The 288,358-nt window shown below is 49.4% G+C and overlaps 3 protein-coding genes across 5 annotated transcripts; 1 reads left to right on the forward strand and 2 right to left on the reverse strand.

Annotated features, from left to right (window-relative positions):
- Nucleotides 659-5,109, reverse strand: SOWAHC (sosondowah ankyrin repeat domain family member C). The gene has a single exon (XM_018055293.1). The coding sequence runs from the start codon at nt 5,011-5,013 to the stop codon at nt 3,853-3,855; it is 1,161 nt and encodes a 386-aa protein (XP_017910782.1). The 5' UTR covers nt 5,014-5,109; the 3' UTR covers nt 659-3,852.
- Nucleotides 6,016-57,567, forward strand: SEPT10 (septin 10). 2 transcript variants are annotated; one of them, XM_018055295.1, is made up of 11 exons: nt 6,016-6,125; nt 23,597-23,665; nt 27,596-27,713; nt 28,127-28,322; nt 30,230-30,416; nt 33,590-33,751; nt 35,164-35,260; nt 36,645-36,813; nt 45,134-45,266; nt 53,993-54,180; nt 56,037-57,567. In XM_018055295.1, exons 1-11 carry the CDS (start codon nt 6,099-6,101, stop codon nt 56,050-56,052), a joined length of 1,362 nt encoding a protein of 453 aa, XP_017910784.1. In that variant the 5' UTR covers nt 6,016-6,098; the 3' UTR covers nt 56,053-57,567. The 2 variants fall into 2 exon arrangements, with proteins under 2 accessions (XP_017910784.1, XP_017910783.1); XM_018055294.1 differs by having other exon boundaries at nt 57,336-57,567.
- Nucleotides 74,229-233,661, reverse strand: SH3RF3 (SH3 domain containing ring finger 3). Of its 2 annotated transcripts, XM_018055296.1 has the most exons (10): nt 232,140-233,661; nt 153,638-153,892; nt 141,820-141,915; nt 129,782-130,135; nt 123,985-124,058; nt 110,448-110,618; nt 108,710-108,963; nt 99,812-100,122; nt 80,165-80,493; nt 74,229-75,515 (listed from the first exon to the last, which is right to left on the reverse strand). In XM_018055296.1, exons 1-10 carry the CDS (start codon nt 232,659-232,661, stop codon nt 75,347-75,349), a joined length of 2,535 nt encoding a protein of 844 aa, XP_017910785.1. In that variant the 5' UTR covers nt 232,662-233,661; the 3' UTR covers nt 74,229-75,346. The 2 variants fall into 2 exon arrangements, with proteins under 2 accessions (XP_017910785.1, XP_017910786.1); XM_018055297.1 differs by lacking the exons at nt 74,229-75,515; nt 80,165-80,493 and adding an exon at nt 98,903-99,139.

Raw genomic sequence — 288,358 nt, forward strand, 5'->3', positions numbered from 1 at the left:
TTACACTGCCACCAGCAGTGTAGGAGGGCTTCCTTTTCTTCACACACTTTCCAGTATTTGCTTGTGGATTTTTTAATGATGGCCATTCTGACTGGTGTGAGGTGACACCTCATTGTGGTTTTGATTTACATTTCTCTAATAATTAGTGACAGTGAGCATCTTTTCATATGCTTTTTGGCCATCTGTATGTCTTCCATCCATTTTTTATTGTTTTATATATATGTGTGTGTGTGTGTGTATATATATATACACACACATATATATTGAGCTGCATGAGCCATACGTTATGTTTTAGAAACTAATCCCTGTTGGTCCCTTTGTTTGCATTTTTTAAGGTAAAGGTATGACCCTCTCCTCTAGCTGAATCCTCCACCACTCATGCCCAACGAGAGCACTTTGGCCAAAACTTAGCAATTCAAAGTGCAGAAAAGATAAATGCTGTGGAAGAGCGCTGAGTCTTAAGGTCCTCTTGCCATTGCTTTGTGCTGAACAGCACCAACTTTCATCCCCTCACCTGTAATTAGGGATATATGGGCTGTGACTTAAGGGACAGAAAAAGAACAGATGGAAACTTAAACAAGCACTGTATGAAATGTAAAACACCATAAAATTATAAAAGATAAAAGACTACTGCGATTTAGACAATTCAGAGGGAAAATCTAGTGTGAATCTTTTATTCTGACAAAACAAACTTCATAGATTTTACTTTCTGAACTCCCAAAGTTTCATTTATTTGAAAAATAAGAGACAAGTCCTTCTGGATGCCAAGATTTCAGACATGAATAAAATAGCACCATATGTTCAGGTTGGATAAGCCAGCTGCACTTTATACACCACAACAGTAAAGGGGGCTGTGACAGACTCATTAGTCTCCACTGCAACTGGAAGAAGCACATGGACATACCTGGATTTCCTAACCAGTTTCATCTCAACAACCTCTGAGTTACTGACATACATATTTCCATTAATGGTAGGCATAACTCCACAAATACCAAACTATATAAATCACTTGCTTTTCATAATCTCAATTTGGAAATTAAAAAAAAAAAAAGAGGAACAGAGTTAAGCAGCTGAAAATGCTGTACTTACTGCACACAAGTACCTCATGACAAGGAATGCTAGAAATTGTTCCCCCAGGAATGATTTTTCAAACAAGTTAAAATCTTTAAAGTGAAAAGCAAGTTAGGCATTGATTCAGTTTCTAAAGATCTAGCAAATTATAGATTTTCTGCAATTAGGTACTAACAACAACCCACTCCAGAACTCTTGCCTGGAAAATTCCACGGACAGAGGAGCCTGGCGGGCAACAGTCCATGGGGTTGTAACAGTCAGACATGCCTGAGTGACTAAACCAACCATACACATTTAGGTATTAACACTGTTCAGGAGAACGTAGAGCTGGTTCTGCAGTGTTTTTATGGCTCACTTCAGCTTCACACGTCTGTAAACCTAAGACTTGGTGACAAATTACAACTTATCTTGTACTAGATAGGACCCTATTTTTAATTTATACAAAAGTAGATTGTTTTTCACCTAAATGTATGGATAACAATGCTTCTCAAATGTCCATAGCCCACTTCCGTAATCCTAAAACAAAACTAAAGGCACATGAATGGACAATACTTTGTTTTATGTGAATACTTTTCATTAGCCTTTAAACAAATTCAACTACTATCTAGAGAGGTGTGACCAATTTGTTACAAATTTCTACAATTTGGGAAATTAAAGATCTAAGAACTCTCTAAACACTGCAGTTGTGTGCAATTCGTGTATTGGTTCATTCATTCTGCAAGCTATGAACTCCCTCCGTCATCTCCGTAGGCTGCAAAATGCATGTTTCAGGAACTGTCTTTTTCTTCTTACAAAGAAAAGACCAAGGGAGAAGGAGTTTTTGGAATTAGATATCTCTCAAATTGCTTTGAATCCTGTTACAAGTGAATTTAATATGTTTCTAAATTAAATTGAACAGTAATTGTAAAGACATTCACCCTAGCATATTTGAATGAAATGTAATTAAGTACACTTAAGTCTTTAATTGCAACGACTGATATTTTTCACTTATATATAAAAGGATTCAATAGCCAGCAGCATTTAAATATAGCAAATGTCCCATCTATTATCTTTCCCTTTTTTATAAAGTGCTATTTTTAACTGGGTAGATTTACTAGCCAGCTTCCCAATACCTTCACTCTATGTCTCTAATAGACTCAAAGAAACATGAAAACTAAAAAGATTTAGTATTTTAAACATTTGCAAAACACTGCTACAAAGTATTGAGATTATGAATGTATTTCATTAGAAAACAAAGTGTACCTTATGTGAGAATCATTAAGTTGATTTAATAATTACTTCATAGAAGCATCAGCTAATATTTACATCAATTTTTGCTCATCACCTAAACCAGAAAACAGCTTCTGTAGGCAATTCAACTCTAAGCACAAAGAGGGTCATATCAAGTAGAGCCAATGGTTGTATAAGCCCTGGAACAAAAACTCCAAAAAATTCAGACTTTTACAAGAGCAAAACAAGTTTGTGAGAATAAGAACCAGAGGCAATTATTTTCCTAGAAGTACCATAAGTTGTTACAATTGTTTTCTTAAAAACTTGTGTAGTTACTAAAGTGAAAGTTGCTCAGTCCAGTCTGACTGACTCTTTGAGACCCCATGGATTATACAGTCCACAGAATTCTCCAGGCCAGAATACTGGAGTGGGGTAGCCTTTCCCTTCTCCAGGGGATCTTTCCAACCCAGGGATCAAACCCAGGTCTCTGGCATTGCAGGTGGATTCTTCAACAGTTGAGCCATAACGGAAGCCCAAGAATACTGGAGGGGGTAACCTATCCCTTCTCCAGAGAATCTTCCCCAACCAGGAACCAAACTGGGGCTTCCTCATTGCAGGTGGATGTTTTACCAACTGAGCTATCAGGAAAGCCCTTTAGTTATTAATAATGTACCTTAATACTGAGTGCAGGGGTATTAGAGATAGTTAAGAGGAAACCACCCAACAGATTAACTCAAAAGTGAACGTTGCCCATATCTTCAGTTCAGTAGTTAAAGCTGAAACAGCTTTTGAAGAGTTGAACACAACTTACAAGTAGGGTACCAACAGAGTTCCCAATTGTATTCACATTATTCCTTAATTAGTATTTGTGCATGTAAACTCTGACCTGGCCATCAGTAGTATCTTAAAGCAAATGAAATTAGTAAAAACAGACGGCGGTGTGTAGTTTTGTTTACACTTACAAATACTACCAGTTTATTACTACTTGCATGTCTTGCTGCTCTTGGAAGAGTGTAAAGTGAAAGTGAGAGTCGCTCATACGTGTCCGACTCTTCGGGACCCCATGGACTATACCGTCCACGGAATTCTCCAGGCCAGAATACTGGAGTGGGTAGCCTTTCCCTTCTCCAGGGGGATTTGTCCAATCCAGGGATCGAACCCTGGTCTTCTGCATTGCAGGTGGATTCTTTACCAGCTGAGCCACAAAGGGAAGCTCTTGGAAGAGTAACCACTTTTAAAAAGATACTGTAAAGTGCAATATTCCTTACTTTGCATGGCATCCGGCAATGTTTAAATCAAAGGAACCTGCGATCATTAACTCTGCACCGGATTTAGATACATTACTAGGTCTTCAAAACAGCGACTCCAGGGCAGAGAGGCTACAGGGGACAGGGGGCCGAGGTCAAGGTTGGAGGAATCACTTGGAAAGCCACGGCAGCCACATTGCTGGGGAGACCCCTCGGATTAAGAACGTAGCCTTCAGCGTCTTTTCTGGTCTCACTTGCTTGTCTACACCTAGTATCCTATTCCTGACGACAAACAAATCTCAGAACTTTCTAAAAGAAATGATTTTTACCCAAATACATTGGACTTGGGTCTCAACTTGAAAGAGGACGAGTGGCCTTTAAGAGATCGGTCCTCTTCCTCGTCCTCCCCCTCCTCCAGAGGCTGCTCTGGGTCTCTGAAAGACGGTGTGGTGTGGATGATCTGGGTTCGGAAGCGGATTTTGTTGAGTCTGGGTTTCATCCGGCCACTAGAGCTGCCTGAGGCTTTGCGATTCGGCTCCTTCGCTTTGCCCGCAGTCAACCCCTCGGCCAGGTGGTGGTGATGGTCCCCGCTGTCCTCCAGAGCGTGGGAGAGCCTGCCAGAGATGAGGTGCGAGGGCAGCACCCTCGAGAGCCTCCAGCGCCCTCCCCCGCTGCTCGCCGCACTCTCGCCTTCGTCCTCGTCCAGGGCGCCCACCAGCGTCCGGATCTCCTCGGCAGTGCTCGGGCTCAGATACTGCGAGGCCTTCCTGCCGCTGTAATCGCGAACGTCCACATCCGCGTCGTAGGCCCCGACCAGCAGCTTCACCACCTCCACGTGCCCGTGCATGGCCGCCAGATGCAGCGCGGTGTAGCCGCCGCTCGTGCGCGCGTTGATGTTCACCGGCAGCCGGTGCTGGCCCGCGAAGCGTACCAGCAGGGCCAGCAGCTCCTGCCGGCCGTGCTTGGCTGCCCAATGCAGGCAGGTAAAACCGGTGATGAAGTCGCGCTTGGCCAGCAGCCCAGGCTCACAGGCCAGCAGCCCCTCCAGGCTGTCCCAGCGGCCGTCGGCGGCTGACAGCATCCACGCGTGTTCCAGCGGGTCCAGCGTCAGCGAGCCCGCGCCCTCCTCCTCGGCCGCCGCGCCGTCCGCGCCCCCGGGGCCGCGCCGCAGCTGAGGGGAGCCGCCTGCAGCTGGGTCCCGGGGCGCGGTGCGGCCCGGCCGCGGCGTGGGGGGCGCATCGCCCAGCGCTTCGGGCCGCGCACCTTCCCCCACCGGACCACCGCGGGGTCGCCTTCCGAGCGACGCGCTCGGGGTGCCTTCCACAGGGTCGAAGAGGTCCGCGCGGTCTCCCGCAGCGTCCTCTGGCTCCTTGGGGCGGCCGCGGACACTGGCGCGCTGTTCGGGCGACCCGCCCAGGGCGCCCCCAACCGGCTGTTCCAGCTCGGCCTGCCGATCCTGAGCCCTGCACTCGGCGGGTCCCTCCATCTCGATAGCGTACCTGGTTGACTCCGGACCTACGCGGCGGGAGCTCCTCAAGTTCCTAGCGCGCCGCAGCCGCGGGACTAACAGCCACCGCCCCCCTGCCTCACCCGCGGACACGCCCCCGTCGGGGGGACCCACCCACTTCCGGCCTCCCCGGAGGCGGCCTCCCCGCTCCCGCGGTCCCCGCCCTACTCCGCCCCACCTCTTTTGGGTCCTCGAACCGGCTGCATTCAGTGCCTTCCCTTGGACACGTCTGGCCCCACCCACTTCCGGCCCCTGCACTGGCCACAATGGCCACTCCCTCCAGAGGACACGCCCTGACACGCCCACTTCCGGCCCCGTACTAGCTGCAATCAGTGCTTCAGCCCCGCCCAAAGGTCTGAGGAGCCATGGCCGCTCTTCCCCGCCTCTTTTTCTAACTTAGCAATTGTGCTCCATCCTCTCCCAGGCACTGACTGGTCATCCTCTAAAATAGGGGTCCCCAACCTCTAGGATCTAGTGCCTGATGATCTTAAGTGGAACTGATATAATAATAATAGAAAGTGTACAATAAATATGTGTGTATATTTGTGTGCATAAATTATTCCGAAACCATTTTCCCCCTCCCCCATCTGTGAAAATATCTTCCATGAAAGGGTCCCTGGTGCCAAAAAGGTTCGAGACCGCTGCTCTAAAACATCTGGGCACTCTTGTGACAGACCCAATTCGAGGACGTGTCTGGGAGCCCTGACTCGCAGCCCGCCCAGGGGCCCCCAGCTCAGTGGAGGCTGCTGGACCCCTCCACTCTCCCTCCTGGACTCCTGCTCCCCGTGCCATCCCGCTCAGCCCCCCACATCACTGAGGCCACAGGACCCCTCCCTTCAGCTCTCCTCCCCTCCCGACCAGACCCGCCCCGCCCCCCGCGCCATCCCGCTCAGCCCCTCACGTCACTGAGGCCGGGGGACCCCTCCCCTCCGCTCCTCCCTCCTGTGCCCCCGCCCCGCCCCGCTCCATCCCGCCCCGCTCCATCCCGCCCTCCGCTGCTGGACGCGCGGCTCGGCCGCCCGCCGCCGCCTTGCTGGCCCCTCGCCCGCCCAGTCGCCCGGACCATGGCCTCCGAGGTGGCGCGGCACCTGGTGAGTCCGCCAGCCCTACGCCCTCGGCCAGGGACCCCCGCCCTCCCGGCTGGGCCCGCGATTCCCGCCCGCTCCCTCGGGCGGCGCCTCCCGGCTTCCAGTCTCCCCAGAGTGGAGTGGGAAGCGGGCGGTTTGTGTAACGGTCCCAAACGCGCGGGAGCGGGACTGGTGGCGGGCGCCCCACTGGACTCGGCCTCCCAGGCCTCCACAAGCCTCCCACCTTACCCAGCGTGGACATCTTTTGGATTGGAGCCTTTTTTCCCCGCCTTGGAGCCCTTGTCCGTTAAAAGAACGGATGCGACTGATGTTTTCCGTTTTCTGTCCCTCCTCTACTGGTCTCATTTCAGAGTAAGCCATGGGAGGGCCACAGAGGTGTTCTCGGCCACACCAAGCTGTTCCTTGCCCTTTTCACTCATTCTCTTGTGTCCCTGGAGTTTTCCCGACGCTACGCCGTGTGGAAGGACCACTTGTCTTTTGAACAATTTAACTTCTGATACTATTCATACCAGCGATTGTAATCCACGTAAACAAAAGCTCTTCTGGGACCTGAGACCAAAAAGTGAGACTTGCTGGCCTGAGCAGTCTCTAGAAGTTAAGCTGGTAGGAACCTGGGAGGGTAGGTGATGGGTCCAGAATCACGCAGCCAGTTTGACAGAGCCTGGAGGAGGGTCTTTCTTCTGATTCAGCCAGGTCTCTTTCTTCTCTGTTTTGTTTTTAGAGAAATCTCGGCTTTCCTCTCTGACCTGCCTTGTTACATTTGTTGTGTTTGTGTGCACGTCTTTGTTTCCGAGTGAAGTTTAATCTTCAGAATTAAACATAGGATTTCTTGTCCGTTGCTGTGCTTATTTTGCAGTAATGTTACCTTTAATTAAACTTTTTGAGTTAACTGTAAATTCGTGTGCAATTGTGAGAAAAAACAGAATTCCCCAGTAACTTTGCACAATTTTCATTAATAGTTGTTGTTCAGTCGCTAAGTCGTGTCCAATTCTTTGTGACCCCACGGACTGCAGTGCACCAGGCTTCCCTGTCCTTCAACATCTTCTGGAGTTTGCTCAAATTCACGTCCATTGAATTTGATGCTATCTTACCATCTCATCCTCTGCTGCCCCCTTCTTTTGCCTTCAATCTTTCCCAGCATCGGGGTCTTTTCCAATGAGTCCGCACTCTTCTTTAATAGTAAAATGTTACAAAATCATAGGAAAGGCCACTACCAGCACATGGACACTGATTCTGTGGAGACAGAACTTGCCCCCACCACAGGACCCTTCCCTTGTCCTTTTGTAGCCACACCCACTTCATTTCCACTCCACCTCCTCTTTAACCCCTAACTACTATAATCTGTTATTTCTGTAATTTTTCAAGTCTGTTATATAATGGAATCACCTAGAATATAACCTTTTGGGATTGGATGTTTTTCCTTCAGTAGCATTCTCTGGAGATTCATTCAGGTTGTTCCAAGTATTAGTTTGCTCCTTTTTAATTGCTGAGTAATATTACATGGTATGGATGTAACACACTTTGAAGGACACCTACATTGTTTCCATTGTTGAGCTATTATAAAGCTGCTATAAAACATTTCTGTATGTTAACACATAACATAAGGAAAATGTCTTCTGGAATTCACATGGCAGTTACTAGTTTCATTAAGAAACTGCTAAACTGTTTCCCAGTTTCTGCATTTTCCATTTCCACCACCAGTGTATGTGAGATTAGTTTCTCCACATCCTCACCAGCACTTGGGGTTCCTGGTTTTTTTTTAAGACATTCTGATAGGTATGTAATTATATATTGTGGTTTTAACTTGCACTTTTCTAATGGCTAGTGATGCTAAACATCTTTTCATGTGCTTGTTTGCCATCTGTATATTTTCTTCATTGAATTTCATTTTTTATGCCCATTTTCTAACTGTATTTTCTTTTTTTACTGCTGATTTTAGAAGTTTTTAAAATATGTATTCTAGATACCATGCAAAGCAAACATATTTAGTTTTGATAAAACCCATTTTACCACCTTTTTCTCTTATGGATTGTACTTTTTTGTCAAGTCTAAGAATCCTTTGCCTAACTCAGAATACCAAAGGTTTTCTCTTATTTTTTTCCTAAGAGTCTTGTAGTTAGTTTCAATTTTAAACCCATGACCCGTTTTGTTAGTTTTTGTATAAGGTGTAAGACTTAGGTCAAGGGTCATTTTTGACTAATGGATGCTCCAACATACGTTGAAAAGGCTATCATATTCTATTGAATTGCTTTTGCACTTTTTGTCGATAACTAGTTGAGCATGTTGTGCGGATCTTTTTCTGGGGTCTCTGTTAATATGCAGTCTTGAGTCCTATAACTATATAAGTAAATCTTGAAATAGAGTAGACTGATTACTCTCACTTTATTCTCAAATTTCAAAAATTTTTGGCTATTCTAGTTTCTATATCTTTCTTATAAATTTTAGAATAGTCGTGTCTATGTACAAAGAATTTTTCTGGGGTTTTGATAGATATTACATTAAGTCTAAAATTAAATTAAAGAAAATTGTTATTTCTACCTATGTTGAGTCTTCCAAATAATGGACATGGTGTTTCTGTCCATTTCTTTATATTTTCTCAGATTTCTTTCATCAGAATTATATAGTTTTCAGTACACAAGTCCTGCATTTGTTTTGTTCGATTTACATTTCATTTTTTATCAGTTACAAATGATACCATATTTTCATTGTCCTCATATTGTTTTAACACAGAAATACAATTGAGATGTGTATATTTATCTTGAGTCCTTTGACCTTGCCGAATTAATTTATTCTAGGAGTAAATTCCTTGGAGTAAATTATTGTGTGCATAAAAATTATGTCATCTCAACACAGAGACAGTTTTCTTTCTTTCTTTCCAATCTGTATACCTTTTCTTTTCTGCCATATTTGAATAAGTGTGGTGACAGCAGACATTCTTGCCTTACTGTGATGTTGGCGGGAAAGAATTCAGTCCATCATCAGAGCAGCAGGCTGCTGCTGTTCTTTTGTAGATACTATTTATTAAGTTCAAGAGGGATATTTGTCTGCAGGTTTTTTTGTACTCTCTTCAGTTTTATGTCAGAGTAATACTAGTTTCAGAAAAGAAACTGGGAAGTGTCCCCATCTCTTCTGTTTTCTGGAAGAGATTATGTAAAATTGGTATTCTTCTTTAAATGTTTGGTAGGATTCTTCTGCAAAACCATCAAGGCCTGGAGATGTCTTTTTGGGGAGTTTTAAACTTACAAATTTAAATTCCTTAATAGTTACCTGTGTGTTCATGTTATTTCACACTGGGTGAGTTGTGATGGTATGTGGTTTTGCGATCCATTTCCTTCCAAATTGTTAAATTTATGTGTATAGACATGTTCATAATATTCTCTTGATCTCCTTTTGCTTTCTTTAGGGTCTACAGTGATAATCCCTATTTCATTCCTGATACTGGTAAAATTTTCATCTTCTGCCTATCTTTGTTAGTCTTGCTAGATAAGACTGACCTTTTCAAAGAACTATTTCTGTTTCATCGGGTTTTTTCTGTTATTTTTCTATTTTCAAAAAACTGATCTTTTTCTTTCCTTTGCTTGCTTTTGGTTTAGTTTGCTCTTCTTTTTCTAAGTTCTTGAGACCTTAGATCATTGACTTGAGACTTTTCCTCCTTTCTAATATATACATAAGGTATTAATGAATTTCCCTTTCAGCTGGGCTTTGGCTGTGTCCCACAGATTTTGGTATGTTTTATTTTCATTTTCATTCCACCTTTATTTTTTAAGATTTCTGTTTTAAAACTCACTTGAAACTCTTCAGGTTTTCAGACCATTTTTTTTTCATAGATGAGGACGTTAAGACTCAAAGATATATTGTACAACACAGGGAGTATAGCCAATATTTTGTAATAACTATAAATGGAAAGTAGCCTTTTAAAACTGCATTAAGATTCAGGGAGGTTTAGTGGCTACTCAAGGAGTCACAGCTAGTGATGATGAGATACACTTTGGCCAGACTGTGTCTGGCATGATCTCCAGCATGTCCTCTATTAGTCAGTTCAGTCGCACAGTCCTGTTCGACTCTTTGTGACCCCATGGACTGCAGCATGGCAGGCTTTCTTGTCCATCACCAACTCCCAGACCTTGCTCAAACTCATGTCCATCAAGTCGGCGATGCCATCTAACCATCTCATCCTCTGTTGTCCCCTTTTCCTCCCAACTTCAGTCTTTCCCAGCATCAGGGTCTTTTCCAATGAGTCAGTTCTCATCAGGTAACCAAAGTACTGGAGTCTCAGCTTCAGCATCAGTCCTTCTAATGAATATTCAGGATTGATTTCCTTTAGGATGGACTGGTTGGTTCTCCTTGCAGTCCAAGGGACTCTCAAGAGTCCCTCTCAAGAGTCTTTTCCAACACCATAGTTCAAAAGCATCAATGCTTCGGTGCTCAGCTTTCTTTATAGTTCAACACTTACATCCATACAGGACTACTGGAAAAACCATAGCTTTGACTGGATGCACCTTTGTCGGCAAAGTAATGTCTCTGCTTTTTAATATGCTGTCTAGGTCGGTCATAGCTTTTCTTCCAAGGAGCAAGTGTCTTTAAATTTCATGGCTGCAGTCACCATCTGCAGTGATTTTGGAGCCCCCCAAAATAAAATCTCTCACTGTTTCCACTGTTTCCCCATCAATTTCCCATGAAGTGATGGGACCAGATGCCATGATCTTAGTTTTTTGAATGTTGAGTTTTAAGCCAACTTTTTCACTCTCCTCTTTCACTTTCATCAAGAGGCTCTTTAGTTCTTTGCTTTCTGCAATAAGGGTGGTGCCATCTGCATATCTGAGGTTATTGACATTTCTCCCGGAAATCTTGATTCCAGCTTGTGCTTCATCCAGCCCAGCATTTCTCATGATGTACTCTGCATATGAGTTAGATAAGCAGAGTGACAATCTACAGCCTTGACATACTCCTTTCCTGATCTGGAAACAGTCCATTGTTCCATGTGCCATTCTAACTGTTGCTTCTTGACCTGCATACAGATTTCTCAGGAGGCAGGTCAGGTGGTCTGGTATTCCCATCTCTTGAATTTTCCAGGTTGTTGTGATCTACACAGTTAAAGGCTTTGGCATCATAGTCAATAAAGCAGAAGTAGATGTTTCTCTGGAATTCTCTTACTTTTTCGATGATCTAATGGATGTTGGGAACTTGACATCTGGTTCCTCTGCCTTTTCTAAATCCAGCTTGAACATCTGGAAGTTCATGGTTCATGTACTATTGAAGCCTGGCTTGGAGAATTTTGAGCATTACTTTGCTAGCATGTAAGATGAGTGCAACTGTGTGGTAGTTTGAACATTCTTTGGCATTGCCTTTCTTAGGGACTGGAATGAAAACTGACCTTTTCTAGTCCTGTGGCCACTGCTGAGTTTTCCAAATTTGCTGGCATATTGAGTGCAGCACTTTCACAACATCATCTTTTGGGATTTGAAATAGCTCAACTGGAATTCCATCACCTCACTAGCATTGTTTGCAGTGATGCTTCCTAAAGCCCACTTGACTTCCCAGACTTCTCATTGCAGGATGTCTGGCTCTAGGTGGGTGATCACACCATTGTGGTTATCTGGGTCATGAAGATCTTTTTTGTATCATTCTTCTGTGTATTCTTGCCACCTCTTAATATCTTCTGCTTCTGTTACGTCCATACCATTTCTGTCCTTTATTGTGCCCATCTTTGCATGAAATGTTTCCTTGCTATCTCCGATTTTCTTGAAGAGATCTCTAATGTCTCCCATTCTGTTGTTTTTCCTCTATTTCTTTGCACTGATCACTGAAGAAGGCTTTCTTAACTCTCCTTGCTATTCTTTGGAACTCTGCATTCAGATGCTTATATCTTTCCTTTTCTCCTTTGCCTTTAGTGTCTCTTCTTTTCTCAGCTATTTATAAGGCCTTCTCAGACAACCATTTTGCCTTTTTGCATATCTTTTTCTTGGGGATGGATGGTCTTGATCCCTGTCTCCTGTACAATGTCATGAAGCTCCATCCATAGTTCTCCAGGCATTCTATCAGATCTAATCCCTTGAATCTATTTGTCACTTCCACTGTATAATCCTAAGGGTCTTGATTTAGGTCATACCTGAATGGTCTAGTGGTTTTCCCTACTTTCTTCAATTGAAGTCTGAATTTTGCAGTAAGTATTAGTAATTGCTTACATTTTATGATTCAGGAGATCTTGACTGTATAGTTATGTATTGCTGACTGTGATAGTGGATCTTGTAATGACACTACCTTTTCCTATTTCCAGAGAAACACACTCATAATTTTCTGTATCTTCAGACTGCCCTTTTAAATAGTATCCAGATCTTTCTATTTCTTGCCTGTTTCATTTCCTGTTTAAGATGCAGTACTTGTGAATTCTTGTTTTTTTCAGTTATCATTCAGTGATGACATTTTTTATATCTCAGAAGTTTCCTGCATTTGTTTTACTTTCTCTCTTGAAGCTGTGACTTTTAATTCTCTTTTATGTCCTGGAGTTAATCACTACCTCAGTACCTTGTGTTTCTGATCTGGAGTGACATCCCTTCACTGGTCCATGTCCTACAGTCATAAGATAATGAGACCTGACGCAGGATACAGCATGCTTGGGGCTGGTGCATGGGGATGACCCACAGAGATGTTATGGGGAGGGAGGTGGGAGGGGGGTGCATGTTTGGGAACACATGTAAGAATTAAAGATTTTAAAATTAAAAAAATAAAAAACTAAAAAAAAAAAAAAAAAATAATGAGACCGAGTTTCCGTCCCATCTCCTCTGAAGCTTTTAACCCATGGCCTCTGTCATTCCACTTGTTTGCCACTAGTCATGTGCTTCCTTGCAATACCTAACATGTTCTGTATTGTTACTTTTTCCATTAAATTTTAGTGAACCTTGCATTGCCCCTTACCCTGTCAGTTAAATGATCTTTCCCTGGTGGCTCAGAGGAAAGCGTCTGTTTGCAATGCAGGAGACCTGGGTTCGATTCCTGGGTTGGGAAGATCCCCTGGAGAAGGAAATGGCAACCCACTCCAGTGTTCTTGCCTGGAGAATCCCAGGGACAGAGGAGCCTGGTGGGCTACAGTCCACCGGGTCACAAAGAGTCTGACAGATTGAGTGACTTGACTTTACTTACTTAGGAAACACAGCTTGTAATATTCTTTGTATCCTCCATAACGATGATCATTTTTGAGTCATTTTATTCTTGTTGATTGTTACACATATTAGTTATAAATTCTTATGGGCAGAGCTGTTAGTCTGCATTTATGTTCTAATGAGGCTCCTCCTTCTTCCAAGCCTTTGAGCTTTTCCCAGGCTGACTTTGCTCCTGACATTGTTCCAAACTATAACTGTTTTATTTACCTATTTATTTTGGTGTGTGGGAAAGGAGGAAGAAGGTGTTTAAAATTTTCATATTTTACTGCAGAATAGATTTCTTTTTCTCAAGAATACTTACTGGCCTTTTATTTTTAACCATACTAAATTTAATTTTCTCTGATGGAGATTTTAAGTATTCTTAATATAAAATACCTGATTCTCAAAGCTTTTCACTGAGAACTTTAATTTTTACACTTTGTTTTGATCATATCTGGGAGGAAGTCTGATTTAGATGATGCTTTAAAATTTTATTTAACACCCTTTATGTTTTGAAGATCACAGAAATAAGAAGCTCATAGGCTCAAACATAACCACAAGATTGAAAGCTATGATTTTAAATACCTTTAAGACCAATTATGATTTAGCATTCTTATAATATTTTATTACTTTTAGTAAATACGCATAGTTTGCTTGAGCATTTTTCCTGTTTTTGAAATTTTTTATTTGGCAATTCCATTTATTTGAAATTAACTACTTTTTCTAAACAAGGCTGGAGATTTCTTCACTGAGGATTTAGCTGAAGCAGTTTAGATACAATAGAACCCAACGTTCGTTACATTATGTGATTCCTTCTAGAACTTGTCATTGTAAAAGTGAACATGTGCCTACATGTTAAAGTTGTCCAAAATTGCTTTAAGTGGCTTCTTTTTCCTTGTTTATTGTTTCGGTTAGTTTAAATAGTGTAACCTAGGCTCCAGTACTCTTGCCTGGCAAATCCCATGGACGGAGGAGCCTGGTAGGCTGTAGTCCATGGGGTCACTAGGAGTCGGACATGACTGAGCGACTTCACTTTCACTTTTCACTTTCATTCATTGGAGAGGGAAATGGCAACCCACTCCGGTGTTCTTGCCTGGAGAATCCCAGGGACAGGGCAGCCTGGTGGGCTGCTGTCTCTGAGGTCGCACAGATGTGGACACGACACGACAGAAGCAACTTGGCAGCATCAGCAGCAGGCTCCGCCTTGGCTGTCTGCAGACCTTTCCTGTCAGAGACAAATGAAGATGTGTGGCTATAGGGTTTTACCGGCTTAGAGAAGCTCTGAGAAGTCCTGGGTTCTGTGGATCAGTGCCAGGTATTTTCCCAGGTACAGAATACTTTCAGACCATGTGTTTGGAGTATCTATTTTGAGAAACATTGTGACCAGATTCTCTCAATAGCCATGAGTGAGGCTATATTAGGAATTCTAGAATTTTCAGATTTCTTTCAGTCTGCTTTTTCTGACACTAGAAAAATTTAAATTATGGAATAAATTGTTGGGGAAATTTTTTAAGATGAACCAGATAGTGAGACTTAAAAAGGAAGGCAGACTCAAACAGAGCATGTGAGGGATTTTTGAAATGCAGCCTTTGGGAGAAATGAAGCAAAGGAAGATGAACCTAGGTGTTTCACCCCAGTTTTGTATCACAAGGGAAGATGCCTGGACAGAGTGGCAACTGTGCCACATGGACATGGAGGGTTGAGGCCCTGGAACCTCTGTTAGGGAAGAGGGAAAAAGATACACCCTCTTGGCTGTGTTCCATTTTAGGGCCATCCTGAATCTTCTTCTGTTTGAACAATTCTCAATACTCTGAGGCCTGAGACAGCTGACAGATGGAAACGTAAGCATATGGTAGTTTAGTAGAGGTTGCATGGTAATCATTTAGTTCACAAACCAGAAGTAGAAATCATATAAGAGGAATAGGTTTTTTTCTGGGATGTCAGACCTGAGTAATACAACTTAAGGGGGAATTAAAATTATGCCATATGTTCAAAAAATAAAATATGCCTCATGAGGAATAAGGGGTTAAGATTGGGGAAAAGTAGAAGAGGCAACTGCTGTTTGAGATGTGGGTGAGGTGGAGAGCCAGAAAGATGGGCTGGCCCTGCAGGTTTCCTGCCAGGTGGGATGGGTTCCCCAGCCCCTCAAGCTAGTTTTAGGCAGCTCTGTTGTCTCACAACTACAGGGCTCACCAGAGATGAGGCGGGAGAGCTGTGGAACAACTTCTCTGGTCTCCTCTCATGCTGCTCTGAAAAGCCAGACCAAGGTCATCTTGCCTCTCTTTGGAGGCAGTGAGGAGGCCTTTTGTTCTCATTAGCCAGTGTGATGTGTGCAGAAAGAGTTCATAAGGAATGGAATGCTAGGTCAAAACATGTTGATAGATACCATGAATGTTCTGTGAGTGGTCTGTTCTCCAGTTTTTTCATGGGCAAAAATAAGTAGAACACAGTGATATTTTCACTTAGTCGAGTGTATACTTTTTAACTGGAATATTACTTTGAGTTATTAATAAACCAGGACTGCCTAGTTGTTATTCAGTCAGTCAGTTATGTCTGACTCTCTGTGACCCCATCCATGGACTGCAGCATGCCAGGCTTCTCTGTCCTTCACCATCTCCCGGAGCTTGCTCAAACTCATGTTCATTGAGTCAGTGATGCCATCCAACCATCTCATCCTCTGTTGTCCCCTTCTCCTCCTGCCTTCAATCTTTCCCAGCATCAGGGTCTTTTCAGATAAGTCAGTTCTCATCAGGTGGCCAGAGTATTGGAGTTTCAGCTTCAGCATCAGTCCTTCCAATGAATATTCAGGACTGATTTCCTTTAGGATTGACTGGTTTGATCTCCTTGCAGTCCAAGGGACTCTCAAGAGTCTTCTCCAGCACCAAAATTTGAAAGCCTCAATTCTTTGGCCTTCAGCCTTCTTTATGGTCCAACTCTAACATCCATTCAAGATTACTGGAAAAACCATAGCCTTGACAATATGGACCTTGGTTGATAAAGTCTCTGCATTTTAATAAATCCATCAGCAGAAAATTGGATTAAAGATTCACTGAGCATGGCCCTGCCCACCAGAGAAAGACCCAGTTTTCCCCTACAGCCAGTCCCTCCCATCAGGAAGCTTGCACAAGCCTCTTATCCTCATCTATCAGAGGACAGACAGAATGAAAACCACAACCACAGAAAGCTAACCAAAATGATTACATGGACCACAAAATTTGGTTAAGAGTGAAGACAGGTGGGCAGTTGATTTAGGACTGACTTGGGTGAAGAAACTGGAGTGCAGGACAGTGTGGAGAGGGCTGCGGAGGAAGATGGAAAAAGCCACATGCAGACGAGGCCTGTTTCGGGGTTTATCTGAGCAGTAGTTCTCTACCATTTTTCATTACTTGACCTTTCGGGACAAAAATGAAATTTAAATCAAATTTAGTTGATAACATTTACCTAGTCTTATGAATTGATCCAGTTAATCAAGTTCTCCCTCATGAGAGGAATTCAGTACTAGAATTCCTCTAGGAGAAATGAGAGGGAGTTGGTACCAGGGAAGAAAGGAGAGGGAGTCGGTACTAAAGAAGAAACTAGAAAAGAAGTTGTTTTCAGATAAGGTTGACTGAGCTTTGGAAGGCCACAAACCACTGAATTTTTTGGTCCCCCCCAGAACCAATTTCTACTACCTTTATGGTGGGGATACCCCCATTGAGAATGCATGATCTGGAGTAGTCTTTTTAGGAACAGGGCAATAAATGTGCTTTGTCTGCTGCTGGCTTTGAAAAAAATTAGTCTAAGATTATAAATAGTATGTTATGGGTTAAATAAGGTGTTTGTCAACCTACCAGGTCTTTAAATGTAATGTTGTTTCTGTGAATCCAAGCAGCTTATTAAAATGAACTTATATATGAGATCGTGATTTGTACTAGCTTTAAATATAAAGAGTGAAGCCTTTTTGGCAAAGCACAGCATTGAGGTGAGTATTAAAGGAAGAGATAGCCATGGATGAGCATAGGTAATATTTTAAGCATGAAAAAGATTCATCATCTCATACTCAGCCTGTATGCTCAATCTTAGAATATCACAAGATGCCTTTCAATTGTATTTGCCAATCATGGAAAAAATAGCTGTAAAATTTAAAATATATTTTTTGAAAACTAAAGGAAACTAACCATTATTTTCAACTTCTTTAGATATAGCTTTATGTTCTTAGTGATCTAGGAATACCTAAAGACTTTGCAAACTTTATGTACTGGAGATATATTTTTGTTGGGACACCACTGGGATAACGGAAGTCTCCTGGTGCTGACTGCATCCACTGGGGTGGGTTTTGGCCTTGCATTACCACATTTCTCCTACCGACCCCTTGAGCTGAGGACTGTTATCTCCATTCTGGGGGGTAAGGGTAAACGGTCTCAGAATTTGTGGAACAGGCTGTGTCTTGCTTTGCTTCTGCGGTGCTGGTACATCTTTGCCTGGACCTTGGTGCATGGCTTCGGCAGCTACTCAGTGCTCCAAACCTCTGTTTCTTGCTGCCATGCACAGTTAACTCCAGCAGCCTTCTTAAACCATCCATTTATACTGTTGTCATGTTAACCGTTCCCTCCTGTGACACAGGTCATTGAGACAATTTCTAGGGGCTCTCTGTTTTAGGAAAAGATAGGCTGCTTGTCATATCGTAACAGATTCTGTTGTGTGGAAAAGAATTATAACTTACAGTTTCCACATGACTCTGAGAGCCAAAAGAAACCAATAATGAACTGTAATTTGAACAGTTGGAGAAAATATTTTAATCTCATTTTGTATTTGCATATTTTGCTGTATATTTTCTTTATTGGTTCTCACAAATAATCATACATGTATCATCTTAAATCATTGTCTTCAGATAATCTAAATTTTTGTTAGCTGCTGCTTTCCCATGTATTAATTACTGTTGGAAAATTTTGTTATATCTTCAAGAATTAACTTTATATTGAGCTATAATTTATGCACAGTAACATTTACTTTTTTAGTATAAAGTTTCACGAGTTCTGATGAATGTATACCATTGTATAACCACAAACACAATGAAAACTACAGAATTTCTGCCTCATCCTCCACCCCACATCCCCTGGTGCTTGCTTCTCTGTTGTCTGCCTCCTCATCCTCTTCTGCCCCTGCGGCTTAGCCTGCACCATAGATGTGGATTCCTGTGGCCTCTGAGCTGGTTTCTTCAGTGCAGAGCAGACCCATCCACCACGTTGCTCACGTTCCTTTACTGCCGAGTGGTGTCCCATTGTGCACATGGGCCACAGTGTAATCTGTTCATCCATTTGCCGCTTGAAGACCATTTGGACTGTTTCCAGTTTTTAATAAAGTTACTGTACATGTACATTCACATACAGCTTTTTATTCGAGTATTAGTTTTCATTTTCCTTGGGCTGATGATCTAGGAGTGGGATTGCTGAGTATGTTGTGTGTTTTAACTTCAGAAACTGCCAAACTGTTTTCCAAAATGTTTGTGCTAGAATTTGCATTCCCGCTAACAACTGCTCTGCATCCTTGCCAGATAATTTTTTAGGTCATTCTGGTAGGCATGCAGTGACACCTTGTGTTTTCATTTGCATTTGTTTAATGAGTAATGATGTTGATTCTCTTGCCGTGTGCTTATCTGCCATCCCTATATCCTTGGTGAAGCGTCTGTTTCAATGTTTCCCTATTTTTAAAAAACTGAGTTATTCTGTTTCTGCTGCTACTAAGGTCGCTTCAGTCATGTCCGACTCTGTGCGACCCCATGGACGGCAGCCCACCAGGCTCCCCCATCCTTGGGATTCTCCAGGCAAGAACACTGGAGTGGGTTGCCAGTTCCTTCTCCGATGCATGAAAGTGAGAAGTGAAAGTGAAGTTGCTCAGTCGTGTCTGACTCTTTGCGACCCCATGGACTGCAGCCTACCAGGCTCCTCCGTCCATGGGATTTTCCAGGCAAGAGTACTGGGGTGGGTTGCCATTGCCTTCTCTGGATTCTGTTTCTAGTTGTCCAAGTTTTTGAAAACATATAGATATTTCTTATGTAAGTCCTTTATGAGATAAATGACTTACAAATCTTTTAGCCAGATACGTGTCTTGTTTTTTCATTCTCTTAACTGTACTTTGACGAGCAGAAATTTTTTTAGTTTATTAGGTTCAGTTTATCATTTTTTATCTTGTACATCACGCTTCTTGTATCTAAAAAATCTTTGCCTAAGCCTAAGACCACAAAGACTTTATACTTTTTCTTCTAGAGTTTTTAGGCCTATGGTCTGTTTTGAGGTAATTAGATGTGGCGCGCTTTTTTTTTTTTTTGGCCTGCAGGAGTCCAGTTCTCTTGGCACAAGCCTGTCCTCTTTCTGCTGAGCTGGTCTGCACCGTGCTGAAACTCTGCCCCCACTGCCGCCCTGACTGCTCTAGGTCATGTCCCTCTCTGGCATTTACCACACTCTTTTTCGGACTAGACCGAAACTAACTGATTGGAAGTCCTTCTGACATCAAGGAGGAGCCTCTGTGGGGGACAGAGGGCTGTGTGTGGAAGGGATGTCAGGCGCTGGAGGAGAAAGGGGAGGAAGCAGAATCCACAGAGGCTCACAAGCCATGCAGACTTGGCGAGTCTGGGCCAGCCCAGTACCTGCCAGGGCAGCCTTCACAGGGCAGAAGGGCCCAGGTCCTGCCCCCCTGCCCCTCTACTCTGTTCAGTCCTGGGCTAGGACTGCCTGGGAAGGAGTGGTCTGGGCTCCGGTCCTGCAGGTGCTTACTGGAGGGACAATCTGAGGGGCATACCTTCTGGCTGCCACAGAAGGATGTTCACTGTACTGTTACTACAGTAACGCAGTTATTAGAAAGGGTATTTTTTTTCTATAACACACAAACTATTCCTTTTCTACTTAAGGGAGGAAAGTAATTTCAAAATAAAATTTCATTTATATTTTAACCCTTATATACACATTACTGTAAAGGGTATGTTTTTTTTGAGCTTAAAATCTCATAAATTACTATCAAGAATTTTTCTGTCTTGATGATATTTTGAGGCTGCATATCAGACTCTGTAGTTACCTTCTTTTATGTGTATTGGAGATGATGGTAAAATTGAAGTGATATTTTGATGGAACCTGGCCTACCCCAAGCTGTCCTAGACCAAGTCTGTCCTCTGGGGAACAGGAGGCCAACACACTGCTTCTCCTGTGTCAAGTCTTACCGATTCAGTTGGATTCTTTTTTCCCTGGTTGTAATTACTATCTACTTCAAGAATCATGTTCCACATAATCTGAATAAGGTAATTTGACTGTTTGTTTTTAGGAAAATTTTAGATCAGCATATTAACATTTATTTAAGCTGAAGATTTAATAAAATGATTTTAAATAATGTATCTGTGGAACCTTTCAAAGTACTGTCTTAAGCCAAAGAACCCTGACCTATTGAAACCCATAAAATAGATCCAGTTTAACTATTTTGACCTCTCTGCTCTTTTTTTTTAACTAAACTCTAAGAAATACCAGAGGACAGTTAGAAAATTTTGGTTCTGTTCCTTGGATTGGCTTTACAAAGATAAATAGTGGGAACATGAAGGTAAAATGAAGCAATTGTAACCCAAGTCATAATTCTGTTCACCCAAAGCTCATTGTTATGCCTAGAGAGAGGCTATCAGGCAGTCACAGGACTGTTTGCTGGAGGGTCAGAAGAGCTTGGGTCCTGTTGTGAAAGAATCACCAAATGCCTTCCTGTAGCTGACCGATAGGAAGAAGGTCCCTACCACCTATGTTCAGAGGACCCCAGAACAGATTGTGTGCCACATCTGTTGTGTTGCTCACACTCCCCAAGCTGATACTTTGAAGAAGGGGAAGAACCTGATCTTCCCCCAAATGTTCTGGCATTTGTGTGTGTGTGTGATTCGTTATATACTAAAACTTCTAAAAAATGTGTTAGACTTTGCTAAGAGTTAAAAGTACTGTATACATTCTTCCTTTCTAGGATGTGGATGTATAGATTTAAATACATGTGTTTGTGTATCTATGATGCATGTATTTAACACAAAAGCTACCAACTGTCATCAGGTGTAGATAGGGACTGTTGGTCTCCCTTTTGCCTTGAAATGAGAGTGGACTGTCAATCATTTGCCTATGTTTCTGTGAGATTAGTTCTTAAGATCAAGGGCCGTGTCTTCCTCCTGATACCCTGTTGCCAGCACAGGGCTTGTACATGGTAAGAAGGTAGTCAGCGGTGGAGCAGAGTGGAATTCCACTTCCAGGTTTTTAATTTAGGATTTACCACTAGAGGTGCACTGGGTCAATTCTTGTCCCCTTGTTATTTTACCTTCAATAATGTCTTTGTTAATTTATTAAAAACTGTTTTCATTCTAAAATCTGTTTTGGAAATCTGACTAGCCAGGTAGTACCAGTGGAAATATCAAGAACAACTATTTATAATAGTTTTATGTGACTCATTTGTACTTCCTCATCAAACCATTTATCCACAGAGATTTTAAGTAGGCTTTCTGGCAGGTGTTCAGAAACACAGGAAATGAATGAACAAAAGTGAATACTTGATATGAACTCATATAAATGACAGAAATGTAACCTTGGTCTTATTAGTCAAAGTTTAAAGTTTAATAATAAAGAAGTACAAAACCTTATTTTTTCTAAGCAAATTTTATATATCAATGATACTGCTTCCTAAGCAGCATTTCACAAAAATTTCAGTATGCTATCCATTATACTAAAAACCCAAGACTACTTACTGTAGTTTTTTAAAGACTAATCTTCATTAGAGTCCTATAGTTGATAAAATTAAGTTAGACATGCAGCACCCACTCCCATCTGATGCTGGCAGACACAGAGGCTCTGCTGTGCTCGGTCTCCCTCCATGGTGCCTGGTGTCCCGACAGCAGGTTCCACCCCAGGTGGACACTCCAGGCCTTATCCTGCAGCTCCCTGCTCCACTTCTGGCCTCTTCATAACTTGACATCAAGAAATGATGAGCCCTTTGTTTCCAGCCAACTCTTCTACTGATAGTTCGCTTTATCCAGATAGGATACTCCACGTCAGTTTCAGGGCTCAGAGATGTTTTCTATCTTAAGTGCCGCCTTGCCTGACTGAGGCTGTCGTCTCCTGGGCCAGTGCAGTGTCGTCTTCCCTCTTCTGTGTGTGGCTGTGACCACGGCTGTCTTCCCAGTGCTCTGGCTCCTCTGTGCTGGCTCAGACTGGGGGGTGTGCTCTTCAGCTCACGTGACACATGGTGGCAGGGGTGGGGAAAGTCAGGGCAGTGTGTGTACAGTTAAAGCCACACTAGTTCAGTTCTGGTGGGCTTTGTATCAAGGTGCTTTTCTCTTACACATACACTAGTTCCTGTGTTCACCCGGAGACCTGGCTGTCTCTTAATACACAGTGCATTCCCACTGGCCAGAGCCACTCCCAGCATAGTGCTCTCAGCTGGCTGCTCAAGGTGTCTGGTGAGATCCCAGGGCCCACCTTCAAGAGCTCACGTTACCCAGAAGTACCACGGGAATGGGTCATTAGTGTTCTGTAGAATGCAGTCCTGGCCGCCCCACGTGTTGGGGTTCAAAGTGCCACACATAGCCCTCCCTTGCCACAGCATCAGGTTCCCCTTAGGCCCACGTGTAGGCAAGCTGCTGCTCACTGCAGTGCAGCTGTTGTAGTTAAAGATGGTGCATCTGCATGTTGTGCAGTTTATAGAAGCGCACTGTCCTGTGAGGGAGGGAGGAAGGGAGGGAGGGAGCTCATGCTCTGCTGACGCGGTCCCCACCACAGATTAGGTGGGATGGACAACCACTGCAGATCACCAGTCATGAGCCACAGACGCTGTACGTTCACACTCCAGGCTGCCTCTACCCCCAGGGGAGAGAACTGCCAGCTTGCAAGGGTCGGGGGAGGAGGGAACTTGGTCTGCTCTCTGTTCTCCTCCGGCACTGTTTGCGCTTTTTCTTACTATATCCATGTTACTGTTACTTTTTAAAAAGGACATGTTTTCTCCATGTCCTGTGCTGCATGCCAGGATGGAGTGCTCTTGAGGCAGCGTTACTCTGAGAACCCCACAGCTGCTTGGGCCCCATTGGCCTGGGGACGGCTATAGCAGGGGTTCTGTGATGGTAACTTTTACCTTTTTGTGAGTGAAGGTATAAGTGCAATAATGTGTATCATGTGTTGACTATCACATGGTACTGACCTCTGCAGATATACTTCCAGCAAGAAAACCTTGTGTAGATCACAAATCAAAGCCTGGTGATAATGAAAATACTAGAATTCCTTTTTAATGTAACTATTAATATATTACTTAGATATAGGTGTTTTGTTTTTTAAGTAACATCTGTGTTTTCTTTTTCAGCTCTTTCAGTCTCACATTACAGCAAAAACAGCTCATACATCCTCACAAGTATCTGACCATGAACAGAAAGTGAGTATGTCTCTTAAGTAGACCAGACCCACCTTGTACTGCGGATGCCTCTGTGGTTTCAGGATGCGGTTAGACAGACTTGGTGGTACTCACCTTGAATATGAATTAACTGTTAACATTGATCCAAGTTCAAAATCAGTAATGAACTGAATCACTGTTGAGTGGCCACAGTGTCTCTACCCTGCCTGATGTCAAGCAGATTCAGGTTCCAGCTCTGCCACAGCGGTCGGGGGAGCTGGCCCTACTCTGGCAGGCGTCCTCACAGACTTTGGCGATGACAAGGCGAGGTGCCATGGGATGGCCCTGTAGGAGCCTTCCTGAGCACAGCAGCAGACTTTCATGGTTCCAAGGGGGTTCTGAATGTACTTGTGCAGGAGGATGGGTTTTGGTAGTTTTTTATTAAAAAGTTATTTGAAAAGAGAGGAGTAAATTTAATCTGGTGAACAAGGTGAGTTTTTTTTTTTTTAAAAAGAAAACTGCAAACGTGAGCATAGGTGATCATGATTGGTTTCCTGTAGTTCTGTGCTCTGTAGTCTCCTCTCTTCCTCCACACATGCTGAAGTCCCCATTGTTTTGATAAATGGTGATTTGTTCATTCTTGCTCTCTTACTGGTAACAGTAGCCTATCCATCTTTATTTTACCACCTCACAGACTTTCTGAATTACTCTTAACCTGCTTTCTGACACGCTGCTTTGCTGAATCTACTGTAATTGCTCGGTGACTGGTGCACTGAGTGCTCACGGTTGAGTCCTCATGTTCCCCAGCCCATCCTCTTCGTTAAATTGTAGGTAAATAGTAGACAGTCATAACACCACGCTACTTGGTGACTGCAGCCTTAGACCAGCTAGTGTGCATCCTTCAGCTTGTTCTTCTGCACAGTGATTCTGGTGATGCTCAGTTCTCTGGCTTCCCATGTAAATTTTACAATGAGCTTGTCAGTTACTGTATTGACAGCACAGAGTTGGGTCTTGCTCTTTCATCCAGTCTGACAATTTCCTTTTATTTGAAAAGCTTAGACCTTCACTGTCCAGTATGGTGGCCACTAGCCACACCTGGATATTTAAATTAGTTAAATTAAATAAAATTTGAAAGTTCTTTCCTCAGTTGCAAGTGTCACAACCAGGTGTGCCATGTCTGCATGTAGCCAGTGGTTCCTTTGGCAGCTTGGCATTGTCACGGAAGGGTCTACTGGACAGCTGGCTGGGACCACTTCCCTGTAACTACGGACGCGGCTGGTTTCAGTCTGCTGCCTGGCCATTTATCTCCTATTTGTCCCATTTATTCTTTCTTTTTTTTTTCATTTTCCTGCTTCCTTTTTAATTAATGGAGTATTTTTATGGTTGCATTTTATCTCCATTCTTGGCTTACTAGCTAAACTTCTTTTTTTTAAACAGTAATTGATGTGGGCTTTAACTTACCCCTCACTGCCTTTGAGCAGTGTGATGGCAACTCATGGACAGCACGGAAGTCTTACAGCAGGGTGACCCCTCCCCTCCCATCTTCTGCGCTGTCACGGTCATGTATCCCGCTTCTCCATGTATCATAAATCCTGTATCACACTGTCGTTAGTGCTTTAAACAGTCAATCTATATTTTCAAGACATTACAACATGCAAAATATTCTCTTCTATTTACCCATTCTTTACCTTTCTGACAATCTTCATCCTTTCTGTAGATCTGAGTTTCCATCTGTTGTCATTTTCCTTTCTCTTGAGAATCTTTAATATTTCTTATCAGGTAAGACCCGCTTGCAGTAAAATTCTTAGATTTTGTGTAAAGATGTTTTCATTTTGCCCTCACCTGTGAGGGATATTTTCACTGGATACAGAATTCTGGGCTGTCAGGGACTTTCCTGGTGGACCAGTGGTTAAGAGTTTGCCTGCCAGTGCAGGGGACAGGGCTTTGATCCTTTGGTCTGAGAACTAAGCCTGCATGCCACACTACTGCAATGAGAAACCACGGCAGTGAGACGCCCTCGCACCATGACTAGAGAGTAGCCCTGCTCGCCGCAACTCGAGAAAACCCAGCAACAAAGGCCTAGTGTGGCCATAAAGAAATGAACAAATTTTGGAAAAATAAAGAACCCTGAGCTGTCACTTTTTTACTTTTGGCATTTTACTGATGTCATTCTGTTGTCTTTTGGTTTACATCATTTCTTATGCCAATACTGTGATCATTTTATGTTTTACTTGTCTGTAATATGTCTTGCCACCCTTGGCTGCTTGTAGATCTTTCTCCATTCTTACTTTTAAATGGTGTGTTCTGATGTGCCTGGCTGTGGATTCCTTTGCTTTTGTTTGTTTGCAGTTTGCTGAAATTCTTGGATCTCTGAGTTCATGCTGAAACAATTAGAATATTATCAGTCACTATTACTTACAAATTTCCATCCTCCATTCCCTGCTCCCATCTCTTTTCCATCCAGCATTCCCACTGTAGGTGTGTTAGACCATTTGGTGTTGTGCCAGTTTTTAAAGGGTCTGTTATAGTTTTATCTTTCCTATGAGCGATTTTTAGCTTGGACAAAGATATTTAGCATGGATATGATATTGAACAAGTCTTTCTCCCATTGTTTAATCTGCTGTTAATACTTCCTCCCATTGTTTGATCTACTGTTAATACTATTTTATTTCTGATGTTGCATTTTTCCATTCCAGGAATTTCATTTGTCACCTTTTGTTGTCAAGAGCTTTCTTGTTTCTGATTCCGTCACGTCACCTGTCATATGTATCTCTTCTGTAGAGAAAGAGAACATTTTTCTTTTTAACATATTTGTCAGAGTTAAAGTTCTTACCAGCTAGTTCAACATGTGGCTTATATGTGGATCTTGTTCTGTTGACCGTTTTCTTCTTCCTTGACTGTGAACTGTGTTTTTTTTTCTTCTTTCTGTGTAGTACTTTGGTTGTACAGTTAGGTGTTGTGGATGACACACTGTAGAGGTGCTGGACTCTGTCTTCTTCTGAGGAATGTTGGCCTCTGGTCCAGCAGGCACTAGCTGAGTCACTGGCTGGTCACACTCCTCTCTGATACAGCAGGTCTACTTCAGTTGTGCCTTAAGCACAAGGGAGGATTTCTGAGTGCTGGGACATGATCCTAACTCCTAAAATGAGGCCCATGTAGGTTTTCATGTGTTTACTGAGTCCTTTAACTTATAGACTTAAAGTCTAAACTCTCCAGGCTGGCCATTCCAATTCCCATTTCCCTGTTCACGTGTAGGTCAGCACTCAGCCAAAGACTTGAGGGGTGTGTGTGTGCCAACTGTGGACTCCCTCCTTTCTGGAATTTCCCCTTTCAGCTGACCTGCCTGCCCTTGTCTCCACTGGCTTCTGAACCCAGTAAGACTAGTTCCCTCCTGAGCTCTGTCTGCTTGTACAGCAGTGGCTGGGTCTGCCTTCAGGGGAGAAGCTACAAGGGTGTGTCCCTCACTCCACAGTCTCTCTGCCTTTGGTTGCAGTGACCTGAGGGAACTGACTGTAACCTACCAGCAAGGAGGTTGAGTGTGATATAAGTTACTCTGCCGCGACTGTGAGCTGGAACTCCATCTGTAACTTTGTGCTGTACCTCTTTCACTTGGCATTGTAATGTGACAGTTTATATCTAAATTCATCAAAAACATCTTTCATGACTTTTACACACCACACTCCATTTTGTGAATGATTATGCCACAGTTTGAGTATTTTCCTGTGTGGGGAGATCAAATATTTTAATGTTATAAATGGTGTCAGGCTGTCATCGTAGGAAGATAATAAGAAATACATGTTTTGAGGGTCTAGACACAGGTTTCTCACAAACCAGTTGTATCCTGGGGGAGGTATACTGATCAAAAAAGTCTTTAGCTTTTTTGATGAATTATGTCTGTGCTTTCCAGTGTGCCTATACTCTTTCTCAGTAACAGTTTTAAAAACTGTTGCCATTGTTTTTGTTTTCTTGCAGCAGAAAGACAGTCCTCGCTCTTTAACCATGTCTGGCCATGTTGGTTTTGAGAGTCTGCCTGATCAGCTGGTCAACAGGTCGATCCAGCAAGGCTTCTGCTTTAATATTCTCTGTGTGGGTGAGTGCCCCGCCTGTCCAGACTTTTTCATCCTGTTCCTGTGCTCACCTCCTTCTTGTGATAGGCAGTATGGTGCCCATCTGAGCAACCTGAGAGCACGAGTACAGATTTTTCTCAGTTATTTAAGTTCTATCAGTTTTTTCTTAGCCGTGCTGCTTTAAGCTTTCTCTTTGCTCTTTAAACAGTACAGTGCCTTCTTCAGAGTTCTGAGTAACTCGGCATACCGGACTCATTTTTATGCTCAGCTTAGAATGAACCACCTTAGCGTGTACTTCTTTCAGGGACAATCCAGCCTTTGCAATATTTGAAATATTTGGGATTCATGAAACCAAATCACTACAAGAGTTTACCATTCTGTTCTTCATCCATCCTGTGCACCTGTGAATATGAATATGTATCTGCATTTCTTTCAGGGGAGACTGGAATTGGAAAATCAACTCTGATTGACACATTGTTTAATACTAATTTTGAAGGCCATGAATCCTCACATTTTTACCCACATGTTAGACTTAAAGCACAGACGTATGAACTCCAGGAAAGTAATGTTCGACTGAAACTAACCATTGTGAATACAGTGGGATTTGGTGACCAAATAAACAAAGAAGAGAGGTACATGTTTTCCTCTAGTAATAAAATAGTTTTTTTCTTATTACAGGACATCTGCCTTCTTGCTCTGTGTGCTGATTTGACTTTAATCTGTAGAAACCCATGCCATTCTTCCCAGACTTAAATTCTTTAAATAATAAAGCAACATTTTGTTTTTGCTAACAAATTGACATTTTTCTGTCCAGTTGTCTATTTTCTTTAGAATAATTTGAATCACATTTTTAAAGTGTGCATGGCAGCAAAAACAGTTTTAATTTTTTCCTGGTATGACAGTTCGGTGTATATTAAGTGATTTTTACTAATTTTCAGGCAAGACCCGTTTTGTTGAGGAAAAAAAAAGGCATACATGGGAAATACATAATCACCAAATCCATGGTACATGAATTTTTTTGTGAAGTTCTAACTAAATTAGCCACATTAAGCATTGCAGGAAAGGTGTGATGATTCAATTTTAATTTATATTTTGTATTAAATTAAAAAAATATTAGGTTACTATTTTTTGTCATTATTTCTCCTATGGTATTACAAAGATGATTTTAACTTAAATATGAAATTTAAGCCATAAAAGGAGGAAACAGACTGGGACAATGACTGTTCATTCTTTTTCCTTTTTGAAATTCATATGTTTTCATTGTTAGAGGTAGTTTTCTAGGTCCTAAAAGTTTGCTTTAGAGAGTAAATATGTTGCAAAACTGACTCTCATTATGTTTTAACCTGTTTAGCACATTTGTGTGTTCTGCTATAGATTTCAAGAAACAATTTTTGTGGGCTTTCTGGAAGTAGATTAGTGGAGGAGGCAAAGGCCCATGAAACATGGCTTTTTTTTTAGTTTTCTATATAGGAATTATGTAAGGCTTTACTTAAATTTATCCTTAGATATTTGGTATTTTTGATGAGCTCATAAATGATATATTTTACAAATATTTCATTTCCCATTTAATGTGTGGAAATATAATTGATTTTGTACACAGAAACTTCTGTGTATTCTCTGGTTAATTCTAGTTAATGCATCTCTAATAAATTTGTCTAGGTTTTCTATGTATGCAATAGTACAGTCTGCAAATAATGGCATTGTTCTTCCTTTCTAATTTGTTTATAAATAAGTTTTATTGATGTAAAATTTATATACAATAAATAAGATGCATTGGTTTAAGTATACAACTTAATTTTGACAAATGTGTAGTTTTCTATCTACCACCAAGATGGTTATAGGAAATGTCTGTAGTCTTGGGTCCTCTCCTCACATGCCCACACGTCAGTTCTTCCCAGAGGGCGAGGGGCTGCTCTGCAGCCCCAGGGCAGTGCTTTCTCTTGGGGTCAGGCATTTCAGGCAGGAGGATGGATCCAGGCAAGGACTAAGCCTGTCGGCTGTGATGGGCCTTCCTCTGCTTGTAAGTAAATGAGAATAAAGTTGTGCCTCTGTCACCAGTTATGATACTTCCATGTGGGTGTGCCCTTTCCTTACTATGTTAATGCTTTCCACACCACACGAATTTAATTTCAGAAACAAGAAGTCATAGAATTTGACTTAAATAACTTTTAAGTTGCTGATACTCGTGTAGGGTTATATGCCATGTCCAGCATGGTTGCAATTAGATGCTTATCCTCCTTCAGCAGCCTGGCAGGTTTGGGGAGCCATGCCAGAGGGCTCCAGGTGTGAATGAGTGTGAGAGGCACATTCAGTGTCATTTCTGTAAAATCATTTAAGGCACAGGTTGCCGATAGTTTCAAAGTACTGCCTATGTACCTGCACATTTGCACATTTGTTTTATTACTGAAGTTATCTATTTAGCATAGAAGTCAACTGTTTGTTCACTGGTGAAAAAACAGACTTAAAACTTTAAATTTATGCAAATGCTTTATCAAGATACCATGAATATATCATATTAAATATTTACATATTTTTTCAGCTACCAACCAATAGTTGACTACATAGATGCTCAGTTTGAAGCTTACCTCCAAGAAGAGCTGAAGATCAAGCGCTCTCTCTTTAACTACCACGACTCCCGTGTCCATGTGTGCCTCTACTTCATCTCCCCGACAGGCCACTCCCTGAAGACACTGGATCTCTTGACCATGAAGAGCCTGGACAGCAAGGTGGGTCTGGAGAAGAACCAATGGTTGCGTTTCAGGATTTAGAGTGGACTATTAAATATATAAATCTATTTATGATATGTGCATATGTCATAACTATCTCATTCTATAAAACATTTAGCAAGTTTCAATTTTAGGATATTTTCCAGAGAAATTCAGTTTGGAAGATGAGATACAAAGAAAAAATTGTTAACATAAAATTTCAGTCCTTTTTTAGTGATTAAATTGCATGTCAGAATATGTGTATTCATTTTCATTTAACTACAGAATTTATTTGACATTAATTTTACTTTATGACACTATTAAATGAGAAGAAGCTCACTGATGAAGATTAAGGTCTAAAGTCTCATACAGTAAATTAACTTTAATTTGAACTGTATCCAGAAAACCTATTTTTAATTTCTGAGCCAATGAGCTATATATAAATTCAGGGAGCTGTAAGTAGTAGTATCCAGAAACTAACTCACTTCAGGTTTTTTTGCTTAAAGGATAAAGACTACACTCTCACACTAAAAATGTCTCCAAGGTTCCCCTGTGACCTCTGACCTGGCTAAGCAGCCTGTGAGCTGGCACTGGGAGAGCATGGGGTCTACCAGGGCTGCCTTCTGTACAGGAGTCAGTGTGGGAGGCAGGCGGTGGGCATTTCAGTGCAGAGACCAGCACTGTGGTCCCCTGGCTGAGACAAACCTGGAGGAGCTTGGGTGAGAGTCTGTTCACCTGATGGGATATTGTAACTATTCAGCCAGTTATCTTCACAATTGAGTCTGATGTGTGGAAATCCACCCTTACTAAAGGGACATGAATGCAGGAGTGGGCAGCTCCATCTCAGGCAGACAGAGCTCCAGGCTGAGGTCTGTGTGGAGTTGTCGGGGTGACTTTCAGGGCTGCTCTACTTGATCTCCCCATGTTCTTGGCAAGTTTCCACCACTCTGAGCTTCAGTTTCTTCACTTTTAAAATAAAAACTACGAGAGCATCTACCTCTGAAAGAGAGATGAGGGTGATTAAATCGATAGTGCGTCTTGTTCTTAAAAGATGACTCCACTGCTCTACATGGGGAATTTCCTGTGCAGGTGGTGGTATGTCCCCATCTGCGGGACATCTGCTTTCAGCCTGTGTTGTGTCCTTCAGCTCACTGATGGTGATGAGCTTGGCTGGGAATGCAAGTGCTCCACACCTGCATTTACTCATAGTGGGCCCTCACACGCTCTCCCACCTCCAGGGACACTGGGCCGGCCCCCGTGGTTCTTAGAAGCCCAGGCGGCACCTCAGCAACAAGCACTGGGGGACTCTGAGGATCAAGGGTTGTTCCTACAGGATCTGAGGGTACACAGTGCAGCAGGTGCAGAGGGAAGTGGAAGGGAGGGAAAAGGGAGAGGGGATCAGCCTCTATCAGGATCTGAGGGCGGGGCATCTAGGGCTTCTCCAGTTCCCTCTTTGTGGGCGACTTTAAAGCACCCCCGTGGGACCTGGGGCCTGAAGGGAGAGGTGGGTCACCTAGACTTTTTGAAAGGAGTCCTCCAGGAGGGTGGCCTGTTCCTTACCTGATGGCAGCCAGTAGCTGTGTCCTCAGGTGCTGGCTGTTTATTCTAATGGATGTCTGAAACAGATGCCTCAGCAGTCAAATGTCAGTCAGATTTTCGCACTACAATGGGAAAGTTTAATGTCAGCTACATACACTGGGGTGCTTCTGCTATTGATCCTGGAATCAATTAGAAGTATAACTTGGCATAGTTTACTGAATATCTAAGTATATATGATACTGAAATCAAGAACTTGGCATCAAAGTTTTATATACTTTGACTAACTTATCTTGAAAGGTGTTTACCCAAAACTGCTGGAAAGTTTATTTCATGGTTAGTTGGAAAAATATCCCCTTTGGAACATATTTAAGACTAATAAATCCAAATGTACACAGTAAATCAATGTGAAGCTGGAGAAGAAAAGGATGTTTAAGAATAGAAAAATAATTATTTGTTTTTATTTCTACTCTGAAAATTATACCGACAGTTCACTCTTTTGACACACGTGACTACTCAGCCTAAAGTTTTTCACTAAAAACAAGCTAATAAATAACTAAAAACCTACAAACCCTTTAATCTGTGGTGATATCACTCCTTTGTGGATACATTAATCTTACAGAACTGGGACTTCCCTGATGGTCCAGTGACTAAGACTCTGTGCTCCCAATGCAGGGGGCCCAGGTTCATTCCCTGGTCAGGGAACTAGATCCTGCATGCTGCAATGAAGACTGAAGATCCCACATGCCACAACTCGGACCCAGCACAGCCAAATAAATAAATATAAATAAATATTTTTTAAAAATTTCACAGAACTAGCCTTGCAGGTTAGTCTTCATGTCCCTGCATCTCTTCCACTCTGGCCAGTGACCGGACTTCTAAATAATGCTGAGAAACTAACTCAAGTCGTGAATGTTTTTAGTTGGTATCCATAAAACTTCCCTCTGTCAACATGTGGGTAAGATTCTGACAGTAGGGTCAGATCAGATGCATTCACTGGGAAAAGGGGCTTGCTTCAGTGAGAGGCAGAGGAGGCCTATGGCCTGACCCATAGGTCTGCTGAAATCAGTCACCAGATTACTTAGTGCTGAGATTATTAACAGATAAAAATTCTTAGTGAATTATGCAGGTGATTTCAGCTCATCTCTTACATTCTATTTATTTTGTGTATGATAGAATTGTAAGAGACAGAGGGGAAAATGTGAGATTTCCGAACATGACTTCAGATGCAGGATGAATTTTGTAAGAGCTCTGCTTCGGAAAAGCAGTTATTACCAGGCCAGCATTTGCAGGAATGGCTGTGTAGGGCTGTCTGGTAAGAATGAAGTGGTGATTTCTACATCAGGAGCCTTCAAGCTTTTCCCTTGGAGGGCCAGGTAGTACATACTTCAGGCTTCACAGGTCATGGGCCTCTGGTGCAACTGCTCACTTCTGCTGTTAGAAGAACGAAAGTGATCACAGGAAATACATGGTGTGTAATGAGTGGGCTTGGCCGTGTTCCAGGAACTCTTTACCTATGTAAACAGGCGATGAGTGGACCACAGTTTGCCTGTCCTAAGGAAATCTGTCAGAGCTTAAGTGGTTTTGAATTCAGAAACTTTGTTATTAAAAAAATAAATCCTCGATCATTAGATTTTGTTTTTCTTTATTCTTAATAGGTGAACATTATACCAGTGATTGCCAAAGCAGATGCAATTTCTAAAACTGAATTACAGAAGTTTAAGATCAAGCTCATGAGTGAACTGGTCAGCAATGGTGTTCAGATATACCATTTCCCAACAGACGATGAAACTATTGCTAAGATCAATGCTTCAATGAATGTAAGCTCTTAACCGAATAATTGTTTTATATACAAAAAAAGTAACATTGCTACTACATTTGTGAGCATTTTTCTTCCCTATTTTGACCTAAATGAAGTGATACATTTGTGAGACTGGGATTCTCCTTCTGTGGAACCATTTTTTATTTCCTTAGCAAGAGTCCTTTCTGTCCTCAGGACAGGAGAAGACGGCATAGCCTCCCTCTTGAGAGACTTTACAGGGAGCTTTCTAATCTGGTATTTAAGCTCCTCCCTTAGTGTCACAAGTACATGTGAAATATTCACATAACTTTTAATATAGAATATATTTAGTATATATTTTAATTACACATAACAGTATGATTAAAGATAACTAAGTCCTTTGTGTTACTTAAGGCTACCAAATTTCTTAAATACTTGGTTGGATTTTGATGGATCAAAGGTTTTGGGGTTCTTGTGGAAGTTCCTAACCTCCCTGAGACTGTTAACTTACCTATAAAATGGGGCTCCCCATTTTCCTGAGACTGTTAACTATAAAACAGGGCTCACTGTTGCAAGGAGACAGCTTTGTTCACTGCTTGGCAGTGACATTCAGTACCTGTTCATTCCATTTCTCCTCTATTCCTTTTCTGATTTTTTCACTTTGTCCATATTAAGATACTTAAACTAAATATATAAAAAGCTAACTTGTATAAAGGAAGTGATATTAATTCCTGTGTTAAACTCTTTATATCTGATTTTTTGTGTGTGTGCCCACCTGGAATACGTTTTCAGCGGGTAACAATTAAGAGATCACACACTGTCAATCATTAAATATTAAACATAATACTGTTTACATTAGATTTTTCCCTAAATTAATTCTCAGTGTCTGACAGGAAAGTCTCCTCACTGCCGTTAAATACAGCCACTGTGTCTTTTTTCACAATCCTCCTCTTGCTATGCTGTTTCTTCCTATTCTGCTTGCTCTGTCTCCAGCTTGGTTGTGTCTTCCTGCCACAGCGGGCTCTCCCTCCTCTAAATTTCTGTAACATTTGTAGTTAGCATAGTTTGGGACTTAAATACTACTTGATATTGGTGTTATGCATGTATGTATACCCTAGATATAGTTATATACTTTAGTTATATGGTATGTATGTGATTTCTTCAACATTGTCTTTTATACCCAAGATCATGAGGTAAATGATATCTGTGCTAGAATTCTTTTCTTTGTATTCTTATAGCAAAGTTGGAATGCATGTGGGGCATTCTCAGTAACTACTTTTCTCTGTAGGGCCTGAAGATGACTGTAGAACAGCTGGCATGTATTCACAGAGCAGGTTTTAAAAGCTAAGGCATAGCAGACCATTTGACTTTAACACACTTGTCATTAAGTAAATGTCCTTTTCTCTGTTGTCATTGGTATGAGATGTGATTGATATGCTGGCTCCTTTCAAGGGACACCTGCCATTTGCTGTGGTGGGAAGTATGGATGAAGTGAAAGTTGGAAATAAGATGGTCAAAGCTCGCCAGTATCCCTGGGGCATCGTACAAGGTAAAGGAGATCTACGGGGACATGTCTGCTTGTCTGACAGTCTAAAAGCTGCATTTAGTGCATCCTCTGTGGTGATGCTTATTTTGGGTTCTGACTAGCTGTCAGAAGGGCTGGCTGTGTTCTGTTTTAGCCACGTCTGCAGAGCCAAATCGGAGAAGGCAATGGCACCCCACTCCAGTACTCTTGCCTGGAAAATCTCATGGATGGAGGAGCCTGGTAGGCTGCAGTCCATGGGGTTGCTGAGAGTTGGACACGACTGAGTGACTTCACTTTCACTTTTCACTTTCATGCATTGGAGAAGGAAATGGCAACCCACTCCAGTTCTTGCCTGGAGAATCCCAGGGACGGGGGAGCCTGGTGGGCTGCCGTCTATGGGGTCGCACAGAGTCGGACACGACTGAAGCGACTTAGCAGCAGCAGAGCCAAATAGAGCCTCCCCACTTCTGTGTTAGACCAGTTATTTACCTGTCAAGGTGTGCTAAGACACTCAGAAGGTGGGAACCACTAGTTGGGTACTTTGAACAGAATTTGAGTGTAAATAGTATTGTTTAAACATAGTACATAAATTAATTACTAGATAATTCTGGAACACAATAAACCTTATAAATTTATATATTTTTACTTATCAAAGTATTGCCAACTATTTCCCAGCCAGCCAGCCAAATGAAGATTTTTAGCATGTATCTAACACTGCAGTGAGTGTGAAATCAACTCTCTGGTTCATTCACTCATGGTGCTAACTAACGGGGAATAGACTACCCCTGCTGATAATGGTTTCTCAGTGCTGTTTTTTTTAATTGACAAATTTTTTAATTAGTGGAAAATATTTACAAAACTTAACATTTTTAATGTTTAGAAAATATAAAGATAATTGTATTTACAACTATTGGTCACAATTAGGTACCTGACTCAGGACCACAAATGTGGCATCGTGTTGGACAAGGATTTGATAATCACAGCATGCACAGATGGTGTTGTTGAATGTGCAGAATTTACCACCTTGAAGTTTTACTGAAAAAATGTTATATACTCTTCTCAGGTGGTATGTGAAATGTCCTGAGGATGGTTTATAAACTGGTAACAAAATATTAGTGAAATTAGTGAAGCATACAGTACCAGATAATGTATTTCTTTCCTGTTTCCCTTGGCTACCAAATTTAAGCCAGCACTGTGGTCTGCTAATGAGCACTGCCTATAATTTGGTGTGTGTGATACAAGAAGTGCTTCCTTGGCTACTTGGGCAAAACAGCCGTAGCTCTTTGTCAGATTGATCATTTCGCTGTTGCTTATTTCAATATGTTTTCATTTACTTATCCATTCAGCAAATACCAACTGTGTGTCAGGATTGAAAGTCACTATTGGTATTTTCTATCTCTCTGGCTAGTGGAGAATGAAAACCACTGCGACTTTGTCAAGCTCCGGGAGATGCTCATTTGTACAAACATGGAGGATCTTCGAGACCAGACCCACACAAGGCATTATGAGCTGTACCGGCGCCACAAGCTGGAGGAGATGGGCTTCATGGACGTGGGCCCAGAGAACCAGCCACTCAGGTGAGCAGCCAGCCAAGGAAGGAGGGGGTGGCGGGGAAGATGGTACCTCTGTCTGTCCAGGATGACGGGAGAATCTCCCACACATGAAAGACCACTTAATAATGATTTATTATCACGCTTTCTATGCTGCTTGAATCACTGGAAGGCTTCTTGCTCTTGGAGGTCTCCAAGTCCTCATCTGACTCAGGGAGTTAAGTAGAAGGAAGAACACAGGGTGGAATCTCAGGATTTCAGTACCTGCTGAAATGGAAACCAAAGGGAAAAACTCATTATTTGATTTTAATTTTGTATTTATATGAAAAAAAATGAAAGTATATTATTATTAAAAAAAGTTGCAATATGAATCATTAAATAAAACTATGAAGCTGTTTTCTTTCATCCTGATGGAAGATCTGAAATGACTAAATTTAGGAAAATTTCTTATAAAGGAAGCATGAACATTTTTGTGGGGAGTCAAGAGATTAGACTAAAGATATTACCATAAGTTACAGGAACTGTTAACTGGCTCAGTGGTTACAGCATGAAGTGTTGTTGGAACTTCTTTTGTTATTTTATATGCTGCTACACTCCTGAGGTCTTTTTTTTAAATTAAACTGTGCAAACATGCTAAATCAGGTTTATTTTTATGTCACATTCCTGAACAATTCTGCTCAGGACCAGCACTGTTTTAAATCTGCTATGGGACTAAGGGCTCCTCGGCATCTCAGTACTGACTTTGCAGCCCCTCCCTGGTGTCCTGTCTGCACCAGAGCAGACACCATGGGAGGGGGGAGCCCTGGAGCCAGCTGCCACTGCACGTGACCTTTGGGAAGGTTTAGTATCAGGTGAGGCTAAACTTAACACTTTTCCATTCTACAGATTAATGACTGTTTCAGCTCTGACAGCATAATAAACTAAGAATTCTATATATCTCATCCTCCTCACCAATTTTGGGCATGCTATAATAGACTGGTTCTAGTAAAGTGATTTTCTCTGCTGAAGAGAAATTGTCCAGCACTGGCATCCCTAGTGTTTCCCAGAGGCAGCTTCATTTCTCATTCTTCCAAGTCTGAGGTTACACAGAGGTCTCTGTGTGCACAAAGGAGAAGAGAGATAGATCAGTCATCAGTCACCTGTGGATGATGTAGAAATACAGGCTCGGAATTTCTGGATATGGAGCCTAAGAATCACATTTAAGTTAAAATCTGCATCCAGCCCTTTGTCAGGTATGTCCTGCTGGTCAGTGGGTAGATGTGCACCATGGGATAGAGAGACCCTGCCTGTGGAGGGCCCCAGGGTGGGGCGCGAGGAGGACACTCCTGCCCTGTTATGATGAGCAGAAGCTGGGCATGAGGAGACCCAGGCGGGAGGCTTCTATGGGCATCCAGGCATAAACACAGGGGCTTGGTAGTGGTGGGGGGGTGGAGTGGTCAGATGCATGTTTACCCTTCCAGGGGAACTGGAAGGTGGACTTAATGGGACTCAGGAAGGGAGAGGTGGGCCGTATAGAGGGGGACCGGGTTGTGCTGTGGCTGTACAGCAGTGTGATATACTCCAGTCACTTCCTCTGCCATTCTCAGAAGAGCAGGCCATGTCAGTCATGATTACAGTGCTGGCCAGGGCTTGCAGGTTCAAAGGGAGAAAACCAGTAGTTTCATTCTACTGCTGGAGTGAAAGAATGAACAGACCATTTCCAGTCTTTCTTCCAGGAAAGTGAGATGTCTAATGGGCCCAACTTAGGACCTGTGCCCATGTCTTGGCAGGGTGGGCATAAGCCTGACTGGCTGTCCCACCAAGACGCCTCTTGTGGGGAGAAGCAGCAATACAACAGGAGACAGGTGGTGGGCAGGCAAGGTGAACAGCCATTCTTTTAGCATTTCTTCAGTTTGGGGAGCATCTGTCCATTGGACACGTGGAGAATGGGAAAGGAGGCTCTTCAGTGGATGGTAGGTAAGAAGGCAGGAGCAGTGGCTACAGGCTGCTAGAAGAGGATGGATGGTAGAAGCAGGAAGGACAAGGACTCCACTCGGGGAGGGGGGGGCCTGCCTGCTGCCCAGGAGCCAGTGGGCCTCTACCCTGCCCTGGCCTGCAGTCCTGACAAGACGAGATTCCCTGGGCCAGGTATGCACAGTATCTCTCCTCTTCATGCTTTCTCATTTGTGGATACACTGTTTGATAAAATTTCTGTCATTCTTTCTAGTCTGGGGTCTTAGGAAGGATTCAGGAGTGTGGTTTCAAGAACTTATATTCCATCTTTTGGGGAATCTTCCCATTTACTTCGTGTGTGTGCAACAGCAGTCCCTATAATTTGGCTGGTATGTAAAATCTGTCCCTCGATATTGTATCAACTAGAAAAATGAGCCTGTCTAGATGACCTCTTCTTTTTAAGGCCCCGCTTCCTCCCTGAAGCATCTTCATTTCCTTTCACTGACTGGTTGTGCAGAGTTGTGATTCATGTCCCAGTCTACCCACACCAATCTCGTGCTTGTCATGAGGTTCAGGTAATGGCATTGTGTGTACCCTGGAGGTCTTAATTAACTGATCTTTAATTATTTAAACTACATGAAACATGCTTTTATAAACCTCAAATCCCTAAGCTACTTTAGATGAACGTAACAGTCTTGTTGATTATCACTGCTCTAGAGTTTGGAAGATTGATTTGTGTGCTATTTTAGAGTTCCTTAAGTGTCTGGCAAAATTTCTGTGTCATACACTTTGTTTCTTTGGAACTCTCAAGAAGTAGTTCCCTTTCTGTGTTTGGCCTACAGCAGAAGCGGGGGCGCTCAGCAGTCCTGGGAGAGCTGGACCCTGAGCTCACGGATGAGGTCCCAAGAGAGGGATACAGTGGTTTTCCTGACAGACGCAAGCACCTAGGGTGCTTTTTCTTCTTTGGTTTTCAGCTTTGCCTTAAATCAGTAATGTTTGCAACTAGCATATATGCCACATTAAATACAGCAACAAGAGAGCTATTTTTCATTCCCAATCCATGGCAGTCAACAGTGGTTGCGTAAGTTTCACGACACTAACTGTATAGACCATCCTTGCAGATCCTCTCAGGGTTTCGTTACCACCTTTTGAAAGACAGTGTGGTTCTTTCCTTACAGTTGGCTCTGTAAGCTTCCATGTCACGGTGGGCACGTGTAACAGATGGAGAGCACGTCAGAGCAGTGTTTCCCTTTACCTTCTGCTGAGGCATCATTATAGGCAGGATTTATCGGGGTTAGGAATGTGGGCTTTGGAGTAAGTCTGACCAGGTTCCAGCTCCAGCTCTGTCCTTGCTAACTCTGTCCCTCTGGGCAAATGACCTTACTCTGAGCGTCAGCACACTAACCCTGCAGGACAGTGTTGGTGTCTGTTCTTCAAGGTGCCACAGGGATTAGTGAGAGTCCAGACCAGTCCCTGCTGGAAGCAGCTATTCTCTTAAGTGTCTGGTCTTTTCTCTTTGTCAAGTGGCTTGACTTTCCTCCTGAACAACTCAAGGGCTTGTATAAATAAATTTCTGAGAACATTTTAAAAGTTAGATTTGACATGATTTAGATACATTATTTAAACCAAGTTATGTCTTTAAAAGCTATCAGTCCAGTGTAGGACCACTGAAATGTGAGTGAAGGTGGCATGACTGATTTAGAGGCTTCTTTAAAATAAGACCTAAACAAACAGAAAAAAAACAAAACAAAAAAAAACCTCATAAGAAATAAGATGCCTCCTTGAGATCAGAGGCATTGATGTGATCATCGAGAACACTGTGTATATTTATAAACTTTGCTCCTAAAAACAATGTATAGGATTGTTCCTCCTTGGAACACATGCTGTACCACACACTCATGCTCAGCTGTGACAGCTAATATGTAACATTTCTTACTCTGATTTTCCTTCAGTTCAGTTCCGTTGCTCAGTTGTGTCCACCTCTTTGTAACCCCATGGACTGCAGCACGCCAGGCTTCCCTGTCCATCACCAACTCCCAGACCTTGCTCAAACTCATGTCCATTGAGTCAGTGATGCCGTCCAGCCATCTCATCCTCTGTCATCCCCTTCTCTTCCTGCCTTCAGTCTTTCCCAGCATCAGAGTCTTTTCTTTCTTTTTTTTTCTTTTTTCTTTTTTTTTTTAAAATTTTTATTTTTACTTTATTTTACAATATTGTATTGATTTTGCCATACATTGACATGAATCCACCACGGGTGTACATGCGTTCCCAAACATGAACCCCCCCTCCCACCTCCCTCCCCATAACATCTCTCTGGGTCATCACCGTGCACCAGCCCCAAGCATGCTGTATCCTGCGTCGGGCATAGACTGGCGATTCGATTCTTACATGATAGTATACATGTTACAATGCCATTCTCCCAAATCATCCCACCCTCTCCCCCTCCCTCTGAGTCCAAAAGTCCGTTATACATAGCTGTGTCTTTTTTGCTGTCTTGCATACAGGGTCATCATTGCCATCTTTCTAAATTCCATATATATGTGTTAGTATACTGTATCGGTATTTTTCTTTCTGGCTTACTTCACTCTGTATAATCGGCTCCAGTTTCATCCATCTCATCAGAACTGATTCAAATGTATTCTTTTTAATGGCTGAGTAATACTCCATTGTGTATATGTACCACAGATTTCTTATCCATTCATCTGCTGATGGACATCTAGGTTGTTTCCATGTCCTGGCTATTATAAATAGTGCTTCAGTGAACATTGGGGTACATGTGTCTCTTTCAATTCTGGTTTCCTCGGTGAGTATGCCCAGAAGTGGGATTGCTGGGTCATAAGGTAGTTCTATTTGCAATTTTTTAAGGAATCTCCACACTGTTCTCCATAGTGGCTGTACTAGTTTGCATTCCCACCAACAGTGTAGGAGGGTTCTCTTTTCTCCACACCCTCTCTAGCATTTATTGCTTGCAGATTTTTGGATCGCAGACATTCTGACTGGTGTGAAGTGGTACCTCATTGTGGTTTTGATTTACGTTTCTCTAATAATGAGTGATGTTGAGCATCTTTTCATGTGTTTGTTAGCCATCCGTATGTCTTCTTTGGAGAAATGTCTATTTAGTTCTTTGGCCCATTTTTTGATTGAGTCGTTTAATTTTCTGGAATTGAGCTGCATAAGTTGCTTGTATATTTTTGAGATTAGTTGTTTGTCAGTTGCTTCATTTGCTATTATTTTCTCCCATTGTGAAGGCTGTCTTTTCACCTTGCTTATATTTTCCTTTGTTGTGCAGAAGCTTTTAATTTTAATTAGATCCCATTTGTTTATTTTTGCTTTTATTTCCAGAATTCTGGGAGGTGGATCATAGAGGATCCTGCTGGGATTTATGTCGGAGAGTGTTTTGCCTATGTTCTCCTCTAGGAGTTTTATAGTTTCTGGTCTTACCTTTAGATCTTTAATCCATTTTGAGTTTATTTTTGTGTGCGGTGTTAGAAAGTGATCTAGTTTCATTCTTTTACAAGTGGTTGACCAGTTTTCCCAGCACCACTTGTTAAAAGAGATTGTCTTTACTCCATTGTATATTCTTGCCTCCTTTGTCAAAGATAAGGTGTCCATATGTGTGTGGATTTATCTCTGGGCTTTCTATTTTGTTCCACTGATCTATATTTCTGTCTTTGTGCCAGTACCATACTGTTTTGATGACTGTGGCTTTGTAGTAGAGCCTGAAGTCAGGCAAGTTGATTCCTCCAGTTCCATTCTTCTTTCTCAAGATTGCTTTGGCTATTCGAGGTTTTTTGTATTTCCATACAAATCTTGAAATTATTTGTTCTAGTTCTGTGAAAAATATGGCTGGTAGCTTGATAGGGATTGCATTGAGTTTGTAAATTGCTTTGGGTAGTATACTCATTTTCACTATATTGATTCTTCCGATCCATGAACATGGTATATTTCTCCATCTATTAGTGTCCTCTTTGATTTCTTTCATCAGTGTTTTATAGTTTTCTATATATAGGTCTTTAGTTTCATTAGGTAGATATATTCCTAAGTATTTTATTCTTTTCGTTGCAATGCAGAATCTTTTCAAATGAGTCAGTTCTCATCAGGTGGCCAGAGTATTGGAGTTTCCATTTCAGCATCAGTCCTTCCAGTGAACACCCAGGACTGATCTCCTTTAGGATGGACTGGTTGGTTCTCCTTGCAGTCCAAGGGACTCTCAAGAGTCTTCTCCAACACCACAGTTCAAAAGCATCAATTCTTTGGCGCTCAGCTTTCTTTATAGTCCAACTCTCACATCCATACATGACTACTAGAAAAACCATAGCTTTGACTAGATGGACCTTTGTCGGCAAAGTAATGTCTCTGCTTTTTAATATGCTGTCTATGTTGGCCATAGCTTTTCTTCCAAGGAGCAAGCATCTTTTAATTTCATGGGTGCAGTCACCACCTACAGTGGTTCTGGAGCCCCCCAAAATAATAAATTTCTGGAGCCCCCCAAAATAATAAATTTCCATTGTTTCCCCATCTGTTTGCCATGAAGTGATGGGACTGTATACCATGATCTTAGTTTTCTGAATTTTGAGTTTTAAGCCAACTTTTTCACTCTCTTCTTTCACTTTCATCAAGAGGCTCTTTAGTTCTTCTTCGCTTTCTGCCATAAAGGTGATGTCATCTGCACATCTGAGGTTATTGATATTTCTCCCAGAAATCTTGATTTCAGCTTGTGCTTCATCTAGCCCCACAGTTTGCATGATGTACTCTGCATATAACTTAAATAAGCAGGGTGACAATACAGCCTTGACATACTCTTTTCCCAATCTGGAAACAGTTTATTGTTCCATGTCCAATTTTAACTGTTGCTTCTTGACCTGCATACAGATTTCTCAGGAGGCAGATAAGGTGGTCTGGTATCCCCATCTCTTGAAGAATTTTCCACAGTTGATTGTGATTCACACAGTCAAAGGCTTCGGCATTATCAATAAAGCAGAAGTATGTTTTTCTGGAACTCTCTTGCTTTTTTGATGATCCAACAAATGTTGGCAAATTGATCTCTGATTCCTCTGCCTTTTCTAAATCCAGCCTGAACATCTGGAAGTTCACAGTTCACATACTGTTGAAGCCTGGCTTAGAAAATTTTGAGGATTACTTTGCTAGCGTGAGATGAGTGCAGTTGTGCAGTAGTTTGAACATTCTTTGGCTTTGCCTTTCTTTGGAATTGGAATGAAAACTGAACGATTTTCCTTAAATGTATACAGCTCTAGCCATAAAAGATTTATTTCTCTGGTTAGACAAGATTAGTAAAATTCCTAAATTTTATCACATTTTAAATCTATTTAGCTATAAAATAGTTTCATAAGCAGTAAAAATTTCTAATCATGACACACCTGGAAAGCCAGTTTACTGTATTCCCTGTTAAACGTTGGGACGTTCTCTCAGTGAGCTGTGATGGAAGGGCTCAGCGCTTCTGCGTGTGAGGAGGTCTGTGGTTCCTCTGAAATTTCACAGGTAAGAGAGGCACTTACCATGGAGTTCCAGGAAGTCCCTGCTTTGTGGGCTACACTGGCCCTACTTCCCTGCAGTCTCTGATGAAGAAACCACAGTGTCAGAGAACTCTGCTGGACAGCTGGATTACAAAGATGCTGATCTGGTGGAAGAGAGATGCAGTTGGGGTGGGAATGCCCAGGAAGCAGTATAAACAAAGAGCCATGGAAGTGTGTGGAGGGAACAGGGGATTCCACCGAGGGAGACTAGAGGTGGATTCCTGGAGGGATAGGACTTGTGGGGCAGAGTGAGGGCAGGGTAGCAGGCAGTGGCTGGAGCAAAAGATGTGTGCCTGAAACCTGAGGAGGAGAGGTCTGTTTGCAGGATTCTGCAATTTCTAAAGTGCTCTCGTTTTGCAGATAATATAACTAATGCAGAAGGAAAAGATAAGAGAGATCTCTGTTTTTGGTGGAAAAATCTGAGGAGTGGCAGGAAGAACAAAATGAAAGAAAGATGAACTCAAATCCTAGAGCTCAAAGATTATTATTATTACAACAGTGAAGGCAGAAAAGCTCAAAGATCAAGTTGGGCTGAACAATGTGTCTGTAGAGATCAAAACAAGCCTGGACTGAGATGATGTTGGGGTCCCAGGCTGAACTCCCAGATCCTGGTGATCAGACATGGTGACGAATAGAGGGGAGGAGTCCAGAGAGATGGATGGAGGAACCGATGTGGGGTGAAACGAGCACTTCTGGGAGTGCTGGCACAGCAGGGACCCACAGACAGACCCGCGCTCCCTGAAGAAGGTGGGCTCTCCCTGCCTGCAGCCCCCTGGAGGCACACACGCGGTGACAGTCATGAGGCCTAACCTGGAAGTTTGAATGTTTGCAGGTTTCTACATCATCTTGCTAACATGAGAGTAACACAAATAACTTTTCAGTCTTCAGGAGACTTACGAAGCTAAGAGACACGAGTTCTATGGTGAGCGCCAGAGGAAGGAAGAAGAGATGAAGCAGCTATTTGTGCAGCGTGTGAAGGAGAAAGAAGCCATCCTGAAAGAAGCTGAGAGAGAGGCAAGTGTGCTGTTTGCTGTAATTTCTATTTGGGGTGTCCTATTAACCTGGGGATCTATCTCAAGAATTAACAGGTGGTTTTGAAGACGAGCTGTTCTTTAAGAGTAGCTATTCTAACACGTAGTCTTTGGATGCAGAATTTTACCAAAAAAAAAAAAAATCACAGGCTGAAAACAAAAAGTTTTGCCTTTGTGAACAAAGTGTCTTTGATTAGAAGTGTTTTATCGAGTGCTGGTAGAGGACTACATTACCAAGAAGGGTTTCAACTATCTTAACTAGGAGGCAGAGATGCTTTAGCTATGGTTTGATAAGCCCTTTTGAGTTTTGAGAGTCACTCACACTGTTGTTTGCTGGGAGTGGGTGGCTCAGAGCTGTTGAGTGTGAAGTTAGGCTTTCTGGGGTAGGTGGGTGGTCCAGTGGCCTTTGGGTGGCCTTGGCACAGAATTATCTGCAGTGAATTTTGTTTGATTCTCTTTAGTTTTGTCTGCTTGTGGTTCTTCAAGGATAAATTTTACTTTTACTTGAGTTAAGGTATCTTCTGTAGACTTAACTGTGATGGCTGTATCTAAGTAAATGTATTCTAAGTTAAGATGAGGATCAAAAAGGCAGAGCCGCAAAAAAAATTTCTGAGAGAAGACAGAAATGTTAATACAAATGAACTTGCTAATATGAGAGTTCCTGAAGAGTTATTTGTTGTTCTTGTTCAGTCACTCAGTCATGCCAACTCTTTGAGAGCCATGGACTACAGCACAGCAAGCTTCCCTGTCCTTCACCATCTTCCAGAGCTTGCTCAAACTTCTGTTCATTGAATCAGTGATGCCATCCAACAATCTCATACTCTGTTGTGCCCTTTTCCTCCTGTCTTTAATCTTTCCCAGCATCAGGGTCTTTTCCAGTGAGTCACTCTTTACATCAGGTGGCCAAAATATTGGAGCTTCAGCATCAGTCCTTCCAATGAATATTCAGGATTGATTTCCTTTAGTATTGACTGGTTTTATCTCCTTGCAGTCCAAGGGACTCTCAGAGTCTTCTCCAACACAACAGTTCAAAAGCATCAATCCTTCGGCCCTCAGCCTTCTTTATGGTCCAACTCTCATATCGATACATGACTACTGGAAAAACCATAGCTTTGACCATACAGACTTTTGTCGGCAAAGCAATGTCTCTGCTTTTTATGCTATCTAGGTTGGTGATAGCTTTTCTTCCAAGAAACAAGCATCTTTTAATTTCACAGCTGCAATCATCATCTGCAGTGATTTTGGAGCCAAAAGAAAATGAGTTCTGTCACTGTTTCCATTGTTTCCCCATCTATATGCCACGAAGTGATGGGACTATATGCCATGATCTTAGTTTTCTGAAGTTTTAAGAAAACTTTAAAAAGTTTTAAGCCAACTTTTTCACTCTCCTCTTTCATCAAGAGGCTCTTCTTCACTTCCTGCCATAACGGTGGTGTCATCTGCACATCTGAGGTTACTGATATTTCTTCCAGCAATCTTGATTCCAGTCTTGCTTCAGCCAGCCTGGCATTTCACATGATGTACTCTGCATAGAAGTTAAATAAGCAGGGTGACAATATACAGCCCTGACGTACTCCTTTCCCAATCTGAAACCAGTCTATTGTTCCATGTCCTGTTCTAACTGTTGCTTCTTGACCTGCATACAGGTTTCTCAGGAGTCAGGTAAGGTGGTCTGGTATTCTCATCTCTTTAAGAATTTTCCAGTTTGTTGTGATCCACACAGTCAAAGGCTTTAGTGTAGTCAATGAAGGAGATGTTTTTTTCTGAAATTCTCTTGCTTTTTCTATAATCCACCAGATGTTGGCAATTTGATTTCTAGTTCCTCTGCCTTTTCTAAACCCAGCTTGAACATCTGAAAGTTCAAGGTTCACATACTGTTGAAGCCTGACTTGGAGAATTTTGAGCATTACCTTTGCTAGTGTGTGAGATGACTGCAATTGTGCGGTAGTTTGAACATTCTTTGGCATTGCTTTTCTTTGGGATTGGAATGAAAACTGACCTTTTCCAGTCCTATGGTCACTGCTGAGTTTTCCAAATTTGCTGAGATATTGAATGGAGCACTTAATAGCATTATCTTTTAGGATTTGAAATAGCTCAGCTGGAATTCCATCACTTCCACTAGCTTTGTTCGTAGTGATGCTTCCTAAGGCCCACTTGACTTCACATTCCAGGATGTCTGGCTCTAGGCAAGTGATCACTCCATCTCTCGTTATCTGGGTCATTAAGATCTTTTTTGTCTAGTTCTTTTGTGTATTCTTGCCACCTCTTAGTATCTTCTGCTTCTATTAGGTTCATACTGTTTCTGTCCTTTATTGTGTCCATCTTTGCATGAAATGTTCCTTTGGTATCTCTAATTTTCTTGAAGAGATCTCTAGTTTTTCCCATTCTATTGTTTTCTTCTGTTTGCACTGTTCACTTAGGAAGGCTTTCTTATCTCTCCTTGCTGTTCTTTGGAACTGTGCATTCAGATGGGCAAAATGATTGTCTAAGGAGGTCTTACAAATAGCTGAGAAAAGAAGAAAAGCAAAAGGCAAAGGAGAAAAGGAAAGATATACCCATCTGAATGCAGAGTTATTTGTAATCAAATTATCCATGAGAACATGCATGCATGCTAAGTCATTTCAGTCATGTCCAACTCTTTGCGACTCCATGGACTATTCCCCACCAGGCTCCTCTATCCATAGGATTCTCCAGGCAATACTGGAGTCAGCTGCCATGCCCTTCTCCAGGGGATCTTCCCAACCATCTCTTGCCTTTCTTGCACTGGAAGGCAGGTTATTGCTAATGCCGCCTCGGAAGCTTAATTTAACTATACAAACCTATTTTTAAAAATACTCTGATAGTACTTGCTATTTAAATAAACCCAATAGTAAGTAGTTTTGTAAATTTACTAATGTACAAATATATCTTGTCTATAATTTGATCTTTATTTTCAAAAAGTTCAGACAATGGGAAAGTGAATGTATAGGGTACCCATGTCCATCCCCATACCTAGATTTAGAATGGACATATCACCATCTTTAGAGTGTGTGTTTTCCTGGCTGCCTGAAGGCTGGTGTAAACATAAAGGGCACTTCATGCATTCCTGAAGCTCAGGTGCCTTCTCCTCCATAACCATGGTGCCAGTATTACACCTAAGAACAGTAATAGCAATGCCACAATCTAACCTGGTCATCAGTTCATAATCAAATTTCTCCAGTCATCCCAAGATTATCTTTTGTTATTCCTTTCTATTTGGTGATTTTTTGGTTTTGAACCAGAATTCAATCTCAGGTCTAATATTGCATTTAGGTGTTCTGTTTTGTGTCGTCTCTTATTCGAGAACGGTCCCTAGCTTGAGGTTATTTTGAAATACAAACACTGAGGAAGACTGTGATGAGTAGGAAACTGTGCTGGCTTTTCTTCTGATTAGCATACATTTTTCTTGTAAGAGTTTCTCTCTCATATATCATGGTTCTCAGTTTCTCCAATGAGAAGATGTAGAAGTGGCTTACAGTTGAATTTTAATTTTTAAAAGCCCCCATAAGAATATTTGGGCTTCCCTGGTGGCTCAGATAGTAAAGAATCTGCCTACAATACAGGAGACTTGGGTTCAATCCGTGGGTTGGGAAAATCCCCTGGAGGAGGGCACGGCAACCCACTCTAGTATTCTTGCCTGGAGAATCCCCATGGACAGAGTACCCTGGCAGGCTGCAGTCCTTGGGGTCACAGAGTCAGACACAGCTGAGGGACTTTCACTTCACTAACTTCTTCAAAACATCTGTTAGTTATTCATAATTATCCATGAGTTACACATAATAAAGGGCTTCCCTGGTGGGTCAGATGGTAAAGAATCTGCCTGCCAATGCAGGAGACACTGATTCGATCCCTGGGTGGGGAAGATCCCCTGGAGGAGGGCATGGCAACCCACTCCAGTATTCTTACATGGAATCCCCATGGACAGAGGAGCCTGGTGGGCTACAGTTCATGGGGTCGCAAAGATTTGGACATGACTGAGCAACTAAGCACAATTTTGCTCAAATGTGTATTACTTAAAAGCAAATTGAAAATTCAGGGTGACCAAATGGCTGAAAGAAAAAGAAGTATTATTTGTCACTAGGTGCTTTGTACATTTTTTTTTAATGATTCAAACACTGTATTGTATTAATGATGAAGTTATGAGTTTAAAGTTGTCACAAGAGTGACAACTTATAATTATGTAAGCTTACAAATAGTAGATTAGGGGCCTGTTTTATTCATATTACAATAATATTAAGAAGTTCCCTCATGACCAGTTTCATCCTGCAAAGCTGATAGGTTATCATCCATACTTTATAGAGTCAGGTCTGGTGAAGAAGGGCGTCTGGGGTCATCAGCAGTCATGTGAGTGATGATTCACTCAAGAACCATCAGGTGAGCTTCCCTTGTGGCTCAGGGACAAAGAATCAATCTGCCAATGCAGGAAACATGGGTTCCAATCCTGATCCAGGAAGCTTCCACATGCCGAGGAACAACTAAGTCCTTGTGCCACAACTATTGAGCCTCTGCTCTAGAGCCCATGCTGTGCAACAAGAGAAGTCACTGCAGTGAGAAGTCCTCACAGCGCAACTAGAAAGCAGACCCCACTCGCAACTAGAGAAAAGCTCATGCTGCAACGAAGACCCAGCACAGCCAAAAATAAGTAAAATTTTTTAAAAAGAACCATCAATTGAAGTTCAGATGAAGAAGGACCATATAATTTATCCTCAGTGTTCAAGCAGTTTTGCAGAGAGGAGGCTTTTTAGTGATGACATTGAACAACAGACGTAAACCAGGCTATCTACTGGGTAAACTGGGACATTCAAAGCTAGCTCATCAGTAAGACACTGGCAGGTAACCCACAGGATTATCTAAGTCTGAATTAGCTGACCCTGTTATTAAAATACCCTTGCCAATATGGTTATAAACAAATACCTCCTAATTCACCTTATATATACATGAGGATGATTCTCATGTGGAGTACAGATTTAGCTGAAGATGCGGTGAACATTGGATAGGTAGAGACACACAGGACGGATGTCATGTCAAGACACTGTTTAAATGTTACCTTTTCTACATCTCTGTCCACATCATTCTAGATGTATAGCCCTTCTTACATCACAAGAAAAAGTACAGTATATATTTATCCTCCAAGTGAAGTATATAACCATCATTCAAATGCTGCTGCTGCTGCTAAGTCGCTTCAGTTGTGTCCAACTCTGTGCGACCCCATAGATGGCAGCCCACCAGGCTGCCCCATCCCTGGGATTCTCCAGTCAAGAACACTAGAGTGGGTTGCCATTTCTTTCTCCAATGCATGAAAGTGAAAAGTGAAAGTGAAGTCACTCAGTCGTGTCCGACTCTTCACAACCCCATGGACTGCAGCCTACCAGGCTCCTCTGTTCATGGGGTTTTCCAGGCAAGAGTACTGGAGTGGAGTGCCATTGCCTTCTCCCATTCAAATGCTAGTACTTCCCAATTTTATACGTTAAGTAGGCTTCTCTGGTGGCTCAGACAGCAAAGAATTCACCTGCAATACAGGAGACCTGGGTTTGATTCCTGGGTTGGGAAGATCCCCTGGAGAACGGAATGGCAACCCACTCCAGCCATGGACAGAGGAGCCTGGCTGGCTATAGTCCATGGGGTTGCAAAGAGTTGGACACAACTGAGTGACTAACACACACACACACACACACAGAGAATAATCTTTCCTGGTTGGGCAGTTGGCTCAGCCATCATGCCCCTACCACACAGAGCTTCACTGGAAATTGTCTTCTAACTGTAAACACCCAGTTATCTATTGGGGCTTCCCTGGTGGCTCAAACAGTAAAGAATCCACCTGCAATGTTCAAGACTCAGGTTCGATCCCTGGGTCAGGAAGATCCCCTGGAACAAGGAAATGACAACCCACTTCAGTATTCTTGCCTAGAGAATCCCATGGACAGAAAAGCCTGGCGGGCTACAGTCCACAGATTGCAAAGAATTGAACATGACTTAGCACCTAACACACATGTCTATTTCTTAATTGTTCACTTAATATTTATGCCTCTCCTGTTTCCACAATTACTGTAGATACTTTGAAGTAAACAAGTACAGCTGCACTAAAACCCAGACCTGGAGAGTCCAGAGTGAGTATATGCAGTATATATACTAGGTGTGGCTGAGCCATGGTACTGGGTGCTTCTCAGAGACACTTCTGGGACCCCAGCAAAGTACAGAACTCAGGAAAAAGACACTGGCTAGTCTGGCAAAAAAGGAATGTTGTTTCTGGTGTTCACTTTTAAAAATAGATACTTTAAAAAGGTCACTGCACAGCAGAATGTATGATGTCCTCAGAAGCTCCTTTATACAAGAGACAGCAGTGTACCATGTAGCCACAGACGCTTCAGAACATCAGCGAGTAGTTTCAACAGCACAGAAGGTCTCCTGCTTTTAACTTTTCAAGTATTTGAAAATGTGTCTGAATTAAAGGCCTTGTAGTGAAAAGTGGAACTACAAGTGAGTGTTTCATGTATGTGGAGTAGACTATTGCTGCCAAAAGCTGTGAATTCCATGTAATGTAAATAATAGATTTTCTAGGCCATTTTTGTCTTTACAGTTTTCCTGTAATTTCTAGTCAACCTCATGAATGACATGTGAAGTACTCTACAGCTTTTCAGAATATTTAAGGATATAAAGTATGTACCCTCCATTTACGGAATCAGAGATTGGAGTCTACTCACATAATATATAATAAACCTGCCCTGTAGCCTCCCTTTCCAAGCATTACCCTCCCTTCTGCTCCTCTTCCCAATTCATGGGGGTGCACACATGCTCAGAGAGCTGCCACTCTACCAACTCTTTATAACTTTTTAAATTAATTTATTTTAATTGAAGGATAATTACTTTACAATATTGTGGTGGTTTTTGCCATACATTGATATGAATCAGCCATGGGTGCACATGTGTCCCCCAATCCTGAACCCCCTCCTTCCCTACCCTATCCCTCTGGCTTGTCCCAGAGCCCCAGCTTTGAATGCCCTGCTTCATGCACTGAATTTGCACTGGTCATCTATTTACATATTTTACATGTTTCAATGCTATTCTCTCAAATCATCCCACTGTTGCTTTCTCCCACACAGTCCAAAAGTCTGTTCTTTACATCTTTGACTCTTTTGCTGCCTTGCATATAGGATCATCGTTACCATCTTTCTAAATTCCATATATGTTAATATACAGTATCTGTGTTCTCTTTCTAACTTACTTCACTCTGTATAATAGGCTCCAGTTTCATCCACCTCATTAGAACTGACTCAAATGCATTCTTTTTTATAGCTGAGTAATATTCCATTGTGTTTATGTACCACAACTTCATTATCCATTCATCTGCCGATGGACACCTAGGTTGCTTCCATGTCCTAGCTGTATGTAATATATATATATAAAGGCACATGCAGATGCTAAGGCACTGATCTCTCTGGAAGTGACAGTCTCAGGAATACAAGAGTCTTTGGGCCTCACCTCACCTGTTCAACACTATTCTGTCTCTGCCTAAACTCTTCTGTGAGGTTTGCTGGCTCAGTAGACAGCTGCTCTGTATCCAGAGCATTGAATTTTATTAGGAAGCAGCGTAGCTCTCTGCTGTCTCTGCCCTCAGCCTCTAGTTTCTAGCAAAGTATTTCCTCAATGATCATATGCCATCTTTTCTATAAACCAAGTCCTACTTTTTGTATACACATTAGGTTGCTGCCCAGAGCTGAAAACAGAAAATGAAACCAGACCCAGAATCCCCCCCACCTAAAAAAGTGACTTTTTGATGCAGATTCTAGATGCTGTTATTGTGTTCTTGGCACACGGCTGATTCATAAGGAACCTGCTAAAGTCCCTAGATTTTTTTTTTTTTCAGATAAACAATTAAACCAGGGAAATCTGAAATCTCTCAACTTTGGCAAAACTCATTTTAATGACTGCAACGAGTATATTTAGCATAAATGAATTTTAAAGTGTTATTTCTCTTAGAGACAAAGTTTTTTTTCCTCAATTATGGTGTAGATCCTACTACGGTGAGGGCAGCTAACCCTTAAACCACTGGGGAGTGAGCTGCATAAGCCCATTTATAGGTGGGTGTTTTCACTTACTAAGTCCACAAGACTGCGCTGTCCACACTCAGCTGAATCACAGATACAGAGCTGACTGTGACACATATCTTCAACAGTGTTTGATTTAGTTCACATTTCAAGAAGGTGAATGACTGTGGAAAAACACAACAGATTTTTAAGGCTCTTGATTTAAATTGACACTGCTTTCCACACAGGTTCACCAGTGTAACCAACAGCTATTTCACTAGTACCTGGTAAATTTATTTGGAAAAGATGGACTTTTTCCCCTGTTTCTGATAACTCGATTCTATAATTTATGTCCCTCACTTTTATTAAGAACAGTTTTAGAAACTTTATTTGAAGAGGCTTTTTGGTGAAAATGTGTAGAGCAACTAAAGAGAAACTCTAAGAAGAGGTCAAATGTTTAAAAAACTGAGGTTTGTTTGTGAGGCTGTTTTTGTTTTGCTCATGTGTTTTTGCATGTGAGCTCATTTCAGTTACTGTTAAAGCAGTTCCACATGTGACCATCTGCCTGGTTGCTGTACAGGCAGCCTGAGCAGGGCTGCAGCGCCAAGAGGTGTGGGTGTGTGCTGCCACACAGCATCCTCAGCAGGAATCTCACTTGGCTTCACAGCTCCAGGCCAAGTTTGAGCACCTTAAAAGAGTCCACCAAGAGGAGAAGCTGAGGCTGGAAGAGAAGAGAAGACTTCTGGAAGAAGAAATCATGGCTTTCTCCAAGAAGAAAGCTACCTCTGAGATATACCAGAACCAGACCTTTATGACCCCAGGCAGTAACCTGAGGAAGGACAAGGACCGCAAGAAGTAAGCCCTTCCCCTGGTCTGACCCCTCCAGCCTCAGTGCCCCCTCTTCACGGCTCTTTGCCCTGTCTCCTTATTCCCCTCTGTCTCCTGCACTGAAACAAAAAGCTCCTTGAGAGCAGGGCCCTGGTCCTTCCCGGTATGCGGATTCCCCAGCAGCTAGAAGGGCACCTGCCACGTGTCTAGTGCTCTGTGCACATCTGAGTGAATGTTTGCATGAATGTGTGAGTGAACACAACACAAATTTGCCACAACGTGTGAGGCTCTGTGACCTGAGGGCACTGTCCACTCCAGGACATGTCCAGTAACTACTGACCTCTTGTCAGTTCTGTCGACTTTCATGCCTGATAGAAGCTATATACTTTGCTGGGGAAATTAGAGACATAAGATAATACTTGATAAAAAATTAATTCTTAGGTTTACTTCTTTTAAACAAATTCCGCTAATGATTTTGTGAGAATTTTTATTTTAATAAGGGAACCAAGCTATCGATTGGAACTCCTGTGCTTTGATGTCAGAGCTTGTGAAACGATTGGTGGACGTAAAGATGCAGAGGAAGGTAGAGAGGGACCCCGTGCGCCAGGGCGGCCTTGATAACAGGTGGAGGATGGCGCCAAGGCTTGTAGGTCTGGGGTATGTGTTAAAATCAGTGTAACCAAAGTCTTAGAAAATAAGGCGGTTTTCCCTCCTTTGTATTTTTTTAATGTATTTCTTCCCCATGAATGTCCTCCTCACTTTGCCTGTTTGCACGCTCTGCTGAGCATCCAGCCTACCTTGTGGCAGCTCAGATTTTCCTGGGCCTCACAAGGCAGTCCTTGGGTTTCTTTTATCACCATATTGTATTTCAAACCGGTATTTTATCAGAATTGTTTATAAGTCACCTTCAAAAAGTTAGGAAAATATAACATTGCCTGTGATAGCTTTCCACTTTTGAACTATGGAGAGTTAAATCCACAGGGTTTGGAGTGGATTTAATTGGCCTGTGGACGTTAGGTTTGTGGGAAGAAGGAATTCTCATGTATAATCTTTTAACATAAGCTCTTCCAGGCAGTGGATCTGTTTTGCTGGCTGATGTATCCACCCTCAGTTCCTAGAACAGTGCCTGATACCAAAAAGGCATGCCATTATTTGTAGAAAAAATGAATACACTGAATTTAAAAAAATAAACCACCCCATTATCTGTGGGGGGCTGGTTCCAGGAAGACACCAAAATCCACTGCTGCTCAAGTCCCTCATATCAAATGCATAGTTTTTGCACAGAACCTATGCAAATTCTCCTGTACATGTTAAATCATTTCCAGGTTTTTTCTAACACCTAATTCAATGCGAACAGAATATAAGTGCTAGGGAGATACTTGCTAGCAAGTGGCACATTCAAGTTTGGTTTTTTGGAACTTTCTGGAATTTTTTTCCCAAATACTTTCGATCCTCAGTCAGGTGTGGAAGCTTCAGATCCAGAGGGCCAACTGTTTACATATAATTTATGACTTCTTTTCAGTGTGTCTTGAATTATAAAGCTAAGGGGCCTTTCACCTTCTCATCATCTCGACTTAGTCCAGTTTTACTAGACTTGGACTCCCCCACTTCATTCCATACTTGAAAAACCTTTATAGTCACCTTGTGAAAATAAGGTATGGGCTGCTGTTCGCAAAATCAGGGCCAAGCCCACAGTTTAAGAGCTCAGAAAAAATTTACCCTCAAGAAATGTTGGTGTTTGTTTTTTCTTTTCCAGAGTCCCACAGCTAGATATCCTATCATATACTAGATGTGTATCTGTAAAGACTTTGTAAAAGAAGTGATTTTTATTTCCTATATAGTTTTCTGTTGTACCAAACAAAAGGTTTTTTTTCTCTTTCCAGCTCCAATTTTATGTAAAACAAAGGTTCCAGATCACAGAAGGTCATCACAAGCAAAAGCTATTAAAATGTTAGAAGTATGCTTTGATTTTCTTGCTGTTTTTATTTGATGTATCATTTATGCTGTACAACTTATTCTTTATCTGGCAAATGGCCACAGTTACTGCCATTTATGGGAAAATACTTTTAAGTATGAGGTCAATATATAAGCCAGACTGGATGGTATTACTTATTCACTGTTAGTAGTTTAAGATAAGTTTGTGACGAATTGAGATAATTTCCCCTGATGCCCACTGTCTGTCACTATACTGTGACAAGAGTGTCTGTTGGTGGCTTTGAAAATACAGGACTCATATATATTAGGCTCTGATTGCATATATATTCCAAGATGAATCTTTTGTGTACATACCAAAGGTATGTAAAGGTAATCTTTGGGGAATATGTTTTAAAATGTATTATGTACCTGAAACTCCAGCAGCTCAAAACTTTTAAAGTTTTGATACAATTATCCAGTTGGAAACATGATCCTAAGCTTCTGTATCAGATTACATAATATGTGCATCAGCATTGTGGTCTATATGTTGTGATATGTTTAAGAGCAGAAACACTCAGGTAAATAAGCCCTTTTCTAGTGATAAGTAACTTTAGAACTGGGTGTCCTCACACTGTGTGCATCAGTCTCTATTACATAATTGTTTAAAACTGTCTTCCAGGGTAAATAAAGTTAAATCATCTTACTAAAAATATTTAAGAAAATAGCTATGAACATCTAATATTAAAGATAAAAATGTAGGTAATTCATATTGTAAAGGATATTTGAATTCAGTGCCTTAGCATTTGAAGAACAATTTAATGGCTTCTAACTTTTTCTTAACGTTCATTAAGTTTTCACTTTTTGTACCTGAATATTCTAAATGAAACTGATATTTACTCTTGACAAATAAAATGTATCTACATATTTACTAAACTGTATTTAAATCACTTTAACTTTTCTTTTTGCATATTGATCTTAAACACTTTATAAGAACTATGTTTGAGTTACTTTAAAACAGAGGTGGATGATCAGTACTTCTCAGACAACAGAGTATTTTACATGGCAGATGTCAGATTCTGAGCAGTGTATTTTTCACGAATTTCTGTTTAAGTTGCAAAAGAAACCTTTCCTTTTGTAGCACAGCTTATCCGGACCAACACTTTAAATTCCATTTTTAATCTAAAGTTCACAAATGTCTCTTAGCCCTTTAGAACTTTAGTAACATAAGTTATAAGTATCACAGAAAAAGCTCTGCACTTTCTTCTCAGGATCAGTAATGCCCAGCCTCTGGAAGGTGGGAGCAGGAGAGCCGGTGAGTCCTCGCAGGCAGGTAGCCTGGCCTCCCGAGCCCGGCCAGTGCTGCAGCGCTGAGCCTTAGCCCAGGAGCGACGCGGCAAGCTCAGTGACCTGACGCGAGTGGGTGTTGTTTGTAGCCTATGATATCAAACTGTGTATAAACAGCTATCCTGAACCATAATAAAGTTACTTTTAAGTGCCACAGTGGTTGTTGGCATGTTACAAAAAGTTATTCAAGTTCCTAGTTGAAAAGATCATGGACATCTACCTCAGACCCTGAGCTGAACAGAAGGGCTGGCGCCTGTGCTGCTGGTGACTCTGCTGTGAAGGAGGCTCACCACGTGTGCATGCCCACAGTGCGAGTCCTGTATCTGCTTCATGTATCTGTGACTCCGTGTAAGATTCTACTTTAGAAGAGCTGCATGGCAGAGAAAAAATACTGTTTAAACAACTACAGTACAGGCAGACCTCAGAGACAGTGCAGGCTCAGATCCAGACCACCCATCCAATATAGTCAGTATTGAAATAAAGTAAGTCACATGAACTGTTTTTGGAGTGCATACAAAAGCTATGTTTTCACTGTGCAGTGTTTTTGTGAAGTGTGCAATAGCTTATATCTAAGAAAACCATTACACATACCTTAGTTAATACTCAGTTGCTAAAAAATGCTAACCATCCTGAGCCCTCAGCAAGCTGTGGTAGTAACATTAAGATCTCTGATCACAGATCACCATAACAAATGTAATAATGAAAAAGTTTGAAACACTATGAGAATTACCAAAATGTGACAGACACACAAAGTGAGCAAATGCTGTGGGAAAAATGGCACCGACACACCTGCTTGACTAAGGGCTGCCACATGCCTTCAGTGTGTAAAGAACACACACCTGCACAATACAGTGAGGTCTGCCTGGATGAAGCTCAGCTTCTCAAAAAGCATATTAGTTCTCCAAGGTTACAGAGTGAGGTATTATCCACTGATGCTTGAAGCAATAAATTTCAGGGAATAAAATAAAGCTAGACCTGTTTTAGTATTTTTATTATAAAGCATTTGAAACATAATTGTCTTTGACTGCCAACCACTAACCTTCATACCAAGGACTGAATTTTTAAGTTCTTTCACACACATTCCGATTCCAGGTTCCAAGCATTATGTGGAAGATTACTACCCCCATCTGGAAGATGAACTGTTTTAAGTCCTGTTTTCCTATTTGGATAGGAAATGGGGGCACAAACCGATGAGGCCCCTGTGGAGCAGCCTCTCTCAGAAAGACTCCTGCCCAGGAAGCACAAGAAAGCACCGAGGTGACTGGCATTGAAGGACTGAAGCAGCTTCAGATATAGGAGGGGAAGAAGGTGACCTGGGTACAGGGAAGCCTGGGCACCTGGGGAAGCAGCTTGGTGTGAACAGAGGATCAGGGAAACCTGGGGGGCAGGATGTGAGTGAGGGTGGGGGTTTAAAAAGGAGGCAGGGAAAAAACAAGGAGTTCATAAACCTAACCCATTGAGCAGGAGGAGTCACGGAGAGGTCTGACTCATGCAGTCAGATACTCATTCCAGAGTAGAGGGAAGGGTGTGATTAGGGATGAGCCAGACCATGGGCAGGAAAACTCAGACTGAAGCCCATGCCAGTAGTTCCTACCACAGCATGCACAGGAGAATAACCAGGTAGTGTTTAAATAACACTGAGGCAGAAAGGAATATATAGTAAAAAAAAAAAAAAAAGTGGCATGGATCAACCTAAATGAATAATGGCTGTGTAAAACCCTGAAAATGTCCTCTGGAGCTAGAAATACAGAGGGAACTAAAGTTCAAGACTTCAGTGGCATGCCAGTTGGGAGTGGAATGAATGGAGTAGGAGGGCCTTGTGTTAACTGGGAGCAGGCAGAGATCCCCGTACACCGTAACCATAACTGAGAGGCAGGAAGAGCATGTAAGTGTGGGGACAAAGTGCCTTTCCAGCCAGCAAAAGGAAAACTAGCCTGATAAATGATAACCCAGAAGGAAACGAAATAAAACAGATATGACAGTCAAAAAGCATTTAGTAATATGGTAGATTTAGGCCCAAACCAGTAATCACAATAAATTTTTTTTTAGGCAAAAGTTTTTTAAAATCTGCTATGTCACTTTACAAGAAAGCATTAAATTTTTCTGTCCTGACAGGTAAAGGTACATCATGTGCATTCAACCAAAAGCTGCTGTGCAGCTGTGCTGTGCCGTTCTTAATTACTCAGTTGTGTCTGACTGTGACCCTATGGACTGTAGCCCGCTGGGCTCCTCTGGCCACGGGGATCCTCCAGGCAAGAATACTGGAGTGGGTTGCCAGGCCCTCCTTGCTGTTCAGCTATGTTCTCTATAGAAGGCATCACTTCTGTAGGATGAAGACAGCCTTGCTGGGGGGCAACCTGGCCTCGGGCAGGAAGAAACCAACAGCTGGTGCAGGCGCCTCAGGTCTGCAGTGTGTGGGGATGATGTGGCTACAGAAGTCTGTAAAACTCATGCAACTAAACACCTTAACAACCTTAATAATGAAGCCTAATATAAACATTTTGAGAAAGGACAAAATAATCTAATCTCGTATATAAGCAAAGATACAAAAATCCTAAACAGGTTACTAACAAACTAAATCCAGAAAAATGTATTTAAAAAGACAGTTCCTCATATCCAGGAATGCAATGATGTTTTAACAGGAGGAAATTAACCAGTGTAACTCAAAGCATGAACATTAAAAATCATATGTCATCCCTCTAGAATCAGAAAATATTGTTAAAATGTAGCATCTTCAATATTTTTAAAAAAGATAAGATTCTTAGAACACTGAATAGAAGGAAACGTCCTCAATTTGATAAAGGGGGCCCACAAACAGCAACCCAGAGCAGGCATCACACTTTAAGGCTGGAGGCAAGGAAGAGTGGCAAGACCATTCCTTCTGTTAAACACATCACTGGAGCCAGCAGTCACCTCTGGAGGCAAAAAATTAAGATGACTTCAGTTCTCACAGGTGACACGGCTCTGTCTGCAGCGAGTCCACCAGAAGCAGTGGTCAGAGCACTGGGGTCAGGAGTCCACAGGGTCGCGGACACAGATGCCCACCTGATGCCTGACTGCGGCTGGCCACTGGGCAGGCTTGGTGCCTGACACTGTGTTCTCACTAAGCAGAGTCTCAGCTCTTGAAGCTGGGTCCTCAGCTCTGTTCCACCTACTTTGTATGGCCTCGACAACTGCCCTTCATTAACTGGCTTGTGCTCAGGTTCTGCTTCCCCAGGCCTGTCCAACTGTGGTTCGAAGTCAAGGTCCTCCACAAGGCCAACCAACTTGCTCTCAGGTGCCTGTACATGGCCTGTGCCTCTGTGAGGGAATCCCAAGCAGTCTTTGCTTCAATTCCTGCCTCTGTGGAAACTGTCACTTGTATGGGCAGAGTCATCACAGTCTGGGGTCGCCCACCACAGAGCCGTGTGGTCCCAGACCTTCAGTTCTCCTGCCTGGGCTCCCAGGGAAAAGCCGACCAAACAAGTAAACCACCCCAGGGCACAGCCCACTGCACGGCCCCTCATGGCTTACTACAGTTGCTCCTTCTGAGGCCTCCCACTCCCAGTAGCTCTCGAGACTCTTGGGCTTCTCTTTGAACTTTGGGAAGCAGGCAGGCTGGGCTGCTACCCCACCAGACAGATCAGCAAAGAGGGTGAAGTGAGGTCCAGGGAAGAGAGACCTGCGCTCATGGAGGTGGAACAGGAGTCAGAGTCTGGTCTGACCTGTCTCCCCCTGTGATGGTGGCCATGCCGGGCAAAGGAAACCTGGCACTTCTGAGTCTTTCCAAGCGAACAGTGAAGCTTTCTGTCCACAATACCTGTCTCTGAACGTCTTATGCATCAACACAGGCTGCTGCACAGAAAGAATGCCTCCAGGAAGCAGTGAACTGAGGGTCACGTTCCTGGGCATCAGGAAATAGCTTATCAAGCCCCTTATGTCAGAGAACAGGAGCGGAAGGCAAACAGCCTCTGAATCAAAGCCAGGGCCTGCCCCAGATTTCATTTTTACTCCCCTTTCCCTATTTCCCTGTGGATTTGTTGACTACAGTGTTTAAGATGTTACTCCACACAGGAAAAATACTAGCTTTAAAAAGAGACGTGTACACCTGTGCCAGATTCATGTTGATGTATGGCAAACCAATACAATATTGTAAAGTAATTACCCTCCAATTAAAATAAATAAATTTAAATTTAAAAAAAATAAAAGAAAAAGATGCTTGCAAAGAAGAAATACAGATGGCTAATAAACATGAAAAGATGCTCAACATCACTCATTATTACAGAAATGCAAATCAAAACTACCACGAGGTATCATCTCATGCTGGTCAGAATGGCCACCATCAAAAAGTCTATAAACAATAAATGTGGGAGAGGGTGTGGAGAAAAGGGCACCTTCTTACACTGTTGGTGAGAATGCAAACTGGTACAGCCACTATGAATAACAATGTGGAGATTCCTTAAAAAACTGGAAATGGAACTGCCATATGAGCCAGCAATCGAACTGCTGGGCATACACATCAAGGAAACCAGAATTGAAAGAGACACGTGTACCCCAATGTTCATCACAGCACTATTTACAACATCTAGGACATGAAACAGAGAAGGCAATGGCACCCCACTCCAGTACTCTTGCCTGGAAAATCCCATGGACGGAGGAGCCTGGTGGGCTGCAGTCCATGAGGTCACAAAGAGTTGGACACGACTGAGCAACTTCACTTTCACTTTTCACTTTCATGCACTGGGGAAAGAAATGGCAACCCACTCTGGTGTTCTTGCCTGGAGAATCCCAGGGACGGGGGAGCCTGGTGGGCTGCCGTCTATGGGGTCGGACACGACTGAAGTGACTTAGCAGCAGGACATGAAAGCAACCTAGACGTCCATCAGCAGACAAATGGATAAGGAAGCTGTGGCATATATACGCAATGAAATTACTCAGCTATAATAAAAGAATGCATTTGAGTCAGTTCTAATGAGGTGAATGAAACTGGAGCCTATTACATACAGTGAAAGTAAGTCAGAAATAGAAACATTAATACAATATATTAACACATATATATGGAATTTAGAAAGATGGTAATGACGACACTATATGCAAGGCAGCAAAACAGAAACAGATGTAAAGAACAGACTTTTAGACTATGTCAGAGAAGGCAAGGGTAGGATGATTTGAGAGAATGGCACTGAAACATGTATACTACTGTATGTAAAATAGGTGGCCAGTGCAAGTTCAATGCATGAAGCAGGGCACCCAAAGCTGGTGCTCTGGGACAACCCAGAGGGATGGAATGGGGCGGGAGGGGGGTTCAGGATGGGGGGACACATGTCAATGTATGGCAAAACCCACCACAATATTGTAAAATAAAAAGCCTCCAATTAAAATAAATTAACTAATTAAAAAAAAAAGATGCTTGAAGAAGGAAACATCTTCAACACTCCAAGGAGTCTGAATGATGGTGTTACCGAGTTCGTGCTCATCCTGCTCTCAATACAACGGGTCAATAAATCAAGAGACGAGTTGTTGGGACAAGGAGTAGTGACTTTATCTGGAAAACCAGCACACTGAGAAGACTTGTGCCCCAAAGAACCATCTTGCCTGAGTTAGAATGCAGGCCCCTTTTATACCAAAGGGGAGGGAGTAAAGTCAGACACTTCTAGATTCCCATCAGCCTCCAGAGGGAACATGTGAATTTCATCCTCCTACAGTCACTCACAGGTAGGCCTGGTCAGGAGGGTTCCTGGAAGGTATTTTAGCTTACTGCTCATTACCTGGGAGGTGGGGTTCCCAGAGATGGGCCATTATGTAGAATTTAGGCTTATAGTGAACATCCCTTTAGTGACTAACATAGAATACAGGTTAATTCTATTAAGAGGTTTTTCCCTATTACTAGAGAAACTAGGTTAAGAATAAACAAAGATCTCATCGAGAACAATGCCAACCAATAGACAATACCTTTTCAAATGCTAAATGAAAAAAGAACCTAGAATCCCATGCCAGTAGAAATATCTTTCAAAAATATAGGCAAAAGAGAGACTTTAAGACAAGCAACAGCTGAAAAATTTCACCACTAACACACCTGGATGACATGAAATGTTAAAGGGGGTGATTTAGGCAGAGGGAAAATGACACCTAAAGGAAATTCAGATTTACACAAAGTAACTAGAAATGGTAAATATGTAACTTAAAATCTTTTTTTCTAGTTTAAAAAGTGCTTTGATATCATACTACTATGTATAAAATAGATAACCAACATGGACCTACCACAAAGCACAAGGAACTATACTCAATATTTTGTAATATAAAGAAAAAGAATCTAAAAAAAACAGATATAATTTTATCTCTGAATCACTTTGCTGTACACCTAAAACACACACAATACTGTAAACCAACTATATACTTCAATATAAAAATCTTTTAAACTGCTTTAAGATAATCAATTGTTTAAAGCAAAACCAAAACAGACTATGGGCTTTTGTGACACACACAGAAGAAAAACACATGAAAACAGCAGCCTGGAGACTGAGGGCAGAATTGGCATATTTGAATAATAAAAATGCACAAAACAAGTGAAAAGGCATAATATGTATCTTTAACACCAGAATGACTTAATTATCAATGATAACTAAATATACATATTGTAAACCCAAAGCAATCACAAAATTTTAAAACAGAAGTATGCCTGGAGTCAAAAAGGAAATAAAATTCCTTTTTATTTTAGGAAAACAGAAAAATAACAAATCCAAAGCAGTCAGGAAAAGAGGGAGAAAAAAGAAATAACGAACAGATGAAAAATAGCAAGACTGTAGATTTAAAGCTGATTACATTGTTGTGACCAGTCAGAACACTCCAATGTTAACAGGCAGAGACTGTCAGGTTGGATTTTAGAAGTAAAATACAGTTATACACTGTCTACTAAAACACTACTTTAAATATGAAGACAGAGTAAAAGGATGGAAAAATATATCTCCCAAAAACACGAATGAGACAAAAACTAAAATGGCAGCATAACCAAAGGGGTTAGTCGCTCAGTAGTGTCCAGCTCTTTGTAACCCCTGGACTGTAGCTCTCCAGGCTCCTCTGTCCAAGGAATTCTCCAGGCAAGAATACTGCTGTAGGTTACCGTTTTCTCCTCCAGGGAGCTTCCCATCCTGGAGATTGAACCCAGGTCTCCTGCATTGCAGCCAGATTCTTTATCCTCTGAGCTACCAGGGGGGAGCATAACCAAGACAAAGTCAATTCAGAACAAGGACCTGCATAGGGATAAAGGGGTCATTCTGAATGATAATGGGGCCGATTTACCAGGAGAATCTATCAACCATGTGTGTTTGCACCTAATAACTAAGTAAAAGTACATGATGAAAAAACTGATAGAACTTGAGACCTGCAGATACCACAGACGTTAAAAGAATAAACCCACCCTGTGACAGGAAATGCCAACAAGGTTCTCTCAGTAATTGATACAACAAAAATCTACAAAGCTCAAGAAGACTTAAACAACACTATCAATCAGTTTGATCTAATGGACATTTAGAGGTCACTCCAAACCCCAGGAGAGGACACACATTCTCTTCAAGAGCACACAGCACATTCACACAGAACATTTTTTACCATAAGATCAGCCTCAGTGAATAAACCTAAGAGGGCTGAAATTGTGTAAAGTATGTTCTCTGACCACAATGGAATTAAACTAGCTATCAGTAATGGAAAGAATACCCGGGAAAATACTAAATATTCAGAAATTAAATAATACACTTCCAAAAAACCTACAGCTCAAAAAGAGGCAAATTTACAAAATATTTTTAACTTAATAAACACAAAACACACACAAGAAAATCGTGCAATGCAGCTGAAGCATGTGACTGTGTTTGATGCAGGGTCTGTAAAAAGGTCAGTCAGTCAGTCACTGAGATGTGTCCAACTCTGCAACTCCATGGACTGCAGCACACCAGGCTTCCCTGTCCAGCACCAACTTCCGGAGCTTGCTCAGACTCATGTCCATCAAGTCAGTGATGCTATTCAACCATCTCATCCTCTGTCATCCCTTTCTCCTCCTGCCTTCCATCTTTCCCAGCCTCAGGGTCTTTATCAATGAGTCAGTTCTTCGCATCAGGTGGCCAAAGTATTGGAGTTTCAGCTTCAGCCATCAGTCCTTCCAATGAATATTCAGGACTGATTTCCTTTAGGATGGACTGGTTTGAGCTCCTTGCAGTCCAAGGGATTCTCAAGACTCAAGAGTCTTCTCCAACACCACAATTCAAAAGCATCAATTCTTCAGCACTCAGCTTTCTTTATGGTCCAACTCTCACATCCATACATGACTACTGGAAAACCTATAGCTCTGACTAGACGGACCTTTGTTGGTAATGTCTCTATAAAGTGGTAAGTCAGGTAAATGAGGTCATATGGGTAGCCTCTAATCCAACAGGAAGAGATCGAGACACAGGCGCCCTGAGGGAGCCACGTGAGGACCCAAGGAGGGGATGGTGGTCTACACCAAGGAGAGAGGCCTCAAGAGGAACCAACCCTGTTGACACCTTGATATCAGACCTTCAGCCTCCAGAGTTGCAGGAAATTAAACTTCTGGTGTTTAGGACCCATTTGTGGTCCTCTGTGATGGCAGCCCTCACTCACTAAAGGACCCCTTCTCCCAAGAATCATTCTGTGATGCCCATGTTCCAATATCCTGTGTTTTGTCTGGTTTTCTAGCTATGTTAGGTGGCAGGGTAAATCCAATTCTGTTTTTCCATTATGTCCATAAGCAAAAGTCAGAACTGGCTTTTGGTCACTCAGAAACATCTGCTCAATCTATGATCCATTCATAGAATGTCAGATTAGAAAGCAATCTGGTGAAGACTGGTGTCCTCCCAAAAATAAGTCCACAGGTTTACAAGGAAAAGGTTGACTATTATAATAAGAGCCTCCCTGTGACAATGGCTTAAATAGACAGTGTTCCTTCTCTCTCCTGTGGGCAGGTTGTCCACCGAGGCTTTGACTGGTCAGAGCCCCCACCTCCTCCTCCTCTTCCTCCATCCTGTAGAGTTTGCTCCTGTCTTCATGGCCAGAGACTGAAGTCAACACATCCACACCCCAGCTCTCAGAAAGATGGGAAGGAGGAGGGCATCCCCATTCAGGATCAGGCGTGGCTGCAGGGCAGTCTGGAAAATGCATTTAGGGGCCATCCTGCCCTCAGAGGAAGGAGGTAAAGCCACTGTCTATCAGGTGAGGCTTTTCTATCAAGAGAGAGAGGATAAGAAGCCCTTTCACTGAGACGCAGGAGTGAATTAACCTCCATGGAACCCGGTTTTCCTGCAGATCACGGCAGCTGTAGCTGGGCTTCCATTATAGCTCAGCTGGTCAAGAATCCGCCCACAATGTGGGAGACCTGGGTTTGATCCCTGGATTGGGAAGATCCCCTGGAGAAGGGAAACGCTACCCAATCCAGTATTCCAGCCTAGAGAATTCCAGGGACTGCATAGTCTATGGAGTCACAGAGTTGGACACAACTGAACAACTTTCATTTTCATGACAGCTGTGTGGCTTAGGAGGCAGGAGCCCCAAGACCTTGAAGTGGCCACTTAGGGACATCCCGTGACAGTGGTCCTTAGACTAAGTAAAAGGAGAAATGAGCAGATCGGATACACTGGGCCCAAAACGAAATGTTGAGGCTTTCTGGGAGCATAGCCTCAGCTGAGTATGATGGGCAGGACTGAGTGTGGTCACTGAAGGGTTTGACCAAACTTTGTGATTTCAATTCTGGATACATTTCTGGGTCTAAACATTCTGAAAAGACCCTCAAGGAATTTAAGAATAGCAGGCCCTAGCCTACCGATGGCTTGTTAGCTGTTATAGAAACAAAGTATAGAAGCTCCTGTTTGTCTGGGAGACCCAGAGGGCAGTGGATTGTGGGGGCCTCCACTACTGTTTCAAGAAAAGCCCTTCTTTCATCTGGTTTGTATACTAGGTTTCCAGATAAGATTTCATTTGAACAAAGAGTTCTGGGGATTTGAGGATATAAAGTTTAAAACAATTTTTACAATTTTACTTGGTTGATGCAACCTGACCTTTTCTATTAATAAACGATTAATTCCAACACCTGGAAATCACCTGGTCTGAAACTGAGGGAAGCCTGCCTGCCTTTCCAGTCCTGCCTAGCCAACCTGGGAGTCCTCTCCCACTCCTGATTCCTGAAGGCAGCTGTGCGAAGTCCTCTCCCACTTCTGATTCCTGAAGGCAGCTGTGTGGCCACAAACCCTTCCCCAGACCCCACCACTGTACCTGCTTTCAGCTAGACTTTTGGGGGTGGGAGGCCCTCTCCCTGAACTCACCTTGGCAGTTTGGGACTTACTTATGTCATGTCCTGCTTATGGAGAACCCAGTCATGCTGGTTGGTCAAACACAATAAACCACACATTTCTGGAAATACGGTTCTACAATCACTTGAATTGTGCATGAATCTCTTCCTTTGAGGAATGCGTGTCAGTGATTCTGCCATCTTGTTATATCTACATGTGTGGCCAAGCTTTAAGCAATTGATAGATGTGGTATTTAATGCCTTGACGCCTTCATCTGAATTATAGAATACTCAACTGGGCAGAGCCCTGTGGTATGTCACTAGACCTCCCTGCGGATTGACAGTGGGCCCCACAGAAGATTGTGAAGCATTTGATCAGAACTGTAGGTCCTGGGCTTCTCTGGGGGCTCAGTGGTAAAGAATCCGCCTGCCAATGCAGGAGACGCAGGCTCCATCCCTGCTCCGTGAAAATCCCACAAGCTGAGAACAACTAAGCCCGCGTGTGCAGAGACCATGCTCAGGAACAAGAGAAACCACCACACCGCAACTAGAGAGCAGTCAGTCCCCGCTCCCGGCGACTAGAGAAAATCCATGTAAGCAACGAAGTCCTATCATAACCAAAAATACATAAATTACTTAAGAAATAAATAAATAAAGAGTAGGTCCTTTGATGAGTTCGCTGAAAAAACATAACTGTGATGGGGCAGGCGAGAAGCTGCGAGGTCATTCCCAGTATGATTTACGTTTATTGGAAGGAATGATGCTAAAACTGAAACTCCAGTGCTTTGGCCACCTCACGCGAAGAGTTGCCTCTTTGGAAAAGACTCTGATGCTGGGAGGGATTGGGGGCAGGAGGAGAAGGGGACGACAGCGGATGAGATGGCTGGATGGCATCACTGACTCGATAGACGTGAATCTGAGTGAACTCCGGGGGTTGGTGATGGACAGGGAGGCCTGGCTTGCTGCGATTCATGGGGTCGCAAGAGTCGGACACGACTGAGCGACTGAACTGAACTGAGGGCTCTGACGCACATTTAAGATGCGTATTAAAGGGCTGAGTTCAGAGGGACGTACTGGACGTGCCACAGTGTGGGTAACTTGGTGGTGTTGCAGGGCCTGCCCCTTCTTCCTGTGATCAGTCAGCGTTCAGGCCACAGAGCTGCCCTAGGACGCCCCGAGGGCGGCCGCCAAACACGATCCACCATGGAGGGTTGAAGGCCTCAGCGTCTGAAACAAAGCGTCAGGACAGCGTCTACGACCGTACACAGAGCGCACCCACACCCAGGCCGAGCCCGCAGGGCGGCCCAGCTCTGCTGTCCAGGGTCCACACGCCCGGCCAGGAGAGAAGGTCCGGCCGAGTTGGGGTGAGGAATAGGGGGAGGTGTGGTGGAGGGACCGTGGGCAGCCGGAGGCGCAGGTTCCCCCTCCCTCCTCCAGGGCCTGCCCCGCGCCGCCCCGTTTCCTCCCCTCCCCCTCCTTCGCCTGCTCAGAGGCTGCCTCCCGCGCCGCGCCTCAGCCCAGGCGTCTCCGCCGGGTGAGCGCGGACTCAGGATCCCTCTCAGTAGCCCCGAGAGGCAGCAGCGGCTCAGCTTCTGACTTTCATTCAAAACGGGTCATTGGCAGCAAAAAAGACACAGATGTGTATAACGGACTTTTGGACTCAGAGGGAGAGGGAGAGGGTGGGATGACTTGGGAGAATGGCATTGTAACATGTATACTATCATGTAAGAATCGAATTGCCAGTCTGTGTCTGACGCAGGATACAGCATGCTTGGGGCGGGTGCACGGTGATCACCCAGAGAGATGTTATGGGGAGCGAGGTGGGAGGGGGGTTCATGTTTGGGAACGCATGTACACCCGTGGTGGATTCATGTCAATGTATGGCAAAACCAATACAGTATTGTAAAGTAAAATTTTAAAAAATGCAAAAAACAAAAAACAAAACAAAACAAAACGGGTCACTGGACTTTTACACTGAAAGTTAAGTTTTAAAAAAGCCAGTTACTTAAGTGGTTACAGAAAACAGCACGCCCTGAGAGACCTCCAGACACGGCCCGCCCACCGCCCGGTCGCGCTCCCCGCGTCCTTAACCTTCTCGTGTGAAACACGGCACGAACGAAGCACAGCCGTGTGCCGGTCACTGTCACACACACACACACACACACACTCACTCACTCCCCACGCCTCCCGTTTCTTACAAGAACGCGCGCCGTCCACTCCTCGTCTGCCTCTTCAACCAGCTAACGAGAACCGCTGTAAACTTACCTCCCGGGCGGGCACAGCTGCCTCGAGTGCGAAACCCGCGTGTAAGCCCGAGCGTCGACATGCGGTGCGTGGGCCCCGTGCGTGAACGTACTGTGGACGTGTGTCCAGTGCTCCTGGGACACGGGCGCGCCGAGTCCCCTTCCGAGCCACACCTGCGTCCCTGCGACCAAGCAGCGTCCGCCTGGGATCCCCGTATCGCGTGGACCCCATTTTTCTGATTCCGAGGACGGCTGCACGTCTTCTCTTAAAGGGGCCGTTGGTGTTTCTTTTTGGGAACCGTCACGGCAAGAGCTGCTTAATTTTCTTATTTAGAGAAAAGGGCAGTTAGGTGCCAAAAAGCCGAGAACCTGAGGTGCCTGGCACGGGAGAGAGTCATTCTGCGAACTACAGAGCGGGCAGGGCTGTCTCCCAGCTGCGCTGCGGCTTCACCCAGGGCGTGGGGTCCCTAGGAAGGATCCTCGTCCCCACCCCCAGGTTGAGCCCCGGGGCAAGAGGCAGAGCCCGTCGTTCCGCCCCTCCCCACCCCCCAAGTCCCCGCTCGTCGCCTTCCTAGGGATCTGCGCTCTTTCCTTGATCCGTGTTCAGTCCCCACCACTGCCGGGTGCACCCCTCTCCTCGCGGGGCTGGCGTCCAGCCCAGTCCCAGCTGAACCGCCCCCTTGGTGGTCCCTCCGCGGCGCGGCCCCGGTGCTCACCTCCTTGGGGGCCTCCCGTTACCTGGAACCTCTTCCTCAGCAGTTCCTTCAGCTCTTACCGGGACCCTTACGGACACTTCCTTATAGGAGACCCCTCTCCTTTTGCCCGACTGGCCCACTCCAGCCCTCCTGAAACTGAGGCCGGGGCCTGGCGGCTTCCCCGGGTCACTCAGGACCCTACCTGGCCCAGAAGAGACTGTGGCTTGTCCAGCTTCAGAGCCAGCCCTGGGCACCGAGTCCTTCCCACGCAGCGCCTCTCCAGCCTACCTGAAGTCCTGACAAGGACTGTGTGATCACTCTGGGCCCACCAGGTGGCCAAGAGTGGCTCCCAACTCCTGTCCGCTGGCTAGCAACCTCAGCCCATCTCTGTCATTTATAACCTGAGAGGGATTGGGACACTGGGGGCCGTGGCTCTCCATCCACAGCACGCTTGACTCACAGCCCCTCGCTGCTGCCCTCCCAGTCCCCTTCCTGCTTTAGAGGGGGACGGTCCCTTCTGTTTCACTCAGGGGTTGGGGTCCCTGGGAAGGAACCTCGTCCCCACTCCCAGGTTGAGTCCCAGGCAAGCACCGGGGCAGGAGGCAGAGCCCATTACCTCTGCGTTTTCTTTCTGCTTTCCTTTTCTTCTGTTACCTCTCCCTTCCCCACAGGGGTGAAACCAGCAAAGGGAAACCTGCCAGGACTTAGATGTGGCTCCTGGAGTTGGGGGGTGGGGGGCAGTGGTCGGTGCTTGATGTGTTCGTCTCTGCTGTCAGGACCCCACTAGGTGGCCTGCAGATCCTGAAGGCACTGCCCTTCCTTTGCCCTCATGCCCAACACACTGTCCATGGAGGTCCCGGCTCATTGCCCAGCCTTGTGAGTTGGTCTTGGAGGTCCACTGAGCCATGAGATCTGGGCGCTTCATTTATCTTCTGAGCTCTATTGCCCTTTCTTTGGGATTGGAATGAAAACTGACCTTTTCCAGTCTTGCTGACTTTTCCAAATTTGCTGGTATATTAAGTGTAGCACTTTAACAGCATCATCTTTTAGGATTTGAAATAGCTCAACTAGAATTTCATCACCTCCACTAGCTTTGTTCGTAGTGATGCTTTCTAAGGCGCACTTGACTTCGCATTCCAGGATGTCTGGCTCTGGGTGAGTGATCACACCATCATGGGTCATGAAGATCTTTTTTGTATAGTTCTTCTGTGTATTCTTGCCACCTCTTAATATCTTCTGCTTCTGTTAGGTCCATGCCATTTCTGTCCTTTATTGTGCCCATCTTTGCATGAAATATTCCCTTGGCATCTCTAGTTTTGTTGAAGAGAGCCCTAGTCTTTCCCATTCTATTGTTTTCCTCTATTTCTTTGCATTGATCGCTGAGGAAGGCTTTCTTATCTCTCCTTGCTATTCTTTGGAACTCTGCATTCAGATGGGTATATCTTTCTTTTTCTCCTTTGCCTTTAGCTTCTCGTTTTCTCAGTTATTTGTAAGTCCTCCACAGACAACCATTTTGCCTTTGTGCATTTCTTTTTCTTGGGGATGGTCTTGATTGCTGCCTCCTATACAATGTCACAAGCCAGGTTTCAACAGTACAGGAACCGTGAACTTACAGATGTTCAAGCTGGATTTAGAAAAGGCAGAATAACCAGAGATCAAATTGCCAACATCCGCTGGACCATCGAAAAAATAAGAGACTTCCAGAAAAACATCTACTTCTGCTTTATTGACTACGCCAAAACCTTTGATGGTGTAGATCACAACAAACTGTGGAAATTTTTCAAGAGATGGGAATACCAGATCACTTTACCTGCCTCCTGAGAAATCTGTATGCAGGTCAAGAAGCAAAAGTTAGGACTGCACATGAAACAACAAACTGGTTCTGAATTGGGAAAGGAGTACGTCAAGGCTGTACATTGTCACTCTGCTTATTTAACTTATATGCAGAGTACATCATGCAAAATGCGGGGCTCCATGAAGCACAAACTGGAATCAAGGTTTCCAGGAGAAATATCAATGAACTGAACCTCAGGTACACAGATGATACCACATTTATGGCAGAAAGTAAAGAACCTCTTGATGAAAGTGAAAGAGGAGAGTGAAAAAGTTTGCTTAAAACTCAACATTCAGAAAACTAAGATCATGGCATCTGGTTCCATCACTTCATGGCAAATAGATGGGGAAACAATGGAAACAGAGGCTGACTTTATTTTTGCAGGCTCCAAAATCACTGCAGATGGTGACTGCACCCATGAAATTAAAAGATGCTTGCTCCTTGGAAGAAAAGCTATGACCAAACTAGACAGCATATTAAAAAGCAGAGACATTACTTTGTCAACAAAGGTCCGTCTAGTCAAAGCTATGGTTTTTCCAGTAGTCATGTATGGATGTGAGAGTTAGTCTATAAAGAAAGCTAAGGGCCGAAGCATTGATAACTTTTGAACTGTGGTTTTGGAGAATACTCTTGAGTCTTAAGAGTCCCTTGGACTGCAAGGAGATCCAACCAGTCCATCCTAAAGGAAATCAGTCCTGAATATTCATTGGAAGGACTGATGCTGAAGCTGAAACTCCAATACTTTGGCCACCTTTTTGGAAGAACTGACACATTGGAAAAGACCCTGATGCTGGGAAAGATTGAACACAGGAGGAGAAGGGGATGACAGAGGATGAGATGGTTGGATGGCATCACCAACTTGATGGACATGAGTTTGAGCAAGCTCCAGGAGTTGGAAGGACAGGGAAGCCTGGTGTGCTGCAGTCTGTGGGGTCGCAAAGAGTTGGACACAACTGAGCGACTGAACTGAACTGAACTCCATAGCCCATCTGGCCAAGTGTCTTTGGTCTGGTTTCCTGGAGAGGTGAGTGGAGGCTTCATCATGGCAGTGCAGCCCTCCCCTCCCCTCCCTTCCCCACCCCCAAGTTCACTCCATTCCTGTAGAAGAGAGAAATAGCTCTTGGGGCTAAGCTCCCCTCCAGCTCAAGTGATGTGAAAGTCTGAGGTTCTGGGCAGTAGTCCAGGCCAGGAGAGCAGCTCCGGGGCTGTGGGCAGTCCTCCACCTGCTGCTGGTGACAAGCTCCCCTTTGGAAATTGGCAGCCTCCTGACACCCCTCCTGCTAGTGGCTGTCAGGCACCCCACACCCAGTGTTCCACGACAGGTTTCCTTGGCCCAGACGCCTGAGGCAGAGCCATGAGTGTGCTCGTCTAGAGGCTGATTCCAGGCGCCCCGAGCCCACAGGACCTGCATGACTCCTGGCATGATGGCTTCCCACAAGCAAGGGCGGGGGGCATCACCTATAGACAGCCATTCTGCCCTTCCAGGCAGGCAAGACCCTGCAGGGCACCTAGAGACGCCCACGCCCACCCAGGCTCAGCTCTGCTGGCCCAGCAGTGGACTCCTCCCTGTGCTGGGTGTGGCTGTCTGGTACCCCCATACCCTCAGTGCCCTACCACCCTACCACACAGACAGGTTTCCCACTCCAAGGCTCTTGGCGGTGGCAGGGCTGTGCACCCACAGGCAGTGGAGGGGATGTGGGGGTCTTCTACCAGCTTAGCTCCCACCCAGCCCGGCCCCACCTGACTGCTCCCCCAACCAGAAACCAGACTTCTCCACGTTCAGTTTTATTTAAAGACTCAGAATCACAGGCATCATGGTTTGTCATCAGTTCGTTCCTCCAAAATCACACACATCTGTGTCTAACAGAAACAACGGGTGCGTGTGTGTGACTGTGCAAAGTGCCAAGCATTTCCCAGCCAGAGCCCGCATTCAACGCATGGCTGCCACCCCTGACTCTGCTCCTGTGGGCCTTTGGTGGCCCTGGTTAGCCCCGTGTCTCTGGTCTCGAGACCAAGGTTTGCACTGAGAACAGAGTAGTTATCTATTTAAAGGAAACTTGGTGAAACCTCCACAAGGTGGCAAATCTGAACTGCGGTGACCACTGCACGTTTTGACAGTGGAAGCCTTGGGTGTGGTCTCCTCTCTACAGTGACAGGAGGCCCTCGTGGCCTGGGGTCCCCCCTCTTGTTCCTTCACTGCCATCCCTGTCAGAACATCTCCAGATGAAGCGGGGCCACTGGAAGGGCTAAAGAGACAGGCTTTTCCTAACTCCCACCAACACTGAGGCCCCTCTAGCCCCAGGAGGACCGAGGCTGTGAACACCAGGCTTCTCAGGCTCACAGGGTGCTTGCAGAAGTTCTGCCCATTTGCTGTCTCCCCAGAGATCTTTTCAACCAAGTCCTACTAGTTTTACAAAAAGGCAGCACCAGATGTATGAAAAATAGGCAGTGTACGACCTGTTAGAGATTTATAAAGTCTAACAGCTTTGCAGTAAAAAGGTGTAAGAAAGAAGCACGGGAGCAGGACCGTGGTAGCAAGGCAAGAAGCACTGTGTACACCTCGCCCGCGGGAGCCGAGCGCTTCCTCAGGGACCTGGCCAACAATGACCTGGGCCAGGGCACCATGCTAAGGGTCCTGGTGGTGGTGCCTGAGGTATAGATGGGGTGAGGAGCAATCCAGACCCAAGTGAAGCCCGGAGCTGCCTTGAGAACGCTCTCCAAATGCGCTGGGCCTGTGCTCCCTGTCAACCCCATGAGTAGAGGGCAAGAAGGGTCCTGGGAGCAAACCACCCCACAGTGTGTGGGTCCTGCCGCCTGCCTGGAAGGACTGGGGCCTCTGGTGGCTGCTCCCCTGGGGTCCCTGCACCTCTGTCCCTGGGGGGCAGGCACGGCCTCAGAAGCTCTCCACGAAGCTGCCGGGGAAGAGGCCCGTGCGGCCGTTCCTCTGCAGGGTCCCCTTGTACCAGCCATCCTCACGCTTCTTGTGCACGAAGACCACATCCCCCTCCTTCAGCTCGATCTCTGCCTCGCTCTGGGGTGGGTATGAGACCACCACGCGGTACCTGGGGAAACAGACACCAGGGTGAGTGAGCAGCCCACCCGTCTCCAGGGTTCCAGGGCCTCCCACCCATTTTTGGACCAACGTGCCATAAAATCCACCTGGGTCTCCACTGTGGGAGCTTCTGCCTGCTGAATGCCTGGGCTCTGATCAGGAACAGACACAAAGGCCTCAGCAGGTGGCCCCCTCCCCCCGAGGGCTCCCCAGATCTGAGATAGCCCTGCCTGGACAAGGGCACAGGGTGGGTCTGCACTCCACACCTGATCAGAAAGCCTCAAGGAGGCAGCTCTGAGGACCAGCCTTCTAAAGCACCCCCAGGATGAGGGCGGATGGTTGTGACCCGGCCTCCCTGCCATCCAGGCCAGCAGAGCTGCTGGTCTGCACCCCTCCAGCTGGGGGCCACACAGGCATCCCACTGGTTTCCCACTGGCCCTGTGCCCACTGCCCTTCCGGGGGTAATGACCAGGCAGGGGGCTGAGGACTCCATGCACGCCCCACTCTGGGTGATCTGGTGGCCAGAAGAGCACCTGTTCTCACCGGCTGCAAACCACAGACACCACGGGCTGGGAATGTAGGGTCAGCAAAGTTTCCGCAATGGACCCGCCAAGCGCTGGGCCTCGCCATGCTCCTCATCTCTCCCCACCCCACCCCCACCCCCCAGCCCACCATCCACACCACCCTCCTGGGCTAGCACCACATGGCTCAGACGAGAAGCGCTCTGGGAAGAGGACCTGTGCTTCCATCTGTCCCCACTCCCTCCAGACCTACCTCAGCCCCACGGCTCCACCTCCCAGCTCAGCTCCGCCCACTGGTCTGGCCCACAGGTGACCCGGGCAGGGACCTCCTGCTCCTGGGCTCAGTCTGGCTCACACCCCTGCTGTGGGCAGTGGCAGAGAAGGAGTGGTTGAGGCTGGGCTGGGGAGAGCCATTCTCAGCCAGGCCACCCTCTGTTCTCCTGCGAGTCCCACAAACCCCCAGGTGTCCTCCCTGGGCCAGAGGTGCAGACTGTGACACGCTTTCTCTCCAGTCACCCCCTGCCCCCATGTTCTCGGAGCTCTGGGCCCTCCCTCCCCTCCCTCTGAGGAGGGCTGCCCACCAAGAGAAAGAGGGGCAGCAGCTCGCGGCACAGTCCTGGTGTCGTGCGTCAGACACACACAGCAAGTCTGCAGAAGGGGCTCAGCAACCACTCAACTGCTGCAGGCGCCATTGCCTGGTGTGCGGGGTGGGGGCCATCCTCGGTGTCACATGAGGGGCCCTGGTGAGGACTAGGGGTCCCAGGTAGGGACTGAGGTCATCACAGCAGTGCCTACCAGACCTTGGAAATGATAAAAATATACGCTGGACACCACGCCTAAAGGTCTACATGGGCCCGGGGTCCCTGCGGCGTGTGACAGATTCCCACGGACAGCACGTAAAAATGTACACATCTGGCAGTTCTAAGAGCCTGACGATTGCCACAACCTCACGGGGACACAGTTGAGGGTCTCGGGGAGACCCATCCCCCGTGGGGTCCCTCCGCTTTTCCTGCCCCTAGAAGCTGCCAGCATTCCCGAGGAGCATTCGTCCTTCCTCCGACTCAAAGCCAGCACGGCAAGCTGAACTCCTTGTCTGCCTGTGAGGACTCCTGTGGTCACACAGGCACGCCTGGGTCTGGACGACCTCTCCACTTTAGGGTCAGCTGCTTGGTCCATCTGCCATCCTATCCTTGGTGTGGGGATTAAGGCAGAGATGTCTTTGGGAGCCATTATTCCACTATCATGACCCACAAGAAATCAAAGCAAGAAATTTCTAAATCCCAACAGAGCTCGACAGCTGACAGGCCAGCGGGAGGTGAGGACATACCAGCTATGTATGTGAACATGAAGGACTGTCAATCAAAGGGAGGAGACCACCACCCCCACCATGATCTCACTCACTGTCATGTACGTGATGTCACACGACACTGTCACACACGTCATCTTTTGTGTTGTTATGGTTGTCCTTGCCCTTGGTGTTCACTGGGAGGAGAAGAGGGCAACAGAGGATGAGACAGTCGGATGACATCACTGACTCAATGGACACGAGTTTGAGCAAACACTGGAGACAGAGAAGGACAGAGGAGCCTGGCGTGCTGCAGTCCATGGGGTTGCAAAGAGTCAGACATGACCTAGCAACTGAACAACAAATTTGTTGGTCCTTTCCTGGGTACTAATTCTGCTGCTTTGCAAATATAATAACCCCCAGGCACCATCATCCTCATGTTGTGTGTGGGGACTGGGACTCAAACAGCAAAGGCACTCATTTGGGTGACATGGCTGTTAAACGGCGGACGGTGGTGCACAGGGGGAGGACGGAGAGGTAGCGCAAGCCGGAGCTCAGCCGACCCCAGCAGGACAGCCGGACAAGAGCTTTCCTGATCCCTAAGCAATGTCCAGAAACGCAACTCCCTGTGCACTGCCCAGAGGCTGGGGTGCTGCAGACCACCCAAGGCTAGCTTCCTGGAAGGGCAGTACCCTGGCTCCCAAGGCCCCCTCCTGAGAGCCTGGGGGGTGCTCCCCATGGTTCCTCCACACACTCCTGGGCAGTCTCCCTCAACAGCACCCTCAACCTAAAGGTCCTTCCTCTGAGATCACTGTCAGGAGAAATGGCTTGCACACAGGCGGCACCAGACAGGCCAGTGGCAGCACCCCTCATCCACACATTGGGAGTGTGGCCTGAGGCCGGGTGAGCTGCCCCAGCCTGAAGGTTACATTGCTGTCATCACGTCCTTGGCTCCAGCCTGTTGGGGGCCAGGACCTGGTGTCCTGAGGGCTGCGCAGGGCTGCACAGGGCTATGCAGGGCAAGGGCCATGTTAGGCAGTGCTGGTCACTAACGAGCTGTACAGGATGCTGGGCAGGAGGGCATCCAGGTCCCCAGGGATGACACCCAGATTAGCCGGGACTGTCAGCGAATGGGAGGAATTCCCTGAATTTTCTAGTTACTCAGAGACTCCCGAGATTTTTCACAGCAGGGTCTTTTAAGCCCCGCATGGAGTCTGGAGGTTGAGAGAGCTGAGAAGAAAAGAACTCGGAAGAGATGTGAGGGCAGCTTCAGGACCTCCAGGGCCTGTCACCCTGACTGGAGATGCTCCAGGAGCCCAGCTGTGGGCCTTGGAGAAGGCCAAACCCCTGCAGAGACCATAGCAGCTGGGCTGGTGTCGGGTAAGAAGGAAGACTCTGATGTGGGAGAGCGGCCCCAAGGTGGAGGGAAGTGGAGGAAGAAAGGCAGGTGTGTGGTGTGTGAGGTTGCGGGTGGCATGTATGTGTGTGTGTGGTGTCTGTGTTGTGTCTGGTGTACATGGTGTGTGTGTGGTGTCTGTATTGTGTCTGATTTCCATGGTGTGTGTGTGGTGTCTGTATTGTGTCTGATGTACATGGTGTGTCTGTGGTGTCTGTGTTGTGTCTGATGTACATGGTGTGTGTGTGGTGTCTGTGTTGTGTCTGGTGTACATGGTGTGTGTGTGGTGGTGTCTGTGTTTGTGGTCTGATTGTACATGGGTGGTGTGTGTGGCTGGTGTCCTGGTGTTGGTGGTCTGGTGTATCCATGGTGGTGTGTGTGGTGTCTGGTGTTGGTGTCTGTGTGTACCATGGTGGTGTGTGTGGTGGTGTCTGTGTTGGTTGTCTGATTGTTATATGGTGTGTGTGGTGTGGTTTTTCTTGTTTTTCTGTTTTGTGTCTGGTGTACATGGTGTGTGTGGTGTCTGTGTTGTGTCTGATGTATATGGTGTGTGTGTGGTGTCTGTATTGTGTCTGGTGTATATGGTGTGTGTGGGTAGATTTCCATAGTGTATGTGTGGTTTCTGTATTGTGTCTGGGGTACATGGTGTGTGTGTGGTGTCTGTATTGTGTCTGATTTCCATGGTGTGTGTGTGGTGTCTGTATTTGTCTGATGTACATGGTGTCTATGGCGTACATGGTGTGTGAGGTGTGTCTCAGGCCACACGGAAGAGCTGGCATTGGTCAGTGTGGCCGATGGATTCTGGGAAGGACTGGTCAGTGGGAAGGATCCTGACCAGGACTATGTTCTCAGGAGATGCCCCTCCTTTTACCATTCACGCAGCTCTCGGAAGAGGAGGTGCTCAGAAAGGAAAGTACTTCCTCCCTGCAGGCTCCCGGCCTGTCTGAAGCTCTCTAAGGACTGATGAGTCAAATGGGCCTGCTCACCAAGAGGACGCTGACCTGTGGCCCTTCCACCTGAAGCCTTGGTGAACTCAGTTTCTTAATCGAGAAACTCTGTGCTGAACTCTGTGAAATCACTGGCTTTGGTGAAAAGCAGACGAATACTGGCCATGTCATATGGTTTAACCCTGAGCCAATCTCGGGTGAGGGCGCCAGGCTTCCAGGAGAGTTGCCTGGGGTGGGATCACTCCAGGTTCCCGCAGGGCTAGGGGCGCAGCTCATCTCTTTGGGCTCTGAACACCTCAGTTCCACCAGATTCTCCTTGTAAATCCAAACTCGGGTTGCACATGGACTCAGAATGTGAGACCTGCTCCTGTTTTATCCGAGTCTCTGGGACAGTGAGGGACACCAGGCAGGTTCACTCCCCAGGAATCCCATCGTCCCTTTCCCCAGAGTGGCTCCAGACCTCAGAGACCACTGCACCCAGGCCCGGAAGCACAGAGCTCCCCCCGTTACCTCTCTCTGGGAAGTGGCTTGGGCTCAGGGCGGACAGCGATTGTGGAGAACGCAGCCGGTCGGGTGGGTGACGGGAAGCTCAGATCCAAGGAGCCCGCCTTCCTGTGCAGTGGCTCCATCCCCAAGGCGCCCTGCATCTCGCCTTCGATGGGACAGGACCCAGCCCTGCTGTGGATGGACAGCAAGGACACTTCGGGCCCCACCGCGCCCTGGAGCGAGGCATCCACTGCCTGGGGGTCATGGGTGGGAGAGGTGGATGGTGGGGAGCGCGACTTCCTCCTGGTGGACGCACCGGCCAGCAGCTTCAGCAGCCCACTCTTCCTGTCTTTCTAGAGACACACAAAACGAAGTTGGGTAAGTGCTTCTAGCGAGCGGTGCGGCCCTGTAAGGAGACTCTGGTCTGGTCAAGTAAAGCTGCCTAGAGGAGGGCAGTGAAGATGGAAAGCTTTCCCATCTCCCTTTCTTTCCTGAGATGTGGAAGACACGCCAGCACAGACCTAGACCTGGAAGTGCCAACCCGACAACCCCCTCCTCAGGGCCACCCCCTCCAGACTCCTGCTCTCAGGAACCCTGACCTCAGGACCCCCCATCTCAGGACCACATCCCAGCCTGGAAACATCACCAGCGGAGGGCACGATGGGTCACCTACAGTGGGAGGGGGTGGTTATTCCACATTAGTACCGAGTATCCCGCACACCTTCAGTTGGAGGCCCTGACAGCACTGTTTGTGGTGGTACCACACGGGGAGCCGAGTTCCACGTGTGTCACATGTGTGTGCATGTATGAGTGAGGGTGTGTGGAGGAGGAAGATGTGTACATGCAGAGGTGCTTCCATGGAAATATGCTGGCCTTGGTGTCCAGTTTGGCAGCTCTCCTGGAACTGACTGTTCTGACATTGGATGAGGACTAGCTAGCTGGCAAGGGGTGTGGTGTGAAACAGGTGGCATTCTGAGTCTGACACAGAGCCCCGGGTCGGCGATGGCCACCACAGCATCTGATTGGGTCATGGGGCTGGTTGGACCCCACAGTGGCCCGATGGGGACTCTTTTTTCCACCCCAGCTGTTGGGGAGTCAGCAGTGCTGAAATCGCCATAAAGCACACTTAGCAGGGATGTGTGCCTCAAGGTAAGTCAATAACACTTTAGTAGGAACAAATCCGAAGTTTTTCTCTCCTCCCAGCACTGGTACTGATAGAAAGGATTGGAGCTGATGTCCTGAATGCACACCACGGCTGGCATGGGCAAGCCCCAGCCTGGAGGGGAGCAGGCATGGGGGCAACGTGGCACAGGGCAGCCTTGATTAGCATCCACCAAGAGATGAGCGTGGGACACATTCAGGAGAGCTTTGGTCAGTTAGCCACCAGGGGGAGCCATGCAGCTGGCTCGGAGGCGTTGCCACCCTCCAAGTAGCCAGGTTCCTGAGGCCACCAGCAGAGGAAGGGACTGCCAGGATGACAGCCTCCTAACTGAGACCAGCAGGGGGAGAGCACCGGCTCAAGTGCACAGAGGGTCCTTGGCGCTCACTTGGGGGCTCTGGAAAGGGAGCCAGGCTGGCAACAGATCCCCAAACTCTGTGGGGTCTCTGGCAAAAACCCACCAGCTATCAAGTGGTCAAGTGGGATCTGGAGATGAAAACTCTAAAAGTAATCTAACAGTATATGTGTGTGCCTGTGTGAATATGTGAGCCTCTGCATGAATGTCTGTGCCTATGTGTGAACGTGTGTGCTTATGTGTGACTGTATCAGTATGCATATGTATGTATGTGTATGCAGCTATATGGACATACGTGTGTGTATGTGCGCATGTGTATGCATGTGTGTCTGTGTGTGCACACAGGTGAATAAAATTAAGATCCACATGATGGGTCCCCAGGCCTGCCAGTGGCCCCGTGGTGCCATTCATGACAGAAGGAGGGGCATCACTGGCTCAGCCTGTATCCCAAGGAGCTGAGGGCTGACTGCCCTTCCTGCTGCTCTGCTGGGCCAGCCAGGTTCTCAGAGCACAGGGACTGAATTCTGGACACTCACCAACAAACCCTGCTGGGGATGCTGAACCACGTGGGCACCAGGGCAGGGACAGGGGTTCCAGGCATGAGCTGGGTTATTGGTGGCATCATAGCCAGAGAGTCCTGCTGGGTGAGTTAGCCAGGACGTGCATGCCCAGTGGGGAGGGGCCTGCATGAGACCTGCCAGCGGCCAGGGGGAGGGGCTCTCAAGCCCCGGTGAGGTCTGGCTGTGCCCATTGCTAGGTCTCACCCAGCTCAGAGCTCTGGCTGCTGCTTCATATAAAATCAAGGCAAAGGAGACACAGTTAGGACAGGCCCAGGGCAAGTAGGCAAGGCCTCTTGGAAGGTTTCTTGGCAAAGCCACAGCCTTCCCAGGAGAGTAGGTGGCCAGGCCTACCACCAGGGCTGCCAGCCCTGTGTTGGGCTCCCACCACCTGCACCTGCCAACTGGGTGACAAGGACCACCGTAGGAATAGGGGCTCAATGGGCACAGCAGCCATGCCAGGCACAGCAGACAAAGGAACAGGGGAAGCCAGGCTGTCAAGGTCCATACCTAGGTCAGCACATCCGAGAAGAGCCCAGGGGGACATTATAAAGACAAACACTTATGCACTCACATACACACACACACACACACACAACCTGAGATAAAGTCGTAGCCTACTAGCAAAGAATCACCTGGAAACCAGTATTATAAAAGAGATATACATTCATTACAGGAGAACCGTAAAACATATTAAAAACAATAAAATGATAGCTTCTGTCCCTAGAGGGTTTGTTCCTTAGAACGTTAATGCAAAAGGAAATGGCCAAAGGAAAAAGAAATTTAAAGCTTAAATGAAGAACTGCTGCCAATTAAGTCAGTTAAAATTATGGAAAATTATCTCTGAAATTAAAAGAAGTCAAAGAGAACAGAATTTGATTTATAAAATGTGACATCAATTTTTTTAGGGAGTCAATTCATTTAATTAAACGAGGTAAACCTGAGTGCCACGTCTTCCTCATTAACCCACGGGGTTAGATGGCCCCACCTCTCTCACACAGATGTATCCTGTGTCCTGGCTTCTGTTCACAGCACTTTTAAAGCTGCTGGTGGGCACACGCTGGATGCCGGGCAGGTGTGGTGGGCAGCACTGACATGGACATGGTTTGGTCTGCAAGGCTTAGCCCCGATCCCCTAGGAAGACCTCAACCTACAGGACCAAACGCACTTGTGGGTAGGGCAGGCTCTTCCCACCACCTCCAAGCACAGGGCACAGACAGAGCCACACACGTGCACTCTGCCAGATGCCCAAAAGGACATTTCCACGAGCTGAGACAGGAGTTCAGGGTCATGGACCATGTTCCGACTGCGTCCACCCTCAGTGGCCTGGGGGCATCGCTGCCATCGGGGAAGCGCAGATCTAGTCCCCCAGACGGCCAATGTTGGCTCAGGAGAGCAGGTGCAGGAGGGGCTCAGCGGTACTTCATCTTATTACATATTTTGGTATTTTCTGACTTATGTCAAATGTTGTTTCTTCTTAATTTGAGAGGAAACATGATGAAAGCAAAACTTGTAAAAGTTGCTCTGCTCACAGGGTACTAGACATGATGTACCAGAAAGAACTTTTGTTGTTCCACGGATGGGAAGGGAGGAGGTTTTGGAGGAGTGGGGTTGGGGTGGCCTGAAAGCTGGGCTGGTTGCCAGCCAGCTGGGCAGGTCCAGGTGAGAAGCCAGGAGGTAGGGAGGCGAGTGCATGGGGCCTGTGAGAAGAGCAACACGGTGGGCGGCTCCTTGGGGGCCTGGTTGAGAGGCTGGAGTCGCTTGGTGGACACGGGGTGGTGCTGGAGGCAGGGGCAGCGGGATCAGAGGGGAGCTGGCAGTCTGCATGCAGGATCCCAGCCACTCTCTGACCCCAACACTGCCTGTTCCGTAACTGCTGGAGCAGGGTGAGCGAGGGTGGGGGAGTTTGCTCTCCCTTCACTCTCCAGGCATTACTGCCTTGCGCCTCAGGGCCTTACTCAGTGTTTGCTGACCCACCGGGCCTCCAGCCAGTGTCCCGAGAACAATCACACGGTCAGGGCTGACCGGCCCAAACCTGCCTCAGGTCCTGGAGCTCCTGGGACCGAGCCCCACCTTCTCCTGCCAGCCTCAGGCTTCCCTGACACATGGCCCCCAGCACTGCGGGTAACCACACACTGCAACAGCGTCCTGCGTACCCCGCTGTCCCAGAGATACCCCATGTTCAGTGAGGGCCATGGTGTGATATGGACTGGCTAGCAGCCTCCATAGCAGGAAACCTGGGTGCTATGTTGAGCTCTAGCTCAGCAGGTCTGGGCGGGGGGGCTGGGTTACCTCCCTGTGGCCCCTGGTCCATCAGACGAGCAAGTGCTGACATCCGCCACTCCTCACCGTCACAGCCTCCCAGGGCCAGGACTGGGTGGCCCGAACCCCTGGGGTGTCAGCACCCTGTGAGGGCCCTGAACTCGGGATTGGACCCTAGTGGTCCCACCTCTGCTGTGTAGCCCAGGACGCTGTCATTGCACCAAGTGGTGTCACAAAGGCCAGCACAGGGAAGGAGGCACTGCGGCCAGGGTTCTGTGAAGGCAGGAGACCTGTGCACATGCGCCTGCCCCAAGGGCCCCAGGGTGCAAAGCCAGGCTGGGGCCCAACATGAGAGGGTGGGGGCAAGGGCCACGCCACCTGGCACTCCTCCCAGCAGGTGCCCCTGGGCCTCGTTTCCTCACCTGTGGAGTGGGGGTGACGACAGTCCCTGCTCGGGAGAGCTGCCTGGGGACCGGATGAAATAAGACAGGCCAGACATTTGCCTGCTGTCCCTAGCACCCTCTCGTCACCATGGTTACCAGAGCTGGCTGGAGACTTCTTTCTGAGGCCACCAGTCTACCCAGTGACACACGGGTGTCTCTCCACGGCTGCATCTCACTGTCTGGGCACGGAAGTGCCACGCTCAGCCAGAGGAACAGTGCCAGGACCTCGTCTCTTCGACAGCAGTCCTCACAGGATGCGAGTGTTGACGCTGTGCTTCCCACAGGCTGTGGTGACATGTGTGGCGGAGGGGGCCTCTTCCCTGTGCTGAGCTGCAGGGGCCGTGAGCAGAGCCAGAATGGGAAGGAGAAGGCCTGAATGTCTTTCCCCAACAGGAGTGTAACCTGCTGGGCCAGGAAGGGCCTCACGGCTCTGAACAGAGGTGCTTCCTGGGTTCTCTGAAGCCCCTGGACTTGCCAGGCTGGGTGCAGGTAGCTTCTCAAAGCAAGTCACGCCCTTCACCAGGGAGAAGAGGCTATGGTTTAATTCAGCTGAGAAACGACGAGGTGAAGGGCGGTGGCTATGAAGCTCTGACCGGCTGCCCCACGTCCTGTGAGGTGAGGCTCCCAGACTGACAGCGCAGGACTGCTCGGGTGTCAGGCTCCCAGGGTCTGCCCGTCCCTCCCCTCCAGCAGCCCGAGGCAGATGCTGGCGATGGCCTTCTGCACCCAGGGCTACACTGCATCCCAATCACCCCCACCCTTGGTTCTGCAACCTGGGGGCTGACATGACCAGCTTGGAGCAGCTCTGGGAAGCTGGGGCATGATGACTCCGTAGTATGTGTCTCCCCAGGGGACGAGGAGATGGAGACAGAATGACCCAGAAGCCCTTGGAGAGCTATGGAGAGGGACTCGGGGAGGGGTGCTGCCCTCCCTGGTGCCAAAATGGGCCAGCTGGGTGGGCCCTGGGAAGGTCACAGGGTTCTTTAGTCATGAGTGAGGGCAGGGCCTCATGGGTCAGAACTAAGGTACTTCCTGGGCTCTGGGAAGTCCTGCAATTTCCAGGCTGGGTCCCCACTCTGAATGGCCAGGGCCCCACACCCACTACCCCAAGGAGCAGCTGGGAGTCTGGCACCCACGGGTCGACTAGTACATATTCTAGGCCAAGCCCCCCTGGATCTGTGTCTCTGAACACCCGCAGGCTCTGAAAACTGCCATCCTGCCAGCCTCACTTTATTCATCCCGAGTGGGAGCCACACCCCAAATCTAGGGTGATGAGTCCAAACAGAGGCAAGGAAGGTTCCTCTAGAAATCAGGGGAGCCCCACCCAGGACCGCATCTCTGCGGACTGACCCGAGCAAGCAGGCTGCTCCAGGGGGTGGGGACGAAGTGCCCCCAGGAGAAGGGCGGCTGTGCTGGTGGGATTGGGCCGCACAGACAGTGGTTAGGAGTGAGGGGACTGTGTGTGCTGCCCCAAGTCCCATCTCACTGGCATGTGAAGTGAAAGTGAAAGTTGTTCAGTCATGTTCAACTCTTTGTGACCCCGTGGATTATATAGTGTGGAATTCTTCAGGCCAGAATACTGGAGTGGGTAGCCGTTCCCTTCCCCAGGGGATCTTCCCAACCCAGGGACTGAACTCAGATCTCCCACAATGCAGGCAGATTCTTTTACCATCTGAGCTACCAGGGAAGCCCTTTTATGATTTATATATATATAAAATACCATAATCTGTTTATGATTCTTTTTAAGAATCAGAAGACTCAGGAGGAGCCTCCACTAATGCCGAGAAGCAGGTGGGTAGAGGGCAGCTCCCAGAAGGGGCTTCCCTGGGCAATGGCAGTGAGGCCAGGTGTGTGTACAGGGCAGAGCCTGTGGTCGGTCGACGCCGCTCTGTGTCCAGGGTCCTGTCTGGCCCCGCATTTAGCAAGCACCTGCTTTCCCATCTCCATGTGAAACTCCTCCCTCTTCTATGAATCCCAACCCCACCCCCCTCCACCACCACCACCCTCCTCCTGTGGCCTGAGCAGAGATGGTGTTCAAGGTGAGGCCTCCCCCATTCTGGTGATTCACTTTTCCTGGGTCTCTCCCACGTGCACATGTTATTAAACTTCGATATCCTCCTATTGATACACCTCATTTAGTTCTTACATCTGCCAGAAGGACCCAGAAGGGGAGAGAAATGTCTTCCCCCAACAGGAGACACCCCAGGAGAGAGCGGTCGCGGGTGAGCCCCAGTGGGAAGTGGGGTCCCAAGGCCTCCCAGAGTGGCTCCCTCAGGTTCTCTCTGGGCAGCGGGGCTGTTGGGGTGGGGGTGGTGGGCTGGGCAGCCCACCCATGGCCCTTGGTGAGCATTCCTTTCTGGGAGAGCTTGTTTCTCTCTCTCTGCTCTGTCCACTTGCTCGCCTTCAGGTCTTCAGCCTCTGTATGTTTTTTCTACCCCCTCCCCTACATGGACCACTACTTGAATTTGTGCTGTAACCCAGCCCCATGGGCAGTGGTGCCTGCACCGGGGAAGTTCCCACAGGAGCCCAGCCCTGGAGCGGGGCCAGACCAGACCTCCGGGCGGTACCCTTGTCCCCAGGCAAGAAGCCACTGGGCAGAACACAGTGAGATGAGGGAGGGTTAAAACGCTGAGCTTTCACTGCATCACAGCTTTCCCTGGACTCAGCGTTCTGACCTTCTCCTTTCTCTTCTCACCCTGATGCAGGAAGGCCTGTTAACTTGGCAGGATTTATAGCTCAACACTAATGTCTTTAAGATTGCTTCTGAGGAGGTCAGGCCAGAGGGCAGATGGCAGAGGCATGAAGTCAGAACAGCCCTCTGGCTCTAGGCTGTGTCTGGGCTGCTCTCGGCTTCTTCCACCAGAACAACCTTGCCTTGAATGTACGTTTCCAATGGGCCTCTGCTTGTTTTCTATAGAACAAATGTGGGGCCACCACAAAATATTAGATTAAGTGAAATGCATTCAGATGAAATCTCTGCAAAACCTGGTATCCTCCAGACAGGGTTCTGGAATGGAACAAGGAAGATCAAACACATCCTTATCTACTCAGGTGTGCCAAGTGCAGGTACTTCTGAAAAATTTTTTAAACAAACAGATGGGTAGAAACTACCTCATCCAACCAGAGAAACGGCGGCAGGACGGTCACCACAGGGGAGGGGCCGGCCACACCGGAAGGGCTCTGCCAGCGGGATGCAGGATCTCGGCGGCTCAGGTAGGGATCTAAGCTGTTATTTCCACTAGTACTGACACCCAGCCCTGCCAGCTCTCAGGGACACTGGAGTTGTCTTCCTGGGCTCATGTCCTTCTTAGCACAGCTGTTTCCAGGCAATGTCAGGTGACACCACCTGGGCACCAGCTCGGAGTGGCCGGCCTCAGCCCTGCAAATCCCAGACCCTGGCCTGGCTGCTCCTCCCTGAGAAGGGCCTGACTGGGCTCTTCTGCTCCTAAACTCTAAAGAGCTGCTACCACATGCACATGGCTGCTTGTCATCATCACACTAGAATGATTAGGAAAGGACAGAAATTTGGAAGAACTCAAGGTGTCAGGACCCCAGGGAACTCAGGTCACCAGGAGCCCCTCATGGCTCCTCTCTGAGCTGCTGATCTGACAGGGAGGAAGTGGCCACCTCGCAGATGGAGGGAGGGCCTCAGAGTCCACCTCGCAAGCAATCCTGGCAGGAGGATGTGGGAAAGGTTTAACTAGAGCTGCTCACGCCAAAGGGCAAGGAGGGCTGCCTATGGGTTGTGGGTGAGTTTATCTTCCACGACTTGACTCCTGGGGCCGTTTCTACTAGGGGTGCCGAAAGCGGAGGCTCTGGACCCTCTCCCAGCGTGTGCCCTGGGGCAGGGACTCAGGCCAGCACAGAGAGGGGCCACAAAGCCCACATCTCTCCCTGGGATGGACTTTGTTGTTCCCCAGTCTTGCCTCAGTGGCAGTGTTTTCTTGCCATCGGCACAGAGAAGGGAGGTGCCGGTGTCCTTCACAAACTACGAGTGTCTCTCTGGCTAGAAGGCAGGCTTCTCTGCACAGGAGGCTGAGGAGCCGCCTGCAGCTCCCCTGCGTGTCTCCCTGCTGCCCTTCGATGGGCCCTGCCTCCGGGTTCCAGGGCGACCTACGGAGCACCCACTTGTTCAGCTCTGAGCCGGGGCAGGAGCCAGGGCTCACCACCAAGCAAGCGCCCACCAAGATTTTGCTGTCAGTGGGTCAAAGAGCACACGGGTGGCTGAGGGCAGCCCAGGTGTGCGGTGAGGAAAAGGGTGAGTTCTAGAAAGCAAGGATTGATGACGTGCTGCCGGGATTTCTGGTCACAGGGGAGTCGGTCTCTGGGGTGGAGGCCCTGTAGGGGTGTGAGTGTGTGAAGCACACTGCCGAGGGTTCTGGGTCCTGCAGACCACCCCTGTCAGACTCCTCCTTCACTGATGAGCAGGGGAGCTCATTTTCATTCTGTGATGAGGTCCTTGGACTCTCTGGTGGGGGTGCTGTCAGCCTGCCGAGATGGGTCCTTCCACCCCAGGGGGGCTCTGCTCCACTGACCAGAAGCAGTTCTGGGCTTGCCCACTGCCCGGACGGGCTGGTGTGACAGCCACCAACAGAAGCGGTGTCACCCAGGCTGTGTCCTTTTCCCACCATGGCTCTAATGACGCTCTGCTGCAGTGTGGCCTGGCACCTCCTCCCTTTACTGCTCTGCTGTCCCTGGTGCCATGCACCAGACACGCCCGCCCCCTTGACAGCCGCCTGACCTCTGCGCTGTGTCACACTCGGAGTCGTCACAAATGAAGCTGCTCTGCACAATCATTCTGGAGCCCATGGGGCAGGAGATTCCCTCTCTCCTAGGAAGACCTCCAGGAGTGAGTGGCTGGGTTCATGTCTCTAGGGACTGCTGGGCTGTCTTCCACACCGTGTGTACCGTCTTCTACTAATATTCCCACCAGCAGCGACCGGGAGCTCTCTGCTCAGCCTAACCCTTTAAATACTAGCTCTGCCTCCCATCTTCACGGAATTTGGGCACCCCATCCCCCTCCCACACACGCATGCAATAAGGAATACGGTTTCTACATAAAAACAGGCACAGGTCTTGTAGACAAGCCCTAGCCTTGTTTTGCACACAAGTGGCTTTCTCATGTCACGTGACAGCCTTCTCTGAATGGGCAGAAAACACAGACCTAACTTGTGTCCCATGTATGCCCCCAGGGTGACCTCAGCAAAGAGGGGCTCATGACCCATCCTGTGGCCACCAGTCAGCTCTCTCCCCAGCCAGTCCTACCAAAGTGACCACGGTGGTAGGGACAGAGGCGATGTGTGGGCTCAATATCACAGGTGTCCTCCCACCAGCACCTCCTGGCTGCAGCCACTGCCGACTGCCCAGTCTGCCAGAGACCAGCAATGAGCCCCCAACACGCCCCCCCCACCCCCCCGCTCTGGGCAGTCAGTGCCCCCCTGGTGGCAGGCTGATTACACAGGACCACTTCCACCATGGACGGGGCAGCTTTTAGTTCCCACTGAAATAGTCACTTATTCTGGACTCACGGCTCCTCCCCCACATGCAATGCTTCTGCCAAAACTCCTGTTTGTGGACTCAGGGAATACCTTACCCAGCATCACGATACTTTACATAGCAATGCTTCTGGAAAAAATCAAACTTGATGATGGGCCCGTGCTCGTGGAATTCACTGGTCTCACCCTGCCCCTCACTGCCCACAAGCAGGCAGCCTGACAGAGTGGTACAGTGACCTCTTGAAGATCCAGTGAGTCTGGATCCAGGAGACCCGTTGGGGCATCTCAGTGTCACCATGCCCTGTGCTCAGGGTCATTGGGAAATGACAACAGCTCATCCCAAGCAGGACAGCTGACGGCCCAGACCCTTCAGCATGAAGCCCTGGGTCCCCAGATCAGAAGTACAGCAGCCGAGCTGCTCGCTGGAGGCAAAGAGGCAATGGAGCGGGTGGTAGGAGAGGCAGTTACAGACATGACAACTGTGGTCAGCACAGAGATTGCCTTGTTCTGTTAGGAATGCAGCCATGTGTGTGTACCTATAAGATACCTTTGTTTCTTCACTCTCCCATTCCTCATCATGGAACATCAGCAGTGCTGACTTTATACCTTGGCCTTGCAGTTACAAGACACCACGGAGAAGCACAAACATCATAGAGGACTCGGCATGCCCCTGTGGGGGTCAGCTCGTCCCAGTGGCTCGCAGCACAGTGATCTCACATCAGCAGAAGCAAGCGCCCTCACTGTCTTTACTCAGAGATGAGGCTGGGTCAGAGTTGGGCTTGGGGTCTGGCTAACAGGGTACACTGTGATGGCTGCTTTGTGCGGCAGGTTGGCCAGGCTGTGGGGCCAGTGGTCAGCCCCTCGTTTGGACACTGTGGGGAAGGTGTGTCCAGATGTGGTCAACTCCACAAGCTGGGGCTTCAGGAAACAGGCTCCTTGCAGCATGGGCCTTGATGGCCGGGTGGCTGGCGCCAGCAGTCAAGTGCCTAGGGAACAAGCAAGGTTTCCTGGGAAAGACCTTCTGCCTCCAGATAGCACCTTGATTCCCGACCTCTGTCAGCCTGTCGGTGCCAAGGTCTTTGGCTTCCAGCCTCCGTGATCATCACAGGACCCAGGCCCTCAGATGAGCATTAACTCAGGCCCTGAGGTGTGTAAATGTACCTCTCTCTATTTGCTCTGCTTCTCTGTGGAACTCTGATTGAACAAACCAATAATGAAGAAAGACTTTTGTAATCAGCAGAAGACATTAGTCCCATCTTTATTCAGTTGCTCAGTCATGTCTGACTCTTTGTGACCCCATGGACTGCAGCACACCAGGCTTTCTTCACCATCTTCTGGAGCTTGCTCAAACTCACGTCCATTGAGTCAGTGATGCTATCCAACTATCTCATCCTTTGTCACCCCTTTCTCCTCCTGGCTTCTATCTTTCCCAGAATTAGGATCTTATCCAATTAGTCAGCTCTTCGCCTCATGTGGTCAAAATATTGGAGCTTGAGCTTCAGCATCAGTCCTTCCGGTGAATATTCAGGGTTGATTTCCTTTAGGATTGACTGGTTTAATCTCCTTGCCGTCCAAGGGACTCTCAAGAGTCTTTTTCAGCACTATAGTTCGAAAACATCAATTCTTCGGTGCTCACCCTTCTTTATGGTCCAACTCACACCCTCATACACGACTACTGGAAAAACCATAGCTTTAACTAGACAGACGTTTGTCAGCAAATAAATGTCTCTGCTTTTTAATACGCTGTCTAGGTTTGTCATAGCTTTTCTTCCAAGGAGCAAGCGTCTTTTAATTTCATGGCTGCAGTCACCATCTACAGTGATTTTGGAGCCCAAGAAAGTAAGTCTGACAGTGCTTCTATTGTTTCCCCATCTATTTGCCATGAAGTGATGGGACTGGATGGCATAATCTTAGTTTTCTGAATGTTGAGTTTTAAGCCAGCTTTTTCACTTTCTCCCATCTTAGCATTAAACAGAAATTTCCCAGACTTGTCTAAGGTGATAAAAAGCAAAGACATTAGAAGACAGTGGATGCAGCCAGAAATGCAGCCACAACTGCTAGTCTTACAAAGAGACCATGAAGTGATAACATTTTCTTTAAATTGACCCATCAGTTCTACTTGAGATATGGTTGCAAAGAGAGTGAATCCTCTAAAAAGATGAATGTGCTTCATTCCCAGGCCATGGGCGAACATGTCTTGTAATTTATTAAGATGTGGCCCAGAAGGAAATACGGAGCTCATACCAGTCAAGCCTGCCCCCAGAGTGACCTCGCCCTGGAGGGAAGCGCAGGTCTGCAGCTCCTGTCCTGCCCCAAAGTGGGGATGCTGCCCCTGCCTCCACACAGCTGCCCACACAACGGCATGTGTGACAAGATGGGAAGGCACTGCAGTTCCTGAGGGCCACCTGCTGGCTGGGCTGTGCCCGGGTTTTTCTCTTGAACTGGTTACATCAGCTGAGATTCCCTGGGCATGAAGGACTGGAAAAAAAGTCTCCCACCTCTGATGAGGACACAGCGGTCTCAGAAGACAGCACTAGTGCTGGGCTGGAATTCTGTACCAGATCATTCTAGATGAGGTTGGATCTCTTGGGCCCATGGCCCACGGCCGCTCGGATGTACTTGGACATCCACCTTTTGTACCGCCAGCTCTCCTGGCTGCTCTGGGTGTTCAGGTGTCAAATCTCCCCCATCCTGATTAGTTACAGTAACATTTGCCCTCCTGGGAGACTTACAGGAGGTGGCTATTACAGGTGAGTCACAAATCGTTTCCATTTGTAGAGTTTATTGCTATTTTAAAAATGAATTTGGGGGACTTCTCTTGTGGTCCAGTGGTTGAGAATCTGCCTGCCAATGCAAGGGACACAGGTTCGATTCCTGGTCTTAGAGGATCCCACATGCCCTGGGGCAATTAAACCCATTTGCCACAACTACTGAAGCCCGAACACCTAGAAGCCCCTGCTCTGCAGTGAGAGGTCACCACAACGAGAAGCCTGAGCACCACAACAAAGAGTAGCCCCACTCACTGCAACTAGAGAAAGCCTGAAGCAACAAAGGCCCAGCACAGCCAAAAAAAAAAAAAAAAAAACTTCAACACTCTAAAAAAATGAATTTTGGTTTAATGTTTTGCAGCAAAAACCCAACTTCTGACTGGAATAGTTTTCTTGGGTGTCATCCATCCTTCAGGCTAAATGTCAGGTGTGAAACTAAGACCTTAAAAACCCTTTACACCCGTGTTTCTTGGTGGACACAGGAAATGGAGCCTCCAGTGTGGAGATGAACAAGTACCATTTCACAAACAGAATGCCAACTGGCCCAGGTTCATTTCAAGTAGGCAGCATCTCTTGGCTTGGCAACAGTAAGTGTCCTTTTTCTGAAACTGCAAAATCAAATCCCCTTTTAATCTTTCCTCAGGAGCTTCCGGAATAGAAGCTGTGCATCTATATCCAACCCGCAGTTCTTATGGGGTCTGGCCTTCAGTGAGCTGTCAGATACCTGATGCTTCTGCTGCTGCTGCTAAGTCACTTCAGTCGTGTCCGACCCTGTGCAACCCCATAGACAGCAGCCCACCAGGCTCCCCCGTCCCTGGGATTCTCCAGGCAAGAACACTGGAGTGGGTTGCCAGTTCCTTCTCCAATGCATAAAAGTGAAAAGGGAAAGTGAAGGCGCTCAGTCGTGTCTGACTCTTTGTGACCTTATGGACTGCAGCCTACCAGGCTCCTCCATCCATGGGATTTTCCAGGCAAGAGTGGCTCCCAATACTTTCGTCCAAATACCTATGCTAGGCATGTATGTAAGGAGATCAAGCCAGTCAGTTCTAAAGGAAATCAACCCTGAATATTCATTGGAAGGATCGATGCTGAAGCTGAAGCTCCAGTACTTAGGCCACCTGATGTGAAGAGCCGACTCATGGGAAAAGACCCTGATGCTGGGAAAGATTGAAGGCAAGAGAAGGGGACGACAGAGGATGAGATGGTTGGATAGCATCACTGGCTCAATGGACATGAATCTGAGCAAACTTTGGGAGATAGCAAAGGACAGGGAGGCCTGGTGTGCTGCAGTCCATGGGGTCACAAAGAGCCAGACACGACTGAGTGACGGAACAACAAAGCATGAATGAGCACTTCCTCCTTCCAATGGCATGGTGGCAGGTGCCACGCTGCTACCTCACCGATGCAGGAATCAAGCAGCGGAAGCCCCTGGAGCCCCTACGGGGGCAGCGATGTGAGCCTCCACCCCTTTCACACACATCCATTCATTTGGGCCCTCCTTCTCCAAATTCAAGCTCCACTCACTGTGTAGTAGTTTTGGCTCCTGCCCTCCCCCGCCCCCCACCCCATACCCTGATGCCCTGGGCACCCAGCAGGAGAAGCTGACCAACAGGCCCGAGGAAAGGGCATGGGCACTGGCTGAGCACCAAGGCCTGGCCTCACTCCTGGGGGTTACCAGATGCCTGGCCTTGGCCCCCAGGTGTGCATCACGCCCTGAAAGCTCACCAGCACCACACTGAGCTAAGGCCCAGAAGTTGGTAGATTGAGGCTCAGACCAGGACAAGGGCCAGGGGCCTCAGAGGGAGGCCTGGAGGTTGGCCAGGCCCTTCTGGGAGAGTGCAGAGGAGAAGGTCCCAGGCTGGCTCTGAGCTCTCCGCAGACCAGAGGGCCCTGTCCTGTCCTACTTCAGAGTCTGCGACCTACCCGTGTCACCGGGGGAGGGACGCTCTGATGGCACATTCTCTCCAAAAGTAAGTTGCCTGTAAAGCCTCACTGTTCTGACAGTGGGGACATGTGCTTTCAGGATGGGCTCACTGTCTGCCCGAGGAGCACTCATCTGCCTCACACCAGCCCGCCTTCTCCCACCAGCAGTCCAGTTGTAGGGAGCCAAGGTGAAGGGCTGAGGTCATGAGGCCTCCAGAGGCCTGGGGCAGTCAGCAAAGGGCCCTCCACCCACCAGGGCACCAACTCCAGCGCCGCAGCAGGCAGGTCTGCCCAGCACACATGTCCCCGGGAGGACACAGGTCTCCATGGCCCATGGGGGGCCAGACGACCGCGGGACTCCTCAGCGACTCATTTGTGGGGTGAACAGGGTTCCTGAAGCCCTTGAGAATGTGCCTCCTGGGCTGTATGCTCAGTGAGTTTCCTGCGTAATTGAGCCCCACTGGGGATGCAGCGCTGATTGCGGGCAGGGTGCCCTGTGTGGGGGCCTGTCCTCCCCGCAGAGGTCAGTGTGATGTTGGGGCCTGCAGGGGATGCCGGTCCTGATGAGGTCAGACCTAGTCCACTCCCCCACTGGGTAGGATGTTTGCAGGATGCCTCCCCCTGTCCTGCTGGTGGGGCTGGCAGGGCCAGGGGCACTGGCACAGAAAGCCAGGGCCTGTCCTGAAACTGGAAACACTTTGGCAACAACTGATATGCTGGTTACAGAGCCAGCAAAGCCCTCCTCCTAGTCCACATCTTAGAAAGAGCACAGGCAGCGGCTTGCTTGGCGCATGGATGCCCAATGGGGGAAATAAATTCACAAACCAGTGGTTCTTCACTTTAGGAAAAGGTACCTGGTTGTTTAAGAGCTTCAGCTTTGGGGCTTCCCTGGTGGCTCAGTGGTAAAGAATCTGCCTGCCAATGCAGGATACTCATGTTCCATCTCTGATCTGGGAAGACTCCACACGTCAAGAGCAACTAAGCCTGTGTGCACAACTATGGAGCCTGTGCTCTAGAGCCAGGGAACTGTAGCTACTGAGCACACGTGCCACAAGTGCTGAAGCCTGAATACCCTAGAGCCTGTGCTCTGCCGCAAGAGAAGCCGTGCACTGAGAAGCCTGCACACCACATCCAGAAAGTAGCCCCCATTCACTGCAACTAGAGAAAAGCCCATGCAGCAACCAAGACCCAGCACAGCCCAAAATGAAAAACCTTTTTAAAAAAAGTCCAGGGACAATTCAAAAAAAAAAAAAAAGCCTCATCTTCAAGATTTCTTCAGATTGCACATTCCTGAGTTTTCATTAAACATGTCACTGTATCCCTCCCATCATGTGTGGTGTACTTGGTCGCTCAGTTTTGTTCAACTCTTTGAGACCTCATGGACTGTAGCCCACCAGGCTCCTCTGTCCATGGGGATTCTCCAGGCAAGAATACTAGAGTGGGTTGCCATGCCCTCCTCCAGGGGATCTTCCCAACCCAGGGATCGAACCCAGGTCTCCCGCTTTGCAGGCGGATTCTTTACCATCTGAGCCACCAGGGAAGCCGAAGAATATTGGAGTGAGTAGCCTATCCCTTCTCCAGCAGATCTTCCTGACCCAGGAATCGAACCTGGGTCTCCTACATTGCAGAAGGATTCTCTACCAGCTAAGTTACCAGGGAAGCCCCCTCACATCATATATACACACAATTTTAATCTGGGGCTGTGGTTAATAAAGGACAGTTCGCCTGCAAACTGGTCACCATGAGGTCCCTACAGTAAGCAGGCCTGCCTGCTCTGCCCTGGTCATTGGCCCAACCACAGAACCATGTGAAGTCGTTCAGTCGTGTCCGACTCTTTGCGACCCCATGGACTACAACCTACCAGGCTCCTCTGTCCATGGGATTATATAGGCAAGAATATCGGAATGGGTTGCCATTTCCTTCTCCAGAGGATCTTCCGACCCAGGGATGGAACCCTAGTCTCCCACATTGCAGGCAGACGCTTTACCGTCTGAGCCACCGGGGAAGCCATCGGCCTCCATCGGCCCAAACCCACCCCCAAAGGCTTAGCCCACAGAGGCCACACCTTCTGCATGAGTTTGGTCAAATGGTTCACTCTCATGGGACCCCTTCTGGCTGCACTTGAGTCATGTACAACCAGAAGGCAGATGCCCCAGGCTCAGAGTCCCCTCTTCTGGGCCGACCTCAGGGCCTCCTGCCAGCAGTTACCCTGGACTTCTTGCCCTCCAAGTCCTGCACAAGCCAAAAACATCAGCAGTCACGGTCTCATGGAGAGGGGAGGCTACCACAAGTCAGTGCACTGGGGCTGGACAGCCTGGAGACCAGAGTCCTCAGCCTGGCCCCAGAGCCAATGCTCTGTGATCCCAGGCAAGTGCCTCAGCATCTCTGAACCTAGAAGGGTCATCAAGAATGAACAGTTTAATGCGAAGATCTTGAGAAGTTCTTTCCAGTTCCCAGACTCTATTACTCTGTGAAAAGGAAATACCAGGGGAAATACTAAGGAAATACCCTTCATCAACCAGGGGAAAGTTAACTTTCTTCCAGCCCATAAAGTAAAGAATTTTCTACCAGTCATGTGGGGGGAACGTTACCGGCAGTTTTCCCAACTCTCTTCAATCAACAAACATCACCAGATGCCCGCTATGCATGAGGCACCTCCAGGGTCAGTCAGGGCTCTGAGATTTCTGAAGTAAGTTTTAAATCAGGACTTAGCATAAAATAGCAACCAACCCCCACACATGCTGACCCTCCTATGTGCTGGGTCTGCTGACCCTCCTATGTGCTGGGTCTGCCGACCCGCTGCATGTCCTTTTCCATCTAAACACACACTGGTCCAAATCCACTAAGCTGGTCTCATGACTCCTGAAGGTCATTTCAAACATGGGTCACAAGAAGGACCCTCAGCATGCTGGGGCCATAGACAGTGCTGGCTGGAGCCAGCAGTCAGCCTTGGAGTGGATGCAGGGGAGGGAGGCACGTGAGCGTCCCTGGTCAGGTCTGACCCCCATCCTCCTCCCACCTGGGGCCTCCCAGCGGCTCTTGGGCTGCCTCTACTGGCTACCTTCTTTGGCCTTTGCTCAGCTGAGGCTGCCAGAGGCCTCCTCTTACTGACAGGCGCCCTGCTCCCCATTCTCACCACCCTCTGGGGTCCAGGCAGACAGCCTCACCATCTGGATCAGGTGTTGCCCCCAAGGGACCAGAGAGGATGCTGTCTACTTGAGGGGCATGCTCCAATCAAAGCTGGTTTCATACTGAAAGGTCTGAAAACATCCACAGGGACCTCCCTGGTGGTCCAGCGGCTAAGACTCCACACTCCCAATCCAGAGGGCCCGGACCCCTGGTCAGGGATGGATCCCTCCCACATGCCACAGTGGAGATCGAAGATCCTGAGTGCCGCAACTGAGATCCATCAGAGCCATAAATATGTGAATGAAATGAGAGTGAAAATCGCTCGGTCGTGCCAACTCTTTGCAACCCCATGGACTGTATAGTCCATGGGATTCTCCAGGCCAGAATACTTTCCCTTCTCCAGGGGATCTTCCCAACCCAGGGATCGAACCCAGGTCTCCCACATTGCAGGCGGATTCTTTACCAGCTGAGCCACCAGGGAAGCCCCTAAAGGGAAAGCTCATTCAGTTGTATCCCACTCTTTGTGACCCCAAGGACTGCAGCCTGCCAGGCTCCTCTATCCAAGAAATTCTCCAGGCCAGAATACTGGAGTGGGTAGCCGTTCCCTTCTCCAGGGGATCTTTCCAAGCCAGGGACTGAACTCAGGTCTCCTCCCACTGCAGGAGAATTCTTTACTATCTGAACCACAAGGGCAACGCAAATATGTGAATGAGTATTTTTTAAAAGCGTACACTAGAGAGAGAGAGAAAAAAAAAATACCCCAGGCTGTAGCAAAGCCAAGAGCATGAGAAAAAGCCACCTGGACAGTGAGGCCAATAAAAGGAGTGACCCCGGCTGGGGATCAGGCCCGCCGTCCAGCACAGCCTGGGCAGCACAGTGGCCTGATCACTGGACACGTCTCACTTGCCCTGAAAGACCAAAAGTGAAGAAAGGTAAAACAGCTTATCAACGATTTTTTTATACAGATCCCATGCTGAAATGACAACATTCTTGGATATTGGGTCTAGTAGATTACACCATTAAAATGAATTTCACTTTTTATCTCATTTTTAACTTTCCACAATGTGGCTACAGGAAGACGGCAAGTTACATGTGTGGTCTGAATTATGATTCCATCTGCGGCACTGACGTAGAAATCTGGACTCCCGTCTTGGCTCAGCTGACCGCTAGCTGATGGTGACTGAGGCCAGCTCCCCAGACTCAGTTTCTTCCTGAAATAAGCCCACTTCCCTCACTGCTGGGGAAGAGTTGAGGGCCAGCCACACCTACGAGGAGGCCGGCGCTCTCCCCTGGCCTGTGTCCCCACTGCCCTTGTGTGCGCTGCCGGAGCACCGAGGGGAGGATGGCAACTGCTCACATGCGCATGAGGTCTGTGGACGTGTTATTAGACGTCCTGACACCTGGCAGTGTCTAATCCCAGCAAAGCGAGTAGTTCACCACAACTTTTCTCCAGAAGGAACTGAAGCGTCTTGAGGAGGGGGTGGGTGTTTTTTTGATGTGCGTGACCACACTGGGCTTGGATCGCCCTCCCTAAAAGGCGTCTGATGCCAAAGAAGTAGGACCACCCACTTGGCACTTACCTTTTCGTTTTTCCTCTCGTCTGGTCTGCCTCCCGCGCCGGTGGGGCTGGACGCGGTCAGGCCACCGGCGGGGCCCCCTCCAGCCTCCCCGTTGAGGTTGGCGGCGCTGACATTGGGAGGGGTGACGGCCGAGGCTGCCGAGGCGAGCGGGATGGCCGGCCGGGGGCACTGCGTCACTGGCTGGGGGCTGTGCTGCGGGGACCCCAAGGCGGGAGGCCTGAGGCTGGCGGGCAGGCGAGACGGGGAGTTCTGAGTGCGCAGGGGCGACACCGTGGCGGTCGGCCGGCCCTGGACCTGGGCCGGGTGGGCAGCTGGGAGAGAGGGGTTGAGAGGGTGGGGGAAGGTCAGTCTGCAGGCAATCCTGGGGCTGCGGCCTCGCCATCCCGCCCACACCTCTGCCGAGGCCCTTGCCTTGGCCCTTCCCAGGTTCCTACAGTATGAACTGCAGCTGTCTGCCAGTACACTCCAGTTTTACAAACATCCTGTTCAACCCTTCTAGACCCGAAGCCCCTAGTGAAATGAAATGTTTCCTGCTTTACTCTCTACAAGCCTTTTCCAAATGCACATTTCTGAGCCCAGGTGAAACAAAGCCAGCTATTTGGAAGCCATCAGCTGCTTCCTCTCCTGTAAGCGCTGAGGAGCTGGGGGGATGTGAGAGGCGGCCACCCCGTTACATTCACCTTCTTTGACGGTGAACAAGGAATTAGTCTGTGAACAATAAGAAGCAGGATTGGCCCCAGATAGCTATGTGCATATGAAAGAAACGATTTCAGCAATCCTGGACGTTTGTATCTTCCCATACATAGAAGATCACTAAATCTCTTCACGTGAGAGAGATAGTTTTCTCTTAATTAACAGTAATCTTTTAATATTTACATTACCTGCCTCTCCCTGCAAACTTGTATGTAGCCTGGCTCCTTCTCCTCAAAGCACGCTCGGGGTCACCTGAGGTGCTGTCTCCTGGGCTCGAGTCCTAACATTCCTACTGAATAAAACCTAACTCTCAGCTTTTAGGTTGTGTGTATTTTTTTTTTAGTGGACACTGTGGAGGAGCCTGGAAGAAGCCTGGGGAGGCCCTGGGTTACCAGGCACCACTGAATGTGAGGGGATCTCTGGACAGTGTGGCTGGGCGGTCTCCACCTGGAACTGGAAGTTACGGCCCAGCCCCTGGCTCCCATACCCAGCGGTCAAGCTGGCCAAGCATTAGCCATGACCACCGATGAAGGCTCACCGTCCACCTCCCTACCCCAGCGTAAGTTTTGCGTGGTGGGATCTTCACGTTTCATTCACTAACATGTTCCAAACAGCTGGAATGGTGCCTGGCACATAGTAAGCACTGAATAAAATTGTTTCAGAATATTTGTGTCTGAGAAAAGAGAACTCAGCTAAAACACCTGTACAGATTTCACAGAACTAAACCACTGGAGAAGAAAAGAACGCTTCCCAGGAGAGGTGGGGCTCACTTCACAGCTGGTACGAGGGTTAGAATCCATGGGCCCTCAGTCGCCCGCCTGGCAGGACCCAAATGTGTGCCTGTTACCAGCTAAGCCTGCTGGTCTGTGACACCAGAGTAGATGTGGGCTGCTGGAGGAAAGACTGTGGACGTGCCATTGCTCTCAGTCTGCCCCCCACTTCTCTAACCTGTCATCTCAGTAACTCTGGGCCCCTGAATCCTGCCAGCTCTCACAGGTCCACTCCGCCTCCCAGGACTGGGTTCAGTGGGCGCTTTACAAAAAGCAAGTGAGTGAAAAATGATCTGCTTATTGTCACCTCTGTCCTTCCCTCACTATCAGGCCATCACGTCCTGTCGCATGGAGGAGCAGATGCTGGAAAGTCCACAACTTCAGGGCCATCTCTGTCTGGACACAACCCCTCAGCCTCCAGGCCTGGGGCATGCACTCAGTTTCTCCTGTCCGTCACTTCGCCCCGTCCTGTAGCTAACCCCGCCCTCAGGCCAGAGCTAGACTCACCTCCAAGTCCAGGTGGGGCTCCATTCCCTCCCCTACTCCAGGAGGGGTCTCAGTACAGAGCACGCCCAAGAAGGGCTCAATACTGACCACCCCTAGAAGGGGGCTCAGTACTGAGCACCCCCCAGCAAGGGGTTCAGTACTGACCACCCCCAGCATGGCCTCTGCCCTTAGATGCCCTCAAGGGGCTGCCTGTTGGTCTTCTGCAGGAGGTGAGAGTCAGCCAGCACCATCAGCTTCATCCCGGAGCCCAGGAGGCCAGCACGTCAACTCTCTTGTGTCCCATTTGTTTACATCCACACAATTGCTTCTTGAAGTATCAAAATTAAATACCCTCTCTGTGCCTAGAACAAGGGGCAGGAGTCCCACATGATTCCCTCTTCCAGGAGTCTCAACTCACTTCCATACCAGAAACACCACTCTTCACCCCATTCTTCCATCATGTAATCTGGACAAGAGCAACTGTGACACCTGTCTCATCAACTTAATGGACACTTTAATGTTTTCAGAAAAAGTACTTATTGATCCAGTCATTTGTCTTCACACCAACACCACACTGATGACTGCGGCTTTATCAGTCCAGTTCAGTTCAGTCTCTCAGTCATGTCTGACTCTTTGCGACCCCACGGACTGCAAAACACAAGGTTTCCCTGTTAATCACCAACTCCCAGAGCTTACTCAAACTCATGTCCATTGAGTCAGTGTTGCCATCCAACCGTCTCATTCTCTGTCATCTGTTTCTCCTCCTGCCTTTAATCTTTCCCAGCATCAGGGTCTTCTCCCATGAGTCGGCTCTTCATATCAGATGGCCAAAGTATTGGAGTTTCAGCTTCAGCATCAGTCCTTCCAATGAATATTTAGGACTAATTTCCTTTAGGATGGACTGGTTGGATCTCCTTGCAGTCCAAGAGACTCTCAAGAGTCTTTTCCAACACCACAGTTAAAAACACCAGTTCTTCAGCCCTCACTTTTCTTTATAGTCCAACTCTCACATCCATGACTACTGGAAAAACCATAGCTTTGACTAGATGGACCTCTGTTGGCAAAGCAATGTCTTTACTTTTTAATATGCTGTCTATGTTGGTCATAGCTTTTCTTCCAAGGAGCAAGCGTCTTTTAATTTCATGGCTACAGTCACCATCTGCACTGATTTTGGAGCCCTCAAAAATAAAGTCTGTTGCTGTTTCCATTGTTCTCCCATCTATTTGCCATGAAGTGATGGGACTGTATGCCATGATCTTTTCTGAATGTTGAGTTTTAAGCAAACTTTTTCACTCTCCTCTTTCACTTTCATCAAGAGGCTCTTTAGTTCTTCTTTGCTTTCTGCCGTAAGGGTGGTCTCATCTGCATATCTGAGGTTATTGATATTTCTCCTGGCAATCTTGATTCCAGCTTATGCTTCATCCAGTCCAGCATTTCTCATGATGTACTCTGCATATAAGTTAAACAAGCAGGGTGACAGTTTACAACCTTGATGTACTCCTTCTTCTATTTGGAACCAGTCTGTTGTTCCATGTCCAGTTCTAACTTGCTTATTGACCTGCATACAGATTTCTCAGGAGGCAAGTCAGGTGGTCTGGTATTCCCATCTCTTGAAGAATTTTCCACAATTTGTTGTGATCCACACAGTCAAAGGCTTTGATGTAGTTGATGAAGCAGAGGTAGATGTTTTCCTGGAACTCTCTCGCTTTTCCAATGATCCAACAGATGTTGGCAAGTTGATCTCTGGTTCCTCTGGCTTTTCTAAATCCAGCTTGAACATCTGGAAATTCATAGTTCACGTACTGTTGAAGCCTGGCGTGGAGAAATGCGGCTTTACAATGTGTCTTAAAATCAGTGTTAGCTTTCAACTTTGTTTTTCTTTTCCAGGTTTTTTTGGCCAAGGTCCTCTGCATGCCTATATGAATCTAGGTAGCAGATTGTCAGGTTCTACCAAAAAAATGGGTTAGATCTTGATTGGTACTCCACTGACTCCACAGGTCAGTTTTTGGAGAATAAACACCTTAACAACATTAAGTTTTCTTACTCCTAAATAAAGTATATCTCTGTAAATATTTAAGACTTCCTTAATTTCTCTCTTTAATTTGCAATATTTTGGAGTGTTCAAGTCTTATTTATCTTTCATCCGATTTAATCCTAAGTAATTTATGTTTTTAATGCTATCAAAATTGGCATCATTTTTTAAGTGCCAATTTCCAAAAATCATTCCTGGTATAGAGAGAAACAAAATCGACTTTTGAATGTTGACCTTGTATTCTGTAACCTTTGTGTAGATGCCTGTTCCCACCTGGTATGTTTTTCCTTCTTTCTAAAGACAACTGTTTGACATTTTTCATGGTGTGTGGTGACATCTTTTTAACTTCACTGTGTCTGAATAATTCTTTATTTTGCTTTCATTTATGAGAGACATTTGTTGGGTGTAGAATCCTAACTTGACAGATGCATTTCTTTCAGGACTTGTTAGGTTTTCCACTGCCTTCTCACTTGTAGTGTTCCTGACAAGAACTCTACTGTCACCCTTGTTTTTTCCCATGCTAGGTATCTTTTCTTTATTGCGACTCTCAAGGTTGTCTTCATCACAGATTTTGAACAATTTGATCATACTTTGCCTTGTTGTAGTTTTCTTCATGTTCCTTGTGCTTGGGAGTCACTGAGTGCCACTGATCCATGAGTTTACAGTTTTTATCAAATTTAGAACAATTTTGGTCATTGTTTATTCAACTCATTCTTCTGTCCCACCCTTGTCTCCTTTACTTTGGGGATTTCAATTAAAAATATATTTGGCCACTTGAAATTGTCCTACTGCTCACTGATGCTCTGTTCATTTTAAAAAATCCTCTTCTATCTCTTTGTTTCATAGTTCCTACTGCTAGATCTTCAAGTTCACTACTATTTTCTAAGCAATGTCTAATCGGCCATTAATGCCATCCAGTGTGTATTCTTGATCTCACACTGCGTAGTTATTTTTAGAAGCTTGATTTCAGTCTTTAAAATATCTTCCATGTTTCTACTTACCTTTTAGAGCATATGAAATGCAATTATAACATCTTTTTTAGCATCTTTGTTCTGGGTCAGCTTTGATGACTGGCTGGTTGATCTCATCTCTGTGGGGCATGTTTTCTTGCTCTTCTGCATGCCTGGTGCTTCATTACTGCCATCAGACACAGGTGGGCGAGGTGCAGCTGCCCCAGCCAGGTGAGCTCCTCTGCACGGTGCCTGGTGTCCTGGGAGCCGGCTGGTGGGAACAGGCACTTCCCAGCAGAGTGCTTGTGCTCTTGGCTCACGTAGTCCCTCACATGCCTGCTCATCAGTTCTCAGTGTCCTGAGCCAGGGACATTGCACTCTCTGGGGCTCGGTCATCCGGACCCTCATCTCCATGCCCCCACCCAGGGAGCCTTCTGGACTGGCCCCGTGCTGTCCCTGTGCTGACACCTGGCCTTCTCCCCAGGAGGTGAGCTGGGACCTTCCTCTGTGTTCTCATCTCTCATGGATCACCATCCTTCGTCTTCTAGTACCCAGTGTCTCACAACCACTGTTTTTATATTCCTTGTTTTTTTCAGTTGTTTCTGGTGGGAGGGTAAATCCTGACCTCATTGCTTTATCTTGGCCATGAGCAGAAATCTAGCTTTATCCTTTACATATAAAAATCTGGTTATATCTATTATTTTAAATCCTCTTAGGAGCCCTGCTGCCCACAGGATAAAAATTGAGGTTCCTTGACCCAGTGGAAGAGAAACAGCCTGATCTGCTTCCCTCAGCTTTGTCACAGGGCTCACAGCCGCCAACACGCCTGCCCTCTGGGGCTCAGAGCCTCCCTTGTGCTCCACATTGCACGCTCTGCTCTGAGCTTTAGACCTAACGTCCACCTTGCCTCTGCAGAGAAACTGTCACCAACACTGCTCCTCCTTCCCACCTCTGTCTCAGTCACACTAAAACGGTCAGAATCACTCCAAGCACAAACTGTGGTCCTGCTCATCTCCATGCCTTCATGGCCAGAATTCCCCATCTGTTTGGCCCACTCAGGTACTTCCTGTCTGTCCTTTAGGAACCAAGACAGCATCACATCCTCCTGGAGATGGTCCACAGGCCCCTCCACAGTCGCCCCCTCCTTCCTCCTTGGTCTGAGGGAGGCACCCCTCCTGCTCCCTATACCTTCACACCCCCCAAGCCTCCACCCAGTGCTTTTCAAACTCCACTGTAACCTGGGTCTCCTCATCTTCCTCTCTAAGGTGGGGGATAGAAATGGGTCCAGACCCCAGCAGAGCCCTCCTGCACCCAGCTCTCTCCTAGTGCATTTTGCTGATAAATGAATGGCTATGTGGGGCCCTTGCCCTTTGGGCACCATGGCCAAGGCAACCAGGCATTTGTCCATGACTGTGGTTTGATCTGAGGACACTAACAAGGATCTCCCAGGTGCCAGAGCTGGGGTTTGCTGAGATGGGGCAGTCACTGCAGTGAGTGATCCTCTGCCTGTGCACACTGTCAGCAGTGTGTTCTTGCTCTCCAGACACAGAAGGAAGTGGAAAATGCTGTGGGGACTCCAGATACCTAATTACTGCAATGATGGGGGCATCCTGTATCCTGGCTGCGGCACATGAGTTGGGGACGAGCCCTGGGCTGGAACGCACTCAGCATGCCATTAAACCATCCTGTGCCTCACTCTCCCACACGTGAATTAAACAGATGGAAGAGCATGCCTGTTACCCATGCTGGTTACCATGGTGATTGAGGACACAGAGAGTGTTGTTCTGCTCTGGCTTGCCGATTTCTTTGATTCTGCTGTTATTCCATTCCATAAATGAGATGGGCAGATCATATTCCTCCTTGAACTGGTGGGTTCCTGATATGGTGGAGTGTGGACAGGCCCTCGTAGGGCACTTGGTGCAAAGCTGGGTGGCTGGGATGGATGTACACTCCATGAGAGGCAGGCCTGCCATGGCTCTCAGCATCATGGAGCACAGAGCAGGCTGGGGAATGGATGAGGGGGTCACAAGCAGGAGGCCCTGCCTGGGAGCTCCAGGCCCAGGAGACCAGCACCTCAGTGCACGTCTCCCCAGCTGTGCAGCAGCGGACGGGCACTCCCTGGGCACGTGATCTCTAGGCCTCAGGGGCTGCATCCACAGCTGGAGGCTACAATGAGCACCATCAGCTGCCCTGAGCCATGGCCGGCTGGAGGATAATGGCTGGGCCGAGAGGTCGGCCACAAGTGATATCGCTGCAGATTCTTCCAGGGCAGAGACAACTAGCTCTTCTCCAGGGCCCTACTGGCCAGGTGAAAAACAGACCTCACTTTTCACTAATTTAAGGGAAAAAAGAAACATATATGAAGGACTCTTGTTGTTCAGTTGCTAAGTCGTGTCCAACTCTTCATGACCCCAGGGACTGCGGCACACCAGGCTTCCCTGTCCTTCATCATCTCCCACATTTACAAAGTGAGTCTTAGCAAACCTACACCAAGGCAGGGCCAAGCCCATCCACAGGGCTTCCTTGGTACAGAGCCCACTGTGACTGAATGAGAACACCCAGCACGAGGCTGGACACCAGGGTGGGGCTGCTGTCGGGGACTTTCCTGGTGGCTCAGTGGATAAGAATCCACCTTCCAATGCAGGGGACACAGGTTTGATCTCTGCTCCAGGAAGATTCTACATGTAACTAAGCCCGTGTACCACACCGACTAAGCTTGTGCTCTAGAGCCCGTGAGCTGCAACTGCTGAGCCTATGTGCCACAACTACTGAAGCTGGGGCACTCTAGAGCTCCACAACAAGAGAAGCCACCACAGTGAGAAGCCCGAGCACCACAATAAAGAATTGCCTCCACTCTCTGCCACTAGAGAAAGCCTGTGCACAGTAATGAACACCCAGCACAGTCAAAAATAAATAAATTGTTGTTGCTGCTTAGTTGCTAAGTCATGTCCGACTCTTTTGCAACCCCAAGGACTGTAGCCTGCCAGGCTTCTCTGTCCGCGGGATTTCCCAGACAAGAATACTGGAGTGGGTTGCCATTTCCTTCTCCAGGGAGTCTTCCTGACTGAGGGAATAAACCATCTCTCGTGCACTGGCAGGTGGATTCTTTACCACTGAGCCCCCAGGGAAGCCCAAAATAAAATAAATAAATAATTTGGGGGGAAAAAAAAGACATTCTGAGAAAGAGATTATTTTTGAGAATGGGGTGGGAGTGGAAAGGAATTCTGAATCATTTAAATGAAACTCAGAGGCACATCCTCCCATCCTGGGTCCCTTTCACCACGCAGTGACAATGTTACTGGCTTATGTGTCGGAAAGTTACTGGCCTGGCTCCCAGGAGGACCACGTGAATCAAGCTTAGCAGTTCTTCTCAGCTGACTGCCAAGCTTCCAAGCAAGATGCGTTTACCCTGTTCACACCTTCAGGAATCTCGCCACACTTCCTCTCGTCTCATGCTACACAGGGAGCCACCTAGACTGTCCTGACTTCCGGTCGGCCTTCTACTGATGAAGCTGCATGAGGAGCAATGGCCATGACTCTTCAGCCTCAGAGCATCTCAGGAAGCACCTCTGTGGATTGGTCTCATTACCAGCTCTGTCCTGGGCAGTGGGCGGGGGGAGGGGGGGGCTGCCTCATCAGGAGACCCCTTGGTGCCTGGCATGTAGATGCAGGTGACCCACAGTGGCTCACAGAGCCACCCAAAGGTGCCAAGGTAACCTCACTGGTCCAGCCAGTCCTCTTGCTGCATGAAGTGTATAAACACCTGTGAATTTTCTAATCCATTCCAGCTACAGGACAGGCTATGAAGATATGTCAACATGTTCCCCAGGACTAGCATAAGTTCATGATTACAGGGCACCCCTCCACGGACCGCTCAAGACCTGGGCCAAAGGACGCTCATGTGTCCCTGAGATCACCTTCCTCAAAATTTCCACCAGAGTGAGGTCCCCAGGAGGCTGCTACATACCAGTGGGGCCGGCGCTCCGGGCCTGGCTGGCTGCTGGCTGGACGGTGTGCCTCAGACAACTGCCCAGTGGGGGAGAGGCAGCCTGGTGCTGGGCCGGGACCTGGGCTGTGGTGAGGGGAAGGGCTGGCCTCAGGGCCGTGGCCGGGCTGCTCAGACTCCCACCGCCTGGGTGCATGGTTATGGCCATCCCTTTGGCCAGGGGAGACCCTCCAACTGCATTATTCCGGGGTGGCCCAGCCCCTCCTACAGGAATCCTGAGGAAATGAACAGAATGAAGTCAGGGGAGGGCACAGACTGATAAAGAACCACTCAACCCCTTGGCTCTGAGAGCTGGAGGCCACGCCATCCAGGACAAGTCCTATAGCAGCCCCAAGATGACCTGGGCATGTGGTGCCCAGAGGCCCGGCTAAACAGCAGAGCCCCTGACAACCACACGGTCTCTCCACGTGCATATGTGACAACCAGTGAAAGTGCCACAGGAAACAGGGAAGTGATGCTAATCAAATATTTTGTTCCAGAGTCACTGCCTTGATTTAGTCTAACAAACAGCTGTGTGTCCCCAAACAGAGGCAGAAGGAACGGGCTTGGCACATCTGGCAGGCAACAGGAGGCAGGGGCCCAGCTCCTTCTGGATGACGGACTCCTGGGAGTCCAGGAAAGGGCACAGACAAGCCTCATGTTTGCAGTTTTACCCTAGACTTTCTAGAGAAAGTGATGTGGAGAGTCCAGGACACACCGTGGAGTACAGGACTCTGAGACAGGCCCCGGTGGCTCCTCCCCTGCACGGGCCAGCCTGAACCACGCACCAGCACCAACCATGTGGGGCTGAGGTGGGGAGCTCCTGGGATCCACTGTCAGGATCACATGCCTTCCATTTGTCCAAGAGCCAGGAAAACTCCCCATCTGTCTCCACTGGATCTCAGCTGTGAGGCTCAGGGAGCCACCCATGGTGGAAGCAGGCAGAGCCTCTGCTGAGCAGCTGTGGGGAGAAGGGCCTTCCTGCACAGGGCCACAGGGCCACGGGGCTCACAAGGTGGGCCTTTCCAGGAGGGCATGGGGGATGTGGCTCCCGGGCCTGCTGCTGTGAAGGTACAAGTCATGCCGTGTCAGTGCAGTTCTGGGTGTTTACTTTGCTTGGAGTCTTATTGCCAAGAGAGCAGAAGCTGGTGGGGTGGGGAGAAGAGGGGGTGGGGTGGGGGGGCGGTCTGCAGCAGGTCTCTGCAGGTTCTGTGCTGTGAACACAGGGCTGAGGCATCCCAGGCTCCCCAGAGCAAGGCCAAGCCTAAATCAAACCTGCAGGGGATGCCCCTCTCCATGAAAACATCTGACAACCCTGGGTCACCTCGAGCTAACTATTAAACTTGCTTTTGCCAGTTTATAAAAATAATGTAACAGTAAATTCGTAAAACACAGGAAATGACAAGGAAAGAAAAAACTTAATTACTCATAATGCTCCACTCAATAATAATGGTTAACTTTTGGGAACATGGAATCTTTCCTTCACATGTGTGAATGGCGTGTGCTTTTTGCACACACACCCACTGTACCATATGTGTGCACACGTACATGCATGCACCTGTGCCCATGAGATCTGGCCCTGTGACGCGCCCCTGCATGGTGCTCCAGCTCCTCCCGGCCACCTTCTCCCCAGGGTAGCGGGCAGCAGGAAGGCAGGCAGGGCACGGTCCCTGGTCTCCACACGACTGCAGCCACAGGAGGCGGGTAGCGAGGGCCTCACCTGGAGACGGGTGTCACGTAGTTGCCAGGGAACACGCCCGAGAGTCCGGTGCGCAGGGCCGTGCCCTTGAACCAGCCATCCCGGCACTTCTCCAGGACGCGGTACGTGTCGCCCTTGCGCAGCTCCAGCTCGTCACTCTTCTGGGGCTTGTAGGCGTAGAGCGCCAGGTACCTGTGGGCAAGATGCAGGTGGTGAGTGGTGCCGCGGACAGAAGGGTGCCCTCACACACTTGGTGGGCAGTCAGGGGCCAGGAGGAGCCCCTGGGGAAAGACCCCTGGAGCCATGGGCTCCACACCCTTCGCCAACCTGCAGGCTGAACTCAGAGAGGCCCTGCCAGGACCAGATTGGGGGCCGGCTCTGGGCCCATTTTGTTCTCTTTTCTCTGATTAATACCTGATGCTCTGGGCAACAGAAGGCTTTAGGGAGAACTACGCAGCTTTGGGTGGGTTTCCTTGTTTAGTTCCACCTGCCCACTCACCCAACCATGCAAACTGGAGATTTGGAGGCCCTTTTAAAGAAAAACCAGCCCAATTAGGGACTCCTTAGATAGGTGACTAACTGAAATTCTACTTTTAAGATCAGTGACTAACTGAAATTCTACTTTCAATATTTTCTAACAGTTTGGTGGTGTGAGCCCTAGCTGAAGGCTTAGACACTGTGCTCCTCACTTGCCAGGACTCTTTGAAATGTCCTGAGACCCTGGTGCCACCCTCAGAACCTCTGATAAGTGCTTTGCTACTTTGGGGGTTTGTGGAAGGGGTGATTTGACCTAACAGAGAGAATGGTTTCAGGCAAATACCCTGTTTGCAAGATTTGGGCAGTAAAAGTGGTGGGGGCTTCACTCCAACAAAGAAACGAGATGCATTAAAACAGTTTTATTTGGCTGTAACCATGTGGCATGTAGGACCTTAGTTCCCTGACCAGGGATCGAACATGTGCTCCCTGCAACAGCAGCATGGAGTCTTAAATGCTAGACCACCAGGGAAGTCCCAAGATGCATTTCTAAAGAAGTATCATCTCCTGGGCCTCCCTTCAGAACGGGCCTGGTGGGCACACTGCCCCTGCTGGGCCCCAGGAGCCTCCTTCTTTGCCTCCTAGCCTCCAGGATTGGGTGACTTCAGGGGCTACCTGCACCGTCCACCTGCCCAGTGGAGCATGAAGCTATGGACAGAGGGCCATCCGAGGGAGAAGTACTGTCCCTGCTGGAGAGAGTAGGACCTCGGGCAGCGAGCGAGAGGCTCAGAGGTCCCAGTAGCCAGGGCAGCCCCCCCGCCACATGGCATAGTCCCCCCACACACCCAGCAAGCCTCCCCCACACCCAGCACAGCACCCACTGGCACCTACTTCCACAGTGGCGTCAACCCAGATTCTAAAAGTAAGACATGTGTTAGCAACTGCAGCAAAGACCCAACGAGCTGTGTGTATGTGTGTGTGTCTGTCTGTGATCCAGGGAGGGGCCTTCAGATGACAGAGTGATCTCTGGGGATGAGCTGATGATCCCACTCAAAATCCTGGAATCCCTGAGCCATTCAGGGAACAAGGTTTGTTTTCATTTCTCAGGATCTTCCTGAGATCACAGTGAGAATGAGTTATTTTCAGACTGTGGGCCTTAAGGCACCCTGATTAAGCCTTTACAACGAAACAGTCTTCTTTCAAAATCCCACTTGTACTTTAGAGAAACACACCGTGGTTCCTAATGAGGTAATAAAGTCAGAAAACAGGCAACAGAAGTGAACTTGGCTGAAACCACCACCCGACTCCCCAAACATGGACCAACTATGGGCCCCCATTGGGTGGGGGCACCTCCCCACCTCACTCTCGCCTCTGGAACCATGGGCTCTGCTGAGCCAAGTCGTGAGCGGGTTTGCAGGCATATTTGGATTTATCCTGTGTCCTGCCTCCTCTAGAGTCATAGCAGTGGGAGGTGATGTTTCCTTCCGGTTTCAGCTGTTCATTCATTTACTAGACATCCAGTGATCTTGGCGCCCTCAGGCGCTAACCATGCAGGGAGAAAGGGTTGCTTCCAAGGACCCCTTCACTCCAAGGGACGGGGCATCCTCCTCCATCATCAGTCAGAACTCTGTTTAGGAGGCACTGCCGTCACCTGTGGGACAGCGTGCAGAGCCCACCCCCCTCAGGTGTCTGGAGTCCAGGCAGGGTGGGAAACGAGTCTGTTACGGTCTCGCTGGAGCCCCACAGGAGCTCTGAGGCTGGGCTACTTACTCATTTCACAGCTGAGCAAACTGAGGTTCAAAAAGATGGAGTGTCTCTGTTTATGGAGTGAGTTGGAGGCAAGCAGTTGTTCTTGGCCCCAGGGCCTAGTAGGCCCCGTGGGAAGCTGGAGTGAGGCCCAAAGCAGGGGGCCCTGAGGCCTGCCATCTTCATCTTTATTGTGAATTCATTCTCCGAGGAGCAATCTGTTCTCTGGTCTCAACAGTTCAAGTTCAGTCTTTCTGTGTGCACTGCTGGGGGTGGAGTGTCAACCAATCTGACTTCACCTGGCACATCCCTGCCCCCAGCCTGTTCCCTTCGATGCCTCAGGGGAACCCAGATTGCCTTGCCAGCGTTTTTCCTGCACATGGGGCTGCTTGTCTGCCTGCAGCTCGTGCGCAGGCCAGGGATGCTCCGGAGGGGCTGGTGGCTCCCAGCCTGATGTCTGCAGTTCTGTGATCCCTGTAGTGCACTGGTCACTCAGGCCTGGTCCGAGTGTGGCCACAGGGAAGGGTGCATCGTCTGTACCTCTTCTGTCCGCCCCCCCCCCCCAGCTTGGCTGTGCCCGCCAGCCTGGAGGGTGCCCTCGGCTGGGCCTTGGAGCTGTAGGCCGATGCCCACAGAGCCCAGGGCGGGGAGAACCAGATAGCGCCCGCAGGATTCCCGGCACTCCACCTGCCGCTCCCCTCCGCCTCCCCTCCACTCCTCCTCCGCTCCCTCTCTACTCCTTCCAAAGGACTTCAGCTCTGCACATGCCTCCATAGAGGACACAGCGCCGGCTTCTCCAGAACTGGCCTGGGATTCATTTGTCTTGTTGGATTCACTCACAAGGCTGGTACTGAAGGTACTTGGTTCAGGCAAGAGTGGGAGGTTTGGTTCACAACGCTCTCCCCACAGCTGGGTGGCCAGCAGGGGGCTCTCCTGCCCATTGGAAGAGGTGTCCCCTCCTCCAGGCTGATGCAGCCCTGGGGGAGTGAGTCTGGGGGCACGTCAGCCCCTTTCCTGGCGCCCTTGGCTGGACAGCATGCAGTCTGGACACGCGGCAGCTGTGGCCACCCAGCCTCTACTTGCAGCTGTGTTCCCATGAGCAGCCTGCTGGGAACAGCCGCCGCTCACCGCATAACTGCTCTTTTCTATGGAAGATCTTCACTTGCTGCTAATTGTCTATAGACTCTAATCAAGCAGTGATTAAAGAATTTTAGCGCCTTCATTAACTTCACACCCTTCTGCTTCCATATGACAGCTTGCTCATTTCTTCTGAAATAAGTGAGATTCTTTCCCATCCTCCTGCAAAGAGACTGCTCCTGCTCCTCTAGGTGCCAGTGCCTCACGGACTCAGGCCAGCAAAACATGTGCCTGCTTGCTGACCTTAGATCAGCAGGATCAGCTGAGGAAAGGGTTTCAGATAGTGGCACAGGACACTCCTGAACTTGTCTTTTCCCAGGAACACAGCAAACCCACAACCACATTATGGGACCACCTCCTCAGAGAGGGACCTGAACACTGGAGGGACAGAGCCTCCACCACTAAGGCCAGGAGGACAATAGAAAGCACAGGAAACAGAGAGACGGACTCTCCAGGAAACCCCTCCCCAGCCACCACAGTCCAGTCAGAAGGGACCCAACCCCTTGATCCTGCTCAGAAGAGACCAGCCCCACAAATACCTGGCTTCGAAAACCAACAGAAAATACCAGGAAAACTATAGAAGCACCTGGAATGGAAAACGTGCTCTCGATGGGCCTGTATGCAAACTCATTCAACCCAGAAACCAGCATAAAAACACCAAACTGAATAGTGCACAGGCCACTGAGTAGTGAGTAGTGTGGCAGCATCTGCCAAGGGTCAGGAGCCGGGGGTGGGGGTGATGATGATCCCTGGGCACTGACTCACTAGCCAGAGCCATTTCAGAAATTGCAGGCTACCTTGCTTATGTCACCCAGTGGGTACAATTTTGGAATGTTCCATCTAACTTGTCATATCTTTTTGCCTTTTCATACTGGCAAAAATATCAATAGCCTCAGATATGCAGATGGCACCACCCTTATGGCAGGAAGTGAACAGGAACTAAAAAGTCTCTTGAAGGTGAAAGAGGAGAGTGGAAAAAGCTGGCTTAAAATTCAACATTCAAAAAACGAAGATCATGGCATCCAGTCCTGTCACTTTATGGCAAATAGATGGGGAAACAATAGAAACAGTGACAGACTATTTTCTTGGACTCCAAACTCATTGTGGATGGTGACTTCAGCCATGAAATTAAAAGACCCTTGCTTCTTGGAAGAAAAGCTATGACAAACCTAGACGGTATATTAAAAAGCAGAGATATTACTTTGCCAACAAACGTCCATCTAGTCAAAGCTATGGTTTTTCCAGTAGCCATGTATGGATGTGAGAGTTGGACTATAGAGAAAGCTGGGTGCTGAAGAATTGATGCTTTTGAACTGTGGTGTTGAAGAAGACTCTTGAGAATCTTGGACTGTAAGACTTGAATCTCCTTGGACTGCAAGGAGATTAAACCAGTCAATCCTAAAGGAAATCAACCCTGAATATTCATTGCAAGGACTGATGCTGAAGCTCCAATACTTTGACTACCTAAGGCAAAGGGCTGACTCATTAGAAAAGACCCTCATGTTGGGAAAGACTGAAGGCAGGAGGAGAAGGGGATGACAGAGGATAAGATAGTTGGATAGAATCACCGACTCAATGGACATGAGTTTGAGCAAACTCTGGGAGACAGTGAAGGACAGGGAAACATGGTGTGTTGCAGTTCTGTTAGGCTGCGAAGAGTTGGATGCAACTGAGTGACTGAACAACAAAATCTAACCCGTCAGCGTCAGTGGGCATACCCTGATGAAGCCCACCCACCTCTGCACCTAGGTGAAGTCTCACCCTGGCTGAGTGAGAACTCTGCCCACCACCAGTGTGCCTAAGCAGTAACTACAGCCCCCTACAACAGGGGGGAACACACTGCCCACAGAGGGGACCCTTGAGTGCCTGGCTCTGGTGGCCAGGCAGGCTGGTGCCTCTAGGCCCCGCAGGATGTCTCCTAAACAAGGCCACTCCTTTAAGACATGGGGACACAGCTGATTTACTAATACACAGACACAAACATAGAGAATCAGGCAAAATGAGGAGACAGAAGTGTATGTTGCAACTGAAAGAAAAGATAAAGCCTCAGAGAAAGAACTAAACAAAATAGAGATAAGCAATCTATCCATTAAAGAGTTAACAGTAATGGTCATCACGATGCTCACACCAAACCCACAAGAATGGACCCAGTGGACCTGATGGACACATACAGAACAGTCCATCCAAAAGCAGCAGGATGCATATTCTTCTCAAGCACACACAGAAGGTTCTCCAGGATAAATCACATCAGTTTACAAACAGTCCTCTGTGAATTTACAAAGACGGAAATCATATCGAGCATCTTCTTGATCACAGTTGTGGGAAACCAGAAATCAATCAAAAGAAAAATCGGAGAAAATAAAAGAAATCAAAATTAAAGAACATGAATGGGCCACTGAAAAGAAATATCAAAGAAGAAATTTTAGAAATACCTAGAAACATATGGAAATGGAACCACAATGATCCAAAATCTATGGATCACTGCAAAAGCAGTTCTAAGAGGGAAGTTTATAGTGATAGGAGCCTACTTCAGGAAATGAAAAATCTCAAATAATCAAACCGTACACCTAAACAGAAATGATCAACAGATCAACAGAAAACAACAGAAATGATCAGTGAAATTTAAGAGTCGGTTCTTTGAAAAGGTAAATTTTCCAACTTCTAGCTAGGCTTATCAAGAAAAAAAGAGAACTGGTCCAAACAATAACATCAGAAAGGAAAAAAGAAGTTATAACTGACACCACAGAAATATAAAGGATCATAAAGACCACTGAGAACAATCATATGCCAACAACCTGGAAGAAATGAAAAGATTTCTAGAAACATATGTTCCAAGACTGAAGAAAGAGAAAATCTGAACTGACTGATTACAAGTTAGCAGACAAAGTTAGTGATCAAAATTCTCCCAAGGAAAAAAAAAATCTCAAAGAAATAATCTTAGTTTCACCGATCATTTCTGTTGTTTTCATACTCTCTATTTCATTTATTTCTGCTCTGATATTTATTATTTCCTTCCTTCTATTAACACTCAGTTTTGTTTTTCCTTCTTTTTTCTAGTTCTTCAGGTGTAAGACTCAATTATTTGAAATTTTTCGTGTTTCCTGAGGTAGGGCTTCACTGACGAATTCCACAAAATATTCAAAGATTTAATATCAAATTGCAGGTTGTTTGTGACAAACATAGGTGCAAAGATCTTTAAAAACGTTAGCAAATCAAATTCAAAAATATACTAAAAGGTTCATACGTTGTGACCAAGTGGACTTATTCCAGGGATGCAAGAATGGCTTAACATCTGCAAATCAGTGTGATAGATACTCTATATTAACAAACTGAAGAATAAAAACCATATATCATCTCAGTAAATACTGGAAAAAATGTTTGACGAAATTCAATATCTACTTATGATAAAAGCTCTCAACAAAGTGGATACTGAACTAACATAGTAAGAGCTATATATGATAAGCCCACAGCTAACATCAAGAGAACACACTGGTCATAGCAAACACCCTCTTCCAATAACACAAGAGACGACTCTACACACAGACATCACCACGTGGTCAATACTGCAATCAGACTGATTATATTCTTTAGGGCTGAAGATGGAGAAACTCTATACAGTCAGCAAAATCAAGACCTAGAGTTGGCTCAGATTATTAGCTCCTCACTGCAAAAGTCAGGCTTAAATTGAAGGTCATTCAGGCAGGACCTAAATCAAATCCCTTATGACTATACAGTGGGGCTGACGAACTATGGTCTAATCAAGGGATTAGATCTGGTAGACAGTGTGCCTGAAGAACTATGGATGGAGGTTCATGCTTGTCCTGTACAATAACATTGTACATTGTACAGGAGGCAGTGATCTAAACCATTCCAAAGAAAAAGAAATGCAAGAAGGTGAAGTGATCATCTACAGAGGCTTTACAAATAGCTGAGGAAAGAAGAGAAGTAAAAGGCAAAGAAAGGATAAAGGGAAAGATATACCTGACTAATATCTGATAGACAGAGTGCCTGATGAACTACGGATGGAGGTTCGTGACATTGTACAGGAGACAGGGAGCAAGACCATCCCCGAGAAAAAGAAATGCAAAAAAAAAAAAAGGGGGGGGGCTGTCTGGAGAGGCCTTACAAATAGCTGTGGAAAAAAGAGAAGCAAATAGCAAAGGAGAAAAGGAAAAATATACCCATTCGAATGCAGAGTTCCAAAGAATAGCAAGGAGAGATTAAGAAAGCCTTCCTCAGTGATCAGTACAAAGAAATAGAGGGAAACAATAGAATGGGAAAGACCAGAGATCTCTTCAAGAAAATTAGAGATACCAAGGCAACATTTCATGCAAAGATGGGCTCAATAAAATACAGAAATGGTATGGACCTAACAGAAGCAGAAGATATCAAGAAGAGGTGGCAAGAATACACAGGAGAACAGTACAAAAAAGATCTTCACGACCCAGATAATCACGATGGCGTGATTACTCACCTAGAGCCAGACATCCTGGAATGTGAAGTCAAGTGGGCCTTAGGAAGCATCACTACGAACAAAGTTAGTGGAGGTGATGGAATTCCAGTTGAACTATTTCAAATCTTAAAAGATGATGTCTGAAAGTGTTGCACTCAGTATGCCAGGAAATTTGGAAAACTCAGCAGTGGCCACAGGACTGGAAAAGGTCAGTTTTCATTCCAATCCCAAAGAAAGGCAATGCCAAAGAATGCTCAAAATACCGCACAATTGCACTCATCTCAAATGCTAGTAAAGTAATGCTCAAAATTCTCCAAGCCAGGCTTCAACAGTATGTGAACCGTGAACTTCAAGATGTTCAAGCTGGTTTTAGAAAAGGCAGAGAAACCAGAGATCCAATTGCCAACATCTGCTGGATCATCTAATAAGCAAGAGAGTTCCAGAAAAACATCTATTTATGCTTTATCGACTATGCCAAAGCTTTTAACTGTATGGATCACAATCAACTGTGGAAAATTCTGAAAGAGATGGGAATACCAGACCACCTGACCTGCCTCTTGAGAAATCTGTTGCAGGTCAGGAAGCAACAGTTAGAACTGGACATGGAAAAACAGACTGGTTCCAAATAGGAAAAAGAGTATGTCAAGGCTGTGTATTGTCACCCTGCTTATTTAACTTACATGCAGAGTACATCATGAGAAACTCTCGGCTGGATATAGCACAAGCTAGAATCAAGATGGCTGGGAGAAATATCAATAACCTCAGATATGCAGATGACACCACCGTTATGGCAGAAAGTGAAGAAGAACTAAAGAGCCTCTTGATGAAAGTGAAAAAGGAGAGTGAAAAAGTTGGCTTAAAACTCAACATTCAGAAAGCAAAAATCATGGCTTCTGGTCCCATTACTTCATGGGAAATAGATGGGGAAACAGTGAAAACAGTGGCAGACTTTATTTTTGGGGGCTCCCACATCACTGCAGATGGTGACTGCAGCCATGAAATAAAAAGACACTTACTCCTTGGAAGAAAAATTATAACCAATCTAGAGAGCGTATTAAAAAGCAGAGATATTACTTTGCCAACAAAGGTCTGTCTAGTCAAGGCTAAGGTTTTTATAGTAATCATGTATGGATGTGAGAGTTGGACTATAAAGAAAGCTGAGTGCCAAAGAATTGATGATTTTGAACTGTGGTGTTGGAGAAGACTCTTGAGAGCCACTTGGACTGCAAGGAGATCAAACCAGTCCATCCTAAAGGAAATCAGTCCTGAATGTTCATTGGAAAGACTGATGTTGAAGCTGAAACTCCAATACTTTGGCCACCTGATGCGAAGAGCTGACTCATTAGAAAAGACCCTAATGCTGGGAAAGATTGAAGGCGAGAGAGCAAAGGGATGACAGAGGATGAGATGGTTGGATGGCATCACTGACTCAATGGACATGAGTTTGAGTAAACTCCAGGAGTTGGTAATGGACAGGGAGGCCTGGTATGTTGCAGTCCATGGGGTCGCAAAGAGTCGGACACAACTGAGCGACTGAACTGACTGACTGACTGACCCAACTGAATACAGAGTTCCAGAGAATAGCAGGGAGAGATAAGAAGGTCTTCTTATATGAACAGTGCAAAGAAATAGAAGAAAAACAATCAAATGGGAAAGATTAGAGATCTGTTCAAGAAAACTGAAAGTATAAAGGGAACATTTCATGCAAGTATGGGCACAACAAAGGACAGAAATGGCAAGGACCTAACGGAAGCAGAAGAGATTAAAAAGAGGTGGCAAGAATACACAGAAGAACTGTACAAAAAAGATCTTAATGACCCATGTTGGTGTGGTCACTCACTTAAAGCCAGACATCCTGGAGTGTTAAGTTAAGTGGGCCTTAGAAAGCATACTATAAACAAAGCTAGTGGAGGTGATGGAATTTCAGCTGAGCTATTTCAAATCCTAAAAGATGATGCTTTCAAAGTGTTGCACTCAATACATCAGCAAATTTGGAAAACTCAGCAGTAGCCACAGGACTGGAAAAGGTAAGTTTCATTCCAATCCCAAAGAAGGGCAATGCCAAAGAATGTTCAAGCTACGGTACAAGTGTGCTCATTTCACATGCTAGTAAGTTTATGCTCAAAATCCTTCAAGCTAGGCATTAGCAGTATGTGAACCAAGAACTTCCAGATGTACAAGCTGGTTTTATTTTTTTATTTTTTCAAGCTGGTTTTAGAAAAGGCAGAGGAACCAGAGATCAAATCGCCAACTTTCCTTGGATCATAGAGAAAGCAAGGGAATTCCAGAAAAGCACCTGCTTCATTGACTACACTAAAGCCTTTGACTGTGTGGATCATAAAAAACTGTGGGAAATTCCTACAGAAATGGGAGTACCTGGGAGTTCCTGCCTCCTGAGAAATAATCTGTATGCAGGTCAAGAAGCAACAGCTAGAACCAGACATGGAAAAACTGACTGGTTCAAAATTGGGAAAGGAGTAGCTCAAGGCTGTATATTGTCACCCTGCTTATTTAACTTATATGCAGAGTACATCATGTGAAATGCAGGGCTGGATGAAGCACAAGCTGGAATCAAAACTGCCAGGAAAAATATCAACCACCTCAGATAGGCAGATGATACCACTCTAACGGTAGAAAGCAAAGAGGAACTAAAGAGCCTCTTGATGAAAGTGAAAAAGCTGACTTAAAACTCAACATTAAAAAAATCTAAGATCATGGCATCAGGTCACATCACTTCATGGCAAATAGAAGGGGAAAGAGTGGAAGCAGTGACAGATTTTATTTTCTTGGGCTCCAAAATCACTGCAGGTTATGACTGTAGCCACGAAACTGAAAGATGCTTGCTCCTTGGAAGGAAAGCTATGACAAACCTAGACAGCATATTAAAAAGCAGAAACATCACTTTGCTGACAAAGGTCCATATAGTCAAAATATAGTCACGTACAGATGTGAGAGTTGGACCATAAAGAAGGTGAGTGCCGAAGAACTGATGCTTTTGAATTCTAGTACTGGAGAAGACTCTTGACAGTCCCTTGAACTGCAAGGAAATCAAACCAGTCAATTCTAAAGGAAATCAACCCTGTATATTAATTGGAAGGACCAATGCTGAAGCTCCAATATTTTGGCCACCTGATGAGAAGAGTCAACTCAATAGAAAAGACCCTGATGCTGTGAAAGACTGAAGGCAAAAGGAGAAGGGGCCAGCAGAGGATGAGATGGTTAGATACCATCACCAATTCAAAGGACATGAGTTTGAGCAAACTTCAGGAGATAGTGGAGATCAGGGAAGCCTGGTGTGTGGCAGTCCATGGAGTTGCAAAGAGTCAAAAATGACTTAGGACTGAAAAACACCAGAAACAAAACATAATACTCAACAGTGAGAAGCTAAAAGCATTTCCTCTAATATCAGGAACGACACAAGGATGCCCACTCTTGCCACTTTTTTTCAACATAATACTGGAAGTCCTAATCATAGCAATCCAACAAGAAAAAGAGAAATCCATGCGGGAAAAGAAGAAGTAAAATTGTCACTGCAGATGACATGATACTATACATAGAAAATCCAGAAGATGCCACAAGAAACTACTAGAAATCTTCAATGAATTTTATAAAGTTGCAGCATATGATATTAATATATAGAAATCTAGCAACAAACTATCTACAAGAAAAATGAAGAATACAATCCCATTCACAACTGCATCAAAAAGAATACAATATTTAGGAATAAATTTAACCAAGGAGGTGAAAACAATGAAAACTATAAGACACTGATGAAAGAAACTGAAGAAGACACAATAAATGGAAAGATATTTTGTGCTCAAGGATTAGAACAGTAAATATTAAATGTTCATACCACCCAAGACAGGCTATAGGTTCAATGCAATCCCTATGACAATTTCAATAGCATTTTTCATAGAACTAAAATAAATAATTCTAAAATTTGTATGAAATCACAAAAGACATCAAAGATCCAAAGAAACCCTGAGAAAAGAACAAAGCTATATTTCAAAAGATAGAGCTATAGAATACACACATTAAGGTGCAGTAGCCAGTTAAACTCATGCTGGCCACCATCCAGGTGACGACCACCATGATCAGCAGACACATTACTGCCAAAAGGCTCATTATCCTTTGAAAGATGGATCGGACTCCCTTCTGTCAGCTAAACGAAGATCTCCACCCAAACAGCCATGCTCTGGGGTGAGGCAGAGGGAGTGGGCAGGGGGCTGGGGACCACACTGACCCCGTAAGCCCCAGGGTGGTGGTGGGGGGTCTGGGAGAGAAATAAGTCCCTACATGCTCTGCCCCAAACTTAAGCTCCCTGTGATACGGAGAGTCCTTAGGTGGCTGAGGCCTCCAGAATGTTCTGATGGCTCTCTGGGGTGATACTCCTGGAACTCGTAACCTTCTGGGGTCCGAGGCAGAGCCGCCTTCCTGCGTAGCTGACTGGGGCACAAGAGCAGGGGGTGGGCTGCCACCAGGACCCTCAGCATCCAGCATGGGAGGGCTGTCTATCTCTGAACAAGGGAATAGCTCCTGAGAGCCTGCATGCCAGGCACCTTGTTGGGGATGCCAAGACGAAACCTCTGGGCTTGTCCTTGAAGAGCTCTCCTGTCCCGTCTCGCGCTCAGGAAACGACAGGAGCCCCACTGTCTCCCACAGAACAGGCTGCTTCTTCAGAAAAGGGTCTGGCACCCAGTTTTCAAGAATGAGATGACTGCCCCGCCTGCCCTTGTGCCCCGTTCCCAGGCTGAAGCGGAGACCTGGCTGGAAGGGAGCACCTCTTGTCCAGTGCTGTCCTGAATTTCTTCCTGAAGACTCTAGACAGCACCTACTAACCTGCGTCCCCTTAGGAAGCCGTGTAAAAGGGGAGGGTCCCCAGGCCCTTGGTTGGGTCGGTTGTGGCAAGAACCCAGTTCCCATAGGCGAGCAGGTAAGCGAGGCGCCCGGGGATTCCCATCTGCCGCCAGAAGGGGGCGCGCGTCGGGACTGAGGTCGGAAGAGAAGCCGAGCCTGCATAGCGGACGGACGCAGTCGCCTGCTGGGAATCCTACCTAAGACAGGCAGGCTGCACTGTGAAAGCCTCGCGTGCTCGAGACCCTCAGTGTTCCGCAGCGACACAGGCTGGCACTCTGGCCGTTCTGGACCCTGGGAGCTTTCCACCCTGCCACGTTGTTTGCCACATTCACATTCTCCACCTTAAATGTTTGTTCAAGTAGCTGAACAGGAGTTACTTGACAGCAGCCGGCAAGGTGCTCTTCAGAACGCTCCTGAACGGCGATGTTAAATGGCATATCTTTCAGAAGCTGTCATTTAACAAGAGCAGGTTATCTTAATAGACAAACATTTCACTTCCCAGCAGCGTTCAACTGGCTCGATTTGGTGATGACGAGCAGCTCGTTTTGGGGAGTGGGGCGGCCGGAGGCTGCGTCTGGGCCGTTGGTGGCACCCGCTTCTCCGGTCATCCTCTGCCCTATGGGGCCCACACACACCTCCTCAGGGGCCTCTGGGGCCCTTTCCTGAGTGATCAGTCGGTGTCAAGTGTCTGGACCACCCTCCTGCTCTCACTGAATGTTGGAGAAGCAGAGACGCTGATAAACCTGCCAACCTGCTTTCTAGGCTGCCGCATCAGCAGTCCTGAGAGCACAGAACCTAGTGGGTGATACACTAGAAAACCCCACACGGACACGCTAGTAGGGTGGGGGTAGGTACTGAGAGCTGGGGCCCAACACATAAATGGCAGCTCACACATTGAGAGGCAGCTGGACTCTGGGAGCCGTGCTCTGCTGTTCGGTCACTGGGGTGGATCCGGCCGAGGAGTCCTGGAAACAGACAAGAACACAGTGAGTGGACTGCAGGCTCCAGGGGGAGCCTGGCAGCCAGTGAACCCTGTCCCTCCCACAGCAGCTCAGGAAACCGCTCCTGCCCACGTCTGGTTGGACAGCGGATGCAGTATTCAATGTGCAAGGAGATGGGGGGTGGGGGAGAGGGCTGCCTTTATTCTCAGGACTTGCATTAGTTACTCCTGTGTTTGTCCAAGAAAAGCCAGACAAACCTTTTCATGCTTCAAGATGTAAGCTTATTTAAAACCACATCCCTGAGTGCTAAGGAAAACCAGTCTTTCCACAGTGAACACAGCAGCTAGAGCGGACAGGATGTGAAACACGGCATCTCGCCTGACCAGGTGTGCAAAGCCTCAAGGGTCCACTCTGCAAGATGACGGAGGGACGGCCCCTCGCAGGTGACCCCTGCTGAGTGCCAGGCACACAGTGAGCTGCTGAGGGGCTGGCTGAGGCAGAAGGAGCCAGTCCACCTGGTTTGCTACAGCAGCTCCAGGAAACTCAACAGGGGAGGACCCCGGGGGTCGGTCTTGCTTCTCACTGACTCTGGCCCTCTGGACTCCTCTCAGAAGGTTACAATGGCCCAGAGGGTCCAGAGCTGTCTCTTAGCTCCATTTCCTGGTCTCCTGCCAAGGAAGGCAAAACACTCATGAGTTCTGGGGATCAGGGCTGGACATATTTGGGGCTATCATTCCCCCTCCACCAACAGGACAAGTGGATTCAGGTGAGGAATGGCGTGCAAGACAAGGAGCATTGAGTTTCCTTCCTTAGTGACTGGCAGGACAGAGATGCTGAGTGAAGGGAGTGGGGAGTGTGAGACCTGGGGGAGGTCACGGGACTGGGCACTGGACACAGAGAGTCTGATGTGCTTGGATCCTGAGGATAACGCAGCAGGAAGCTGACCAGGGTCAGAGAAGTGGGGGCACGGCCTGGACATGTGCGTTCAGGATCAGCACAGGGTCCCTGAGCCCTGAGCTCTCAGCCTGCGACCCTAGGCATGTTTCACCCTTGGGCCCTGACTTCTGCCCTGACCACAGCTCAGCGACAGGGACAGGGTGCACCCCACTCAGAACAGCTGGGCACCAGACAAAACTGTGAAGCCTGGTCCCCAAGAATCAAGCAGTGAAGACAGGGCCTGGAGGGGTGAGGAAATGGCCATTGAGGGGCCTCACCTTCCAGGTGAGATGGAATATTAGACACAGTAATTCACAGCTGCGAGCAAGGAAATGCTGGCCTCATTCTTTCTGCAGCCATTGGAGGTCAGAGGTGAAGATTCAGCCTCGATAAAGGGCAGAGGAAGGACAAAGGCTGAGCTGAGACTCTGCCGACCAGCATGCCCCACACGACAGGGAGAAGGATCTGCACAGGTGGGTGTGGACAGCTGCGTGGAGCACATCGAACGGGACTGGATGAGGGAGTTGGACACCCAGGTTTAGCTTGTTTCTATAAAAGACACAGTGCTTCCATTGGGAAATTTACATATAGATGATAAAGCCAGTACTTATGGAGTTGGGATTTGAGTTTTTAAAAAATTGTTCAGGTTTTCCATCATTTTATTACCAACAGTGAGTGGTTCCAATACATTTTCAAAGTGAGATACACAGAATGACAGAGTTCAATTATCTGAGGTCTGTTTCAAGATCAAGCTTTGGTTGATGTGACCACATGTTTCCTGGATTCCATACATGCCACCTTTGTGGGGGGCCAGGAGGGGCCAGGAGAGGACTGTGGGGTGACCCTGCTGATCAGCCACGCTGCTGACCAAATCTGGGCACTGTGGCCACAGTGCCATTGGAGGGCCTCAGCTGGATGGCAAGACTCACAAGATGACTGGCTTGGATGGAGCTAGACTTACAACCCAACTCTTATCAGAGGGCTCCTGTGCAAATAAAGCCTCCTGAAACAGCTACCAGCCAACAGGCACCACATGTGAAGCCGCATGACCTGGCGTGGCTGCTGAATCCCACTGTGCCTGGAGGTAGCCTTCCCCGGTGTCTCTCTGCACCTCACTGCTCTCCAGCCACTCCAGCCATGATTCACCCGGAGGAGACAAGCTCAGATGAGGCTGCCTCTGCCTCCCAGCCAGAGGAGAGATAGGCTGGTGTGGCTGAGCTCTGAGCCGCAGAGCTGAACCTACGGACCCGGCCCGTCACTCTGGAAGACAGATGCCGGGGGCAGGAGGACAGGGTACTCACCCAGCATTGGAGCCATGAGGATGCCCTACAGGAGCCACGGGGGAGCAGTGCCGGGCCCTCCCTGGACACCTGGCCCTTAGCTGAGATGGACACGACAGAGGCCACAGAGCAAATAAGTGGGGTTTCAGGGCAGACCCTCCATTAGAGCAGGGATGCAGGCATAAGAGGCCACACCTGTGATAACCTCTTTTCCCAAGGGATGAAGAACATCTGAGGTCGTTCAGTGCAGCCCCATGCCCTCCGTTGTGACCAAGTGGAACAGGCTTCCTGCCGGGTCTGGGGCCTGTCTCCTAGCTGAGGGCTGGAGGCTGATTCCGCTTTGATTTTTATAGTTGGACTATAAAGAAAGCTGAGCGCCAAAGAGTTGATCTTTTGAACTGTGGTGTGGAGAAGACTGTTGAGAGTCCCTTGGACTGCAAGGAGATCCAACCAGTCCATCCTAAAGGAGATCAGTCCTGGGTGTTCATTGGAAGGACTAATGTTGAAGCTGAAACTCCAATACCTCACCTGATGCGAAGAGCTGACTCATTTGAAACGACCCTGATTGATGCTGGGAAGGATTGAGGGCAGGAGGAGAGGGGACGACAGAGGATGAGATGGTTGGATGCCATCACCGACTCGATGGACATGGGTTTTGGTGGACTCCGGGAGTTGGTGATGGACAGGGAGGCCTGGCGTGCTGCGGTTCATGGGGTTGCAAAGAGTCAGACACGACTGAGCGACTGAAGTGAACTGAACTTTTAAATGATTCTGGGCCTGAAGGAATTAGCGAGGGCTTGGTAGGAGTGAGGGAACTGGGCAGGGATGAAGGAAGGAAGTAAACGGCTCCAGAGCTTTCAGATAAAAATTATTGGGAACGCAGCCCTGGGACAGGCTCTTCCTGTCTCCTGGTGACGCCTAGCCCGCCCTCGCCTCGGCCCCGCCCTCGCCCGCTCCCTCGCCCGCCCCGGCCCCGCCCCCTCTCCCGCCCGCCCGGCCCCGCCCCGCCCCCCCCCTCTCCCGCCCGCCCGGCCCCGCCCCCTCTCCCGCCCGTCCCGGCCCCGCCTTCTCCCCCGCCCTCCCCGGCCCCGCCCCGGCTCTGCCCCCTCCTTCCCGGCCCCGCCCTGCGCCTGCCTGACCCATCATGGTAAGGTGTCGGCTGAGATGAGGGGGAATCTAGTCAGTAGACTCCTAATGACCGCGTGCTGGGACTCAGCCCCGGAGGCTAGCACAGCCCGACCAGAGGAATCGCCAGCAGGGTGAGGACGTGGGTGGCACAGTCCTCGGGGCCACTAACCACGGGGGGGCCTATCCCAGTGACCCATCTGGCCTCGTTCAGCAGTGGCCCACGGAGCATTTGACAGGAGTCTAGGACGAGCCCAAGAAGGAGTGATTCTAAACCGTCAGGTTGTTACCAGGCGCCGGAGGCCGTACCGCGGCGTTTCCCAGGGACCCTGAGCAGTAGCCGGGAACCAGGCCTTTAATTTCCCACTGGGATTAATAAAAGGGAAAACGGTCTGTGGGTTGGTGGACTGCACCCCTGCTAAAAGGGGCTCCAAGTCACTTTTCTTGACGCAGACCAAGACCCTAAGAAGAAACATCTCACTTTCATTTTAGTATGTGTCCAGAAAACACTGTCATCACCCTGAGGAGCTGGGAAATGGGCACGTTCACTCATCACTTGCTACCACGCTGGAACACAGGATGTAAAAGATTCTCAGGAACATGCTTCCCAAATAAAACTTCAGAATAAAACGTTTACAGCCAAACTCTTTGCTTAGTTCCAAGAAGAACAGCCAACAGCCTGCAGGGCCAGGGTGCCCGGAGGCAGGGTCTGGGTGGTGAGCCCAGCCGGGCAGAGCCTGGCCTGGGCTGGCCAAGCTCGCACCAGCAGCTAGAGGTCAGAGGCCGAGGATCTGAAGGAAACAGTTTGTTCTGGGAGAAGGAGCCATCGTGCTGTGCCAATGGAACATCCACAGTTCTCTCCATCAGCCCCGGGAAAGCTGGCTGGCCACGCAAGACAGAGGCCGATGGGAGGCCAAGCTCACCTCAAGTGGCTCCACTCACACTTCACCTGAAGGGGCCCTGACAGGTCCACAGATTCTCAACGCAGCCCTGAGCCTCTGGCTCCAGGTCCACTCGGGTCCACAGACCCACCCGAGGTCACGTCTGGCCGCTGCCGCCCCTGCCTGATCAACAAGATTCTCCTGGCTCCCAGGGTGGAAGGAAGCTGTAATAGAGACCACGAGGTTGCAAGCTCTAAAAGGCCAAAAAGCTGGCCGACCCACTTGAGTGCCGTCTGCGAGGACACACCTCCAGACCCTGCCTTCGTCCTGCTGGGCCACAGCTGGGCCAAGAGCTGGATAGGCCTCCCGGGTCACTCTGAAGGGGAGGGACCCCTTAAGTGGGAAGCTTGGGAACCATTCAGTCAGGCGCTGAAAATCGCAAAACGCTAACGAGCTGGGATGAGGGAGGCGGTTACAGGACTACTTCTGACCTGTTGGATGTCGTAAGGTTTGACTTTGAGTCAACGGGTGGGGCCTTTTTCCACCAAGAAGCGTCCACCACCCATGACCACTGCCCACGAGCACTGCCTACACTGGCACCTGCCATTCACAGCCCTGTGAGTGAGTGTGTGTCATGTCCAACTCTTTGCAACCAATGGACTGTAGCCCACCAGGCTCCTCTGCCCATGGGATCTCCCAGGCAAGCATACTTGAGTAGGTTGCCATTTCCTTCTCCAGAAGATCTTCTGACCCAGGGATGGAACCCCTGCCTCCTGTGTCTCCTGCATTGGCAGGTGATTCTTCACTGCTGAGCCACCAGGGAAGGCCGCAGCCCTGCCGGCCTGCTCTTAACTCACAACGATCGCACACCTTCTTCCTCCCAACAGCTGAGTGACAAGGGTCCAGAGATGGGCGCAGCTGCTTCCCTTGACCTCTCACCCCTCCTGATGGCCTCACTGAGGGCCTGAGCCCGGTCACAATGTTTGCTTCCAGTGTAACTGTAGGAACACAGGTCCCAGGACCCAGTCATCTCTGCTGCTGACCCCAACCCCTCAACTCTTAATGGACTGGCCTTTCGTGCAGCGAGCAGAACCAGTCTGGCTCTGCTAGTTGGCTGTGAGCGAAGCAAATCCCCTTGACTTCCCTGGTAGATGGAGCTGGTGCCTCGTCCCACACAGAAGGGCTCCACAGACCCATGGTCACAGGGAGCACATCAGCCAGGCTCACAACCAGATGCTGAAGACACAGGAGCGCTAATCCAGGCTTTCTCCCGCGTCAGAGGGCTCGGGGGGCTGGGACCGCACCTTCAGAGGCTGTCTCGGGCCCCTGAGAAGTCCCTCATGTCCACCAGGGCTGTGTAAGTGCTGTGGTTGAGATGGAGACTCACCTCCACTGGGACCTGGGGGCCCTGAGGCTGGGGCCCCAAAAGGCACAGGTGCCTGGCCTTCTCATGCCCGTCCAGGGACTGGGGGAGGGAAGTGAGTGGCGCTGCGGAGGGCCCCCAGGTCGCAGGCTGTGGCATTACCTGGGCAGGAGCACTGCGGGACAGGTGCACCAGGTCCCCGATCCTGGCCGCGGCCCGGGGATCGCTGGAGCTGATGAGCACAGGGGCGCTGATCTCCATGGAGCGCCTGTGGCCGCTGGCCTGGGTGGACTTGTGCGTCACACTGAGCGCCGTGAAGGAGTGCCGCTTCTTGGCGTTCTTCTTGCTGTCCACACGCCGCTGGAAGGCGCTGACTGCCCCTGTGCTGCCTGAAGTGGGACCCGGGGCCACGCTGGCCACTGCGCCGGCCTCAGAGGGCAGGGAGGCAAGGCAGCCGGACGCCGAGGCCAGGCCCAGCTTGTCCATCTCCATCAGCTGCTTGGCGGCATCATTGAGCTAAGGAGAGAGGAACAGGAGTGTCAGTGAGCAGCAGCCACAACCCACGTCCAGCCTTCTGCTCACGCCTCAAAGCTGCCAGTGTGTTTGGGGTACTGGAACCTTCCAACAGCACGTGCAATAGGAACAGTGTTGAGGAAACACAGTAAAGGCCAGGGTGGCATCTGGGCTCTTGATTGAAAACCTGTGTTTTCAGGGGTCTGCTCCCTCTGCCCCACTGTGGCCGAACTGTGCTGCCTGGGAAACACCCAGGGGGTGGGGAGAAGTGCCCCCATGTGCTCCCCACCTCGTGGGCCAGCAGGACGCACCACCCCTGTCCATCCCCTGTGCATGCGGCCTCTGCTACAGCAGAGCCCTGTCCCCACAGTCCGGGGACGTGGGCAGAACAAAGGCCTCCCTGGAACAGGATGCACCTGTATACCAGGTGGGGAGCAGGGCCCAACGGGAACACAGCAGAGCCCAGGCCTGAGCTCAGGGCCACAGTGGGGCACCGTACCAGGGGCTGGTGCAGAGAAGGGTTTCAAGCCTTTGCTGCTGGATTTGCACAGCGAAAGGAAGGGATGGTGCGTCCACAGGCCAAGCTGACAGATCGCAGGCGCTGGAGTACAGCCGCACCGAATGGCTCAGGCACAGGGCTGTCTGCATTTCCACTGCAAACACCCGTCCTTCACGGGGTTGGGGTGCGGTTGTACAATTCACTCCAGGCCCCAAAACCTGGGATCTAAATCCAGGATCATTTCCTCTGAAATGCTGCCTTCACTGAGGCTCAGCTGTTTTGCTCTATTTTAAGGTTTTACTCATTTGCTCCCTCTACAGTGCTGAATCCCTTCCCCCTTCTTTGCGGGGACCCTCTGACCCTGGAGGCCGGCCTCTGTACCCCCTGTTCTGCACCTAACTGCGGGGCCACCCAAAGAGCAGAAGCAGGAAGCATAGGCACCAGAACCTGGTCTAAACTACCCGCCCTGTGCCTCCACGTGGCAGGTTTCTGTATGGAAATAATGGCACTGCCGCCACTGCTGGGCTCAACTGCCCCTTAGCCCAGAGCAGCAGCCCTGGAGCCCCTCACTCAGTCCCAGGGACCCTGTGGAGTCAGTGTCAGAAACCACAGTTTCAGGACCAGGAAATCCAGGAAAGGACAAGGCAGGTATGTACACGCCCAGAGCACGTGTGCACACAGCTGGACCAGGTACGCCCTGGCCCCACAGACACAGGCCACTCAGCCACACGATCAGCAGCCCACCACATGTCTGCCCCGAGCTGACATGTCCACCACCCTGCCCCCACAAGGAGAGCTGGGCTTCAGGGTGGCCTGAGTGCCTCCACGGGTGCTGAAAGGAGGATGAGCCAATGTCCACTGAAGAAGACAGTCTCCACAAGCCGCAGGGAGAGTGACAAACGCTGCTTACCAGTGGTGAAGCCTCTGCACCCCTCCCACCCCTGCCGCGGGCGAGGGGACCCCAGAGGAGCACCCTCCAGAGGCAGAAAAACGGTTTGGCCTCATGCTGTTCACCGAATCTCTGTTCTATGACAATGGCAGAGGGGTCTGGCCTGAAGGTCATGTGGTGGGGGCGGGGGCGGGGGTGCGGTGAGGAAGGGGTGAGGCTGACAGATCCCTCAGGCCTGTGGGCCTGTGGGCTGCAGAGAGGAGCCTGGATTCATTCTGAGAGTAATGCCCCCCGCCCCAGGGACACAGGCAGGAGTGAGGCCTAAGTCACCTTTGTAGAGATGGTCCGGTCCGTATGTGACAGTGGACCATGGGGGGGTGACAGCGGGTGGAGGGTCGGCTGGGAGATGGTGACAGATGGCAGGGCTGCTCCGGGAGGGCTGACATCCAGCACAGCTGAAAACTTTTCCTCTGAAAGTTTCTCTTTACCTTAGCTTTATGCTATCAACTCTAGGTAAAGGCAAAGTTAGAAATGAATGACATGGTTGGGCATAGGGGTCAGTGGACAGAGGGACAAGGGCTGTTCCTGGAGCAGGCAAGGGGGCTGGAGTCACCTACTTCTGATGTGTGGAGCAAACTCTGGAGTCCCTAGAGTGAGCAGGCTGGCCTCCCATGGCCCCTGCCCTCTCCCCACGCCTCCCCACTGGGCCTACTGGGTCACCCTGGCCCCACAGTCCCTCAGCCACAGGCACTGGGGGCTGGCCCCTCACCCTTCCTCCTGTCCCCAAGGTGGCTTCTCTGCGGGTCCCTCTGAGCAGGAGAGTTACAGCTCCTCCCCTAGCTTCCTCCCATTTCCAGCTCCGTGTCCTCCACGGAGGACACACTCCCTCTAGACTTCACCTTCTCTCCATCTGTGTCTCTTCCCATGAAAACCTGGGTTTCAAGATGACTCTCCCAGGGCCTGGCTCACAGCAGTCGCTCAGTAAACGAGAGGCAGCTTGGATGGCCACGTGCTGAAAACCACTCTTTCGGTCCAGGGCTCAGATGTGCCAGCAGACTGAGAGGCATGGAGTCCTCAACAGCTTCACACTCAGCTCCTAACTGCTCTCACTTTGAGACTTTGGAATAAACAAAAGCCACAGAGGAGAGCTCTGAGCCTCTCTGAGTGGGCGCAGCTCAAATTAGCTGTGTTTTCTCTCTGCAGTAACTGATGGAGTTGCAGCGGTTGCAGACAGTGGACAGAGTACACGCACAGGTCAGGTCATCAGGGACACACAGCCTCTCCTCCACACAGAAATGCTGCCAAAGGGAGCAGGAGGAACATGATGATGGGAGGGGTTTCTCCAAGTGGCCCAGAGAGTTAATCTCAGAAGTAATTCCTGGTCAAGTCTTAGAATGAATGTGGAGGCAGCAGATACGGCAGGGCCATCTCCCCACAAATGCTCTCAGCTCTGGAGGCAAGAAGCCTGGCAGCCTGCGGCCCTTTCCAGCTGCACAGTCAGCCAAGCCGTTCCTTCTACATTGAACACAGCCTGAACCTCAGCCAAGCCCGGCTCTGTTGTCACCTTATAAACACCTAGAATCAAATCTCTCCATGCCAAATCTGCTTCCACCTTATTGGCTATGCCAAAGCCTTTGACTGTGTGGATCACAATACACTGTGGAAAATTCTGAAAGAGATGGGAATACCAGACCACCTGACCTGCCTCTTGAGAAATCTGTATGCAGGTCAGGAAGCAGCAGTTAGAACTGGACATGGAACAACAGACTGATTCTAAATAGGAAAAGGAGTATGTCAAGGCTGTATATTGTCACCCTGCTTATTTAACTTATATGCAGAGTACATCATGAGAAACGCTGGGCTGGAGGAAGCACAAACTGGAATCAAGATTGCAGGGAGAAATATCAATAACCTCAGATATGCAGATGACACCACCCTTATGAAAGGAAGTGAAGAAGAACTAAAGAACCTCTTGATGAAAGTGAAAGAGGAGAGTGAAAAAGTTGGCTTAAAGTTCAACATTCAGAAAACTAAGATTATGGCATCTGGTCCCATCACTTCATGGCAAATAGATGAAACAGTGGAAACAGTGGGTGACTTTATTTTTCTGGGTTCCAAAATCACTGCAGATGGTGATTGTAGCCATGAAATTAAAAGACGCTTACTCCTTGGAAGGAAAGTTATGACCAACCTAGGTAGCATATTTAAAAGCAGAGACATTACTTTGCCAACAAAGGTCCGTCTAATCAAGGCTATGGTTTTTCCAGTGGTCATGTATGGATGTGAGCGTTGGACTATAAAGAAAGGTGAGCACTGAAGAATTGATGCTTTTGAACTGTGGTGTTGGAGAAGACTCTTGAGAGTCCCTTGGACTGCAAGCAGATCCAACCAGTCCATTCTAAAGGAGATCAGTCCTGTGTGTTCATTGGAAGAACTGATGATGAAGCTGAAACTCCAATACTTTGGCCACCTGATGTGAAGAGCTGACTCATTTGAAAAGACCCTGATGCTGGGAAAGATTGAAGGCAGGAGGAGAAGGGGACGACAGAGGATGAGATGGTTGGATGCCATCACCGACTCGATGGACATGGGTTTTGGTGAACTCTGGGAGTTGGTGATGGACAGGGAGGCCTGGCGTGCTGCGGTTCATGGGGTCTCAAAGAGTCGGACACAACTGAGCGACTGAACTAAACTGAAGGAAGCCCACCCAAAGGGCAGGTAACCCCATATCCATGGCCAAGGTCCGCCCTTGGGGCCACATGGAATCTGCAAAAGAGCCTTTTCCCCAACTTATTTCTCAGACACGGGTCCACCCAGACCTACTGTGAGGCTTGGGGCTGAGCCTGGGCTTTCTGGGCAACTTTAATGCTCACTGAAGTTTCTGAGTCACTGACTGGATGGGATGAGTCGGGATGGTAGGGGGGAAGTCAAGCAAAGGCACCTGTGGAAACCATGGCCAAGGGGAGGGCAGATAGGAGGGTGCCTAGGGCGGCCTGAGGTGGGGGGTTGCTGAGGAGCCTGTGTCCCTGAGCAGAATGCAGAAGAGTAGACGGCAGCTGAGGACACAGAGATTCCAAGCCAGGGGGCATCCAGTGGGGGGGGCTCAGTTGGCTGAAAAATGTTCCCATCCTCATGTGCCTGGTTTGCAGGGACACTGCTGCCCACGCAGGGAACACATGATGGGAAGGGAGGAGAGACGCTGGCACCTGAGCAGAAACAGTCAACGCAGCACAGCTGGCAGCCGTCCCCATGCTAGGCGGGCTAAAGCCCCAGGAGAGGCGTGGGCCCCACCGGCAGCCAGGCCGGGCTCCTCCCTGCATTTCAGCCCCAGGTTGCCACACTGTCATCCCGCTGGTCTATGGAAGATGGACATTCACTCATGGCAGCGCCTCTGCTTTCTTCTGGGCCCTCTTGCAGCTGGACGGCTCCAGGGAGGCTGGCAGTTCAAGGCCCAGAGGGACTGGTCTCACAGGACTTGCTAGGTCCCTGTGTGCTAATAAGCAGGTGCGCTGAAAGGGTCCCAGCTAAGACCTTGGTGATGGCTGGTGGCTTAGTCCTTATAGAATAGTTTGACTTCTATGGAACACTGGCCCACAGCCAAACAACACTACGCAAATGAACTAACTGCCTCCTGTGTGCTGAGTACTACACCAGGACGAGAAGGGAAAGGAATTGTCATTGGTCTGGCCTCAAACTGGCTACCTGTGCAGCTGTAGAGACAGGATGACAGGGAATCCGAGTCATTATCTGTTAACATGTTATTTCGTATGCATCACATTGTAAGATGTAACTTCACAAACAGTTCAGAAAGTGCTACAGGGGAGAGCGGTCAGGAAGAGCTGGTAGCTATACACCTACCGGCCTCTGTGGAGGACCCAGGGCCCCATTCCATTGCCCGGATTGTGTCTTGGGGTGCAGACCCGAGGGACGCTGAAGTCCTCCTGTCTCTGGTGGAGCCCCGTCGGCTCCACCCCTGTCGCTCCCTCACCCAGCTGCCCTGTGGTGACTGGGCATCACCTGTAAGGGAAGCCCATTAGGTCTGCATGGAGGCACAGTCTGAACCTGGACACAGAAATGTGGGCAGAACTCATGTCCAGGTCCAGAGGGGGATCCCCTGCCCCAGCTGCCCACTGATGGTGCTCACGATGATGCTCATGAGAAACGGGACATGAAGAAGAAAAGGGAAAAACAAAACGGAGCTTCACCATCACGTCTCCCCAGCGTTCTACGGCAGGGACCCATGAGCAGCTCCGCTCTTGTTTCTTCCCTGGGACTTTATCGGGTCACCTCTGGTATGGCAGAATCAGGGTGTCGTGAGAGTTAGGAGCTGAGTGAGGAAGCAGGGGTTACCCTGGCTTGGGAGATGTGGAGGAGCCCCACCCCCCAGCCCACCTGGAGCGCTGGTCACAGAACAGTGTTTGGATGTGGTTGTAACCTGTCTCCATGGAGAACAATGACCCCAGAGGCTTGCACCTGGTCCTCACTTCTCTGATGGAAGCTGTTTACTCTAGGCCCTGAGCTGAGGGGCCTCAGCATGGGAGAGCCACAGCTGACCTACAGACTTCCTGTTCTGCCAAAAATACCTCTCGGGTATCCCAATTTTATCATCCTTGTTTGTCCCCAACTGCAAGTATATCAATCATTGCAATATAATTGACATATGACATTGTGCTAAAGTATACAACATAATACATAATGTATTAATACATATGTATACACAACATAATACAGAATAAAGTATACAACTGCTTCCCTGGTGGCTCAGAGGTTAAAGCATCTGCCTGCAATGCGGGAGACCTGGGTTGGATCCCTGAGTTGGAAAGATCCCCTGGAGAAGGAAATGGCAACCCACTCCAGTATTCTTGCCTGGAGAATCCCATGGACGGAGAAGCCTGGTGGGCTACAGTCCACGGGGTCGCAAAGAGTCAGACACAACTGAGCGACTTCACTTTCACCTTTCTTTCATACAACATAATGGTTTGTCACCCGTATTTCAAAAATTCTAAACCATCACAGGTTAACAAGAAGGAGCAACAAGGACCATATTTACCCTCTCATCTGAAATGCTAAACACAGATGAAAGAAACACGGCTTTCAGACATGGAACACTGGACAGTTCAGGAGTGAAGAACCTCATAAACCACAGGACATGCAGTAGAAAACATAGCTGTAGAAGGGCGTCTAATCAGCCCCACACTGAGGCGCCCGAGTTCTGCCTAACAAGCTATGAGCAAGGCACGAAAAGCATCACACAGCCTCCCTGTGCGTAGCTCAGTACATCCCAGGACAGGGCCTGCACACACTGGTAGGCATGCAAGAACACCCCACATCCGAGAAGCCAAACTCACAGCACCGCATCCCCTCAGAGGTGCTATGCATGCAAAGCGGCAAGGAATGCAGCCCGTAAACCAACTGGGTCAGCATTCCCAGGGCAAGAGTCATCAGCAGACCTAGAACCAGAACCAGAACCAGCCAGAGCTCAGTGTCTGTGGGGAAGCACCTGGGGACACCCCGACCACACTCCCCACATCCGAGCAGCGAGGCCAGTGTGCGCATCAGGAGACACCCCCAGGACACGAGGAAGACACCATCCATCTTCTAAAGACCAGTTCCCTGGATACCCAGCCCACCCGTCCGTGGCACAGACGCCCTGTCCATTTGTCCGTCCATCTGTTGGGCACATGTTTCCCATGTGCTAGCCCACCAAGGCCGCTTCCCGCGTCCTTCCACACAGGTGGGGCCTGAAGCCCCAGAGTGAAGCAAAACCCTCTGTAGGAAAGAATGGGGCAGGAGGGTGGTTGTTACAAGATGCCCCAGGGAGGCTCTGGGGCCAGTTCCACCCAGCCACCTGCTGGCCATGAGGGAGGCCATGGGCCGGGAGAGTCTCAGGAATAGCTGCCGCCACGTGAACCCACCTCGAGCTTCACAGTCAGTCATCCAGACGTGGCTGCAGGCTGCTGGTTTTGAACTGATACCATTCATCAGGCCACTAGCCTGGGGGCCTGGGGGTCTGCGTGGCTGCCCAACAAGGGTCCCATCCCTTGGAGACTCTCTTTGGAGAACCCACCTGGCTGCACACCTTCCCTGACCCTCTAACAGCCTGACGGTCACACAGCCATCCCCATGTCGGCACCAGGGCCACTTCATAGAAGCTGGCAGTGCCGGTCGCTTGTAGGTAGGAAAGAAAGAAGTAGCTAGAAGAGGCCCTTTATCCGAGAGAGCCCCTCTGCTCGGAGTCGCTGCCCTGACTCCCTGGGTGGTTGAGAGAGTGGGAATGGCTGGCCAGGTCCCTCAGATGCTGTGAGGGCCTCCCACCCCTTCCAGAGGCCTCGTTCCCTAGACATGCTGCTCACAGATGCCAGCGGCCACTAACCATTGCCTCTGGGTGGTGCCGACCACCACATGGGGCTGTGCCTGGTACCTCCTTGGGTCCTCCTGGTGCCTTCTGGATATGGCACTGTCCACACTGGCAGAGGGAGAAGCTGGGTACCAATGTATCACACAGCTGGGTGAAGCCCAGGTAGCCTGTGGGTCCGGAGTTGGTCCAGGACAGCAGCCTTCCAGTACCCCCCAACATCCCCCAATGGGAGCAAGAAGTCAGAACTCCGCCCCCTCACCTCTCTACTCCTCAATGGGAGCAGGAAGTCAGAAACCTCCACCCCCAACCCCCCAATGAGAGCAGGAAGTCAGAACCCCACCTCCCAGTGCCATGCATCCCCAATATGCAGGGTTTCTTTTCCAGGAGCTGTGCCCCCCAACCAGGGACACCCCTGCAGGTCTATCCACCTGGATCCCAAATACACCTAGGGTCTGTGGAGGCACTGAGGTTTGGATGGGGCTCAGGGCTCCTGTGTCTTTCTGTTTCTCCCGAGCCTGGGCGTGGACCTTCTACTAGAAGCCAAGGACCCTCCCCAGACTCCTCCCTGGAAACACTCTGCCTGCCCTGGGGCCTGAGACAAAGGTGAAGAAACAGCCAGCAGTTACTGGGTCAGCAAACCCCATGTGTGCGGGGCAGCCCGCACCTTTGAAACAGAATAGACAGCTTCAACGCTGTTTGTCTCCAGGGATGTTGGCAGCTCTGAGACCACAGATGCTGATGGACGCTCAGAATAACATGCTCTCTTCATAAGGCAAAGTGACAAGGAGACGATAGTGCTCCAGGAGCAAGAAAGGCCAAGTTCAACATTGCAATTAGTGGAGGCTCAAGCGACTTCCACAGCAATCATCGCGCCGAAGACCAAGCCTCTCACACGGGAAGCAGTTGCCATTAGCAACCATACCATTTTGGGCATTACATCTATTTGGCTAAATCAAGACTTCAGTTTTTGCCTCCATCTTCTCCCGGATCCGTAAATAGCACCAATCAGCCTCAGGGATCAGCCGAGGCCTGCAGCACCACCAGCAGACAGAGGCTTGGATCTGGTCCCAAGGTCAGAACTCTCTGGACACCCCCTGCCCGGGATGAGGCTGCCCCCACTTTCTGGGGCTCACTCAGCTTCCCCACCTCTTCATCCAAGATATAGGCATCTGCAGGTACCCCACGGCCGTGGGAGATCAGGGAGGATCCTGATCCCAGCGTGTGGGGCAGCAGAAGGGGGAGCAGGAGCCAGAGGACAGGCCCACCAGATGCACACATGGCTCCAGGTTTAGGACACAGGCTCTCGACAGACGCCACTACGGACGTGTCCATCCAGCTGCGTGGACGGATGGACACGGGCAGCTCTGATGGATATGGAGGGTCAGTGGGAGGGAGACAGGACTCCTGCAGCACCACTCTGGACACCCCGACCTCCACCCTCCAGCCCCTCATGCCTGCGTGGAGCCTCTCACACCCACGTGCAGCCCTGGGCTGCAGCCTGCAACCCACAGCCCTCTCCTCTGGGCTATGTCCTCTCCTCCTTGAAAGCCGCCCTCACCAGTCACTGCACCTGCTCTGTGGCTGTGGTGCCCGCAGCTGCACACCTGTCCTCTGGCATGTCCACCACTGCTCGGCTGACCAGGAGCTGCCCAGCCTCCAAGTCTTCCCTTGGTTCCCTGCCCCTCACAGGTCTCAACACCTCAGATGAAGTCCCCATATCACCTCCTACTGCGTCCTGAACACTCTTTCTTGACAAACAACCTTCTGCGAAGAGGCTGAGATGAAGACAGCTGGGCACAGACCTTCAGTGCCCCCTCCTCATCTCTTGTTCCTTCTGAGACCCTCCTCTCCAGCCACCTCCTCCCTGAGGGCAGTCAGGTCAGCCCCTCTACCCCTGGAGTATGGGCGACCCTATCTGTGATGGAGCTCCTGCTGCAACCGCAGGTGGGGCTGACCTCCACCCCATCTGACCTCCACCCCATCCAGTCCTCAGGGCCCTGGGGACTCAAAGACCTCCCACCTCAGCCTGGTCCACCAGAACGGCCCTAATATGTTTTGGCTCTAAGACTCCAGGGTCACTCCTAGGCTCCTCGCGCCTCCTCAGAGTCTCCCACTCCCCGCTCACCTCTGCTTCCAGACTTCTCCCCCTCCACAGAGTGGTCTTCCTGGGATCAGCTCTTCTCACTACAGGGCAGGCATCCCCGGGGAAGCTCCCAAGAAGTGCTGGCCCCTTGGGCAGAGGCGCAGCGGCCTCATCCCTCCAGTGACTGCCCACAAGGACAGTGAGGAGCCAAGTCAATCGGCCTCCCGGGGCCCAGAGCACAAAACGAGGAAACACTGGGCTCCAGTTGGGGGCGTCACGATAGGCTCCTAGGAATGTCCCATGGCTGTCTCTGAGTGGCCCCTCGAGGGTCTGCCTGGGAAGAGGTTCCACTGACCAAAGACATCAGGGGCGTCTGGCTCTGCACATCTGGATGGCACTGTGTGGTTTCTGGGTCTGAAGCACTAGGATGGAGACCACCCCAGGCAATGGAGCAAATGCACAGGTGAGGACAGGGGTCATACCAGGAGCCAGAGGGCAGAGTGTGTGCCCGCGAGTGCCCCTCACGAGGTACCAGAGAGGAGCATGTACATGCATGTGGCTTTACTGCTGGAGAGGGTCTCAGAATTTCCTGGGCAGCTGATCCAGAGTGAGTGTGAGAACTGCAGGGGGCAGGACATTTAGGAAATAGGGGGAAAGGGCCAGAGATGTGGCTGGAAAAGCAGAGGAGGCCAAGGTGCAGAGAGCCCTGACTGCCTGCCCCAGAGAGCAGCCTTCATCCTGCAGGACCCGGAGCCCACTGGCCCACAGGGCTCAACAAAGGCAAAGCTAGCCACACCCCAGAACTCATGTGCAGTGCACCCTGAACTGGGGACTGTGGGCTCTGAGTGGGGGTGCTGGGAGCCCAGTCGAGACACGTCCACCTGCGATCACAGTCAGCTCTGAGCCTCTGCTGGCTCATCGGTCGCTTGGGGGCAGGGGATGCAGTCCTGGTGTTCATGCTCAGGATGTGTGAGAGGCAGGACGAGGACTCCTCAGAAGGGTCCAGGGTGCAGGCACCATGAGCACTGGCTGAAATGATTTCCCAGGATGACTCAGGGGTGCACGGGTGCAGTGTGGAGTCAGGCTGGGGATGCACACATGGACATGCCTGACAAACAGCAGACACACACACAGCCCACAGCAACCAGGACTTGAAAGGTCAAAGGTTGTGGACACTCCCCACTTGGCCACTGTCCGTGACACACTCACTGGATACCTACGGCACATCAGCCATCAGCCCCAGAGAACAGGCAGGAAGCCCCAAGTGTGCTCCACTCCAGGAACTGGCCGCTGACCAGCTGCCCCAAACCCAGAGTCCGGGAGCCTCAACATCTATTCGGTTGCTGGCAGAGTCAGGGGCAGGGTGTAGCAGGGGAAGGGGGCAGGTGCCTCTGGGGGAAATCCAGAGAGTCACGAAGAAAGAAATAGGGCTCAGGCTCAGTTGTAAAGAGAGAAGCAGAAGTCCGCAGGGGAGCCCTGCCTCCTGCCACATGGTGAGATGAGGGAGTGACCCACAGGTCAACTCCCCCTGAATTTAGAAGACTATGGGGCAGCTTCCTTCTCTTCAGAAGAGGGGTTCCAAAACCAGGGCACCCTGGGGTCTGATGAAGCAAACCACAAAGGGTAAGAAAAGGGCTGGGAGTCTGGCCTCACCTCTACCTGCAGGGGGCGGGGCTGGGGCGTGGCCTCACCTCCACCTGCAGGGGGTGGGGTTAGTGCACTGTTTCACCTCCAGGTACAGCAGCGGGAGGACTGGGGCAGGGCCTCACTTCCAGGTACAGCATGGGGCAGAGCTGGGGAGGGACCTCACCTCCAGGTACATGGGGGGGGGGGAGGCGGGGCAGTGTGGGGGTCTCACCTCCACGTATAGCAGTGGGAATATCCCGATCTTGTCTCTCAGCTTCCCCTCCGCCCAGTTGTCATCCACTCTTCTGATTACGGTCAAGACTTCATCCTGGAAGTGGCCCACGGAGACAAGCCCAGGGACATGCACAAAAACAGACACAGAAACAGAACCAAGAGATCAGTCAGTGTCACTGATGCTAAAGAAAGACTCTAAGCGGTGACTCGTTAGGAGATCTGACATGAAAACCGTTCATCCCCCCATCTTCACCCGTGATCGCTTTTCCTCTCTGGTATTGATTTTAGAGGCCAAGACCCTCGGATGGAAGTGTATGGCAATTTACAATCTAGTGAGCACTTTAAAATTCATGTTCCTAATAATTACTTATGGATAAGATTGTTTTCAATAAATATAAATTCAACTAATCCTTTCTGTGTTTCTGCCTCTATCAAAACACAAAATATGACCCAATCCAACTCATTTACTTAGAGTCGTGGAAGTCTGAACAAGCCTGTTGAATTCTTGTCATGCCAGACAGTATCAAGGATACAGGCAGAAGGTGGACAGAGGCAGAGACAGGGGGGTCCCGAAGCAGGGAGACAGGTGCCCAGACAGGGTGGCCCCACCTAATGCCCACACAGGTGCCCAAAGCTGATAGGATAGTCGAGGGTGGCAGAGGACAAAGAGCAAGGGGACGACCTGCCTGGTGCACCCACAGGCGCAGGGACAGCCGACAAGGTGGGGGGCGGGATGAGGAGTGAGGGGATGACCGGCAGCAGCGAGTGTCGGGGCCCAGGCTGGTGAGGCCAGAGGAACAGAGGAACCATTCAGGGGCGACCAGGAGAGCCCTGTGCCCACAGTGAACTCCACTCAGATTCAGCCAAAGGGTGGCGCCGAGATCCTGCCGATGGTGCAAAGGAAAAGACAATCGCAGGCTTCTAAGTCAGTGCTTTTGCGAAAGCAAAATAAATCAAACAACAAAAAAAGACATTTAATTTTGTGAAATTAAAAAGAAAAAAATGCCAGATTAATTTTGGTTAAAAAAAAAAAAAACAATATCCACGCTGTTATTTGAGACTGGTCAAGAAATTAGACCCAAAGAAATAAAAGAAAAAAATAGGAAGTACAAATATTAGAAAAAAGACCATACAATTTTCTACCTAGAAAAACAGAGTATCAATTAAAAATTAGAATAAGTAAGAACTTGAGAAAGGCTGCTTATTTTAAAATAAATACATAAAAATCATTGGTTTCCCTATCTACCACCAATAATCAGTTAGAAAATGTGATTAAAATTGGCTGATCATTAAAAAAATAAAGTTGATTCTCTAATTCACTGTATATGCCAAAATTAATTCCATAAGTATTAATGATTTAACTGTTAGAGAAAAGAAAAAAAAAAACACCTTGAAGGTCCAAGAAGAAAATATGAATAGATGTTTAATCTTGAACTGGGGATGGTCTTAATAAGTAAATAACAAAGACTTGGCTAGAGAAAATTGAAATTCTCTACATTAAAAACAGCAAGAACAAGACAAAAAGGCAAATACTCTAGAAAAATACTTGCAGAGAATTGGAAAGAAAGACTGAATATTCTTGCTACATGAGGACTTAGAGACACAGCAGGAAAAAGAGATAAATACCTTAAAAGGAAAACGGGGCAAGGGCAAATCACATAATTCACAAAAAGGAAGAAAAGCAAACTGCTGTTAAATACATTTTAAAATGTAATACCTAACATTCAAAAAGTACAGCTTTAGAGAGGAAAATTCCTTCTCTCCCCTTTGTTCTTTGGGTATCTATCAGATGAGCAGGGATGAACACAAGCCAGCCAGTGTGGTCAGTGTGAAGTCTACAGGCACTTGACAACTGCTATCAGGGATATAAACTTATGGCAGCAGTTTGTCAAGTCCTATCAAATGTGAGACCCTACATACACACTGACCTGAAAGAACATTTCTAAAGCCTCTTTCTTAAGAAGATCAAAGACACACAAGAAGATTCAGCTCTGAGCATGTTCATTACAGTGTTTGCTCAACTAGAGAAAAACTAGAGACAAATGTACAAAGAGGGTTAGTTCGATAAATCATGGTATGCCCACCAATATAACGCCAGTCACCCAGTGCTGCCTAAGGAGGATGGGAAGGTGGAGAAGCTCACAGTCCGGACGTGCAGCAATTCAGAAGATGGGACCCTAAAAACAGAACCTCTCCTCCCCCACTAAAAAGCCAATTCACAGCAGCACCTTTCATGCGTTACATTGTGTCTGAATGTCAAAAAGGAAAAAAAATCACTAAATGTCCTAAAAGGCAAAAACAGTTTGAAGACAAAGAGCAAGCATCAGAACCAGACTTAGATATGGAAGGAATGTTGGAATTATCAAACAGGGAATTTAAAACAACCATGACTAATATGCTAAGGGCTCTAATGCATTAGGTAGGCACCATTCAAGAGCAGGTAGGCGCCGCAAACTGGCAGGCGGCACGTCCAAGAAAGAACTAAAGAGAAAGGCTGGAGATCAAACCACTGCGACAGAAATAATGACTTTTAGAGGCTCATTAGTAGATTTAACATAGCTGAGGAAACAGTCTCTGAGCTTACGGATGTCTCGATAGAAACCTCTCAAACTGAAAAGCAAAGAGAACAAAGACAAAAAAATAAACAAAGATCGATAACAGAACGGAATGTCCAAAAATTGTGGGATAGCTACAAGAGGTGTCATATACACATAATGGGAATATAGAAAGGAGAAGAAAGAAAAAAGTAAACAAAAGAAATATTTGACACAACAGTAACTGAGGGTTCTATACCCTGCAAAATAACTCCTTCATCATAGTGAGGGAGAAATAAAGACTTTCTGAGACAAACAAAAATTGAGGGAATTTGTTGCCAGGAGACCTGCCTTGCAAAAAATGTTAAAAGAAGTTCCTTAGAAGAAAAGCTGCATAGGTCAAAACCTTTGAATCTACATAAAGTAAGAACATTGGAGAAGGAATAAGTGAAGGTAAAAGAAAAAATAGCTCACAATAATAACAGCAACAATGAATCTGATTAAGTATACCTATGTACCTACCACATATATGTATATCTATGGATACATAAGTATATATTACATAGTATGTTAGTATATTGGAGAAGGGCATGGCAACCCACTCCAGTATTCTTGCCTGGAGAATCCTGTGGACAGAAGAGACTGGTGGGCTGAGTGACTAATACACACACAGATTAAGTATATATATTATATATATTGATATATATGTTAAATGAATATCAGCAATGACACAAAGGACAAGAGGAAGGAATTAGGAATACTTTATTATTATATGGTACCCACACTGTATAGTGTTATTTGAAAGTGGACTTGGATTAGTTGTAAATGTGTGTTGCAATCTCTAGGGCAACCATTAAAAAAATTGTTTTAAAGGTACAACTGATATGCTAAGACAGGAAAGAAAATGCAATCATATAAATTGCTCAATTAAGACTATAAAAGGCAAAAGAGAGTAGAAAACAAAATAGGAACAAAAGTCAAAGACAGCAAATAGAAAACAAACAAAGGTGGTAAATATTAATCCAACAATATCAACAATCACTTTTAATAGCAATAGTCTAAATGTACAAATTGAAAGAGAATGCCGTGGTGGATTAAAAATTAACAAGACCCAACCATATGTTGTCTACAAGAAACCCGCTTTAAATATAAAGATACACATAAATGAAAAATAATGAGATAAGGGAAGATATACCACACTAAAACTATTCAAAAGAAAGCTGCAATAGCTATAAATGAGAAACAACACAAATCACTAATATTAGTAATGAAAGAGGGGACATGACCACAGACACCTTGGGCATTAAAAAGATAATAAAGAAATATTATGAACAAATCTATGCCCACAGATTTAATAAACAAAACGGGCCAATTTCTTTAAAGACACAATCTGCTGAAATTCACACAAGAAAAATACTAATAGACAATCTGAATAAGTCCATATCTGTTAAAGAAATTGAATCAATAATTAATAAACTTCCCAAACAGAAAGCACCAGACCCAGATGGGTTCACTCGTGGATTCTACCAACATTTAAGGAAGAAATTATGCCAAATTCTCTAACAATTTCCTTCAGAAGACAGAAGCAGAGGGACTACTTCCTAACTCATTCTATGATGTCAGCATTATAACATACACCTCACTAAAGAAGATACACGGCTGGCACATGAAATGATACTCCACATCATGTGTCATCGGGGATATGCAAATTAAAACAACAGTGACATGCCACTGCACACGATTATTAATAGAATGGCCCAAATCCAGAACAATGGCAACATCAAAAGGATTGTCAAAGGATCAGTGGTTACCAGGAGTTGTGGGGGAGAGAGAGTAGTGGCTTGTGCAAGCTTCCTGATGGGAGGGATTGGCTGCGGGGAGAGCGCGTCTTGCTCTGGAGGGCAAGGCCACACTAAGTAAATCTCTAACCCAGTTTTCTGCTGATGGGTGGGACTGTGAGCCCCCTCTACTAGCTGTTTGGCCTGAGGCGGCCTAGTCCTGGAGTCTGCGGTCTCTATGCTAAGGCTACTGGCTGGGCTGCGCACGAGCAAGTGACCAGCTTCCTGATATCACTGAGGCTAGTTCCCCACCACTCTGCTCTGCTCCAACCCAACCCATACCAGGGACACAGCCTCCACGAGGAGCACTGAGAGCCGAGTGGCACCACAGAGCCGCCAGCACCAAGTTCTATGGGTCCTGCCAACAGTCACACCTTCTCCCACCACCGACACAGAACCCAGAAAACGATGCCTGGGTCCTCATCAGGCCTCAGATTTGCTGTCATATTTCACAGCCTAGGGCCGGGGTAGGCATCTGCTCTGCAGCCTCTTGAGAATGTGAAGAAATGCACCCTGGAACCCTAGCTGCGCTGGACAGGGCAGGCCCGAGTCCAGGGCACAGTGCACTGCTCACAGGGCCGCTGAGGCCTCCGCGAAGTCAGCTGAGCGGCTACGCAGGGACCTCTGGGCAGCACCACTGACGCTGCAGATTCTCCAGCCTGGGCCAGGGAGTTGGCATCTCAGGATCTGCTGGCCGTACCTATTCTGTCTCATGCTCAACTCTGCTCTTTTAGGATGGGAGCTGCCAGAGACGCAGGAGGAGAGTGGGTGAAGGGGTCTGGGTGAGGGCCAGCAAGACTAGATGGAAACCGCTGCCAGTGGGCAGGTTGGCCGGAGCCTGGTGCCCCAGTGCTGCCCAGGGTGGAGCAACAAGTGTCCTCTTCCTGATGCCAGGACACCAGTGAAGGGCTGGAGAGTAGGACAAGGTCTGGGCCAACCTGGCCGCGTCAAGGATTTTCTGGACGAAAGTTGCTCTGTGACATCTTTCCACCTTCAGACACACAACTCTGCTTCCCTTCCAGGCTCCTCGGCAAGCACTCCTCTCGTGGGTCAGTGGATCCCCTAGGCTACCTCCCTGTTTCAAGCTCAACCAACATCGAGGGCCAGGGCCTAGAGGCAGAGCTCAGGGTGGTCCTGAGCGGCCTTGAACACACACTGGTCATATGACGAGTGGCCCTCCTTCCTGCTCAGGCTCAGCAGGCAGCACACTGGCAAAGGAGTCAGGCCCCACCTCAAGGGGCTTTAACTGCATTTCTAATTAATTCATCCAATTCTCCCGTGTTTGTAGGGCTTCCCTGTGGCTCAGTGGTAAAGAATCCTCCTGCAATGCAGGAGACACAGGTTCAGTTCCTGGGTCTGGAAGATCCTCTGGAGGAGGAAATGGCAATCCACTCCAGCATTCTTGCCTGGAGAATCCTATGGACAGAGGAGCCTGGCGGGCTACAGTCCATACGGTGGCAAAGAGTCGGATACGACTGAGCAATGAAGCATGTATGCATACACTTCTGTCTGTACATGACTCCTGCCAGGGAAAAGCCAAGATGCAGATAGATGAATCTGTTAGGAAGCCCAGGCCTGAGGCTTTTCCCCCCGACCTGCCAGGAGACTGGAGTCTCTGCCTGCACTGAAGTCTCTGCCTGCACTGAAGTCCTGGACACCACAGGGTGGCTGGCTGAGTACACTGTCCCTAACACCCTGTCAAAGGGACATCTCACACACTGAGGGCCTGGCCCACACTCAGAGAGTTCCCACAGCAGCTCCAAGAAGACCAGCCCTGGGGGTTGGACCATTTCCTAAATGTGTTGTGGGGTGGATCATACATGGGGAACCTGCCCTTCCAGGGGCCTCCCAGCTCCTCGGCCCCCTCTCCCTGCAGCCACGTGGTCTCCAAGAGGCAACGAGAGGCCGAGACCAGGGAAGGCCCTTCAGAAACATCTTGAGAGCGTCATGACTGCCCTCAGGACAGAGGATACACGGGGGCCCAGGCTGCTCACAATGGACACAGTGACCTTGACCTGGGGGCTGAGGGCTTCCACACCCCCGCAACCCTGCCCAGATGCAGACACCAGGACGAGATGGGCACAGGGGACCCATCTGGGGACTCAGCTCCGGTGCGTGTGTCTGTGGAGGAGGCCCAGCCTCATGGAGTGTCCTGGGCAAAGGCAGAAAGGGCAGGAAGCCGCAGGCGTGGAGGTAAGCCCCCGATTGGTGCCTGTTTTGAGGCTGGCTCCCACAATGCTTTTGTTCATTGAATCCTATTAACTCCATTTTATAGTCAGAGGTGAAGTAAATGATTCAAGCGAAAGTAAAAGTGTTAGTTGCTCAGTCGTGTCCAACTCTTTGTGACTCCATGGTCTGTCCCTGAAATTCTCCAGGAAAGAATACTGGAGTAGATTGCCATTCCCTCCTCGAGGGGATCTTCTGGACCCAGGGATTGAACCTGGGTAGCCTGTACTGCAAGCCCATCTAGGCTACCAGGGAAGCCCTAAATGACCCAAAGTAAGAGATAAAAGTGAAGGTGTCACAATTTGAATCCCATCTCACTCAGGAGCTGAAACTCTGAATACATTTGGTTTCTATCCCCAATCAGAACTTGCTTTGGGATTAATGCTGGGCCAATTCACAAAGCAGAAAATCCCCTCATTGAGGAAGGACCAGTAAACAGGAAGGAAGGAAGACCGTAGGGAAGGTTTGGCGGAGCTGCCAGCAGGAGGGGCATCTGCCGGAGTCAGGACAACAGTGGGGCTTTAAATGGGCTTGGCCGGCTCAGAGCAACCAGCCCAGCCCCACCCTGTCACATGGAGGGCACTGTCACACGGGTGCCAGTCCGGAGGAATGGGCTGGCAGAGCGGGATGATGCTCTGCCGTCACCTTGAGTCTTATCCACACATGCCCAGCTCGTTGGAGTAACTGTGCTTTTTATAGCTGCTCTACCTATAAGAAGTAATTATGCATTCTCTTCTTCAATGAAACAAAGACTTTGGCTTTAGAATGACTTTAATTAATGTAATTTTAACAAGACTGTTCAACAGCTGACATCGAAGGTAAGAATCTTGCTTTGATGCACATGCCTCATGCCTTTTAAAACCTCATCCATCCCACCACAGTGATGTTTTTTAGAGGGAAGTTAGCACCATCTGTGGATTTTACACACTCCTTCTTTCCTTGCTGAGTCCAGAAAGGAACATATCCAAACAGCAAAACACTCCCTGGAGACAAAACCAAGCTGGTCAGAGCCACGTGGTCACTCAAGGTGGTGAGAGGGAGGCTGTTAGAACCAGTATTCCAGGCCAGTGGAGGGAAGTTCAGGCTGTCACGCAGGGTGGCAGGGATGGGGGCAGAGAGAGTGGCGGCTGGAGGGGAGACAGGAGAACGGGCAGGTGCTCAGGCAAGCAGGCTGTGCCCTAACTTAAGGGGTGTGGAGTGGGTGCTGGTGACACACCTATGTGAACACGGTGGGGAACACAGCGGGGCCACAGCAAGGTCTTCACCAGGAAGCATGCCCTGCCATCTCCAACTCTCGTCAGTCCATGGACTGAAGAGAAAGAAAGTCCTGGAAGAGCAGCCCGAGGGATGCATGGCCCACCAGCTCCCACACCTCTGCTCCCTAATCCGGGCTCAAAGTCCCGGGAAGACCGGGGACCACCTGTCTCAATGGCACAGTCCAGGTGCCAGGGCCCTCGTGATGCAAAGTGGCAGCAGCAACACCACAAGGCGAGGCTCAGGGACCTGAGTTCGCACCTTCTCCACGAGACGCTTTAATGCCTCTTTTGAAATACCACACACGTTACCCACTGCCTCGACCAGATACTCCGCACACCTCCTGGGCGACCCACACTGCCTGTCACTCTCAGGAACTGTCCCCTGGATTCCTGCCCTGTCTCCCCAGCCGACGTCAGGCTTGTTGGTACAGCCCAGCTCCCAGCGGGGCTTGGCTCGGCACGTTTTGTTGGTTAGCAGCCAGGTGCCCCTCTGTCCTTTGTCCAGTAGGCTCTGGACTTCCCCCCGGAGGTGAGGGTACCAGGCAGAGGCTGGCACACGGAGCGTGTGATGGAGGAGGAGGACAGGGAGGCCTCTCCCTTCTCTCATGGGGAGGAGACGCTGGCGGCTCCCACACTGGAGCTGTCCACTCAGGGAGCCTCCTCCACGAAGGTTGTGAGGAGGGCCCACTCCGACCCTGTCAGCCGTGATGGGTCTATGTCCTAACAAGGGCTCAATCCAACCCCCGAGGGGCAGCTCTCTTGATCCTTACAGCACAGAGCACCAGGGCCCAGGGGTCTCAGGGCAGGCTGGACAGGGGAGCTGGGCATGAGGGGAGTAGGCACCAGGGGGTCTGCTGCCTGACCTCACTTGGCAGCCCATGCTCCAACCTCAGAGGGGGATGCCTAATGCTGTGTTCAGGGAAGCTGCAGGGCCGGGTGACAATCATAATGAACACTCTGATGGAAGGGAAGTGGAGAGAGTTAAACGTGAATGAAAAGAGATCATTCACCTTTGGGCTGAACAATGGAATGACCTGCACAGAACAGGCCAATTTTGCTCAAAGTGGAGCACAGGGTACTCATATCCTTGCACAGTGCTCAGCACCACAGCTAAGCTCAGGTCTGAGCAGAGCAGAGGCTCACAGTGAGCTGGAACCTAGCTCTGTGTTTACAACTGCATGCAGGGAGAGACTGGGGGAAGAGACACAGGACAGGACACAGGAGAGGGGCAGGTCTGTGCAGCCTCTTAGAGCTGTGGCTTTGCTAGACACCCACTGACCGGAAACCCCCTCCACAGGCGGAACCTGTCCACTCTGGCCGGGCATGATAGTAACCACTTGCGTTAGTTACCTTACAATAGGTGATACCAACAGGCAGCTTGGAACCAAGAAGTTACCACCAGCTGGAAGAATTTGGGAGAAGATATCAGCTCATAATAAGCTCTGCAACCTCCCAGGAACCCTGGTGCTGGAATCCACCTTGGCTGAGACAGGCACACGCCACCAGCAAGGACCCTGAGTCAGACCAAACATAGGCCAAGCAAGATAACTGGCCAGAAACAAGCCGGTAACTAACCCCATTACCTTAAAACCAGAGACTGCGAGCCACATGGAGAGTGGCTCTCCTGCGGTCCTGCTGTTCTCTGCCTGAGTGCCCTTCCCAGTTAAGTCTTGTGCTTTTTCAGCACATGTATCACCTTGGACAATTCATTTCTGAGCGTTAGACAAGAGCCCACTCTCAGGCCCTGGAAGAGGCCTCCTTCCTGCAACAGCTTCAACATCAGGAAGACAGGCTTCCAGGGACCCTGGCAGGCAGTTGTGAAGATCAACAACAAATTGATGATGTTTCCAAGGTCCAGGTGCTCTGGCCCTCCCAGCTCTGGACTGGGATGAAGTGAAGAAGCCAGGAAGCAGGGATGTTCACAAGCCCTGACTCTGCTACCTCTGCACATTGACACTGCACCCTCAAGTCTGGGAGGCTGGAAGCCAGGCCCCTCCATGTCTCACTTGGTCCCCAGGACAGTTCAGTTCAGTTCAGTCACTTAGTCATGTCCAACTCTTTGCGACCCTATGGACTGCAGCACACCAGGCTTCCCTGTCCATCACTAACTCCCAAAGCTTGCTCAAGCTCATGTCCACTGAGTCAGTGATGCCATCCAACCATCTCATCCTCTGTTGTCCCCTTCTCCTCCTGCCTTCAATCTTTCCCAGCATTAGGGTCTTTTTTAATGAGTCAGTTCTTCCCATCAGGTGGCCAAAGTATTGGAGCTTCAGCTTCAACATCAGTCCTTCCAAAGAACACCCAGAACTGATCTTCTTTAGGATGGAGTGGTTGGATCTCCTTGCAGTCCAAGGGACTCTCAAGAGTCTTCTCCAACACCACAGTTTAAAAGCATCAATTCTTTGGTGCTCAGCTTTCTTGATAGTCTGGCTCTCACATCCACACATGACTACTGGAAACACCATAGCTTTGACTAGATGGACGTTTGTTGACAAATTAATGTCTCTGCTTTTTACTTCGCTGTCTAGGATGGTCATAACTTTCCTTCCAAGGAGTGTCTTTTAATTTCATGGCTGCAGTCACCATCTGCAGTGATTTTGGACCCCCCAAAATAAAGTCTCTCACTGTTTCCATTGTCTCTGCATCTATTTGCCATGAAGTGATGGGACTGGATGCCATGATCTTAGATTTCTGAGTGTTGAGTTTTAAGCCAACTTATCCACTCTCCTCTTTCACTTTCATCAAGAGGCTCTTCAGTTCCTCTTTGCTTTCTGCCATAAGGGTGGTATCATCTGCATATCTGAGGTTATTGATATTTCTCCTGGCAGTCTTGATTCCAGCTTGTGCTTCATCCAGCTGGCCATTTCACATGATGCACTCTGCATAGAAGTTAAATAAGCAGGGTGACAATATACAGCCTTGACGTACTCCTTTCCCAATTTGGAACCAGTCTGTTGTTCCATGTCCGCTTCTAATTGTTGCTTCTTGACCTGCATATGGATTTCTCAGGAGGCAGGTCAGGTGGTCTGGTATTCCCATCTCTTTCAGAATTTTCCACAGTTTGTGGTGATCCCCACAGTCAAAGGCTTTGGCATAGTCAATAAAGCAGAAATAAATGTTTTTCTGGAACTCTTGTTTTTTGATGATCCAACAGATGTTGGCAATTTGATCTCTGGTTTCTCTGCCTTTTCTAAATCCAGCTTGAACATCTGGAAGTTCATGGTTCATGTACTGTTGAAGCTTGGCTTGGAGAATTTTGAGCATTACTTTAATAGCATGTGAGATGAGTACAATTGTGCAGTAGTTTGAACATTCTTTGGCATTGCCTTTCTTTGGGATTGGAATGAAAACTGACCTTTTCCAGTCCTGTGGCCACTGCTGAGTTTTCCAAATTTGCTGGCATATTGAGTGCAGCACTTTCACAGCATTATCTTTTAGGATTTGAAATAGCTCAACTGGAATTCCATCACCTCCACTAACTTTGTTCGTAGTGATGCTTCCTAAAGCCCACTTGACTTCACATTCCAGGTTGTCCCCAGGACAAGCACGCAGGAAATATGGCTGGTTTGCCACTGACTGGGTCCCGAGGTCTCAGTGGAGCCTCACATGGCCCAAACACATGCATCCACCCCCAGACCCTCCAAGAAGGGCCAGGCCATGCTGGTTTCTGGGCCCAGCTCCCACTCCAGGATCTGATAGGGGTCTCTGCCAAGGTCTCCCCAGCAAGCTCCCTCCAAGGGCCCATAAGCCCTGCACACTCATGACCTGGGTAACAGGGGTCCTCCCCCCACTACCAGAGAGCACCTATCAGTTGGGCTGGGTGCCCCCTCTTCCACCTGGCAGACCCTCAGTAAGAAGAAACCACTGCTGTCCCCGTCGTGGCAGGGCCAGGATTCACATGCTCACCCAGGCTCCTGGCTGGGGCTGTGGTCGGGGGATGGCTGCATTCGAACCCACCTTACCTTGCTGAAGCTCAGACAGTCTTTGTCCTGGTCTCTGTCCTTCATCTCGAAATCATAGAGCGCTTTGCCCTGGGGCGGGGCCGGGGGCAGCGGCCGCACGCTCTGGACGAAGCCAGCAGGCAGGAGGCCATGGTACCAGAGCTCGTCACTCCGGCGCTGCAGGACGACAGCGTCCCCTTCGCCACACCTGAGTTCCCCAGGCTCTGTCCCCTCGAGGTTGAGCAGGGCTTTGCCGGCAGGTGGTGGGGGAGGGCCCTGGAAACAGAACATGCGTTACTCAGCAGCTGCCTGGCCAGTGCCTGACCTGCAGGGCCCCCAAGTCTCAGAGCCCAGGAGCGGGGATACCTCTGAGGAATACAGGGTACTCACAGCCTACCAGGTACGCACAGCACTTGGCACAACAGCCTAACTAGACAAATCCCAGAAATATGGGCCATGCCCTGCTGGATGGGGTCTGCAGAGGGTCCCCAGATATGCCCCAGGCCTCCCTGAGGGCTGCCACGCACTGAGCTGGAAGGATGCTGAGGAGGAGCTGGGAGACCTTCATGCAGATTCTGAGAGGGATAGGGCCCCTACCCGAGCTCTGGCTCCAGAATGCTTTGCCCGCTACCATGTTGCTGACTGATCATCCCCTGGGTGCCACCCACCCTGCTGCATTCCCGGCCACCACCATTGCACAGGACGGTGACTCAGAACGTGTGTCTGGGGGGTTTCAAGCTGAAAGGACAGACTTGCTGGACTGTTTCACACCCTCCTACATCACCACTGCAGGGCCTGGGGGCACAGGCTCCAGGCCAACCGGGGGGAAAGGCACCCCTAGGGCTGAGAGTGCTAATGAGGGGTCCTGGCCGCCCCGCCACTCTCCATCTTGCCTGCCATGGCCCCTGGCTTCTGGAGGTCATGGTGGCCTCATCCAAAAGAGCCTGAGGCAGGTCCTTTTTAGGTCATGGGACTCCCCTGTCCTCCTGTCAACGGTCATCCAGCCCACTGCCCTTCTGATCTGCCATCTGGCCTTGAGCCACTCTTGGGCCCCCTGCTCTTTGGTAACATGGGTCCACTGAGCCCCACACCTTACCCCTGGGGCAACTGCCAACTAACCCCCTGTCTGGTTTGTGAAGGCCAGGGCACCTGAATTTCTCTCCTGCTTCTCTGCAGTGGCCAGTTCCCATGGGTCCCAGCCTCTGAGCGAGGGAAAGACAGAGGCCAGATGCCTCTGGAGCAGAGGCAGGAGCAGGCCTACCAGATGGCTCGGGCTCCTGCCACAGCCTCAGGCAGTCACGCCCATCTGGAGGTCCGAGTGCTGGGCCGGGAGCAAGCACACAACCTTACCAGCTCCAGCCACACCTGCTGAGGTGGCCACTCTGCTGTTTGGTCCTGTCAGTGGACCGGGAGGTGGCAAGAGGAGGCAGACGAGGGGAGCAGGATTGGGAGACAGGGAGACACCCACCTCACTAATCCCCTCCCACCCCTCAGACTGCCAAGACCAGCATCTCCTGTAGAACTGAGAGGAGGGGCCACCTTGAGCTTTGTGGTGGGGAGGGGGAGGTGCACTCCTGGGGGTGAAGAAAAAAAGTCAGATGGTGCTAGGGGGCAGCTGCTGTGGGAACCTGAGCCTCTCCCCTGGCAATGCTTGGAGCTGGTGGGTCTCGCACCTCCAGCCTCTCACCCTCTCATGCTTGATGAGATGAACAAATGAGTCCATAATGAGGTCCTGGCAGGTGGACGCAGGGCCAGGAAAAGACTCTGCAGATGTCACAGCGGTAGCCAGAGGACCCCAGAGACCAGCCCCGGGCCCAACCTGAGGAAGCCCGCAGGGTCTCTGTGGCCTGTCCCTCTAAGCACCCCTCGGAGGAACGGCTGAGTTGAACACTGCTGCCAAGTTCCACTCCACAGGCTCAAGACACCCGGGAAACAAGATGAAAGGGGAGTGAGAGGGACACACAACTGGGGTGCCTACACTGATTAACACAGCCACCCTGTGGGGCATCCGTGATAATGAAGACAGATGACGTCGGGCTCACGGCTCAGGACTCGGACGTGGAGGAGCTGTGGGATGTCACACAGGCACGGCAGCCCCAGCTCTGTCTTCACTGGGATCGACATATAGGTGAGCTTTGCAGACACACTGCTTGCACTCAGCTGCCCATAAGGCCCCTGAGAGACCTTCCCACACCCAGGTCTCACTGTCTAACCCCCGGAAAGACAGAGTGAAGAGTGTGGACAAAGAACTCATTCAGTCTTCAGACTCCAAGGACTCGCAGGTTCTCCCTCCTCGCTGCTCCCCAGGGGGCACGTGTTACCAGTGTGGGGGCCCCCAGGACAGGCACCACCTGCTTCTACATTCGAGGCTACATCCCTGACCCTGGCCTGGTTCAGATCACATGCTCAAAACACCTACCAAATGGCTGGCCCTGTGGGCCACCAAGACAATCTTCGGACTACAGTTGGCTTAAGGGCCTTGGGCTGGAAGGACTTCTCCCAGGATGGGAGGTCAAGAGTTGACACAGCTCTAAACCTTGTTACCACTGGCCGGGCCCAGATGACTGGAAATTCCCGTGGTCACTCAAAGAGGAGCCAGGCCAAGCAAGGGCTAGGAGCTGGAGACACAGGGCCTGCCTCCTGGGAGAGACACACCCTGGTGAGTTCCCTGGACAGCGGGTGGGCCCCAGGGGGAGAGCACCCAGCCTCAAACCAGTCAAGTGTCTCAAGGTCTCAGAAGGCAGCAGTGATGGCCAATTGTCCCCCAAGTCCACCTGCTCCTCCTGTCAGGAAGAATATTTCAAGTTTCAACTGGCACCAAGCTTACCACTTAAGAACTTCACCTCCCAGCCCTGCTCTAGGGGAGCCCTGGCCACACGCCAAGATTCCAGTCAATGAAGGCAAGTGAGAGGGACTTGAGCCAGTTCTGGGCTGAGCTGTGTTTTGCAATGACATTTACGAGGAAATTCCATTTCTAGTCCCTCGCCTCCCAACACTTAACCAGCACCTCCCTCCCTGGGGGTGTAGAGGGGGTTGCAGCTTTTTCCACAAAGATGACACTCCAAGCAAAGGAGGAAAGGACAAGGTCCTCACATCGGGGTGCAGGGCCTGGATGTCACGTGAAAAAAAGGAAACTTTATCCTGATTGAGCTGCCGTGTTTTGAGATCTCGGCAGCGGGTTAGCCTGTATCCTGCCTGGGTCTGAGGTGGGACTTATAATTTCTTTGCTCATAAGCAGTTTCAAGTCAAAGCGCTTAACATCGCCATGGAGGTCATCACACACACACTTTCCTTCCAACATGGACATTCAGATTTAGAATTACCTGAAAAGGCACATGTTACTAATGTATTTAACCAGAAAATCCCTGTCTCCTAGTCTACAAATTTCATCTGTAACGAAGTTGTCACTTTATCACACTAGAGCTGGGAGGTTCTCGGGTTTCACTTTTATTGTAGGTTAAAATTTAAGCTCCTTCTTCTCTTTTTCTTATTAAAAGCTTCCTTTGGATCCTGGCTGTTTCTTTCTCTCTTTTATTTTGATGGTTGTTTCCTTCTTCATGTTTGGACACTTGTTTCTCCAAGAACTTACGGGATACCATGATACACCAGGTCCTGAAGCAGGCTCTGTGCCTCTGGGGAGTGAAACATCCCTTATCCTGAAGGTCATGAAAGCTTGCAACTAAAGACAAGTGCACAACATGTCCCCAGGCAGATGGAGTGAGGACAACCCCAGGTTTGCAGCGCAAACACTGGGCTCCAGGCATGGACTTTTCTTCCCGCGCACCTCTGTAGGGGCAGGGGTGCTCTGTAATGTGCAGTTCCCAAGGAAAGCCCAAGCTCTTCTGACAAGTATGAAAAGGTGAGGTAGAAGGTCAAGGTGGGTGCGGCCAAGGTCAGAGATGAGACTCTACTCACCCCGGGGGAGCAGGGCACCTGTTACACTGGAGAGCAGCCCCACCAGGCATGTGGGGAGCAGGCTCTGCACTCAGGCCTGGCTCACACACCGGGTCATCAAATCCACCCTCCCACATTCCCCAGGAACCTGAAGAGGATAGAACTCGTGGTACATAAGGAGCTTCTTATCTCTTAATGGAGAACCCTCTATGAAAAAATTCTCACGGACCGCTGACTGAGGCAAACAAGTGTTTCAGGAGCCTGGATGCTGTCCTAGAAAAGGCAAATGCTTTTAAGCACAGAAAACGGCCAATAAGGAGCCCAGCTCTCCAGCAGGAACACAGGTCAGAGAGTACAGTGAGGACACCGGCCGGTCTGACACCTGCACACATTGGCTCTAAATTGCATCCGACAGAAGTGATACCAGAGAAGTAGAACCCTGTGTGACACCCCCTCTCCCTCCTGCATCTCTGTGGGCACTGGCTCAGGGCCCCTTTGATTCTAGGGGACACTCTATCCTGACTCACAGTCACTGTCACCCCTTCACAGTGAGGACCGGCTCCTTCCTCCTGAGCACCGGGCTGCACCCCTTTCCACCCACCAGACACTCACATCAACCCTATGAGGCTGGCCTTATGTCATTGCCACTTTGCAGACAGGGAGCTAAAGCCCAGTGAAGTTCAGTAACGCGTCTGGGTCCCAGAGGTGGCAGAGGGGTAAACTGTCCTCTGGAGCCCAGCATATACCCACCACTCACGCTGCTCCTGATAACATGACCACTTATCTAGCTGTAGACCCAGAGCCATGCCTGCCAGGCAACTTGATTACTGCTCACAGGAACCGTGAGAAGTAGGAAACAGTCATTACTGCCACTTGACAAGTGAGAAAAACTAAGAGGCAAATCAGCTCCTAGATGTCGTGAGGCTGGTAAGAGGGGGCCAGCCCTCTTCTCTTAACCACCACCCAAACTGGAGAGGTGAGGGGCCCTGACAATTCTCTGTTTAGTGCAGAAGGAAAAGGGAAGGTGGATTGTTGACCATTAGGCTGGGAGGGTCCAGACTTGTGTTGCATTTATCCAGTTTGGAGAATTGTTCATTTGTCCACTCTCGGGGAAAACAAGCAACCAGCAGACTGACTCTGAGAAGCTCCTAGTCATATTCTGGACAGTGGTTACCACATGAGCATATGACCAAGCCCCTAGAGGGTCTGTTTGGTGGTGTGTGCCCCAGCGCTCCCCTAGGAGATGAGGGGCTAGCTGCCTGAAACTCCCCAACAACCCCAGGTCTGTTGTGGCCTCAATCCAGGGATGCTCAGCCAGTCATATGTCCCCACGTTCCACCCAGGATCCTGCGGGAAGGTGACTCACCAGAGCCTGCTTTAGAGGGAGGGGCTTTGTGCTGGAATCTCCAGCTACATATGAAATCTCCAGCCTCGTATGAAAGGGTGTCTGGGTATCTGGGCAACAGGAAGGAAAGCAGAGGCTTTCATTGGCTCTGTCCCTTCTCAGGAATGAGAGGCAGATGGCTTCTTTCAGGCCCTTATTTTAGCCTTCACTAACACCACCTTATTTTAAATGCTTTAGAAAACATCATTGTTTCAATGCTACCAAAAAAGAGCTGGATCATAAACAAGGCTGAACGCCAAAGAATTGATGGTGCTGGAGAAGACTCCCAAGAGTCCCTTGGACTGCAAGATCAAACCAGTCAATCCTAAAGGAGATCAGTCCTGAATATTCTTTAGAAGGACTGATGTTGAAGCTGAAGCTCCAATACTTTGGCCACCTGATGGGAAGAACTGACTCATTAGAAAAGACCCTAATGCTGGGAAAGATTGAAGGCAGGAGGAGAAGGGCACAACAGAGGATGAGATGGTTGGATGGCATCACCGACTCAATGGACATGAGTTTGAGCAAACTCCAGGAGATGGTGAGGGACAGGGAGGCCTAATGTGCTGCAGTCCATGAGGTTGCAAACAGTTGAACACAACTTAGTGACTAAACAACAACAGCAAGGGAAAAATAAGGTATTTATAAATATCCAGGTTAAAAAATAATCAGTTGCCTTAGGAATCCAGCTCCGAAGACCAGAAGGGAGACCACTGTTAGAGCAGGTCCCAGGCCCTGGAGGGGTCAGGAGTGACGAGGCATCAGCACGTTTAAGAGCCTGGCTGTGCAGGACATGATGTGTCCTCGCAGCTTGTCCACATCACACGACAGGCGACATACACAATGGTGAGCTCTGTGGACACAAAGACCTTAGGCGGTAATCTGATCAAGACATTTCATCTTTTGATGTTATTTGGCACCATCACTACAAGACGGAAATGGGGGGCTTCCAGGGGGACTTGGCTTTGCTCCAAACGTGCTCCACATGCTGGAGAACCAGCCAGCTGTGTGCTGTTGTGCCCACGGGAAGTCCCTTCTCGCCTTCACGCTCTCATGTGATTTCAGAGTGGACGTAGGCAGACCCTAAGGTGTCTGCCCAGGGCCAGGGCCATACCTGGCGGTGGGGGGGGTGGGTGGCTGCTCCACCCAGCCAGGCTCGGCTGCACTCCCCTCCCACGGCACAGGCTGCCACACAGCCCAGCCCCACGCCGATAGCAGAGGCGGGTGCACAAAGGCCGCCCTTGCCTTCTGTCAGAGGCCACACCGAGGCCTGGCTTGACTGTTCATTCCTTCATCAGAACAGCTCAGAGGAACCCAGTGGTTGCAGATCATTTATCACTCACGGCAAGAAATGTCTCAATGCATTTGTGAGAACATGATTAACATACTGCGTAAATTTAAGAGCGTGGTATGCCTCTCCACCCACACAGGCAACGAGCGGCTGCCTGCGGACCCAAGTCTGTGAGACCTGCCCAGCAGAGATGCTGATGCCCCCACCTCCTGCCCGACAGATAAAGCTGGTCCTGCCCACCAGTCCTGCCCACCATGGGCAGCCCAGCCTGCTCAGAGCAGCAGGGAAGTTAAGAAGGTGTCCTGGCATGACTGAAGGCACAAAGCCTTCTGAGCAGAGGGGAGCCTGGGGCCCTGCACGTGGGGGTGGGAAGGCTCTGTCTCATTCCCACACAACCCTGAGAGCAGGCACGGTCAGAGGTAGCATGAAGCAACTTGGAGGGGCGGCCCTTGCTCAGAGCTGAGCTGTTGGCAAGAGGGAAGCAGCCCTGGCCAGACGCTAGGCCTTCACAGCATCTGCCACAAGGCCTGCCTCGGTGGCCAAGGGCATGAGCTCCTGTAAGACAGGGCCCGAGGACACAGCAGGCTCAGCCCACAGAGGCACAGAGGCCAGGGCAGGCAGGACTTGGGCAGGCTGAGGGGGCTACGGGCCATAGGCCTCTGGGTACAGAGCCTCCGCTGCTGCCCTTACAGTCAGCCTCAGCCACTACAGGGCCACACCAAAGCGCCCGGAGGACCGCAGACTGCACTGTCTTCTCACTGCGGCTGGAGGGAAGGTCACCATCTTGGACCCACCACCGGCTCGCAGGCCCCCGAGGCTCAGTGTGGACGGGCTCAGCCCCAGTCCTGCGTAGGCCCAGATCACCACAAGGCCATAGGGAGAGCCGGGGAGCTGCAGCCCCTTCCGGAGTCTTAACAAAAGACTCTTCAGAACTGTTAGTAGTATTTGGTCCTCTGCTGCATGTACACTGGCCACCTAACATGGGCCAGACACATTCTAGGAACGGCTATTATGACAGATTTTATTTTCTTGGGCTCCAAAATCACTGCAGACAGTGACTGAAGTAATAAAATTAAATGATGCTTGTTCCTTGGAAGAAAAGCTATGACAAACCTAGACAGCATATTAAAAAGCAGAGGCATCACTTTGCTGACAAAGGTCCACTAGTCAAAGCTATGGTTTTTCCAGTGGTCATGTATGGATGTGAGAGTTGGACTATAAAGAAAGCTGAGCGCTGAAGAATTGATGCTTTTGAACTGTGGTGTTGGAGAAGACTCTTGAGAGTCCCTTGGACTGCAAGGAGATCCAACCAGTCCATCCTAAAGGAAATCAATCCTGAATGTTCGTTGGAAGGACTGATGTTGAAGCTGAAACTCCAATACTTTGGCCACCTGATGAGAAGAACTGAGTCATTTGAAAAGACCCTGATGCTGAGAAAGATTGAAGGCAGGAGGAGAAGGGGACGACAGAGGATGAGATGGTTGATGGTATCATCAACTCAATGGATAAGAATTTGGGCAAACTCTAGGAGATACTGAAGGACAGGGAAGCCTGGTTTGCTGCAGTCCATGGGGTCACAAAGAGTCGCACACAACTTAGCAACTGAACAACAACAATACATCAGAAACAAAGTGGACAGAAAATGCTCCTGCCCTGAGGGGCCACACATCTTGGCATATCTCAGAAGTAGGGAGAGATGTACAAAATGAGCCATCCATACACGCAGCATGCTGAAGACAGAGAGCCCTGGACAAAGAGCAAGGCAAGAGAGTCCAAGAGTCAGTGGGTGGAGGCTTCACAGTTTAAATCAAGTTGGCAGGAGAGGCCATGGGGGGACCTGAAGCCTGCAGCTTAGGGGGACACACTCCAGGCAGGGATGACAGGCAGGGGTCTGAGAAGGTCCTGCCTTTGAGAATTCCTCTTTTAATACTCAAATTGGTTTCTTTATGAAGCAAGTGGGCTGCAGAGAGGAAAGAGGAGAAGGCAGAACTGGGGGTGGTTGGTGTTTCAATGTCTTGATTCCAATGCTCAGGGCAGCAGAGCTTCAGGCCCACAGCCTGGCCTTTCAGTTTTTCTTCTCTCACCTTCCTGTGCTCAAGAGAAAAGCTGAGGCATCCTCTTTAGATTTTGGTTCAAAGTCAACCACAGACACTGAAGATTCCAAATCCCAGGCCTTTCTCCTGGGCTTGGACCATGAGCTTACCCTTGGCAGCCCCTGTGCTCGGCACATGTTTCAGGGCTCCCATCACAAACATGCCCAGGGTGCTAGTGACCAGTGGTGAGCAGCTCAGGGACCCTTCCAGAGGGTTCCCAGCCCGTCATATGGAGCCCGTGCATGGTGGGTTGGTCTCTCTCTCTCTCTCTCACACACACACACAGATACACACACAGACACACACACACACATACCCCTCCTCGTGGGGCTGGCGATGGCGGCCTCTGTTTTGCATCTCAGTGCAGACAAGAAGTACTACCTTGTTCCACCTGTCACCCACCTGCTTCCTGGAAGATGAAGCGTTCATTTATACAATACGAGGAGCTTACATACTTGAAAAATCTACAGTATAAAAGTCTTGATGCTTCTGAGATATGCCAAGATGAGAAAAAGAAAAAAGTAAGGATGGGGCAACATGGAGCAAGAGATGGAGCAAGGAGGAGCTTGCCTTTTCTCTTTAGTTTTGCAATAACATTTGAAATCAAACCAAAATTGAGGAAAGGCAGCGTTCTTCCCGCCCCTGGCAGTGCAGGTCGATCATACACATTCACTGTGACCGAAGCCGGGCACAGGACGCGTTCCTGCGCTTTCCCTCAGGGAACCTCCCGCAGCCGGAGAGGAGACAGACAGTTGGTACAGGCACATGCAGCTCATCACACACATGCCTTGAAAACCTTTGAACTCTTGCTTCATCTGTACGAAAAGAAACACTTCTTCAGGGCCAGGAACCTTATGGCGTCCCCTTCTCAGTGCCTTGTTCCATGACTGGTGGGCCAGGAACCCATCAGACCCAAAGCTGCAGGTTCCCCAGAGAGACTCCTGGACACTGTTTGCTTTCACAGGACTTTCTTTTTCTGTTTGCTGAGCTCCACACACCACACAAGCACCTGAAGATGGGTTATGGGATCCAGCCACCAATATAACCACAACCATCAGTTGTTTTTCTATACACACTCAACAAGCAGAGTATATAAGTTTAAAAATACTTTCTATCTTTGTTGCTACTACAGTGTGTTAGTTGTTCAGTCATGTCTGACTCTTTGCAACCCCATGGCCTGTAGCCCACCAGGCTCCTCTGTCCATGGGAGTATCCAAGCAAGAATAGTGGAGTGGGTTGCCATTCCCTTCTCTAGGATTATAAATGGTACCAGGAATATATTTAACAAAAAATATGCATTCCCTTTATGGAGAATATTATGAAAGTTTATTGAAAGACCTTAGCGATCATCGAAATTAATGGAAAGAAATACTATGTTTTTGAGTAGGAGGATTTAGAAAAGCTATAATTTTCTCTTAAATTGATGCATGGTTCAAATGCATTTCCAATGGAAATCCCAGCAGGATTCTGACAAATTGATTCAAAATTCATGTGGATCAGCAAAGTTCCTTTTCCTACTAGACATCAAGACTTTAAAGACGGTATAGCAATTGTTAAAACATAATGGAATTAGGGATAGACAGGTGGAGGGGACTGAGTCAGCCCAGAAACAGCACCCCACAGGGAGACGTGATCCTGAGCATGGGTGCTCAGATAGCAGGGGAAGGCCAGGCGTCTAATACAGGGTGTTGGCAAAATTGGAGCATCCACATGGGAAAAGATAGCCCTTTGCATCATACCGTATGAAATTATTTCCAGCCAGATTACAGTCTTCAACATGAAAAGCAAAACTATGAAACTTTTAGAAGCTAATCTAAAGATCTAAGGTAGGAAAAGATTTTTCAGATCAGACACAAGACACATTGACCGTAAAATGTGTTCAGTTCAACAACACTAAGGAAATGTCTCTTCATCACAGGACACTAAAAAGAAAAAGATAATCCACAAGCTGGGAGAAGATACTGAGTAGTAGTCCCCAGAACATATAAATGAGTCAGTGGTTAGAGTGTCAGGGGCCATCCCTGACCTGCTTTCACCTGCAGGATTGGGCAAGACACTCCACCTGGCCCTCGGTTGCCTCACCTAGGAGGCAGGCATCACTCTATTAGCAACTACTTCACTGGGAAGGATTAGAACCATCAGAGTGTCCAAACCACTGAGAACAGTGGCAGTAACCAGAGATGAACACTGTCTGCTTGTTTTCAAGGAAAAAGCAGGAAATTCCAACAGGCATTGAATAAAAGACAGACATGAATGGTCCATGAGTGCACTGGTCACTGGTCATCAGAGACCTAAAAATTAAGGCACACATGATGCCATTCCAACCCACTAGGCTGGCAAATATTGAAAAGTCTGACGATACCAAGTGTGTGTAAGGGTATAAAAACTAGTGTCTGTCTGCATGGCAGGTGAGAGCCCTGTGTGTAGGCCCAAGAGCACAGCCCAGGGACCACATGCACGCAAGAACATGCTTCCTCATGGGCAGGGAATGCCCCTGGGCTTCTAGCGGGAAAAGTCTGACTCGTCCATCATGAACACTCTCTAGTGGGAATGCTGGATGTCTCACATGAGGACACGGCGAGTCCTTGATGAGCAGAAGGTCATGGAGAAACCACAGCGGTTCTGAGCACAGAACGTGTCCGGTCAACCACCCAGACCCTGTGGACATGTGCATCCACGTCCGCATCCTTGCGTGGCTTCACCCAAAGGGAACGAAGGAGGGATGGCAGGGCCTCAGGTCCCGTGGGTCTGGCTGTGCGGAAACATCCCCGCCTGTCCCGCTCTCACTCTGTCAACTGCACACATGAACCCCCTCTTGTGTACAATGCATCTCCCAACAAAAGTGCTGCTAGAAACAAAGCTTACAGACTTTCATCATAACCTAAGCACCACACACACTTTTAACCCTTTGAGCTTTTCAGCAGGAGTGGTTTGGAATGAAGACCTAAGACGCTCCTGTTGGGATCAGGAGAGGCGTCCGTGATAATTGCAGGCCCCACACATGGCTGCAGGCCTGGGGTCACTGGAGGAATGGGGGGCTGCCTGGACACTGGGTCAGGGAGGGGGCGGTAATGGCTGTTTTTAAGTTAGCTGTTTTCATTATAGTGCTGCCATGGAAGATTGAGCCACAAGTGGCCACAGGCTGAAGCCCAGGCTGCTGGGGGGGTATTCCTGGGCAGCAGACTGGGAGGTCACAGAATAAAAAACCTTCCAGCTGAGAAGAAAGGAGAACTGAGAAGAGAACGGGCTGCCTGGAGGTGGTGAGCTCCTCGCTGTCTGGGGTCCAGGCAGACGGGAAACAGCCACTCTGGGGACTGCAGTTAAAGAGGCTGAGCCACTGGGGGTGGGGGGTGGGTACCAAGGAACCAAGCAGGGCAGGGGTCCCTGATGTCCACCTCAGTCCAGAGATGCTATGACTTCTTGTCTTGCTCTGTGTCAGCACTGCTCTGTACAGAAGGTCAGACTAAGCGCTGCTTCTGGGCCACATAAGGACATGTGGCCTGCTGGGTGGCCCCCACACTGACCCCTAGGGCCTGCTGAAAGGCATCACACACTTTGTCAACCTTCAGTAAAAACAAAACCACACACAAGTTTTAAAAAGTTTCTTAACACAAGCCAAGGCCTGTCCCAAGATGGACTTTCCTTGCACAGTTGAGTATCGTATGTTCCTGTATGAACCATCATGTCACTTAGAACTGGGGACACAGAGGACCTGGGGAGGTGACATCTGTCCTGCTGCTTCCAGGAGAAGATACATCAGCACATGTGCTCGAAAATGTGTGGAGTTCAAGCTCACTGGGCTGTGGGAAAGAAGATGTGATGGAACTAGAAATGGATTCTGGTGTCTGCACATCTGTCCTGTCTTCAGCATCTCCTTTACCACCAGGAGGTGTCCACAGCTTCCATCAGGGAGCTCAGAATAAAGGTCAGCTTTGCCTTCTCAAAGCATGATCGTTAAAGAACATAATTTATAAATATTAGTTCACAGACCATCAGCATTGTTTTCCTTCCAAGGTAAGTGGTGGCCACAACCTTCATCATTATTTTAAAATCTAAAAGATAAACTGAAACCACTTCCACCCACAAGGAGGGCTATAACCATAAAGAGACCTCAGTGGCTGTTGGCACGAAGGATGAGAAACAGAACACTTGTAGTTTGTAGGCGAGAATGAAAAACGCTTTGGTAACTCTGAGCAACCATCAGGCAGCTCCTCAAAAGATTCAACAGTTACCATGCTATCCAGCAATTCTGCTCCTAGATCAACGAGGACACTCGTCCACACACAATCCGGACAAGAGCGTTCATGGCAGGACTCACCACAGCTATCACGAGGTGATGGCAGCACAAGTGTTCACGGGCCGGCAGGCATCAGCGAGAACCAGCGAGCCTGTCTGTGTGACGTGTTACTACTTCGGCCGTACAAAGAATGGGGTGCTGACACGTGTGACAGGCATGACAAAACTCTGAAAATGGGATGCTAAGGGAAAGAAGTCAAACACAAAAGGCCGTATACTAATCCCATATATAGAGTGGTGAGAATAGGCTAATCCATAGAGACGGGAGGCAGCTGAGTGGCCCCAGGGCTGGGGGACAGGAGGGGACCAGAGGAGAGGGAGGGACTGCTACAGGGTGTGGGGTTCCTTTCTGGGGTGACGAAAACGCTCTGGGATCAGTGCGCTGGCCGCACAACTTTGTGACTATACTAAAAACCACTTAAAAAGATAAAAATGGAAACTCAGAAACTGAAAGGTGAGCCCTCTGAGCCCTTTGGGGACCTACACTGACAACAAGCTTGGACATCTGCAAGCCAGGCTGGCCAGCAATCTAGAACAGCGTCCGGACAGTCCTGCTACTGCAGGAGGGCGCGTGCAGGCAGCCTTGCCATCCAGGTTGGGTCACGCCGGACACTGCTGTGTTGGGGGCTTATTTCATGCCCCTCCCAGTTCCACTTATATTCCTCCTGGGGGTGGGGGCGCCGCAGACGACTAGCAGATAACCACTGTGGTTGTTCCTTTAAATCTCACGGAACACTCCTTGGGATGGTGTGTGCTCCATCAGCCCACGTGGGTGTGTGCCCATGTATCCCCATTCATGGAGCACGCACAGAGCCTGGAGTTGGAGTCTCCCAGCCTCTTCTTCAGGGCATTCTCTCTGGTATGACTGGCCTGACGGGGACCTGCGCCTGTGTCAGCCTGGACTAAACACCTGACGACCTCCAGACCAGGACCTGATGAACCAGAGAGTCCGGATGCCCCTCAGAAGTACAGGCCCCCTTCGTCCATGCCTCATCCACAGAGGCCAAGCCCCCTCTGGGGTGCTCAGCTGGGAGCCCAGTACATGGGCAGAATAGAAGCAGCAGAGCAACTGGGAGCCCCCATCTCTGCTGACGTTTCGACGAGACTGCCTGGGGTCAGACAGACACAGACAGTAGAAGAGCCCCCTGTGCAGCCCTGACAGCCAGGCAGCACACCCCACACTGGGCTTTCCTATGAGTCTGTCTACTCATTAAATCCTCATTGAGCCAGGGAAGCGCCACCTCTTGGCCTCATCTGAACATTACCAGGCCTGAGCATGGAACTTTCAACTGATGGCAATAAAGCTGTCAACCCAGATCTCAATGTGGTGAGCACATAGACCGCGCAAGATTGACTGCCCAGGTGGAGAGGGTCCTCATTTGCATTCTTCTCTGCTGAAAACCAAGGATTGAGCTGACAGTCCATCGCTTAATGAACTGGCGATCACGTCCCTGGGCACTCTTTGTGCTCGGTTGCTGCACCTTTTAAGTGTGATTTCTGCACTGGACTGTCCTTTCACATCTGACCGGAGGCCACTGCAGATTCACTCATTCGGCAGATCCAGCCTTGCTGTAGCTCTCAAGAGCCAGCACACACATTGCTCTGTAGGCCCCACCATGAAATTACTCACAGCCTTATTTAGAAATGCAAGCTTCCTCAAGACTCAGTGTTCCTGGCTGACTTCAGCTCAACCCTTCGCTCCGTGCCCTGGGCTCCTGCCAGCCTTCCTGCCAGGCTGTCCTGGGAGGCAGTTCTCAGGCGTGGCTTGGCCTCCTCTTGGCCTGGCTGCCCTCATGCACAGTGGCTTTACTTGCTTGGGGGTTCCAGGCTGTTAGAAGCCGTGCCAGGTATCCTGTCTGTCTGCCCCTCACCTTATTCAGTCCCTTCCTTCTTTCCCGCCCATCCTCTTGCCTTGCTGTGCCTTCCAGTTGTCAAGGTCCCTTTTTAAGAGCCATCCGCTCCTTGAAACGCGGTTTTTGCCTTGGCTTTGAATGATGACTTTCCGAGCTCAGACTTGGAGGAAGTGACCCCAGCTTCCACTCCATAGTGGCCTCAAGTCCCAGCTATGTTGGGCTGTGGAAGTGGTGGGTGCTCACTGGAATCTGGGCAGGATTTTGGTTTTCTCATGGACAGCCTCTGACGTCAGATGTAGACAAGCCCTTCCTTTCACATCTCCCGTGTTCATCCTGGCAGTTAGAGGGAGACCCTCATCCCCTCTGCTCCGGAAATCTGCCTTTCCTAAAGCTGCCCGCAGGGACCAATCTGACACTGCTGTCGTTCATTCACGTTTACCAGGTCTCTGCAACCACAAGACAGCTGCATTCAGACAGGACTCCTAATCCGGCAAAATTTCATCCTCTGTGGGTGTGTCTCATCTCTTGTAATCCATCAAGCCACTGAAGAGTGTTTGTCAAATTTCTATTTTAATAAAAACGCTACTGACACACTTTCCTTCCTTTGTTAAATGGAAACAAAGCACAATCTAATTTTTAAAATACTACAAGCAGATAATCAGGAATCAACAACTCTGTGCCCTGACTCCACTCATTTCCACTTCAAATGCTTCCAGTCCGCGGCGGCTTTGGTAGTGAAAGATGTTCAGAGGAAGAGGCAATCTGCATGCCACACTTGCTCCACCAATTTTCTAAATTAAGTGGCAAGAGAGTTAAGGAGCGGCGTTTTGATGAGAACAGCCTAATTAAAAGAGACTCGGGGGGTGTGAGGCTTGCTCCTTTACTGCCTGCATCATCTCAGGGCTGGCACAGAGCAGCAGTCCTTGATAGACGTGCTCCCTGCCTTCCTTCATGGCCACGTTTCTGTGACTTTTGACTAATGCTTGTCGGCAGTGACACGGCTCTCCTCGCTGAAGCTGGTTGGTACCCACAGCCGTGTTCTGAGCACCTGTGAACAACCTCTGATGATGCCTTACATACGTCTGTCTGGTCCTGGTTAAAACCCTGCAAGATGCAACATTATCCTTGGTTCACAGGTTTGTGGCTCAGAAAGCTTATGGAAGTTGTACAGGGTCCCACAGATGATGGAGCAGTGTAGGGGTCCAAGTCCACGCCCATTGGGCACACAAGCCTGGGGACTGTGATTTTTCTCCAGAAGTGGTCTGTCTGCACGTAGGAGGTGGCTCACCACCGGAAGCACCTGCCTCCACATGGACACTTCATGGGGATTTCACACAGATAACGGTTCTGAGTCCTGTGTGATGAAGAGTGAAATTTTGACATGGGTCCTGATGACCTCAAAGCTGCGGGCTGGGAGGTTCAGCTCAGGCTGGCAGGAGTCTCGGTGGCCCCAAAGGACAAGCATGGATCCCACAGGAGAGGGGCCTCCTCTTGACCGTGGAAACTGACCTTGGATTAGGAAACCCAGGGGGATCCAAGATAGCTGATTCCTTCCTGTTCTTTGCAGGGAAGAGCCCCCGGCTCCTCGTGCTCACCTGGCCCTGAGCTGCCTCGGGGGGCTGAGGAAAGAGCCAGAGCCTGAGCCCTGCTCTCCAGCGGAGGGGCCATAGGTGGTCACACAGGGATGGGAAGCACCTCGCCTCTTGACCCTCCCATGTCTTCCAGAGACAGCCATGAGGGCAGGCCCAGCAGGACCAATGCCATTAGGCCGTCAGTCACCGTTACCCTAGATGCACCCAGGGCCCCCAGCTACATCCTTCCCATCCTCACCAGATGCCACACAAGGCTGCCCTCAGTGTCTTCATGAAGCCAGGACCGAGACAAAGGGTTAAGAGGGCTTTGTGGAGTGAGGAACTTCTAGACTTGGAAAGACAAGCAGGGGATCTTAGGGGCAGTGAAACTTCTCTGTGTGACATGCTAACAGCAGGCATAGGTCCTTGTCATCATCATTTGGTTGCTAAGTCATGTCCAACTCTTTGCGACCCCATGAACTGTAGTCCACCAGGCTCCTCTGTCCATGAGATTTCCCAGGCAAGAATACTGGAGTGGATTGCCATTTCCTCCTGCAATAGGCCCTTATTCAGTTCAGTTCAGTTCAGTTCAGTCACTCAGTCGTGTCCGACTCTTTGCGACCCCATGAATCCCAGCACGCCAGGCCTCCCTGTTCATCACCACCTCCCGGAGTTCACTCAGACTCGCATCCATCGGGTCAGTGATGCCATCCAGCCATCTCATCCTCTGTCATCCCCTTCTCCTCCTGCCCCCAATCCCTCCCAGCACCAGAGTCTTTGCCAATGAGTCAACTCTTCGCATGAGGCGGCCAAAGTACTGGAGTTTCAGCTTTAGCATCAGTCCTTCCAAGGAAATCCCAGGGTTGATCTCCTTCAGAATGGACTGGTTGGATCTCCTTGCAGTCCAAGGGACTCTCAAGAGTCTTCTCCAACACCACAGTTCAAATGCATCAATTCTTCGGCGCTCAGCCTTCCTCACAGTCCAACTCTCACATCCATACCTGACCACTGGAAAAACCATAGCCTTGACTAGACGGACCTTAGTCGCCAAAGTGATGTCTCTGCTTTTGAATATACTATCTAGGTTGGTCATACTTTTCTTCCAAGGAGTAAGCGTCTTTTAATTTCATGGCTACAATCACCATCTGCAGTGATTTGGGAGCCCAAAAACATAAAGTCTGACACTGTTTCTACTGTTTCCCCATCTATTTGCCATGAAGTGATGGGACCAGATGCCATGATCTTCGATTTCTGAATGTTGAGCTTTAAGCCAACTTTTTCACTCTCCTCTTTCACTTTCATCAAGAGGCTTTTTAGTTCCTCTTCACTTTCTGCCATAAGGGTAGTGTCATCTGCCTATCTGAGGTTATTGATATTTCTCCCGGCAATCTTGATTCCAGCTTGTGCTTCTTCCAGTCCAGCGTTTCTCATGATGTACTCTGCATAGAAGTTAAACAAGCAGGGTGACAATATACAGCCTTGATGTACTCCTTTTCCTATTTGGAACCAGTCTGTTGTTCCATGTCCAGTTCTAACTGTTGCTTCCTGACCTGCATACAGATTTCTCAAGAGGCAGGTTAGGTGGTCTGGTATTCCTATCTCTTTCAGAATTTTCCACAGTTTCTTGTGATCCACACAGTCAAAGGCTTTGGCATAGTCAATAAAGCAGAAATAGATGTTTTTCTGGAACTCTCTTGCTTTTTCCATGATCCAGCGGGATGTTGGCAATTTGATCTCTGGTTCCTCTGCCTTTTCTAAAACCAGCTTGAACATCAGGGAGTTCACGGTTCACGTACTGGTGAAGCCTGGCTTGGAGAATTTTGAGCATTACTTTACTATTGTGTGAGATGAGTGCAATTGTGCGGTAGTTTGAGCATTCTTTGGCATTGCCTTTCATTGGGATTGGAATGAAAACTGACCTTTTCCAGTCCTATGGCCACTGCTGAGTTTTCCAAATTTGCTGGCATATTGAGTGCAGCACTTTCACAGGATTTGAAACAGCTCAACTGGAACTCCATCACCTCCACTAGCTTTGTTCGTAGTGATGCTTTCTAAGGCCCACTTGACTTCACTTTCCAAGATGTCTGGCTCTAGATTAGTGATCACATCATCATGATTATCTGGGTTGTGAAGATCTTTTTTGTACAGTTTTTCCGTGTATTCTTGCCACCTCTTCTTAATATCTTCCGCTTCTGTTAGGTCCACACCATTTCTGTCCTTTATCAAGCCCATCTTCGCATGATATGTTCCCTTGGTATCTCTAATTTTCTTGAAGAGATCTCTAGTCTTTCCCATTCTGTTGTTTTCCTCTATTTCTTTGCAATGATCGCTGAGGAAGGCTTTCTTATCTATTCTTGCTATTCTTTGGAACTCTGCATTCAGATGCTTATATCTTTTTTTTTCTCCTTTGCTTTTCACCTCTCTTCTTTTCACAGCTATTTGTAAGGCCTCCCCAGACAGCCATTTTGCTTTTTTGCATTTCTTTTCCATGGGGATGGTCTTGATCCCTGTCTCCTGTACAATGTCATGAACCTCGTTCCATAGTTCATCAGGCACTCTATCAGATCTAGGCCCTTAAATCTATTTCTCACTTCTACTGTATAATCATAAGGGATTTGATTTAGGTCATACCTGAATGGTCTAGCAGTTTTCCCTACTTTCTTCAATTTAAGTCTGAATTTGGCAATAAGGAGTTCATGATCTGAGCCACAGTCAGCTCCTGGTCTTGTTTTTGTTGACTGTATAGAGCTTCTCCATCTTTGGCTGCATAGAATATAATCAATCTGATTTTGGTGTTGACCATCTGGTGATGTCCATGTGTAGAGTCTTCTCTTGTGTTGTTGGAAGAGGGTGTTTGCTATGACCCGCATTTTCTTGGCAAAACTCTATTAGTCTTTGCCCTGCTTCATTGCGCATTCCAAAGCCAAATTTGCGTGTTACTCTAGGTGTTTCTTGACTTTCTATTTTTGCATTCCAGTCTCCTATAATGAAAAGGACATCTTTTTTGGGTGCTAGTTCTAAAAGGTCTTGTAGGTCTTCATAGCACCGTTCAACTTCAGCTTCTTCAGCGTTACTGGTTGGGGCATAGACTTGGATAACTGTGATATTGAATGGTTTGCCTTGGAGACGAACAGAGATCATTCTCTCGTTTTTGAGATTGCATCCAAGTACTGCATTTCGGACTCTTTTGTTGACCATGATGGCTACTCCATTTCTTCTGAGAGAGTCCTGCCCACAGTAGTAGATATAATGGTCATCTGAGTTAAATTCACCCATTCCAGTCCATTTTAGTTTGCTGATTCCTAGAATGTCAACATTCACTCTTGCCATCTCTTGTTTGACCACTTCCAATTTGCCTTGATTCATGGACCTGACATTCCAGGTTCCTATGCAATATTGCTCTTTACAGCATCAGATCTTGCTTCTATCACCAGTCACATCCACAGCTGGGTATTGCTTTTGCTTTGGCTCCATCCCTTCATTTTTTCTGGAGTTATTTCTCCACTGATCTCCAGTAGCATATTGGGCACCTAATGACCTGGGGAGTTCCTCTTTCAGTATCCTATCATTTTGCCTTTTCATACTGTTCATGGGGTTCTCAAGGCAAGAATACTGAAGTGGTTTGCCACTCCCTTCTCCAGTGGACCACTCTCTGTCAGACCTCTCCACCATGACCCGCCCATCTTGGGTTGCCCTGCAGGCATGGCTTGGTTTCATTGAGTTAGACAAGGCTGTGGTCCTAGTGTGATTAGATTGACTAGTTTTCTGTGAGTATGGTTTCAGTGTGTCTACCCTCTGATGCCCTCTTGCAACACCTACCATCTTACTTGGGTTTCACTTACCTTAGGCGTGGGGTATATGATTAATGAAGGAGCAGGTTTGTCTAATGCATCTAAAGAAACTGACAAATGTATACACAACCATAAGGATGATGCAGAGTGACAGACGCGTGCAAATTAGGATACAGACACTCTTCCCCGGGGCTGGGGTGATGAGAGTGAAGAAGTTAACTGTTCTGTTTCGGTAGTGGCAGTCTGCATGCCAGCAGTGAGGAAAGGCTGAGATTCAGGCCACTGGGTGGTCCACTGACTCTGGGCACCATGTCCCTGCCCTCCTGGCTACACCCAAGCATTGTTATTGAAATCCTGAGCCTCTAGAAGATAACTGAGGATTTATCAATTTAATCATTTCAGGAAAAGCATATTCTTCTAAACAGTATTCTAAGCCCTGCTTTCTTAAACAGGCTGCATGACACACGCGGCCCCTCCTCAGGGTCCCCTGGCTGCTCGCCCAGGTTGCCTCCACCCACCTTCAGGTACCGGCTCAGGCCTGCCACCTTCTGCGTTGGGGCCCCACCCCATGGGCCCAGGTGCTCAGAGGGTCTTCTCTGCTGCCTCTTCCCTCTCCCCTGTTTCAGGGAGGAAGGTCCTGGGGCTCCGTCCTCTCTGTACCCCCAAAAACCCTCCCCAAACCTCCTCTCACTGCTCCTCCTGAGGCCTCTTTGCTTCCCAAGCCCAGCACCTGCTCCTGCCCACTAGCACCTGGAAGGCCAACCCCTCTCCTCGGCTTCTGCTGCCATGGTGGGGAGGGTTACCCACCCTCGGTGTCTGAGGTTGACCACCAGAAATGGGCTTAAAGCAAACACCACTACCCATGGAGAATGTCCCTTCTGTGAGCCAGGAGACTAGATCCCCCTGAACACTGAGCTCCAGAGTATTCCCTTCTCACCCTCTTGTACTCACAAAGCTTGAGAGGCAGGTCCATGTCAGCCAAGTTGTGTGGCCTTGGACTAAGTAAGCAGCCCCTCTGGGCTTCAGTCTCTTCAGTGCATCACACACACAGAGGGCACAGAGCAGCTGGCACACAGCAAGCACCCAAATGTGAGGACCAGGGATGCCCCAGCTGTGGCTGCACTCCTGGTGACACCATGACCTCCCACAGTGACCACAAACACAGAACCCCATCCTCAAGATGTCAGGGTGAGGTCTGGCCCTGCCCAAGGAGGATGGGTCCTGATATCGGGCCACAGTCGAGGATGCTGGTGCAGACGAGGGTCCCACCCATTTCCAGGTCCCGCCTGGCTTCTCAGTGGAGGTGATGAACACAGGACACACGACCCCTCCCCGGTGGGCTTGAGCCAGGGCCCCCTCTTCCATCCCTTCTCAACCCTCCAGACAGGCCACCTGTCAGTCTCTCCTGCTTCCACCTTAGTGCATTTGGAAACAAAACCCAAGAGCTGTTGGAGGTTCTTCAACAAGATAAAAACAGAATTACCACAGGACGCAGCAATTCATGCCCCAGAATACACCCCAAAGAGCTGAAAACAGGTGTTGAAGCAAATGCCCACACAGCAAGTTCCATGCAGCACTGCTCACCGCAGCCCAGAGGTGGAGGCAGCTCGAACGTCCACAGGTGATGGACACACAAAATGCGTGTAAGCACACAGAGTATCAGCCTTGAAAAAGAAGGAAATTCGGGGACTTCTCTGGTGGTCCAGGGGCTAAGATGCCACGCTCCCAAAGCAGAGGGCCCGGGTTTGATCCCTGGTCAGAGAACTGGACCCCACGCGCTGCAGCTAAGAGTTCACATGCCACGACTAAGAGCTGGCTTGCTGCAGCAGGCAAGATCCCACCCGCTGCTCTGGAGATCGAAGCCTTGCATGTAGTATTCAAGACCTGGCACGGGCAAATAAATAATTATTTTAAAAGAAGAAGAAGGGAATCTTGCCACAGGCTACAACACAGATGAAAGTTATAAACATCATGCTGAGAGAGAGAAGCCAGACGCTAAAGGACACATCCTGAATCATTCCCTAACCCCAGAGAAGGGACTTCAGAGTCAGACAGCAAGTGTTGGGGGCGGGGGTGGGGCAAGGAGAGTGACAGCTTCGGGAGTGCAGGTTCCCCCTGGGGTGACGGAAGGCCCTGGAGCCAGGCAAGGGTGACAAACGTACACCTGAAAACGGTTCTGACGGGGCATTCATGTGATAAAAGTCAGTGAAAGATAAAGGGCCAAGAACTGAACTTGCTAGAATTCTAGCCACAGGGAAGGGAGGATTGAGACCTGAGCTGCGGTGCACTCTGTCCCTCAGGCCTCATACATTTTGTTTGCTAAAATCTGTGATTCTGTGTAAGATTCTGAGTTTTCAAATAAGCAAGGTGCCAATTCTGAGTAACTGACATGTCTTTCAACCAAGGAGCACACTGCAGTCTTGCCCTGGCTGAGGTCAAGCTGCGGGACTGGCCACATGGTGCCCAGGTCAGCTCCACAGCAGTGCCAAGCTCTTCCAGCCTGGAGGCACCACCATGAACAAGCATGGTTGAGGTTTACAGCAACATCAGCTCTGGGGTCTGTGCGACTCTATCCACCGCCAGGGGCTCGGTGTTGGCCCACACCACGGCTACATCCTCTGTCCGCTGCTGACAACAGAGCAGAGTGTGAGCAAAGAAAGCCTTGTGAGGGGGTTCTTCTGTATTTCCTGTCCCTCTGACTCTTAGAATATAATAACTGGGCAGAAAATGAGGAAGTGGCGTCGGGGCGCAGGTACAGAATGGGACAGGTGCACAGAAAGACGAAGGGTCTGTCTCAGTGTGACCTGCTCATCATGCGAAGTCAGGCCTGCTCCCAAAGCCAGAAAAGACAAACACAAGCTCCCTTCGGCTCCACCAGTCAGAGGGAGCTTCCAGAGATTCCCCTCTGACAGGGTCCCAAGTCACCCCTCAACCATCCATGACCCCAGGAAGAGCTAAACCAAAGGGAAAACACCCCTGTTTCAAGTGCTGTCGCACAGAAGAGGGGGCTCTGGGCAGAGAACTGGCATTGGCCTTGACCCCTAACCCCAGCCCCTGACACCTGACCCCACTGGGTACCCCTGAAGATGCTACAGTAACAGGTCTCAGATGGCACATGTGATGCTGAATTTGGGGATGAGGGCAGTTTGCCAAAGGAAAGTTCAGTCTGTGAAAAGGTTCTCTTGTACATTCGCTTTCCCAACAGGCATATCTGAGCAATGGGAGCTAAACACCAGTGTCACTGGTGAGCAGGACGCCAGGCATGAATACTTTTCTGTCTCAAGTCACGGTAAGAGAGAAATAAAGACCTCATGCTGGTTATACAGAGTCGAGAAAGACACAGCCTCCCGTTTACAAGTCACAAGCACACCACAGAGACCTGTGTGCCCAGATCACAGTGTCTGGAGCCAAGCGCAGACCCCGGGGTCCGAAGCACAGGCGGGACCATGCGGCTCTACTGCAGCCACCAGAGCTCTTGTCCACCCTCCTCCACTGGCGTCTTCTGCCTGGGGACCAGACCCCTCTTCACTCATCCCCTTACTTCCTGTGGATCTCGGTGCAAAGCATCCACTCCCCATCCATCTGTTCCAGCTCAGTCCAGGCCCATCCCTTCTCCTTCAGGACCCCCTTGGCCTCCACTTGGGGGCCAGGCCACCCTCTAAGCCCTCACGCCTGCAGAGCCAGGAAAACACGTGACCACTTAGCTGTCTGCAGCCTTTAGACACGTTCAGGTCTCGAGCAGACCGGCCGGCAGCTCACAAGGATGAAGGCAGTAGCTGTCAGTCACTGAGAATCGGGGAGCCGGGCGCCCCATGCACAGGGCTAGCAGGCCGCCAGCATCCCTGAGGGGATGAGGCCAGAGCCAGAGCTCTTGTTCTGATTTCCCAGGAAGGTGGGGGGCAGTGGGCACCAGGCTGAGCCGGGGGCCGGTCCTGCTAGCGTCCACTCCCTGCAGGTGGAAGGAAGGATGGGCCGGATGGAGGAGAAGGAGCTCCTGAGGCACACGGACCTGCCACCCTGAGCTGTCCACGTGGAGACCAGACTCTGGCACCAGGGCCTCATTCAAGTCCTTCCCTAAGGAGGCCTCAGGGCGGCCAGCCCCCGGCTGGAGACACTTGCCCTCATGCCCATCGCCAAGCTCGTCCCTGTCCTCCACCCCGGGTGAGCTTCCCTGCCTCCCTGCCTGCTCAGCGGCTGCACTGTGGGCCATGGTGCTCCGACTCCAAACTGTTGGTGGGGGGGCGGTGGCCCTGCTGGCTCTGAGTCCTTCCCTCCTGGAGCTGCTCTGCACGGCCTGCTCGTCACCCAGCAGTTCTGAATCTTCTTTGCAGGCTTTTAATTGAATGTTCAGCCTGGCTGTACACGCTGGGCTTTGTAAGCATTTTAATCAATAAATAAATGAGCCCGTACCACGACCACATTCTCCATCCGGTGCTGACAACAGAGCAAAGAGCCTTGCATGGGGTTCTTTTGTACTTCATGTCCCTCTGATTGTGAGAGTATTCCAGGCAGAACTGGTTTAAGATTTACCAAGTGCAGGTGCCCTAAAGTCAGGGTTTCCATGTCCCCGAACACACGGAAGCTCCCAGCCCAGCACCAGGTGTCCCCCACCCTGGTCCTCCCCAAGGAACAGGGCCTTAGGGGACGGTGCCTCTCCATCCTGGAGCATGCCCGAGGGCCAGCTCAGGAGGCCAGGTGCTGGTGGGGGCAGGCTTGGGGTTCCTCCCCAGGGGCCGGTCAGCTCTGGTCACCAGGCGGCAGAGTCTCACCTCTTCACCCCCTTCCCCTCTGTTGTGGGCTTTCTTTCAACTGTTTTACAAAGGAGTCTCCAAGAAGGCAGGCAGAAGGCAGTCTTTCCTATGATTTACAGCACTTGAAATAATAATACTATTATGAAATCGGGACTGACTCCTCCTGGGGACTTGGCATGTTGGAGCCACACCCTGACCCCTCAGACTCCACCCCCGATGCCCCCACTGTGGATGTGTGTCCGGGCAGCTTAACGCCCCAGCTGTCTCTCTTGCCTGGACCAGAGCTCCTTGAGGGCAGAAACTGACTCGTCCCTCTCAGCTGCTCACTCAGGGCCAGCGCTCGGCATGCAGTGGACACCAGGAAGCAGGTGACGTGGACATGGCGAGCGGTCAGACCCTGAGTGGCTCCAGGCCTCATGTGTCCTCACTTCAGCCGAACTGTTGTAACATTTGAGGCAACAGCTCCTCCCCTCGCCCACCACTAAATCCTCCTCATCGCCTGTGAGGCCCCTCTTCTGGGCACCCCACCTGTGGGCTCCATGTTGGGGTTCGGCTGAGGCCTAGCTCAGCCAGCACCTCCTCCAGGTGGGCCTCCCCGTGGGACCAGGGAGGTACTCAGACGTTTGCTGATCGGACAAAGGAACGCAAAGGAGACAAACTCCTCCTACAGAGCACCCATCTACCTGCGGGGATGTACTGCTGAGGCTCCAAGGAGCTGCACCTACATCCTTGACTCGACAGGAGAAAGGATTCTGGCTGGAGTGACCTGTCTCCTGGGTGGGGAGGGGCACACAACAACTGCAGACCACAAACGCCAACCCCCCCCACCAACAAACAGCAAGACAAGAAGGCTGTGACACCCCCAGCCACTGGGCTAGGCTGGACTGCGGGCATGGGATGCCCAGTTCCACCGACACAGAGCAGCAAAGCTGTGTTGTGTCAAGGAACAGGACTCTGGACTGAAAAGAAACCCCTACATCCTACCCAGACCTGGGCAGGGAGGGCTCTGTCCCCAGGGATGCTGTAGAGGGATTTCAGGATGGCAGTGGCAGCGCAGGGGTGCTGAGACAGGACGCTTCCTCTTTGGTGAAACCCAGCCCCACTCTGACAGGGCACAGCCCAGAAAGACAGAGCCTGGGAAACTGGGCTGATGGGAGGAAAGGGCTCCCGGGTTGGCACGGGCTCCCTGCCTTCCATCCCCTACTGGTCGGGGGCCAGGTGAGCAGATGGGTTGCGGGTGAGGAGATCAAGCCCTCAGGTTTCTGTCCTTGGCCTGAGCTGGTGATGCTATGAGTGCTTAGACCAGCAGAAGCAGGGCCAGGACCCACGTGCTCAGCTGTGGTGGCCTCCGACTCCACGTGGGGGGACATGGTCCAGACCTACAGGTTGTGATGCATGCTGGCAGGAAAGAGCAGACTCCAGTCAGCTGTGAGGATCTGCAAGTCTCTGCTGCAGTGCTGGGTGTTTCTAAAAGGAGGGTTTTCCTCACCAATCCCACCAGGTCAACCCAGAGGCCACACAAACCATGGGCATGGCAGGTTTGGCGCCATTTCTGGGAGTTCTGCCCCCAGCCTTCTCCCCACCTGCCCTCCTCAGTCACTGTGAAGTGAACCCAAACCCTGACCACTCTGAGGTCCCAGCCCAGCCAGGCAGGTGGGCGCCCTGTCGTGCCCTCACCAAAACAGGTCCTGCCAGACAGCACATGCAGCTAGAAAAGTGACAGAAGGGAAGAGAAAAAAGAACAAAATAGAAGTGAGAAAAAATACAACTAGAAGCAATGAGATAAAATATTATTTAACATAGAGAAGAATGGGACCAAGCCCAGGTGTCTAACAGGAGACTTGTTCCACAATGTAGGGAAATATCGGCAATGATCCGTTTCACAGTCACTAAATATTCTGCCTTTAAAACATTCTAAAAGAGTGAAAATATTCTAAACAAAGGATGAAGCGGAGAGCCCAGCACACAAACGTGACTGATCATGTTTGGAAACAAACGCGTGTGCGGAACAACAAAGGCTCGACGAGGTTCACTCTGCATTAGGGGAAGGACAGGTTCTATTTCCTTCTTTAAACAGTACTTTTATACATTTACACATCCTACATTTTCTGTAGTGAGCATAAATAATGCTTCTAATTAGATGCAAACATTTAAAAATACATATTACTTTCAGACTGAAAAGACATCAAATACGGCTCAGCTTTGGGTGGTTTCTCTGCAGGACTGAGACAGGAGAGTCACTGGAAATGGTGTCACTGCTGAGCGGGGTGCTGGCTCTGGAGCCGCGGACGCCCTGAATAGGCAGCTACTGGGAGTGGGGGGCTCACCTCCCCACCATGCAGGGCCTCCTAGGCTTAGCAGTGCGTCCTCCATGAGCATCACGGGATGAGAGGCCCCCAGGCCTCCCGGACTTGAGCCCCCACCCCCAACTCCCACAGCAGAGAAGCCCTCCTGTCCCGAGTGAACACGCCCCACCTGCCTTCAGGCACATGGGCCTCATCCAACCAAAGCCGGTGGAGGCAGCTGCACATGAACACTGAAACTCCAAGCAGCCTCCCTGCCCCTTGAGCATAATGCAAACCCAGAGATTTCTCGGCTTCTTTTCTCTCCTGACAGGCTTCTGTTGCTGCTTTCCTGGCAATTCTCCACATCATCTTGACAGCGTCTTCAAAGGCTCATGTTCAATGGAGGACCCCCCCATCCCAGATTCAGGAGAACAAGAGGCTCAAACCAAGTCTCATCCGACCATCAGGAACAGTCCTGGCCACCTCCCAGGTCAGGGAGCCATGGGCTCCATGGGCACTAGATGAGCCAGGAGACAATGTCAGGTCATCACCTACTGTGCACCCAGCACTATGCACCCAGCACTCTGCACCCAACACTATATCCAGCACTCTGCCCCTAGCACTGTGTACCTAGTACTCTGCACCCAGCACTCTGCCAGCCACCCCAGGGAAATGGGAAATGGCAACAAGATAAGTAGCCACATGCATGGCCCCCTGTCTCAGCAAGTTCACCATCTGGCCAAAGAAGCAGAAAACATACACAGAAAGAATGAAGGTAATATTTAAGCCCTGAACCAGGTGAGCTATTAGAAGCTCAAGACTGAACACTGGGTTTCCAGGACCTGAAGCCAGGGAGGGTGTGTGAGCAGAGCAGTGGGCGTGGCTGGGCTCCTAGGGTCAGGGAGGCTATCAGGGACAAGGAGCTAGGGGCTAGGCAGCTACAAGGAGGAATCTGGGCTGAACTGATACGGTAAGTGACGAGTTATGGGGATGTTCATAAAGGAGACACTGAAAAAAGAGAGGCTGTGTTGGAGGGTAAGGTGGCGAGAACTGGGCCTTGGGGCTCCCAGCAGGGACCTGGGGTGTACATATGTGCACGTGTGTGCAGGGGTGTGCTCACGTGGACACATGCTCATGTGTGTGCCTGGGAGAACTCTGAGTATTGCAGGCCTGGATATCCAGCCTGCATACACAGTCTGGATACAAACTTCTTTTCCCATCAGTTAACTAACAAATGTTGATCAAGTGGCTGGTACGATGCATCGGTTTTACTCTGCATCCTTATGTGTCTTTGCTGCTGAGGGAAAAACGAGAGGAGCTCCGACAATTTACAGATGAAGAAGGACCCAGCGGCCATGGCATCTGTGTCCATGGATCTCAGAGTCAGATTCTGTACTTTAACAAGCCCCCAGCACACAGTAAGCATCTCAAGGTGGGAAGCCAGACCCAGGTTGAAAAGCCTAGGATCCAGCCCTTGGCTGGTCTGAGGGCAGCTCAGTGGTCACCCGGCTCGACCCACCATGTGCTGGACGAGCAAACCGAGAGTTACTGGACTGAGACCTGGATGTATTATTCCGTAGAGTGTGGTTTTTTGTATACAGATTCGCCATCTAGATAATGTGTCTCAGCTGAATCTTGGCTGTGGTGGAAATGGGTGCAGCGATCAGTAACCATGATGACTATGGGGCAGCCCTGGGATGAGCTCTCTGAGAGTGCTAACTGGTTTCCCAGTGTTCCCCCTTTTAAGATTTCACTGTCACCCAGTTTGGGGCTAAAAACCTGAAGCCATCATTTCCTGCCTGCAGGTTCCCCTCGACCCCGCCCCCAGCACATGCTCTCAGTCTTAAGAACCTGCCGCTTCTCATCATGCGTGTTGTCACATGAGGCCACGGGATGGAAATCTGCATAGCTTCCAGTATGTTTCAAAACCAAACACAGAGACACCTGCATACTGGGCACATCCCACGGCTGCCCCATGGTCATCGTGGTTACTGATCGCTGCACCCATTTCCACCACAGCCAAGGTTCAGCTGAGACACATTATCTAGATGGCGAATCTGTATACAAACAACCACACTCTACGGAATGATACACCCAGGTCTCAGTCCAGTAACTCCCTGAAATGGTGGTTTTTAAGGTTCTTTTGTGTAGAAGCAAAAGATCTGAGATCTGCTCCAGTTGAGAGTAAATAATAAGCCTGGGCGGTGACAGTGCGTCATCACCAGGCGGCATGGAACCACATGCCAAGTCGTGGGCAGCAGGGAAGGGCCTTGTTCCCGGGGATAGAGAGAGGATGAGAGAAGGGTAGGTAGGATTTCTTTTCATTTGACAGCTTGGACAACTCCCATTTCGTCTCGATAATGCCAGCTCCTCAGTTACAATTTAACACCTATTCCAAGAACAGTTGACGACCGAATGTTAGTGACAACACAACGCCAGTTTCATGCGTGGCCAGATGATTCCTTTATGTCCTCAACGAGCCCACAACAAGCTTGTCAATCTGGCCACATGGGTGTGGGTTCTGCAGACGGCCCCGCCATCTGCTGTCCCGCATGCGCCCAGAAAGCGTCTTGGGAGCTGCCGAGCACGGAATAGCTCTCCAATCACCGGCCGCCTTGCTGTGTCCTCCATCACCCTTGAGGCTCAGGGACGGTGAGGAGGAAGTCGGCACCAAGAGCTTAAGGATGTCTCCTCTGGGAATGGCACCTTCCTTGCAAAACTCGAAGCAAGCAGTCAGCAATGCAGGCCCACCCTCCACAGACAAGAGGCTTCTGGTGCCAATGACATGGGGCTTCTTTGTAGGGAACCCTTATGTCTGGCTTCATCTTGTTTTCAGGAGCTGGTGTATTCATGTTAAAACCCTCCTTCCTGAACTGGGCTGAGGGACCATCCCCCATGTGTTCGTGGCCCCAACACGCTAAGAACTCAGATGGCTTCTGGCCTCCAGGCCCCACTGGACACCGACTGGAGTTTGCAAAAGCAACTGCAGTTAAGACGGCTGCCCCAGCTATTAGTTTCCTTTTCCCACAAGGCTGAGATTCAGGTTCCTTGCCTTCCCCAGGTTGCACGTGGGGATGTCTGGTTCCCTGAGTCCCTCTCGGAGCCTCATCTTTTGGGCAGAGAGCTCAGGGCCACAGACTGATGGGCTAGCGTCAAAAGGAGCAACGTCACAAGGGGCCACCAGCCAATGGGTGTGGGGATGCCCTCGATGGGGCTCCAGGGTGTGCGGGTAGGTCAGGAACCGCGTCAGCATGGGGCGGCCCCGTGACCAGCAGCGAGGGTGGGCGCGGCATCCTGGCTGGGCAAGCGCCCAGCAGAGTCCCCGTGGAGGAGGCAATGCAGGCAGACACTGGACAAGTCCGACGTTGTGGTCCCAACAGCTCAGCCTTCTGGGCTCATACAGGTTGGGGGAAGCTCTGCAGGTTGGGGGGAAGTGCCTGGGAAGGGGGTTCTCAGAGACTCCTGGGCAGCTCAAGACACCTCAAAAGAACCTCAAAACTGACCCAAAGAGATGCACCCCACCTCAAAAGTGACCCACAGAGATGCACCCACTTATCCACAGCCATGGTCAAGACAATCTGGAGACCTCAGTGCCACTCTTCTACCAGGGGTCAGGAATTGAGAAATGAATGCAGTGGCTAGGTAAGTCTGGGGTCCACCATATCCACACACAGAGGAGACTGAGTGCTTGTCACAGGACCCAGCAGGAACCAGTGCTGGGTGACATCATCACATCCCAGGTGATGTCATCACATCCTAGGTGGTATCATCAGTCTCAGGTGATGTCACACAACCCTGGTGATGTCATTGCAGTCCCTGATGACATCATTAGTCTCCAGTGATGTCATCACAGTCCCAGATGATACCACCACATCCAAGTGATGTCATCACATCCTAGGAGACATCATCACAGTCTCAGACGTCCTCATCATGACCAAGGCTTGAGCCCAGGTGTCCTAATTTCAGAACTTGCTCACACACTTTTTGCAAATGAGCTGCTTTGTGAATCAGCACATTTTGTTACAGGGGCACATGGTTTTGCTCCTACAAAGGATTTCCTGATTCTGGGAATAATGCCAGGCCTGGGTCAGAGCCCCAGATTCCACGTCCAAGCGTCCTAGGCCTCCGGAAGTTTACAAAAAGAACTGAGAATCCCCTGAGGCAACTTTAACTGGAAAATCTGAAGGTTGAGGAATCACAGCAAAGATGAAGATTTATGATGAACTTCCTGAATTGCTTAGTACACCATGCTGGCCAACTTCAAAGGAAAATCTTAGTGAACCTGGGTTCGGTTCAAGGGATGAGAAACAATCATGAAAATCCATGAAGATATTTTATAGACAGTCTTAAACTTGTCTCTCTATAAGGGGCAGCTAGTCTAAGAAAAACAGAAATTAACTAGGCTTCATCGCCAGTGGACCCTTGAAAAGGAGGAACTGATGTCCAAGTCTGTTCTCTAGACTCAGGATCTGAGTGTCCAAACTAAAATTGCCACAAAGAAATAAAAGCTCCATCTGAGCACCAAAAGAGGGTCCAGCTACAGTGGCAGCCGACACTGGTGTGAGCTGGGGACAAAGAGGTGACCGAAAGCAGGGGCCTCACTCTGACAACAGCAGCTCTGCTCGCCTCTTTGTCTGAAAACCTTCAAGCACAGATGCTCGGACCTCAGGACGGCAGGGTCTTTTACAGGAAGGAGCCTGGAGCTCGCAGCCAGGCCTGGCGATGGAGCTCTGGGCGGGTGGAGCCAGTCCCCCCCCCTCTTGCTGAGAGCAGGCAGGACAGGTCATGGGTCATGTCTGCAGATCATGTACAGGGTCACTATCAGCCGGCATTCAGCGAGAACGACATTCCCCTCCTTGGAGGCTCAGGGCCTGTTGGGAGGAGGCCTCCAGTCCACCACTTCTCCTCGACTCTGACTTGGTATCCACCCAACATCAGCTGGGCTTCAGCAGTGGGCTGCAGTGTGGAAAGCATGTGACTTCTGCTCGAAGCCCTAGTAAGGCTGTCCAGGGCCACAGCTGGCTTCGAGGCCTGAGAACGGAGGCTCCATGCATCTCTGACTGGTTTCTAGAGGTTGAGACCCAGGGGCTGCCAACAAGGACATTCCTGGGTGCCCTCTGGGTCCCTGTCCAAAGGGGATTCTGGCAATGACATTCCTGGGTTCCCTGACTCTGCTGGCTTATCCCTGAAACAAGCATCAGGTCAAACCACTCTCCTCTTGAAAAACACTTCCACACAGTGCAGGGCTCTATAAATTCAGTGTCCAGTCTCATACTTGACATTTGTCTAGGGGTATTTCCAGCATATCAGGAAGATAGAATTGCACTCACGGGTGAAAACCAGTACTGATAGATTTGCCTAAAGACTTAACACAGTGTTTATTTTCTTAATACTGCCTGAGGTCTGAAGGGCTACCCTGCCAAGGTGGTCCTAAAACGCCAAGTGCACATTTTCTGGAGAAAGCTTTCATGTGACTTTCTCATTGTGGTCATGTGTGGTCATGCTTCTCAAATGTCTCACACTGCCCTTACACTCCTCATCTCCAGCTCAGATTAGAATCCATTGTTTTCCAGTCTGTAAACAGTACATCCTTCAAAACAGTACAAGGAAAACAAAAACACAGCAAAGGAGGATTTGCTTAATTTTCATTTCAAGCAAACTATAGTTTCCATCAGAATTACAGGGAACCCAGGACGAACAGAACAGAAAATAATGTCCCTACAATTACCCGCCACAGGTCTGACCATCACTGCTGGGAGCGGGAGGTGGGCAGACGTACCAAGGAGCATCTTGTGGCAGATACGCTGCGGTCCAGACTGTCCGACCATCCTGAGGTTCCCACCCATACCCTCGTGCCCTAGCTCAGCCATCCACCACTCATTTATTCACGTTTGTCCACTCATCCATCCAGCTTTCCTCACTGAACTGTGACTGGCCGGGGCTCAGAGGGATGATGAGAAGAGAAGACACAGATCCGGCCCTCAGGTGGTCTGCAGTCCAGGGAGGGGACACAGCCATGCACTGTCTACCACACGAGGAATAATAAAGGATTCCCTGGCGGCCCACTGGTTAGGACTTGGAGCTCTCCCTGCTGAGGACCCAGGTTCAATTCCTGGTCAGGGAACTAAGATCTCACAAGCCTGAAGCAAAACAAATAAAACACACAGAATAATAAAATTGTTGCATGAAAAGTCATAAGCAAAGTGCTGTGGGAATCCAGAAGGGCAATTAATTCATTGTTGGAACCTGAGATGACATTTAAGTTAGCTCCTTGGTAATAAGAATTGGGCTGAAAAGTGAAGAGCAGGAGGGAACTGCATGCTCCCAGTCTTGACAGTCCCTTGGACAGCAAGGCGATCCAATTAGTCAACCCTAAGGGAAATCAATCTTGAATATTCATTGGAAAGACTAGTGCTGAAGCTGAAGCTCTAATACTTTGACCACCTGACACGAAGAGCCGACTCACTGGAAAAAACCCTGATGCTGGGAAAGTTTGAAGGCAAAAGGAGGAGGGGGCAACAGATGGTTGGATGGCATCATTGACTCAATGGATATGAGTTTGAGTAAACTCCAGGAGATAGTGAAGGACAGGGAAGCCTGGCATTCTACAGTACACGGAGTCACAGAAAGTCAGACATGGCTGAGCAACTGAACAACAACTCCACTTCCACTTCCCTCCCTCTTCCCCTTCTCCGGAGTGGGGAACAGGGAGAGGCTGGTAAAAGATCAACAAGGTCTGAAGCTCTGATGCAGAACCTGGTGACCAGAGGTGACAGCTCTGTGCTGTATAACTGAAATTTGCTAAGAGGATAGAACTTCAATGCTCTCAGCAGACAAAAAAAAAAAAAAAGTTAAAAGTGTGATAAGATGGATGTATTAATTAACCAGATGGGGGAATACTTAAAATATTTTCAATTAAAAAAAAAAAGACACTCCGCAAATATTCTTTCCTGTCTTCTCCCCCAATACATATATGTAAGGCATTGAAAACAGGGGAGTGTCCCACCACACAAAGAATTTTGTATCTTTTTTTCACTTAAATTGTTCTAGTATCCTTCCACTCTTTATAGTGGCCTCAATGTTGGGACGATCTTCGTATTTATTTATATTTGGCTTCACGGGGTCTGCGTTCCGTGCACGGGCTTCTCACTGCAGTGGCTTCTCTTGTGGAGCACGAGCTCTAGAGCACACGCTCAGTAGTTGTGGCCCACGGGCTTAGATGCTCCTCTGTATGTGGGATCTTCCTGGGTCGGGAATCGATCCCGTGTCCCCTGCATTGACAGGTGGATGCCTCACCACTGAGCCACCAGGGGAGCCCTGGGATGAACTTCTTCATGAGTGAATCACTGTCCTTTTCTCCCTTTCCTGGTAGAGTCTCAGACTGAAATTGCCAGACCAAAGCTGCTGTGTATTTTCTGCAGATGTAGACAAGCTGCTTTTCGACTTGTGGAAACAAAAACTTGCCTCATTCTCTTCGTCCTCATTGACCATTATCTGATTTTGGTTAATTTATTAGACAATGAGGCCTCTCATTCTTAGAGTTTATTACTGAGGTCACTGATTTTAAACATGAAAGTGAAAATCACTCAGTCGCGTCCAACTCTTTGCAACCCCATGGACTGTACAGTCCATGGAATTCTCCAAGTCAGAATACTGGAGTAGGTAGCCTTTCCCTTCTCCAGGGGATCTTCCCAACACAGGGATCGAACTCAGGTCTCCTGCATTGCAGGTGGATTCTTTACCAGCTGTACTACTAAGGAAGCCTGATTTTAAACATATATTTTAGTAATTCTTCTGCTGCTCAATACAGTCCTCTGGGTCAAAGGAAAGTGAAGTGTGGGTGTGGGGGACCCAGTTGTGGCTAGAAGCGGGGCTGGGGAAGAACTCCCTGGAGGAAAGGAGCCAGAGAAGGATGGCTTCTCATGGATGCAGAGCCTCCAGAGTCCAGGGGGGATTTGCCTCAGGGAGGAGAAAAAACCCAGGGGTTATAGTGAGGAGGGCCCAGGGGAATGTGAACAGCTCAGGGGTGGTGGTGGGGAAGGCAGTTCCACCTGACAGTACTGCCCTCTCATGAAACACTATGTGCAGGCTACCTGCCTGGGAGGCTGTCTACCTGGGAGACCGTCTACCTGGGGAGGCCGTCTACCTGGGGAGGCCGTCTACCTGGGAGGCCGTCTAACTGGGAGGCTGTCTAACTGGGAGGCCGTCTACCTGGGAGGCCGTCTACCTGTCTGGGGAGGCCATTTCCCTGGGGAGGCCATCTACCTGGGGAGGCCGTCTACCTGGGGAGGCCGTCTACCTGGGGAGGCTGTCTACCTGGGGAGGCCGTCTACCTGGGAGGCTGTCTACCTGGGGAGGCTGTCTACCTGGGAGGCCGTCTACCTGGGAGGCCGTCTACCTGGGGAGGCCGTCTACCTGGGGAGGCCATCTACCTGGGGAGGCCGTCTACCTGGGAGGCCGTCTACCTGGGGAGGCTGTCTACGTGGGGAGGCTTTCTACCTGGGGAGGCTGTCTACATGGTGAGGCTGTCTACCTGAGGAAGCTGTCTACATGGTGAGGCTGTCTACCTGAGGAAGCTGTCTACTTGGGAAGGACGTCTGTCTGGGGGAGATAGATGTCTACCTGGGAGGCCGTCTGTTTGGGAGGCTGTCTGTCTGGGGAGGCCCCCTCTCTGGGGAGGCTGTCTGTCTGGAAAGTTGACCTGAGAGGCAGAAGCGGCAGTGGGATGGAGAGCTTCTCAGCCATCACCACTTGAAGTTCCAGGGGAATCCACACAGTCTGGATACTCAGCTGCAGCGTCATTAGTCACAGGCTTAAAGACTCAGTTTTATCTCATCATGATCAGGAGAATACATAACAAAATCATGACACACAGAAATGGTAAATCTGCTTTAAGGCTTAATAATCTACCTGTCAGCTGTCTTCTGTTCTCCATGCAGAGGTTTATGAGATTTTAAAAAATACAGTGATAACAATGTACATGTCATTTGGTATCCTGCTTATTTTTAAGAACCAACACTCGCCTTTCAAATTAGTCTTAATAAAAATCAATCTAAATTGGATGTATAACATTGGACTCACTGTGTATAAGAGACTTTAGTGATCCCATGTTATTAATTAATACCATGAAGCCGGTCTCCCCTGTTGGCTACTTTTCACAATACTAAAGGAAGCCTTTGTGGAGATGGTGTTTGGCTTCCGTGTGTTTTGAGTCTTGTATTCTGGTGGTGGATTCCCACGGTGACCACGGAGCCCACAACACGGTTCTTCAAGGCTCTCAGCCCACCGCGTGGGCCCCTGGGGATGACCATCACCACCACTTCCTCCAGACTGCACTCTCTCACATTCCTCGTCAACTCAATAGCCGAGGAACAGCATTTTACTGCTTTTGCAAACGTATGCCTCTCTAATTACTCAGATCACACATTTCTTCACGTTTTCAGACCACCAAGATCAAATGTTTTCCAACACTTTTGTCATTTTCTCTGTTATGAATTATTTACTTTAGTCTTTGCTGTTTTACATAATCAGTAGATTTAAACAACTGCTTTCAACAAATTCTCCACAGATTAAGAACATTTTTGAAATACACTGTAAATATCTCTCCTGGTGTATATCTTGCCTTAATGAGATTTCGAACTTGTCTGGATTTCCTTGGTGGTCCAGTGGTTAAGACTCTTTAGAGTTTCACAGGTGGCTCAGTGGTAAAGAAACTGCCTGCCAATACAGGAGACATAAGAGGCATGGGTTTGATCCCTGGGTGGGAAGATCCCCTGGAGGAGGGCATGGCAACCCACTCCAGTATTCTTGCCTGTAGAATCCCATGGACAGAGGAGCCTGGTGGGCTACAGTCCATGGAGTCGCAAAGAGTCAGATGTGACTGAGGGGCTAAACAACAGCAACAGCAACTTGTCTGTAACGCTGTGCGTGGTTGGCCTTGAAAGCACTGCCTCCCTCTCTGAGTGGGGACTTGCTCCAGGAGTCGACTCTAGGGTCTTTCTGTGGCCTGGCCCCTGGATCTCAGCCCCGAGCTGGCTGACCCCTACTTCTCCCCATCCACCCGAGTCTAGCCGCAGTGGCTGAAGCGCCCGCCTCACCCAGCATGGGGGCCCTCTCACCTGTTCCCGAGTCTCCAGGTGACCAGGCGGCCGGGTGCCTCACACCTGTCACCCTGCAGGGACTGATGTGAAAGTACAGACTCACCTGGCTCAGTGGCCAAGGAGGGTCAGAGAGGATGGGGGTCTCAGACTGGAGCCTTGGAGGTCCAGAGCGTGGTTGAGGGGAGGGAAGGGGAAGGAGGTGGAAGCACAGTCATGTTCCTGGTTCCCCGCCACTCCCGCCCCAGAACTCCTGGGTTTCCCCTACAGGCTGCCGTGCCTTGAAGAAATCTCCTCCTTCACAAAGTGCTTGGAGACCCAGGGGGCAGGGCTACAAGGGCGCCGCTCTGAACCTCTTCAATCTGGATTCTGGCTTTAAAGTGATGCCTCCAAGGAGGAGGAGGTGGGGCAAAGGGATCAGGGTGGCTTCCAGACCCACATCCCATGGCGGCGAGCCATGCACGAGTGGGAACAATGTAGCTGGGACATAGAACAGGGGCAGAGCCCCTCCAGACTCAGGGGGTGACCAGCGGCTGCCCCCCAGGTACACATCCTGGACCAGACCCCAGGAAGGCAGGTGCAGTCCGGGGGCTTGTTCTGGCCAACGAAGGTGGGTGAAATATGTCACCTGCAGGCCCGCACAGACATGGCAGATAACCGGACGGAGCACCAACAAGCATCTGTACTTTCCACCCCAGTGTTTCTCAAACTCAGTTCCAAAGGATACTGGCTCTATGAGACATTTGTCATCAAATAAATTCAGAAAAACTATCTACTCACCTCCTGCCTGGAGGGCAACACGTTTTAGTGCTTAATGTCTCACAATAAAGGAAGAGTTTAACATTTTAAAAGTTTTCCTATGTTAACTGTCCACAGAATGTGCACTTCATGGTATTCTTGCCAACAGCCTGAGAACCACAACCCTGGTCACTACAGATGAGTCAGAGGTTGTCAACACAGCACATACATCCCAGTAGATGCATGGTAAGGTTTAACTTGGAAAAGTGAAAGTGAAAATCACTCAGTTGTGTTCAACTATTTGTGATCCCAAGGACTATACAGTCTATGGAATTCTCCAGGCCAGAATACTGGAGTTGGTAGCCTTTCCCTTCTCCAGGGATCTTCCCAACCCAGGGATTGGACCCAGGTCTCCCACATTGAAGGCAGATTCTTTACCAGCTGAGCCACAGGGAAGCCCAAGAATACTGGAGTGGGTAGCCTATCCCTTCTCCAGGGGATCTTCCCAACCCAGGAATTATACCAGGGTCTCCCACATTGCAGGCAGATTCTTTACCAACTGCGCTATCAAGAAAGCTCTAACTTGGAAACTGACTGATAATGACATCCCTGCTCAGGCTAATGTTAAAATCAGGATGTGTCCTCCACAGCATGTCAACTCAGAGCAGAGGGAAGGGGCTGGTCCCCTGGGACGTGGCAAAGCAGATCATCACTGAGTGCAGAACTGGAGAGCCTGGAGGCACCTATGGACCAACACTGACTCTCACTCTTGTATGTGTTTCTGTAAAAAGAATTTGAGCTGCATGTTGGAAATAAGTGAGACCTGGTGGGCATGAGAAGAAAAAGGTCCATGAGCCATGGTGGGGGGGTGGGCGTGAGGATGACTTCTTCCCAGAGCTCTTGTTCTGTCAGTACAGCATCAGGTCTGCCCAGCTGCTGCCCACCAACCCACTTGTGGAGGAAGAAAGAAGGAGGTGACCAAGGAGTAAGGGCTCTAGCCACTGCACCAAGCCCTTCACACACTCTCTGGAGGCTTTCCCACAGTAACCAGAGTTCACCCTCCTCCCCTGCACAGCCTCACACAGTCAGCCTCCCTCCTACTCAAGTGACCCTGCCTTCTTGCCTGAGATGCACCTGACTGGCCCCAAAGGGAAGCCAATGGGCCAGTGAACTCCCAGGAGATTCAGGAATGAAAATGAGATATTCTGTCTTCTCTAAAAGTAGATACAGGTAATGGATGAGCAAACTGTGTAGTATGTATACAAAATGAAACATGACTTGGCTCTAAAAAGTAGGGGTTCTGACACCTGTTGCAGCAAGGGTGGACCTGGAGGCCAGCAGAGATAAGTCCTGCATCATTCACTTACAAGGGGGCCTCTGCTGATGGTCCTGTCTTATTCTGCACCCAATGCTCTGCGTCCGGGGCCTGGCTGACCCCGCAGGAGGCCTCACACAGCACTGCCCAGTCTGGAATGAGTACATGACAGCCTGGGAGAGGGCCTTTCAAATGCAGTCCCACAATCCCAGGTCTACACTGCAACATCCCCTGCTCCACACATGGGGCCTCACACTAAGCCCTCACTGTGCCCTCATGACCAGGATCAGATGACCTGGGCAGCCACTCCATCCCTGGAACCGCAGCCAGGCTCTTGCTCATAGTCCCCACTATACCTGCCCCCATCCACACCAGTGCTTCCCTGTGTGGGAACCCTCTGCTGCAGGCACAGACATCCTAAAATTAAAAGGGCAGGGTGGACACAGAACTAGCATCCTTGGATAACAGAGGCTCATCTCCCAGGACAGAACTGGTCCCCAAGCATCCTCAGATAACAGACACTCATCTCCCAAGACAGAACTGGCCCCTGAACATCCTTGGATAACAGAGGCCCGTATCCCAGGACAGAACTAGTCCCCGAGCATCCTCGGATAACAGATGCCTGTCTCCCAGGAAAGAACTAGTCTCCGGGCATTCTCAGATAACAGAGGCCTGTCTCCCAAGACAGAACTGGTCCCCGAGCATCCTCAGATAACAGAGGCCAGTCTCCCAAGACAGAACTTTGGTATATGGTCAGGTAAGGGTCTCACTCCACTCTTCTGCGTGTGGAACTCTAGCTTTCCTAGCACTGTCTGTTGAGGACTGCCATTTCCTCACTGGATGGTCTTGCTGAAGACCAATTAACCACATCTGTGCAAGTTTACTGCCATGCTAGTCCATTGGTCTGTGGTTTCTACCCAGGCCAGCACACTGATTCCACTTCTGTAGCCTTGTGATATATTTTGAAATCTGTGAGTGAGTCTTTCAATTTTGTTCTTCTTTTTCGAGATTGATTTTTGCTATTCAGGACCTCTTGAGAGTTCACACTAACTTTTGGACAGCTTGTTCTACTTCTGTAAAGAAATTCCATTGGGATTTTGATAGCAATGGTGTTGAATCTGTGGACCACTTTTGGAAGCATTGTCATCTTAGCAGTATTAAGTTTTCCAGTCCATGTACAAGCAATGACTTTCTATCTATTTGTCTCAGAAATGTTTTATAGTTTTCAGTGTGCAAGTCTTTTACTGCCTTGGATAAATCTATTCCTATTTTACTCTTTTTGATGCTGTGGTGAGTAGAATTGTTTTTTAAATTTCCTTATTGGGTTGTTTTTAGGTTGAGAAGAGCATGACAACACCCTCCAGTATTCTTGCCTATAGAACGCCATGGATGGAGGAGTCTGGCAGGCTACAGTCTATGGGGTTGCAAAGAGTTGGACACAAATGAGTGACTAAGCACAGCACATTGGGTTGCTCATTGCAAATGTACAGAAATACAACTGAATTCTGAGTGTTGATTTTATATTCTTCGACTTTCTTGAATTCATTTATTACTTCTAAGTACTTCTTTGCTTTACTATCATAAGCTCATGTCATCTGCAAACATAAAAATATTACTTCTTCCTTTTAAATTTGGATGCGAAATTTCTCTGGCTAGACTTCCATTACTTTGTTAAATAGAAATGGCTATATTATCTACTTGTGATATCAAGATATTTGTTATTAAATGATGGTGAAATTTTTAAACTTTGTACTTGGAACAATGAAGTGGAAACTATGTAGTTAAAATGTTTTGGAAACTATACTGAACCAAAACCAAATACTGATCAAAATGTCTGGCAGTGACCGTGTGAGATACTCTAGAGACAGCCAAGACCCCGGATGCTCCAGGGGATGGTGCCTCCTCCTCTACCACAGGTGGGGCTTGGGATGAGGGGCTGGGGCTCCATGCAGCCAATCAGGTGGATGCCAGTTGATGGCAAGTTGGAAATTATTCAAGTCCAGGTCAGTTACATGAGGACTTGAGCCCCAAAGAGCACCCCGCCCAAGAAGGAAGGGCCAGTCCCCATGAAGGGTGTAAAATCAGAAAAGAAAGGAAGAGACAGCATCCAGGAGCTTACACGCTGGACAGAAGGCAGCGGGCACCTGGCTCTGGTGGAGGAAATGAGGCGACGTTCATGGGGCCTGAAGAGGCCAGCACAGGGCCCCGCCCACCCAGAAGGATGACTGCACCACTGACAGCTGTCCCCACCCTGTCCTGTGTGTCACATGCTGAGAAACCAGGGATGGGCAGCAGGGCAGTGAGAAAGGCCAGGAGGGCAAGACAGTGGTGAAGGGCCCAGTGGAGGCCAGGCAGTGAGGGGTCAGCACTGGACACCCTGCTTTTGGCCACTAGCTCCTTGACCCCTGCCTTGTCATGTCCAGGGTGGGGTTGCCTCCCAGCCCATCAGCCGCTCGTGGGAGTGTCCTGAGGGTGAATTGGGCACATGGGACAGCTCTGAGAACTCTGATGGGACAACAATGTCATGGGTGGACAGTGGGGACCAGATCTGGACTCACATCCACAGTGAATCAAGACCTTCCCATGGCCTGTCACCTCCTTGGTGCTCACTACTCAATGAGATAGGTGCTCTGTCACCTGCTCACTGCGGGTCAGGAGAGGAGCCCTGGCCTGGAGTCTGAGCCTGGCCCTGGTCCAGCTCTGGGGTTTGCCCTGCACCCAGTTTAATGGGGAAGGTCCCTGCCACCCTGGGCTCAGCTCCTCTGTCTGTGAAGGAGGGATGGGTCCAGCCCAGTGATGCCATCCAGGAGAAGGGACAGCACGCCCAGAAGGGGCCTGGCCACTGTGAGAAGTGCAGGTTCTGATGAGACTGGTGGCATCAGAAATCTGGGGATAGGAGGGGTCCCACCTCCAGAGAGAGGCATCTCAGGTTGAGAGGTCTGGGCCTGTTTGCTGAAGGTCCCGACTCTCTTCTAAAAACAAAGTCATGGCTGCATTTGCTTCCCAGCCCATCATCCACCAGCTCTGCTGGGTCCAACCCCGCCCTGGCCCAGAGGTGTAGACAGCCTTTGAGGGCCCAGGTTTACAAGCAGTGAGGCTTGGCCCTGGGATGAGCCAGTAAAAGGGCCCTGCCTGCCTCCCTGCAGGCCAGACCAGCATTCACTGCACAGAGTAGGGTGATCATCTGTGTTGACTGCCACGGTTACTCGGGGTTAAAACACAGCCCCACCCCCAAAGCCTGGAATATGGGATTCCTCCAGTTACTGGTACATTTCAGTCCCCCTTAGGCTTTCTGTTCCTGTTCTGAGCTCTGATTCTGTTCACCAAACACTCATGATAGGAGGCAAAGTAAACTGCCCTGAGGTGGACATTCTAAAGATGCCTGTGGTCTGGGGAAGGCCAAGGTGATGTCCTCTCTCAGTGAAAGGAGAATGAGCCCTCTCTCAATCAACCTTCATCTGGACAAACCAGCAGAGCAACTAAGGTCAAGACCAGGGAGACCTGGAGGACAGGCAGTGACCGCAGACTAGCAGGTAACAGTCTCATGGGAGCCCAGCAGCCACCTGGCTCTCAGTGTGGTACCTGTAGCCCCAGGTCTGTGTCTATAGCAAAGGCCTCCCAGTTCTCCAAGGACACGCTGTACACTAAAAATAAGAATAAAACATGATCAAAGCTTCAAGGAAAGCCAGAATTATACCGAGTGACTGTTCCCCGAATAGTCTACAATAATGTCTGCAAAAGCAACCCAGCAGCAGATGATGGATAAATGGAATGTGGTCCATCCATGCCATGCAATGTTGCTCATCTTGAAGAGGAAGGAAACTGACACCTGCCACAGCATAGGTGAACCTGGAGGACGCGATGCTCAGGGATATAAGCCAGACCCAGGAGGACAAGTGCTGTGTGATTCCAGTCCTGTGACGTCCCCAGAGGTGTCAAGTCCATAGAGACATGAAGTAGATGGGGGCAGGAAGTAGATGGGGGACAGGAAGTAGATGGGGGCAGGAAGTAGATGGGGGCAGGAAGTAGATGGGAGAGACAGGAAATAGATAGGTGGCAGGGGCTGGGGGAGCCAGGGTTTAATGGGGACCAAACAACAGCACCCCACTCCAGTACTCTTGCCTGGAAAATCCCATGGATGGAGGGGCCTGGTAGGCTGCAGTCCATGGGGTCGCTAAGAGTCAGACACGACTGAGCGACTTCACTTTCACTTTTCACTTTCATGCACTGGAGAAGGAAATGGCAACCCACTCCAGTGTTCTCGTCTGGAGAATCCCAGGGATGGGGGAGCCTGGTGGGTTGCTGTCTATGGGGTCGCACAGAGTTGGACACGACTGAAGTGACTTAGCAGCAGCAGTAGCAAGCTTCACTTTGGGAAGATGAGAAAGTTCTGCACACAAGGGTGTGATGGTTGCATAGTGACATGACTGTGCTCAATGCCACTGAAGCAGGCACATAACAACTTTTAAAATGGTAAAGCCTAGTTGTATTTCCCCACAATTTCCATTTACATCGAGTTCTATCAGACGATCAGTACGTGAGTGACTTTGCCCACCCAGCAAGTCTGGGGACAAGTCTCAGGCAGTCCCCACATCAGAGCCTGGCTTCCCTCCCCCAGGCTTCAGGGTTCACCTCTGCTCTTTGTTATCTCGATGGTCCAGCTGGACTGGACATGAGGCCAGGCTTAGGGCATCTTCTCTCTTGGGGTCCTGGCTTTCTCCTCTGCTATGTGGGCCTGTCCACCTTCACACAGAGCATGGCTCCAACCCCAGTTCACGGAGCTGATGGTCAGTAGACAGTGTGCCCGGCTGGGTCCCTAGAGCCCCCTTCCTCTACACTCGGGGCTAACTCAGCTCTGTGAGAAGCTGCTCGGGGATGGAGGAGGCGGTGAGGCAGCAGCACTTGCTCTGCTGGGGCCAACACAACCCAGGAAGACAGACTCCTCCTCACGCCTCTGCGCGGCGGCCAGCTCTGCGACCTAAGTGCTGGCTCTGCAGCCCTGGCCCACCAGCCAATGCTGGGCTGGGACCAGAGCCACCAAGCCCCCTCTGGAGGCTGACATGCTCAGCCTGAGGTTAATTGGTTGGCGTCACTCCCCCGTGGCCATGCCGGAGCATGCAGCCAGCAACAGGGATGTTAAGCCCTGGGGAACAGGCACGGGAACTGGCTCGGGCGCCCTGTGACCTCCAGGCCCTGGCCAGGAAGGAGCCGAGAACACACGTGCAGCTCTGAGAGGACCCCACACGACATGTGCCCTGGGAACCTAACATCCCCCCTCAGAGGAAGGTGCCCATGGGCAGCTTCTAACTCCCCCTCGCATCCTGGAAGCAGCCGAGCAGTGTCACCCAGGAGAGGCAGCACGGGGCCTACAGGACCAGCATCAGAGGTAAGACCCAACCTCTTGGCCACAGGGAAGGTTCACCTGCGAGGTCCTCAGCAGAGGCAGGTGGGTGGCTCCTCAGAGGATGATACACACAGGAAATCAGGCTTATCCTCTGGTTCCGTTTCCAGGAAGCCTGGGACCATGACCAGCCAGCTACGGGCCACGGGACCAGCCCATTCACTGAACATGGAATCCTCTAAATTGCCCCCAGGATCAGTTGCTCCCTGGACCCTGGAGCCAGCCCGCTGCCCAGAGGGCTCAGGGTTCCAGGCAGAGGCACAGAAGGGGCCATGACAGCCCTCTGATCTCCTAAGGCCCGTCCCCTGGCCCTCTGCAGGCTGTCAGGCCCTCCACTTTTCCAGATGTGGCTTCACCACTTACTGCCATATTTCCTCTCGATGTAACATCATCTGTGAATCTCATTAAATCCCTGTTAACGGGTGCTTCTAGCATCAATAACCAAGATGTTAAACAAAACCAAGGTTTGGAACTGGTGACTGTGTTGATGCGCAGTCCCCGGGACAGTGACTTCATGTCTCTGGGACCTTAAACCTGGAGCAGGGGTCCAGCAGAAACAGCCTGAGTGTCCAGCACAGGTGTTCAGTGACCGTTCACTGAGCTGTGGGGCTGACCCGGTCCACACTGAAGTGCCCTCGTGTCTTAAACCGCATTGGAATCCCAGCTCGGGGCTGGGTTTGGAGGGTTCTCCATTCACACGGGCAGAAGACGGGATTCCAAACCTGAGCGAGACGTGAGGACAGACGGAAACGGCATGTGTCAGTTTGTCAAATCAGTCTCGCAAATGTGTGATATAGTTTCACATTTAGCCACTGACAAATCTCAGTGAGTCTTACAAGACCTGCCTTATTTCTAGTTTCTATGGGTGACACACCACCTCCTACAGCAGCTGTCCCTCCATCCTGCCCACCCCCAGGAACAATCACACCCTCATCGTTCACATGACAACATCCTAACAACACACAAACAGCATCGTGCTCCTCCCAGAAACACCGTTTCACCGTGAAATTCCAAGACACACATTTCCAAGGAAGATAAGTCTGCCGCACGACATCGTTACATACATAATCATCTGTGTCACCAATATTTTCAAAATTGAAGCGGAGCCTTTTTGCTGTCACTCTTTCTTTTGCTGTCTCCATAGCAACAGGCCTCCCCACCCCCCGGGAGACAAGAGAACACAGGAGACATCTTTAAATTGGCATAAATTCGAGACAAATTCTTTATTTAATCAGATACATGGCTTACGCTAATGATTACCATCCACCAGCATGGTGCAGAACTAATAACCCGTAAAACTAAGCCCCTATAAACAGTCCTCTCCGCTGGACAAAGGTGTAATTATACGCTTTGGACCTCAGCCCCCACCCTTCCCTCTGAATGATCCAGAAGGGTCCTGCCCAGCTTCAAGGGCTCACGCACAACTCCCACGGCCAGAGGCAGAGCTCGGCCAATCACCGGTGACCTTCCTAACCCAAGGCAAGCTCGGGGCCAGAGCAGGGTCGAGTGGTGACCTGAGCCCCTGGGTCAGGTCTGTGCTAACAACATCCCACAGAGCCTGGAGAATAACATCTGATGCTAAGCAGGATCCAGGGGGTGGGGGCCAGCCCTCCATCCTCACACCTTCAGTCACAAAGTGCTCCACAACCTCAGTGACCTCAGAGTCCGGGAGACGCCCAGAGGGTACCACTGCCACCAGGTCTCTAAACGCTTTCCAGAAAGTGAGTAGAGTCATCTCAGCGCTGCTGGGAGCTGAGAGAAACATGGCCTTTTATTTCTCAGTAAACACACAGCCCACAGCCTGCAGCTGGCTTCCACGGTAAACACGAGGACAGGGGGGAAGGTCAGCCGAGGCCCAGGAGCACTGCTCACACAGGTGTCACCTCCGTAGGTGAGGTGGTGCTGGGAGGACAAGGGGAGACCCCTGCCCAGCCTGGCAGACAGGAGACGTGGCCCTGTGGAGCCTGGGTAGAGCTGGCCTGACTTGTCATCCATGCTCCCCACCCCCCACATGTGAAGGAAGTTCCTCAAACCTATTCTCGCTGTGAGCTTAGACAGTCACATATGCTGCTGTAATTTAAAAGTCACGCTTCCAAAATCATTTAGCTAGGAAGTAAGAAAGCCTTCAGTGTGGCCCCCATGCCCGGTTCAGAGAATGACACCCACAAAATGACCCGCAAACACAGAATGAGGTTTCTACAGAACAAAGGGCTTGGGGTCATCAGAAGTTTGCAGCCTTGGAGAGCAGGGCTGGGGAGACATTCCCCTCCCCTCCCCCCCACAGCCTCTCTGGGACAGTGAGGTGGGCACCTGACATTGCAAGGGAAGGGGAGGCAAGGTGTTCACCTGCTCATCTGAGATGCAGCCATGGTGTTGGGGAGCCCTGGTCTGGATCAGAGCAACCAGAGACACATTACAAGGAAAAGTAACCAATGAACTGTGTTTTAACAAAACCCACAGGATGAATTTTAAGGGACAAGTGGCGAAACCCAAACATGGACCACATGTTCCATGCTGACCTGACAGTGACAATGTTAGGAAGTTCTTGCCGGTTCTCAGAGTGAAGGCAGCGGAAGGAAAAAGGGGTGGCAGAGGATGAGATGGTTGGATGGCATCACCGACTCAACGGACAGGAGTTTGAGCAAGCTCCAGGAGATGGTGAAGGACAGGGAAGCCTAACATGTTGCAGTTCATGGGGTCTCAAAGAGTCGGACACGACCGAGTGACTGAGCAAGAGTGGAGATGCTGGCTCAGCTGGCATGCCTACAAAATCAAGGTTTTGTTTCACTGTTCATACAAGATCTTGGACACACAGACCGGAAGGAAAAGCAATCGTGCAAAACTAACTGAATTTGAACAAAAGTGACAAAGACCCCAGCTGCCCCAGACTTTCCTTTTGTCTTCTCTCCTGTACACTTGGGTTGGCGCAAGGAGGAGATCCTGGCCACGTGTGATCGGTCTCCTAACGTTTTCTCCAAGGTAGAATATTCCGATTCTCTGACATTCTCTCGAACATAGAATATTCTGATTCTCATGTTCAGAACGTCTCCCAGGCATCGATGTGTGCATGTTTGAGGGTCTCGTGGGCATTGCTGGAGGATCTGCAGGGTCTGTCCCACCGCGCAGTCCATCAAAGAACCAGACTCAAGGAGGGAGGGGGACAAGAGAGACCCTCGTGAGACAGAAACTGGGGTTCCAGGCAGGAACTGAGACAGATCCAGGCGGGAACCGAGACAGATCACCTGCCCCACACTCATGGGCACAAAGGGCAAGTTTGGGGTCCGGGCTCGTCTGCACCCTGTGGGAGAGGAACATGCTGGCCACACGACGGGAGCCCCACTTCTGAACAGAAGCGCCAAGGAACCAGACTCCGTCCTCAGTGACGAGGTCATGGGGTCATGGCTGACACTTCCCAAGGGTCTGTCACTCTGGGCTCCAGGGCCACCACCCGGTCTGCATGTCCCCGCAGGAAGCCAGCTCCTGATGGCAGTGCATCTGCCATGTAGAAAACCCCCTGCTTTCTTCACCTTCCCTTCCCAGGCTCCCCTACGGACGACGGCGGGGATGCAGGCTGGCCCCGCTGTGTTGACCAGAGAAGCCCAGACCCCCACTTTGCTGGAGGGAGCCCCCCTTTGCCAGGAAAGCCCCTGTACCAGGGTCACCCAGGAAGCTGTCAGCGTCTCAGGGTAGAGGGGTGCCTGGTGACCGTGACAGCAAGCCTGGGATCCGGGCTGCAGACCCAGGCCAGGGCAGGGGCTCCGGGGGCCCCTGACCAGTCAGGACACAGGGTCAGAGCAGACCCAGGAAAACCCAGGATGGGTGAGAAGGATGAGGACAGTCCATGGGATGGGGGCTTGTTGCCACAGTTCACAGGATGGAGGAGGCTGTGGGGTCTGTGAGGGTCTATCCTCCTGCAAAACCCTAACCCCCTGACCCCAGGGGACCCTCAGCAGCACCTCTACAGACGCACATCTGGAGTTTGGGTTTCATTCTGTCCTTCTGGAAACTGGAAACGGCAGTACCCCCCAGGGCTGCCCTAAGAAAACATGGAGGCCACATGTAATACCCCCCTGGCCCCTGGACAGGGAAGCACCACAGTCTCCGCAGAGACAGATGTTGGCCCCTGCCTCCCTCTGGGACTCTGTGCCCTGGCCGAGCACTTGGCCCCGCCCCCGGCTCTCCACACAGAGGCTGGCCGCAAGTCCTGGGCTGGGACCACCAGGCTGCCTCCAGACGCTGACAAAGTCTGGGGGCACACACGGCCAGACTCTGTGAGGCAGCCCCTCCCCACCCCCAGCTTACAGCCTTGTCAGCTGGATCTTCAAGTAACCCCTGTTTTGTACTATTGAGGATTCATTCTCTGGGGTCATATATTTCTCTGCCGCACACATGACACTGTAGCTGTGATCTCACAGGGCGAGACTGCGGGTGCGTCTTGCTTTGTTTTTTATTTGCAATCCAGGCCATCAGTGTCACTCACAGTCCCCGAAGGTCCTGAAAGTAACCATCCTGACGTCTGGACGGAGCCTGTAAGGGGCCTTCTCAGGGCCACACTCCTGCAGGGAGCTGACCCCACATGCCCTGATGGTCCACTGACAGGGCAGCTCACACTAGACGCGTCCCTGCTCAGGCTGCCAGACTGGGCCAGTCCATTGTCCGTGAGACTCTGTGGAAACAAGTCAGGGTCTTTGAGCAAAGGCAGGAAGGAGGCCTTTCCTCAGGGTGAGCCAGGACAGGGCAGGGGGACGCACCCACAGACTGAGGTCAGCCTCCACTCCCTCAGAGGCGGCCTGTGATGGGCCCAGGGAATAACCACCCCAGAGGCCACCTGACATGCCCCGAGGGTGGACAGGATTTCAGAGAACCAGCTCATGACCTGGAGCAACCCAACCCCTCTTGGCCTCTGAGTAGTTTTGAACAAGATGACCAAAGAAGTCTACTGTCCACTGCTAACATACGGGGATTCCTGCTTTTAAAAAACACATGCCTGGGGGTCAGCAAACACACGTCCCTGGAATCTTCCATAAGAGCTGGCCACACTGCCGCCCTGCTCACTGCAGGGCGGGCGCAGGCAACAGGACACCCAGAGGAGGGAACGGAGAAACGTCTAATTACCTGCCTTGGCCCCAGAGTCGAGTGGTGACAAAAAGCAGAAGAGTAACTTTAGAAGTCCAACAGCCCACAGGAGTCCAAAGGCTATTTTAAACACCTTATCAGAATTCTGGGTTAACTGAGTACCTACGAAACCAGGAATAGAAAGTGCTCAGAAAAATAAAACACCACAGAGCCATCTGGCATGGTCAGAGGCTGCCTGCGGGGAAAGACTCATCTTCCAGAAAAGGACCCAAAAATAGCTCCAACGAGGGAGAAACCGCCATGTGCGCCAGGAGAGGTGCAAACGGGAACTGAATTAAACAGCCTCCAGGGAACGTGGGCTCCCACGTACAACAGCTCCTGCCATGCCCCGCTGGGAGGGGGCAGGCGGGGACCTGGCTGGACCTCGGAATAAGCAGCAGACACTTGTCTGCAGGCCAGGTTGCCTGGATGCAGTGGGCAAGCCCTCTGTCTCCGCTGCTCCCCAACCACTCACCTGGGGCTTGGAGGACACCAAGTACCCGCCCAGTCGTCAGCCAGCGGCAGGGAGGTGAGCCTGGATGAGCCAGGATGGGCCACTGGGCATGGGGGGCAGGAGGGGGTAGCACACAGGGGCAGGAGGGGATGGCATGTGGGGGTAGGTGGATGGCACATGTGGCCCTAGCCTGAGCCTAGGAAGCCCTCCTGTGGGTGAGAGAGCGAGAGTTCTTGGTAGGTCAGAGCCGACCTGACACTGGAGCTCCTGGGAGGGCTGGTGTGGGTGGGGGGCTCAATGCAGCCCAGCCACAGCCCCCACCCACAAACCCAGAGCCCAGGGACATTTACCAGAACGTCCCGACACGGAGGCCCTGCATGCCGAGTGCACACGGGCAGAGGAGGCTGCATGTAGGGCCTCCTCTCCTCCAGGGGCACCCGGACTCTGCACAGCCATCCCTGCTTACTGGCCAGAGACCTCAGGAGAGTCCCGAGACTGGCCGGACACTTAGTCTGACCTAATACTATCCCTTTAATCACCAGGAAGTTCTCATGGGAGGAAAAGGATGGTTTGGATTCCAGAAGGGACAGTGCAGACTGGTCTTTCTGTGTGATCATCACAAGCAAATGCAGAGGTGGCAACATCCCCAGGGTCCATCAGCGGGGATGGTAAACACAAAGGGGTATTATCTACTCAGCCTCAAAAAGGACTGGAATGCTGGTTCCTGCCACCATGGGTGAGCCTGGAAAACCTTATCTGAGTAAAGAAGTCTGTCTCTGAAGGTCACTAACTGTATGGTCCCTGCACAGGAAAACCCAGAAACGGGAAACCTAGACACAGGAAGCAGAACAGTGGGGGCTCCAGAGGTGGGGGGAAGGAAGTGGAAGACTGTTTCAGGGTGACGGAAACTTCTCAATGGTGACTATGTGCTGTTCTCACATGCCTTCGTGAACTAGAAGCCCCTGTGTGAATTGTAGGGAATGCTTATTCTATCTCAAGAAAACTGCTAAAAAAAGGTAAATGTAGGAGGGATGACCAGGGACGTACTTTGCGTCCCCTCAGCTTCTCTTCCGGGAGCTCGAATTGTCTACTCTGATTCCACTTCTTTTACAGTGATGTCTCTGGCGTGTCCTCTGGGATCCCAAACCCAACTGTTAGAACTATTGAGACATCTCTCTCCACAATTTCTCTGCTTGCTCACCTCTGAACCAGGCTAAGTGATTTCTCTCCAGATTGACCTCTAGGTTGTTAGCAGACCTGCATTGCTGCTGCCCGGGAGGCTGGGTACCAGGTCATAAGAGCTCACCTTGCTCCCTCTGTCTGAATTGCCCTTAATTTAAATAACAAGGCTGCCGCAGTAGAGGTGGCATCTCTCAGAGGAAGGTCGTAAATTAGCAATTCATAGAAGCAGGACACATGCGCACATGACCTGGAGTGAGTCCAGCGTGTCCTTTCACCTCTGTCAAGGTTGAAGCTCGTGGGTCCCTGCTCGGACCTCCGTGGTGGCTGCCCTGGAGTCCCAGTAATGCAAACCCATCTCCAGATCTTAAAGTCAGGCCTTGAAACTGTTGCTCAGGATAGAAATCCCACCCTGCAGCTGGAATGCAAGCCGGAGCCATCTCCCGGACCTGTCCACTGTCCCCTTCCACTTCCGGATAAAACCCGACTTGAACGCTGACAGCTGCAGAAGTGACCACATGTGCACACAAGTGCCTTCATCCAAACCAGTACAAAGTGTGGCAGGCTAATGAAAATTAAATCCTAATAATCAAAGTCTTTTCCCATAGTAATAAATGCCATAAACACTCTGCATTTTGAAAATGATGGCTGCTCAAGAAAGGGGATTTTTCAAAAACTCTTTCTCCTGCTTTCCATATCCAAGCACCTCAAACAAATTTGGTTTTGGTAAGCCATGGTTTCCCCAAACATCCCCACGAGGCTGAGTGACGTGACAGGTCCCCTTTTGGGAACAGACAGAACCAAGAAGAAGCTAAGTGGCTGGTGCCCCATGTAGGTCACTGCCATCTGCAGACTGCTCCCACGGAGCTGGCACGTGACCGTAAACCAGCTCATTCTGACCACTGTCACTGTTTCCCCATTTGGGGAACAAAGCAAGGCAGACCAGGTCAGCAGTTTCAAGCCGCTTCCTCCAAAATGGTGGCCAGGTCAGAAGAGCTGGGCCTACTCATGGACCAGAAAAACACCACATTGAAGTGTTCCCGTTAAGCAGAGCAATCTTCTGCCAAAAACAAAGAAATGAAGGTGCCCACAAGTCTGGCCTGAATAACCCAAATGATTTGTGGTAGCCCCAGCCTGGCTACTGTGTTCACCCCTCGCCTGGTGACCCTGCAGCGGAGGCCCCAGCATGGGCTTCCTCTGACATCCACACAGCTGGCCATGAGGGGGCTCATTACACCTGCCACACCACCTCCACCATCTGGACTGCATTGTCCTCAATTACCATTTCTTCATGTACAAACATGGGCAAGGCCTGCATGTCCAGCCATATGACACGAGGACAGTGCCCTCCACCAGAGGAGACCCAGAGAGCACTGGGAGACAGGGGTCTCCCCAAGCCAGGCTGCTGAGGGTGACCAGAAACAGCTCACTGGTGCAGCTGGGCCCCTCCCAAACTCAGAGATTCCCTGGTGATCCCACTTTCCTCGAAACAGGACTCAGCAGTCAGGAAAACCCAGCCCAGAGCAGAGTCCCCAGGGCCTTTGAGTCCTCATGGACTTTCAACGGGTTAGCAAATGCCCTCTCTGTCTCTAACCACCTCCCCTTCTGTGTCAGCCAGGAACCTCCCGCTCAAGTGTCTAAGCCCATACCTCCCTGCCTCCTCTTCAAGGGCATTGTCCCTGCCTCCCCCACCCCACCAGCCTTACATGGCCCCTCTTGACTCTCAGCCTTCCCTGTTTCTCTCCAATTGCATTTGCACATTGTCCTCAGCCACCAGCCTGCTACCACAACATAGGTAGACTATTGGTGTCTGCAAAGCTTGAAATATTTCTCAAAAGATTTGCTGACTCCTGTATTAAAGCAATTATTTAAATTAATTGGAGTTATCTCCTCTGCAAAAATATTTGCTTCTAGCTGGCAAAACAGTGCCTTGCATTTTCTCATTGTGTATAGCATGGTGCTTTGCATACCACACGTGTCTCATAAAATATCTCCTGAATTAATTATTCCCCTAAAAATGATTAATTTGAGCCCCAGCCTTGTGTGTGTTGCACCTACTGGTGTTCCCATCCCAGGGCTGTCAGGCCATTTGACTGGAAAAGGAAGGGACACCAGGCACAGTGAATGATTTTAAACAGTTTGCAGGTGACTTGAAATGCACATGGCTGTGGAAATGCAACAATAAGAAAAGTGCGCCCCAAGGGCCACATAATTAGGTACAATGAGAGGCGGGGAACTTGTCGTCTCATTAACCATCTGCTCACTCAGTGTCCTGAAATTCCACAGGAGAAGAATCAACATTTTGGAAGTTTACAACCTGTCAGCAACAACCTATAAAAATAAGATGCCAATTTGATTGCAATCAAGGGAGAGAGCTTCATTGTAGCTTTTGTTAAAGCTCATGTAGGCAAAATCACCCAATTACAGGAGGGTTTAAAGCAATGACAGTGTCAGAAAGTCCAGAGAGCTCCCCCTCCTTGTGGACAGACCCACAACCCTGGCTGTTCCTGGCCCCTTAAGACCACCTGCAAGGCATGACCCCTGCCTTCCACCAACCACCAACCACGAGTGCGCCTGATACCGCAGTCTGTTCCACCAGCAGCCAGCAGACCTGGACGTGTGCTGTGGGGTGGGGGGCACCCTGGGGCTTGTAAGAGGCGGTCAGAACTGCTGGATGCTCTGGACAAGTAGCCAGGAGAGATGCAAACATAAAAGCTATTTTCTGGGTTTTTAACGTCAACTTTGGTTAATAATAAGACATCAAATTGATCTATTTCCAGGATCTATATTTGTGATTCACTAGAAAATCATTTGGTGGGAGAGCATGAAAAATGTAGAACACTGATATAAATAATAGGCTTTTTTATTTCACTGAATAAAACTGTGGAGAAAGTGTGGTTGTGATGGTCATTTCTCCCCAGGAGGGCGACACAGAAAGTCAGAGGGAGGGGGTGTCCAGCAGGTAACCCCCACCCGTCAGGCCACAGGGCACGCGACCCTGGTGGTTGATGTAGGGGTGCAGCCAGAGTCCCCCCCTAACTGGGCCCCACACCAGGTACCCTCATGACACCCGAGGCCTCGCTGTCACTGTGGGGCACAGACTGCTTTTCACCTAGAAGAAACTCAACCTTCAGTGAAGTCACAGGCTCCTGGGAGCCTCAGGCTTGGGCTGGAGCTCGGGGTGACCCCAACATTCCCCCCAAGGCCCTGAGAAGCTGGATGTACTGCTGGGGGCCTGCCTCCTCCCCTCAGAAGAAGCCTCTAGTCTTCAGACTGAAACGAGTACTTCAAATGTATTTTTGGATTCTTTTATTAAATACAAAAAGTGCTAGAATAAATGCCAGCTGCTATAAATGCCCCAGAAAAGCAAACACTTTCTCCCTCTCAGTGGCACTTGGAGGAGCAGCCTGGAATGCCAGCACCGTTTTCATTGTGTTCACGGACGTCAATAAATAACCAGATTGTAATGTTTTGCTTTTGCAACGGGGCCTCTCAGAAAGTCTCAGAAGCCAGCCGACAGCAGCCTCATGAGTGCTAGAGAAAATCTGAAGCAGAAGGAAGCATCCTGTGAGGAAGTGCCCCCCAGCAGCCAGAACCAGAGTGAACTTCCCCCTTCAGGGAGCCAAGGGCAGCTGGGTCCCTGGACACCACGTGTCACCTGCCCGTCTAGCCTTGATGTCCTCAGGAACCCAAGGGCGGCCATCCTGTCCACACTGGGACCCTGTAATGCCAGGGACGCCGCCCTATCTCCTGCTGAGACACTGAAGATCAGAAGCTCAACCACAGATGAACGCCTGTAACAGCTAGACTCATGTGTCACCCCTGGACAAGCCTTGTGTCTGAAACGCAGGAAGCTCCCACCTCCTGTCCCCAGCGCATCTTCTCCCCCTAAAGCCATGAGCTAGAGCTGAGGTGAACCGGGGTGTCCTGTCTATGGTGGGGACCCCCCACTAACACCCAGAGACCCGCTGGCCTGGGGCATCGGCAGGTCTCAGCACTGCTCTGTCTCTCCAGGAAGACAGATGTCCTCTCTCTGTTAGATTAACTGCCTCTTCAGACAAGGATTTAAAACAAGTTCCCAAAGAACAAACGCGGCTGCCTTCACTCTATGCTGAAGCTCTAACAATCCAATTTTTTATTGTTTAAATAAATGCACACACATTGAACTTGTCTTACAGGGGATTTTATCCACATCGATTCAGAAAGCACCATTTACCTGACGACACATCCCTGCCATGTGATTCTGGTCGATACACAGAACAGCAATAGCCCTTCAGACCCACAGCAGTCTTGGGAGAACATTCCAGATGCAACGCAGGGTCCACTAGGGGACAGGATCTAGCCGGTGACCTGTGATCACCCTGCAAGTGACTCAGAGCCACACTAAGAGGACAGCACATGGGCCCTGAAGCCAGGACCTGGGTGTGATGCCGTCAGGGCACCTGGGAAATAAAGGGAAACGTGGATACTTTTCATGGCTGATGAGGCCCCGTGTCCCAGGACCTTTGCTGGACGTCCCACTGGAGCTCAGCTGCCCCGATGGGCAAACATGTCCTTAAAGGTGGCATGGCCCCTGTCCCTCAAACTCTGGCCGGTGGCCCCGCCCACCTCGGACGGAGAACTGGAGAGAGGGCTTCCTCAGGGGCAGGAGAGGGAACGCCCGAGCAGGGGTCTGGGGGGACACGCTCTCATAGGAAGGCTGAGTGATCCCGAGTGGAGCCTGGGAAGCAGCAGGGACAGCAAGACGGCAGGACACCAGCACCCCACCCCCACCCCCGCCCCTGACCTGGCCATACCCCCCGTGTCCACCCTAATCAGGGGTCACTCTGATGAACAGGGTCTGGACCTGCTCATCAGGAGATGGGAGAGAGAACCTGCTGAGGATGATTTGACCACACGTTCCCCAGGACTCCGAAGCAAGTGACCACCTGGAGGGGGACGTGGACCTGCCCAGATACCATGCTCAGCCAGTAGTGCCCTGGGTGGGACACACGGCATCCACCAGAGATCAGGCAGCCAGCATGCACGGGTTAATACAACCAAGCATTAACCCCGTCCACGACTGCTGTGTATCTGGTTACAGATGAGAAATGGGGGACTGATGTGCTAAGGAGCCCATCCCCAGCCAGTGGGGGGGGCAGGGTCACTCAAGAGCTCAACCCACAGGATGAGGCCTCAGAGACGAGACACTGATGGCCTGCGTCCCATGAGTTGTGTGACCTTGAACCAGTAACCTGCCCTTTCTGGGCCTTACCTCCATGTCTAAAACATGGAAAAACTATTCCTAACCGGGCAGAGCTTCTGTAAGGACCAAATCCTCCAGGAAGGGACATGTTGGAGGCGGGGAGGCGGGGGGAGGGGGTGTTGCCTTTTCAGAACCAGAGCTTTCCTGGCCATTATGATGGTCTGTTTTGGGATCTGGGCTCAGGACACCAGCTGCTCAGGCAGGAAAGGCAGCCTGAGTGGGAGGAGCAGAGACTGAGTTGGGGGAGGAGGGTGTAGACAGACCTGGGCTGAGGTCAGCAGGAGAATGTCTGGAGAGAGAAGCTGGTAGGTGGGGACACACCCGTAGGGCAGCCGTCCCCTGGGTCGGCCTCTCGCGGGGCTTCTGCCTCGTGCACCCCATGTTCATCTGGGTCCCCAGGCGGGGGAACCTCCAACAAATGCCCACCGCCTGACGGGTCTGAGTGGGTTTGTTTGTTGCAATCACAAGAGCCTTTAAAGAACCTGGACAAGCCAGCCTCTGTTTAACAGCCCTGGGGTTTTTTGGCCCCTTGATTTTCTTTCCACAAGGAACACTTCAAGGGTGGGAGGTGGGGTGGCTCAGCCAGAAGGGCTCTGGGCTGGAGGCTAAGAGCCCTGGGATGCCAGCTTGGGGACCAGGACTCAGGGAGGTCAGGGACCCAGGATGCTTACCTGCTGCCCTGGGAGATCCGGGTCTCTGGACCACTCTTCTCATATCATCCTCTTGCTCCCCGGTATCATGTCCAGAACCAGAGAGGGCACTAGACCCTCACTCTCCCCAGAGCTGTGGTGGGATGTCACCTCCCTGCTCAGAGACACCCCACAGCCCGGCTCTCCCACCACCACCCCAGCCAACTCCAGGCTCGTCCAGTCTCAAAGGACACCAGCCCACTCTCCTTACAGATGCTCATTCTGGTTAAAACCACATGCACACACCTGGGATTTTCACCATCTAAAAGAAAAAGCACATTTCTTTCCTCCAAAACCTCCATACACACATAAAAAGTCAATTTTCATATCTTATGCTGAGAAGATAACCCTAAACCCAAAGTTCTCAGGACTTTCCATGAAGTAATCATTTAGCTCATTTATTAATTTATATTCATTTCACTGTAACACAATTATTTTGTTCATTTAACATTTTGTGCTGCCAGGGACACCTATGAAATCTAATAAGCAGCTTCCAGAACTACACAACATGCCAATTAAATATGTTAATTAGATTTAAGTGAGCGACACAAGATTTTTAACCAAGTGAATTCCAGGAGGGAGAGCGGGCCAAGCCACTGTCTGCCTCATTCAACTACCATAGATTGATTCTGAAACAGCACATTTGAAGTCAAAGACTTAGGGCCCAAAAGTCAACGTGATACGGTTGTCCCTGTGTTACCAAGTCTAAGCTTGCTCCGCTCACCGCACAACAGGCCAATGAATCCGAGAGATGAGGCGTTGAGGCAAGGAAAACAACTTTACTGGAAAGCCAACTGACTGAGAAGATGGCAGGCTAGAGCCTCTTCTAAATAACCATCTTATGGGGTCTGGATGGCCGGTTCTTTTGTAAATCAGAGATGGAGGCGGGGAAGGTAAGGAAGCAAAGTAAAAAGCCAATCAATCTTGCAAATATCTCCTGGAATGGCAAGCCTCCAGCAGGGGATGTGTTAATTTCTTCCTTCCTGCGATCTACAGCTAGACAGAGTTCTGAACAAAAGGGCTTTAGTTTAATGCCAGCTCAGGGACCAGGACTCTGAGAGGTCAGGGACCCAGGATGCTTATCTTCACCTGTCAGAGGGGCAGAGTCCTTTAAAGCAAGCCATTAGGTATGATTATAACAACAAGAAAAATGAAAAGCGAGTCAAAGAAACAGTTTTCAACATCGAGTCAGAATTGGCTTCTTCTCTGTACCACCTGGGTACCCTTGGGACTGGTTCCAGCACCCTGAGGATATCTAACTCCAGCAGCTCAAGTCCTCTGTACAAAATGGTGCACGCAGCCTACTCTCATCCTCGGCAGACTAGAGGTCATCTCCAGGTGACTGAGGATACCTCAGACAGCATAAACGCTATGCAAATAGTTGCTGGGGCGGCAAATTCAAGTTTTGCTGTTTGAAACTTTCTGTAACTTTTTCAAATATGTTCAGCTGTGGTTAGTGTAACAGGACAGATGGGGTTTAGACTTAGGAAGGGAAAGTGTTTTGGTTTTAGAACATGTGCTTGTTTGTTTTGCTTCTATCTTAACATTGAAACCTGCTTGAACAACTAGGAGAAAAGACTTGGGTTGTTAGGTCTGCTGGCTTCCCGAGCAAGCTAGATGCTTTGGGAGATAGAAAGACCAATCAAATGAGGCTCCTGCTCCCTAGAAACTTTCAATTTAGGACAGAAATCCTATCTCGAAGGAGAAGGACGGATTAAACAAACAAGCTTACTAGATGGTGACCTACATGCCATCAGGCAGTCAGCCAAAATAAATCAGAAGAACTGCCTTGTCTAATAGGCTTTGATACTCCTTACATCAAAATCTACCGGAGGATCAAGTGGAACAACTTCTGTGATTTTCCTCCGAGCATTCCTAGCCTGAGTCACTTTAAGAGTTTTCAGGTTCCTTTAAAGATCAGGATCTCAGCGTGGTTGGGACACTCAGGCCGCCTGGAACCGGGTCCACCTTACACACTTCAGGACCCCTGTTTGCTCCAGATCACGGCTCTAGCCTGGTAGGGTCATGCCCCCACCCCTACAGCCATGAGAATCTGACAGCCACAGTCCCCAGGAAACTAGAATCTCCACGACGAAGCACTTACGGTCCCCAGGGTCACAGGGCTCCAAAGTCCATCCTCAGATCCTCTTGGGAGCCACAGTCTCGAGGTAAGAAACCCCTGCCCCAAACCACTTCATGTCCAATTGTTCCTGCCTGGTTGGTGACACCCATGGGTCCCACCACAAGCACCTTTATAGAAGTGAAAGAAAGCCACTTGTCCCTTTTTGTGCACCAGCCCCAGGTGGCAACTTAACCTGCCTGTCAAACAGCCCTGCCAAGGGGCCACCACTCCTGTTCTAACAGCTGAGAAGAAAGGGGGTTGGGTGTGTCTCACTGGCCAACAGGGCCCCACGCAGGTGACACAATGCATTGCTTTAGATTTGGGAACAGTGAAAAGTAACTGCCTTTGGGTCACAGGGCTAGTGAGTGACAAAGCTGGGAGAAGCCTGACTGCCTGGCCCCAGGACAGGGCTCCCTCCTCAGCTCCTTGGTCTGCTGCTCGGTCATCTTCTCATCCACTCTCCACGGCCTCAGGGGGCCGTCACAGCTCACCTAGAATCCAGAGCCTCCTCCATGTGTGGTCTCATGGCCTCGCCGGCCTCACCTGAGGACTATGTCCCCACCTCTACACACAGCTGTCCCTCTCCCCTAAACAGCGTCATCTCTGTTGAAAGCATTCAGCGATGCCCCGGCTCTTGTGAACTCAATTTCAGGGCTGAGCCTGGCTTCTGCCCACATAACTGCCCTCTTTCCTGCCTCCATGGCCCTTACACATTTACCCAGAAATCATGACAACTGTTGGTCTCCAGGACAGGCAGTGTCCTTCCAATTGGACAATCTCATCGCTATTCATCCATCATCTTTCAAAGCCCTCCATCCAGCCCTCTCTGAAATGACCTCTCACCTGACTGACTTCCTTCTCTGCACTTTTACATGTTTTGAATGTCTACAATTACCATTTAACTCAAGCTTTACAAAATAACAGGCTTCCCTGGTAGCTCAGATGGCAAAGAATCTGCCTGCAATACAGGAGATCTGGGTTTGATCTCTGGGTCCAGAAGATGCCCTGAGAAAAGAATGGCTAACCACTCCAGTATTCTTGCCTGGAGAATCCCACGGACAGAAGAGCCTGGTGAGCTAAAGTCCATGGGGTCACAGAGTCGGACACGACTGAGCTACTAACACTTCACAAAATAATTATGGTACAGACTGTTTTTCCCCCATAGGCTGTGTGTTGGTTATTATCCTTTGAATTCTCAGCACCCAGCACTGTGCCAAGAAAAGAGCAGGCATCCAGGAATGCAGGTTGGCTCAGTGAATTCTCCCAGTATGTTAACCAGGAGGAGACAAGCCCCAGAGGGACACCAAGAAAGTCTCATGGATATAAACAGAGGGTCAGGTGGACAAGGGCTTGCTTGGCTCTTTGATGTGCTTCAATATGAGTGATCCTGATAAGTGAAGTATCACCATAAAATGTTCAAAGGACTCTCAGGAAAAATAAATCAGCACTTATCCCATAAATAATTAAAATGCAAAACTAAAATGCATGTTAAAAACTAATCTGTTGGAATGACAGCTTAAAGTTGGTGAAAAATGAATTATTTTCTATTAAGGTCACAGTGTTAAAAACTACTCATTTAATTTTAAGTTCACCCACCTAGAAAAATCCCCTAGGGGAAGTAACTTTTCCTTTTACTGATTCTTTATCCTTAAAAATAAAGGTTCTGCTCAGAGCTTACTTTTTTTTTGTTTTGAAGACATATTTTATTTATTTTGGCTGAGCTGGGTCTTTGTTACGGCTTTTCTCCAGCAGTGGTGAGCAGGGGCTACTCTTCGTTGTGGTTCACAGGCTTCTCCCTGAGGTGGCTTCTCTTGTTGCAGAGCATAGGCTCTAGGCAAGCAAGCTCAGTAGTTGTGGGATCTTCCCAAACCAGGGATTGAACACGTGTCCCCCCCATCACCAGGTGGATTTTTAACCACTGGACCATGAGGGAAGCATACAGCTCACTTTTACGCCAAAGCAAAGACCTAAGATTTCAGATTTGCTGCTCTCTGAGTTGTTGTTAAGGGGGCTAAGAGCTCACTGTGTTTGCTCAAACAGGACTCGGTCGTCTGTGACTGAAGACCCGCCCCCCGAGGACCTACCGGTTGTACAAATGGCCAGCTCCTCATCAACCATCCTGTGCAGAGGGTTCCAAGAGGAAGAAATGCTCTCCAAGACCTGCCTTGGGGTCATTTCAATGGAAGTGCCTTTGACTGGGAAATGGACAAGTCAGCTCAAAGCCACTCAGAAAATGATCGAGTTTAACCACAAAGGAGGTAGCTATGGTTCAGTTCTCTGCACATTCGTGTACTTAATGGAACACGAAGTGAGATTTTTCACAAACAAATCCACATGAAACACAGACAGGTCTTCCATCTGTGAAAGAGATGCAGCCCTTCTCCCAGGGTGGAGTGAGTTAGGACCCCACAGGCCCCGAAGGACCATCTGGGACACAGAGCAGGGGCTTGGGGGGCACCGAGGGGTGGGGCCTCCAGACAGCATCACGGGACCAAACTCCTGGAGCAAGCGTCTCCTGGACAACAGACAATGAGGAGGGAACGGCACAGCTGCTCTATGTCCAGATGAACTTACTGTCCCACCTCAGGCAGGAGGGTCCTGACGCAGCTGTGTGCCCAGGCCCCCAGCGTCCTTCTGAGAAGGACAGAAAGGAGCAGGGCTCAGGGCACGGGAGAGGTCATTGCCTCGGCCCACAAGAGGAACTGACAGCAGAGCTCACCATTCTCCTTGAAGACGACAAAAACCCAGAATTCTAAGCAGACTGCAGACAAGACACAGATATGGCGAGGAGATGCAAGGACAGTCAACCAGACAGACGCTGGCAACCAACAAAAACCTGGTGAGCTGCTTAAGTTCTGCAAAGTATTCAGGAAAAGAAAAGTCAGAAAGCAAGCAGGGTATCCATGAACTACCCCTCCCCCAGCCCCACCTTCCCTCGCTAGGACCCACTCTGCTGCAGCCGCACCCAGGTCCAGCCACGCGCCCCTCCCCAGGCTCCTAAACTCGGCAAGTCATCCTGTTCACCTGGTAGTCACTGAACCCTGAGCCCACTGCTTCCCCTGAACTGAGGAAAAGATCGTATGTCTCCGCCAGCTTGGAAATCTGCCCAGGGACTGACCCTGAGACCCTGGGGCTCCCCATCTCCGCCCTAGATAACTGCTGAATGAATGTCCCGCTGCAGGATGAACCAACCCTCAGAAAATACGGCCCAGCGGCCACAGGAAAGGCAGGCAGAGCGGGACAGCAGGTGTGAGACACCTGGGGTCCCAGGGCTCCTCAGGGACCCTACTTCCCCATGGCCACGGGACCACACACCACACCTCCTCCACCCTCAGGAAGCTTTTAAAGGCATGAGAACTGTACTTTTAATAACATCTTTTGGCCAAAATGCCATCAGAACTGTAAGGGCTTCAGGCAGTAGAAAATGAAGGCTAAACTCTGTGTCATTAGGGAAACAGGAGCTGATGTTTCTTTCACCTCAATTCATGTATTAGCATCCCTAAGTTAAGGACCCCAGGAAAATTAAAAGTCCAGGAAACAGTGATGCCCCCGCCTTGTTCGAGCACAAAGTGATTTATGCCAGGATCTGCTCTGCCCAGAGAAGCAGAGTAGCAAGTGGACCTCTGAATAAATTGGCACCCAGGCGATGACAGGCCTCCAAAGCTCCCTCCACTGCAGGGACCCCACTGCCACCAGCACCATCACCTCCCTCACCATCATCAGCTCTATCACCTTCATGACCATTATCACCTCCATCACTTCCATCACCACTGTTACCTCCATCACCCCCATCAGCCCCATCACCTCCATCACCCCCATCACCTCCATCACTGCCATCACACCACTATCACTTACGCCTTCACATCACAGGGCAGGGGAGCCGTCCTGAAATCCTGGAATTCATGGGGAGGTGCTCTGAACTTAGCAGAAGCTGCTCCCCTCCTCCTGGTCACACACATACATCCCAGCCATGCTTAACTCTCAGATGGACATAGAGTCATCCCACGGTGGACTCTCACCCCAGTGAAGTCAAGCTCAGGTCATTAGATCTGGCAGGGCTGCTCCATGGAAAAAGCTAGCCCCTCCCAGGACTGGTTGGCCCAGAGGCATTGAGAAGCTGCTCTCAGTGACTGAAGAAGAGCCACCCAGACCCTGTGGCCCTTCTGGGAGGCGAGGAAGCTGGAGGAGGGGAGCCCATCAGGGCACAAATACCATTCACCCGTGTCCTGACACCACACAGTCTCCCCTAGGAAGGCAGAGACTCCCTCCCAAGAGGAAGGCTGACTATGCTGATGGCCTCTCACCAGGTGGCCCTGGGGGTCAAGACAGGCCCTTGCTCCTGGACTGGCAGGTTCACGGCCGGAGAGATGGACGCCCCTCCTCGCCTGGGGATCTACATGTTCAAAAGGATCCACCCTCAACTCTCACATGCAAAGCCCACCAGGTGGCCTGGACTTACCCACACAACTTCAACAGACTTAGTCTCATCACCCCCAGTGGCTGCAGTGGCAGCCTCCCTGCCCACTTTCGCATCATGTGCATGGCACTGCCTCTGGACCCACACACCCGTGGGAGCAGCAGCTGCTGGGAAGAGAAGCTGCCTTGAATGACAGGGCAAGAGTGGGGCTCAGAGCCTGAACGGCTCGGACTCCCACGGCCACAGCTGCCCAAGCCCAGCTTGGGAGTTAGCCCAGACCTGGGACTGGGGGCCCAGAGCATGAAGTAGGTCAGAGTGACTTACGTGAAGATCCTCGGTCACCATCACAGCCCCTGGGCTTTCATCCTGGTGGATGAGAACATGCCGGGCACATCACAGGAAACCCACATTCACCAAAGAGACGCCAGAGCCCTCCAGGTCAGAGCTGCAAACCCTTTCCACAGGGAGCAAGCTGATGGGATGTATAATCCCTGTGCTATTTCAGGGAGAAATCAGCCTTTGTTATCTTTACTCGGAAATCTTCAAACAAGAGAGTATTTAAACTGAAAAGAACACACTGTGGATACTATCAAATCAGGAGCAACTGGTTGGTAACTTCCCATCATCATGGAAAGTCACACAACCCCTTACATCACTTTTCTAAAAACGTAAAAATTACAGCTTTGTGTTCACACTCAGGGACGCTGCCCAGAATCACCCGAAGGTCCCCAAACAAACACCTCGGGTCGCTTGCTTCCCTGTGAGATCCTCACATTGGATGGAGCATGGCAGTGTCTGCACCTGGCTTGGGAGCCACCAACAAGTTGGAAACACATACTCACCCTTGGCCATGGTGAGATTTGTCGGACTTCCCACCCCAGCTCCAGAGTGTCACCAAGCCCAGCAACACCCTCAGTGGGTTCCATCTGCAAAAGGTGACTGCAAATTAGCTGTAGGAGCAGGAAGGACAGCTCGAAGCCAACAATCGCTAAAGTGACAGCAAAGAGGGGAGGCCCTGCTTTTGCCAATGTGGGGCATTTCATACAGAAGCACAGGAGCCCCCAGGGCAGCTCAGGGACCCCCAGTGCATCCCTGACTCAGGGGACAGCTCAGTAACTGCCATGAGTGACCCCTAGTCACCAAGAAAAGCTAAACCAACCCAACATCTTTGGTGCAGTGAACGCAGTGAACAGAAACACTGAGAGTTAAGATAGTCTCGCAGTCTGGGGTGAGGGCGTGTCTATGTTGCATCAGTTACACACCTGGGCCTGTGCACTCTTACACATGCACCATTACATGTGCACTCTTACATGTGTGCTGTTACATGTACAGTCTTATACGTGCACCGTTACATGTGTGCTCTTACATATGAGCCATTACACATGCACTCTTACACATGCACCCTTCCATGTGTGTCTTTACACGTGCACCATTACATGTGCACTCTTACATGTGTGCATTACATATGCATCAATACATAGACACCTTTACATGTGCGCCCACACACACATGCCGTTACATGTGCACCCTTACACGTGTGTTACATGTGCACTCTTACATGTGTGTTACATTTGTACTCTTACATGTACACCATTACATATGCACTTATATGTGTGCTCTTACACGGGTGCCATTACATGTGTAATCTTATACCATGTGTGTTACATGCACACTCTTACATGTGTGCCCTTACATGTGCACTGTTACATGGAAGTCACATTGAAGCTTAATGTTATAACTCAGAATTAAATCACAGACCCAACATTCTGCTTGAAATAAATCCTAAGTAGCAAAATATGTGTCATCAAAGCAGAGACACAACTTCAAATGCTACAGTCGTTCACCTTAGTCAACAGGGTGTGGGGCTGCTGACCAACTAGGAAGGACACCACGGGACACCCAGTCCCTGCCCAAGCCCACTCCAGCCGGAACCCAGGAACTGAATTTCCAATGAAATGCTAACTCATCATTAAATCATGGAAAAGGAGTATGTCAAGGCTGTATACTGTCACCCTGCTTATTTAACTTCTATGCAGAGTACATCATGAAAAACACTGGGCTGGAAGAAGCACAAGCTGGAATCAAGATTGCCGGAAGAAATATCAATAACTTCAGATATGCAGATGACACCACCCTTATGGCAGAAAGTGAAGAAGAACTAAAGAGCCTCTTGATGAAAGTGAAAGAGGGAGTGAAAAAGTTGGCTTAAAGCTCAACGTTCAGAAAACTAATATACAGCATCTGGTCACGTCACTTCATGGCAAATAGATGGGGAGATAGTGAAAACAGTGACTGACTTTATTTTTTGGAGCTCAAAAATCACTGCAGATGGTGACGGCAGCCATGAAATTAAAAGACGCTTACTCCTTGGAAGGAAAGTTATGACCAACCTAGACAGCATATTAAAAAGCAGAGACATTACTTTGTCAACAAAGGTCCATCTAGTCAAGGCTATGGTTTTTCCAGTAGTCATGTATGGATGTGAGAGTTGGACTATAAAGAAAGCTGAGTGCCGAAGAATTGATGCCTTTGAACTGTGGTGTTGCAGAAGACTCTTGAGAGTCCCTTGGACTGTAAGGAGATCCAACCAGTCCATCCTAAAGGAGATCAGTCCTGGGTGCTCATTGGAAGGACTGATGTTGAAGCTGAAACTCCAATATTTTAGCCACCTGATGTGAAGAGCTGACTCATTTGAAAAGACCCTGATGCTGGGAAAGATTGAACACAGGAAGAGAAGGGGACGACAGAGGATGAGATGGTTGGATGGCATCACTGACTCAATGGACACGAATTTGGGTAAACTCTGGGAGCTGGTGATGGACAGGGAGGCCTGGTGTGCTGTAATTCATGGGGTCGCAAAGAGTCGGACATGACTGAGCAACTGAACTGAACTGAACTAAGTCCTCACAGCCTGAAATATAAATCTGATAATACACAGTGCAAACCAGAAAAGGCAAAAGCCTGAGTTTCAGGTCATGAACTTTCAAACAATCCATTAACCCGGCTTTGCCCTGGATGCCGCCCCAAGGGCAAGTCAGACTCAAACAACCCTGCCCTGCCCGGTGTCACTGAAAGGAGCTAGAGTACCCCCCGCCACCATCACCCTGAAGAAACTGCAGGTGACTGAGAAGGGAAACACCCCTCCCCCACGGTGCACCTGTCACCTCAGGAAACCGACAGCCAGGCAGGTGACAGTTTCATAACCATTTATGTGTGGGACGCTGGCCCTCCTTCTACACGAGCTGGACTTCACTCTGTCCAGGGAGTAGAACACCATGCCTGTCAGGACCCAAAGAAGAGCCCGCTGACGATGAAGCTGGTGAGGAAGGGACCCAAGTTATCAACCAGGCAGGAGACCACCACACTTGGGATTCAGAGGGTTCCTCGAGGTGCCTTCCTGCTGCCCTCGCTGTCACCACACCAAATCCCCAGAGCCTGTGTCACTGGAATATCCTGTCACCTTGACACTTCAGAGGGGCTCCTGGTGTGGCCCACAGACCCTCCAAATCACACGGGCACAGGTCGCTGGAAATGTAAAAACAGGAGACACATGCCCTCTATCATGGTGTCTGGAGCTCTGCCAGCAGCCCGGTGTCCCCAGGGGCTCTGAAGCCACGTGTGGGCTTTGAACCACTGCTGAGGTGTGCTGGCTGGTGACAGACACAGTGGGCTTGGCGCCAGGCGCGGACCAGGGAGGCAAAGCACCCTGAGAATGTATTGTGCTGAGCAGCACTCAGGTACACATGTGGGTGGTGTGGTTAAATAAGATACGTTATTAAGCCAATTTCATCTGTTGCTTTTTGACTTCTGTAATGTGACTATAGAAGTTTGTAGGTTTCACAGGTGGTCTCTACCCTAGACCTGCAGACAGCACTGCCTGGAGGATACAATCTAGAATTTGTGCCATCCGAAGGCTTTATCTGAACATGTGTAAATCCGGTAGCTTTTTGTGCATGTGTTTGAGCCGTGGAGGCACAGATGTCCAGGAGAAGATGCTGTATCTAGTCCGTTTCCATGGCCACCAGTGTGGAGCCCTGAGCAAGCACATCTGGCCCAATTTTAACACTCAGGCTGGGGGGCGGGCAGCCTCAGATGGACAGCAGAGGCTGCCATGTGAGAACACTGGACAGAAGGACTCTTCTGGGGACCCAGGTTCACTAACCACATTTCCATAATGTTGGTTTCACCGTTGAATGCAGAGCACTTCCAATGCAGGAAGACCCCACAGCCCCACCTCCCCAGCACAGGGCAGGTCCTCGTGTTACCCTGGCCTCTGAGGTGAGTGGCTGCCCCTGGCTCCAGCCCTGAGCGACAGCAGGCCACTCTCACCTGCCCCTCAGGTGGGAAAGGAAGACTTTTTTCCCTCAGCCCTTCCTCCACATCTGCCCCTTCTGTTCCACCAGGAAATTCTCCCACCCACCTGCCTCTTTCACGACGTGGTAAAGACTGCAGGAAGTATCCTGGCATCTCCCCAGTTGCATCCTGGTGAGGTGGAAATGATGGGAAACAATCTGAACCCAGCTCATACCTCGCCTTCCCGCCCTGTGGAGAGGGGCTCATAGCCCCAGCCCTCCACCTAGCATGGCCCCAGAAGAGCCCAAGTTCCTACACTCCTCTGGGTCTGCAAAGAGTGGAGGCAACCACAGCAACCAGATCGCTGAGTCGTCACAAGGACTGGTGGACTGAGTTGAATTTGTTGCTTTTGTATGAAACTTTTTCCCAAAGAATTATTTATTAAGTGAATTAATGAGCCGAGCAGTGTCAGGCTCCTAAGTAAAATGGCTGAGGATGACCCTCTGTCTCCAGCTCCCCTGGAGCCTCCTGTCCACCTGGTCACTGACCCTCACTGGCCCTGATCACCTCCCTCCAGGACCAAGTCAGCTCCATGCACCTTGGGGCCCCAGGCCTCCAAGCCCATACTCCCTTTCCACTTGGCCAGCCCTCCGGGGGGTAGGGCTTCCAGAAATGTCCTCCCAACTCCTCCAACCTCCCCAGCCTCTGTGGTTCAGGCCAGCACTGCCCAGAGCCAGTGTCTGCACCACCTGGGGACTTTGACAAGCCAACGCTGGGCTGCACCCAGATCGAATGCATCAAGACCTCTGGGCTGGGGCCACGCTGCAGTGTTTATAGGACTTCAATGTGTGGCCCAAGCCCAGGAGCACCAGGTTCATAAAAGACCATGGCTGCAATCCTTTCAAGGACAGTTTCTTCCACAGAATAAAGACATCATCTATAGAATGCAAAGAGAGCTCACTGACTTTTTTTTAAAACCTAAATTAATCCATCTAGAGTATAAAACACACACATCACAAAACATCTCCATTGAATCTGACATTTTTCAGCTGGCACCCCACTTGGTCTCTTGAAACACCCACACTCTGAGCTCCAGGGGGTCAGAGACCAGACCCTGGCCTCTGCGAGGCCACAGAGCCACATGGATGCCTGGAGGAGCCTTGCAGCCCTCCTCCCCCAGGGATGCTGGTGGGAGGCACAGAGCAGACATTTGGAGCAGTGACCTGGGCTCCCATTTGTGTCTGTCGCTACAGGAGGGGGCCTGCCTCCTGGCCTGTGAGGAGCTGCAGGAACCCCTGGGCTGAAGAGCAGATGACTGTCAACATGAATATTAATAGCAGCATAATTAACAACTGAGGTTGTCTGCCAGACGCTTGACTCTGATTAAAAAGAGTCCAGGAGCCAAGGCACAGCGGGGCACACGGTTCTCTCAGCGTTGGACGGAGAGGTCTGAACGATCAGGTGGGTGACAGCCAGGGCAGCGCTCAGCCCAGCCGCTGGGCCCACTCCCCCCACCACAGAGACCCAAGCCCCCACCCCACACACCCCCACCCCCCGACCCCTGCATGAATAAGGAAGGGACTGGGAGCTGAAGCTGGAATGTGCAGATCGGTCTCAGACCAGCACTCACCTGAGCACAGCCTGCTCCACGGAGAACAGAAACAGGACTTCTGTTTTGTGGTAGAGTCACCAATCAGAACTGTTCCACAGCTGTAAATTCACCTAAAATAAGCTTCTAAACCACCATGGCCGCCGTCACTACAAATATCTGAGACTCAGGAGGACACCACCTGTCCTGTGAACAGCCACCCAACTGTCCACAGGCAGCAGCTTCAGACTGGTTCGCATCCTGCCTCCCCCATCCCAGATGCAAGCTTTAGCCTGAGACACCATTCCTTGCACACTTTTAAACGCTGTGGTTTCTGCCTGACTAATGCCGTCTTTAATTATACATCATCGAGCACCTTGCTGGATCTAATGGGGTCTATTATTCATCAAAACGGCCCCATCAGCAACCACAGTCCCCAGAGCCAATTACTCAAGCCTCCCTCCAGGTTTCACAAGTGCCCGCCCGCCCCTGCTGACACCTGCACACACCTCAAGCCCCAGCCTCTCACTAATCGGCCCAGAAGACCAGACCGCACGATGCCAGCTTTCCACTGGTCCCATGAAGCCCAGTGACAGCTGGCAGCTCTCGGGCAGCCACACATCCAGGTCCTTCATGCCATGCGCTCTGCCCGGGCAGCACCCAGAAGGCCAGCGCTGCCCAAGCCCTGTGGCAGCTGGTAGCAGAGCCAGAGGGGCCTGCCGGGACTGGACAGAGTGTGGGCTCAGACAGGTCTTTCCTGTCACCACTGGACAGTTCAGTGGACGGGCTTTCTTAGCACATGACTCACTGTGAGGAAACTAAAGGTCACCAGAAGTCAGCTAGTCCCCAAACTTTCATTCAAAGGGATGAAATGCCAACCAAATTAATAATGGTAAGTAACGTATAAAAATGATACATATATATTTATATTTCCTATATATTAGTATATGTGTATTTGTTGTTGTTCAGTCACTAAGTCATGTCCAACTCTTTGAAACCCCATTGAATGCAGCCCACCAGGCTTCTCTGACCTTCACTGTCTCCCTGAGTTTGCTCAAACTCATGTCCACTGAGTCAGTGACACCATCCAACCATCTCATCCTCTGTCACCCTCTTTTCCTCCTGCCTTAAATCTTTCCCAGGATCAGGGTCTTTTCTAATGAGTCAACTCTTCGCATCAGGTGGCTAAAGTATTGGAGTTTCAGCTTCAGCATCAGTCCTTCCAATGAATATTCAAGGTTGATTTCCTTTAGTATGGACTGGTTTGATCTCCTTGCTGTCCAAGGGACTCTCAAGAGTCTTCTCCAGCACCACATTACAAAAGCATTAATTCTTCGATGCCCAGCTTCTTCATGGTCCAACAGCCACATCCGTATCTGACAAGTAGAAAAATCATAGCTTTGACTATAAAGAACTTTGTTGGCAAAATGATGTTTCTGCTTTTTAGTACATTGTCTAGGTTTGTCATAGCTTCTCTTCTAAGGAGTAAGCGCCTTTTATGTGCATGTATATGGGCTTCCCTGGTGGCTCAGAGGTTAAAGCGTCTGCCTGGAATGCTGGAGACCCGGGTTTGATCCCTGGGTTGGGGAAGATCCCCTGGAGAAGGAAATGGCAACCCACTCCAGTACTCTTGCCTGGAGAATCCCATGGAGGGAGGAGCCTGGTAGGCTACAGTCCATGGGGTCGCAAAGAGTCGGACTCGACTGAGTGACTTCACTATATACATAAATCCATTTACATATATTGAAATATATTTGTCACTGAGTGAGAATGAACGGGTCAGGCTCTAATTCCAGACGATTTACCTAAACAACCGATGATTTACCTGTCATACTTGTAAGAGAAACTCAAGTTACTAAACCAAGTGCCCTAAGACCTAGAAGCAGAAAGATATAACTGGAAAGGTCACTCAGTGGACAATTAAGAAGTAAATCACTTTTGAAAGCACTGGGAACTGTGACAGTGTGAGACCTCGTACGTTCGACCCTCTTGAATAATTGACGCTGCATCTTTCTCTGGCCCCTTTATGGGGCTATGTTTAGAATTTCATTTAGTGCAGCAAGATTTTCACTCAACGTGACTCAGATGTGTTGACCAAGCAGCAGATGAAAAATAACAAATACACAAAGAGCATTTCTTTGCTGTCCAAGTACTGTAGCTTATCCCGGGCTGGCCGGCGCAAGTGGACCAGGTTCTGCCTGCAGCATGCTGTCCATGCAGCAGCTCACTGGGCTTGCTGGGCTCCAGTCCTCCCATCGGAGCTGGAGTCCGGCTCGAAGGAGCAGCAGCCTATGAGGAGACTCTGAGTCACGCTGCTGCTTCCTCTGCTCTTTTTAGTCCAGTTTCGAGTGCAGGGAGAAGGCAGCCACACCACACTTCTTAAACCATTCACTGCAGCCACCACCTCTCTGACACTCTCGCATTTCAAGGTGAATTAGAATTCCAACAGGACAGACGTCACACGTGCATCAAGTACATCGGAGTGGAAGATCTTCCAAGGAAGGCAGATCAGATACAGAGTGACCTTGGTCTCTTCGAGCACCATAAAGTTAGAGCATTTCCCCAACTGAATCCTGCTGATGTTTTATTCCAAAAATGTACCTCGAAAAAAAGCATATTAACTGCGAAAATAAAGGTTAAATACAGACTGAAGTGAAATGCACACTTGAAACAGCTCTATAGTTGAGACTCAATCTCATCCTGCTCCAGCGAGCCCGCGAGCTCTTACAGGCTAGATGAGGGAACAACGGGGGTAAGTCTGTTCTGTAGAGGCAGGAGGTGTAGATGAGCCCCCCACCACTCCCTGCACAGGTGGGAGGTATAGACGAGACCCCCGACTCCTCTCCCCCCATCCCACTACCCCCATCCTGCAGAGGAGGAAGCTGTGCCCCTTCCCTCTCAGCAGAGCCCCAAGCAGCAACTCAGCACCCAGCAGGGTTATTAAGCTGCCTTCCCTAAAACAGATGACCTTCTGGGCTGTTTTTCAGTTCAATGAAGCTTGTAAGGATCAAGAATGCTACCTCAATAACAGATAAAAGTTGGAGGCAATTTAAAGGTGAAACAGATTCAAGCCCTTAGACGCTCCTCAACACTCAGAATTTCAGTCATGGGAACTGGATTTGAACCAACTTTGAACCTAGAGGTACAACATGTATGAGATACATACACACACACATAACTTAGGACACCATATTCCGACTCCACTAGCAGTCAGGTGGACCCGGGGAGCGTACCTCGGTGGTGATTTGAGGTTTCAAGATGTGTGTGGGTGATGGTACCCAGCCGACAGCCCCTGGGTTGTGTTGGTCCCCACCTGCATCACCTCCTTCACCCACTAATGTAGACAGGCTCTCCCCTGCACAAATGCAAAGGCCCAGAAGAGCCAAGCCATCTGCCCAGGGATGAACACACCCATCCTCAGTGCCAGTCCTGGTTGTCCACCAAGTCCCCACCCACCCTCCTCACATGGCCCTCAGGAGCCCAGAGACCCGCCAATACCTGAGGTGGGGTGGTAGGGCGCAGCCCAGGAAGAGGTGGGCCTGGGTCCCAAACCCTGAGGAGCAGGACTCCAGTCCTCAGGGATGGGGTGTGGGGGTGTGTGGTGTGGGGGGTTGTGGTGGGGGGTGGCCAAGTTGGGTCTGTTCCCTGACCTGAACAGTGAACACCTGGGCTCTCACGGTGTCACGGTGCCCCTGCATCTGCTTTGAGACCCCTGGTATCATCCCAGGATGGTGACAGAACAGGATGGACAAAGATACATCCCTGAGGACAGAATGGAGCCCTGGACAGACCCCAGGTGCCTGGGCCTCCACACTTACAGCTGCCAGCAACCTGTCCCCAGAGCCATGGCCAACATGAAACTCTCCCACTGGGAACCCCAAACTCAGCACCAAACTCTGCACAGGCCCGCCCACAGGGCCCAAAACACCTGCAGGTGTGGGCAGAGTGACCTCAGGACCCAACCGCCTGGTTTGGGACCAGAGTCTCTAATTGACTAGGTCTGTGATAGTTAGAGGTGGCTAATCAGGAAGCCAGTAGGCTGGTGTGTCCAGAGTTCATCTCCAAGGTCAGTTTCCATTTGCTAAGAAGCAGCCTCACTGAGCTGAGGTTGGAAAGCAAGGAGAAACACTTACACCGCCCGGCCCACCTGCACACAGCAGGCACTCAATAATGGCCACATGTCCCAGAGGAGCTGGTTCTGCACCCAGGGCCCTTCTAAAAACATGTCCCAAAGGACTTGGCACGACTCTTCCATCACAAAGGCTGGCGTCTGCCCTGGAGACACCATGACCGCAGTCACCACTGCCTGCCGTCCTGGGAGCAGCCCAGCTTGCATAACCTCCAGGTCCCTTCTCTGGAGCCCCTGTGACACCCTAGAGAAAGCCACAGCCTCCCTCCCTTAGGACACAGTCGTGTCCTAGCCCTAACCTTCCACAGGACAGCCAAGGTGTCCACCCCACAGAGGGCTGCACCTGACTGGCCACTGTCCAGGTCAACACTCCTGCTGGGGAGGCCAGTGCTCACCAGGAGTCCGCTGTCTGGATTCTCAAGCATGTTTATGCAAGCATGCTTGTATACTTACATACAGATACAACTCTAATTAAATAATACGTAAACCAAAGAAATCTAAGTGCAGAAAAAGTCACTTCTTGGAAAACCAAGGTGATGACTTAGGAAAGACTTATCAAAGAGAGATGGCTTTAAAACTCTCACTTGGCAGGAACAAAAACAAAACATATTCAGGGGGAATTATTTAAAATCTGGAAGGTGCTCCACTCAGATTATTTTGAGTCTCTTAGTCCTCAGTCGGAGAAGGCAATGGCACCCCACTCCAGTACTCTTGCCTGGAGAATCCCATGGACGGAGGAGCCTGGTAGGCTGCACTCCATGGGGTCGCTACTAGTCGGACACAACTGAGCGACTTCACTTTCCCTTTTCACTTTCATGGCAACCCACTCTAGTGTTCTTGTCTGGAGAATCCCAGGGACGGGGGGAGCCTGCTGGGCTGCCGTCTATGGGGTCGCACAGAGTTGGAAACGACTGAAGCGACGCAGCAGCAGCAGCAGTCCTCAGTCCATTTGAAAGAAACAAATAGGAAACCATAAATTGTGACTGTGGCTTAAACTAGAAAGGCAAGTTAGAACCCAGAGAACACTGAGTCTGCATCCAAACTATGGTGAATTATTGTATGTGTGTATTTATAAGATAAAATAGCAAATAGACATCACTGGTATGGTTCATTTCACTGCTCCCATTACTGGGTCGCTCCCATTACCCGGACTCCATCCGGAGATACTGCTGGCCAAGAGATAACACAGGTTTCCAGCTTAAACAGCCCCAAGTACCTGCGGGCATACTAGTCAGACTCTAGCACTATGTTTTCCATCAGCAAGAGCCTTAGCCAAACCCTCCATAGGCCTTTAACTGTGATAATGCCCTTCCTTTAACCACCACAAAGTTCTGGCCAAAACCTGCCTGGCGCCCCCAGGAACCTCCTGAGAGTAGAATGGCTCTGGGCCCTAATGTCAGCTCCATCGGGGACACGCCTACCTGGTCACCCAGGATGGTGCCTGCACAGTGCAGGTGTATGCCAAATACAAGCAAGGGATTTTCCAAAAAAATCACTCAGAAAAAGACTGCAATTGTCTGATATCTGTGCCCTATTCATTCACATTAAAAAGTACTTTCTGAATTACTCAACTGGGAACCACAAAACCCTCTCAGGAAGACCAGTGGCCCTAAAAACCTCCATCAATTCAGTTAGGGTGTTTGAGGGGTCACCTTGCAAAACTGTAAAACAGAAAAAAAAAAAAAAAAACTTGGGCTGAGAAACTCAGCAATTGCAGTGGCAGCACATCCCACAGGCTAAGGCGACTCTGATAGCCACACAGGATGGTGGCATCTGACAGCCATGGATGGTGGGCACCAAAACCAGAGTGTAAGAGCTCCAGGGCAGCAGATTTAACTCATTTCTAACACCTTGTACCAGGCAGCACAGGTGAATGCAGACCCCCATCCACCAGGCTGGAGGGTCCGAGTACCTCCAGTGAAAGATGCAAGTGAGGGTTTGGAAAGTGCTCCCGGAACCAAATGGAGTTAAGTCCATTCCAGCATCTACCTGTCACTAAATTAACAGACATCTAAGCAGATACCTGCTAATCCACCCACCTAATAAAACATCCACACTTCCCTGCTGACCCAAAGGAAGGTTAGAGGAGCTTCTCACTAGGAAATGGGACTGTCTTATATTTAATCACCTACTACTAAGGCATACATAGTACCCACTGATGACAAGTGCCCATCTATGAAACAGCACATGGCAACACCCGGGTCCAGATTTATTCCAGTGGACAGTCAAGTACCAGAGCCTACTTGGAAGTGATGCTCAGCTTAAGGTTTTGCCTGCGACACTCACAGGGCTGCTAACAGTCCTCTATGCAGGACATCTGGTTGCCCAAGAAGACACCCAGCAATTAACCAGTGGCTAAAAGGATAGACGATACTACAGTCCACATGGACGCTACTCTTTCTTTCCTCTCTGAAAATGATCAAGTGTAATATCAGATTTAATTTGGACCCTTCCTAAGACACAAGCTTAGTCTTGGTGAGGGGGACCTGAAAGAAAGGACTGAGCTCACACAGGTAAAACAGGAAAATGAAAAAGGGAAATGTGTTCCAGAGTCTGCTGGGTTCAGACAGACCTGGACAGAATCTGTTTGCTGCACGTGTCCAGACAGAAAGTCAGCTCATCATCCCCAACCCCAGGCGACAAAAAATTAATTCTCTGGAACTAAGTGTCATCACTAAAAATTATAAGTTCAGCCCCTTCACAAATGTCTTTAACTGCTGCAAGTGCCATGGATTCCAGGAGCTGCCTCAAGGCCTCCCACCCTCCTGATCAGACTCCATTCACAAAACGTCCTCACTAGAAGCATCATTCAAAAATCATTTCATTCTCTGAGCCAGAGGAGGTAACCCACTTGTTTCGTAAAAAAGGGGCCTTCAGTTATAATACCTTAGACAATAACAGCAAGGCAGGAAAGAAAAGTTTGAAAATCTGTAACAAGAATACTTATAAATGGATTTAATCACAATTAAAAACCAAATTAATTAACACAATCGGGCTTCCCTGGTGGCTCAGAAGTAAAGACTCTGCCTGCAATGCAGGAGACACAGGAGATGCCGGTTCCATCCCTGGGTTGGGAAGATCCCCTTGAGGAGTGCATGGCAACCCACTCCAGTATTCTTGCCTGGAGAATCCCATGGACAGAGGAGCCTGGTGGACTACAGTCCCTGGGGTCGCAAAGAGTCAGACATGACTGAAACAACTGCACATGCATGCAATTAATATCCTCAATTCTCCTTCAGCAGTGATCCCATTATAAATATTCCTTGACTATTCTTGACTTGAGAATGGTCATTCCCCCTGATTAATAGGAAAAACCCAGTTTGGCAAAGTTTGACTTTTAACTCCAAAGCTTAACTACCCAAGGCCTTAAGTTCCTAACCTCAGAGACACTGCAGCGCTGAGCAAGTCGGTGGAGACCTTCCCTCACTGCAGTACTTCAGATATAAGAAGGATTCATTAAATGGCTTCTGCACCACCACACCTTTAAAAGGTCAAAAGCAGAGGGGTATGGCTGTGCTTTCTAAAGTGAATATTTGCAACAGATCAACAATCCTTTTAAGCTTTTCCACATTTAAACAAAACACGAAACACAAGTACTTTCTCATCTCTCACTTAAACCAGCATCCCATGGATTGGCTTCCCCCAGCCACAGAGCCCAAGGTGGCCGAGGTGTGAAATGACACACTCTGAGTAGCTCTTGAAACAAAACCGCCAGAACCCTCCAGATACCGTCTTTGAAACAGAAGCAGTCCACACTGTACAATGGAGCTGCACCAAAGGCAAAAGGAGAAAAACCCTCAAATAACAACCCAGTGGGAACACGGCAGGCCTGAGATCCCAGGACAGGACCAGGGCTGCCAGACAGGCCCCGTCCACCAAGGGCTGAGGCAGACATTCCTGGGCTCCAGGTTGACTTCTTCCCTCCTGCTAAACGGGTTTGCAGTGTGTGTTCTCCTAACCCAGGCGCGCACTGGCCTCTGCCAGACTCCCCCTTGCCAGACACCAGGCAGGAGGCCCCCCTCCCCCTCCCAGCAGCCAGGACCTGGGAAATCAGCAGGCACTAACTTCAGTCCAGGTGGGCAAGGGTGTACAGAGGGTTAATCTGGGGTCCAGGAGAAGAAGACTATGTTCAGAGAGGCCAGCAAAGTTACAGGGGGAGAAACAGGTCCAGTCCAGCAAGGGACTGGATGGGGACAGGGGCAGGAAGTCCTGGCCACACCAAGTGGTGGGGGGGGGGCACTGACACACACGCACAGGCCACATAACAAGTGCAGGTGGGCACAGGGATTCCAGAGGGAGAGGATGGACGTCAAGTCACAAGGAGAAGCTGGAAGGGGGTGGGATGGGAAAACGGTGATGCCCCAGAGTTGGCAAGTGGGACCCGGAGTGTTACACCTACGGAGTCGATGGAGGGAAGCCAGTCGAGAAAGAAGCACAAGGTGAAGGCCATCGCGGAACACCCCTGGTCCCCTGCCCCTCCGCACTGCCCCCTGCCCCCAACACACGCACAACTCGGAGAAGGGCACACCCACCTTTGCTGGGGGCGCGCTCCTGCTGGTCGCCAGCTCGCGCAGGCTGGAGGTGGCGCCGGTAGCCGCGGGGAGGAGGATTGGGGATCCAGGGGAGCTGACCCCGCCACCCGCGAGGGCCGAGGCCGCCCCCGAAGCGGGGCTGGGGCCCGGGCCAGGACGCGCGGGCGGACTGCTGCCGGGGCTGGCGCCAGCGCGGGGCCGCTGGCGGATGCCGTCCAGCAGGCGCACCAGCAGGATGTTGGCGGGCAGCTCGTCCACGCCGCAGCCCACCAGGATGCGGCACTCGGGGCAGCGCAGCTCGCGACGCGAGCTCACGATGCTCTCCAGGCAGCGGCGGCAGAAGGTGTGCTGGCAGGGCAGCACCTTGGCCGTCGTGTCCAGGCGTTCCAGGCACACGGAGCACTCCAGCAGGTCCAGCAGCGACGACTCGTCCATGTCCCCGCCCAGCCTGTCGCCGTCGTCTTCTCTCTGCGCCGCGGCGGCCGCCCGGGATGCGCACAGCCTGGGCGCTCCGAGCAGCATGGGGGCGGCGCCGGCGGCGACCGCGCGCACCTCTAGGTTCCGGGGCCGTTGCGGGCGCCGCCGCGGGCAGTGGGAGCCAGGGTCGCGCCTGGACGGCCGCTTGGGGACCGGGCTACACCGCGACTTCCTTCCCTGAGGCTGGCAGCGCCAAGGGGTGCCAATTGGCCTGCGCGGCAGGGACCGGAACTCCGAGTCCCGCAAGCCCCCTCCGGACCGCCGAGCCCACCCAGTGCTTCGGAGCGCAGCGCCCGCAGATGCAGGCTACACCTGTCCCTCCTTTGCGAGTCCGGCCGGCACGGGTTCCAGCGGCGCCGCCGGGCGGGCAAGACACCCGGCGGCTCTGAGCTCTCAGCCGCCAGTCCGATCCCGGGGGAGGCGGGGGCGCGGCGTGCGCGCTCCCCCGCACTGCCTCGGTGCGCCCTGGGCCTCCCCGCGAGCCGCTGCCCAGCGGGTGCAGCCAGACCCCTCCTCGTCCTCGGCCGCGAGCACGTGCGCGGGGAGCGCGCGGAGGTCACGGTCACTGCGGGGCGCCGGGAAGGGGCAGCCGCGCCCTAGACCTGACCCGCCTGGGCGCAGGCCGGACACCAGTCCTGTTCTTAAGGCGCCTTCAGCGTCCCCAGGAACTCCAGGGCGCTCCCCAGCGCAGGCCCGGGCCTGTCCCCTCTGGCGACAGAGCCTCCTGCGCTCTCCGTGAGCCTCTGAGCGGGATGTTTCCGCCTGACGCTGCAGCGAAGGAAAGTTTGGGCGGCGCTATCCCGACCGCCTCCTTGGGCAGCGCCTGCCAGCAGCCTGGGGACGCAGCCAGCACCCGGGCATCCTCCTCGACGACGGCCGGTCCCCTGCCTGGCGGCGCGCGGAAGTGACAGCCCCAGAGCCGGGTGGGCGCGCGGGGCGCCGGGCGAGGCGGAGGGGGGAGGGCGCTGGGGTCCTCCCGGCGACGCGGGTCCGAGCCTGCGCCGCTGCCTGCCGGACCCCAGCCTCGCGCGGGCCGCCCTGGAGACGCGCTCGATCCCTCCTCCGGAGGCGCAGACGAGGGGAGCAGCGGTCTCCTTCCCGGCGCCCGCCTTCGGGCGCGTCAGAGCGACGCAAGAGCGCACGGAGGCCCGGGGGCCGCGGGGCCGCGGCCGGTGGCGCAGATTCCCTGCCGAGCGCTGCCCCCTCGTGGCCGCTCTGGGCCCCGCCGAGGCCGACACTGCCTGGTCCAGGGCTGGCCTGCGGTCCACTGGGCTACCGAAGAAAGGCGCGAGAGCCTGACTGCTGGTCAGGCTGTCTTGAGGTTTGTGAAGCTATGTGTGTCTTTTTTGACGTTTCAGGGAAAAAATAATATCTGTTGAGGCGTCAATGCCAAAAACGTTCATCTTTTTATTTAATCCTCTAAACGGCCCTATGAGATAACTTTAACCTCATTTTTGCATGCAAGGAAAATGAATCTTATGCTTATGAAATCATTGCAGCTGGATTTTTAAAATCTTTGTGTCTCCAGAACCGAATGCATAGAAAAGATCTCAGTCCACTGTGATACAAGTTCCCGACAAGCCAGGTAGTTTTACACTGGAATATCCCCAGTGCCTAGGGAAACACCAGTCACATAGTAGGTGTTCAGTAAACATTTGTGAAATTAATGGGAAAATGGTCTCCAAGTCATTGCCTAGTGGTGATTTGAATGCACATCTTGGTTCAGGGTATCCAGCCAGAATCGTATGCGTATTCGTGCATGCTAAGTAGCTTCAGTCACCTCTGACGCTGTGTGACCCCATGGACTGTATGTAGCCCAGCAGGCCCCTCTGTCCATGGGATTCTCCAGGCAAGAATACTGGTTGCCATTCCCTTCTGGAGATCCTCTTGACGCAAGGATCGGATCAGCATCTCTTATGTATCCTACAGTGTGAAGTAGGTTCTTTACCACTAGCATCAACTGGGCAGCCAATCCTGAGTCATATGCTCAGTCTATTATCCATGTTCCTGAGCATGCATTCATCATGTAGGGTACAGCCCTGGCCCCAGAGAGTCAGCGAGAGAAAGTTCACAGCGCATCCTCAGAACTTGCTGTCTGCACTGAAATGTCCCCATGAAGGGCAGCCTGGAGGGCTTCAAGGAGGAGGCCTTCAGCCTCATGAAGGAGGTGAAAGGACCCCCGAGCAGGGCATCTGCAAGGTCAAAGGTACAATGTGAGGAGCCGAGAAGACACCTGATTGGCAGGAGAACAGGGAACAATGGGTGTGCTAGTAGAGCTCAGGCTGATGGTGGAGCAGGAGGAAGTCAGGCTTGGTGACCAGCCAGCCTGAGGATGCATGGGTCTTGGGAAGGCTTGGGTGGGCAGCCCTGAATGTGGTCTCTTGGGACAAGGAGGAATCTGACTCAGGAGAGATAGTGTGATGACAGCAGACATGTACTTAATGCCACTGAACACCTAAAATGGGTGAGCTGCTATATTTCATCACACTGTAAAAATAAAAAAGCCTCAACAGGGGCTCCGGGGCTGAGGACTGTGGCCCACGAGGAGGATGAGCCAGAAGCAGTTGGACATATAGCATCAGCCTCCACACAACCCACAAGGTGAGTTAACAGGAGGCCTCTACTTTGCAGGGGAGGAAACCTGGGCACAGAGAGGACAAGTGAGTCGCCGAAGGTCACACAGCTGCTCAGTGGAAGAATCAGAACCTGCATCCAAAAGGTGGAAATCTAGAGTCAGTTTCATATGTGCCCAGCTTCTCAAGCTCATGAATAAGGCAAGCACTGAGGTTTATCAGGTTGTAGGCAGCCAGGAGCCCCAGGCAGTGGATGATGAGGGAGAGCAGAGCCATGGGCACCTGGTGCCATGGGCAGCGGGGAAAAGCAGCACCTGAGAGCCCTGAGACAGAGCCATGGAAGGGCAGGGAAAGAGCAGAGGGGCCTGAGGAGGGTGGGCCCCTGCTGGTGAGCATGGTAGGGGATGCAGATGTGAGCCGGGCTGACCCCAGGAAGCCTGGGGAGCCACACAGTCACACTGTCCCTGGTGTCCCCGCCTCCACAGCCAGATCACAGTCCATGCAGGTTGCCTGGGTTCTTCACGGCTGTCCACTGCTACTGAGGCAAGACCACCTGCCTTAATCCTTGATCGGGCCCCCAGAGACACAGTGCAGGTGTGGTGGGGGCTGTCGGGTCTCGAGGTCACTCTCCCCACAACACCCGAACCAAGCCCAGCACTGGGCTCTCTGCGCTGGGCAGAGGCAAAGGCTGCAAATGCCAGGCATGATCCGGGATGGCAGGACAGTTCCCTTGGCCCTGGGAGAGATGACACTGTGTGATGCCTGAGTGCCCGGAGGCATAGAGCTTTACTGGCCAGGGAACTCTTTATTGGCTGAATACTCTGTATCCTTCTTCTCCTATACCTTCCTGGGCTCCCCTCTCAAATAAGCCACATGCCCCCAAACCTGCCCTGAGGAACTGCTTCTGGGGAAACTGAAACCAAAGCAAGTGAAGGGTGGGCAGCCTGTAACCTTCAGCCCCCATTTCCCTGGATACCTGCTCCTCCCTTGACCTTATCCTCTCCCCCATGCAGCACAGAGACTGTGTCTCCCTTTCCTGAATCCATGCTCTTGCACGTTTGGATTGAAGCTCACATCCTCCCCACAAGCAAGCAGGTGCTGTGCACACCAGAGGAAAGAGACACCTCCACTGGCCAGGGAGGAACAAGGGAAGGGGTGGGAGGCACCATCGGGACCCCCAGCAGAGCACAGGGGCTGAGATAAGAGGCCAGACAGCAGGTCTTATTTCGGGCGTGAGTCTGAAGTTCTGGCAGCTCCGGAGGCACAGTGATGTGAACAGAACTCTGGAGGGAAATCGGAGCCTGGCATGCAGGTCTGGGAGAGATTTTCCTGGAGGTGATGGATGAGGCCGCGGGTGAGAAGAGGAAGCTGCGTTCCTTCTTTGGATCTGGAAGGGAAGAATCTTCCTGCCTTCTGCTCAGAGGACGAGGATGAGGCCAGGGAGCCTATGGCAGGGGGTACTCTCAGTCACTGCAACACAGTGCATCTGCAGATGGCAAAATGCTTACAGGTGTGAGGAGTGCTTCGCAAATGATGCAGAGGGGATGACAGAGCATCCGTCTTGGGCTCATAGGACATGTGCTGGTGTTTATGTCTGAAGCAGTGGCTCCACGTGGTTTCAATGTAAATATCATTAGTCCAAGGTCAGGATGTGTCCTTGCTCTGCAGAAGCCCACGTTTGCTTCCTTACCTTGGGACACCTGGACACCTGGCTGGGCAGAATGTGAGCTGCTTAAAGCAGAGGAGCCACCATGAGGGCCGTGGAGGGAGGCTTGGGCATCTGTGCGGGGAAGAGACACCTGAGCTACAGGCAGGTAGGAGGGAGCCGTCGCTGCTGGGGCGACTCTGACCGGACAGGAGCCACTTTCCCCAAATCTCTGGGGACATCAAGTGAAAGGCTGAGTTGGTTTCCAGTCCTCTCAACCTCTTGCCAGGATACTTTCAGACTGAAGGCTGGTGGACGGAGAGGTCACCCTGCAAGAAGCGGCAAAGTTGGTCTGAGGCTCAGGTCTCGGTGCTCGTGGATAGCCGACCCAGTAAGCACGTGGCCGAGGCTAGAAGACTGCCCCTCCCCGCCTGGCCTAACATCTGGGGACCACGGCCCGAGTGTCTGGATGATTCCAGGAGGTGCCCCCAGGAACCTCACTGCCTGAAGGTGGCTGTGGGCAGGGACTGGCCTCAGAATATCTCAGGGTCTTCCCCGCTGTGTCAGGTGTAAGAGAGGGTGACGCCAGAACCCAGGCAGGCTGAGTCCTGCCAGGTGACTGCCGTGGAAAGGGAGCCTACCCCTCGGGGTGGGGATTCATGGGTGACACAGAGAGGGGTCCAAACCAGACTCTGGGCTTCCCTCAATTCAATCCAGTAGGGCCTTGAGTGATTATCCGAATGTGAATTTGCTCAAACTGACAGAGCAGGCCATTCAGTTAAATAAACAAGTCAGAATTGCCTCCGCTCAGCAGGAAGGACCACGGCTCACGGGCGGGGCTTCTCCCTGCCAGCAGTTTCCATAGCACTGGGACAGAAATATTGCAAGTGCTTTCGGGGATTAAAAATAATCCTGCCATTGCCTGTGTTTTGTTCACAGCCTTCAAGAGAATTATAATAGATTTTCCTGCAATCTGGAGACATCACACTTTATTTCAGTCTGGCCCCAGATCTCAGAAGAGACTTGAAGCTGTGCGCCATCAGCTAAAGCACAGGGACACGTTTAACCTGATAAAGAAACTCCCATGTTTAAATTACAGTCATAGGTGAAATGAATGAAAATTGAATATAAAGAAAATCTTCCTGAATAATCACAGCATAATTGACATTGACTAATATTTAATATCTGAATCCATGTCTTGGCAGAAGTATGTCTTAGATCACCCAAGGGGAGGCTGTCAATTATAAATGATACTGATGTGTTTTCTAGAAAAATGTGAAATGCTTATGAAAGACATAGTGTTAATGTAGAAGAATCAATCTCACAAAGAAGAAAAATGGAGTCTTTTCTCAGGTAAGATAATGCTCGCCTCCTTCTGAGGAAAGATTAGGATTGTGTGGCTCTGCCAAGCACACTTTCTAATCTGAGCTGCAGTGAAACACGTGGACCTTCTGGGTAAAAAGCATGTTGAAGGCCTGTATGTGCCTCTGTGGACAGGACACACCGCTCACTCATGGAGGGAGGAGGGATTGGGGACCCTTCTGTGAAAATGGGGTCACAGCCTCATGTGTGCTTGGGACAAGGCTTCCCCAAGAAGTTCCCCAAAAGCAGCGGGAACTCAGACAGACTCACTGACGCCATGTCAGGGTGTCCCCCCTCCAGCCCCACACCCGCTCCTGCAGCCCAGGGGCCAGGCCTGGGCCTCCATCCACACTATCCTCTCCAGTGATACTGTGAAGTCCCTCCAGCTTCCCTTGCAGGGTGCCTGCATCCTCTTCCCCAGGCAGCAAGGGATGAGTGTGGACGCTGACCACGGACGAGGAACACTCAAAACCCAGACTTTGTTTTCTGCTAAGAGGCCTCCTGGAAGGCCTGGGATGGACTTCAGCATCTATGTAGGCTGTCCTGGGGCATCACGGCGTATGGTCTAGTGTCTGTGCCATGTGGAAAACAGCCTGAACTTGGAGGCTTGAAACCAGGACACCATTTATCTTGCTCACGTATCGGTCCCTTGGGCCAAGTGGGCCAACTTCTCTCCCTGGCTCAGCCGTGAGGCCCACGTGCCGGGCCTACAGTGTGGTCCTTGGTGACCAGTCCCTGGGAGTGAGCAGGGCACGGGCAGTGTAGCCCCTCAGAAGTCACACAGGCCCCTCTCTGCCCCTGCTCACCCAGCGGTGGGCCCAGGAGCTCTTCAGTGTGAAGATGTGCAGACATGCAGGCCCTATCCAGATGAGGGGCAGGATTGAGGTGTCAGAACTTATGATGGAAATGTTGATTTTCCTGGGAGAACAGCATCTCCCAGCTCAGTGGGTTTGCAGCCTCCTTCCAGAGGCGGGCCCTGAGCTGTTGGAGAAAGTGTAAACAGAGCCAGTGAGCTTTCTCTCCGGGTCAGTCAGAGGCTGCTCTGGTTGCATCCTGATATTCAAATATTCAGTGATGGAATGGGTGTGTCATAGCATTTCCAGCTGTTAAATTCCCACAATAAAGTTGTATTTCAGTTATCAATAAAACATAAACCTTTGAGGACTTCCCTGGTGGCTTAGTGGTAAAGAATCAGCCTGCCAATACAGGAGATTCAGGTTCGATCCCTGATCCAGGAAGAGCCTACATGCCAAGGAGCAGTTGAGCCCGTGAGCCACAACTACTGAGCCTGTGCTCTAGCTCGTGCTCCAGCACAAGAGCAGCCACTGTAGTGAGAAGCCCGTTCACCACAGCTAGAGAGCAGCCCCCACTCTCTGCAACTAGAGTAAAGCCTGCACAGCAACAAAGACCCAGCACAGCCAAAAATAAATCAAAATAATTTTTAAAAATTAAAAAAAACCCATAAACCTCTGAAAGTACAGATCCACGTGTAGAAAATGAGCCACCACGTGGCAGGTAGAGGGAGGCAGGATTTCGATCATGATGAGGAATGGTGGTCTATTAACTCAGAAACACAGTGGACTGCCTGCAAAGCAGGAAGTCTCTCAGCTCAGCATGAAAATATTCAAGCAGGAACAGAGTCACCGTGTACACTTTTATTAGGGTAGTGATGGTTTCTGCAGTAAACAAACACCATGTTTTCTGTGCGTGGACACAGTGCAGGTCCGCTTCTGACTCATGTGGAGGGCAGCGTCCCAGGTGGTAGGGGTGATGGTGTGGGACCCACACCCTGCATGGTGCTGCCTGGCCTGCTCGGGGTTCAGAGCACCCTGCAGCTGGAGGACTGGGCCTTAATGACTCCCATCACCTCTGCTCCAGGCTTTGCAGGTGACGCTGGTGGTAAAGAGCCTGCCAATGCAGGAGACATAAGAGGCACGGGTTTGACCCCTAGATCAGGAAGATCCCCCAGAGGAGGGCATGGCAACCCAATCTAGCATTCTTGCTGGGACAATCCCATGGACAGAGGAGCCTGGTAGGCTACAGCCCATGGGATCGCACAGAGTCACACGTGACTCAACAACTTAGCACACACACACCTCTGCTCCCATCCTCCTGCATGAACTGTTCCTGATCTCACCTGATGCAGGAAGGCGTGGATAGCTGCTTCCCAAGACCATCCCATGCCGGCCTTCCAGTGACCGCCAGCCCACGCTGACCAGCAGATCACAGATGAAGGGAACCCTGTACTGGCCACTATTAGCCAGTTATCCTGTAGGTGCCCACAGCACCAAGCCTGTGATTCTAGCAACACACGTTCTACACGCTGCTGATGCCGGGTTGGCAGAGTTAGTCTCAGTCCCAGGAATTATTCTGTGGGTCGGGGTCTAAACACGGCGTGGGAAGAATCCCTCAAGCACTCAAGCATCTCTAGGGGCCGCAGGACTGGGACATGGACACCCAGAACTCTTGACAAATGCCGGCTGCCCGCGTCAGGTGTTCAGGGTCAGTCAGGCCCTGTTGTAACTCCCAGCGTGCTGGTCCACTGCCCACCCACACAGAGCCAGTGCTACTTCCTGAAGGAAGTGGTGAACCCTGCTTCCAGGCACTCTAGGAGGACAACCGTCCCCATAAGCCTTCATTTATCATCCACCTTCTGCCTGTTGTACAGAAGTGCCCTGTGCATCAGAGTCCTGCCTTCCCACCTATCGCAAACAAGACAGAAAAGGGTGACAGTGCAAAGACCATCCTGGGATCCCCAGGAGCAGAGAAGTACTGCGTTCAGGGCCTTTTGTAAAGAACTTTCAGCACAGAGCCAAGGAAAGGGGGGCTATGGAACTCTTTGTTCAATTCTCCAAGTATGTGGTGGCAGAATTAAAGATCAAAAGTTCTTTTTATGATGATGAGAACAGAAGGACCACAGAAAAATTTTTAATTCATTCCAAGACTACTGTCTTCAGGAAAAGAAAATTGATTCAATATCCTTTTAAGTTCACCTAATTGCATCAGGATTAGCCGAAACGAATCTCTAATCTATTGATACGAGTTAAATATAATTTGCACCCACATCTATGAAGTCTTCATTTGCCTGTAAAGTACAATGGGAAGGTAAGAATCCACATTCGTGTAAATAGAAAACATACTTTTATTAATCAGCAGTGGGCTGCATTTGAAAGAAGCAATTTAATTAAATCTGCAACACAAACCATAACAGGTTGCAGGAAGCCTGTTCACTCCTGGATTTCCTGTCTGCCTGCCTGGGAGCCATTGCCCGCCTGCACTTACCTGGGTGACCTGCAGTTAGACACAAATGCCATTTCAAGAAGCCATCAAGGTTCTGAATTAAATCGGATCCCCAGCGTCAGAGCCCCACACCATAGCCTCTCCTCAGGCCTCTCTGCGCCCTCTCTGCGGGGTTGGGGGGTAGCAGTGGTTGCTGGGGTGCATGCTTTGGCTGGACACCATTTCTGCTTCCATATCTTCATCTTCATCTTTTGAACGTTGTGTCGTGCTTAGCAACCACATAAATACTATGGATGAACTGCCCAGTGTGCGCTCTTTCACATCTTCATTGAAGTGATGTTGACCACGGTAATTGGCAGAGCTCAGGGCGGAGCAGCCGCCTCCCTGCTGCCCCCTCCCCGCCCCACCCCCATCCCCCCCATCCCCCCCTCCTCCCGCCCGCCTCCAACACATGCGCAGTCAATTCCTTGTGGTCAGGTGCCCCTGAGGGATGCTCTCAGTGAGGAAGATACTATCACGGTTCTGAGGGCAAGACTGAGCTCCTGCCTGGCAGGAAACGTGGGGAAATTCCCTAAACTAACCTCTTCCTCTGGTTAAAATTTAGGGCATTCTCTTTGCCTCTGCTTTGCAGATTCTGTTTTTATTTTGAGGGCTTCACCTGACTGGCTGTTTAACAAGCCCCTAGGTGGGCACAAGGAAGGCCGGCTCTGGTCCAGGCCTCATGATACTGGGCTGGAATTGCCATAGACCTAGGTACCCAGCTCGCAGCTGCCATCTCTGCTACCCTGAGCCCTGGCTTCCTCATACCAGGGTCCCTTCTTTCTTCATCACTTAGAGACCTTGATCCTACATAGAGAAGCCGACAAAATCCATGAGAAGGGTCCTTCTGTGCCAAATGGTCCTCTTCTGAGGACAAGCCGTGGGCCCTTCTCCTGTCCTCAAGTCTCAGGAAAGCCCTCTTGTGTTTGTCTTCATGGTTTCACAGGCCTCAGCTCATTCTGATCTTAAACATCCCTGGCAAGATTCTGACAACATCTAGGTCACCCCCCTCAGCCCCCACCCCTCACCCCTGCGGGAGACAGAGATGAGAAGCCGCAGCCTCTCAGAAGCCGACAGGGACAGCGGGGCCATGGCCAACCTCAATGTCTCAGGCCAGTTTGTAGAAACTTCAGGAAGGTGAGGGGTGAGGTTTGTAGGAACTTCAGGGAGGTGAGGGGTGAGGAGTTTGTCTCCATCTGGCCATTCACACCGGTGGCATCCTCACCCACAGCGGGAACATGAGCCTCTTGATTTCCTGAGAGATTCATGGCAGCTTTCAGAAAATGCATGAGTGGCAGGTGCCTTTTTCATGTGAAAATCTTAATTCTGCAGTCTCCAAATTTCCCCTTCTCACCAAAATAGAGACTTGCTGGATCTTTTTAACATATGAATTCGATTGACATGAACTTGAAGCTAGAATTCCTGAGAAGTAAGGACATGCTGGCGCCTGGCTGGTTCATTTTCTCTTTGTGTTCCTTTCACTGTAGATTTTCCCTTCGAAGAAGGACAAGGGGGGCGGGGTGTGGTCTTTGAGAGCTGACAGAAGAAGCCACCATCAGAGCTCACCTGTGGAGCAAGGTGACTTTCTGGGCAGCTGTACCAGGAACTTGACCTCTGAAGGGCTACAGAATTCTGCTTTGTGGCCGTTATGCCATGGTTTAAGGCTGCCCAGAGCATAAGACCAGTGGGAAAATGGTGAAACTCAATGTTTCTCAAGATCATGAGTGTGCAGTATCTTTGCTGTGAGACTCAACTGTCTGCTGCACAAGGGCCCTGACATTTCTCTTAGCGTAACATCCCTAGAGCCATCCAAGTTGTCACAAACAGCAGAACTTCCTCCTTTTCATGGCTGAATAACCCTGCATTTTATGTACAGCTACCATATTTTCTTTATTCATTATCCCTTGGTGGGCACTTAGGTTGCTTCCATGTCCTCACTATTATAAATAGTACTGCAATGAACATTGAGGGGGAGGGGGATGCATGTATCTTTCCAAGTCAGTATTTTTGTTTTCTTCAGATAAATGCCTAGAAGTAGAAATGCTGGATCATATGGGAGTTCTGTTTTTAATTTTTGGAGGGACCTCCATACCTTTTTTCATAGTGGCTGCACTAAGTCACATCCCCGCCAAGTGTAGGGGGCTCCCTTTTCTCTGCATCCTCGACAGCATTTGTTATTTCTTGTCTTGTTGGTGATGGCTGTCCTGACAGCTGTGAGGTGATACCTCACTGTGGTTTGGACTTGCATTTCCCTGGTGATCAGGCCCTGTGATGTTGAACCTCCTTCCATGTGCCCGTTGGCTATACATCTTTGGAAAAATGTGTATCTCGACACTCTGCCTGTTTATTTGTATTTTTTTCTTCAATTAGGTAGGTTGCTTCTTCATTTTGGTGGTGGATTCCTCTGCTGTGCAGAAGATTTTCAGTTGGGTGTATTCCCACTTGTTTATGTTTGTTTGTTGCCTGTTCTTTTGATGTTAAGTTTAAAAAGTCATCAGCAAGACTGATGTCAAGGACTTTACTGCCTGTGTTTCCTTCTAAGTGTCTTATGGCTTCATGGCTTATGTTCAAGACTGATCAATTTTGAGCTAATTTTGTTGTGAGGTCAGACAATGTCCAGTTTCACCTCTTTGCAAGTAGCAAATTTCGAACACCACTTACTGTCAAGACTGTTCTTTCTCCATTGTATATTCTTGCCTTCTTTATCATAGATTAAGTGACCATATATGTGTGGGTTTATTTCCAGGCTCACTATTCTGTTCCATTCATCCATGTGTCTGTTTTTATGCCAGCACTGTATTGTTTTTTATTACGATAGCTCTGTAGTATAGTTTGAAATCATGGTGTGTGATGCCTCCAGATTTGTTCTTTCTCAAGTTGATTTGGCTATTTGAGTTCTTTCCTGATCTTTTAGGATTGTTTTTCTATTTCAACGAAATACATCATTGGAATTTTTACAGAGACAGCCTTGAATCTGTATGTTGCTTTAGACAGTATGGACATTTAAAAATATTAACACTATGACCCTCTGAAGTTACACCACTTACTTGTTACTTGTCTGGTTTTCCACAAGATCGTGGGGACTCAGAGTACCGCCAAGCAGCTTGTGTGCATGCTAAGTTGCTTTGGTTGTGTCAGACTCTGCCCAGCAGTAGTAAGAATCTAATAAATAACTATTGGACGAATGAATGAACTAGTGCCTCAAGGAAAGAACATGACTCCCAGAAGCAGAAGTGAAGATGTGAATGGTGTTGCCAGGTGGGTAATATTTACATTCATCATGTTTCCAAGGCTGTTTCAGGTTTAATCCCCACTGAGCAGAGGGTGGGGCTGAGACCCTGGCTCTGGCATGAGCACACTGGCCCGACTTTGATGTCATAGGTCTTACCACAGTCTCACACAGCTGTCATTGGCTAGGTTCACGGCCAGCAAGCACCACACTCCATGGGTCCCAGTCCCCGAGGGAGGGGGCCCCTACCCTTGGGCACGTGTTTGCAGATCACTGTGTGCTGGCACCTTGGCCGTGTCCTTTGATGTTTTGTTCAGAAGAAACATGATCCCTCCGTGTGACACGTGTCCAAATGAAACACCAGGGTCCTCAGCTTGAGGCAGCTGTGGGGCCAGCTAGAGGTCCAGGCTCTGGACTCACAGTCCCCACCTTGCATGTTTTTCATCTGTTCCATTGGGTTTTTCTTTGATTACTTTGTTTTGTGTCTGTCTGAGAAAAACTACTCAAGATAGAAAATTCATTAGCACTATCCTGAGCATATTGCCTGAATTTTAAATGCAAACACTGATGAGTGAGACACCTGCATTGTGTCTTAAGGGCCGTCTGCTTCTCCTCTCAAAATGCCTGTCTAAAGGGGGCCTTCTGAGTTATAGGGAACAGGCCCCTGACCACTGTGGGTGTCCACTGTTGTGACATTAGTGAGATTTCCGCCTAGCAGAAGGCACCTCATAAAGGCAGTAATTTAAAGGTATTTGTTGCTGACAGCATTCTGACACAGGATCGTATCTGCTCATCCCGTAATCTGACAGATTAAAGAGAAAAGCCAATTTGATTCCACCTAGTGGAATAAGATCCCAGGGAGGCGAAGGGACTGGCCCAGAGACACACAGCTCCTGCAGCTAGACCGAGTCCAGACCAGTCCAGCACCTGCCCACTTGGCTACATCACCCAGGAGACAGGCAGAGGCCATTCAGAAAGCCTTAGGCTTGGAAATTCCATGAACCCATCAGAAATAACATGTGAATATTTACCAAGTCCTGTGTATGTACCAGAACCTGCTTGTTCAACATCCACAGAGCATCTCTTGTACCGACTCCTGTTCTGGGCGCTGGAGACACAGCAGTGACCACACTTATTCTTCACGTGTACACCTGCCTCTGCAGCTAACACCTGGGGCCCCTCCTGGGCATCCCTGCCCCCCACCCATCACATGTCAGCAGCACCTGCAGCCAGTTACAATGACCCAGAGTCCCCAGACGTGGCCAAGGTCCTGAGGGTGACACTGGGCTCCAGACAGAGGGGCAGGGCTCCCCTCATCACCCACTGACCCTCCTTCCTTTAAGGCTTATCCCAGAGTCACCTCCTCGTTCATCTTGGTGTCCTGGCCACAGTTCCCAGCCCAGGCTCCCATCACAGCATCACGAGGGGGAAGGCAGGGCAGAGAGGAGGGTGTGTGGGGCAGGGGTAGCACACCTAGGACCCAGACCTTCCCCAGAGCAGCTGGGGGCAGGAAAAACCACAATGTCAGACAGCAGCTCCCTCAACAGCAGAACCCAACCTTGCCCCCCTAACCCCCCCTCATCCCCCCACTGAGAGCATGTAGCACTTCCCTTCTGCTCAAGGCCCTTGGTCTCCACCACTTCCCACCAACTCCTTATGCTTCTCTTTGTAACCATGCAATGTCAGAACCTCATGATTTTAAAACAGCCCACTGGACCCCCAGCAGCCCCTACTCCTTTCCAGGCCAAGGACCACAGGTGTCTGGCCTTCAGCAGATCGGTCACTTCCAGCTGGTCCTGACACCTGGGGCTGCAGTGACATGGCCGGTATGGGTAGACCAGGGGTTGGGGATGAAGGCTCACGGCATCCATTCCAGAAGCATGAAAACAGGAGCAAAAACTCAGGGTTGACTTAGTTGGGGCCCTGGAAATAGTCAAAGGTCTACAGAAAGCCAGTGGACATGCAATCCAGAAAGAGTGACTAGCAAGAGTGAATGCAGAACCCCATCAGACCAGGAGCTGGAACACTGGAGACTAGCCACAGCTCGCAGGCAGAGGACAGACTCCGCTGGGGATGCCTCCTATCTCTGCGGTCATGTCAGACTTCGGGAACCGCCTTTGCTCCGTGGTCTGTGGTTGACCCCGCTCTCTGCCCTCCACCTCACGAGGGACCAGGAGCCCTGGGCCCGCGCATATCTGCTCAGTCTTTAAACCTAAGTTATAGACAGTACATGAATCCTATCAGATTCCTTTTTAATTTATTTAAGCCCCAAGGCGCCTGTCTTTCAAGTCTTTTGAAATTTTACTTTGTATCCTGCTCATAAGCTAGCCCTCCCAGGTTTGTGTTCTTGGTAATTTCTAAGACATCCTGTCTACGTCTTCCCTGAAATTATTGATTAAAAAGTGTTCAGCAGAACTGGATGGATACAAAGCTTCCATGGGAGCAACCCTGGTTCTCTGGGTACATCTATCCATCAAATACACCCCTACAGAAGTCTTACACCCCAGATGGCTATGCTGAGAAAGCCAGTTGATTTTGGCTCAAGTTAAACCTGTTTAAAAATCCATGCCAGAATTTTGCTGGAAACGGACTCACTCCAGAGGTCATAGATTTCCATAATTTCTGCCTCTAAGATCATGACATCCGGTCCCATCACTTAATGGCAAATAGATGGGGAAACAGTGATAGACTTTATTTTCTTGGGCTCCAAAATCACTGCAGATGGTGACTGTAGCCATGAAATTAAAAGACGCTTACTCCTTGGGAGAAAAGCTATAACAAACCTAGACACAATATTAAAAAGTAGAGACATTACTTTGGCAACAAAGGTCCGTGTAGTCAAAACTACGGTTTTCCCAGTAGTCATGTATGGATGTGAGAGTTGGACCATAAAGAAAGTTGAGCACCAAAGAATTGATGCTTTTAACTGTGATGCTGCAGAAGACTCTTGAGAGTCCCTTGGACTGCAAGGAGACCAAATCAGTCAATATTAAAGGAAATCAGTCCTGAATATTCATTGGAGGGACCAATGCTGAAGCTAAAGCTCCGTTACTTTGGCCACCTGATGTGAAGAGTCGACTCATTGGAAAAGACCCTGATGCTGGGAAAGATTGAATGCAGCAGGAGAAGGGGGCAACAGAGGCTGGTCCATCACCAAATCAATGGACTTGAGTTTGAGCAAGCTCTGGGAGATGGTGAAGGACAGGGAAGCCTGGCGCTGCAGTCCATGGGGTCGCAAAGAGTCGGACATGATTGAGAGACTGAACAAATGTTTAGAGAACTAACCAAGCACTGACCCCCCAGCCCCAGTTGTCCCTTCATCTGCTGCTGTAAAGAGCTCCCACCTCCAGCTGTGGCTGGATAGACTGGGACGACGTGGCTGAGTAGACAGACTGTTTCCCAGAAACAAGAGATCATTGGGGGAAGGTGGGGAGGCAGGATGCCTTCCAGCTGGAAACACAGGGCTATCCAGTCAAGACATGGGTAGAGGTCCCATCCCTCCACCCCAGGGTTCAGGTCATGCCCCACACTCACTCACCTCCTTCCCACTCCTTCCTCCAGCCACAAGGCGATTTTAGTTTTTAAAGAGCTTCTGAAGTACTTGCTATGTATTTCCACTGGAGCAAACCTAACTCGACCGTGTGTGAAAGGAAAAGGCTGTATCGAGGTGAGTGGTCTCTGGTCCACACTCTGCTGTTTGTTGCTGCTGTTCAGTTGCTAAGTCATGTTCGACTCTTTGCGACACCAAGGACTGCAGCATGCCAGGCTTCCATGTCCTTCACTATCTCCCTGCATTTGCTGAAACTCATTTCCAACTCTGCCAATTACCAGCCCATAGTCTCTCTAAATTTCAGTTTCTTCATGACTTAAAATGGTAATAACATTAGCACCCACATATAGAATTGCCATAGGATTAAATGAGAAAATGCTTGTCACTTTGAACATATGTTTCTCTTTTCTTAGGAGCCCAGTGGGTACAGTCAGAAACCAAACCTACCCACCTTGAATGGATGTAATGGCTGGAGCAAGGGGCAGCCAACCTGTAGCCATATAGCAATGGGCATGAGTATGAGAACAACAAAATTGCTATTAACAGCTACTGATGAATGCCTGAAACAAAGCTTCAGCTTAGTATTTGGTGAGAAAAAAAAAATTCTATTTGTTAAAGACACTAAACTAGCTTTTCAGTTACTAGCAGTTACCCCTTTCAGCCAGCCTGCCTAAGTCAAGTCACTGCCTAGATGTGATTTGTCATAAGAAAGAAAATCATCTTCTTTTATGACAGCAAGCCAGGGGTTTACAGTGCATGTGTGGGGCACACGTGCCCATGTGTGTACTCAGGTGCTGGCAGGAACATTTGCGCGTTTGTTCCCCAGCCAACTTTCTGCCTCCTTATTGGGCAAGATCTCCCGGGAGTGCTCCCTGCACACAAGGAGGTGTTCCTGAAGGGCAACTGTGACTGGGGTGTGTGTGGGGGTCCCGCGTTCTGGTGTCACAAGACCTGGGCACCTGGGAAGGGAAAGGAAGACCCAGGTTCAGGGCAGGCGCTGAGGGGGCCAGGAAGCACTGGGAGGCTCGACCTGTAATTGGAGGCAGGATCAAAAGCCAGGGAGTGGGTGGCTCACTTCCCACCCCCCCTGGCCCCTGGGGATGTACAAGTACACCTGGAAAACCTCCAGGTCTCACATGCACAGTGTCAGGGGCGGGAGGGGGGAGATGGCAGCCCCAGAGTGGGTGGCAGCTCTCCGGTTGGCCCAGGGGTGGGGGCAGCATGGGCCGGCAGGTGGAAGCGGCTGCAGAGGAGGAGGGGCAGGACAGCGTGGGTGGTGAGCCGGGCGGGGGGGGGGGGGGGCGCTCCGTCTGCACAGGTGGTCGCCCTGAGGCCCACAAACTGGAGAGGCTGCCAGCACCCTCCCCCGCAGCCCCCCAGCCCCATCAGAGGCTTCCGCTGCTGGGATGGCCTGAGCTAGTCACCCCAGAAAGGGCGGTGTGGGTAACGGCCTGAGGGCTGCTCATGGCTGGGGTCCGCCTTCTCCAGCCGTGGTGGTCCCATCCCAATTGGTTCAGAGCCTCTGGCTGAGTGGGGTTGGGGGCCTTTGTGTCACCCTGGGTGGTGATTACATGGTGTAGACACTGGGGCAGGTTCACCAGTGTGCCAAGACTGTGCCTGACCCATGTGCAGAGGGTGCCAGAGACCCTGGGGGAGCGCCACCTCCAGCACCTGGTTGAAAGGGCCTGGAGGCAGCTTCACACCTCGAGGAGGGGGTCAGCGCCAGGGAGGAGGGGCTGAAGCCCGTCTTCTCCTCATCACTTGGCCCCGAGGGCCTGTGTGTGGAACTCTGCCCTGTTCTCCAAGGTGGCAGGACGAGGCCCAGCGCCAGGCCCCAGGGCCCAGCGGCCCTCCCTCCTGTGAGGGGACAGCGGGCTGGGTGTCCCAGGCCCTGATGACGGAGGAGTGGCCTCAGGAAACAGGGTCCCTGGGACGTGACCACTCCCCGAACTTTAACCTGTGGGATGGGGAGGGGTGCATGACACCCACAAGTTGAGACTGTGAATTAACCGCTAACACTAACTCCAGCTCTATCCGCCACACATAATGGGAGTTACTTCTTTCGCAGAACATTCATAACCACCCGAGTCACTATGAATTCTGGGATTTAAAAATTACTTTGCATTTATCAGTTATGACGTCGTGTACTCAAAAATCAGGTTCTCATTAGATGAGGTGAGGGACCGGGTCAGTCCTGATGGCTGGGCTGCTGGGCTGCTGGGACAAGGAAGGCCACCCACATCTCCTGATCCTCAGGGCTCCTTTACCCAGTACCCCGTTTTTTCCCCAAGTTGGGGGCTTAGAGCTATGACTGTGCTTCCTGGAGCTGCAGGGCGGGGATGCTGCGTGGTCAGAGACCCTCCTCCCACAGCCTGGCCATGAGCAAAGATCAAATGGACGCCACATGTAACCCTGGAGCCATGCGGTATGGCAGACAAGGCTGCAGAAGCAGACAGGGGACACTTAGGAAAAGACACAACCAGAGAAAAGTGTCAGCAACCCAGGGATCTGCCGGGGAACCGGCCACACTTCAGTGACAAGAAGATGAGGATCTGGACGGTGACTGGATACCAGTGAGCCCGCCAGTGTTTACAAACAGACTCATCCTGTGGGTGCCCAAACCTGATACAATGTTACACGTCATTTGTACCCCAACAAAACACAAATTTCGCCCTCTGGAAAAAAAATATATATAACACACAATAAGCAATCCGCTGCTTATAAATGGGCGAAAGACGTTAACAGATACTTCACAAAAGAAACCACACACATGAGAAGATGCTCAGTCCAATCGGTCATGGGGCGTGAATACTCAATTGTGTTCGACTCTTTGCGATATCATGGACTTAGCCCTCCAGGCTCCTCTGTCCATGGGGTTTCCCAGATAAGAATACTGGAGTGGGTTGCCATACCCTCCTCCAAGGGATCTCCCTGACCTGGTGATCAAACCCACATCTTTTAGGTTTCCTGCGCTGGCAGGCAGGTTCTTTACCACTAGTGCCACCTAGGAAGCCCCATGGGTCATCATGGAATCGGAAATTAAAACCACCAGGAGATTCGGCTTCACACTCACTGACGTGGCTGCTGTCAGGAAGATGGACACACCAGGAGTCACATGTTCCCAGGGGAAGCAGGAAATGACACAGTCCCTGGGAACACACCTCAGCATCGTCATCTGATTTCTGAACCAGCCATTTTTCTCCCATTTACCCAACAGAAATGAAGACCTCTGACCTCTCAGATTATAATAAAGTTTATAGCAGCTGTATTCATAATCAGCAAAAACTAGAAATCACCCCAATGTGAATGGACAAAGCGGGGTACACACATATAACAGAGCACTGCTCAGCAATAAAAGGGACTATTGAAACTCAAAACACCTCCAGTAGACCCCATGGGTGTGACATTCTAGAATGAGCTTAACTGGGCTCTGCTGATATGAACAGGAGGGGCTGGGGGTGGGTGGTTTGACCGGAGTGGAGGCTACACAGGTGTAGGGATGTGTCCAAACTCATCCAGCTGAAAGTTTCAGATCTGTATGTTTTTACTTTATGCAAATCATACTTCAATTAAGCAAAGACGCAAGGCAGGGACTGGGAAATCTGAGTCAGGCCCAGGCCCCCCAGGAGGGAGGGATGGCGCCTCCTGCCTTTTGAAGTTTGATAACAGATCAGCTCAATTAAGAGCAGAGGCAGGAAAGTAAGCAAAGACCTCAAGGAGGCTGGGGGTTAGAGAAGGGGGGCTGCCCCGGTGGTCTCAGCAGGACTCCAGACTCAGCAAGCACCTTGGGGAGTCCTGGAGCTAAAGGAAGGGGGGCCTGCCCTGGTCGTCCTGCCAGGAACCTAGACGCGGTGGCTGAGGGACCCACTGGGGACAGCCCACAGGCGTGACAACAGGCCAGAGAATAAAGGAGACTGAGACCCCTGCCAGTTGGGTCCTGGAACTCAGAGGAAATGTGGGGTGCTGGGCTGACCCCACAGGCAGGGACTCCCAGATGCCCCAAAGCAGAATGGCGGGTTTGTGCAATCCAGGAGTCAATAATAGCCCTGAGCACATGCCCCGGCTTTCCGACTGGATTCTCCCAGCAATACTCACTTATGTAATCATGACTGAAAGGATTTAGCATATGTTATATGTATGTCAGGCACCGAGCTGGACACTGGGGTCCAGCAGTAACTGGAATACATAAATCCTCGTGCACTTGACAGGAGAGAGCAAGCATCTAAAATGTCAGGTGGAGAACGTAAAGCAAGAAGAAAAGACGATGGACTTCGGGGGCTGGGAGGGCCTTCTATTCGAGGGTGGGGACGGTTCTGGCCCATGGAGTTTGCAGAGGGTGGCAGGCGAGGTGGAAGGCTGAGGATGGAGGTTCTGAGCCGAGGGCTGCCTGGGGCCGGGAAGGTCTGTAAGGCCCGCCTGCCTGGCAGCCCAACCCCACCCCCCCACCCACCCCCCCCCCCCGGAGCTGAGACCAGGAAGACCGCTGTCTCCTCTTTGTGCGTTGGCTGGTCAGAGAGCACAACCATGCCTTGTGCCCAGGACAAGAAGTGCAGGGCTGGCCCCCAGCAGAGCCCAGGCTGGGTCCTCACGGCTTCCTCACATGGCAGGCTCGCAGACCTGGCCTCCTGCTGATGGGCTCTGCCAGGCATTTCCACCAGCACTCTGGAAGCTCATACGTGGCTCCAAACAGACAGCAGCTCCCAGGGGCTGTGTTTGCTTCTTCCCAACCATCTGAGTGGACATGTCCTTGTGCAGGGACTGCACTGTGTGGGGTTCTTCTCGGGCAGAACATCCGGGGACCCAGGCCAGAGCATCCTAGGGGATGGGGGCCAGGAGCGGGTGCCTGTGGGGTCAGGGCCTCAGTGAGGAGGAAGCAGGGTCCCAGACACCAGCATGTTCTGGCTGAGAAAACCCAGCTGAGCTTGTTTCCCTCCGTTTTCTGGGGCTTGAGATGAGCATGAAATGAGGTGCCATATGCACCAAGGGGCCCTCTGCTCACTGGGAGAGCAGTCCAGCCAGACCAGAGGCTGGAGGGCCACTGCTGACAGCTCAGGGCGGCTCCCCAGAGAGCGGGACACTGTGACCAGGTGACAGCCAGACCCACCTCCCGTCAGTACAGCCAGAGGTCACCCTGGGAGGGGCTCAGCCCAGCCTGGCTGCTCCAGGGCACAAACCACGAGGAAGCTGGGTGAGCGTGTTGACATGCCTTTCAAATGCATTTGGGGAATTTTGTGTTCTGCTGTTTGTGCCCCAGAGAAAACTCAGAACTACGAATTTGCTGCTTTAGAAAATCAGACTATGCTCAAAATTTACTCCAAAAAATAAAAATGGTGACTTCGCCAAAGTATAAATATTATAATATGTCAAAGCCGTGCTCAAAGCACCAAGACAGCCCCCTCTTCCTATAAATTATGCTATCTCTGTCTATTTTTATTAGGACTTCCTGGTGGCTCAGACGGTAAAGCGTCCACCTGCAATGCGGGAAACCTGGGTTCAGTCTCTGGGTCAGGAAGATCCCATGGAGAAGGAAATGTCAACCCACTCCAGTCCTCTTGCCTGGAAAATCCCATGGACAGAGGAGCCTGGTAAAACTTAAGGTTGAAGGACTGTCTGACATTTCTCAGGAAACTGGGAGGATTCCTGGAGCATCAGAAAACCCATGTTAGTGATTATGATTCAATATTGTGATTACTATTAGCGATTAAACTTCAAAGCTGAACCAACAGAGGTGAATAAACACATCCCTTCCTTCAATTATTTACACAGTCAATTACCATTTGTTAAGCACTTATTGTTTGACAAGCACCGCAGACCTTTTAAAAAGATGGAGAGGCCGCCTAATGGCTCTGAAAGTGGTTTAGACTGGATGCTGACCCGACCCGGTGACCAGCAGCGGGGTCCTGTGGACCCTGTGATGATGGGCGATAACCAGGAGCCAGCCTCGGCCAGTTCTCCCTGGAGTTTGTCTCCACCTTCTTGCGCCCTCCAGAAGCAATCCAGAAACTTCAGTTGCTCCTGCACCACCTCCCCTCCCAAAAGAATGTAAAATATCACAAACATGAAGTTTCTTGAGCAATTGTAATGAAAGCAGAGGGACCCTGGTGACCCAACCAGCTGCCTGTTCCTTGTATTTGAAAAGCACATTCTTTCCTATAACTTATTCTTCTCCCTCTTGGGTTATTATTTCTAAGGCTGATGTACCAAATATTGATTTGAGCCAAGAAATGTTCAGACAATATTCTAAAGCAAACATTCCGCATACTTTCCTGTGGGCTGCGGAGACCAGAGTGGGTCTGAGCCGGCGTGAGGAAGTGGAGAAATCCCCCTTGGGGAGAGAACAGGGGTGGGGTAAGCAGTCTGATGTAGGGTTTGTTCAGGACCTTAACGGGGGAGGGAGAAGTTTAAACCTAGAGCAGAAAGCAGAGCCTGGGGTTTCTGGGGAAACAGCCAGGATGGGGCGCAAGGCTGCCGGTGGGACAGCAGCTCAGGGCGGATGAGACGCAGACAAGGAGCCGAGTGGCTTCCTCCACATCCTCTGAGTCAGGAGCAGAGGGGGCCCCGCCCGCACACAGCCCCCAGGCTCAGATAGCGGGGTGGGGGTAGACCGAGCTGGGGAGCAGAGGTGGTCACACGCAACCTGCTGGAGACTTCTGTGTGAGGCACCCTACCGAGCCACACAGCCGGAAGCTCTCTTTGCAGTAGGGGCCCGGCCTCCTTCAGGGGAAGCTGGGAAGGCATGGGGGACCAGACACACGGCAGAAACCCAGGGTGGGGAGGGCTCAGAGGACCCTTCCCTGCTGCACCCTGGGTTGTCCCTGGTCATCCCTCCTCTGTGCCCAGAACCTGCTCTAAATATGCAATTCTTCACTCACAGTCCTGGTTTCAGGCCTTGGGTGCACTGCCCACAGCAGTGCTATCTAAACGCAACAGAACATGAGCCAGAGATGCAGCAGAGAGAAAAGGGGAAAGTGATTTTAATACTATGTTTAATGATTTAATTATATGATTTAATACTACATTTTACTTAACCCAATGTATCCAAAATATTATTGCAACATGTAAACAATTGTAAACCACTGAGACATTTTACAATTTTTTTCACACTTAGTCTTTGAAATCCAGTGGGTGATTAATGGCTACATCATATCTCAGCTTCAACTGGCCATTTTCAAGGGCCAGGGAGCCACAGGGGCGTGTGGCTGCACAGACACCCAGGCCCATGTGCACATGCACACGCACGCGCACACACACACACACACACACACACACACTCTTGATTTTGCTGTTAGTCCTGAGCAAATGAAGAATAGCTCTAACGAGGGAAAAGCTGAAGTTCTGAGGAGGTTTTCCCAGCCAGCGCGATCCATAGATTTTATTTAAAACCTCCATAAATTTCCGTGTCCCATAAACACTCGACAGAGAAGAGAGGCAATTTCTCAGAATCGAGGGGCCCCTTGAGAGCCTGCATAATGAGAGTCCCGTGACACTGACGGAAATAAATATGAAAACCAGTTTAATCGGATCACATGGAGCTTCTTAAATCAAAGGAAGAGGGCCTCGGTCGCCTCTCTGTTCTCAGATCCTGTGTGTCCCTCTGCACATTAACCTAAGGTGGGGGCTTCTCCAAGGGGTGGGGAGGGCGGCTCCAAAGAGCACAAGCAGAGAAAAGCTCGCTGTCAGACAATGTCAGACAAGCTCCCTGCTCTGGAGAAAACACCCTAAAAATACACCCAAGTGCCCCTCTCAGAGGCAAGTTCAGCAAACCTGGAGGATGGTGGTGGGGGTGCCGAGGGAAGGACAGGATGCCAAGGTTGGCTGGACTCTGCCCTTGGCCTCCCTGCGCTGCTCTAGTTCCCTGGTTCCACCTATCCCATAATGAGCTCACAGTCTCCTAGGAAACTTTCACTTAAAAACACCTTTGTTTGAAATTCTTGCCTTCTGGGTCCTTCAGGAAAAACGGTTTTCTTTCTTCTCCATCTTATTCACAAAGGGCACATTTCACAAGACGGTTCTTTGAAAAGGAGACAGACAGGAAACAGTGGATGGTCCAAAAAGGAGAAACGCGACACCGGCCGGCAATTCAATCTCCTCTAAAGAAAACGGGGGAGTTGTTCAGGTCCGTTAGCCCGCTTCACTGTTTTCAAGGTCTGGACACAGGAAGGCACTGTGTGTGAGGCAGACCTTGCTCCTAATCTGCTCTCCATCCACCCAGAGGGGAACCCACGGGAGAAGACAAGGTGTGGATGCAGAAGGGAGGCAGCTGCGGGGAGTTTCACAGACGCACGCAGACAAGGTAGCGGTGGGCTGCAGCAGATCCTCATCCTCGAAAGCGTGGCTCACTTTCCACAATGATTAAAAGCAGTGTGCAAAAGAGAAGGGCAGACCCTGGGGGCTGCCGGTAAGGGCAGCACGTGTGGTCCTGGTGCCGGTGGGTCAGTGTGCGGCTCAGAAGGGCCTCAGCTGCAGCTTAACCACCAGTTATGCAGACAAAGACCTGACTGTGCGGTCACAGCTGCTCTGAACCCAGGCTCCAGGACAGCATCACATGATTGCCCAAGATGGTTAAATGTAATGTCTGCACAGCTTCACAATTCACCTCTTCTGGGAGAAAGTCTGAGCCTAATTCTAATGCCAAAGATACAATTAAACCCTGGAGAGTAAATAAATTAATCATATCTAGCAACAGAGAGAAAAAATATTCTACCACAATGATTATATTTACAGACAAAATAAACAGCCTGAATACTTGGAAAAAGTCGGTTATCCAGAACGTGTTTTATCAAATTACTTTTTGTCTGAGTTATGCGGATACACTCAGAGACCTAGGAAATCCTATTTCACTTCGGCAGGTAGGATCAGCTGACTGAGACGGTGACAATGACACCCTCCCACCACCCAGGACCAGGGTCCTGCTGGGTAGAATGGACAGTGTGTGGCCAGTGAGACTGTGGGGTTGGGGAGGGGCTCTGATCTGGACCAAGGAGCTGTTGGTTCGGTGGCTGCTGTAATCGGGACACCAAGCGGTCCTGGGGATGACTGAGGCAGGGCCCAGGCAGTGACTGGGGGCAGAGCAGAGCATCTGGTGGGCCAAGTGTTGCCTTCCCCTCTGAGGTCGTCAGGAACCCCAACAACAGTGGGAAAAGGCCCCTCTCGCCCCAAGGAGAGCCGTGGAAGGGTCAGAGGTCACGGAGAGCCTGGATCCTGACCTTGAGTGGCTCCTCAGGCTGTCAGGCACCAGCATAGCTGTGGGGATCATGGGGCAGGGCTTCTCTGGGTGGGTGGGACCAGGGAGAGCCAAGGAGGGGGCACCCAGCTGACCCCTGCCTGCTCTAGTGCCCGACTCAGTCCAGGTGGGGTCTTGGCAGGTGCAAGGCAGGCAGGAAGGTGGGAGGGGCTGTGTGCCTCCTGTTCCCCAGCCCCCATCAACCTTCTGGACTCTGGCTGCTGCCCCCAGACCCCAGCTCAGAGCAGGCTGTGACGGTCAAGACAGGTCCGGAGCCATGGGTGAAGGGGGTGATGTTTGTCTTCTCCTGTAAGTTCAAGTGGAAATAGCCTATCCCTTTGCTTTCTTTTCTCTTGGAAAACAAAAAGCTGTATATGCTTGTAAAATTTTCACCTAATTCAAAACAAATTAAAAAAAGTAAAAACAAACAAACAAAAATCATCCATGATCTAACCACCAAAACCAAAACCTCCGTGGGTTTCTGGCACGAATGACTGCCCAGACTGGCAGACTGAGGCCAGAAGATGCCTGGCCTTCACTTCCTGTGACTGTGCTCCTCCTGCCTGGCCCCCAGGCCTGCTGACAGGGGAGGGCTGGCGGGAGGAGGACGCTCAGATTCCCAGTTCCAGATAACGGACCCGCTGGAAGTAACTGTGTGGTCAGAGCTGGAAGTAACTGTGTGGTCTTCAGGCCAAGGAAACAGAACAGAAACACAATGGCACCCACTGGTGCTGCTTTCAGGCATCCAGGTTGACCTCATGAGGGGTCACGTGTCAAGGAGAGTCATCTCCCCCTCCAGGAGTCTCCCGGCTCTTGACAGCCTTTCTATCTCTCTGCTTTGGCCCCATCCCCTGAGAGGGACCTCATCCCCACCCTGACCTTGACCTTGACCCTCACGTCTATGCCTCCCACCCCAGCCCAGTCTGATTGCCTCTGCTTGTGGGAAACTCTCTGACCAGGCCCCAAGCTTCGATATGAAGGCCCTTCCTCCCTGGGGTTGCCGTGCTCCTGGCTTAGCCCTCATGGTGAAGATGAACAATGAGCATCAACTGGTTCAGTGCTTTCAAAATGTTGTTCCTGTTGGATACAAAGCATAGAGCTGGCGCCCTTTCTGTCTTAATCGCAGACTTCAAACGTCACCTGCGCCCGGGGCCTGCCCTGCTCTCTTGACCCCGGAAACCCCTCAGATTTTCCATGTGTTTGTCAATAGGCCCCCTTTGCCCCCAGCCCCTCAGCCGTCCCTGTCCTTAGACCCAGTGCACGTCACAGATTCCTGCAGGGGTCCTCCCTCTCCTGCCCTCACAGCTCACGGGGCAGGACGTATGGGGTAAAACTCACATGGAGCTGCCCCCACGTCCACTCATTCCTAACACATGAGTCCTTCCCCTATGAAGACTCTGGTAGAGTCACTTGCTTGTACAAAAGAAACCACCCTCTTATGTGACAGAAATACTCTGGGGTGCTTTTCATCAAAACATTACAGGTTTGCTTGCAGGACACACAAGGTGCCTGAGTTGCACAAAAAATGTCCAAACCTGAGCTGAACAGACAGGAGTCAAATACCTTCTTTCCCCTGCCCCCACCCATCTCCCCACAGACGCTTCAAAGCAGGACTTCAAAGGAGGAAGACCTGAACAACAAACCTTAATTTGTTTAGGTTCTACCGCCTTACAGTTCTGTGATGTTGTAAAAATTTTATTTTAACAGAATGAGTCAGAGACAGACAACTTCATAAATACTGTTTTCTACTTTAAAATTGGCGACATTAATTTTATTTTTTCAATTCTATTCTAATTAAACTATAATAAGAGATAACCCCATGGTTTCTCTCCCCTTACTAACTTACTTAGGGGTGAAATAATTCTATTTTTTCCATTATATAAAATTCCATCAGAAGTGCCCTTACCGGAGCTGGACTTGGGGAAGGACCCCTTCTGATTCCTCCCGCTGGTGAGGCAACAATCTGTATGGAGACCTGAACACTCTCCTGCCTCCACTCCACGGTGGAGCAGCTTGGGACTGCCTGCATCCTTCCAGTTATCCCAGAATAGTTGCAGTGTAAACCCAGGGAAGTAGTAACAATGGGAAGAGATCCAGCTACTGCAATGTGGTGTTAGGTCTCCCGAGGGCCTTCCAACCGGATCAAGGGCTCACTCATTCTATCCTTTGATGCCTGTCTTCCAGCACCTGGCCAGGCGATATCTGGGTAACGGTGCCTGGGCACTTCTGAAATCCATTCATGTCACGAAATCATCCTCTCTACTCGTGTGCTCTTATGCAAACACGAGACTTCACTGCAATTCAAAGGTAAACTGTAGTGCAGTTTACTCTGGTATTAACTATTCTAAAAAAAAAAAAAAAAGGGTTAGACAAATGAACAAGGCAAATAAAATTTAAAGAAAGAGCCTCTTAAGTGAATACATTTCATAGAGTAACTCAGAAAACAGAAGTTACATACAAATGACTAATTGTAAGCCATCCCTGGTTATTTGTTAACTCGGAAAGCTCCTGCTCCAACCCGCCCCTGGGTGGGAAGTGGGTCTCCAGGCCTGCAGATTCTGAGGACAAACTCCACCCTGTTTATCTGTGGAGCTCCTAGCTAGGGCCGTTTTTAGTCCTCATGCAGGTCACACAAAGATACCTCCTCTGAGTGGAGAAAACCCCACCAATAAGTGTGGCCCAGGAGCCCACGTGGTTGAACATGAGCCACAGCTGGACACGGGCCATGGTTCCCTCACTGGGCCTGACCGAGAAGAGGCACTTACTAAGTGTTGGTTGACCTATATAATAGAGTCATTTTCCTTGAATTCCTTTACTCAGCAATATGTATTTAACATGTGGGCTAAAGAATTTAGGGCCATTATTGTGAGTAGTTCCTGATTCTGTGTGTCTCAAGAACTTGTGTACATGTGAACAACTATTTTTCATATATATGTGCAATTATTACACACAATGAAATAAAACGCATTTTTAAAGTTCATTAAATTCACTGCAGAATGTGACTATTCAATAGTAGCATAGTCATGAATTCTAAAATAAAACAAATTTGCTGACTATGAAAACGGTCACTGAAAGTGAAAGTGTTAGTCACTCAGACGTGTCCAACTCTTGGCAACCACATGGACTGTAGCCCACCAGGCTCCTCTGCCCATGGGATTTCCCAGGCAAGAATACTGGAATGGTTTGCCATTTCCTCCTTTAGAGGATCTTCCCGATTCAGGGATTAGACCTGTATCTCCTGCATTCGAGGCAGATTCTTTATCACCTGAGGCACTATGAAAATGGTCATGAAGGTTTCCATTTATGTAGATCAGACAGCTTGGATCAATCTTCCCTCCTGGGACATCTCTGAAAGCTGAACAAGCTATTTTTAAATCTTCTTAGGGCCCCGGTGAGACTTTTGAGGCTAACGTCCAGCAGATACTGAGTTCCAGGTCAGCAAGCACGGCCTGCTGAGCTGCCCTTGCACCAGAGCCATGGTTAGAATGAAGAAGACAGGTGAGAGCTGATGCGTTGCTGGCAGCTGTTGGGGTGCAGGGGGAAAATGCAGGGGGCAGTTCAACCTGCAGTCTTGAGTCTGAAGGTGTCTGGGGGCAAGAGTCCCTTTCCTTTGGAAACCTTGGTTTTTGTCCTGATTGGATGAGGCCCACCACATTATGAAGAGCAATCAGCTTTATTCAAAGTAACTTATTGAAATGTTAATTAAATTTGAAAAACACCTTCACAGCAAAATCTAGGCTCAGTTGACCGAACAACTGAGCTGATTTGACACACAAAATTAACCATCACATTCACCTCCTTCATAGCAGAAAAATGCAAATTAAAACTGCAAAGAGATACCACTGTACATGTACCAGAATGGCTAAAATGAAAGAGACAAACCACATCAACTGTTGAAATGTGGACAAATTGGAGCTTTTAAAGCTGTTACTGGGTATGAGTTAGTACAGTGCTTTAGAAAATTGAAGGTGATCTTTCTAAAAATAAATTATTTTTAAGTTTGGCTGCTCTGGGTCTTCACTGCTGCTCAGGCGTTTCTCTAGTTGTGGTGAGCGGGGCTAGTCCCGGCTGTGGTGCTCGCTTTGCATTGCACTGGCTTCTCTTGTTTCAGAGCACGGGCTCTAGGGTGCTCAGGTTTAGTTCTCGCAGCACGTGGCTTGTTTCAGAGCACGGGCTCCAAGGTGCTCAGGTTTCAGTGCTCGCAGCACGTGGCTTCAGTGGCTATGGCCCCCCCAGGCTCTAGAGCGCATGCTCAGTAGCTGTGGTGCGTGGCCTCCGTTGCTCCCTGGCTTGAGGGGTCTTCCCGGATCGGGGGCTGAATCCGCGACTCCTGCATTCGTGGGCGGATTCTTTATCACTAAGCTACAAGGGAAGCCCAGTTAAAGAGAGTTACTGAGAGCCAGTAACTCTACTTCTTGATATTCACCCCAAAGAGACACCCACAAAAACATTTCTTACAGTGGCCAAACAACCCAGTTGTCCATGAAGAGAAGAAAGAGAAAGACATAAACTGTGGTATACTATTCAGTGGAGTATTACATAGTAAATGAAAATGAAAGACCCATAGGTCCAGGAACATCTTAGATACATCTTACAAAACACATTGTTGCTGAGTGTGATAGACAAGCATGATGTAATATACTATGTATGATTCCAACAGAATAAACTTTTAAAAAATCTCTAATGTTTAGAAATGTTTGGTTAGATGGTAAAGAAAAAAAGTAAGAATGTGAGTACTATAAAAGTTAGCAGGTAAAATATAAATAGAGAGGATCTGAGATTTCAGAAAATGTTATATAAATAAAGTTTACAGTACACAATATTTGGGTTTGGCTGTTACTCTCGCATGGTTCCCTGGAGTTGTGTATCAATAGCTCACTCTATTGTGTCCTGAAAAATAGTACTCTGTGATACAGATGCTCCAGGTTTCCCTTAATCACTCACCCTTCGGAGGGTATCTGTTGTTTCCAGTTTCTGACTGTTACAAGTAAAGCTGCTATGAAGTTCATACATAGGTTTTGATGTGAATATAAATCTTCACTTTTCTGGGATAAATGCCCAAGCGTGCTGTTGCTAGGTCCTGTGGTAAATGTATACCTACTTTTATAAGAAAGTGCTAAACTGTTTTCCAGAGTGTCTATCATTTTCCACCCCACCAGCAAGGTGTAAGCAATCCAGCTTCAGCATTTGGTGGGGTTGCTATTTCTCTTTTAGCTATTCTGATAGGTGTGCAGTGCTAGCTCACGGAGGTTTTGATTTGCATTTCCCTAACAGTTGCTGATGTTGAACATCTTTTCCTGTGTTTATTTGCCGTCTGTTTATCCTCTTCCTTTCAATATCCCCTCCTGTTTCCTGCTTATTCTCTAGCTGGATTGTTTGTTGACTCAAGTTTTAAGAGTTCTTTATTCCAGATGCTAGTCCTTTATCAGATGTGTGGTTTATAAACATCCCCCTGTCTGGAGCCTGCCTCTTGATCCTCCTCACAGAGTCTTTCATGGAGCTCAAGGTTTTTATTGTGATGAGGTCCAATTCATAAATCTGTCCTTTACATCGAAGCCTGTGATGCACTTTGAGCTATTTTTATGTCTGAGTCTTGGGTATGAAACAGGAGGGAAAGGGGCAGGGCACAACTTTTGAAAGAATGACATAGCCCCGAGGACACAACACAAACTGATTAGAATCAAATGGGTTCACCATGGCAGACAAATCAACTTCTACTAGACCTTGATCCTCAATTAGCAAGCTAAATGACACACCCAGAGGCACCATTGCAGTTCCAAGGCACCGTCAAAAGACCAAAAAGTGGGTGGTGGCGCAATTCTGGAAATCTCTACCCCTTCCTAAAAACAGTTGAAATAATCCTCCTTCTCATTAGCCTGTGAAATTCAATTCAGTTCAGTCGCTCAGTTGTGTCCAACTCTTTGTGACACCGTGGACTGCAGCATGCCAGTTCGCTGTCCATAACCAGCTCTCGGACCTTGCCCATGTTCATGTCCATCAAGTCAGTGATGCAATTCAACTAGCCAATCTAATCACACTAGGACCACAGCCTTGTCTAACTCAATGAAACTAAGCCATGCCTGCGGGGCAACCCAAGGTGGGCAGGTCATGGTGGAGAGGTCTGACAGAATGTGGTCCATTGGAGAAGGGAATGGCAAACCACTTCAGTATTCTTGCCTTGAGAACCCCATGAAACAGTATGAAAAGGCAAAATGATAGGATACTCAAAGAGGAACTCCCCAGGTCAGTAGGTGCCCAATATGCTACTGGAGATCAGTGGAGAAATAACTCCAGAAAAAATGAAGGGATGGAGCCAAAGCAAAAACAATACCCAGCTGTGGATGTGACTGGTGATAGAAGCAAGGTCTGATGCTGTAAAGAGCAATATTGCATAGGAACCTGGAATGTCAGGTCCATGAATCAAGGCAAATTGGAAGTGGTCAAACAAGAGATGGCAAGAGTGAACGTCAACATTCTAGGAATCAGTGAACTAAAATGGACTGGAATGGGTGAATTTAACTCAGATGACCATTATATCTACTACTGTGGGCAGGAATCCCTCAGAAGAAATGGAGTAGCCATCACGGTCAACAAAAGAGTCCGAAATGCAGTACTTGGATGAAATCTCAAAAACGAGAGAATGATCTCTGTTCGTCTCCAAGGCAAACCATTCAATATCAAGGTAATCCAAGTCTATGCCCCAACCAGTAATGCTGAAGAAGCTGAAGTTGAACGGTTCTATGAAGACCTACAAGACCTTTTAGAACTAACACCCAAAAAAGATGTCTTTTTCATTACAGGGGACTGGAATGCAAAAGTAGGAAGTCAAGAAACACCTGGAGTAACATGCAAATTTGGCCTTGGAATGTGGAATGAAGCAGGGCAAAGACTAATAGAGTTTTGCCAAGAAAATGCACCGGTCATAGCAAACACCCTCTTCCAACAACACAAGAGAAGACTCTACACATGGACATCACCAGATGGTCAACACCAAAATCAGATTGATTATATTCTTTGCAGCCACAGATGGAGAAGCTCTATACAGTCAACAAAAACAAGACCAGGAGCTGACTGTGGCTCAGATCATGAACTCCTTATTACCAAATTCAGACTTAAATTGAAGAAAGTAGGGAAAACCACTAGACCATTCAGATATGACCTAAATCGAATCCCTTATGATTATACAGTGGAAGTGAGAAATAGATTTAAGGGCCTAGATCTGATAGATAGAGTGCCTGATGAACTATGGAATGAGGTTCATGACATTGTACAGGAGACAGGGATCAAGACCATCCCCATGGAAAAGACATGCAAAAAAAGCAAAATGGCTGTCTGGGGAGGCCTTACGAATAGCTGTGAAAAGAAGAGAGGCAAAAAGCAAAGGAGAAAAGGAAAGATATAAGCATCTGAATGCAGAGTTCCAAAGAATAGCAAGAAGAGATAAGAAAGCCTTCCTCAGCGATCAATGCAAAGAAATAGAGGAAAAGAACAGAATGGGAAAGACTAGAGATCTCTTCAAGAAAATTAGAGATACCAAGGGAATATTTCATGCAAAGATGGGCTCAACAAAGGACAGAAATGTATGGACCTAACAGAAGCAGAAGATATTAAGAAGTGGTGGCAAGAATACATAGAAGAACTGTACAAAAAAGATCTTCACGACCCAGATAATCACGATGGTGTGATCACTCATCTAGAGCCAGACATCCTGGAATGTGAAGTCAAGCGGGCCTTAGAAAGCGTCACTACGAACAAAGCTAGTGGAGGTGATGGAATTCCAGTTGAGCTGTTTCAAATTCTGAAAGATGATGCTGTGAAAGTGCTGCACTCAATATGCCAGCAAATTTGGAAAACTCAGCAGTGGCCACAGGATTGGAAAAGGTCAGTTTTCATTCCAATCCCAAAGAAAGGCAATGCCAAAGAATGCTCAAACTACTGCACAATTGCACTCATCTCACACGCTAGTAAAGTAATGCTCAAAATTCTCCAAGCCAGGCTTCACCAATACGTGAACCGTGAACTTCCTGATGTTCAAGCTGGTTTTAGAAAAGGCAGAGAAACCAGAGATCAAATTGCCAACATCCGCTGGATCATGGAAAAAGCCAGAGATTTCCAGAAAAACATCTATTTCTGCTTTATTGACTATGCCAAAGCCTTTGATTGTGTGGATCACAAGAAACTGTGGAAAATTCTGAAAGAGATGGGAATACCAGACCACCTGACCTGCCTCTTGAGAAATCTGTATGCAGGTCAGGAAGCAACAGTTAGAACTGGACATGGAACAACAGACTGGTTCCAAATGGGAAAAGGAGTACATCAAGGCTGTATATTGTCACCCTGGTTATTTAACTTCTATGCAGAGTACATCATGAGAAACGCTGGACTGGAAGAAACACAAACTGGAATCAAGATTGCCGGGAGAAATATCAATAGCCTCAGATAGGCAGATGACACCACCCTTATGGCAGAAAGTGAAGAGGCGCTAAAAAGCCTCTTGATGAAAGTGAAAGAGGAGAGTGAAAAAGTTGGCTTAAAGCCCATGGCATCTCGTCCCATCACTACATGGCAAATAGATGGGGAAACAGTGGAAACTTGTCAGACTTTATTTTGGGGGGCTCCAAAATCACTGCAGATGGTAACTGCAGCCATGAAATTAGAAGACGCTTACTCCTTGGAAGAAAAGTTATGACCAACCTAGATAGCATATTCAAAAGCAGAGACATTATTTTGCTGACTAAGGTCCATCTAGGCAAGGCTATGGTTTTTCCTGTGGTCATATATGGATGTGAGTTGGACTGTGAAGAAGGCTGAGCGCCGAAGAATTGATACTTTTGAACTGTGGTGTTGGAGAAGACTCTTGAGAGTCCCTTGGACTGCAAGGAGATCCAACCAGTCCATTCTGAAGGAGATCAGCCCTGGGATTTCTTTGGAAGGAATGATGCTAAAGCTGAAACTCCAGTACTTTGGCCACCTCATGTGAAGAGTTGATTCATTGGAAAAAACTCTGATGCTGGGAGGGATTGGGGGCAGGAGGAGAAGGGGACGACAGAGGATGAGATGGCTGGATGGCATCACTGACTCGATGGACGTGAGTCTGAGTGAACTCTGGGAGTTGTTGATGGACAGGGAGGCCTGGCATGCTGCGATTCATGGGGTTGCAAACAGTCAGACACGATTGAGCGAGTAAACTGAACTGAACTTACTAGAGTTTGAAATGAGTGCAATTGTGTAGTAGTTTAAACATTCTTTGACATTGCCCTTCTTTGGGATTGGAATGAAAACTGACCTTTTCCAGTCCTTGGCCATTGCTGAGTTTTCCAAATCTGTTGACATATTGAGTGCAGCACTTTAACAGCATCATCTTCCAGGATTTGAAATAACTCAATTGGAATTCCATCACTTCCACTAACTTTGTTCATAGTGATGCTTCCTATGGCCCGCTTGACTTCACATTCCAGGATGTCTGGCTCTAGGTGAGTGATCACACCATCGTGATTATCTGGGTCATGAAGATCTTTTCCATATGGTTATTCTGTGTATTCTTGCCACTTCTTCCTAATCTCTTCTGCTTCTGTTAGGTCCATACCATTTCTGTCCTTTATTGTGCCCATCTGTGCTTGAAATTTTCCCTTGGTATCTCTGATTTTCTTGATGAGATCTGTAATCCTTCCCCACAAAAATAGAATTTTCCTCTATTTCTTTGCATTGACCACTGAGGAAGGCTTTATTATCTCTCCTTGCTATTCTTGGGAAGTCTGTGCATTCAAATGGACATATCTTTCCTTTTCTCTTTTGTCTTTCACTTCTCTTCTTTTCTCAATGATTTGTAAGCCCTTATCACGCAACCATTTTGCTTTTTTGCATTTCTTTTTCTTGGGATGGTCTTGATCACTGTCTCCTGTGCAATGTCACAAACCTCTGTCCATAGTTCTTCAGGCACTCTGCCTACCAGATCTAATCCCTTGAATCTATTTGTCACTTCCACTGTGTAATCATAAGGGATTTGATTTAGGTCATACCTGAATGGTCTAGTGGTTTTTCCTACTTTCTTCAATTTAAGTCTGAATTTGGTAATAAGGAGTTCATGGTCTGAGCCACAGTCAGCTCCCGGTCTTGTTTTTGCCTACTGTATAGAGCTTCTCCATCTGTGGCTGCAAAGAATATAATCAATCTGATTTCAGTATTGACTAATTGGTGATGTCCATGTGTAGAGTCTTCTCTTGTGTTGTTGGAAGAGGGTGTTTACTATGACCATTCTATTGTTTTATGGCCTATGAAATTACCTAGTCCATAAAAGCCCACCATAACACATTCATTGGCTATATTCATCCTCTGCGATGGCCCACAGTCTGACTGTGGAGTGGGTTTCTCTAAATAAATCCATTTCTTACCTATCACTTTGTCTCTCGCTGAATTCTCTCTGTGATGAGACATCTAGAACCTGAGCTTCATTAGGTCCTGAAGCCAGGTCTGTAATCCCAGTTGGAAGACTGTAGGTTTTGGCTGGGTTCAAGACCCAGCTCATGGATTCAAGTCCCAGCTCATGGATTCAAGTCCCAATCTGAGGTAAACTGTTTTAGGTCGAGGTTTATTTTTGCCCAGGCACCCTGGTGAGGGTCTATTTTTCTGGGGTTGGCCTCTGTCCCTGTGCTGATGTCAGGGTAGGCACACTGCTTGACACCCACCCTGGCTGGGAACCATAGTAACCATTTTTGTGAGTTATTTTATGACAGGTAAGGAACATGGAACTAACAAGCCACCACCTGGAAGATTCCAGGAAAGATCAAAAGGAGACACCACATGTCCGACCACTTCCCAGAATCCTCCTCGCTGGCATCCATCTTGGCTGAGCAACGTGTGCACCACCAGAAAAGGCTCTGAGTCAGAGGGATTGGCCAAAGACAATCCAGAGACTAATCCCATCATCATAAAACCTGAGACTGAGAGCCACGTGGCAGAGCAGTCCTCCTGGTTTCCCTCATCCTGCTGCTCTCCACCCAGGCGCCCTTTCCCAATAAAATCTCTTGCTTTGTCAGCTTGTGTATCTCTGAGTGCTAGACAAGAGCCCCCTCTCAGGCCTTGGAAGGGGTCCCTCTTCCTGCAACACTGAGACCACCCTCCCTTGGTCCCTGGAGCTAGACAGTAAGACACAGAGGCTTTTCCCACTTTATTCTGTGCTTCATGATTTTTTTTTTTAAGCTGTTCTAGGTCCTGTCTTTCTACATAAAATTTGGGATAAACATGTACCTACAAAGCACCTAGCTTGGATTTTAACAGGAATTGCATTAAACTTATTGGTCATTTGGATGTGTGTTGACCCAAGCTGACCCCCGGAAAATGTGATTTAAGGCAGTTTTTCAGCAAAGTGACTCCTCAAAAACCCAGGACAGCTCTCCACTGCTGGCCGTATGGCAGAGCCTCCACCAAAGGGCAGGACTAACCTGTGTTCCAGCCCCATTTTCCCCTTGCTTAAATGTGCTCCTTCTCTTTTCTGTGATTTTCCCTGTGCCCTTTTCAAGCCCTCTCCTCTTGGGTGGGTTTCCAGGTCATCATTCAGTTCAGTTCAGTTCAGTCGCTCAGTCGTGTCCGACTCTTTGCGACCCCATGAATTGCAGCACGCCAGGCCTCCCTGTCCATCAACAACTCCCGGAGTTCACTCAGACTCACGTCCATCGAGTCAGTGATGCCATCCAGCCATCTCATCCTCTGTCGTCCCCTTCTCCTCCTGCCCCCAATCCCTCCCAGCATCAGAGTCTTTTCCAATGAGTCAACTCTTCACATGAGGTGGCCAAAGTACTGGAGTTTCAGCTTTAGCATCATTCCTTCCAAAGAAATCCCAGGGTTGATCTCCTTCAGAATGGACTGGTTGGATCTCCTTGCAGTCCAAGGGACTCTCAAGAGTCTTCTCCAGCACCACAGTTCAAATGCGTCAATTCTTCGGCGCTCAGCCTTCTTCACAGTCCAACTCTCACATCCATATATGACCGCAGGAAAAACCATAGCCTTGACTAGACGGGCCTTAGTCAGCAAAATAATGTCTCTGCTTTTGAATATGCTATCTAGGTTGGTCATAACTTTTCTTCCAAGGAGTGAATGTCTTTTAATTTCATGGCTGCAGTTACCATCTGCAGTGATTTTGGAGCCCCAAAAAATAAAGTCTGACACTGTTTCCACTGTTTCCCCATCTATTTCCGGTGAAGTGATGGGACCGGATGCCATGATCTTCATTTTCTGAATGTTGAGCTTTAAGCCAACTTTTTCCCTCTCCACTTTCACTTTCATCAAGAGGCTTTTTAGCGCCTCTTCACTTTCTGCCATAAGGGTGGTGTCATCTGCATATCTGAGGTCATTGATGTTTCTCCCGGCCATCTTGATTCCAGCTTGTGTTTCTTCCAGTCCAGCGTTTCTCATGATGTACTCTGCATAGAAGTTAAATAAGCAGGGTGACAATATACAGCCTTGATGTACTCCTTTTCCCATTTGGAACCAGTCTGTTGTTCCATGTCCAGTTCTAACTGTTGCTTCCTGACCTGCATACAGATTTCTCAAGAAGCAGGTCAGGTGGTCTGGTATTCCCATCTCTTTCAGAATTTTCCACAGTTTCTTGTGATCCACACAGTCAAAGGCTTTGGCATAGTCAATAAAGCAGAAATAGATGTTTTTCTGGAAATCTCTGGCTTTTTCCATGATCCAGCAGATGTTGGCAAATTGATCTCTGGTTTCTCTGCCTTTTCTAAAACCAACTTGAACATCAGGAAGTTCACGGTTCATGTATTGGTGAAGCCTGGCTTGGAGAATTTTGAGCATTACTTTACTAGCGTGTGAGATGAGTGCAATTGTGCAGTAGTTTGAGCATTCTTTGGCATTGCCTTTCTTTGGGATTGGAATGAAAACTGACCTTTTCCAATCCTGTGGCCACTGCTGAGTTTTCCAAATTTGCTGGCATATTGAGTGCAGCACTTTCACAGCATCATCTTTCAGAATTTGAAACAGCTCAACTGGAATTCCATCACCTCCACTAGCTTTGTTCGTAGTGATGCTTTCTAAGGCCCGCTTGACTTCACATTCCAGGATGTCTGGCTCTAGATGAGTGATCACACCATCATGATTATCTGGGTCGTGAAGATCTTTTTTGTACAGTTCTTCTATGTATTGTTGCCACTGCTCCTTAATATCTTCTGCTTCTGTTAGGTCCATACCATTTCTGTCCTTTATTGAGCCCATCTTTGCATGAACTGTTCCCTTGGTATCTCTAATTTTCTTGAAGAGATCTCTAGTCTTTCCCATTCTGTTCTTTTCCTCTATTTCTTTGCATTGATCGCTGAGGAAGGCTTTCTTATCTCTTCTTGCCATTCTTTGGAACTCTGCATTCAGATGCTTATATCTTTCCTTTTCTCCTTTGCTTTTTGCCTCTCTTCTTTTCACAGCTATTTGTAAGGCCTCCCCAGACAGCCATTTTGCTTTTTTGCATGTCTTTTCCATGGGGATGGTCTTGATCCCTGTCTCCTGTACAATGTTGTTCCATAGTTCCATAGTTCATCAGGCACTCTATCTATCAGATCTAGGCCCTTAAATCTGTTTCTCACTTCCACTGTATAATCATAAGAGATTCAATTTAGGTCATATCTGAATGGTCTAGTGGTTTTCCCTACTTTCTTCAATTTAAGTCTGAATTTGGTAATAAGGAGTTCATGATCTGAGCCACAGTCAGCTCCTGGTCTTGTTTTTGTTGACTGTATAGAGCTTCTCCATCTGTGGCTGCAAAGAATATAATCAATCTGATTTTGGTGTTGACCATCTGGTGATGTCCATGTGTAGAGTCTTCTCTTGTGTTGTTGGAAGAGGGTGTTTGCTATGACCGGTGCATTTTCTTGGCAAAACTCTATTAGTCTTTGCCCTGCTTCATTCCGCATTCCAAGGCCTAATTTGCCTGTTACTCCAGGTGTTTCTTGACTTTCTACTTTTGCATTCCAGTCCTCTATAATGAAAAAGACATCTTTTTTGGGTGTTAGTTCTAAAAGGTCTTGTAGGTCTTCATAGAACCGTTCAACTTCAGCTTCTTCAGCGTTACTGGTTGGGGCATAGACTTGGATTACCTTGATATTGAATGGTTTGCCTTGGAGACGAACAGAGATCATTCTCTCATTTTTGAGATTGCATCCAAGTATTTTGGACTCTTTTGTTGACCGTGATGGCTACTCCATTTCTTCTGAGGGATTCCTGCCCACGGTAGTAGATATAATGGTCATCATTAGCCATCACCATTTACTGACTGTTAACAAGAAGTTCTGTGTGGAGCAGAGGCCACAATGAAGCCCAGACACCTCCATAGTTGCTTACCATGCCATCGGTTTGTCACGTGAGTGTGTGTTCCTCGGTTCTTTGTCTCATCACAGCAAAGATTTGGAGCGACGGACATTAAAGCCCTCAGCGCATCACAGCTTTGTGTCTTGGACAAACTGTGTTATAGCTCTTAGGCAAATCAGTGTTACAGCTCTATTTTATTTAGAAAATAGCAGGAGAATCCATCCTCGAAGCGTGAGGGCATGCCAACCCAAAGACTTGAAGAGAAGAGAGTGGAGGAGCGCGTGGGGGAGGGAGAGAGAGAGGGAGAGAGAGAGAAAGAGCACCCGAACGTGGGAGAGAAAGAGAGAGAGAGCGCTCTGGCTCCTCCTTTTATATGTTTTTTCCTCCCCCTGAGCCTGCCCTGGGCAAATTGGGCTCAGCCAGGAGTTCTGTTTGTTCTACCTGAGGTCTTCACTCTGGTCCTTGGACCTTCTTTTGTTCTATTTTCGTGGGCTTTTCCCTTCCTTGTCTTTTAGCCACCACCATTTTGGACTCCTTTTCCCTATTCTACCTACCTAACAGGTTCATCCCAGACCCTGAAGCTTGGACCAAGCTTCTGGGGACGTGTCTGGGAGCATCAGGCCTGAGTCCATATCCATGCAATATAGAGAGAATGGCCTGAGAAGGAATGTGGGGGCAGGGGGACTCACCTTTGCTCCACTGATACCCCCCATCTGCTGGCTCTCTGGCCTCACCTCTCCCCCTCCAGACTCTCAGCTTGGCTCCCCCCATCCCCAGCATCCCAGGTTCCAGCTTCTGTCTGCTTGTCCCCAGCGTTTGCACCCTACAGAGAAGGGGGAGAAGCTGGGTGGGGACAGGAAGAAAGTGCCATGGGTTCAGCCTTCAAGGGCTGGTCCAGACTGGAGGTGGGGGCCATGGTGTCCAGGTCATCTCCAAGGCTTTGTTCTGCCTGGAGAGTCTAGGCTTCCAGCTCACAGAAGCGAGGGAGGATGGATTAAAACTGACATGGACATGTCTGTCCACAGCCGGCTGAGGCCACAGCACTCCATCCAGGGAAGCTGCTGCCTCTCAAGGAAGGTCATGGTTGATGAGCGACCATCTGTGGGAGTCAGCACTGTCCTCAAGGTTAGATCAAGGGCAGGCCTGACAGCTGGTCAGCAGGAAATGTATTTCCCAAGGGCAGTATCAAGGGTGCTCAGAGGGGGTCCATCTCTTACCCTCTGGATGTGGGTCAAACATGAAACCTCCTCATCCAGGGAAAATGAGTTCCTGGTCACATGTGGGGGACCAAGAGCCTGGTGGTCATAGCCATTGGGGGACGGGCTTCCCTTTAAGCCCACAGAACCTGCAGCTCAGCTATGACCCCCACAACCTGGGAAGGGGGGTTGATTTTCCATCCTGATCTGAGTCCCAATCAACATTGGCTTTAATCAAGGGCTCGATGATCACAAGCTGAACTTGGTATAAAGCACCTGCCTGGGCAAGTGGTGAGGAAGGGGCCCAGGTGAGGCAGCCCCAAGGCCTGGGTCTCTCAGAGCCTGGGAAGGGGCCTCGTTAGTGGGGTGCAAGGTGCGTGGGAGGGGAGGAAAGTAAGCTATGTGTACAAAATCACCGCAGGTAAGTTTCACAAGAGGAGCCGCAGGCGGGTGGCAGGCATGGCCGAGCCCGCGGGCCTGGGGAGGGGCTCTTAGCTCAGTTGTCCTGTGTCACCTCCCTCCCAAAAAACAGTGGAGAGCAGAACAATCACTGTGCAAGCTTGCTCGGGAAAACACCCTGAAGCAGAATCCACCAGACTCAGGTGCAGGCAGACAGGCCAGAACTTTAACCAGGAAAGAAATCTCGGAAGATCGATGGAGTTTTTAGCAAAACAGGGGGAGGTGGGCAGCTCTGGGAAGGGAACGGCAGTAATTCCGCCAGCGGAAGCCCTAAGGAACCTGCAACAAAGCCCTAAAGAGAGAAAGGAGACAGTCCAGCCTCTGTTCCCTGTGACCTTGGGGGATTTGAACACTGAGGACGCCCCACACCTGACACACTGTGATCCAGGCAGGTGGGCAGCTGAGCCTCAAGAAAGAGTTTTGGCAGAAGGTCAAAGCGAGTGAACGAATGTAGGGGGCAAGGAAATGGGGGCAGGTACTGCTTTCAAGCGAAAGAAATTTTCTAAAGTAAAAGCTTGTTTGTGGAAGAAAATGCTCAGAGGGAAGAGGGCTTTGTTGGCTGGTGGCTAAGATGGGGCTCTCTCTCATTCATTCATGAGACTGGGCGTCCGGGGCCATTGCAGGGCCAGCAGCACTAAAACAGCCACTTGGTACTGGTTCGTTCTGGGTCCATTCAGCCCAGCCAGTGAGGCTGAGCCTCTGGCACAAAACACCAGAAGCACAGGGCATCCTGGAGCTGTAGGTCCGCCTCCGTGTTCACTGGAGTGACCGACATGCCAGCCAGGGGGCCAAGGGTGACCGATCTCTGCAGCCAAGTGACCACAGGAGAGTCTAGGTGTCAGCATCTTGGAAAGGCCTTTCCCCATGAGCTCCGGGCCCTCACGGCAACCAGGGCAACAAGAAGCACAGAGGTGGCTGATCACAGAGCTGTCCATGCCCTGTCAGTGGGCTGTTAGGAGCTGTGCCAGTTAGGAGTATGTCTCAGTGTCATCCACTCCACAAAGGAGAGTCAGGTCTGGGAAGGTTTCAAAAACTGTTGAGGCAGAACATGGATAATAACTTGATGTGTCGACCAAAACAGTCCAAGAGCTTGAGCACCTGGGACCTTGGGACAGTCCTGCTCCTGCCCACAGCGTGCGGGCTGACCGCTCTCCAGGGCCCTCCCTTCTGGCAGGCAGGGCTGTTTCTTTATTCATTCACTCACTCATTCACTCATCCATTTTCTCAGTCAGCTAACACTTCCTGCTCACCTGCCTGCACCAGGCTCTGTTGGGAGCTGTGAAGTCCATTAGCACAGTGACGGGTTATTGCACCTCCTAACTTTAACCCTCCTGAGGACATTACAAGACCAGCTTCATTGACGTGAAATCCACTTACAAGAGAAATTTAAGGGATTTTACCTACATACCATCTGGTTAGAGAGGGAGATGGGATTTCTAGGGCAAGCTCTAAAACACAGGGTGAGTGGAGAATGGAGCCTGGTCTCCTGGCTGTGAGGCTGGGGGTCTTCTCCAGGAGCCCCTGAATCTGGGCCAATTGGAAACCTGGTTTACACAGACAGGACACTCTGAGATGGCAAGGGGCAGTTAGGGGGGCTTGCTCTCCTTGGAGAAGGACGCTGGGCAGTAAGTCTGAGACCCAGCCTGGACTCGAGTGGATGCTGGATGGAGGGAGACTCCCTGAAGATGTGAGGGATGAACCATGGACTGGGCACAGAGTCAGGTCCTTGACCCCAGACGGCTAGTGTCACCTTCATAGGGACAGCCAGCTGGGAGCAAGCCACCAGGCCACCCTTGAGAGTTCTGGGGTCACCCCCAGTTTGTCCTACCTCCCACTAGGTGGTCAGAGCCTCAGTGTAACCATCAGCTCAACCCACTGACACCCAGACACAGGCTATCAGTGATGGTGGCAGACACACTCTCTGGGCTCCTGGGCCATAGCCCCGATGAGGACAGGAGAGACACATGGAGAAAGGGATAGTTAGGAACGCCCACTCCAGGGTCTAAAGCAGGCAGGGGTCTTGGGTGGGGGTCTGCTTCCTGTCCCTGCAGGTCCCCCTCCTCTGCTTCTGGAGCCATAAGTTAAACCCACAGAACAGCGCCATCCTTGTCCACTGGAAGGACCGTGTGCCCTTTTCCCAAGCACTGGAGAGCCCACTTCAACAGCTGGCAGTGAAGAAGGAATTCATAGGGCCTGGACTCCATCTTAGGCCTGTTCATGCTGATCAAGCTCGGCCACCTCTCCAATGGACGCTGAACTCTGTGTTTAGTGCCTATGGAAACGCAACAGAAGGATAAGATCTCCTCTGGACAGGGAAACCTTGAAGATCGTATCCAGGTTACTCATCGCCTAAGAGAAAACATACACCAATCACCCCTGCCTCCGGACAGGCCATAAATTTTTCTGTACCTATTGGAGTGTAATCTCGGGCTTATTTATTATTGGCCAATTGTTTAACAGTTTGAATACACAACACGTGAATGATGGGGTTATTGGGATTGTATTTACCCTTCCTTTGTTTATATAAGTCTCAAGGAATTTGGAGTGGTGGGTTCGGACACGTACACACGGGGTATAAAAGATTTTCACAAATGCTGGTCGGGGTCCTTGGCTAAGAGGAGACTCTGCCTTGGGCCTGCTGGTGTAATAAATCGCACTTCACTATCTGCGTTGTCTTTCTGAGTGAGCTTGTTTCCCGGAATGAATGGCTACAACAGTAGGACAGGAGCTTCCTTGGCGAAGCTGCTCCAGCCTCGCTCTGACCTGGGCCGTGCTCAGCCCCACATTGCCCTCCAACTGATAGAGTCTCTCCTTTCACCTACCGTCACAGAACAAGAAGGGACAGAGCTGGACTACAAGGTCGAGCCTGCAGCCCTGTGGGTGTCCCAGGCTGTGGCAGGGGAAAGCAGGACCTCGTGGGACTCAGTGCTAGTACTTCAGGCTCTTGGGCCCATAGCACTAACACAACATCATACAACAACCACGTCTCAATAAAAAGGGGTCCAGGTGCCTCTCAACACTAATAATAACCACAGAGACTTCCACCTTCCTTGTGGAGTGAGGTGAGGCCTAAATGAGTTTGAAATGCAGTAGTTGGATGCAATCTCAAAAACAACAGAAAGATCTCTGTTCATTTCAAAGGCAAACCATTCAATATCACAGTAATCCAAGTCCATGCTCCAACCAGTAATGCTGAAGAAGTTGAAGCTGAACATTTCTGTGAAGACATACAAGATCTTTTAGAACTAACACCAATAAAAGATGTCCTTTTCATTATAGGGGACTGGAATGCAAAAGTAGGAAGTCAAGAAACACCTGGAGTAACAGGCAAATTTGGCCTTGGAATGTGGAATGAAGCAGGGCAAAGGCTAATGAGTTCTGCCAAGAGAACACACTGGTCATAGCAAACACCCTCTTGCAACAACACAAGAGAAAACTCTATACATGGACATCACCAGATGGTCAATACTGAAATCAGACTGATTATATTCTTTGCAGCCAAAGATGGAGAAGTTCTATATAGTCAGCAAAAACAAGACCAGAAGCTGACTATGACTCAGATTATGAACTCCTTCTTATTGAAAATTCAGACTTGAATTGAAGAAAGTAGGGGAACCACTAGACTATTCAGCTCAGTTCAGTCGCTCAGTCATGTCCAACCCTTTGCGACCCCATGAATCGCAGTGTGCCAGGCCTCCCTGTCCATCACCAACTCCTGGAGTTCATTCAAACTCACGTCCACTGAGTCAGTGATGCCATCCAGCCATCTCATCCTCTGTTGTCCCCTTCTCCTCCTTCCCCCGATCCCTCCCAGCATCACAGTCTTTTCCAATGAGTCAACTCTTCACATGAGGTGGCCAAAGTACTGGAGTTTCAGCTTTAGCATCATTCCTTCCAATGAACACCCAGGACTGATCTCCTTCAGAATGGACTGGTTGGATCTCCTTGCAGTCCAAGGGACTCTCAAGAGTCTTCTCCAACACCACAGTTCAAAAGCATCAGTTCTTCGGCGCTCAGCTTTCTTCACAGTCCAACTTTCACATCCATACATGACTACTGGAAAAACCATAGCCTTGATTAGACGGACCTTTTTTGGCAAAGTAATGTCTCTGCTTTTGAATATGCTATCTAGGTTGGTCACAACTTTTCTTCCAAGGAGTAAGCGTTTTTTAATTTCATGACTACAATCACCATCTGCAGTGATTTTGGAGTCCCCAAAAATAAAATCTGACACTGTTTCCCCATCTATTTCCCATGAAGTAATGGGACCAGATGCCATGATCTTTGTTTTCTGAATGTTGAGCTTTAAGCCAACTTTTTCACTCTCCTCTTTCACTTTCATCAAGAGGCTTTTTAGTTCCTCTTCACTTTCTGCCATAAGGGTGGTGTCATCTGCATATCTGAGGTGATTGATATTTTTCCTGGCAATCTTGATTCCAGCTTGTGCTTCTTCCAGTCCAGCGTTTCTCATGATGTACTCTGCATAGAAGTTAAATAAGCAGGGTGACAACATACAGCCTTGACATACTCCTTTTCCTATTTGGAACCAGTCTGTTGTTCCATGTCCAGTTCTAACTGTTGCTTCCTGACCTGCATATAGGTTTCTCAGGAGGCAGATCAGGTGGTCTGGTATTCCCATCTCTTTCAGAATTTTCCACAGTTTCTTGTGATCCACACAGTCAAAGGCTTTGGCATAGTCAATAAAGCAGAAATAGATGTTTTTCTGGAACTCTCTTGCTTTTTCCATCATCCAGCGGATGTTGGCAATTTGATCTCTGGTTCCTCTGCCTTTTCTAAAACCAGCTTGAACATCTGGAAGTTCACGGTTCACGTATTGGTGAAGCCTGGCTTGGAGAATTTTGAGCATTACTTTACTAGCATGTGAGATGAGTGCAATTGTTCGGTAGTTTGAGCATTCTTTGGCATTGTCTTTCTTCGACCATTCAGGTATGACCTAAACCAAATCCATTATGATTATACAGTGGAAGTGACAAATAGATTCAAGGGATTAGATCTGATAGGCAGAGTGCCTGAAAAACCATGGATGGAGGTTTAAGACATTGTATGGGAGGCAGTGATCAAGACCATTCCAAGAAAAAGAAACGCGAAATAGCAAAATGGTTGCCTGAGGGGGCCTTACTGCTGCTGCTACTGCTGCTGAGTCACTTCAGTTGTGTCCAACTCTGCGACCCCATAGATGGCAGCCCACCTGGCTCACCCGTCCCTGGGATTCTCCAGGCAAGAACACTGGAGTGGGTTGCCATTTCCTTCTCCAATCCATGAAAGTGAAAGTGAAGTCGCTCAGTCGTGTCTGACTCTTAGCGATCCCATGGACTGCAGCCTACCAGGCTCCTCCGTCCATGGAATTTTCCAGGCAAGAGTATTGGAGTGGGGTGCCATTGAGGGGGCCTTACTAATAGCTGTGAAAAGAAGAGGAGTGAAAGGCAAAGGAGAAAAGGAAAAATATACCCATTTGAATGCAGAGTTCCAAAGAATAGCAAGGAGACATAAGAAAGACTTCCTCAGTGATCAACGCAAAGAAATAGAGAAAAATTCTATTTTGGGGGGAAAGATTACAGATCTCTTCAAGAAAATTAGAGATACCAAGGGAACATTTCAAGCACAGATGGGCACAATAAAGGACAGAAATGGTATGGACCTAACAGAAGCACAAGAGATTAGGAAGAGGTGGCAAGAATACACAGAAGAACTATATGGAAAAGATCTTCATGACCCAGAATACCATGATGGTGTGATCACTCACCTAGAGCCAGGTATCCTGGAATGCAAAGTCAAGTGGGCCTTAGGAAGCATCACTATGAACAAAGCTAGTGGAGGTGATGGAATTCCAATTGAGCTATTTCAAATCCTGGAAGATGATGCTGTTAAAGTGCTGCACTCAATATGCCAACAGATTTGGAAAACTCAGCAGTGGCCACAGGACTGGAAAAGGTCAGTTTTCATTCCAATCCCAAAGAAGAGCAGTGCCAAAGAATGCTCCAACTACTGCACATTGCACTCATCTCAAGCTCTAGTAAAGTCATGCTCAAAATTCTCCAAGCCAGGCTTAAACAGTTCATGAACTGTGAACTTCCAGATGTTCAGCTGGATTTAGAAAAGGCAGAGGAACCAGAGATCAAATTGCCAATAGCTGTTGGATCATCAAATAAACAAGAAAGTTCCCCCCAAAATCTACTTCTGCTTTATTGATGATGCCAAAGCCTTTGACTGTGTGGATCACAGCAAACTGTGAATAATTCTTCAAGAGATGGGAATACCAGACCACGTGACCTGCCTCCTGAGAAATCTATATGCAGGTCAAGAAGCAGCAAGTCAGAACTGGACATGAAATGATGGAGTGGTTCCAAATTGGGAAAGGAGTACACCAAAGATGTATATTGTCACCCTGTTATTTAACTTAAATGCAGACTACATCATGTGAAATGCCAGGCTGGATAAAGCACAAGCTGGAATCAAGATTGCAGGGAGAAATATCAATAACCTCCAATGTAGATGACACCACCCTTATGGCAGAAAGCAAAGGAGAACTAAAGAGTCTCTTGATGAACGTGAAAGAGGAGAGTGAAAAAGTTGGCTTAAAGCTCAACATTCAGAAAACAAAGATCATGGCATCTGGTCCCATCACTTCATGGCAAATAAAAGAAGAAATAATGGAAACACTGAGAGACTTTATTTTGGGGGGCTCCAAAATCACTGCAGATGATGACTGCATCCATGAAATTAAAAGATGCTTGCTCCTTGGAAGGAAAGCTATGATCAACCTAGAGAGCATATTTAAAAGCAGAGACATTATTTTGCCAACAAAGATCTGCCTAGTCGAAGCTATGGTTTTTCTAGTAGTCATGTATGGATGTTAGAGTTGGACCATAAGGAAAGCTGAGCACCAAAGAATTGATGGTTTTGAACTGTGGTGTTGGAGAAGACTCTTGAGAGTTCCTTGGATTGCAAGGAGATCCAACCAGTCCATCCTAAAGAAAATCAGTCCTGAATATTCATTGGAAGGACTGATACTGAAGCTGAAGCTCCAATACTTTGGCCACCTCATGCGAAGAGTTGACTAGGAAAAGACCCTAATGCTGGGAAAGATTGAAGGCGGGAGGAGAAGGGGATGACAGAGGATGAGATGGCTTAATGGCATCATTGGCTCGATGGACATGAGTTTGAGTAAGCTCTGGCAGTTGGTGATGGACAGGAAATCCTAGTGTGCTGCAGTCCATGGGGTCATAAAGAGTCGGACATGACTGAGCGACTGAACTGACCTGAGGCCTAAATGAATAAGCCATCACAGCTGAAGTCATGATAACCAAATGATTCTACTTATTTGTTCTATTTGCCCCACAAGTCCCCCACACCACCCCTTGCCCCAGGAGCCACATACATGTCTCAAGGGCCCTGGACCCTCTGGGAGACAAGAATAAAGGTTGAATAGGCAACCTCAACGTCTGTCTCAAAGCTCCAGGCTGGGGTCAAAGGTTCTGAACTTGTGTCCAGGAGATGGGCTACTGAGCTGACCAAGCTTGTTACCTCTTCAGAGCCCCAGAGGTAAGGACGCCCAGATCAGGTTGACTGGACCCAGCAGAGGAAGTGGAAAGGGCTCAGAAGGGCCCCAGTGTTGACTCAGACCCTCCCTGCATTCAACAGACCATGCTGGCCATGCTGAGTCTCTGGGGAGGACGAAGCAATATGGGGAGGGACCTGGGAGGCACATGGATGCCCTCTTTGCAGAGCTCAGAGTGACATCATACATTCCCTTGTCCCAGAGGCCTGGGCAATAACTCGTTAGTGAAAATTCCACTCTTTCCAGGGAGCCCTTGAGCCCAGACTGCTCTGATCTCTATACCCACTAGGACACAGGTCTGACCACAGAGAATGACCCTGGTTGTTGAGGGGGACAGGCAAGCAGGGAGGGGTGTGGGGGTCTGGGGGACAGACGTGCATGGCAGGGGAGGGCCGTGTGGCCAGAGGGCAGCCTCTCCTGACTGGCCCCTCTGAGTCCAGGCCCCCCCTGGACTCTGGGCCTTGCTCCCAGCCCTGATCTCCTCCTGACCACCCCCCCCTCAACTGCACAGTGCACATTACCCACATGCACCCCAAGAATCCTGTGAGGCTCACCACCGGGCACAACAGGGACCAAGCTCAGGGTGGTCAAGCTCACACACTCAGGGTCTCACTTTGTTCCCAGCAAGACCCTCATGTCTTAACCTAAATTCTAAAGCAACGGCCACTTGAGGGTACATGGAAAAGAAGGCTGTGCTCTCACTGATGGGAGACCTTTCCTGTCTGCCGGAGAGACTGTTGATAGCAATGACTTCATAAAAAATAAACGTAGCACTAAAGGGCTTACTAGCCTGTAAACAACGTACATCCAATTCTGTCTCCAAGACCCTGGAATTCTAGCTGGCTTGTCCTATTGTCAAGAAAACTCAGAACTGGAATATTTCCCTGCTGTTTAAAATTGGGGAACAAAGTAACTTGACTTACTTCTGAACTTCAGACTTGATCCAGTAACAATCCGGGATGGGAGTAGACAGAGCCGTTAAGAGTGAGTGGAGAGAGATTACCCTACACTTTGCAATACAAACAGGCTTGATTAGACAACCGTGTGTGTCACAGGGCTGCCCCAGGGCGCACACTCCCCCGCTTCTCTGGTGATGTGTTTGTACATCGTTAAATCGTCTGTAACCCAAGTGCACTGATGCCTCTCGCAGACTGCTCAAAGTGGGCAGGTGCGCCTCTGAAGGGAACCAGCCATTTACTTGTAAGAACAACGCTTCCTTGAGAGAGGCAAATCATTACGCTGAGAATGACATTACACTACCTTAAGCTATTGCAATTACCCCTTTATCCACTAATGTTTTCTAAAAGGAAGCAAACAAAATGCTAAACCACTTGCTTTTCGAGAGAAATCATTTGTAAAGTTAAAAACTAATCAGGCTACCATAGTGACAGCTGTTGGATGAAAAAAAATTATCCTAAAATAAAAAGTAAATCACATGGGGGAAAAACTGCCTTTTTGTGCTGATGGTAAAAAATGTATTTTTATACAAATCTGCTGTGAATTTGGCCTCAGTTCAACCACAAGCTGTATGACTCAGAAGAGTAATCTGTACAGAGGTCAATCTCCCGCTGGTATCACAAGGACATGGGTCTAGACTGAGTTACTCCCCCAAGGAAGGGACAGAAATGAACGGCCTTAGAGGCAGAGGATCAATTCCTGGGTCGGGAAGATCCCCTGGAGGAGGAAATGGCAACCCACTCTGATATTCTTGCCTAAAGAATCCCATGGACAGAGGAGCCTGGCGGGCTACAGTCCACGAGGTCGCAAAGAGTCAGACACGACTGAGTGCGCACACACAGAAGCAGGGGGATTCTGAGAACGTGTCCTCACAGGGGGCCCTGGCTGGAATCATGCGCAATGGGCCTCTGGGCCTCTTGGGCGGACACAGCGAGCAGCGCTTCTCACCCTGGCTGTGTGCAGGGCCTTGGCAGTTCAGAACAACCCCCAGACACACAATGTTCCTCTCTTTTAAAAGAAGTTTACATTTCTTTAAAGAGAAAGACAGGGTTGCCTCCGTGGATACTAGGGCAGAAAAGCGGGCGGACTCCTGGTTACTCCGGGGTCAGCTCAGAACCGGGGTGACAGTTTCACGGGTCCAGCTAGTGACTCGGCGGGGATGAGAGTCCTTGAATTCCAGGAAAAGTCACGCCTGTTAGAGATTCTGACTTGATACACACCTTTGCTCCCTCCCAAACCTCAGGAAAATGGACAGAAGAGAGTTTTCAACGCAGCATGATCTCTGGAGAGAGAGAGAGTGGGAGCTGAGACAGCACAGCCGAAACCACGGTGGCGCGAGGCAGCCCTGGAGGAGGAGACGCCATGGGCATGGACCCTCCTGCTTAGCCCGGGGAAAGCGGCAGGTGCCCGGGGTGACTCTCTCATCCTGAGTGGGGCTGCAGAGTCTCTGAGACTCCCTCACTCCTGCTTTGCACCACCGGGGGTAGACAGGGGGGACAGAAGTCTCCAGGCCCATCTGTGGAGGCTTCTGGGCTAGGGGGCCAGGCCCTGTGAGGAGACCAGGCTGTAGGAATATGATGTACCCAGCAGCCTTGGCATCCCCCTGACCTGGACCCCAGGAATGGAACGTAGGGGGTGAGGAGGACAGCCACAAGGGAAACCTTAAGATACTGATGACTGAGGGCCCTAGGAGGCCACGCCATCTGGACATAAAACAGAGCCTGAGGCTGACGAATCTTAGAGCGTCGGATGAGATTTTTAATCCCCCCACATGCAAGCAGACGTCAGAGATAACCCGACATCTGGGTAGAGCGTCTGTGGTGAAACAGATAAAACCTGACAAACCTCAAGCAGAAGGCGGTCACTTGAGGTCACCAGGGTCATCACCTTCTGAGAGATGGCGCAGCGTCTGAGATTAAACAGCAGAGTCACTCGTACCACTTCTAGGGAACAGAAAGATCTTTGAGAAGTTAAGAAATGACAGCAGAAGGTAAAAACCTGATGGATGGGTTTGGAAGTAAATTGGAGGAAAGTCCACCAAAAGGAGAAAGGGGCAAAATCCAAGCAATCAACCAAAAAAGGAAAATTAGAAAACTCAGGTCCAGAGCTCGATAACTGGATGACAGGGGTTCCGTCAGGAGAAAAGGCAGGGACATGGTGCAGAAGTGGGGGCCTGCTGAATCCCCCACAATGGGTGAAAGCAGAGCCAGATGGTGGTGAAAAATAAAAAATCACGGCATTTCAGAGTCTGGGGAACCCATAGACCCTACAAACTTCCAGAGAGAAAAGCAGAAGAAAGATGACCTGCAGAGACCAGGAGCCAGATGACTGTGAGCCCCTCAACTTCAACACCAGCAGCTCAAAGGACACGATTTCTAACCTAAAATTTTACACCCATTCAAGCCACAAGTTAACAGGGTGAATGGGGACATTTTCAGACAATCAAGACCTGGAACAGTCACTGCCTAAGATTGCCTGCTGTCCCTGGTGGCTCAGAGGTTAAAGCGTCTGCCTGGAATACGGGAGACCTGGGTTCGATCCCTGGGTCGGGAAGATCCCCTGGAGAAGGAAATGGCAACCCACTCCAGTACTGGAGAATCCCATGGAGGGAGGAGCCTGATAGGCTACAGTCCATGGGGTCGCAAAGAGTCGGACACGACTGAGTGACTTCACTTCACTTCACTTCACTTCTTCAGGAGCCTGAGAATGTGCCCAACAGAACAAGAGGATAAAACAACAAAGTGGAAAGCCTGTGATCCAGAAAACAGGGAGTCTAAACATATACACTAACATTTGTGAGAGGAAGTGTCTACTGACGATGTCCAAAGTTAGAACTGTTAAATACATTATACCACATCCAGGTGATGGGACATTAACTAGCCTTGAAAACTCTGTTTCTAGAGACATGAAAGTCACTCTGTCGTGTCCAACTCTTTACGACCCCATGGACAATACAGCCCATGGAATTCTCTAGGCCAGAATACTGGAGTGGGTAGCCTTTCCCTTCTCCAGGGGGTCTTCCCAACCCAGGGATCGAACCTATATCTCCCTCATTGCAGGTGGAATCTTTACCAGCTGAGCCACAGAGGAAGCCCAAGAAGACTCTAGTGGGTAGCCTTATCCCTTCCCCAGTGGATCTTCCTGACCCAGGAATCGAACCAGGGTCTCCTGCATTGCAGGTGGATTCTTTACCAATTGAGCTATTATGGATTTCTAGGGGATTATGTAAAATGAGATATGCAAAATACAGACAAAGAGGGCAGGACACAGAATTGTAGGTATAGCGTGATCACAGTTATGGAACAAAACAACACTGAGAACAAGGTTGACATAATCAGCATCAAGAAGTTAACCAGTGACCTTGGGTGGTGAGATTATGAACATTTTAGGTTATTCTGTGTTGCTCAAATCTTTGGCAGACAGTTCTTACAGGAAAAAATCAGTATAATTATTTTTAAGGGCTCATGTAGCAAACGTCCCCCACTGAAATTTATCAGCCTATCCTTTTACCTAAGTGTGTAAGTAGTATCAGATATGAATGAGAGGTCATCCACTCTGTGAAACACTCTACCATGTATGGGGAGTGTTTCTCTTCTCTGATCTCCAGCAGCTGCTCAGCCATGTGTTGGCACCACAATCAGATGTGGGTTGGGGGAACTGAGCACCCAGGGACCCCTCCCCGGTGCTCAGCACAGGTTATAGCAAGGGGCCAAAATACTTCTGTTAAGAACTGAATTTGCTTTTTCAGGTCAGTGTTTGGCAGGTGCAGTCAGCAAGGTGAATAAGGTGTGGTCTCCTTCATCTTCTTCATGTCCACCTCATTCACTCACTCGTCCATTCATTCATTCACTCCAAAGACACAGGCTGGGCTTCTGCCATGAGCTCACACACATGGGTGCTCCGTGTGGGGCCCGGGGGTGCATGCTACCCCGACAAGCTTCCTCTGCAGCAGGAGATGCACAAACAACGGAGCACAGAGACCCAGGGTCCCACATTGGCAGGGCCATGAGGCAGGGTCTCTGTGAGAGTGCAGGGAGCGGGAGTATTCATTCTCAACTCCTGGTGCTTCTGCAGGAGGCGGGGGTGGGGGGGTGTGGAATCTGTGAAATGCTCTAGTTACCCATTCCCTGTGTGATTCACCATTTCAGAAAAATGATTTCTTTATGAAGTTGGTGTTTAAAGAAAGAAACAGCAGACTAGTGCAGAGGTCCCCTGGAGCAGTAATGTCACCTGAAACAGGAAGTCACCTGAGCAGGAGGTCACCTGGAACAGGAAGCTGACCTGGAGTAGGAAGGTCACCTGGAACAGGAAGGTTACCGGGAGTAGGAAGTCATCTCGATAAGGAAGTCACCTGGAACAGGAGGTCACCTGGAACAGGAGGTCACCTGGAACAGACGGGTCACCTGGAACAGATGGGTCACCTGGACCTGGAAGGTCACCTGGAACAGACGGGTCACCTGCAACAGACAGGTCACCTGGACCTGGAAGGTCACCTGGAACAGACGGGTCACCTGCAACAGACAGGTCACCTGGACCTGGAAGGTCATGTGGAGCAGGAGGTCATCAGGAATAGGAAGATCACCTGGAGCAGGAGGTTACCTGGCTCTGTACCCTAAGAGCCAAGTGGGCAAGTTGCTCCATCAGGTGAATCCTCAGTTTTCTCACCTGTACACGGGGTGGTGGGCATGATGGTTGGACAGCTTGCTCTGAGGAGGCTCGCTCCAAATCATGCAAAGTGCAGGTGCTGGGGGCATGGGAAACACCAACATCCGTGTCATCGTCTCCCATCAGGGCCCGAGTCCTGTGCTCCTTCTCCAGGACCGCCCCAGTTTCCAAGGTAGTGACGGGACTGTTCTGCCAGAACTTTCCTAGGATTTCTTCTTTCCTCCTTTGTCCTCCTCACAGGATGCTGTCTGCATCTCATTTGTAGCCTCCCCACCAGGCATGCCATCACTGCCCTCACTCTGATGATTCTAGAAAGGTCAGACCTCCCACAGGACAGACACACTAGATTCAAGCTCCTGGCCCTGCTGACATGTGGCTGGACTTCTGTGTGGGGTCTTCGTGCTCCCAGAAGCCCTTCCTGTTGCCCCTTATGATGAAGGGAATGCACAGGCTGGCCTCAGCTCTGCAGGCTGCCTTGAAGGGCAGGTTGGTCTCTGCTGGGACACAGGTGAGGTGGTGGTGCCAGGAGCCCAGGGTGGGTCTGAATCCGGTGGGCAGGTGAGAAACTGGCTCTGATGAAACCCTCCATTTCTTACAGCCTGAACTCCAGCCCATGACCTCTACCTCAGATGGAAAGTCACAGAGCCAAAGGGGCTGCATTTCTATCCATGCTCCTGCCACATTTCTCTAAGAATAAAGCAGGAAATTGTGTGATTTAAAAACAAAACGATTCAATCTTTGCCTTCTAGAAGACATAAAAGTCTTAACCACATGGACTTCATAAGTCTTTATAAAGTGTAAGACCTGAGAAGTACAGACATCACAGCTAATGCTTTCTGCCATCGGCCTTCCCAGGAACCTTCGTGTGTTAACACCACATGACAAGCTTTTGTGCTAAAAGAGTACAAGTCACACTTGGTGCCTAATCTCGGAATAACACGGGTGCTTGACGTTTGGCTCACTCCGGGGTCTCCCTGCTCAGTAGGGTTGGGGGCAAAGTCATCCTGGTGATTCTGTAAATTGGTTGGCATTAGGGTGTGAGCTGCCATGTAGCTGCAGAATCCATGAGCCGCCTTAGTTACAGCCGGCTTAGTTACAGTGACTATATGGAATGAACTGGACGGTTTGAAAGAGGTGGTGATCTCTAATTCAGGAAGCGGTAGCTGGCGTCACTCAGCACTTAGGCCAGGCTCAGGCCAAGCCCCGTGTGTCTCACCCTAGGGGGACGGTAAGCAAACTGAGGGAGGGGTCAACTCACTCAGATGCTGCACCTGCACTAAGGCCCCGCCACACAACCGCACCTTCATGCCAGTGAAAATTTAAACTCTGTAGTCATGAGGCCAGCAAGAACATGAAATGGGTGGGTTTATTTGCAAAAATCATTTCAGAAAAGCAGAATGGCTTGAAACCTTACCCCTTAGTTGCTATTAGCATCTGAAGTTCAAAGCTGACCTAGTGGAGGACTGAGTCTGGTTGTGAGGGTACCAGATGCTGCCGCGGGGCTGACCCAGATCAGAGAGGTCATTTGTGTTTGTTTGGGCCACACAGTTGTGTTAGTTGTCAATACTGAAAACTGAGACAATTTCCTGTTTTTTTAAATCCAGATTTGTGAGCTGCCCGTGAAGCTCTGTGCTGGCATTCTAGCCACAGTTGTCGGGGCTCCACCTACAGCCACCAAGGACAGTAGAAGCCCCCACTCCTGAGCCAGCTCCTGTGGG

This window comes from Capra hircus, chromosome 11, assembly GCF_001704415.2.
Source record: "Capra hircus breed San Clemente chromosome 11, ASM170441v1, whole genome shotgun sequence".
Taxonomy (NCBI): Eukaryota; Metazoa; Chordata; class Mammalia; order Artiodactyla; family Bovidae; genus Capra; species Capra hircus.

What these genes read in the sequence shown, in the direction of transcription:
- SOWAHC (XM_018055293.1), bottom strand. Translation starts at nt 5,013, where the DNA reads ATGGAGGGACCCGCCGAGTGCAGGGCTCAGGATCGGCAGGCCGAGCTG.
- SEPT10 (XM_018055294.1), top strand. Translation starts at nt 6,099, where the DNA reads ATGGCCTCCGAGGTGGCGCGGCACCTG. An exon ending in TCCCTGGGGCATCGTACAAG is followed by an intron (nt 35,261 to 36,644) that starts GTAAAGGAGATC and finishes CTCTCTGGCTAG; the next exon opens with TGGAGAATGAAAACCACTGC. An exon ending in TGAAAGAAGCTGAGAGAGAG is followed by an intron (nt 45,267 to 53,992) that starts GCAAGTGTGCTG and finishes TTGGCTTCACAG; the next exon opens with CTCCAGGCCAAGTTTGAGCA.
- SH3RF3 (XM_018055296.1), bottom strand. Translation starts at nt 232,661, where the DNA reads ATGCTGCTCGGAGCGCCCAGGCTGTGCGCATCCCGGGCGGCCGCCGCG. An exon ending in GGAGCGCGCCCCCAGCAAAG is followed by an intron (nt 153,893 to 232,139) that starts GTGGGTGTGCCC and finishes TTCTGTTTCCAG; the next exon opens with GGCCCTCCCCCACCACCTGC. An exon ending in GTCCAGCTGCCTCTCAATGT is followed by an intron (nt 110,619 to 123,984) that starts GTGAGCTGCCAT and finishes TCTTGCCCACAG; the next exon opens with GTACCTGGCGCTCTACGCCT.